Source organism: Periophthalmus magnuspinnatus, chromosome 13 (genome assembly GCF_009829125.3).
Source record: "Periophthalmus magnuspinnatus isolate fPerMag1 chromosome 13, fPerMag1.2.pri, whole genome shotgun sequence".
NCBI lineage: Eukaryota > Metazoa > Chordata > Actinopteri > Gobiiformes > Gobiidae > Periophthalmus > Periophthalmus magnuspinnatus.
The window spans coordinates 7028798-7269825 of record NC_047138.1 but is presented as its reverse complement, the minus strand read 5'-3'; the positions used below and the strand labels follow the sequence as shown (position 1 = coordinate 7269825).

General features: G+C 39.6%; 2 protein-coding genes across 2 annotated transcripts; one reads left to right on the top strand and one right to left on the bottom strand.

Moving 5' to 3' along the window:
- Positions 1-77083: 77083 nt before the first annotated feature.
- On the bottom strand, positions 77084-109891 carry dph1 (diphthamide biosynthesis 1). The gene is made up of 12 exons (XM_055225877.1): positions 109823-109891; positions 109119-109264; positions 104596-104659; positions 94623-94744; positions 91532-91686; positions 89835-89956; positions 88063-88131; positions 87199-87355; positions 86499-86599; positions 81407-81485; positions 79135-79269; positions 77084-78766 (listed from the first exon to the last, which is right to left on the bottom strand). The coding sequence occupies exons 1-12, from the start codon at positions 109876-109878 to the stop codon at positions 78689-78691; spliced, it is 1284 nt and encodes a 427-aa protein (XP_055081852.1). The 5' UTR covers positions 109879-109891; the 3' UTR covers positions 77084-78688.
- An 885-nt stretch (positions 109892-110776) lies between these two features.
- Positions 110777-240001, top strand: rtn4rl1b (reticulon 4 receptor-like 1b). Its single transcript, XM_033977617.2, has 3 exons — positions 110777-111407; positions 236354-236805; positions 237636-240001. Exons 1-3 carry the CDS (start codon positions 111395-111397, stop codon positions 238500-238502), a joined length of 1332 nt encoding a protein of 443 aa, XP_033833508.1. The 5' UTR covers positions 110777-111394; the 3' UTR covers positions 238503-240001.
- The last annotated feature ends 1027 nt before the right edge of the window (positions 240002-241028 follow it).

The window sequence follows — 241028 nt, the reverse complement described above, 5'->3', positions numbered from 1 at the left end:
CAAAAAAACAAATGTCTTTCTTCTTATAGTGAAAGTAGTAACGCAAAAATATTGTGAAAGGAAGTATTCAGGAGGGTGAAAATCAGAAAGACGCTGTCAAAACTAAACCTAACATTGGACACCACAGTCATTAGTTAAGCCTTTATCACAAAGTGCCATTGTGTTGAAAGCTCGCACCAGAACACAGTGAGATGTTGACAGAGGACACAGCACCTCATGGCCCGCACAGACAGACAAGCAAAGCCACAGTTTGGGTTTGGATTAGGTCTTGTTGTACCATTGATTATGATGTTATGATGTAATAAAGATTAGAGTGATGAGGGACGGAGATTATCATCGTCTGGTTGGGGTTTAAGGATCAGAAAGTTGAGAGAAGGCCGACAGACAGTGGTGGCAGAGGATGATGGAAAAACACACATTTACAGTGGAAAGTAATGGCTGATTTGTTTAAAGTACATTATTGAGGATGTAGTGATTTTGTGGATTACAAGGCCTCGCTTCAAATGCCGTGCAAGCCAACTAAAGTAATACAGGAGAGTTTATGCGGCATCACTGCATTTTTCAGTAATGATCTTTTTGCTTTGGTGAATTGAATGTATTTAATGCATGTCAAAATTGTTTTATAGTTTATCTGTGTGTACATTTTTTAAATAATAATAATTTCATCTAATGACAGTGTCTTGATAAGATCGTGTTGATAAGGCTTTGTTGATAAGCCAATGTGAAATGTTTTTTTTTTTGTTTTGTTTTGTTTGTTCATATATTCAAAATCAACTTGGCAATAAAATCCATTGAATACCACGTAGAGTCAAGCTGTGATTTCTATATAAAACATGCTTTACATTGTACTAATCTCTGACAGAACTTCAGTCTATAAATACAAGTATATGTGGAGATATGTGACAGGTGATGAAGTACTTAAAATTATATTGCAGTATTATGATTACTACTATTTTTAACTTCCATTTCATTAGCTGCTAAAACACACTAACCACTATAGAATCATAGTACAATAGCATTCAGAATGTTTCTTTTTTTTAATGGGTTAAACTAAACTAAACAAAGTAGTACATCCATGTAACTGCGGTACAGCGTTGGGCCTATGAACGCTAAAACATGAGACACTTTTATTGTGCATGATATGAGTTTCACATTAAAATAAAACGCTGAAACAAAACACCAGGAGGGAAGTGATTTGACTGCCATGTTAACCACGATTACAAATCTCACGTTGACTTTCTGATAATTCCTCTATATGCAGAGAGTGGCTCATTTAACAGGGAGAATTTCAAATGAATCCCATACATCATATACAGTCCACATGCAACAGTGAGCGAATCCATTACTCTGTCAGCAGCAACCAATACGGCCTGACCAAATTCACGTATCGCCCCTGAACGCACCTTATTCACCTCACCAGAAATGATCCTGATGTCCAGATGTTTCAAAGACGAATCAGGAAACACATTTTGCCTCAGACATATTAACATTTCCTTTTACAGGTGTTCAAGCTCATCAGAATTCATTATGGACTGAATTAATTTCATCATAAACATCATCTGAGATCGTGAGGTCGATGATACTATACCAGTTTGGAAATGTTTGGACACTTGTAAAAAAAAGTAAATTAATACGCATACGAGCTGTTGTTTTTATTTGTGGTATTTAGAATGGTGAAAAGTCCTCAAAATGGCGCCCAGGGAGTTGAACCCCATGAAGAGGCTGGTATAATTCTTTATTTCAAATTAACTATAACTATTCAGAACATAATAATACATAATAATAAATTACAAAACAATGACGAACTAATGACTAAAGCAGGATATTTTCGTCAAAAGTTTCATCTGACATCAAACGTGTCCCCATAGACTTGGTTACCATGGAGATGCATTGTGCCATCATAAAAAAAGGTTCAATGCCTCCACTTTTAGATGAGTCATTCCCTGATGTTACCTGAGGAAGGTGCTGTGAGGACAACAAAGCGAGCTGACGACAAAGACATCACTTTAGTCCAGGGGTTCTCAAACTATGGCATAGGTGCCCGTTTTTGAATCAAAGCAAGGGAGGCGGCGTCTGGTCAAGGTGCAGTCGGCCCCAGATTGTGCCGATTACTTGTGTCTTTGATAAATTATACGTGGAACAATTATAATTTAATTTCTTTACCACATTGTTGCATAATTTAGGCTAGAGATTTAATCAAGTAAACAAGCTGAACTCTCAAAACACTACAATCTACGAAATCAGTCTGGAAAAATACATGTTGGAATAATTAAATTTCATGGTTTGCAAGAAAGAAGATCTTTTCTCAAGGGACACTGATGACTTTACAGTTGCATTCCTATCGAAATCATAACATAAACAACCAAAATAGCAGGCAGTCTGTTTATTTGATGGTATTTGGCACATGTTTTCTCTCCTTCAGTGGCACTGGTCGGTGTCCAGGGCGGCGCTGGCCCTCGTGCCCTCTGCCATAACAGATCGAATGGCAAAGCTCTACAGTCTCGGGTGTCCAGCATTAACGAATATCGGGTCAGGTTGTGTTTGCGTTTGCTAAAATACGTCGACTGCACTGAGCGGCCTAGTCACAAAACGTTACTTTTACCATATTCTCTGAGGCTAAACAAGGTAAATACATAAATTCACACATATAAGAAGAGGTACTTTTTGCATTAGTTTTATGTTATGTTTTTAGTTGTAGTATTTTTGAATCCATGTTTTGAAGTCACTCATATTCATTCCAGTAAATGCAGTAAGTAATTATCTCCAGAGTACTATTTTCATTGTTATGTCATGACGAAAACAAAGCCACCGTTCACGTTCATTCAGTCTCAGAGAGAAAAGGTCACAGCTTGGGCTTTTATAGAAGCAGTCTGTCGTACATTATTCACTCATTTCCAGAGCAGTGTGTTGAGTTTGAGGTGTTTAATTTCCTGTTTCGACTTTTTACTTTATAAAACTTGTGTTTGAAGATGCAGGAAGGTGCCGTTATCTGTCAGACACACCTCCACTGGTCAACAGGAATAGTATGGATAGTTAAGATTCTTCTCTGTAATCTACACTGATGTATTATGTTCTAGGAGAGGGCACGAAATAATAAAGAAGTGTCTCAAATAATACAAAAATAAACATAAAAATAAGGTAGTGTAGGAGTGTAACACTAGTGACATGCTGTCTCACTCATTTAGGGGAAGTGGGTGAAGTGTCTTGCTCAAGAACTCAATGGAAATATTGTTTTAGCTTTGTGGCCTGTAGTAGAACCACGCCTTCACTTTATAATCAGTATTTTTTCATGTTACTCAAAGATAAACATAAACATTTAGTATTTAATTATTATGTACTTGCACCTCATAAAAAAAAATTGCCATAGAGTTTGATTACTGATTATTTAATAAAGGTGCACTATGTAACTTTTCTTGTGCACCTGCATTTCTTCATAGAGATTTGATTGCTTTACCTATACATGGTTCCACAGTATTGCATTAAACTTATATATTTCCATGAAAACAAGTATGTGATTACACCAGGTCAGCTCTGTGGACAAGCAAATGAATGCAACTGAAAAGATAAGTTTAAAGCCATACTGTGGAATATTTCAGACAAAGCAGCAACAGACGAAAAAAAAACATGCATGAGAAAAGTGACAAAAAGTGAAAAATTACACCTTTAATTCCATTTTTAATTGAAATGTGTTTTATGTACTGAAAAGCATTGGATTAACTTCAAAGTCTGAGAATAATTACACATACAGATCTACATTAAAGCGGCGAACAATAGGATGGACTTGCCTTTAACTTCACCTCTCTGTGTCATGTTCCTCTCCTCCTCTCCTCCTCTCCCCTTGGCCGATCCCACCCCTGCTACATTTCATTGCTCGGACTCCCACTGAATGGAAAACAGCTGGACCAGAGCCTGCCCAGAGCACATTATGCCCAAGTTTTCAATGAATTCCCATCTCCCCTCCTCTGTCCAGTCCGCTCCCCTGCTCCCTGTCCTCTTTAAGGTGGGGCTGTGCAGCTGAAACAAAAGAAAAACAGCCTGTATGAGAACATGCTCCTCACCCACATATGGTACTCTCCTTTCTTTCTGTGAATTTCTTTCCCAACCCTACTCCCCGGTGATCGGCCGCTGTTATGGCTGCTTCTGCTCCTGACAGCTCTGAAAAACGCGCAGATATAACGCAGCTGAGTTATACACACAGGTATTCGTACAGTTAAGTAATGTGTCAGGCCTATTTCGCCGCGATACTCAAGTGTAGTCAGACGGCGGGGTCATCGGAGGTCAGTTAAAGACAAAAACATTTAAAAAGTGGGGCGTTTGAGAGCCGAGCCATTTAGAGGAGAGCTGCGTTCTCATAAAAGGCTCTGGAGCAGGAGAAGTGACAGCTCACACTGATAAGACACATAGATATGAGCTTTTACTGCAAATCCTCGCATTAAAAAGCATTTATACTTGTTGGTATGAGGATTACAATTGTTTTACACTGATTCACATTGTTATAAGAGCACTGTGTAACTTTTCTGATGGAGGGTCCGCCACCTGCCACTAGTGATGTGATGTTTTTAACGTGAAGAGCTGGATCCGGATCTCATTTTTAAATTAAAAATCTTAATCTTTTTCTATCTAATTTGTATGAATTTTTACACTGATTAACACTGAACCGACACAAGAATCATCCCAGAAGCAGAGCAGGCGACACAAGTGAGAGATTTGTGAACAGAAAACATATTTGGCATCATATTAACAAAATTATTATTACTGTAGTGCAATGTTTTATTTAGATTATGCATAATTTGAAAGAGTAAACACACTCCTACTCTCAGTATGAACCACTTTAAACACATTTAAGCCTTGGTTGTTTCTCTCTGTGATTAGTTTGTTGTTAAAATGAGTTCTCGCATTGGCTCCTGTTATATAAATAAAAAGTAAAAAAGCCAGTCTTTTGTGTGGCATTGAACTTATCTCCATGGAGACAAGAAGATGATGTCAGCAGGTCAAGTTACAGGACAGAGACAAGACAGTCACAGTAAGAATGGAATTTTAATATCATAACAAATAAATAGTACCATATAGATAAGTTTAATGCCATACTTTGGAATATACCTGGCAAAGAAAAAACATCTTCATGGAGCCAGGTGACAGACTCTGCCAAAAAAGTTACATAGTGTACCTTTAAAAGAAACTACAGCTAAATAACTAGCCTCAACCAAGGCAATGACCCGAGTGTAAAGATTGTCATCACTGGAGCGTACGGCCTCACTAATAAAATAAGTCATCTGTAATCAAATAAATCATAGTAATGAACAAAATGTCTTTTTAAGAGGTGGATTGTACTGTATAAATTTGCTGCAGAGGAAGTGTTGTTCTTGCTGGTGTGATAAACTGGATCACACATATATGTGTGTGTATGCGTATGTGTGTTTGTGTGTGTAGGGGTGTGGGGGTGTGTGTGTGTGTGTGTGTGTGTGTGTGTGTGTGTGTGCCAGTGCAATTTCCTGCAGCAGATTGACTAACATGTGGGCACCTGCCCTGACAAGTCCACCCATCCTGTTTCTCTGTGCTTGTATAATGCACCATTTTGACATATCAGTAAATTGTTAGCTTTCTGTGTTCATCTGATGAGAGCGGCTAACACACTCTAAAGTACAAAAAGTACAATAGAGAATGACAGGGTCGATTATTTAATCTTGATGATTAGGAGGTCAGAGTACAGCCTCATGATGGAGAGTTCATCTGCCAAATGGAGGGTTGGTGGATTGACCCTGTCTCCAAGCGGATATTATCATATTCTGAACACACCCACAATGCCTCGTGTTGTGAGCAGAAGGAGATCCAATGTAAAAGCCTATATTAAATCACTCAGTGACTGTTTGGCAACACTGGGCTGCTACCTATATTGGCCCGACACTAAAATATAATGAATAGTGTTAATAAAGGCAACACGATTAGGTAGTTCATGAATTAGTCATTCACTGATGCTGGAAGCAACAGACAATAAAATAAGAAGGGACTTTACATCATAAATTTGAGCTCAGAGGAGTAGTGCAGAGGCCAGACAAGCCTGGACAGAGCCGCTTGGCCACACATACACACACATACAGGCCAACACTACAGGTAATAATGAGATCTTTATCTATGAGGGGAAAACTGGAAGGCGGACTTTATAGCAAGCGCCTGCAGGGAGAAGTCTGACAAACTAATGAGCTGGCATCCAAACAATTACAGTTCAGAAGGTGATCTGCTAAAAGAGTATGATAACTGTGGGCTCAAACTCTGAGTGTACAAGCATGACTTCATCTCAGGAGCAGTGCTGTGTTTGCTGAGAAAGACTAAATGTGTGAAGGTGCCAAAAGTATTGATGCTACTGTTCCTGGTGACTCCTCTAGGACATGTGCCATATTGACAAAAGGAAGTGAACTATGAAGTACAGGGTGTCTGTTACCTTCAGAGTGTGGATTTACCTACTTAAAAGCAAGTCATTAGTAAGTTTGACAGGGTCATACATTTCAAAGTACTTTATCACTTTCATTTCGAGTGCCTGTGTGGTTGTAAAAACTCTCACAATGAGTAATGGTCGTTATTTATCAGACAGTGGAGTATAGAGTTGTGTTGTGTGAAAGTTGTGACAGTTTCAGGAATAGGGCAACTCACTAAACGGTTCAAGTGATATGCAAAACTTAACACAAAAACAAAACTGATCTTCAAATGTCAAATGTTATGTCACTATTCAAATTATTTCCACTTTAATCCTCGATACAGCAAATCCAAGTGTTGAAAAATCTCCTACACTGATTAGTTTTTTGTTTTTTTTTCAGCTTAGAACCAAATCAAAAACCTGATTTGTGTATTTCTTATCACAAATAAAAACAACACAATCACCAAAGGAAAAATATAGAGAAAGGCATCCATAACTTCTTTTGAACAGATGAGTTTTACAGATTAAACTTAAATCAAAAGTAACACTAGATCTGCCATGAGGAATGTAGGCACACTTGGGAGATATCCACACTTTTTCTTCTTTAAGTGCACATTTCTTGGCTCCTCTGCACATGTGGCCCTCAAGGGTTGTGTGTTTGGGGATTTGAGAAGACAACATGTGTGTGTCATCCATCTGTAGATTAGGAGCCCATTAGTCCCAGTGGCAGGCCGGCTGTTTACAGTAAGAGTAAACAGACTGAGAGAAGGATGAGCTGACGTCTTCCAACTTCAGCTCGGCTCTCCTGATAAAACGTCTGGACAGTGCCACATGTGTATATAGTAAGTGTATATGTGTGTGTACGGCCTTCGGTCTGGTATCTGTTGAGAACGCTGTTTGGATTGTTCTCATGATTCTCTGGCTCCACTGGCATCACTGGGGCTTCCTGTGCCAGCTGCAGCTCGTCCAGGCTCTGCGTCTGCTCTCCAGGGGTTGTCTTTCATTCCCACGATCGCATTAAAAGTCATAAGCGCAGTGTCACTAAAAGCTGTAAATATTGGTAATAGCTTCAACATTAATGCAGCTGTAATCTATGGCTGCGGCAAATCATTAAATCATTTTTGTAATAATAATAATAATATTAGCATGGGTAAGTGTAGTTTTAGAAATGATTTAAACGGGCTGTACACAGTTTTTAATGCTTTTATCTCTGTATAGTGTAAAAGCGAGCAAAAAGAGACTGCTATCTGGGGTGTGGGTCTAATTCTAAAGTATTTTGAGAACCAGAAAGTAATAATGATGCACTGTTATCTGTGGAAAGATTAGGTTACTGGGAAGGCGTATACAAAGTGAGGAGTAAGTACGTCGGTTTTCATAGCGTATTGAGTCATATAGGTCAACTTATATATCAACCAAGGCACAATCGCAACCAGTGACATAGCAGACATCCACATGAAGATTGTTGGTGCTTCACAATCTGCTATTCTGGGGTTAAGTTGTGTCCTTGGGCGAGGCAGCACTGTCTTTTTGATGGTCAGGTTAAGGCCTATTGGTGACTTTTATAACCCCGCCTCTCACCCTGGCATTGAAATCACAATATAAATACCAACAAAATGATTTGATTATATTTACACATGATAAAGTTTAATGATTTTGTATGCTGGAAGTAGATTACATAAGGTATTGGCCTGCCAGTTCAATCGAGCCAGCTGTTTTGTATTGACACCACTGGGAGCGCATCTTCAACCACATTCTGCCCCAGTTTATTGGCAACGTCCCGAATGTCTGTGCTCAGAGTCACGTCGCGAGGAGAAAGGCAGCCAGGGGAGAGGGCTCGGAAGGAGGGGGAGGCGGCTGCAGGGGGCACAGGGAGCAGGACACAGGAAGTAGAGAAAGATGAAGAGCCAGAGGAGAGACAATGTGATGCACAGAGGGAAGCGGCGGGGGAGAGGGAAGGCTGAGGAGGAATGCTGGAGCTTCAGGAGAATGCAGTTTAGGGTGTGTGCATCTGGCATGAGGGTCCAGGGAAAGATAGCGTGGGTGAAGACCGGCCGGACATGTGTGTTTGTGTTTGACTGAAGAGGGATGTGAGACTGGGACCACTCACTGGCCCAAGCACCACTGGAACTCTGCCACGAAGAGATGGACACTCACAAACAGCAGCTTGTTCAATCTAAACTATACTCTATTAGGATTAGTTATTGTTTTAAGTACAGTTTGATCATGTTTGAATTGCCATCTGAGCAAACGTAGTGTTCAGAACCAGCACATTCTCTTTTCTCATTTTAGTTTCATTTGCCTCTGTCCATTTCCTCCTATGTTTTCAATCTATTGGTATATTATAGTATTATTGTTTCAAACTGTTAACTTTTATCTACCTTCTAAGGCTTGATTGGATTCTCTTGAAACTGAAAGGACATCTGAGACTGTTGAGCTGATTCATTGTAAACCGCAACATTTATCTAAAACAGCTGACTTCCTGTTAAAAATGCAGAATTGATCAGTCCTCTACACAGTTGTGTTTCACCCCAGTGAGTTGGATTGGCCTTATTTGCTTATGTTACGTGAATTTTGCTACACAACTTGTTTGAACATACATGAGCTGGAGTCTATATTGTTTTAATAAAGTTTGTATAGGGAAGTAGGCGGAGATATGGGGTAGGTGACAACAGGAATTTTTAGAGCCTTAAATCCAGGACAATACAGGATTACTCAAACATCCATGAATCAGTTAAAGTACAATTTTGAGTAAGATAAATGTGAGGGAACAGCATTATACGATTGCTAAAAGTTGATTTTGCATAATACATGTTGGAAAGTGCATGGAGAAAGTGGGTAAATCACAACCTGACCCAGAGTCTATTTTCAAAACAAGTTAATGTAGGGAAGTGGATGGAGATAGGGGATAGGTGAAAACAGGAATTTTTTGAGCAGTCCAGTGAGTAAGACGATGACTATGGTAGCAGCTGACTGATTTTGCATCCCCTTTAATAAATAACTAATTGCTAATTGCATATATCGATGCCCTGGGGTGTGCTGCAAGTGGCCGTTTCTTTGTAAATCTATACCAGAATAGACCTGTGTGACACCCATTATCTGAGGTCTGTTGTTACCAGGACACTTGAGGAAAAATGACAAGCGTCAAGGTCGCAGCCACATATGAAAACAGGATGCACCGAGCTCACCTCCACAACCTGTGTTTGTGTCCAACTGTAGACAAGCATGCCCTTAGAGCCAGCCAGCAGGATGGGCCTCTGATAGGCACAAGGACTGACGCACGCTGTGTGTCCATGCTCCAAAACCACTTGCATAATTCAGAGACTGAATAGGTCACCCTGAATTGGTGTGACAGATGCTAACGTGTCTGTCGATAAAAGGCTGACTTCCTATTCAGCAATGTCGCCAAAAGAACCACTTCCTGTCTGCCAAGTGTAGTGTCGCTAGCGATCACCAAGACGCCATATTGGAACGCACTTGATATTCTTAGTATTTGGCTCTTCCTTATGAGACTCCAGAGGCCAAATGCACTCCACAAGCGCACACACCTATAGGGAGAGGCAGGAGTAGCTCTGGGAGGGATGGGAGGGAGGGAGGGAGGGAGGGAGGGGAGGAGGTTGAGGGGGGTCCATTGTTACAACCTGGAAGCCACAAGTGTTGGGAAGGGAGTGGAAATGTCGGGCAGAGGCTAAATTTAGAGCACTACGGTACAAATATTCCAAATATTCTTACGTGCTTCAGGTCTGCTCACGTATACACTTTGTGACTTCATTCACTTAAGAGGATTACATCATTCAGTAGTAACTAGGTGAGAAAACATTTACTACTTTTCAATAAAAATACAGACTGACTCAACCACTGTGCATGTCTTTCATCAAGATTCCAAACAAGTTCAGAAAGAAGGCCAAATAAAAAGGTAACTTCACTTACTCCTGCAACCATGCTACATTGGAGAATATTTAACATTATAGTATAGAAAGACAGTTACATGTTGGTAATATTTAATAATAACTACACTTTAATTAGCCTTAGTAAAGCATGAACAAGGACTTTTCACTATGCATGTTTCTATAGACATTTTTCTTTTCTCTGGATCCGAAATAGTAATACTGACATTTATACTGACCTTTATATGCATCTCTCTGAGCAGCGGATAAAGGGTTAAATCTTCTTAGTGTAGTCATGTTTTGGGTCACTTCCTGCCGAGTGTACAGCCCTGACCTGCTGCTGGAGACGGGGTCACACACGCAAACAAACAAACACACGCACACGACACACACACACGACACACACACATAAACGCACTGGTTCACTGTGACCTCTCAGACATCGTCACTGAGCTCCACAGACTCCAGACGATGTACGTGGCTGGTTATGACAGGAAGGGCATCTGACATAAAAATCACAAATTACGATACTGAGTGATGCATTCACATTTTGGTCCTGGATTGGCCTTGGTTTAACCCTGATGTAGACTTGGTTCTGCTCAAGTCCTGGGGTCTCTCATATAAAACATTAATTTACAAAAATGCTACTTACATTACTTTTCATGTTAAATTTGCGAACTTAATGTAACTTAATGTAGAAATGTGTGTCCAAAATAACTTGGTGTTTTGTCCATATGTAAACTTTGGGTAAGTTTTATTAATGAGACCCCTGCTTTACTCAAAGTCTGTTCCAGGTTTAGTTCAGTTGTGAGGAGGGGTGTGTATAAATATGACGGTACCCTAAGTCATTAAGTCAACAATGCACTTGATCGTCTTTGTGAAAGTTGTGAAACTGAGTTACTGGACAACAAGAACACAGTGTTTTCCAAAAAGTCAGTGAACAGGTGTAGTTAGGGCTGTGCAATTCATCACATTTTAATAAAGACCCTAGAGTCATTTCTTATCCATGTCCGTGATCAGTTTGGGTCTTTTTAAAAACGAGGCCCACAGCCAATCGTCTGTCAGAAGTGTTTTTTGGGTTAAAAGGTAATGATTAAAAGTTTGTATTGTTTATGTTCAGGAAAGTAATATTGAAAGACATTTTTTACAAACAAACAAAAATCAAAAATTGATATTGCTCAATATGAAGAAGAAGCTTGTCATAATAACCAGCACTAGTCCAAACACTGTCAAATACAATTGCTACCTTCAGTCTAAGTTTGTATATATAAAGAGATTTTACGTTCTAAAATTTTCGAAACTTGTTTTTGTCACGAGCTATGACACATCTGGATTACTCATGGGCGAGCTGATGATGAAACTGACCTTTAAGGAGTTTGACTGTATGGGAAATAGTGCATTGTATTTCCGCTCCGTCTCACTGTACTGGCACAGAGGTCAGAGGTCATGACTGATTGGGAAACATCTGCAGGACAATCAAGAGAATAACAGGTCTGTGATTGTTCTGTGTCCACTAAAATAGTCTGCGTTCACACTCTACAATTTATGTATGTAATTTCAGATGAAGGGCAAGGGCCTGTGTAGCTCTCTGGGAGATTCGTTGATTCATTTTTTTCACCTTTGCCTTAGTTCATGTGGGCTGACAAAGAGGATGTTGAAGTTTGTGCCAGTTTTCGTTTCTTGTGAATTGGCCCAGTGACTGCAGAGATACATCCACCAGGATAAAACAGTTTACAATGTGTGATTTTATGTGAACACAATCTATTATATAGATTTGAACCGCTACTTACTGGCAGTTTTCCTTTGGGTGACACAAAAAGGTAAGGAAAAGGTCAGATCTCAAGCGTTATCAAAAAATAAATAAATAATAATAATAATAATAATTAAATAAAAATAAATACTAAACTAATAATAATAATAATAATAATAATAATAATAATAATAATAATAATAATAACAACAACAACAACAATAATAATAATAATAATAATAATAATAATAATAATAATAATAATAATAATAATAATAATAATAATAATAATAATAATAATAATAATAATAATAATAATGAGCAAAATAATAATGAGAAAAATACATAAATAGACCAATACAACTGAGAACTACATGCAAACATAATTTTATCATAGTTGGTAATACGTGACTTTTAGCTCTTCGATGGGAGGTGGATCTTTGTGATTTGTTCATTTAAAACAGCTGTTCAAAAGTTTGGATATTATTTACTTATATAAAAAGTCAAATGACAACTACTTCGTTCAGTTAAATAGGAAAGATTTAATTATATCTTTCAAACTTTTGGTGGGAGTGATTAATCATTTGTATGTGCAGAATCTGAGTTTGAGTTTGTGCAGAGTGAAGTGATGTGAAAAAAAAAATCTGTCAAAAAATACAAAGAAAAAGATCTGTCTCTTCTCAAAAAATGCTCATGAACGTCACATCACTAGTTAATGCCTAAATATCTGGGGCAGACACATGGCTCTGTGCTGCTCTGGATTAACTTCTCATTATTAATAAAGCTAAAATAACAACATAACAACAACAATAAATTACAATAAAACCAAAAATAACACGAGTACGGCTTTCGGTTCATGTGTGAATGTGCATGTGAGTGTGTATTGTGAAGGGGCGTGACAGAGGCGTGTAATCAGAACCAAATGGAGCAGAGTGTGAGTGCGTGGTTCGTCTCCTCCATCTCTAATCACACAGCCCCCCGGAGCCCCCTGGAGCCCCCCAGAGTCCAGTGTGAGACTGTGGGCTTAGAGCTCTGAGCTACCCCATAAATCAGCCCTGCCCACTCAGTCACCTACAGGATACATGCACTCTCCGCTAACAGACCCACGGACCTGCCAAATGTTTAATGACTAATTGTGTTTTATTGATATTCCCACATGTTTTGGTTGTACTCACAATTAATTTGCATGTTTAGGGAAAGCTGTAATATTTTTGAGTAATACAAGGAAACCACACAAAATTATGGTTGGTCTAAAGCTTGGATAAATGACAACAAGTATTTAAAATTACCAAATTATATAAAGAATGTTATATATTTAAAATCTGAGTTAATCTGGTAACTCCAAAAATAAATGCTAGAAAGGTTAGAAAAGTGGAATTAAATGTAGTGAATTAAAAAAAGAAAAAAAGAAAAAAAAAAAAGGGTTTGTTAAGATGCTTGAAAAACAAACATTTATACATTAACTATATTTTTAAACTCCTTGGGCTACGTCAAAGTCTGGCAATCATTTCTGCAGTGCACATGCTAATCTCACCATTATAAGATTAATTCCCAGCTTTGACAACTCACTGAATGTCTCACCCTGCTCTCCACCCCCATTTCACACTCACATCTATTCTTTGCAAAGTCAAAAATGCTTAGGATAATGTCTTCTATAATTAACTATGATTTAAGTCTGATCGGAGTAATAATAAACGTAACACAATCCTATTTCAGATTTACCATGAATTATACATTCCGTTCCTATCTCATATTCTTTCTTCTCGCTGTTTCAATACTTATTCCCCACAGGAGGTGCAGGCCTCTCCTTGTCCTCCTTCGCTCCTGTCTCCTCTCCCTCTTTCACATCTGGCCAGGCAGCTGTGGCTGGCCTGAGTTCAGCGGAGAAGAAGGTGTATAAAGAGGTGGGGGCCATCAGCGCTGCGTTTGGGGCAGGCTATCAATTGCAAAGCCCAGGGCACCGTAAAAGAAAAATCACATTAGAGAAAAAAATAGTAGAATCTCTTTTCGATTTCTTCTCAGTCTATCTATCACAAAGTCTCCCAGCGCCGTATTAAAGTCTGTTAAAGCTAGCAACAGCGGTGGGACAGGGGAGTAATGGAGGGGGCGTTTTGGGGTGAACCAGAGGAGGAGGAGGACCAGGGGAGCATGGCGAGGGCAAAAATTTCAATATCTGATTTCCACATCTTAAATACATTCATTTATCTGACCCTCGGGGCTCCTTGCGAGTGGGGAGAGAAGAAGCAGAGAGGATGAAGAGGGCGAGGGCACATATGACATTTTCATTGTGGAATCTGACTTGTATTGTTTCTGTGGTCAGCGCACTGCCCAGAGATTTCACATGCCATCGTGGCCACACAAGCTCCGCACTGCTAAACGCTTGCAGATGCCATTACACACATGCACTTGGTTCTCGACAGGCTCCGATGACTTTCCTGTTATATGCCAGCGCCAGATGAGTTACAATTCAACTGCCTCATTTTGCAGCGCATTCCTCAAGGTTATACCAGCTAAACATTTGCTCGTGGGTGCCAGTTTCTCTTTAGCGCTCAATTAAAGTTCATGACCTCCTTTGCAGAGTTCACGTTGGGACGAGCGGCTTCGGAGGGGAGCGTCAACCCTTTAGTGCGAGCTCACGTGATCCGCAGCATATGGTAAGTCGCACTCAGAGTGGAAAAGGGGGGAAAAAACTTAATTTTCAGCTCTTTCCAGTTCATTTTATGGCCCGTTTGAGAAGAGCCAAACAAACAGAGGAGGATATGGATACATGGTTGGAGAGTTAGAGAGGCTCAGGAGACAAGCATATTCGCAGATAGGAAGTTAAGCAATGGGAGGGAATATATGTGTGGTGATGTGTTTTGTATGTGCGCATGGGGTACTCGGGAAGGTGAAGCTGCTCTGCGCAGGAAGCCCCTGATTAGCGCTAACGAGAAGTGCAGATCATATTAATGCAACCACACACCTCCCACCTCTACGCCCTCCCTGGCCCGGGTACGATCCCTGCCTTCTCTGCCCCGGCCATATGCGCTTTCTACAGCCTTCGCCAGACACCGTAAAGACACGAGCTGCAGTGCTGAGACAGACCAGAGACCTGAGGGGGGCGGGAAGGGGCTCGGCGTACTCAACTCCGCCGACAGAGGAAAAGTAACCATAATGAGCGCAGAGAGGTGGATAAGAACAAACATTTACACACCTAAACAAACAAGGTAAAACAAAACAGACACAAGGGAAGTACTCTCAATTTTCCCAAAGCCTCCCACCTCCTTTTATTGCTCATTAAGTATCACCATGGAAACAAGGGTATTGTTGCTAAGCAGGATTAAATCTAGGACTGAGAGTTTTATCCACTGATCTGAAGTCGTGATTTGATCCTTGTGTCCTTGGGCAAGACACTTAAAGGTGTAATTTTTTCTGGTGTGGGATATGTTCCAGCGTGTGTCCATGGGGCTGTTACTGCTTCAATTTGAATGTTCCACAGTATGGCATTAAACATACCTATCTTGGATTTTTTTCACTTACAGCAGGGGTGCGCAAACTTTTTTCACCGAGGGCCATATCTTGAAAAATATTAACACAGAGGGCCACAGATGGGTGTATTTAACATAGTTTTGTCTTTATACTTTAAATAAGGCTTGAAATATTAACATTTGGTTTGTTTGACAAAGCAATGTGATGTTATTTAGGTTATATTGGTAGGATTACTCAAATTTGCCGTAAAAAGTACTGATTATGATCAATTGGGCCAGTTCACCTGAAGGTTTGAGGGCCAATGAAAATTGGTGTGAGGGCCGCATTTGGCCCCCAGGCCGTAGTTTGGACATCCCTAACTTACAGGTATTTTAATGCTTAACAAAATACCTTGAAAATTAAGCATTCTAAAAGGTGAACGGGGTGTCCTTTCCACAGATCTGACATGAAACTTGACTCGTTGACTTCATGTAAGTAAAGTTTAATCCAAGCAAAGCTAAAACATGTTCATGAAGACAGGCAGGTGACAGACTCCACCAGAAAAGAGTCCGCAGTGCCTCCAGTCTGAGCACACTGATGTACAACTGTGCGTGTACATGGGAGGGTAGTTCTTTAATGTGACTGTAAATTATGAATACAACTCTGGCTTGTCTTAGTACAGCTCCTGCCCAGTTTAAGTTTGAAGACAGGGAAGCAGCTCATATGCAGTTCACTAATCTTGGTGTCCAGTTCAAATCTAGCTTAGGTAATTTGTCTATAGAAATAAAATGCGTGTCTTTAAGCATCGTTTCCAATAATCGGGAAAATTACCAGGGTAAGTCCTAGTTTAATTTTGGATTTAGTCTGGTTTAGCTTTTGATTTACTTTTCAAATACAAACCTAAACTTCAAAAAACTGGCAATATGAGAACCTTTGTCATAAACAGGGGTAAGAGGGACATGGCAGCTGATACCGTGGACTAGTTCCTGCTGTGACGTCCTCTTTGGTAATGTTCTTACAGATGGACAAACTGGGTGAGGCTACAATATTGAGACACGGATACCCTCTCCTGTATCCTCCTGACTCCCACCCACACTTCACATGTGTTTCAAATTCAGAGCGGAGATGTGCAAACCAACCACTCAGGGTGACTGGCAGTCCACTCTATCTCTCCCTCTTTCACTCTCTCGCTCTATTTTCTTTACGCTTTGCCTCTCTGTCTATCTTTATCTTGGATTAGATTTGATAAGGCCTCACAAGATCGCAGTTTCCTAGCGAAATTAGGACAAAAAAAAGACAAAATCTTAGTGGTTTGTCCAGAATATCAGAAAAGCACTTGATAATCCTACGTCAAATCTTATCTTCACAGCTTACAACTGTGAAGTACATCTGTCTTGTTTTATGCAGTATTTAAGTTTGGTAGTGCTTCCTAATTTGGAAACCCTTCTGAACAAACCGATTCATTATTAGTCTTCATTTTTACGCGTTCATCTGAGAATTAAGCATTACATATCACTTGGAGAATGCCCGGTCTAGTCAGATCCCAAAGAAACGCAGGGATGGGCCTGGTTAGTATTTGGATGGTAGACCACGGGAATGCCAAGTACCACAGTGGGGTGGCAGTGACTCAGAAAGTGAAAAGTTGTGTCCTTGGGCAAGATGCTTCACACACCTTGCCTCCAGTGTCAATAGCATGTAAATAAGTGTGTGTTAGTGGATAGAAATGAGCTAAAATCTGCTATATTTACAGATTTCATTAAGATGCACTGCCCGCACAAATACACAACAAATAATATGAACAAAACACATATTTAAGGTACTAATCCCCGCAACTTGAATCACTCGTCTCCTGTATATCCTTAGAAAGAACCTCTCTACTACAGTACATGTCCAGCTCTTATGTGTATACATGTAAACCAGAGGGGGGCCATCCGAGTTTTAATTTCAATGAATAGAGGTCAGAGCGAGCGGATAGGCAGCAGACACACAAACAAACGCACATAAAAGACCTATTTAGATAAAACGCAAGGAAACACATGGCATTATGGAGTTTGCTGCAAGAAAATGTCGAAGAATGGACCCACGACGGAGATGACTCCCCAGGGCAGGATGGGTGTGTACGTGTGGGCGGGGGAGGACAGTATATTGCACCGGGGGCCGTCTCTGTCTAGTTTACCCAGCTGGAGCACCCCCCAAGCCCCCAGACGGAGCATTGATGTCACCCGATGTACCCTCCCCAAGCTCCCCTATTTCCTGTCCGCTCTGGTGTGATGTCACTGGCCGTCCCGGGATGTCACGTCCACCCCCCCCCCTTCTCAACTTCATCCTCACTTTGGCTGCTGTTCCTCCTCTTGCACTGCCCCCTGTCTCAACTCTGTTTCAATCGCTCGGGGTCCCATTGTGATTTGGGAACAGTCAATGGAGCACGTACCAAAACAAAAGACCACCCAACACACACACACAAACTTGCGCATGTCACTGTGGTTATGCAATGTTGGTCCAGATGAGATAAATGTATCAGATGAGCAATTGGGGCGACTTAAAGATTTAAAAAGGTGTAACTGAAACCAACATCATCAGAGTAGATCCGGTGACCTCAGCCTCCCAGCTAAGAATACAAATCATCTGCATATGGGGTGAGAACAACAGGTGTACAGGAACTATGCGGAAATATCGGTTGAAAAAAATAGTCTTTAAAACTCCCTTGTAAACCAGGCATGTTCATAAGTTGCATTCTGTATCAATAGTGGGAGGAACTAAGTGACAGATTTATAGCCGTAAGTAACTATAAAGAGATTTTGAGCACGCTTAATGGCCAAATAATGTAATGTAATGAGACTGTATTACACATAAAGGAGGATATCGTCTGTCATATGGGTAAGCATTTCTGATTTAAAGGTGTTTCGTGCGCGTTTATTGCCTCCTTGGAGAAAGTATTTGATTAGAGGTGAATTGTTTTCACTGGGAAAAAAATAGTAAAGGCAGACAGACAGACAATACACTGCAGACTGGCAAAACTATGGGTAAATATTAAAATAAAATAAATAAAAATGACAAATGATAAATTAGATCCATTTACAGTTAAATGTGGAAATGCTCAAGCGTAATACCTCAGTTGTCCAGGTATGATCCATAGTATGAGCAAGTTTTTCTCCAGTTGACAGATTTGAATTTGTCTTTTATTACTATTTACAATATTTCCCATCCTAAAATCCACATCACACCTTCATTCAGGGGCAGTGATTTGCTTTATGATCCTTGTCGAACTTGTGTAACGCACGCCTGCTCATTTTTACCCACTGCAAAAAAGTGTCAATCCAAAGCTCACAAGACTGGCTGCAGGGAGTGTAGTCATGCCAAACTATACCACACTGCACATAAAGAACAAACATAAATTATATAACAGTAAAAAGCTGCACCAGAAGAACACCGCACCAAAGTTTGTTTTAAGTACTGAGATGTCCACCGCAGCGCTAAAACGTCTATGTGCCGGGGCTGCTGTTTATGTGTTTGTGTGCACATTTCCTTACGTTCAAAGAAAGTGAAAGGATGTGTGTGTTTTTACAAGGGCCAGCGCGTCCCGCTCGTGTGTGTCTGTGTGTGCCCTGATATCCAATCCCTCTCGGACTCCATGTTGTTTGTACTGCGCGTGGGCTACAGTGTGAGAAGAGGAGCACTCTGTGTACATGAGTGTGTTTGTTTGAGGACACTGGCCAGTAGGGGACAGAGAGGGTTCAGGCCAGGAGAGAGGGGGCGCCTCCAGGGAAGAGGAGAGGGGGGTTTCACTGTCTGTAAGTGCACATGTCGGGATGGATGTTTATCGAATGTGATATCAGTAGACTTCTCACTTCAGTTACAACTGCTTAAACACAAGTCCCTGAGGCTCATGTGCTTTAGGCCTTTTTCTGTTGGCCTCAAACTTGGATTCATTGAAATTTAGAACAAAAAACAAAGTTCTGTTACTAGTGCTCTTTTATTATATTTGTTTACTTAATTACTCTGTGGTAGTATTAGTACTTTTTATATACTAACACTGGGAGGTAAAAATAGAACCTCAATAATCATGCATGTACTGTACCTAATAAAATTGCCACTCAGACTTACCCATACCTACATATATCTATATCACTCATTACATAGCTGTATGTCATATATCCTAATATGATCCAGCTCGGCCCTACCTGATTGCCTGCTTGTTTTCTCTGGCGGCCCGCGGCTTCCGTTCCCAGGCCGGGAGGGAGGTGGGCTTTGGGCCTGAGCGGAGCATACTTTCCACCTCTGAGTGTGGGCCAGAGCAGCCGCAGTTCCTCATGTCCGACTCCCGACAGGAAGCACTCGGAGCCCCACAGCTGCCCACCACCAGTGACACTCGGCTGGCTCTGCTCTCATCCAGGACGCGGTGAGTGAGGGGAGCACAAGTGGAAACAGAGAGAGAGTGTGAAAATTTATGCTAAGATTCACAGCTATCCAAATCTTTATTTTGGCACCAGGGCGACATTAGGCCGAAGCTTTCACACCTCAGAAGTCGATGATAGATTATCTGAACACTGGCATTTGATTTCTTTCATCTGAGATCTCTGCTTACAGAGAAGGAGAAATAAGCCAGCCACAAAGCCTGTTTTTGTGGAGGACACGATTAACAACAATGTAGACTTTTGACATAATGGTAAATATTTTGTCACCGCAATAACAAATATTTATATTGTCACTTTGTGGTTATAAGGACTTTTGCTCAAAATATTTATTTCGTAGGATGGAACATTTTTGCCAAACTAAAACATGTTACAGGGGACATTAATCACTATGTTGTCTTCCACAAGAGCAGTTGTTATGTGTGCGTGCTATAGACACACACGCACACGCACACGCCATATTAACTTCTATTTTATTGTTGACAAATTCACACCTGAAGAAGTTTCTGTAGTAAAACTCCTCACAGCTCTTCTCGAGTGAACAAGGCTGTGTAATTAGTACAAATGGCTTTCATTATGTGCTAACACTGTAATTACATGAGCCACAGAGCTGCCCACTGTTAACACACTCACCAGGCTCTGAGGCCTCCTCCCTGATATTCACTCACTGTTTATGGACCAGGCTTTGAGCTCGTTTTTATCCTCCATTACAATTCATCATGCTAAGTTAAAATAACACGTGAACACAGAAGAGCTGCAGTAACAACAGCTCATGTCAAACCTTGAGGAGAGTGTGACTGTCACAAGGTCATGACGCTGTCTTCTTCTCATTTATAGTGGTTTCCTGGAAGTGGTTGTCATGCTCTTGCGGATCTATTTCAAATGATTTATTTGATTTTGAGTAAAATTAAATATCTAAGTAGGTCTACAAGTGAAATGACTTTGATTTCACTTAATTTTGCCAACTAAGTAACTGGGCCACTGATTTTCATTGTTGTACTTAACCCTGACACAATATGAGGCTAAATATAAAAGCAGGTGATTGAAGGCTTTGTCTGCTCTCCTCTTCTGAGCTCTAATGCTATAGTGGGTGTTAGTGGCCTGGTCCTGATTGAATTACATTATAAACTCATGTGCTGGGGATCCGGACAGAGGACAGTCTTTTCTGTGTACCCTCCGCTCAGAGCAGGAAGCTGCCAGGCTTTTTCAGATTAGGCCTTTTCCTCTTTTTCAGTATGCACTCTGCATGACCCCTGTCCCATAACCTTCCCCTCAGAAGGTATGGCATAGACACCATGAACTGAAGAGTGTGCCAGCTGGCCAGCATGCACAAACACAACACTAAATCATCTCTCTCTAAATGACGTTGAGTTCAATTCAAAAACAATATGGCCTTTCTTGGCACAGAGGAGGAATGCTGAAGCGTTCAGCAGACACAACACAGTCACAAATTCATATGTCAATACTTTGTCCATATACAGCTCTGCTCTAGTACCCCGCACCTTTCCCTCCTTCAGACAAATTGAAGCAGTAATTTTTTGCTTCTCAGTGACTTTTACGAGGCGTAATGTGAAGCACCTGTAGCCACACAGAGGCCAGACTACAGACTGTGTAGTACCACCATGAGCACAGACAGGTACATGCAGCTCACGAGGGTAAAGTGTGTTTTTGGACGCTACTGCTACGTGAAGTTCTACTGTGATCCAAACTACATCCAAGTTTTTATGTTAACGTCTTTGATGTGCAGCCATCCTGCATTGTTGTTTGCCTTTTCAAAACATCTATGAGGAAAATGTTTTACCACCTGAGCCAGAGGTGGATGATCACTAACTCATTCTAATAGTGTGACTCTGAAATGCCCGGTGTAAGTGCATCATGTGATTTCTAACTGGAACAGGTTAAACTTGACACTCTTCTGAGCACTTGCTGATAAATAGCGGTTGAGGCCGCTCTCTTCTTTGAGTGTGATAATGTCTTTTATTGGGGCCACATGTGGCATCCACAGGATGAAAACAAGAGGTGATTAGTGCGAGGGCTGTACCCTGCTCCTCTGCTCTCTCAGGTCAGCTGCTTTCTATTACCTCCAGCAGTGGGCCAAATGAGCACTCTGCCACGCTTTAGAGTGGATACAAACTGATGCTGTTGATGACCTTTTGAACTGGAGCACTCAAGGGCTTGTGAGTCTTAACACACTTAACAAGCCAAAGTTATGACACGGTCACAGTCTTGTGGTCTCCTGACCCAATATTTGAAATAATCTCCTGCTATAAAATAATGGCCCGTTAGCATTTCTCTAAGTCAGCCATGCAGAGGAATTATGTCTGTGGTTTCTTTACCACGTGCCTTTAATTGTGCACAAGCTATAATCCACAGCACAAATATCGTATTAATTGTGTTGTAAAATTACCTCGACCAAGGCATTACATTTGCCGTGTTGATTGAAATGTTAAAAAAGTCATTCTTGATAAACACAAAAATGTGTCTGGTTCTTTCCCCATGACCTCTTGTGTCATTTAACAAAATGGTGGTGGCCATATCTCGCGATGGAAAATAAGTGGTAATGATTCCTGGGTTCAGTTGTTTTAGAACCACATCTTAAATCTTATTCTTGGTCATGACATATATAATTGTATTAAAATGCAAGGAGCTTGTACATTTTCATTAGACTAACTATGCCTGGCAGGGAGAAAATCTTTAAAAATGATTTTTCTGTGAGAGAAAATAATCATGGTCTTTGGACAAATAGAATCATCACAAGAGTCACGGTACATTTAAGTGAATGTGGACTGATTACAGGAAAACAAAACTTTAAATTTAGAAACCATGTTTACTCAGCATTTTTTTTTTTTTTTTTGCACTTTTAGCAAAACAACTGTAATAGTTAGTGCTTTTGTTTGAGCAGAAACTATTGTAAATTATACCTCACTAAAATGCTTTCTCTCTAGAATATGAAGTTATTATGAAGACGTATGACTGGATCCCTTTCCCTCACACCTGGTGTGGGGCTGTGCGGTTTGGTTTCTGTGGGCTTCTGTAGTCATAGTCCTGGGTTTTTAATGGTGTTAATCAAAGTCTTATTTTGATCCAGGTCCAGGCTCTGCACAGGGAACGTGTTCAGTCAGCGAGCCCACAGCTGGAAGGCAAAGAAGCGCATTGAAATGGAAATGAAGGAGGCATCGTCCTCTCATTCCTCACACAATGGTAATTCCCTAATTCATTTATTTATGTGAATGTAGCCCAAAGGGATAAGGTGCCATGTCTACAGGAAGTTTGAATTCATTGTTTTTGTAAAAAGTTTTCTGTTTTATATTATTTATATATCATTAAGAGGAATGACATTAAGAATTGTAGTGTTTTAAGATGAATGTGGCTAAAGTATTTGGCAAAATATTTAGAAAGGTGTGGGGTGGACATTACAAAAATACTTTCTTTTTTCACCTTTTTTGTCAAATTGCTTTAAAGTTCAAGAAATATCAGTAATGAGCCAATAACAATAGGACTGTTACAAAGGATTCTTCAATTCTTCAATAAGGCAATATTAACTTTACTTTACTTCCATTTTTCCATTTAGGGTTCGTTTCATGAGATCCTTTAGCCCGAATTAGAAAATCCACATGTCTGGGCACTAAGCGGCACTATCTTTTCTGTGGAGAGTCCAACATCCTTATTGAATTATAAGTTGGTTGTCCCAGCATTCCCTTTCACTCCCCTTCACCGCTGAGTGCCTTTTGATCAGCCCCACTGGCGGCCTGACAGTTATGCCCACCCATGTAGAGTTCTGGGTGTACATCCATGTGTGGGTGTGCCAGCCAGCGGGCCGGGACGGGGCTCAAAATATCTTGGCTGAGTGAGAGAGTTTCCTTGTGCTTTGGAGTGATTGTATTGATGAGAGAGAGCCTGGTCTGAGCTCAGGCACACAAACTGAATGACTGACTGACTGAGGCAATCCAGTCCCCTTATGGACAGGTATATGAGTCTGACTGTAGGTGCTGGGCTATATCACATTATAACGATATGGGGATTATATGAAATTTGGAATAACATTATCTAATTGTGTGTGTACTGCAGCTTTCCTCTCAGATGTGAGGGGAGGCAGACAGAGATTGCGGATAATTGCTATCTTTAAAGCCTAGAGGGACTTAAACACTGTGGAGGTTCTGCAGAGACAAAAAAATCTAATAATGAGAGAGATTAGACTTGAGGAATGGAAGCAAACTTCATAATAGCCCCACAGTTAGCACAAATATTATAAATTCTACCATTAAGCAGCCTTGGGTATATCAGTCATAGAGTTAAAATACATACTGAGATAACACTTTTATAGTTGAAACGCTCTGTTTGTCATTTAATTAGTGGTCAACCAACTGTGCATAGTGCCGTTGCTGGTATTTGTAATAATAATGTGTTTTTTGTAACTGTGCTTTGGGCTGTTTTGGTCTTTTTGCTGCATTTACTTTTATCAGTCGTTATCAAAGTGCCCCATTTGAGTCCAACTGAAGCATTTAGAGATTTACCGCAAACGACTGGCATTAATCAAATCATTAACAGGCTTAGACAAGATGATGCACTCTGCTCTTGCGCTGGTTTACTGGAGCCCTGTCAGTATAAAGACCAGATACGACCAACCAGAACAGGAGGGGACAGCTCATGCCAAGATAAGACTGATAAAAGGAGCATATGAATGGTAGCTAAAATGGAAAATTAGACACTGTGAGAAGTTTTATGGCTTTTTCTTTTGCCCCAGAGCAAGGCGAACACAACAGATTTTGGCGTTTTTAACAGAAAAAGTAAGATTTGGATGATTTATCGAGAAAGGAAGAGGGAGAAAAAGCGTTTGGGGCAGGGAGGCGGGGGTGGTGGTAGGGGGGCTTGAACATGATGCAAACCATTTGGAGAGGGGAGCGGAGGTTGCCAGCACAGCCTGCTCTGTTTAAAGTGCAGAGGAAGTGACCGTGTATACAGCATGCCAGCAACCTCCCGTTCATCCACTGTCTTTGTCTATCTGCCTCGACACACACACACACACACACAAGAGAATGAGATTTACAGTACTGCACAAATGTTTAACCAGGAATGTGATTTACCGATATAATTATTTTACATTTTCAGTAAATTACTGATAAATTATTAACACAGATCATGTAGAATGATTTGGTGCAACTACAGTAATTAACTTTAAACTTAACTTTATTTTCTGATTTATGTTATTAAGCTGTTTCCTCATCACAAACACACCTGGAGTTGTGTTTTGTTTCATTCACACGTGTTTAACACACAAACCCTGCATATTTAGGCTGAGTGTTGTCACTCTGTTCCACCTTGTGATGTCATGTGGTGATACAGGAAGTGCTCCACTGTGTTTTTAAACTCCATACACCTTCACTAGAATCGTTTGGATGATTTCAGCCCTGGAATTTTCAATCTCTGCTGTACAAAAGGTAAATAAAAGTAGCTGTTAACTTGAAAACTACCGCTTGATGACATCACAAAGTGGAACAGAGCATTTTGAGCTTTGGAGATGGAGACAGATTAATAATAAAAGGTTACGCAAACATGTGTATCAAACAAAACACAACTCCAGGTGTGTTTTTGAGCTAAATAACATGGCGTAAAGCTCACAAGAGTCAATTTTGTGTAATATAGGACCTTTAATAATGAACAAATGTCTTATTAAAATGTTTGAGGCCAAGTAACTATGTAATTAAAGGCTTAGGAGTTATGGTTTAGGTATTCATTAAGTAGTTACTAAGCCCGAATTATTCTTAACAAACTATTATAAAGTGTTACAGAGGATTTGCAAGTACTTTATTCATTTTCAACCTCAAAAATGTTTAATTCACGTGACAAAAATGATAAGTTGAATCTTACACATTGCATATGGGAGTTTGGGTGCTCATTTTGAAAAAGCCTTACACCCGTAATAAGATTTTTTTGAGTTTAGCCAATGAGAGTCCAGATCCAAGCTTATTTTCTTCGCCCATTAAACAGAAGTCAACCTTAGGACACAAGTGGGTTTGTTATTCTTTAGATTGAATTTCTTTACAACAGCATCAACAAGAGCCAATCACTGTTATTATCATTATTGTCTTTTTTATTGCAATCTGAAGGTTCTCTGGGTAGAAAAGTCCAAGAAGTAGTGAGTGAAAAGTGAAAGAGGGGAAAAAAGAGGTCAAGATTTTCCCTCAACACAGACTCATGACTTAATCTGATTGTGCTCTACAGAGACCTGCCCAGGAATGAAGATTTGTTGGGACAGACACATCAGGATCTGAAGAGGAGAGTGGTGAAAAGGTGAAGGAAGTAGTGTGATCCAGAATCTCCTGAGGTTAATACTTTGACACAATGACAATATATGACAAATGTCTATGCGGCTTAGGTGATGTCATGGCCTTGAATGGGATGTCAAAATGCGCACAATTGGAATACATTTGCGGTCCAACTCTCTCGTCATAAACAAAGAAAAATTGAATTAAAATGTATGGTTTAAATATTGCAGAGCAGTTTCAAAAGTTGGTGTACCCGCTATAGCCACAAACTGCAACAGGCTGCTTGAACAGGAAGTACAAACAAAAATACAACAATATAAAACAAAAAACATAAAGGGTGAGTACGTCTATGGGGCACATAAGGCCGATTCTCTTCAAGGATCCATGACAACGTGAAATAAAAGTTCTTTATTGCAGCTATAGGGTTATTTTAATTCATCGCCTACATGATGAATAATGCTTTTTCCTCTTAGGTAATCTGATGTTACGTTAGTCTGGACCTAAATTAAACTTTGCCAGTTGAATGCGTCACTCTTGAGAACTGATGAAAGTCATTTGAAACTTACTTCAGAAGCCATAATGTTTAACACAGAATCATATCATTTCCGTTTGGCATTTTCTTACACCATATTTCTACAAAATCTCCAACATTGAGGTCATCTTCAGCAACAGCGATGTTACCTAGATACCATTATGTTGACAGCTGAGTGAGAGTCAGTGACCCAGCAACACACATGGTTTTATATTGACATATGGAAATGTAACATCAAATGGTTGTGTGATTAATGTGAAAAATGGCTTTCTGCTACCATCGCTTTCATGTAGAGTGGAAGTGATGGCATGAGTACAGCCTTGGACAAAATGAATCAAGTAAAATGAAAAGAAACTTTCCTTTTGGACATCTGTTCATTGCAAACAGCATTACATTTAAGTCGTAATAAACATAAATTATCCTTAAAGAGAAAGTGGCTGCTTCCCTTGTCCACATTTGCCTATAGTTATAGTAATGGTTTCCAATCAAAATGAGGCTAGAGCTAATAGCCTCTGGACTCATGTTTTTAGTTTTCGTAAAGCCAACGCAGGCCACCTATTTTGTGGTGTGTTTGAGCAGTCTAGACCTCACATAAGTGCAGCTCGATGGGTGGTGATGTCATGCTATAAAAACACTGCACACATAATTGGTTTATGGTCACCTCCAAATGGACTCCCAACACATTTGACAGAAAGGCTAACATGAGTGGAAAGGTTATTAGGGAGTTCAGTGGCTGGAAAAGGAAACATGAATTACAGTTATAAAAGTATTACAGTAGAACCAGTAAAAGTAAATAGAAAGATCATTGAGGAGGGTACTTACAAAGAGCCTGTGAGACTCCCCATTTTCCCTAACAGCTCACATCCACCTAAATAGGAACCAAGGCTGAAGTGTTTAAGAAGTGCTGGTAATGTTAATTCATCATTCACAACTGTATACAATAGATTACGACTGACTTGCATTCATTCTGTGTGTATATCATCTTTGACCATGATAAAAAGCAAATAACTGAAATTGCCTGATTTGCAAATTGTTTTAAATGAAGAAAATATATTTTCATTACCATTCTAAATATTTCTGTAAACATACAATAGAAACCAATCTTGTGATGGATTGAAAATAAATGACTGAACCATAATAACAATCAGATTGCACCAAATGTATTAAATAAAGTGTCTAATCAAAAGTGCTCTCTTGGTGTGACTTTGTAAACGCTCACATATGTAGTGTGAAGAGTGTTGCTGGTGGCTCTGCTTCAGGATTGTGTCGAGACTGTCTATAATAAATGTGCCCGGGAAAGAGGGCCCAGAGAGATATATCACAAACAGGAGGGAGGCAGAGAGCTGGAGAGGAAGAGGATGAGCGAGGGGGTGAGGAGGAGCAGAAGAGTGCTGGGAACAGAGGGAAGATGCAGAGAGAGAGAGGGAGAAGGATCGATTGGTGAGGAGAGAGGAGGGCTGCTTTCTCCTGGGTCCTGCTATGTTTCCCATTATGTAAGCCCTGGTCACCGGCAGCATGCCAGCAGGCAAAATAAAAGAGTCTCTCTGGCTTGGCACGGCTCGTATTTTCCTATCCTCGGTGTGGGGTCAGGGAGGGGTCAGGCAGCTGGATGGGGCGCTGGGGGGATTGTGGGGTCTGGGCTGGCCTCCAAAACCCAAAAGGCCCAGGGTTCAAGTACCAGCTGAAAGCAATCAGGAAAATCTGGGAGTGCCACAGCTGCTCCAGCACAGCGCTGTTCTGCAGATCTGTACTCTGCGTCTTATGGGTCGCGGAGTCCCATTTTGTGTTCTTTAAATCCTACTCAAACTCCTCAAACACAGAACCTAAACATGGAGCCATGACCTGTGTGCCGGTCTGAGTGTGAGGGTGAAGGACTTACAACCTGGACTGGTATTTATATGTTTGGTGTGCACAAAAATTCAAGAGGCATCAACACAAGTCAAAACTGATAAAACAACTGCAGGTCTACGTCTGCCCGACCACAGTCAATGGTACACTGCTGTGTCAGGCTGGATCTGACTTAGACCACAGAGCCAAATTTCTTGGTAAAAATGCATGTCTGGTGTTGCTGTATTTTGCATGAAATTCCATTACTTCAATCAGCACTGAATATTTTTGTGCTGTCAGTCTGCCATGACATGCCAGCTTTAGTCATAATTTCAGATAGTGCCATGGAGGAAAACAGGCAAAGACCCGAGCTCTATTGAATGCAGATGGTCGGTGTTTTCCTGCTCTGGTTTCAGGTCTAATCCTTCTCTCAGAGGGCATGATAATGCCAACAAATACAATACCACTCACACTGATTACTTCCATCCTCTGGAAACTTTCTCACTGACTTTGGGGTTTTTATTCTAAATGTATTCACAGGACTTGAGAGGTCACAAAACTATTGTGTCAGGTTGAAAAACAATCAGATATGTTCTTATAACAGCCAACAGTGAATTTAAGTTGCACTGTGAGAAAGGGAATAAAAGGAATGTGATCAAGTGATTCGATGGATAACTTTTATTCAATCAGTGGAAATGGTGCACAATGTTCACATTATTATTGCTGGAGATGAACAAAGATATAGAAAAGAACAAAATATACAGTTTCTCTAGGAATCACAATTTATGTTTTTTTTTTTTTTTTTCACAAATGTTTAAAATGCTTAATGAGTTTGAAGATTTGTGGTTGCTCTTACACAGCATTACAACTAGCCTTTAGTCTCACAGTGTACCAGAGACAGAACAGAGCATTCAGCAGCCCCATTAAACTATGCAGAATGTTTACTGCGCTCCATGGATCTTTCTTATGTCTTGCTTAATCGACACCGCAAATTACCAGTTGTTCTGCAATGTGTCCAAGAGCTGGCACTAGTACCACCAGACCCACAAAACAGACCTGTGCCCATTGTTAATGAGGATAATAGGATGTGCTCTTGACTGGATCTATTTGAGCTGACCATCCAGACACCTGGGTGGACGAGGAGGGAGGGGAGGGGGCAGACACATTGAGCAATATGACTAAGATTATGGAGAGGGGCAAAAACAGAGGAAGTGATGTAGACAGTGAGCCAGCCAGCAGACACTAAAGCACGCACTGACACTGCCCATGGATCACACTCCACGTATGCTCAGATCTGGTCCAGAAGAGAGCTAGCCGATAAGAGCAGGGAGCTGGAAGACACCCACTCATCCTTGTTTTTGTGCCTACAGTGACAGAGCCGGGAGCGGGGCTGGCTGTCGTCAGGCTGGCCCAGAGCAGGAAGTGTGCTGGGGATAAGGCGGCCATGTGGCAGGATGTTATGGATTTCTAATTAGAGCAATTCATCTGTCAGCAAGGGCACGCTTTCACTCTAGGTCTGCTCTCACCGCCGGGACCCCTATAGTCACACTCTCAACTTTATCCCTACCATACACAGGCATTCTTCACAGGGCAAACACGAACACGCCTCAAATATCCCAGGAGGCTTCACATCATACTGCCGTAACAACAGAATACACCAGAACAAATCACTCAATCAGCGCGGCTCACGTCCAGCCAACAGTCCGACACAGCCCCCAGAGACTGCCCATTCTTCAGCCGCATACAACCATGTCTAAGATAAGGACTCGCCAGTGCAGCTGGAATTAACCGAGCTGACATGGCTAGCCCTGCGGCAGAGCTGTAGCCTGCATAGCTAACGCTCCCTTAGGATACTATGCTAACTAAATGAACTGTTCACCTGAAGTTGGAGTGAAAAATGTATATGTTTTAATTCTCTGTTTGAAAAAGACAGAAGTTGAGACAAACATTACCTGCTTGGAGCTTGAAGCATTACTTGTTGTATTGGTATAGGTACTCGGTATTGATGAGTTCTCCAAAGTACTTGTATTCGTTTTGGAAAAAGTGGTATCGTGCAAGCTTAGTTGATATCTGTTTTACCAACATCTGCACATTCATCTCCAGTATTCCTTCAGTTTCTTCAGATGCAAAATATTTAAGCACTGTTGGTGTAACATAATTTTGCTGCTACATTTCCTGATCACTAATTTAGTTTTGGTTGCCTTTATTATGGTCTTAAGGGTGGTCCTGTCGTGCTTTTTGTTATAAATATCAACAGTTCTCAAAATGGGGCCACTCACTAAACATGCCTATACCAAGTCTAACCTGGGATTAATACTGGTCCAAACTCAGACTTAACCAAGTTCAAACTACAACTGAATCCCAATGTGAATCAGTATCCATATGAAGGGCCTCAGTATTTAAACATATAGGCCAATGATCCTGGTCTTGATGTCTTCTTCTTTTTTTCATCACTGGCAAGCTTTTGGCATTGGTTCAAAACTCTCTCCAGTGTAGAATCAATATCTCCATTGCTTTTCTTTAACTTGCAAGGAAGCTTACTAAACCCCTCAACTCCTTAAACCCCTTAAACCCTTGTGGTTATTTGGAATCTTCTTCTCTTTAGATTTCTTGAAGTTCCTGAGTTCTTCTGGGAGTTTGAAGTTGTCCTTCCTCTTACATCTGCCCATCACTGTTTTTGGTTTATAGTTTTTAGGCATACCCAGGTTTTAGCAGGTTTTGTCTCCTCTTGGTATGATTTGACTTTCCTCGGACATTGTTTTGAGACTGTGGTGGTTGAGTCTCTGTTTGAATGCTAAATGCTAAATGAACTCTTGAGCTTGACCTGAGTCTTCTTGGCAGTTTTGAACTCCTCTACAAGGTTGGTGTGGGTAGATTTATGTAGCTTCTTGCAAGAAGACTTACCCTAACTTTTTTGGAAAGCTTTGAGTCCCCCTTGACTACATCTGAAGTCTTCTCAGTTTTTTTAGTTTGAGGTTCTGCAATATTAGTGAGCACCTCTTTTTTATAGATTCTCTGGTTGCCACTGAAGTGTTTTTAGTATTATTTTTACTTGACTTCTCTCTCCAGTTTTGGAGGTGTTTGAATTAGCCTTCGTCATTTGGATTTATAGTAATGTAAGTAAATGTTCTTTGGCTCCAGTCTCCTGGTTTTCTGTGGTTTTCTTGTTGACTATAGTTGAAGGCTCTTTAGTCTCTCTTTCTCTAAGTGTTGTCCTTAAGGTCTTAAATTTCAGGTTATAGAATGTTCTAGGGAGAACCTCTACTTCAGCTATGTTTTTTGGTCTCTCCACTTTCATTTGAAGGTGTTTTGGAGTTTGCACCCTTATTTTGTCTTTGCTTTTTCCCTCTCCTTTTTGTTTGTTTGTCCCCATTGATTTTTGATACAAGTGGAGAAACATCTTGAGCACTGGATCTGATGTTGTCCACTCCCTCTAGCAAATTATCAATTGCAGTTTCTCCTGACAGTCCTAGATCTTTGTAGATTCCACAGTTACCTCCAACTCCTGAACTTCAGCTGACAGTTCCTCATTCTTGCTTGTCTCCCTCTCAGCACATACAAGCTCCTCTGCAACCACTTTTTCAGCATCTCCAGTCTCTGCAGTCTTTTTAGAGGTTGCATTGATATTTTGCTTTTTCCGATTTTTATGTTTTTTACCCTCTGTTTTGGCCAGAACTGTCCTTGATAACATTTGGCGCCAGTGGTATTTTAGTTGGTGCAGGGACATCGTCTTGAGATGTACTATTGATGTTTTCTAGTTCCTTAACTTCTACTGACAGTTCTATGTCTTTAGAAAGTTCCTCAAAGAACACCATATCTGGAACTTCAGTCAACATCAGTATAGATAGACTTATCAGGAACACTTTCCAGTATTGTTGCACCAGGTTCAGGTAGATCATTTTGAGGTTAAGTAAACAAAAATGCAGTTCAAAAAATAATGCAGCAGGCAAAACAGCAGCAGGTTAGACACCCTGAACAGTATATAAACTAACTAGAATCATTAGGAAGATTTGTATAAGAGGCAAACTGACCAATGCCAACCTTCACAGCAGAACAAACCACAGCGACAGCAGCAGGCACCCTGCAGACAAAGGGGGCTTTGAAATTAACCAGTACCATCTTTGTTTTACTGGGTAGAAAGGGGGCTTTTTCCTGCCTTACTATAAACCAGACAAGAGCAAAAAAGTACCAGCAGCAGACGGGGCAACCACAGCAGCAAAGGGGCTGCCATATTGGTAACAGGTGGATTAATCAGGCTCCCTAACTAGGGGGCGGGCCAAAGAGCGCAGGCAAGAGGTGTACTTTATGGGCAACAGGGGAAAACAGACAACCCCATTACAAATGGAAATCCACTGCTTGCTACTGGGAAATGCCACTATGAATATGCAGTGCTTCACAGTTCTGCTGTTTTGAACAGTGAGTCAGTGAACCTGTTTTTACTATTGAACTGGTTTTGGTCAATTGTGAAGAGTGTAATGAACAAAATGTAAAAAAAAAATAAAAATAATTGTAGTTATAGTTATAACATTAACATTATAGTTTATTACTAAATAGCCCTTAAACACATCTCTAAAAAATTTCCTTTTATCCTTGTGTGCATTTGCGAATTGTAATCTGTCATTTTCATGTTTCTTTTAGAGTAATGGCTTCTTCCTGGCAGAGTGGCCTTTCAGCCCATGGCGGTACAGTACTAATTTCACTGTGGATAATGACACACTCTTACCAGCTTCAGCCAGCATCTGCACAACGTCTTTTGTTTTTGTTCGTGGGCTGATATGCACATTTTGGACCAAAGCACATTCATCTCTGGGACACAGAACCCGTCTCCTTCCTGAGCGGGATGATGGCTGGACATTCCCATGGCATTTATACTTGCGTATAATTGTTTGAGCAGATCAGCGTGGCACCTTCAGGCATCTGGAAATTGCACCCAAAGAAGAGCCAGACTTGTGCAAGTCCACAGTTCTCTTCCTGATATCTTGGCTGATTTCTTTTGACTTTCCCATGATGTTACACAAAGAAGCAGTGTGTTTCAGGTGTGCCTTCAAATATATCCACAAAGTGTGTCTCTAATTAGCTCAAATGTTGTCAATAAACCTCAGAAGCTTCCAAAGACATGACATCATTATCTGGGTTTTCCCAAATTGTTTAGAGGCCTAGTAATCTTACTGCATGTAAACTTTGAAAAAAGTAATGGAAAATTGTCCAAAAAAATCTTACTGTGGTATTTAGGAAGAAGAAATAATTTTGGTAATCCTAACTGACCTAAAAAAAGGAAAAGTTTAGTCTCATTTCATGTCAGACAGTGAAAAAAAGCATTTGAGTCTTTTTATATGATGTATCCAAACTTCTGGGTTCACCTGTATGTGTTCTTGAAATATGTCTTTGTTGTCTCTTTATTGGATGTACATACATCAAAACATAACACTATTACAACTTATACATTTCTTAATATTATTTTGTCTGCTTTTGTATTAAAGGGACAGTGATCCCAGAGGAGCCCGCGTGCTATTGTGTTACAAGAGATCTACTGCTCCTGCTCCTTCAGTCAGGAGCTCGTAATCATACAAATAAACAAGAAGAGGTGTGCGGTACGCCTGACATCTGCACATGGGTCTGTGTCCAATGGATTTCTTGAACCAATAAAACACGGCATGCTCACACCTGTGCATACTGTTGATTTGAACATAATTTCATCATCACCCACATCTACTGTACACTGGAGACATTATGGTATTCAGTTTTTGACTCCTAGTAATGGTTTCTAAATTATCACACATTAAAAGAACCATATGTGTGTTTAAATTCCATAAACATGACCGAGCTGCATCCCCAGAGACGACCCATGTTCAAATCAAATTGATTTTACTGATAACAATTGTAATGCTGATTTATTTATATATATATATATATATATATATATATATATATATATATATATATATATATATATATATATATATATATATATATATATATATATATATATATATATATATATATATATATATATATATATATATATATATATATATATATATATATATATATATATATATATATATATATATATATATATATATATATATATATATATATATATATATTATAAAAACATTGGACGTGATGGCCAAGTTGTTGTGTTATGTTTAGGTGTTTTGGTTATTCAATCAGAAAGCAGAAAGAATGAGACTCACACGAGTCTCTCATTTGGGTTGCCAGTTTCAGTGATGAAATCTAGTTGGTTTAAAAAATATGTTTCTATAATCTGATTCCTCACTATAAAAAAAACAAAAAACAAACACATGCCGTCAATGATGAATCAGTGCTAGTGCAGCCTCTGCAGCTCAGTGAGTAAATTTTGGAGGTTCTGAGCTTTCACACGAGGCCTGGCCTGTCCGTACACTGAGAATGAGAAAAACTTACGTGTCCTCCATTTAAGTCACTGTCAATTCAGATTCAGTCGTAACTGACTTTTATTTTTTTTTAAGTATGAGCACAGTCTTTATATAGTTCTTTTAAATATATGTTCCTGTATAAATGATACACACTGTGCAGAACACTCTACCCATTTTGCCGAGTCTGTTTAAAGTCATCTTAAAGATTCACTCTGGAGACCCAGTTAAGGAACAATCAAACTCTATAGATCAACCAATGAAAAATGATGAATTATGTATAATTTAATTTTGGTGATTGATAATGTAATACCACTTCACTGTACAACCGGCTATAGTAATAGTTTGTAATAAGGCAACATTTGTTTTATTATTATTTAGTTTATATATATTTTTATTGAATACTGATCAATAGACAAAAATTAGGACACACAAGTTTGATGGAGGTTGATAGGATAATGGGAAGCACCATAAAGTAGAATAGCAGAAGGAAAGTGGGTGTGAGAGAGAGTGCTCTGTGAGGAGATGAGCAGGGCCAGAGGAGGAGGAGGGGGGCCTAGGGGCTCCATAAGGCCAGGAACAGAGCGCTGCAGCCGGGGGGATGTTTAGATAGGTGCAGGCTGCCACTAGGAAGTCCACGCTCCAGTGTAAACAGGGCCACCACACTGCCTCACTCCCAACTGTGGGAGAAATGTGCCCTGAGACGTGGGCCGTAGTGCTGGTCAGGGCAGTAGAGGAGAGAGAGAAGGGGGGTCAGCAGAGAGGAGAAAGAGATGGGGCAGTGGAGGAGACAGAGAGGGGTCAAGAGGGAGGGTCATGACAATAGAGGGAAGAGAGGGGCAGGGCAGTAGAGAGAGGGAGAGTGGGTTGAGCGGAGGAGGGAGAGAGAACGAGAGAGAGTCAGAGTGTGAGAGAGAGTCAGGACAGTAGAGGAAGAAACAGAGGGAGAGAGTCAGAGCCATAGAGAGGAGAGAGAGGGTCGGGAGGAGGAAAAAGAGAGAACGAGAGGGTGAAAGAGGAGAGTGAGAGAAGAGGAGAGAGAATCGGAGCAGTAAAAGAGGAGAGAGAAGGGTTTAGGAGAGGAGAGGGTCAAGGAAATAGAAGAGAGAGAGAGAGAAAGAGCGCAAGAGAAAGCTGAGGAGTAGAGGAGAGAGAGAGGAGAGAGAGATAAGGGGGGTCGGAGAGGGAGGAGAGGGGATAACGTCTGGACAGCGTGGAGAGAGAGGTGGGAGGGGGGGCGTACATGGTCACTTTAAGATCCCTGGGCTTTTTATATACACAGCTGAGTCTGGAGCCATTTCCTCTGACTTCCTTCATCCACACCCCTCGGGATGATTGAGTCTTGTCTAGTTGCATATTTGTTTGTGCATTTACTTGCCCCACATGTATGACCTAGTGTATGACAATATAGAACACACATTTATATAGAAATTCTTCTTCTTTTTTTAGGTTCAATACAACAGCTATTTGGTGAATAGCTGCACAATCTCCCACAATGCCCAGGGCTGCCAATTTTTTTAATGCCCTCACAGCTCTTCACCCTCTTGTCATGCTTCCCTGTTAAATAAAGCATATGGGCCAGAAAATCCTGAAAGAAATCTAGTGAAATGAAACCCCTCAGCTTTTAAAACAGGTGCAAATTGTTAAACATTTGTACAGAAATGCATATGGATACTGCATGTCCTGTTCATAAATCCATTGTATTACGATAAACAACTCTAAAATAAGGTCTATTTCCTTCTTTTTAAAGCCCAGTGTAAATTAAACCTAGGCATTTACACAGAGGCGGCTGTAGTTTCACATTTACCACCAAAGAAACATTTTAGCAGCCGTTTCCTCATTCAACACTCTTGGTGCTCTTATGTCCTGTGTAGTGGAAGAACTTAAAATGTCTATAACACGTAATTACCCACAGTCTGTCTGACACTGTGGTTGGTGAAATATGTGCTGGGTTTTTGGGGAAATTCCTTTTAACTTCAACACAGAGAAAAAGGAATGGAGGTGAAGAGAATCATTACTTCCTCACTTTATTGAGCATATGTTTTTACATCCAGTTAAACATCCATTCCTTTGGGTTTTTATTTTGTGGCTCATCATCATCAGCAATTTGCATTTTACTTTGTCTCAATATGCTGAATGCCTTCCCCTTTACATTGCCACAGCACATATCTGACCTCAGTACATTTGCATGTTTTAATAGGTTAGCTGAAATGTTTCAATGCTTATTCCTGTTGATTCCTAATAAATTCAAACTCCCCAAAACCTTCTGTGACTCCATAGGTTTGTTATCTCTTTCTTTTTTATTAAAAACTAGTTTGAGCATTATTTTATTAAGTTGAGTTTTTTTACACCCTGGTAAAATGTCTCAATATGAATTTAAGAGTAGATGGAGTGATAACTTAACATAAACTACAGTCTGCTCTAAGTGTACTGAGCGTGCATGTACCTGCTCCAGACACCTCTAAGGGGAGCAGAGAAAGGCCAGTGTCCCATGTTTAGTCTGTGACTGTGGTCTTTTACAGAGTGAGCAGATCCATGGCAGTTTGGGGGACAGATTCACTGCACTCAGACCTGATCCAGCACAATATTTACTCTCTCTGTCAGGAGCAAGCACACAAGTGTCACGTCAGGAGCACGCACACAAGTGTCACGTCAGGAGCACGCACACAAGTGTCACGTCAGGAGCAAGCACACAAGTGTCACGTCAGGAGCAAGCACACAAGTGTCACGTCAGGAGCACGCACACAAGTGTCACATCAGGAGCACACACACAAGTGTCACATCAGGAGCACGCACACAAGTGTCACGTCAGGAGCAAGCACACAAGTGTCACGTCAGGAGCACGCACACAAGTGTCACGTCAGGAGCAAGCACACAAGTGTCACGTCAGGAGCACGCACACAAGTGTCACATCAGGAGCACACACACAAGTGTCACATCAGGAGCACACACACAAGTGTCACGTCAGGAGCAAGCACACAAGTGTCACGTCAGGAGCAAGCACACAAGTGTCACGTCAGGAGCAAGCACACAAGTGTCACATCAGGAGCGCACACATAAGTGTCACGTCAGGAGCACGCACACAAGTGTCACGTCAGGAGCACGCACACAAGTGTCACGTCAGGAGCACACACACAAGTGTCACATCAGGAGCACACACACAAGTGTCACATCAGGAGCACACACACAAGTGTCACATCAGGAGCACACACACAAGTGTCACATCAGGAGCACACACACAAGTGTCACATCAGGAGCACACACACAGGTGTTACGTCAGGAGCAGACACACAAGTGTCACGTCAGAGGCACACTCAAGTGTCACATCAGGAGCACACACACAAGTGTCACGTCAGGAACACACACACAGGTGTTACGTCAGGAGCACACACACAAGTGTCACGTCAGGAGCACACACACAAGTGTCACGTCAGGAGCACACACACAAGTGTCACGTCAGGAACACACACACAGGTGTTACGTCAGGAGCACACACACAAGTGTCACATCAGGAGCATACACACAAGTGTCACGTCAGGAGCACACACAAGTGTCATGTCAGGAGCACACACATCAGGAGCACACACACAAGTGTCACGTCAGGAGCACACACAGGTGTCAGGTACACTACAGCTCTCTGCTGCACACACAGATGGAGAGCAGTATTTAAACACATATTGTTTATACATTCTGTTCATTTGCACATGACCCTTCAAAAATCAATAAAGGAAGCTGATTAATCCAAAATGACCATTTTCTGTTGCCAACTTGCTCATGCTTCTTAGAAAGTACTTATGATTGTACATTTCATCTTTTGAACAGTTCCTGGGTAAAACTGAGAATCCTTATTCTTTGGAAGTAGTCCTAAAAACCAAGGAGTGTGAGGGCGGTGACTGTGGGCAGAGACACTTCACTAATTCTGGTAAACTCACCATCAGTCCTGCAACGGTTACTGGAAAAACATCCGGAGAGAGCTCTCCTCCCTCTTATTGTCGTATCAACTATTCAAACACACAACTAGAATTTATCCAGAAAAGATTTAAACAGACAAACTAATGATGAGGTGCATTAAATATAGTGTTGAATAGATTTAATTTGAAGCTCAGAACCATGAACGTCAATGTACCAGCAAAGAGAGAGAGATTTGCCTTTACACTGGTGGCTAAGGTGACTGAAGTTTAATATAATTCAAAACTCAGCACATGGTGAGTGCACATAATGCACTCATTATAACACAAGTTAGAATGAGTACATTATGTAACTTATTTTATTAGAGTGTAATGGAATATGTCAATTGTATGTCTAATGTACCAGTCAATACATGTATGCACCATATGCTTTTCCTCAACATCACCCCACATCACATCACAGCAGCTATTGGTTGTCTATAACCACATGTCATGTGACATCTATGGCTAATGTTGATATAGTATCTCATTCATCTAGGAGTGGTCCTTAGCAGTGGTGGAATGTAACAAAGTAGAAGTAGTAAAGTACTGTACTTAAGTATACACTTTAGGTATCTGAACTTTACTTATAAAATACAAAACAATTATTTCTGTTGAACAAAATTCAGCACAAATCTTTATCAAAATCACTACATTTGAAGCTTTATTAAATCTTCAGTAAAAGCAAATTGTAAAATATGTCAAAAAAGTTGTAGGAGTGAAGACGTTTCACTTCTCATCCAAGCCACTTCTTCAGTTCTGTAATGTTTTGAGATTTATTAAATCTCAAAATCTGTGCAAAATACTTTAAGTAAATTTTTAATCAGTTACTTTAATACTAGTAGATTTTTTCATGTGACAATTACTTTTACTGGACTATTTCTTTGCTCTTATATCTGTACTTTTACTTAAGTAACAAATCTGAGTACTTCCTCTGGTTCTTAGTAACAAAGCTTTGAAAGTTAGTCACCTAGATAAAGATTTGAGATCTTGTCAGTTCTTACAACCTTGTGAACAAGACAACCTTTACAGCCTTTGTCTGCATCTGCAGCTAATGTGTGTTTGTGTCAGTGTTACCACTACTGTCACCCATTTCTCCTTCTTAGCACTGTGGTAACCGTTGTGGTGAAAAGTATTTTAAGTGAGGTTATGTGTGAGAACAATGAAATCTATCGCATCTCTCGAGTGACTTGAGTTTATCTTGTTTATTTTCTATTGCTGTCCAGGCACCAGACTGTAGCAGCGTGTGGACAAACAGAGCAGCCTGCTTTTATGGCCTCATCAAAGCCCTCTCTTCAGACATTTATCCATCCTAACCTAAGACTTGTAAACTTTGATGAAGCTTTGCAGTACATTGAGGGCAGCTGTAATAACTAATTAGGGAACAATTTAGCTGCCTCAAACTAGTGTTTCTGTGGTTACGTCCTGGTGTTTTCCATCCAAAATTACATAATGCTTTGATATTTGTTTGAGAGACCAAATGTGACACAGATAAACATTGACTCATTAGAATTTTGAGATTTTTTTTAAATTTTTTTTATATATATTAAAATGGCTGTACTCATTTCCTTCCATGCATTTGATCAGAATTTGTCTCGCTCCATTACAGATATTGTAAACCAACTCGTGAGATCACAATGAAACTGCTGTGTCCTGCCTGCATCTAATTATAAAGTGTTTCACCATGCCTTTGCTTCACTGTAGCATAGAGGTATGAAAATAGGATGTAAACAGCTCCCATGCACTTTTGGTGACAGTTTCTCAGGCTTTATTCGAGCCTTGCGTCACTCCTTCTTGTCTAGAGTCTGTTGTGGTTGCACTGCTCCGGTTCACAAAGAGTACACCAAACACTTTCAATAATGCTCACTAGCACACGCGGAAATCTACTATGACATAAGCTGTGTTCAGAATCTACACACAAATGAAGCTCTGCAATTAGAATATCCAGATTTTGTTGAGTGAAAAATTGAGGGCAGGTCTACAGTGAATGTTCTTAGCAGATGCTGAGATCGGAATGCTGTGTTATTTATGCATTTGCTTCAGAATGATGAATAATGACCACCCTTGTCATAGCAATTAATGGTTTAAAACTAAATATTTTTGCTTTTTATTGCTCAAAAGTTCCCCAAAATACCACCTATAAACAAGAAACTGAAACCACTAAAGTTTCAGATGAAGACATGTGTGTAAGTATTGATGGGGAATGCCCTTTATATGTGGAACCTTTTCTCATGCACATTTACTTGAGTAACTTAAATAAAGTAACGTAAATAAAATTATACATCTTGCATAGTTTCAAACACATTACATTTATGGGTAGTATATATTACAGTGTACAATAAGTGACACCTCAGTGCACGTGGTGGTAGGAACAGGATATAGCAAGAAATGAAAGACTTGCCACGCCCCAAAAATGTGCTCTAGATCTCATACGCTTTTAGCAAGCCTCTAGTGCTCTTGTCTAAGCAGTTAACAATTTAAAACAAAATATTATACCTTTTATATGATCAGAAGTCAGGAAGGAAAAACAGGAAAGCTAAAACCCGTTGTCACGCAAGAAGACTGTGTAACTGTTGGTGTGAAGTGTCCTTTTCGATTGTGACCCTCTGGAAAACTTGACCTGTTAAATAGTCACTTTTTATAAAGTGTTTTTCCACTTTCAAGACACGCAAAGCACTTTACATCATGAAGTTACTCACCCAGTCGCACAAACACATTCATAACATCTTTGTACACAGACACTGGGGGCGAGGAAGGGGTTAAATGTGTCGCCCAAGGACACAACATTCAACATTCATCTGTGGGAGCTGGAATTGCACCTCCAACCTGTGGGTCAGTGGATTGGACCGTTCTACCAATGATGTTTGCGTCGAGAGCGGGATTCGAACCGCCAACCTTGGGATCTGTGGACAAACACTCAACACCAACTGTCAATCCAATAGTTTTGGAGTGGCGCATACAATCTGATGCGCACTTACTTTTGAAAAAATTTACAAAAAACGTGTTTATAGAATCTAACTAATTGCGACATGAATTTTCCGTGACCTCCAATTACCATCACTTTACACTGTTTGTCTAAGTGCTCAAGTTTAACTATTAAAACAAGTGTTGCTACTGAAACGTACTGCGCACCTGGGCCGTGTCAAGCACCAGCTATTCTGACAGTAACAGGGCCATCCACTCGTGTAAACTGTCCCTGTGATGAGACGGAGGCACCTGAGTGTGTGTGCAGCCTCACTTAAGATGAAACAAGACTAAACGCAATAAAGGCACACCTCGTCCTCAGTGTAAACAGCTCTGTGCTCCGGGCGCCCGTTCAGAGGAGCCACTTGTCCTGGATGAGCTATTCGTCACACGAGGGGGTATGAGGGGGCGGGGGACTCTGGGCTCTGGGCCTCTTGTCTCTGTCCAAGGAGCAGTATAGAGCACAGTGACACTACCCAGCGACAAATGGTTTACAATCAGTCACACGCAGGGCTGAGACACTGCGCCACGGACAGGGAACATTCAGGGAGGGTGATCCAGAGTCACTCACAAGGATTTGGAACGAATTTGAATTAATTTGTTTTTACTTTGGTTATAACATTTTGATCTATTGTGTAAATTGAGGGCAAAAAGGTCCAGTACGCAGATATTTTTCACAAGTACATTTACATACATTTACATTACAAAAAAATACTTCCTAGGATTCGTTTTCAAATACTATACTATTACAGTGCGTTCACACTTTTGACAGGTTTGGTTGTGATTGGAGCCCATTTTCAGTTCTGATGTAGAATTGGTTTTCTGCTGTACACGTCCCGGTTTAGTCCTGGTTTAGTCCTGGTATAATCTAGGTTTAGCTCCTGGTTTTGTCCTAAATTAGTCCTGATTAAGTCCTGGTTTAGTCCCGGTTTAGTCCCAGTTTAGTCCCGGTTTAGTCCTGGTTTAGTCTTGGTATAATTTAGGTTTATTTCCAGGTTTTGTCCTGGATTAGTCCTGATTTAGTCCTGGTTTAGTCCTGGTTTAGTCCTGGTTTAGTCCTGGTTTAGTCCCGGTTCAGTCCTGGTATAATCCAGGTTTACTTCCAGGTTTAGTCCCAGTTTGGTCCCTGTTTTGATGTTATTTGTATGAACGCACCCCTACTGCATCTGCTCATTGACAGTGTAACATTACTCTGACTTGAGTAAAAGTTTTGGTAACTCATTCTATTAGTGTCAATATTTTATTTTATTTTTTATTATTATCCTGAATTAATTGAACAATTGTGTTTCTTGCACCGCACATTTTTGTGATTTTCTGAGTCCTTTGAAAAGATTGTGTACATTTTTTTTTAATGTTTTGTCCTTTAAATACACCAAATTATAATCAGATGTTACAATCTGGAGTATCCTCCATCCACAACCTTCGTTCTTGTTTGTCACCTCTTCTCTCATATATTTTCCATTTTCAAATTATACTTTCTCTTGGACACAGCAGTGATCATTATTAGTACATAACATATAATAGAACAAAAACAACATTAAGGTTGCGGACTAAACTGCCACATGTCTTTTTGCTGTCATTGGGTATCAATATGTGTATGAGGTCATCTGAATCATTTTGTGTATGTGTGCTCACTGGCTTCTATCTTTCCCTATCTCTTCATTTGATATTCTTACTGAAAAGTTCTTGAATATAAAAACAACTTATGCAATAACTGTGGACATGCAGTACATCAGACAGGCACTAAACAACTGTGGAATTTAAACATCACAAAGTCCGGCGTTCTAGTCATTTCCCATCTTCTGAAAGGGAAAAGGATTCGTTTATTTACACATACAGAAATACAGCTTTGGTACACATTTGAATTCCTCCTATCGTTTGACAACCTCGTCTTTTATAAACCTGTATTTCCTCCCCTGAATGTATAACTACCAATAGCCTTGTGTTTTAACAATGCCAATTCTGTGCTGGAGACATCTGCAGGCCTGAATAACTGGCTCGGGTTTCACTGTCGGAAGGCTGTAAAACGCTGACGTTCCTGACAGCTTTGGACAGAATTAAAATCCAGTCGTGAATCAGAGGGTACGATACGATGTAAGTGGGCATAAAATAATACTTACACAAATATGGAAAGTAGGAACTAATGGGAACAAGACAAATGAAAGATGCCTGAGACTGTAATGTACAATGGAAATACCCTTTTATTGCTTTGTTCTGATGTGAGAGCCAAAAGTAATTACTGCACTTATTATGGGTAACATGTTCTCTGCACAAAAATATTTATACCAATATATTGCAACTTTTTGCTATTTTTGATTGACAGGACTCCAGAAACCTAAGTTTTATCAGTAAACTTTAACGTACATAGTTTTCCAAAACTTGTTAGTGTTCATTTTGGTATTTTTAGTGCTTTTGAACACAATCTACCAATCTGATGTAAAAGTCATTGCAAAACTATGTTCAGCACTTTAAAAACAACACTGTTAATAGTTTATCTTTAGTAATTTGTAAGTCTTAGCTTTATTTAAAGGTTAAAGGTGTAACGTTTCTAGTCGCATGGCATTAAACTTATCTATCTTGCATTTATTCAGTTACACTTTTTATTATTGCTAAAAACAGGCTCGCCTCTCCACAGCTCTGACCTGTAACTTGAAGCCGTCACCTGCTTGTCTCTATACTATATTGCTATACTGTGGAATATTATATGCACAGTAATAATATCTCCATAGCGAAATGTGGATGGCAGATCTACTATCAGAAATTTACATAGCAGACCTTTAAAATGAAGAGTATAATAGTGAAACATTTGATACATGTGCAAATGGAAATCTTGGACGAGGTTGGGGGAACTAAGAGAATACAGTATGTTTTGCAATCCTTAGCCTTTTGTGTCTGGCTGATTGAGAGGGTTGCATTTCATGTGCGTTTATGTGTGTAAACGTTTGATTAAGGGGGGAGCTTTTGCAGGTGGCTGGCTCCGTTGTTCTGCCAAGAAAGAATACCCCGGGGTGGGACAGGGAGAGGTGAACCAGCGGAGAGGCAGAGGAAGAAGGGAGCGGAGATTTAAGATGGCGCTTATCATAATCGATTAAAAAATGTTTTTGCCTTAGCGCCCTGCATCTTTCTCCCTGGCTGGGGCTCGGGTGGGGCTTCCAGAGAAAAGGGCCAAGCCAGATGACTTCATTGCCATATGGTATCTAACCTCTCAGTCACACTCATTTACAACAATACAGAGCACACTCCTTCTCCAAACACTCCCTCTGTTATGCAGTACTTTTGATAAAGAAATGCCCAATGTGACCGTGTGGAGGAGGAATCTGACCACAGGGACCCACCCTGATCTATGGACATGACCATCGATGATGCAGCCACATGACTTTAATCATGGGCTTTTGTCATACACTGTGTGAAACCAAGCACGTTACATTTAACTTCATTTTACTGTTTGTAGCAAAAGATATAACACCAGATATTTTCATTTAAACGTGCAATATGCAAATTTCTGGCCACTATATCTCCATAAAGATGTCATTGCTTTATTTAGGATGTCCCACAGTATCTCCAAGAGTGGAGACAAGCAGGGGAAGCCACAGGTCAAGAAAGTGGAAAGATCTGTGACAATTCAAGATTTCAAGGTATTTTTAAGCTATTAAAACAACTGTTATTGAATAAATGAATCTTTTCAATGCGCCCTTTAATGCCAGTTACAGTGTTTTATATACTTTTATTTATAAAAAGAGGTTTGTCCATGTGAACATCATTCCTCCCATCATGATTCACTCAGTTCTACTGTGTCATATGACTATCTATTTACACAGACTAACAAAACCACATGATTGTGAAGAAGAAAGTATACCTGAATAACACACGGATGCATTTCTTATTCAAATCCATGCAATAACTTTGAATTGAGCCAAACCATAAGCAGTTATGGCATCACATACCACCGTAATCACTGGGTAGTTTTTTAAAGTGAATACTGCCTGTGTACAAGGCTCTGTGAGCAGACTGGTGGGGAGAGGGGGTTTTACTACAGTGTGAGCCAGGGTGCTGCTGCTGGTGACTGCAGAAAATATGGAAAACATTACGGAAGTGACAGAGGCGAAGATGAAGACACAAACAAACACATAAATCGATGGAGGACAGACAGACAATGCTCAGACAGACAGGCACCCTCTGGCAAAGCTCACACATCTGTGACTCTGTCTCCCACCAGGAAGAAAAAAAAGAAACTCTTCTAGAAAGTGTTATATTAAGCGAAAAACTAAGTTAGTCCACTCAAAAAACAATATATATTGTTAAGAAGGAAAAGTAAGTACTAATTTATAATGACAACATCTTAATAAAGTCTAAACAAAGACTTCATAATGAACAAATGTTTCATTAAGAATGATGTGGGTGTAATAACTGAATGAAGAGTTAGAGGATTCATTAAGTAGCTACTAAGCCTGAATCTCTATTTGTTCATTAATAATTAAGCATTTGTTCATGGTTTAAAAAAGTGTAGTCGATATAGTGTTACTGAAAAGTATTTGTGTTTTCTGAAAACACATCTCATCTGTTGCTAGTTCTCAGATCTTTTCTAAAATGCTTCTCTCTGGCCCAATAACTAAATGCTTTTCCCATTTTATTTCTAACACATCCTGTGTTACATAAAATAATATATATATATAATATATAATATACAATATACAATATACAATATATAATATATATATATTTACAGTCCACAAATCGTAAGGGTCACTCTCAGTTATGTTTGGTACCAGCACAAATTTCTGTCTGTTTAGGACTATTTACATTTTATGAGCTTATATTTTTTGTTTTGTTTTACATAAGCTCCACTTTGGAAGAGGCTTACATTCCTGATTCTCCCCATCACCTCTTCTCCGGTATACAGGGCCCCATGTTGGTTCATCTTCTGGTCTTTGTAATGTTTATGGTGTTTTGGTTTCTTTAATACAGTCTAGAGCATACGAGTGCATGCCGTGGGTGTGGGTCTCTGGGTGAGTTATGGACAGTGTATTTAGGGGACCCCAGAAAGAAGAGAGAGTGTACTGGTGGGACGTGGATGAAAGAGGAGGGAGGGGAGGGTGCACGGGGAGGACAGTGCCGAGTTCACCATGCCAAGAGCTGATGCCTTTGTTTTTCTATGACTGCTGTTCCGGGCAATGACAGACAGAGAAAACAAACACACATACTGATACACACACATACTTTCATCTGCACTCTCAAAGCAGAAATTAATTATTCAATCTAATCAGCCAGTTATCTTTGAGCCAGCCAAAGAAGTCCCAGAGCGAGGGTAGTATTCATGTCATTCCCAAGCCTGGATAAATCAACGGTGTTGAAAGGACTGCATTAGTGTTAAAAACGTTAAATATGAGAAGAAGACATGACAAAAAAATGTGTAACCTGATCACAGTTTTGGATATATATATATATATATATATATATATATATATATATATATATATATATATATATATATATATATATATATATATATATATATATATATATATATATATATATATATATATATAATTTGATGTAATATGTTTCCTTCCTGACTGCTTTTGGAAATTACATCTTTTGTTAAATAAATGTAAACATGTGGAAAACAATCCCACAAAGTCATTTCCTGATGTGTGTAATTTTATCTCACAAAATCTTGCCCCATTTCTATTAAATATACTTATTACTAACAAGTGAGGCAATAATAATTTATAAATAAAAATAAATTAACGTGTTCAATCTAGTGTTCATTCTGTTTAAAAATAGAAAAACAAGCAATACTTACTGATCATTAAAAAAAAAAAAAAGCTTGAATAAATTAGTCACAGTGTACTCAGAGTCAAATACACATCATTATGCAGTTCTGAAATGTCAGTTCTGCTTGAAACATTTGTATAATATTATTAAAATTTGGACTCTCATGCAACATACTGACACAAACAAAGTACTTGATGTAGCGCTGGATTTTCCTAAAAGTGACCTTTTGCCTCAACGTCTATCGAGAATGTTAATAAAAGGTTACTTCACCGTGAAACTCCTAGGTCGTCGTAGTGAGTTACAAAGTCAAAACATTGTCAAATTATTCCTATCACAGTTAGGAATATTTCACTTTAGGTCGCATGCGAGCGGGCGTGTCTCTGACTGGACTCATCTTCACATAAACTCAGTACGACAGGTGTCAGGAGCTGTGGATGCCGGGGGTGGGTCCATTAGCGGTGACAGAGAACAAAGATGGCGTCTGCTCAAATACTTTTATTGTGTCACTTTGGGGTGTGTTTCCAGCGCGTACAGTGGTCACATACCTGTCTTTATAAGGTAGTTCGTAGCAGCAGTTCCATGAGACAGAGTCAGGAGTGCTAGGACAGGGCTGTAAGGTATAATGTATGGGACACAGTAAAGGGGAGGGGAGTGAGGACAGACAGGGACTCGATACATCAGGCCCAGACATCCATAGACTGTAGCTGCTGCCGTGCATACAGTACATTACAGAGATGAGTGGAAAGTGAGCGTAGTCTTACAGTCTAGATGCCTATTGATGGTACATGCAAGCGTACACCTATGAAATGAAGTATTCCCTATCTATTGTTAGATTTATCACAATGTATTTATTTATTTTGCAAAATCCATGCCTCAAACTTCGTCCCTAATAAGTGATCTGCACTCTTGCTCCCCTCGTGCGTACGGACAAGACACTGTGCGTGGGGAGAGGCAGTTTAACAAGGAAACTTATTTATTTATTTTTGCTGCTGTTACTGATTACAGAAAGGTCACTAATGCTAATGCTACTTGAATTTGCTGGGTTTCAAATGACACCACTCCACTACTGTGACTGAAACTGTATTTACAATATGCAGATTTTAGTTTTAATATATAGTTCAACACATGTTTTTACAACTATCCTGGTCTCAAATAAGCTCAGCTCCACTGCAATATTATATACTATTTATTTTCTGTGTTCATTTCAATTGAATTCTATACCATCCAAGACATTTTGAGCTTTAAATATGCACAAAGCGTTAAGTAAACAGTATAACAGGCAAATCAAATTCTAACTTAAAGAGGAAAAGGAAGACCCTTGGCCCCTACAAACCAGAACCGTGCATTGTAGCGTCTGACCTGAGCCTTTCTTATGAATGAAAGGAAAAAGCCCACGTACGAATCCTGATAATAGAATCCGACCAGAATAGAGCAGGACAACACATCAGTGCAGCTAAAAAGGGGTCGTACACTTGGAAAAGCGGAAGAACAGAAATGCATAGTGTAAAGGTGTTCGTTTCTGGAACCATGAATCTGAAATGTAAAGTCAGAAGGATTTATTGAGTCCCACACAGGCAAAAGCGAACAGCGTAGTTACGGGGCCCTTCAGAAAGGACAGAGGGAGAGCCCTGAGGAGTGTGTGTTTACAGTTTTTATAGTGTGTGTTATGTGTGTATGTATGTGAAGGAGGATCTCACAGTCCTGTCCTTGAATCCGAGCAACAATGTGCGAAATTTACTGGTAATCACTGGTATTAAGTTCAGCATTAGTACATGGAGTGTATTAGTAAAGTGCACTGCTAAACGTGGATCCTTTATAATTGGCAATAAAATAAATTAGTTATATTTGTCCCTAATAACTATCTGACAGATTTCCTGGAGATATACTGCAGATCACATGTAAAATAGTTTAAGACTGATGTCAACTGCTTCAACATATGAAATCTATTAACGCGAGCAACAGCAGACGCAGGGTGAGTGGGACCTAGCAAGCATTAGGGAAAGTGCGCTAGAGAAAGTCATGCAGGCTGAAAAAAACTCACAATCCGTCCAAATTCTTCGAGAGGTAAAAAAGTCAGCCAAGACGCAGAATCTGAAAAAAAAAAAAAAAAAAAAAAAAAAAAAAAAACATGGCGTGCACATACACACACATTGCTGATCTCCACATCCTGCTTGGGTTCAGGGCCAGCTATGAAACCAGTGCCCAAAAAGTGCTGCCAGCCCCAGGGAGGGAGAGATCCACGCACACTCATAAAAAAACAGAAAGGGTTGGCAGCGCTAGTATCCTGCCAATTGAACTACCATGTGTAAAATAGTATGACTTTAGGGCATCAGCAGCTGGAAATGTGGCTCATACCAATCCAGTTAACCTTTTCACCTACGATTGTTTACCTAAAAAACCCACACTTTTCCTTGGGTAACTGATGCCTCTCTGCGTTTGTACTTTATGGGCTCACAGTGGAAGAGATTCATGTCAAAAGCCTATGTAATTATATATATGCCATGTGTGAGGAAGCCCATCACTTAAAGACATAGATCTTGGATAACCACAAGGCAATCACTAATTCATGCCCTGGTTAGCACATATGCAAGCAGCAGTGGTTCTGTATTTTGGAAAGAGGAACTGGCCCAATCGTGGTGCCAGTATGTCTGTGGCACTGTGGCAGCCCTGGTATTGGGCCACCCTCACCCGTGCTCTTCACCCAGATCCAAGCCACAAGCCAGTACCCACAAGAGGCCTGCTGAATACCCACCACACACATGCCGAGTTCAGAGGTAGAGTTCTGGAAAAAGAGAATGAGTGAGGTTTCTCTGTTTCTCTGCCCCCCTTCATCTTGCGGGTCTGAAAGGGCACGCAGAGTTCAGTTGGGACAAAGCGTTCGTGGGCGGGGAGAGGCGGAGAGGAATCAGTGCACGATATGACACTGTGAATCTGCGAAACAGAGATGCCATCACATGACTGTATGATTGTGACGTTAATTAAGTGTTTAGCACAAAACTCGAGGTGTCGCATGCTTTTGCTTTCATTTACAGCTCCTGCACAGTACTTTATATGATTCATTCTGTCCAATTCTTTTTATAGAATCTGTGCGTTGTTTGCACCAATATGTAGCAACAGATTAAGGCGTATTTTATTGTCCACACAGGGAAATTTGTTGTCTGCATTTGGCCCATATGTAAACATGGGCAATTAGACACACAGCTATCAGCAACATGGCACAACCATATGAAATACTTTGAAGGGAATTTCAGTGCTGAAATGATCACAACAAATCAAGTGCAGGTTATGGGCAGTCGTGTGTGATAAACAATGAAAGAAACAAATACTTCAAATCTGCATTTGAGATGAAAACAATGGAGGAACTCTTTTACAGTGTTGCTTAATCCATGCAATTGGACAGCAAAAGTTCCATTCACAGATAAACAGAGGAAAGGCCATCTTTGTACAAGATTTAAGTCATCATTGGCTAAATATTAGACTTCTGATTTGCTGAGCCGGATGAAGGAAAATTGGAGGTCTGTTGCCTGCTCTGACAACATGTTACTTTAAACAGCATATTAAATATAACACAGATAAACATAATACTAACAAGGGATCTTGTCATCTACATTATAGGTGTTATCCTTTGCAGTGATGCAGATTATTTATGTTAGATAAAGCTGTAGCGCGTGTGCATGTTTGTGTATTCTGCAGAATCAAACTTACAGTGACAAAGCATCCTCTCAGTGCAGGGTACAAACTGTTCACTATCCAAAGAGTTCTTGCCTCAGTCAGACCCTGTGCTCACCACTGGCCCATGTGCATGCTGTGTGTGTATATGAAGTGTTGAAGGTGAAGGTTCCCGTTCGTGTTGCCCGGGTTGTGCAATGGCCCAGCGGACTTCGAAAGTGATGAGAAGCCGGTGTTTGAGCCCAAAGCAGGCCCTTATATGGAATGCTGGAACTGTTTTCTCTCCTCTGCGCTGTCTTGCTTCTCTCCAAAAGTGCTACAAGGTCGGAAGAGAAAGAGCACATCCTTCCAAGTCAACATATTTACATATTTTGCACGGCGATGTGGGGATACTCGGTCCAAGTGTTGGCAGGCGAGCCAGTGGTCAAGCGGGACAGCTGAGAGTGGACATCTGGGCCTGGACCTTGGCTACAGCCCAAACTCATACCCTTATCACCCCATCTTAATAACATCAAACATTATACTGACATTTTAGTGCCGCTTAGTGGACATAAAAAAATCTTATCTCTTCTATCTTTTTATGTGACATTTGACGTAATCTATGGCTCTCATCCATTGCAGCTCAATGGATACACGGGGCATATTTTACAGGTCTGTTTAGATTTTATCACATGATCAACTCCATGGGTCACGTAATGCCTGGTCACATCTTATACATCTTTTGGCAACAGCCCAAAAAAGCACCCTAGGGACCTCCTTGTCTCCTCCATCACCCCCTCAGCCCTCCCCAACACACCTTCATCTTCCTCTAGTTCTCTCGCCCTCTTCACTTCTCTCTTACCCCCATAGCTCTTGCAAGGAACACAGCTCCATGTTTCTCTTGGCAGAACTCTGAAGGCTGTCCCTGCGTGCCTCAAAAGCCCGCGTTCTCTCCCCCCTCATCTCGAAATATTTCTCACATTTTCTGCCTGCACTATGTGAACTGATTCTTCGGGCCTCCTCAACATCATCGCGAGCAGAGGACAAGGGTGGGACAGATGAGTGGTCTTGCTTACATTATATCCTCCCAGTCTCTTCCTCTGTCTCTGTCCCACTATAACTCAGAGTGGTGTGGTCCAAATCCCACTTTCCCCCGTGGTTAATCAGGCTTAAGCTCCATGTAAATGGGCCAATGACGCACAGGTGTGGACTGCATCACACTATACCCTCAGTGTCCACTTTATTAGGAACACAGACTTCCCTTTTCACAGATTTTTTTTTTTTTTGTAACTTTTCAGGTATAATCCCACAGAGTTCCATATACTACCAATACGTATAGATCATATGTCCTTGATGTGAATATGATCCACCTATTATGCCCAATAAATAAAGCATGCACAAAAGACCTAAAACAGATGTGTGAGCCACTTCAATGGTCTTTTCTCAAGGAGCAGTGGCTCTACTCCAAGTTTTCTTTGGGCGAACATGTATTTTAAAAGGATTAAAACACTCTCTACATAATACCACAAGTGAGAACACTGAGAAGCATTGACTTTGATCACTATAACAATTACAATACACTGACAAAACAAAAGCGTTTAGGGAGATAAATTGGTAGATTTAACTATTTTTGTTAGCTGATTATCTCATTTTTGATTGCATATTTTTATTCTCCTGCTGCTCCTAAACTTGGCGTTGCAACACGGGAACTTCCCCAATGTGTGACAATTAAAGGAATGCTTATCTTATCTTATCTCGAGCAACAATTTTATGATTAAGTAGTAAACACTTTTTGACCATCTGCAGAATAGCTCCACAGGCATAGGCTCATGAACCATATAACACTCAATGAGGAAGTCTACTGTTACAAAATGTGAATGAAATGCAGAGCGAGGCGGGGTGAACGCGTGGTCGACCAAACATATGAACACATCCACTCTGGCCTGAACTGGGCCTGACTCAAACAGCTGCAACTGTATCCACATCTACAGAGGATGGCCCTATAACCTTTATCCCACACAACGGGCCACTTGGCAGCGCATCACTATTTGTATTTATTATTTCATTTATTTCTTCTAAACTTTAATTTAAACTTTATTTCCTCTTTAGGTCCGGGGTTCTGGGCACTTGTACTTAAATGAGCATTCTCACAAAACAGGCGCAGCTAGGGAGGGGGAAGAGAGAGAGAGAGAGAGAAAGGAGTGCAGGCTGTCTCTTGGGTGCCCTTTTTGCCATCCCATTTCCTATGCATCTGGTCTGTGTTTGTGCTGCGAGGGGAGCGGGGGAGCATGAGCAGGACGGGCCGTCTGGGGCCGATTAATAACCAGTGATTTATATGAACTTTTATAGAATAATACAATAAAAATGTGTGCGTACGTGTGTGTTGGAGAGAGTGCATATGTGTGTGTGCGAAAGGCATCCAGCTTGTGTGTGTCGCGGTGTATAGTGCTCAGTGCTTTTGTAATTCGGAGGAATCAAAAACAAATTATCGGGGAAAAAACACAGACTGTGCGCTGGATAAATTGGGCACAGATGGAAGCAGGAAATAAAGCATGAGGAGAAGACACTTGGTGGAACACAGAGGAGGACAGTTGAGACGAGGTAGCAGAGACAGGGACAGAGGGGTAAAAGTTTGAAGGAGCAAGGTGAAGAAAGAGGAGACATGAGGTTCAGGATGAGCGGGAGAGATGGTTCAGAGGAGTTCCCATGCCCTGATGCAGAGGAAGTGGGCTTAAGAGACTACTCTGTGTGTGCGTGCGTGTGTGTAAGGGGGGCAATGAGCTGAGCAGACTCTTCTTTGGCACAGTGTGGAGCTTCCTTGCCAAATTCGGATCTGCCCCTCAAGGATATGTCCTCATACATTCACTACACATGACCTGACTGCTACATAAGCAATGGGGAACTTGACATAAACGTTCTGCAAAGTGATGATTTACTTGTGGAGGTTTGTGGCATTAATCTGAGGTGTTGATAGTTCAGAAAGCGTAAATACGTGCAGGGGATCAGAACATAGTTACCTAACCTGACCCTAGAAACCAAAAGGCCAAGTTAAGGTAGAAGTGAAAATGTAACCTTTATTGAAAGCTATATACAAAAATAAAGACATACTCAGAAGACTGCAGCACAGAGACGGTTGTTGAACTGGTTACGATTGTTTATTGACTTTAACAATCAGCGGATTCAAGGCCTAAAGAATTGAACAGATGAAGCTGGATACAAAAGTGACATAATTCAACATCGACGACTTTATTTGAACCATTTGTGTCCATATACAGTTTTAAATAAAGAAGTTTTGGGTCAATAAAGCCAACTGGGATAAAAGTACAAGACACTAGTGGCTTTAAATCAGCTCAGATCCGAGACTAAGAATTGATTCCCAGTAGATGAGGCCTGAATCTTCGCTTGCTCCTCCTCAGGTCTGCTAAATCTCACACTACAAGAACTGAAATATCATTTGTCGGCCATCAATCAAGCGTGAAGACAGGCAATACTCGATTATCAGCTCTAAAAAGCATTATACGTATATAAAAATATGGGTTTTAGCGAGTGTCGAAACAGGCCAGGTGAACGCCTTAAAAAGTCACTCGTAAAACTGAGAGCACAGAGGGAAATGATTAGATTATTATTTATGGTACAATTACAAAAAAGGTCATCTATAAGGGATATCCTCATTAGCAGTACTGTCTATGAATAAAAATAGAATCAACTTTTACCCCATAACCCCGTCTAGAAAAGGGGAAATTATGATAATGCCGTCTTTATTAGTCTGTGGATATTTTTCCTAGGTCATTATTAAAATAGAGATAGTTTAAATTACATCAAATAATTCAATAATAATCTTATCAAATGCTGCATAATAAGTAAAGTAAACTTAAACTACATTTGACTTCGCGATGACGCCTCGAGTGGGTCGTTTTTGTCACAAACGCTCCAGAATTGGCTAATCCTAAACAGTGAGCGTGTGGGAGTCGGAGGCACTTCCCTGTATGAATGACTTCCTGTGCAGAGGCCTGGACTGTGGCATCTGTCAGCACACCCCCTCCCATCTGCCCCTGGACGCTCCTCCTCTACTGTCCTGCCGCTCGTACTGTAGTACCCTAATGCCCACTGACTTCTTCACACTAATGAATCATACTTACTCTTCTGGTAAATCTTATAATGCAATCCTCCCTCCACATGAATGCATTTGTAATCACAACAAACGTCATATTGATTTTGACTCATAACCTTATATACGGGTACTATGGAGCGTTTGGTGCTTCGATGCCAGCTTTGGACACTAAATACAGTTGTGTCCTAGGGCAACACACTTATAGGCAACACAAGTATCTATGGGAGTGTGAATCGTGGTGTTTGGAGAGGCCATTGCCGCAAAATGGCAGCCACACTCTAGGGCAGCTGTGACTAAAGAAGTAGCTATGTATTATACCAAGTGTGGAGAATGATTGAAGGCAGTTGCCCCACTGTTCAAAAAGCTTGTCTAGCTCACTGAAAACTTCTACAAACGTAAGTCTTTACCCTTCAGTTTTACACAATATTGTTGCTAATATTACAACAACAGCTAGTCGAACAAATATCTAATAGAATCTCTACCTTCCTGGACTATGACCTGGCACATCTACCCACGCACCACTTCCTGCCCACAGCCCCCTGGGTCCACTTGCTTTGCCCGTGGGTAAAGACTAAATCCAGGAAAGAGGGGTTGGTGGTTGTTGGCACATAAGAGGAAAGCTGAGAGGAGCTTCTCTGGAAAGCCCATCAGTGTCTGAATCACTCTCAGCTGTGCGTTACCGAGAAGCAAAGCTGGATCTGTACTTACAGCCTTTGCTTATTCGTCTTCCTGTCCAGTTTTGATATCTTCATATTGTCCTGCCAACAACTAAATTTGGCTCAAGGGAAATCATTTATTCAGCCTTGAGTCCGAAAACATATTGATTATACATATGGACTGCATAAAGTTGGACGCTCTGCAGCTGGTTATAAACATGTTTTGTGGTGGTGCAAAGGTTCACAGTTTGGCATTGTTTTTTACACCCGATGTCTTACCGGATGCATTATTCTCTGCAGGGCCACAGAAAGTTCACCGGCTTGTGCCCTCTATGAACAAACTGTTATGGTTTATGTTGCAAAGTTAATATCAATGTTTTTGGTGTTCCACATGATTTCCTATATTGCACAATAGGTGAGACTGGTTCTTAAAACGATTTAGCATTGGCATTACGACTTACTCCCTTCCTGCGGCAAATTCCCTCATTTATTTGGGCTTGACAGTGACTGTGGTTACAAACACACTCAAAATCTGACTAATATTAGAGTTTTGGAGTTATAAGATTATTTAATTGAAATGTAAAAAAGCAAAATCATTAGATTTCTCTCTGATCATGGTCCCTTTCATTACTCACATCAGAATTTGCAGTTTACATGTCATTTAAATCATCTTAAAGGTCTAGAAATCTGAACATAATCAGATTCTGGTGAGCTTGTGAGGCCACTGACACAAACCCTAAACAACTGACACAGACACTACAGTTTTACATGGGTGCTTTCAAATCTGTCCTGGTTTTGGTCTTGGTTTAAGACCAGTTTAGTCCTGAAAGCTACTTTTCTATTCCTGGTTCAATTCTGGTCCAGGTTTACTTTACAGCCTAGTCTCTGTTTAGTCCCAATGTGTGTGATGTGTGTGCAAGTGTATACCCTATTAAAGGCAAGTACTGTACTTCCCATGTGAATACACCTGGCCAACAGACACATACCATCAGACAGGTTGCGTACGTGCCGACCATCACTATATCTGTGTGAACTGGAGCTGTGATGACTCTTGGCCCCAGTCAGACTGCGAAAGTGAGCATATGTGTGACCGCACTGAGGCAAGCATGCCCGCCGCAACGGCACAAAACGAGACAGAATAGGAGAACAAGCAGAGAGGCAAGCGTCAGAGGTGCAGCACAGTGCTGTGTGTAAAGCTGAGGGTATGAAAAGACACCCATGTTTGGAAATACACACTAGACCGCACACCCACAAGTTTCACTTCTGCCTAGTGTGGCAGCACTGAAACACCAGTGCTCCGGGTCAGGGTTCAGGCACAGGTCACTGGCACACATACACATAAACACTCACACACACTAATACACACTCACACTCACACACACACCCCCACACACACACACTCTCACACAGTGAATGTCTCATGATATTTTTACTCAGACTTCACTAAAATAGTTCTCAGTCAAACAACTGTGTAAAAGTACAAAAGCACGTTCAAAAGTGAACATGCTGCTAAGGTCAAAGCTCTGCATTACAACAATCGAAACACTGAAACATCCATTATCCAGATACATTCACATAGATGCAAGACTTTAATAGCCTTAACAAAGCATGAACAAAGACTTCATTCATAATAAACAACTTATTAAGAATTAATCATTCTCTATAAACTAGCTATTGGTTCATTATTAGTGTCTATGTTAAAGTTTTATCAAAGCTTGAAGCAAAGTTTTAGATTTTCTCATTTCACTTTTATGAAAAAAGTTACCACATCAAGCCCACATTCTTAATATGCAGTACATCAGATAGTACCGTATATTTACTAAATTCAGTGAAAAACTATGATCTTAAAAAATAGTATATCAAGGACCAGATTAGACCCATGCACACGCTTTATGTAAACCATGTGTGCACATAAACATTCATACTGCTGCCCTGTGCAACTCTGTGAATCCCACAGTGCAATTCCCCATTAATCAAAGTCTGACGGCGGTGAATAAAATAGGGTGAGAAGGCCTGGAGGGCACCTAGACACTAGACAGGCACACTGAAAATGTTCTGTATTGCCCCATAGACACTAGTACCAACATATGCAGGTGCCAGTGCGTGCTTGCCGCTCATTATTCAGCACTGAGCAAATCTGCCAGAATCAAAGCCTGATTAGAAACGTGCTGACGAGGGTGCTGCGACTTGCCTACCTCGCTTTAAGGGAAATGAGTACATGAGAAACATTTGTGACAACTCTAAGAATACTGATAGAAGGAACTTGACCCTGGGAACAGAGCTGCACTGTGCTTCACTATCACTGCCATACAATGAGGTTACTTCTTAGTACCTCATTGAATAGTAAATTCTGAGTCCAGATTGAGATTTTCTTGAGTATATTTCTTGAGTACATGAGAAAGTGATTCCCTAATTGATTACATTGTACTTTCACAAGAAATACCTAAGAAGTAAATCCACAAATGTGATCCTGATCATTTATTTGAAGGTGGGTGGCTACTTCTTTTCAATGCCATGACTTTTTTTTTGTTGGTAACATTCCTTAAATAGTATGTTAAGACATTTAAGTTGTGTATAAATGACTGTGTGCTTCTTCATGAGCATGTGACAGTATGTGCTGGAGCGTCGGCAGGGGCCAGAGCAGCGCTGCTAAGAGGGGAGAGGTTACGGTTGTTCAAGGGGTGGCCAAGTCTTTCTCATGGCCTCCGAGCCCTCACTGGATCCTCCTCTGATTGGCCCAAAAATAAGACACTGTCACTGAGATCCGACGCAGAGCACGCATCAGGCCGGGAATGAAACAGGACAAAGCGACTGAGTCAAAGAAAAGCAGACGTGCAGTGAGTATTTTTAAGGAGTCATGCAAAGATAGAGTTTGAAATGACAGTAAAGCGTTAGGTGGTGTCATTCAGTGTCATGGTTAATGCTACAGGACAGGTTATGTTGCAAGAAGCATGGGTTTGTTAAAGGAGGAGTCTGCCCTCTACCGGTTTATGTGCGAACTGCAGAAGGTGAATGAGCAGTTTGGACAGTGACAGAGTCAAATATAAAGTAGGTCAGGATGTTAGACGAATTTTCTACATTATTTTATGGAACTATGCATAAAAAATTAAATAAATACATATATTTTCACTGCTCATGTCAGTAGTACACACTTCTAAACCCCAAAGACACAAAGATTTCAAACATTTCTGATTGTGCAAGCCCAACTTTCCAAACTGACGTGACATTACACTTAAAGGACTTTAATTTACGTATTTTATTTTACTATACAACTCATCATAACCCACCCTTGGCACACTCTACAAAGCCTCCATTACGTCCATTACACAGACAGTGATTATACACAGTCATTAACCTGTAAGTAGCAGTAAACTTGAGTGTCTTGGATTAAAACAATAGTTTACACAGTAGTCTATGTGGAGCAGTGGATAAATCATGCCCTGTATCAACAGTGTTGGAGTGTTTCTGTAGATTATACACAGACAGGAGAGGCAGAGCAGACAGGAGCAGACAGAGCAGGCCTCACACTTAAACCACGAGGGTGTTTAGGCCATTGTCAGCTGGTATAATCCCTTTGTTAGGTCTGCACTGTCCATAAAGGTACACACTCATAAAGTTTACGTAGCACAAGTAGTTTAAAATGAAAAGGTGCGTTAATGCTTTACTGCTGACAGGGACAGTCTGGATGATGGTAAAGACAAGCTCAAACTTAATGGACTCGAACAAGAAAGTAGTTGAGATTTACCTTAGCATGATATTTTTGAACCAGAGCGCATCAGACTAAACACTTATGTTTGCTCTACTTTTTTAGTTTGCAGTTCTTCCGTTCATAACACTGAATGCCAAGAGGAAACCACAGCAGTAACATTCAGTCCTTACCTGACCCACACAATGTTTTCAAATATCTGCTGTGTATAAATAGCTGGTAGCTACAAAATGTATACAAACTTTCCATTCATTTCACTTGAAGAAAGAGACTGTCCTTGCACCACTTTGCCGCCACTGACGAGAGGCAGTAACCGTGGCAACAGCTGCTGAGGTGTTGCTGCTTTTCTCTGCCCACTAACACCAATGTACTGCTCTCTCTACCGCCCTCTCTCTCCTGTAGTGAGTCATGACCAGCTTCCTGTGAAGAACCCACTGATCCCCCATGGCGACCTTTGTTTTTTATAAAACCACCTGTCGAATAGCTATGTTAAAGGTGCGCTGTGTAACTTTTCTGTCCCCTGCTGGTCTCCAATCCTCCTTAAATTAATGTATCTGGGTTTTATTCAATTACAGGTGTTTCTTTTGCTTGAAAAATAACTTAAAACATGTATTCTGACTGTGAGTTTGAGATCTCTCCACAGATCTGACCTGTAACTTGGCCTGGTGGAATCATGAAACATTCCAGGTAAAGCGTTAATGTCTCAAAGAAGAAAAGCAGGTGGTTGAGGAGATATAGTGCACCATTCAAAACACATTTACATTGTTTTTCGTTTCATTCTAGATAAATTAGCAAGTTATTATGATGATTACATACAGTATAGCCCTATAAAAACTAAGGATAATCTATTGTTTGCATCTTCTTGCATGAGTATCACCGCTCTTTTTCCTTTTATCCAGTTATTGACTTTAGATCCCAAGCCATAAAAGTCACAGCTTTGACCTAATCGTCTGTAGCGATAAAAACTTTCAATTGTCAAACTCTATCAAATCACACTACCAAATATCCCTAGTTCAAACATCTTTGAAGGGAACATTTTACAAGACCCGGTCCAGTACCATGCGCCAAATGTGAGCAGTACTAATGGTATGATAAGAACAAATTGATAATAGTTTGCTGAATTGTTTCATTGATCTATGTTTTAGCATTCTCACACTGCACGTATTCTTGTGGCTCTAAATACTTCCTCTCTCTGGGGCTCTTCCCTCATGTCTCCAGATGTGTCTATATGCACAGGTGGACAGCTTTAGAAATGAGCCAGGGTTGTGATCCAAAGGTTTCCAGCAGATTTTCAATATCACGATAAGGTCCTCTCTTTAAAAAGGATAGCCACTCGGGTGAGCCAAGAGTCAATTCGTGGCCAATAGCAGCTGGCTTGGCCTAGACCTACCTTCATCTGTGTGATCTGGCCCCAGACACTGACAGCAGATCATAATCACATCCATTCAAGATTCAATCAGTATCCTGGAACAGAGAAGAGTGAATGAGAAGTATGCACCTTGGCTAACGCACATGTGAATGAGTCTGGAAAAGCCTATTTTATAATGGAGACATTGAGAATATATAGACGTGCTCATATAATTAATCGTATGGCGGTGTATACAGGCCACATGACCTTCAATAAGCAGCAATATGTCATAACCTATAACCAAAGATAAGCTAACGCCACTGTGCACCGCAGCGCTTGCTCTTACTCAGTGACACTATAGCTAGATAACAGCTTTGGCAGCGATGTGCTCACATTAACATAAAAGTACAAGTGATTAGATGAAAAAGCTTTAATGAGACAGGTGTAGCAATGGAAATTCGCAAAACAGTGTTATCTCAATGCGGGTAACACTTTATAATAACTACACTTTAATTAGCTTTACTAAAACATGAGCAAAAACATCATTCATAGCGAAAAAATGGTTGATTAAGAAAGATCAGGCTTGAATTAATACCTTAACCTTATCTTTTTCATTATGAAGTCTTTGCTCATGCTTTATTAGCGCTAATTAAGATGTAGCTATTATAAAGTGGTGCCCCAAAACGTATATGTTTATTAAAGAACTGAAAAAGCATTGTATTTTAAGCCAGTGTGGTTTTATTCTGACCTGACCTCTTCAGACCTTTGGAGACATGACTGTTTGTAAAATGTTCCATCAAGGTAAACATGGACTGGGTTTTAAAATGGGTGCATTAATGTTGATCAAATTAGGAAACGCTCGTCTTTAGTTTAGACATAGTTGCAGTTGATTTGATCTGCTATCAAAGCGTCCCAACTTCCTGTGGAAAAGTGCACCAGGGTGAGATAGAAGGTAGCAGTAGATGCTGCATGCTGATTAAAGATAATGGTGTTTGGCTCTCACTTGCAGGTTCATTTATCTTAGAGGAAAAAGTGTTGTGACATTTATGGTGCAAAGAAGACCTTCCAAGGGTTTGAGGGCATGGCAGGAGGAGAGGAGCAGACAGAGGCCAGGAGGAAATGTGCCTGGGTCCTCAGGAGGCTGTGGAGCCACTGGTAGATTAGGACCACTAAGTTACGCAAATGTATGAGTTTTATGTTAAGAGATTGTTCTTGGGCAATTTTACTTTTCACATTTTGCAAAAAGAAGTATTTAAAGTTAGTTATTTAGAATGTATCCAATCCTTTCTGTCATAGCCTGATATATTGAACTAAAAAGTACTAATAGTAGCAGTCCTAATTATGTAACAGTTACACTAAACAGAAGTCTAGATCTGGCCTAAATAAAGTTAAATGATGACTTTCACACGTGGTCATGAGCTCGCACTGTGCTAATACTTCAGCTGGAGTAATATTTTATGTAGTAACAATAGAATTTGATAAAAGCGTCAGTTAAATATGAAGAGACACGAGATCCTCACAGTCACATACGGAGCACTGCCTGATGATATACGATGGGTACAGTGTCACGTCTCAATATAGCTTCTTCCCTTCATACTAAATGTGAGCTGTCAGCAGTGAGTTACACATGTGGTACTGCGCTGCATGGGCCGTAATGATGCAGAAAACATCCAACAACCACTGATTTACTTTTGCTTTTAATCCTCACTTGGCCTGTGCCGTGTGTGAGAGCTCACACATGGGAGCAGGGCCTACAGGCCAGAGCCACTTCCACCTCGGACTTGTGCACTGCAGAACACAGCTAACCACACAGCTACTTCTGCTATAGCTCAAGTGCAACCAAAGGTCATTTCTCATGCGGCAAGTTCCCTTTGGTCACAGCCACTGAGAAAAAGTCTGCACAATTAGTTCATTTTGACTCACTATACTCACTTCGCAATACACTTTAAAATGATAAGATAACACTTTAGCATGAAATGTTTATGCATATAGAGCTCCAGGGTCATATAGGGTGCGTTCATTCACCACATCAAAGTCGGTCAAAGTAAGATAAACTAAGACTAAAATCAAAACTAAACCTGGACTAGATCAGGACTAAACAAAGACAAGGACAGGACCAACCCAAGTCACACCAGAGTTAATATGTGTTCAATTTAGGACAAAACAAGGTAAAACAATAAGTGTAACTACCCTCACGGAGTGCAGGATCAAAGAAAGACAACATCTGACTATGCAGATGTAACTGGAAATACAGAGCAGTAAGTTCATTCATATTCCATAATGTCAAGTCACACACTTTTAATTGAAGTGGTGTGATGTGCCCCACTGTCAGGTCATCTGTCACTACTACTTCTCTCTGATAAGAAAAATGATGCTGTTTATGTCACTGTGGGCCCATTGTCTGCAGTGTAATAATAAAAAACAACACACAAATAACAAATGTCCCACATATCAAACATGGGCTGAGGGCATTGAAAACTAAAGCATCTTTGTACTACCGGTGAAGTGAAACTGGTCACTCCAACTTGACCCTACACCAGACCACAGAGCAAAGGTTGTGACCCGGGTCAGCTGAGGCAAGACTATCAGGGCAGAAGTGGAGATGCTCTGACAATAGCAGCTTGTGTGGCTTCCCCTTCGGTCACAGCTTCCTTGTCTGCAGAGGAACAGTGCCCTGTTACAGTGTTTTATGAGCTGGGCTCTACCAAATTCACCACACTCCCACAAGCATCGCAATGAAGTACGTGGACTTTGACCATGCTGAGGCAGCAGCCAGACCACAGGAAGCACGCACCACTTACAAATGTTCACACAGACACACACCCTTGTGTATGCAATTTTATTTTATGTTGTTAAATACATGAACATTTGTATCATCAATCTATGAAAACACACAACATTACACACCTAAGCTAAATGATCATCACAATCAGCACAATATAATGAAGGTGCAGTTTTTGTGACATAGTCGATATAGAAAGGTCTTGTGAGAACAGTCGAGTTAAAGATGGTAAAGGTTTTCTTGGTCTATTCATGTCTGTAAATATTTCATGCCTCATCGACTGAAGAGCGAATGGTGTGGTAAACTGCACTTACTCTTTTATAATATGTGTGCTTGTTATCCTCGCTGAAAACAAGATACTCTATTAAGAAAATATTTTTGTAATGATGCTTATCACCCAGTATCAACCATCTGTTCTCCGGGTTTTGCCAAACTCTCTTCATAAACGTGTCTACAAATCTAAAAAGTCTGAAAGAAACCGGATTCCAGTGGCCTTTTCTGAATCGCACGCATTCAAAACTGATAATAAAAAGATGTGCGTCCTGTTGAAGAATGGCACATAAACACCCTGACAAATAATAAATCTTTCTTAAAATGATCAGTTGAAATGACCACAACTGCCCTAAACGTCGCAGCCTAGTATTACAAGGCCAAGTGAGAGGAAGAAGGCATTCCACGGGCTGTGAGCTTGTTGGCATATCTAGTGTGAGGTTGACCATGAAGAGATTATAGGCGCCCAAACTGTGTGGTGACCAGTGATGCAGCCAACAGCAGCGGTTAAGACAGTAAATGTAAATCATTTCATATCTCTGTCATATCTGCTCTTCCCAGGCCAGTTCAGAGCCACAATCCTAACCAGCACGCTCACTGCAGGAATGATGCTTTATCCAATGGGTCGGAGTGCGTGTGACCTTGAATATGTGATTAAAATTTTACAGGCATATTTAGCCATTTTACAACGTTAACCATATCCACATTGTAGAAACCATTTCTTTTCAGTGCCACCATCACTTAACAATTACTTATCCATATCTGCACATGTTCGCCATCATTTCACAGCAGTAGATTTTGATCAAACCCTTTCTTTTGAGCTGTTTTTTTGGCAGAATTGCACTAACAAAAAAAAAGTGGCACAGCAAATAATATTAAAATAACACTATATAACTAAAAAACAATGATTTAGTGTATTATTTTTACAGAGTTGGAATCAAAATCTTAACCAACGTCTTTACTGTATCACAATCTTTCCAGTGGGTATATGCTACTTAGTACAGTAGGAATTACATGATGTGTCTAAATAATAAATAAAGCTTAGGTCAGAGCGCTCAGAGCAGAGAAATGCTGTGTATTAAATATCAGGCGTGTAGCAGCAGTAACATAAACAGGTTTGTTGTCTGAAAGAAAAGCAGAGCTGTGTTCAGGGCAGTGCTGATGTCAAACCTACACTGACATCTGCTGGTGGTCTGGAACTTTGGAAAAGAGGTCACGACTCACATGTTTATATCTTAGTCATAGGAGCTGTTTAGAACGTATATGTTTTAGAAAATATGTATAAAAAGTCATTTTGATGCATGAAATATTTTAAAACTAATCGTCATAATGGGTGTTTTAATGCAATAGACCAAGAAAGATGACCAAAACAAGTTAAAAAATAAAAACTAAACATACCAAATTCAGTCTCAGGATGTCTATGGGACTGTAGTAGTTGTACACTCTGAAGGTTTCAACTTAAATCCATATTTTCTGCTACACTTTACACCGCTTTAAGTTGTAACGCCAAGATGTTGCAATAAAATGCCACTTTGCAATTAATTAAAGCCTTAAAGCATTACAAGTTTCTGTAATATAAAATCCCACTATAGTCATTAGCAGCTCAGTTAAAAAAGAGTAAAAAAAAAAAAGCTAAAGAGCTAAGTCTACAATAATAGTGGATATTGCTGACTTTACAGTTCCCGAATGTATCTCCATTTACAAGCACCATAAGCTTTACAAGTCTCCCAAAGCTGTGTACTGTAATAATCTTTCATTCTCCCCACAGTTGTGCTATTTCTACATAGCCACAGCTGCCCCGGGGTAGACCGATGGAACCGAGCTCGGGCCAATCTGCGCCATTGGCCTCTTGAACGACGACTGCTCACACGCCACATTTCTTATTGCACAAGGACGCAACAACGACAACAACATGACCAAAGCTGGAATCAACTGGATGAACATTTTAACCACTGATCCATAAAAAAAGAGCTGTTTATGCCATATCATCATATTTTATTACCAGGATTGACATTTACACAAGGGACTCTGTCTTACACCAACTTCTGTATTTCTTTAGATTTAATTGTGACCAGCATAAAGAGCCTAATCACTGTCACCAGATGATTTGAGGTCTTATGGGAAAGTTAGATGAATGAACACCTTGCTCAAATACTGCCACTACAATGTAAACAAATATAACTTTAAAAATAGCCACACTGCGTCACAACCAAAGTATTTTTACCCCCTGGTTTATTTTAAGACATATGTGCAGATATACCCAAATATATTTTAGGACAGTCTCGATGGCCACTTATGTAAAACACTGTAGGAGGTATGATGAAGCAGATCGTCGCTAATTCTTACAACAACAACATCTTTCTACATTTTTCCGTCAAGGTTAGTCAGGGCAGATAGATAATACAAAGATGTGTGAGCTTGTGTGTGTGTGTGTGTGTGTGGGAGAGGGCGGGAGAGAAGGAGGAGGAGGAGGAGGAGGAGGAGGAGGAGAGGGGGGTGAGGGGGGTGAGTCATCTGGATGAGTCATGTGCGGCGTGTGTGGACAGAAAAGGACGAAGAAGAAGAGAAAGAGGCTACAGCACAATATGGAAGACGTGCAGGGGACTAATATGATAAGGAAGGCTTTATGTCACTCACACCTCAGCCATAACATTACGACCACGTTTGAAGGGGATATCAACGATTCAAAATGGACTTAACTAAATGTGTTATCTTTAAACTTAAGCTGATAGAAAAAAAAGGCACCGCATTATAATAACTACACTGTAATTAGCATGAATAAAGCACAAACAGACACATCATAGCGGCTCTTGGCTGGTCTGGGAACGCCTTGGGGTCACACCGGAGGAGCTGGAGGACTTGTCTGGGGTGAGGGAAGTCTGGGAGTACCTGCTTAGACTGATGCCCCCGAGACCCCGCCCCGGATAAGCGGAATAAAATGGATGGATGGATATTAGGTTTAGTAACTTCATGAAGTGGAGTTAGGGAGTTAGGGTTTGTATTTATTAATTATTTACCAGCAGTTGATGCAATTTATGAGTGATCTTCTAATTACTTTTACTCAGACCTGGGATTAGAACATTTTAGGTGTATTTTTAAAGACTTAGTAGTAAGGAAAAATTGGACCCAACAGTCAAACCACTAGGAAATGCGGTTACTATCACATTTCATAAAAAAAAAAAAAAAAATCACTTGAGAACCAGTAACACAAAAATTGGTACAGTATGACTCATGTGTCCCAAAGGGGCAGTAAACAAGTCAAAAGAACAATGCATTTATAAGGTTCCTGTCACATTCAGAGGCACTTCCACCAACCCAACTATGCCACTCAGGCTTAATTAACCATCTCTCTCCCATAGAAGTTTTACAAATTCAACAAAAAAAACAACAAAATCTCAATCTATACTTCGTCACGACCAAAAAGTTTACCTCTACAAAGTGCTTTAAGCTGAGTCAGACGGCAAATTAACCCATTATTCTCGCTTTAGAGTGAGTCAGTGAAAGAAGTCTGAAAATAATGTTTTCCTTCCACAAAATAAATCCTCTTTCTCCATTACTGGTACTTATTCACATACCTTGGCTACCCCTGGGCAGACAGTTCAAACAGCAGTGTCAAACTCATGAAGGGGTGGGCTGGGTGTCTTGCCCAAGGACACAGCAGAAGAGATGGCAGAGATCGTGATAAGAGCATTCTGGGTACGGGTCAACTTAATCTATAGTTTGCATCTACATTTAGGTTAGTACATTTGATGCTTTTCAAAATACAGCCATTTACGGTGATGATACTCAAGTCCAGACTCAAAGCAGTTCTGTTTATGCATAAGACTATAGTTTATCTGCACTTTCCTCTTTTAAAGCTCATTTAATTATGAATATTTATGTTTTTATTCTATTCTAACACTTCTTCCCTATTTTTCTGTACTTGGAAGAACATCCGTTGTTATTATATAAGTATTATATTGCACGAACACTGCTATGCGGATTTCCTGGAATAAAGCAATCCATACTCTGCAGCATATGGCACCTGCATTAGAAAACTAATTACTTCCATTTACAACTGTAAGACCTCTTTTATGTGACTAAATAATGTGCTCTTTCTCAGTAGATACTCGAGTTAGGGCAGACTTACAAACTGATATAAAAGCTGTATGAATGGACATTGTATACTTTCGCAATTCCCCCCTTCCCATACGCAGCATATTGCCATTTACATATACAATGGGAAAAAAACAAGACTTGGCTTTTGCTGTGGTTCGGTCCCTATTTCCCATGCAGCATATTGTAACTTCTGCGTTGACTTCCGGTCCTCATTTCTAACAAGCTCTAGAATTTAAACGACTCTGAATCCGGGTCAGTGTTGTGCCTTAGTGCTAGAAAAACTACAGCTGTGTGAAAAGGCAGGCGCAAGGGGGTCGCTAGTGTAAAGTGGGAATAGGGATAGGAAAAAGGAGAAAGAACAGGCTAAAGGGGTGAAGCAGAATACAGATGAAGCAGAGGGAAAAGACAAAGACAGCATCAATGGGAGGGAACGCTGTGGAGCCTGGGTGTGCTCCTACTGTACATGCTAAAATACTCTGAAAATGTGTAAATAGGTCAGGGAAACTTATGATATGGCTACATGTATAAGCATTTATATTTTTGTATTTACCACTACCTCCTTAATACTACCTCTTGTACTTAATAATTCCAACTCATTACTACTACTACAGCTTCCATTCCTCCTACATATATTTGTATTTGCATATTCATCATAGTTTATACTTTCTGGTCATACTTTACAACCATACCATTAGCTTTGTACAGGTGTAATAGCAAAATGTAACTAAATATGTTTTATAATGAGATGTCGATTATGCAAAAATGGAATAATAGTCAAAGAAAAACTCAATCCTGCCAACTGGACAAAAGTTTTAGAGTGAAAACCCTGGTGGACGCTGCCTTACAGAGAGGAACTAACTACAGTAGCACATCTATTCGTACCCAGTTTCTGTTAGTTTAGTTCAATAGACTCATCTAACAAAGTGTAAATTGTGCCTGAGTCATATTTTGCATAATGATTCAGGCCCCTAATGGGTGCTCTCACACCTATTATCATCCTGGCTATCACTATTGTTTTCCTTGTTTTGATTTAGGTGAGAGGGTGGCATTATAGATAGGTGTAAAAATAAATGATGTTTAATCCAACCCCTGATGTTCAAAAGATGGATTGTCTTTCCTAACAAAAATGGCCTTTTTAACTCCTCTCTCAAACCATTTCTTTTCTTTGGTTACACCTGCTGTGCAAAGAATAGTTAAACCTTTTGTCCTCGGTTCTAATTCTCTGTTGTCCTGTTTTTTTTTAGCTCTCTTAGATCTACTGAAGACCCATTTTGTATATCCACAAGCAGAGAGGGCTTTCGGCACGTGTTGTTCTTCTTTCTTTTCACCCTCTGTGCTTGTAGGAACCACTTGAGCTCTGTGTTGTAGTATCTGAATAACTCACGTGATTTGAAAAGCAGGTAATGGTCGGTGTGTGTGGAGGCTTGTACCTGGAGTCACTGGTCCTCCCAGATACTTTAATGCACAATCAAAGAAGGACAATTTGTTCTCCTTGGCCTTGATGTTCAGATCCACAGCATCAATGTGTGCAGTAAAGACTTCCAGATCTTGAACTGATCTTGAATTAATTTGATTTTAGCCCAGTTGCAATGTAGAGGTCGATGCATTTTATTAAAATTGTTCCATATATAAGTTAGCAATTATAATAGAGACTGGTGAGTCCAAGGCAGCTGTGGATTTGCCCGTAGAAGCTTCCTCTGAACTGAAAATATGTGGTAATTAAATACATTTCCAGTAGTTTGCAGATTTGGTTGGGTGACAATTTTGTTCTCTCTTTTATCTTAAAATCCTGCTGTAGTCTTCTACTGCTACAGATGTGGGGATAATTGAAAATAGAGGTCACATCAAAGGTCATTGTCTGAGGGTACTCCCAGTTTGTGGATTATTGGGAGACCATAGATGCAAGGAGTCACCAGGATAGAATCTGTAATACAGCTGTCTATCAATGACTTCTTCCTCCTCCAGCTTCTGTAAGGACTCTATGATTTTCTACTTGTACCCACTAGTAAGGTCTCATTTTAGCAATTCATAAGTTGTGGCACCTTAGCCTCGCAATCAGCTGAGTTCAGGATCACAGTGCATCTCCTTTTACAGATGGCAAAATGTTGATGCTTTCTCTAAATGTTACAGAGAAGTTCAGTCCTTTGGAAAATACCTCTGCCTGCCTTTCTCTGCCTGAGTAAGCTAACGGTCAAAAAGGTTTTTTTCACCCAGCATTAGTTGTTCACAGGTTGCCTGGGTTCATCCCCATTACCCTGGTCTCGCCAATCCCTGGAGTTAGATTGTTTTTGGAGTTACATGAACTTCATTTGCAGGACAAAACAGACTGTACATTACAACTATGACACAAAATATACACATAACAAAGTATACGACAAAACAAACTACAGATTTACACCGCATACAGTTCATACATACAAAGCACTATTACACTTTAAGACAGAAACTGGTTCACTGAAAGGACAAAACCCCCAGCGATACACAAAGCAATGTGGTCTTCTACATTCAGTGTAGTGAAGAGCAGTGAGCGTTACATTGGAGAAACAAAATAGCCACTGCAAGAGAGAGAGAGAGAGCCAAGAGAATGTACCAACACCAGCGTGAGAGCAGCTCAGGACCCCAGTCTGCTGTACATCTCCATCTCAAAGACACTAACCACTGCTTTGAAGATAGTGAGGTGCAGATCTTAGGCAAAGAAAAGAAATGGTTAATCTTAGATGTCAACAGAATCAGTTAATAACCCAGATATTACAGAGGAGGGCACCAGAACCAGGGCACAGGATTTAGACATCATTTACCTCCTATTCATAACTCCATTCTCAGTTATAATGTGAAAAATATGCCAGAAAAATAAAAATATGACTCAGGCACAGTTCACAATTAGATTGTTAGTTTGTTAGCTGAATCTAAACTAAACCTACTGTATCCAAATAGTGTGTTATTTTCAGTGTAGTTAGCTCCTCCCTTCAGATATAAGGCAGTGTCCATCAGCAATCTGACCAGAACTGAAGAAACCACTTGGTTTCTTTTGTCCAGTTGACAGAATATTATTTTTTATTTTGCTATGGATCATACCTGGACGACTGAGGGATTACACAGAGGCCACGGAATAAATATCAAAGCTGCCATGCGAAGCGAAGTTAGGACAACCTAATTACGATATATTGCCTTGAAGATGTATTTCTCTATAAGCAGAAGTGCATGTGGCTCGCTGCGGATAAGAGCCGGTATCAGAGATGAAGAGAAACAGGGCCTGGGGGAGGAGAGTGCAGAAGGAGGCATGCTGGAGAATACAAGGTGCACTGGGAGCTGTAGTCCCAGTGACGTACAACTGTTTTCATACTTTATTCATGAAATCCAACACACTGATGGCTGGACTGTGAGTAAGAATATTGACCAGTGTAGGCTTTGATTCCATATAACTTATTTATGTTGAGCTCATTAGTTTGAATATTCCATCACATCTTTAGGTCTGGCTTGATGCCTTAGTTTTATGACATATATGTACATTATTACGCATAATGAGGTATACAGTATCAGCCGTGGGTTGGTAAAATGAATAAGATGTGTTGATGCATAGTTGCAGTGATTCAGCGGCTCTATACAGCTGGGCAATGGAACAGAAAGAACAGCAGTGCATTAATAATAAAACAATTACATAATGAGTAATATACCTAAATACAGAGGTCACAAGTCTAGTTTAAAGGTGCACAGTATAACCTTTCTGATGGAGGGTCATTTTGTCTGTCATTGTGAGATCTTGCATTTATTTAAGTACAAATGTTTAGGTCTCAAAAAATGCCTTGGAATAACCTGCATTCTTGCGCTTCTCCACAGATTTGACCTGTAACTCGGTCTGGTCGCATCACTTACTTGACCCCAGGTAAAAAATAATGAATTCAGACAAGCAGGTGGTGGATCCTCTACAAGAAAAGTTAAACAGCGTACTTTTAAGTTAAGCTGTGTGTTATATTGTATATAATAAACCTACATGTTTTCAAAGTCTATACAGTCTATTACAGTCATACCAGCTATTGTGTTTAGTCTCATTTAAACTGTCCTTCCAGATACATCAGTGATCAAGTTATAAAAGATTAAAGCTCAAGGTGTCTGAAAAGCCAAGAGAAGTGCATTTAAGGACCTTAATGTACCGACAAATCTGACCTATACAATATACTCCTATTCACTTTTCTCATTTAAATATTTCTTTCAAACCCTTTGATCACAATTTATTATTTTTATTTTAATTACGACTCAGTATTTAGTGAGGAGATGGTACTGGAAGCTGACAAATTGACCCTTTTGTCCCTTCCACCCCTCTATGCTGTAGGTGGTCTGGTTAAATGTGTAATAACAACGTAGCCAGTAAAGAGCTATCGTCTGTCCCCATGCTCCATACACACTTCCCCAAACAAGCCCCCTGCGAGGCTCACTGCTCCCCTCCATCCCCTCCATCCCCTCCTCCCCTCAAGAAACCCTCCTGTTGACTACGTTTTCTCGATGACGTAAGAGTCCACGTACATTGGCCATGTAGGTGATGCTTCTGAATGAATGAGTGTCCCCTCCCAACTCCATTACTAGTACTACGGGATGTCTATAAGAGCAGATCTCCGGGACAACCCGATGAATTACAGCAAATAGCGGGTTGGAGGTAGGCTACATTATGATACTGGGAGAGAAAACAAAGAAAAGAGCTTCAAATGTGTGTTTTTACTTAGGGTTAATGGGAACATCAAACGTACTTTTTGTAGTTTCATATTGTACAAAGCTAGTTTCATCTGGATTCATAAAATAAGGTAAGCACGCTTCTTTTCTAATGTTTCTTTATGTCTTTATTTGCGACATCAATAACAAATATTTAATCCTCGTGGCGTGAATAAGAAAAATCCTTCAATTTCTATGTGGAATTTTGTGTTTTTGGTTATTTATTTTGTCTAAGTAGAGTGGTTTTGTGCGTGACTGTCTGTGCGTAATGTGCGTTAGGAGAAGCTGAAGTTACTGCAGTGTGAGTCACTTTGGCGCACATGGGCAGTGACAGCTGCGAAAAAAGCGATGATGTCTGGTGGGATAGACTACGCTGACTGCATGTTAACCGTCCCATATCAGCGCGCAGGGACAGATGACAAAGGCACGACCACCTCACCACTTTACATCATGAACGCCACATTTAGAAGGAGGGATCGTTTCAACAAAAGAAGGCGCTTAATCACTCCTCATTCTTCCAAACCTGAATAGGTGACGTGAGCTTTCCTCCTTCCCTTTGGCAGTCTCAAAGATTCTACATAGTTTCTCTGCTCCTTTTATGTTAAAATGACTTCGTGACGCGTTCTTGAGATGAAGTCAATTTTGCGTCATTCCTGCGCACATGCAGACGACTCCCAATCAGCCACCAGAAAGCTTTTAAAGGCACAGTACCGGCCGCCTGTGTGTGCTGAGCAGCTGCATTGCCATGTGTCTGTACGGCTGTGGGGGGAAAGGATAGGTGAGGGGGTGGGTAGGCCCAGGGACCCGCGAAAACTCCCCGAGGTAACTCCTCCGGGCCACGAGAGTGGAATGACAATGAGCAAAGACCCCAGTTCTATGTGTCTGGATGTCCAGAAGACTTCTCACAGCAGAAAACAGGCAAGGATGGACAGCATGCCTTTATGGTTCACTTGGATGCCATTTGGCGCTATCCGTGGTGCTGAAAGCGTGAGAATGACCTACAGAGCAAATCTAATCGTTCCACATCCACCATTACATCAGAAAAAAAGTTTTAAGCTTAGACTTACGTTATGTTTCACATATTTGGGCGAAAATAACTATTACTAATGTATAACCATATCATAGTGTGACTTATAACCTTGAGTGTGGCCTATTACTGCTCAAGTGGTCAGTAACATGGTCAGAACCATGGACAGCGACACAAAACAGGAACATCTATTTAGATAAACATATATAGAATAACACTGAATAATTGTTTTTTTTATAAATTGCAGGCACTAACCACCGGATATTGCTTTTAACAGGGTTGCTGCATGACCAGAGGTGACACAATGCACACTATTGTTAGACTCTTCTCAGGTACAAAGAGCCCAGTTTATAAACACCCAGGCCAGTGCTTAAGTGGACTCGGATATCCTGGAAGCTGACGTCAGCGCTGTAGAGCTTGCATAAGCCACCATTACGGCCCCCTTTGCCACTGTCTGTCCATTTCCTGTGTCTGACTCATGGATAATCGGCATGGAAATCAATACTGCAAACAAAACAAGTATGCTATAACCACACAGCATCAACGCCACAAATAGGCTGGGACGGACTGGGTCAGATGACATACGTCAGACGTACAGTAGGTGCCAGGTAACTGTAAAGAGCACTTAAGTACCCAGCATCCTCTGCTCTTCACATACTAGGGGTACAAAATATTTGATTGATGACATTTCTGATCTGCACTTCCTTGTATCCTTTTTGCTTACAAACAGCTTTTAACCACCCGACTCTTTCTGATCTCTGCCTTCTATCAGTCAGTACATCAATACCTTGGCTCTAGACTGCTTACTGCTAAAACTCTTCTAAAGTACAGTAACAGTCTACAGTCATGGCTACTGATGTCTGGCAAATATCTCCCCTGTTTGAATAAAAAAGACAATGTCTATATTTGTACTTTAAGCTTAGATGAGTGGGAATATACTGCTATAGTGTAGGGGATGCTGAAGTTTCCTTCCGGAGCCCATCGCGTTTGCATCATCAAACCAGCAACACCGTCAGTGCCCACTGGAGCCAATCGTATTTCTCAGCTTGTCTCCATGGTGACCGTGGCATTAGATTGTTACTGTAGCAACAGCACCACTGGTAACAGTCTACAGCCATGGTCGCTAGGGGGCAAAGCCGGCAACGCAGAAGTAGGGGCAGAAGCTTGTGAAACGTGAGGATTTAAATGTGCAGCTAAGGACTCTGGGAACTGTAGTGCAGTGGAGGCAGAAGGTCTATAGCCACGAGAGAAAGTGGTAGGAAAAAAATACTCCAGTCTGGTTAACTAAGTAATCATGCCCCTGGGTATATAGTTACTCCAAACTATTGGTTGTACTAGTAAAGTTACAAGAAGTTTTGCTTTTATTATCTGGTTACATTTCATATGCAGTATTATGCAGTATACAGGAATGCAGTATAGTAGCTCTTTATAACAGCAATAATGAAACACACAATGTTTCATTACTGCATTACAATATCTATGTAGGAGCAAACTCCTGTTTTAAAATGAGCAAAATACAATAGATAAAGGTTTGTAGTATTACTCAGAAATGGGATTTTAACCCAGCAAAGGACTGTAGGTAGTGTAGACTGTACAAAGTGTAGTGGAAAAAATGTAAAAGCACAGATAGTGCATAATATTTAACACATTTGTCCTAGAGGGACAAAAGTTACATCAAAGACCTGTGTGTATATGTATGCATGTATGTAAAACATATAGAAGTAAATATTCAGCAGCTTTAAGAACCATAAGGAGTGTAGCACAGAAAATAAACTCTTCCAAGGACAAGTAGTTCAAAGCAGTGTGCATGTACTTTTTAATCAGAATAAGTGGTTTCTTCAAAGGCTTAACTCTGATGTTTACAAGAACACATCTTTTGAGCGAACTAAGAGTTAAAACACATTTTCATGACCATAGGGTATACATTTTAAAGTCTAGATGATTCACAGCTGTTTTTAATGTTGTTTTTAATGATCTGTAATATGATTTCAAAGTTGAATAAAAAACAAGATCCTTTTTAAGCTGTCACAGGTATTATTACATGCTTCTTATACCACTGACACTGTGTATTTAGAGCGGTTTAGCTCTGCTGTGTTCACTCCACAGGCCACAGTAGCATTACTCAGTCAAATCAGAGGTGACTTTGACAGGACCAGTGGCCTGATAACAGCCGGATCTCCCACTCATTATTAGTCATCTTCAAGACTCCGCCGAATAATCATAGGCGCTCAGAAAACCTTCACAACACTGGCTAACTGTCCAGTCATTTACAGCAGAAAGCTATATGAGAAATTGTACAAATACACATCTGAAAAGCGAGAGTAGATAACTTGAGGTATGTTAACTTGCCATCTGATTTAGTATTTTAAAATGCAAAGTGTACAGCAAATTCTCTCTATAGTCAACTGAGTTAATACTGAACTGATGTGATTTTGTTTGTATGTAGACCACACAGTATCAAAAAAATATTGAGGTCTCATTCTGTCACATCATTTTGAACCACTAGATGGAGTCCTAAACATTTGTATCCCAAAACAGTCCCTTACAAACAAAATATTCCATCTAAACATGAGAAATAGCATTAGTGGGTCGATGGGTTGACAAGTCAAAAGTCAAACATTGCAGTTTTTTTACATTCCTGGTTACCACAGTTTAATACATAATGAAAACAATTATTCCATGTGCCAGATGTTCCATATTTGTGCTCATTACAAAAGTGAGTTGAGAAGGACATGAAGGGAATCATCTGTGCACAGTTCTAACAAATGTATACTGAAAATCCTAAATGATTCCATCAGGAGCCCACTTAATGCCCAAATATAAGGCCAAGAGTACTGAGCAGGTTATAAAAATGGTATGTTGAAAGAAGAAATTTACTAGTCCATCTAGTGTAATAGTGTAGTAGAAAATACTATTTAGATGCTTATGTCAGTCATTTTCTTGTTTTCTTGTCTAGACTGCATACTAAGGGTAATTTTACATTTAATACCCAACAACGTTATAGCTAATAGATTTTCATTTCCAGGTACATATGAAGGTTAGACCTGCACTCTAATGCCGGGCTTATAATCTTCCTCATCTTGCTTAATTTGGAATAAAAGCAATTCATTTTTAATACCAGACAAATATTTGGAGTCCTGGTTAGGCATAAGAAAGGAGGATTTGAGAAGCCCCTCTCATTTACCCTTGATATGGTGCAGCAGATGAATCAAACATCAGTTGGGTGAGCAGGCGAGAGCTGAACAGACCAATAATTTATTCCTGACCAGTGTGAATCACCACTTGCTGTACTGTAGCAGGTTCAGAGCTCTTAAATCAGCGGCCACTAGAGGGACACGTGAGACACACCAAGAGAGTACAGACATCTGCTGAAACAAATTGCTGGACTCAGTTCATGTTGCTAAGCAGATCCAATCAAGCAGAAATTTGAATGAAATGTAGTTGTCAACGGTGGCCATATATAAAGACATGTTATTATCACATGATGAAATTGAATATTAATCTCAGCATGAATCTCAGCATAGTGATACATATGCACATTTTTACTGTGGTAATTCTGTCCATATTTTTCATATACAGTAATGGACTTCATATGAGTCATACATACATATCTGCCTGTAGTGAATTGGCAACAGGCTAAAGAACTGAACTTAATTAACAGGCAAATGTGATAAGGGACAATTCCACATGTCCCCTGGATCACATGTGGTCCCCATTAGCTGTCAGTCAGCTGCACCGTTTTTCCTACAAAGACCAATGAGCATCAGAATGTTTATATATTTATTTACTTATTGACAGACCCTGGCATCAATAAATGATGAGGATGGAGAGCAGTCGTGACTAGCGCTGCATGCATCAAGAAAACTCATAGCTCTTAGTCTTATAAACAAGTCCCTCACTTCAGCATTGCAGCATTAATTTAAATGGATGGAATGCATGGATTAAAACGTGGATCAAAAAGGCAAAAACTGTGGTAACTGATTTAGCTGATTTAGATTTTATTTATTAAATATGTTATGTAACCTTTTTTAAATAAACAATATATTTTTATACAGTGTGACATTGATTTACTCTGGAAACAAAGTATATTACACAGATGTTTGAGAGGATGTAATTAAGTGAAATGAATTCAAACCAGTGTGAACATTATATGCGTTATTTCATCAAGTCTCTCAAGGTCTCAGTCAGTTAGAGATACATGATGTCTGTGCATCTGAAAGAGCAACACGTTTCTGAGCGCGAGAACAGAAAGACCCTCTTTTCAGAACACTGCAGTGAACAGGCTGCTGTATGGGAAGTGAATTCACATGAACATTTAAAAACATCACTAAGTTGGCCTTTTGTTTGTCATCTGTAATACCAAGGATCAAAGTATTTTAGAAATATTCAAGTCATGCTATAGTCCAGTTTTAGACCTGGCTTTAAATCTTTACTTTAAACCTTATATAGCTGTTTTAGAGCTAGTTTACATCAGGTGGCACTAGATCTAAACTCATATTTTCTAAGTTGGAATTTTGTGTGAATAATTTGGGAATCACTAACATCAATGTGAAAAGAGCAGTGTTGGGGACATTGGAAGCGTTTATTCATAGTGCCGCAAACAGATTACCAACTAAGGCTTCAATGTTTGACACAGAAATGTCCACTCTGCACTGACCGCCCCCCAGCAGCCAGCAGTAGCAGAGGTAGTATCATGAAACTGTCCAAGGCAGACTTGAAGTGGAATGTCATTCTCCTTGGCAGCCACAGGGGGCACACTGGGTCCGATCACACTGCTTGTTTGAGACTGGCTCCGAGCCTTGTTTCTGCAGAAAGGAGGGGAGCATTAGCACTTGGAACAGAGACAAACCTGCCTCAGACAGATTAGTGAAAATATAGGGCAATATGGCCACAACAGTGAGCAGCAATTAACAGAATATCCAGCCAAGATTGTTGCTAATTTGATTGTATTAACACCTTTCGTTTTCTTATGCAAGGTCAAGGTCAAAGTAAATATTTCAATAATCATGACTGCATACGCTGTGGTATCTATGCCACTGGGTGTCAGTGTGATAACAACAATGAGAGCTGAAGTAAGAGGCATTAAACTAGAGCAGCAGGCCCAAGTTTCTCCTAACAGCCTCACTTTAGCCTGCATGCACTGTCATTCATCCCATTATCTGCTGCTGCTCACCGGTGCTTGTTTACGCGTGGGCAGCGCTGGCCTGTTGTCAGGGTGGTTGGGCGTCCATGGCCCAGAGCTCTGATTGGAGTAAAAGTCCATGGGGTAAACTTCCTTCCAGCTCACCTCCTGCAAAGCTACAGCTGCCTGACAGACAGACACACAAACACACATGAAACATCGGAAGAGGCTCAGTGTGCAGATGCTTGGGGTAGTATCATGATACGGTGTGCTGTTCATTCTTTAAATGAGACGATTCCTGGTAAACCTCAGGCAAAAATATATTCCATATTGAGACTGCTCTAAGCAGGGGTAAGGTAGTTTAACATGCTATCCCTATGCAGCAGCACTGCATGACGCAGCAGCTGCTATGAAGAGCATCAGTCCTGCTATGACAGTGCTGTGCCGTTAGTGCAGGCTGCTCCATATGGAGAGACAAGTCAGTGAATATTGATTGTAAGAGACGGGAAGTGTGTTTAACTGATCCAACAGATGAGCTGACAGACAAACCGTACCAAACAAAAACAACAGACTTTGTTTTGTTCATTAACAACATTTGTTTTTTTGTTTTTTTTTTTAATATTACCGGTATCTTAAAAACTATAATAGTAGAACTTGGAGAGCCAAAGTACCACAAGCACGCATTACTGACTATACAGAGCCTGACTATACAGAGCCTGCTAATGAGTAAAAAAACAAACAAAAAAAACTCCATGAATTACTTTGCTATCAGTGCAAACCCAGAGACATGAACGCTACAATTCTACCACATACTGTAGTAGTGTTGTCTGTTCAAGTGTTGTTATGCTTCCATAGACAGGCCATTACATTGACATAATCAGGCCATTACATATCACTTCATTTAACACACACAAGTTTATATATAAACTCCAGTGGAGGTAAGTAACATCTGGAGGCTTGTTTTAGGAGAAAATACGAATGTTCTTTACAAAAGATATCACTTACTCAGTAAGTGAGTAAATTTGAGTTTGTAAGCCCGGGTAACTATAGCTAAATCTGAGTAGCTGAAAAGCTGTATTTATACCTACACCTTATTTATTCCACAGCAAAAATTATCTTTGATCCAACTGTTCATTTCAAAGGGTGCACATTAGCGGCTGACCCAGTGATTCCTCTGCTCGCTCCTCTCTCACATCTCTCTCTCTGTGGATGCTAGCTCCTCTTGCTAATCCCTGCTCTGACAGGAGAGCCAAGTGTGTCTTATTGACTATAAATATAACATGAGACGCCTGAAAATAAATTCTGCCCCTCACTCCCACCCTCCACTCCTTCAGCTTTTTCCCTCCCTCTCCTTTTTCCTCGCACTTAGTCTTTTTACTAAATGCCACCTTAAAAAGCACCCATACCAAGATGCAAAGAGGCATGAGTTGAAGTGAGAATTACCACACTCATACATATAAGCTCACATATTGCACATTATTTAAATGTATAACTGGTACATAGCGGTTGGGTAACTCCAACATAAGGCTAAAGAAAACAAATTTTAGCTTGCCTATCAAGGCACATTTTGCTTATATTGACAATAAGAGATCTAAGTATGGGCATTTGTTGAGCACCTTCTTTAGTAAAAAGAAAATTAATTCCCCACATAACTACATCACAAAAGGTGAAGTGAGGTAAAGACCTTTGGGAAAATGTTGTGAATGAATTAGTAGTTCATGTCAGCCGTGACCAAACAGTGTGACATCGTCAGCCATCATCACAGAGCGCGCATGTTATATCGCTGCACCAGCAGCACACAAACAAACACTTTGTTTTCACATGGATCATTATAAGTCATCCACCAATAAATCTCTCCCCTTTAGGGCAACAGAGACTAGTATTGAAACAATCATTTCAACCTCCCCTTTGATCATGTCATTTTCAACACAAAACAATAACAGTGTCTTTAATAATACTGTAATGTCCAGGACTATTCTTTTGTGATTTTTTTCAGTAGTGATATGTGTTTAAATGAGGGTGCAGTTTCATTGCTATTTTTTTTTGTTTCCATTAGCCTCTGGGTATAATACTTTTACAACTATAATGAAGACTGTGGCAGCAGGGAGAAAGATAGAAACTTACGGTCAGTAGATGGCGCTACACAGCTTATGTTCTGAGGACATAATATATGTTTGTTGTGGTAAGAAAAAAAGCCAGTAAATTATTATTATTGATATATATAATTTCAGCTTAAGTATGATAAGAAGATCCCAATAACAATGTCTATGTAACAATGTTTTTATGTAAAAACTTAATGGGGTGTAAAGTATAAATGCTTTACCTCATACGGGGACAGCAGTGGTTTTTTGAAGGCAGTTCCCCAGTCAATAGAAAGTCTTGGACAAGCAATCTGGACCCACCTAAATAGAAAGATGACAAAATATGATTTTTATCATCATCATCATCATCATCATCATCATCATCATCATAATATTACTTATATGTTTGTTTGTTTTTTTGAGTGAGTAAAGATTTTATATAGGCACAAAAAACATTTTTTTTTTTTGCTAATGAAATAAAATGGGGAAAAAAAAATGAAGCCCCTCATTACGCAAATCTAATTTAATTCCAAATCTATTTTGTACCTGATCCTGCAGTGTCAGCTGGGCTGGGTAAGGTAAAAAGCCATGCTAAAAATAATTATTAGATTTGTGTAAATGGGTGTGTTGTAAGGTTAAAGAAGGTAAACAAGGAAGTAAACAAAGGTAAAAAGCTAGACAAAAAAAATAAATAAATAAATAACACATGGAGGGAAAAGACAGTGAGTGGCGAGGTGTGTGTGAATAACGCAGCACCAGGGCGGTCTCCACGGAGGTAGCCTACATAGCTAGCAGACGCAGGAGGGCGGGGGAGAGAGGGAGAGGGGCTTGAAGAAAAGAGCCCTATAGTGAGAGGACAGATATACAGATAGAGGGGGAGCAATGAGGAGAAAACCAAGACAGGGAGGAGAGAGAGAGATGGGGCAAGAGTGACAGAGAGAATACTGTTTACTCTGGAAAATGCATGAGAGCAGACTGAAGAGAAGCTGGATGTAAACTGCTAGAGGGAAAACTAAATGAAAAATTGGAAAATGGAGTCACAAGAGTAACCGGCATGGTGTCCAGGCGATCAGGGTTAGATCAGCTATCATCTGTGTTCAGACAACACGTACATCCTGGTCTGTGCCTAATCCTGCTGCTCGAGCCCCATCAGGGATATCGACAAACATGGAGTCAGCTTATGCGCATGTGAAGGGCTCACAGATAACCCCAGGCCTATGTAAATATCAATGAGGAGATATGAATGTTCAAACACATGTGACATACTACCCACTTGAACCTCTGTCCATTAACATTTACATAATAATGAATCTAGCTGCATTTGATAGCACAGATTGTATAGTTTAGGTTATAATAACTTCGTGGTTAAATCTTGCTCTCAGGTGCTGCTTGGGGACTTGATAAACGTGTAGGTAAATGTCCTCAGATTAAATTGGCCACTTCACTGGTATAATCGAGCCTGCCTTATGGTACATGGTGTGGATCAGGACCATGGGGGTGGCTGAGGGGATTATTGGATGGGTAAAAGATGAGCAGTGATTAAGGCAGACTACCCCCTCTCTCTCCTCAGGGCTACAGCAGAGAGTGGTGAGGGAAGGAGGAGGCACTAGGCGTAACAGGGAGAGCAGGGAGGAGGCCTCCTGAGAAGCACTGAGCTGATTGGCACACAGCGCCAGAAGGGACTCTTCTATTATTAGCACACACACTGACTGAATTGGAGATTGATAAAATGTTTCAGTTCTCTGTAAAGTGAGGCCAAAGTACTTCACTACAGAAAAATGTGCTTTCTATAGACTGTATGACGCTCAGTGTTTGAGAACATAATGTAATATCAAGTACAATACTCTTCACTTCACTTGTTCCAAAGCAATACAAAAGTTATACAGAGTTAAGTTAAATTATATTGATGGGGGAATATCAGAGAGGGATTGATTCGATGAATTAAATTGCCATTGAAGTATAGGTCAAATGAAGAGGACAAAAGTGTATAGGTAAGCACAAGGTATAAAATATTAACAATTACACCTTATGCTGTATAATTTAGTAAGGTTATTGTCATCTGAATGTAGGATAAACAGACATTTCCATCTGTTCACAGTGGTCTTCATACTAACATGGTTCTGAGGCCAATGCTGTCCTCATTTAGGCATTTGGTCTTGTCTAAAGTAAGTATTTACAGTAATAATTTCCTTAATTACATTTAATAAAAATAAATGAGTAGATTGTCAAGGCCTACTTAAAGCTATAACAGTGATATACAAAGCCTGACATTTAGCTCAGCTATGCACTGTAAACTCCAGCTCTGGCCTCCAGCCTCACCTGCTGTGGACCATTACACCCTGATGCTCACAGACACACCTCTATCTGCATCTTCTTCAGTTACACTGTCATTCTTAATTCAATAAAACAAGTACAATTAACCTTTAAAAATACTCAAGAATGGAGTAATGTTTGAAACATCTAAACAATTTCCTGCTACAATGGCAACAACAGTTTAGGTGAAAACATTTTAGGCATAATAGTTAAGGGTAGAATTTATGGTCTACTTGAAATAAGTGCGTATGGTGTGCAGATATCACTACAATGGTTTAAAGCCTGCTTAGGGACAGCATAATTACACACTTAAAAGAATATGCTAATAGTGTCTCTCTTTATGAGTGAGAGAGAGTGTGTCTAATGACAGGAAAAGCCTGCGGTGGGCTCAGTGCACTGTCGGCTGGAGCTCAACACTAATGCAACCTTCCTCGCCCCTGTCTCTCAATGAGTCTGGTCTTCGTAGAACTCTCTGCACCATAACAGACTGTGCACAGCTTGAATCATTTACAACCATGGACCATTTATAACTCATACACAGGGTTTCACAGCATCAACAAACTTTTCTGCAACCCAGCGGTCAGTCTCAAATGACTTCAAAACTGTATTGCAAGCTTATTAGATTTATTTTGCTCTCTGGTTTTCTTTTGTCAGGCCAAAGCTGACACACCATCAGACAGAAGTAATGCAGACAGAATCTAGTGGTGATATGAGAGAATACAACAGCGTCAGGTCAGCCAGTCTAACTACAGATGGTAGCTTTAATGTATTAATCCAAAATAAATATCAAACTCATTATAACACAGACAGATGTGATGGATCTTAATATTTGGAGCTACTGTGTCATTATTGGAGACTACTCAATCATTATCACCATGAATGTCTTTTGGGTATTTTTGTGATAACATTTTGGCAACTTAATCATTTTGTAGTTCATGTTGAAAAAGGAAATATGTATGTACTACAACTGATATATTCACTGTTGATTATACAGTTATGATTATAACAATAACTGTAGTTCAGAAAGGAGAAATTACCTGCTTTTCATTTTACAATTGAATACCATTTAAAAATGTGTATACTTAAATTAGTGAAATATGTGCGATTATTGGTATCATGTGTTGTGAATCAAAACATGACGTAACCACACATGTACATTTTCAAAGCTAAAATGGATCTTTGTGTCTGATGACTCCAGTAACAGCATACATCACGACACTAAAGGACCCAAAATAACCATTATCGTGACTGTCGAGGTGCCAACACCACCTCCTCATCTACCTCTGTAAACTCTTTCTGTCTCTGTCTGTGTGCATGTGATACACTGCACACTGGTACTCCGCGTGAAAGGCTAATCGGAGTACACTGCGGACTGAGAGCAGAGCAGGGGTGAGAGTCTGGCTGTGTGCTACTGTGATTGGAATAGTTGCACACCAGGCTAACACTAAGCCATGGTCCATCCTCTGACTCTTGCTCCTGGTTTGAGCTCAGATTAAGTGGTCAGCTCTCACCAGGGTGCTTCAACACTCAAGATTTCCACAGAGGAAGAATAGATTTATGTCATCTTTGATCATTGGAGAGAGAGAGCGGTAATTGAGTAAACTAAACTTGTCCTCCCATTCTCACAACCAAAAGAGAGCAGGGGCCACTATCTTCGTATATATGTTGTTACGTAATGAAAAACGCACAAAAACACTTTTTGAATAAAATATAATCTAAAACATGTGGGCTAAGATATATTTTTAACACTATTTTTTGAGAACCTCCATCTGCATCTCACTACTACGACTCCAACCTCAATCATACATATTAATATTCCACTGGTGTTCTTAGTAGAATAATTTAGTCACTCATCTACATGTATATAAGGCAGGTAAGGTGTATAGACAAAAAAACAATGTACTATAGGCTACAAAGGCAATTATACATGGAAAAATATTACTTGGAAACCACATATAAGTGTCAAGATAAGCAAATATTGAAATACGATCCAGTGCTATGGGTCAGATTCAGGTTCATAATGATACAACGGGAGCATGAAATTCCCAAAGACGTGGAAAGCATAAAATAGACACTTTACAGAGTTTCATCTAAAATACTTGTGTCTGGTTTTAGAAGACTGTTACAAATCGCTCTGATGACCCAATTATGAGTGCTCTGACGCATACAAAATACATCTGAAATCTGCTTGATTTGATTGAACTTCACCAGCAGCCTCCCTGATAATAGCTTGACAGGATTCAGGATTGCAAAGATAAATTAGCAATTGTTTATGAAAATGACAATAGGCAAATCAGTGAAAAGTTTTAAAATGAGACGAAGATGTGAAACTCACTGCCAAGAATACTTAAATACATTTAGTAGGAAACGGTATGGCAGAAGGTCACGATTTGCATTAAATGGTAGCTATAGGGAGGGAGAGACTGGGCTATGGCATTACTAATGTGATTAATTCAAGTCAAAAATGTGTGCTGCTTTTACCAAGTGGAACAAGTGGTATTTTTGGCAGATTGGTGTGACTCATCGTCTCTGAAATCCTTTCAGTTATACATGCATTCAAAGAAGAGAACATTCAGTACGCAGTGGTTACATAATGTGGGGTGCCGACAAGCCACTATTGTTTACACATATCCAGAACTTTTTAAAACCTATAGTGAAATAAAACTGTCCATCTGTCTGACAATCCCATATGGTAAACGTTCAGGGATGGATAAACTGTACTCGCCATCAACATCTGAGGAGGCAGTATGAAGTAGTCTTTATAAATCAACTTTAGAACATCTGACAAAGGCTACGCAATTAATCAAATTTGAATTGAGATCAAGATCCATGTTACATCAACGATATGATTGGCTGTTAGATCACGAGAAAATTGGGCTATTTTTGGGTTAAATGCGCTGAATAAAAATAAAGGCATTCAAATAAAAGGAAAATAGCAAAAAAAAAAAAAGTTGTGATTTATCTTTTGACCAGCCCTACATGTGACTGGTGTAGCCTCAGAGTTCTCATCACAGTACTTACGCGTCTACATCCGTCATCAAATCCAACTTGCTGGGAAAAATCTCAGACAGGAGGACTCTGGTAAAAGATCTGCCCAATGATTCCAGTCTGGATTCTAGGTGCTGAGAAAAAAGAGAGGAAAAAATACTGACTCAAATTTATCTTGTTTTTAAGAAAGTCATTTTTTCTGCCTTACATTATTCTGATAACCAAGAGTATTTTCACTTAACATGAGGAGGCGGCTTCACCTTTTAAGACTGAAGGCTTTGGTTAACAGCTTTCAGAAAAAGTGTTCCGTCAGGTTTTTAATGTATATTACATCATCCATCCTTATCTGTTTATAATATTTTTTGTATACTTGAGAGGGACAAATAGAACAAACAGGTTATTATGTGGTAACACTCTGAGAGCTCAGACAAATCAGATTTCACATAATGCAATGTTAAATTTCCTAAAATGACTATATCTTTATTATACTTCTTATTGATTGCCAGTGGTTTACTTAAAATGTTTATTTAACCTTTATCTATAAGTGGGAATAAAGGTGATGGTAATAGCTGCATCTAAAATAGCAGATAACAAGCACCTTGTTTGATAGTCTTATTGGAAGCACATGTCACCAAACCACTTGTCTGAGCCCAGCCCTCTGGAAAGTGTTACAAACCATTGCACAAAAGCCTTAGGGCATGTCCACTGTCAAAATGAGGACACACACACTCACCTCCAGGACTTTAGGGCTGCCCTGTCGCCCCAGTGAGCCCAGGATCAGGCCCCATCTCTGGGCTGAGCGAGCTTTGTCAATAGCCTGGAGCCTTAACTCTCGCATGGCATTATGGTCATAGTATTCCCTAGAGAACACCTTACTGTAGGGATCGTACCTATGTGCAAAGAAGAGACAGAGGTTTAAAATGGTGTCAAATGTGAAATGCCACACCTTTGTTGTTCATCAAAAGTTGGGAAAAATTAATAAAATCTAATCAGGAAAACCCATCAAGTGTGACGCGAGTGCATCTCGGGGAAAGGCATAATCTCCTTTTCAGCTCCACAATGGCTTCACTTGAGATTAAAATCTTGTTTATAGGAGATACCTGTGATTTGTTCAGGACTGCATCTTTTGCACAATGCTATCTCACAGAATACAAATAGGCATGTGGAAAAAGCTATGACACTAGAAAAAACAACAGACGGTACAGAAATGCATGACTATCATTTAGTCTAGTGTATTATTCTACCTATTTTAACAAATTTTAAATAATCCCAGGCAAAGTCCGTTTTTATTTATTTATCAATATCTATATAAAACTATTTTATCAGAGTTTTTATTTTACTATTTTAGACTTATTTCTGGTTTCATGTTGCACCATACGATTAAAGCAACTTCCTTGTTTGAATTTTGTTGACTGACAATGGCAATAAAATGTCTGATTCAGTTCTGGGCTGGTAAAATGAAAGGGTCATTAGACACTTCCTTTATTTGAGTCCAAGTCTGGATATGGGACATCTTTTTTATGGTTTTGCTTATTTTTTTAACAGCATTGATACACTTGCAAATTATAGAAAATTAAATATTCAAAATAAACAATACCTGTAAGCCGGAATGTCTGGATTTGCAATCATAATTGACTCCAGGTGAAACCTTCCATCTCCAAGATAACTGGAAAAACATGCACAAAAAATCCAGGTCACAGAACAAAAGTGACATTCTGACAGGACGTGCGCAGTATGCAACATCTGATAAACCAATTTAGTCAATCTCAGGGCCGCCCAAGCTTTACATCAAGCGGCTGAATGAGAGAGAAGAGCCCAAGGCTGCATGGGAGGATACATGACCCTAATGATTGAAGTCTGCTGTTTACAGACAATGCAAGGCTTTCTAATTAACCCTAGCCCAGGTGGAGCAGAGTTCACACACACTAGTACACACTGGGCTCTGTAGGTGTGCACGAATACATGGTCAGGTAGAGCAGCCTCTCAGCAGCCTTTCTCCTGAGGTCACTCTGAGAAGATCCCTGCTGTTAGGCTAAGGTCTATGCCCGGTAACCCTCCTCATTACTGCAGTCTCACAAGTGCCATAGAGAGAGGCTGTGCAATTAAACTCACTAATTGGCCAGCATTTTAGAACACCGAGGAACATGCTGCAGGTGGTGGTGGAATATATATATATATATATATATATATATATATATATATATATATATATATATATATATATATAAGTTGGGGACACGTCTGGCATATATATTTGGACCTATGACGGTGTGCATAAATTCTAATGACAGAATGACAGGGTGGGATAACCTTGAGCATGAATACTGCTTAGCAACATCCACGGCCTTCAGAAACTTATGCCTCCAACAATAAGCCTGCTGTACTGTCAAGCTCTAAAATGCACTGGCATTCTCCACAATGAATGATAATACATTGAGTTGCAAAGCCAAAACAGCACCCGTTGAGTAATCCAATCTCAACATCATTAAGCTCTTTACAAGGGGGGGGGGGGGGGGGGGGGTTACCTACTGCTTTGCTCATTATTAATATGATGATGTTTGCCTGTGGTTTCAACAAAATTAGTTCACATTTTTGAACAGCGCATTGCAAGGTATTTACAGGTGGGGGTAAATAAAAATAATTAGTGTATAATAACAAGTTTCTCTTTCTGAATTGTTAATGTTATTAGGTAAAAAGAAATGCGCTAATGAGCCTTACATTACAGATTTGTAATGCATAATAATTTACAGTTGTACAATAATTTGTACATTTTTTATATGATTCTATAAATGTGCTAGTACGATACTGATAAGGGCCATGGTGCTAGAGAAAGCACTATTGGGAAAGACCACAAACTAAGATGCATAAGATGTACTCCACAGATATGTTGCAGCAGGGTGCCTTCCAGTGCTTTTTCTGTTTTTCTGTATTACTAATCCCTTTTTTTCACTTTAGAGTCACATTTTACCCCACTATAAGAGAGAAACAACTGTCAAAATGGCTGAAAATAAGACAAATAAATGCATACTTAACACTGTAATAATTAAGCTATACTTCTATACATTATTTTGTCTTATAAGTTGCCAACACCTCTACCTTTTTACATTTCGTAGTATTGCTTGGTATAATGATGTTTTAGTCATCCCACGTTTGGATCACCTCTTGGCTGTTTCCATGTGGGTGTATTGGTGGCCTTTTTGGAGGCATGATTAGATGTCAGACTAAGCCAGGTCTGGAATGATGTCATCCTGTACCAGGCTCATGCCACATGTGTGACAATTGCTGGGCTAATTATGAAACCAGATGGGAAGTGACGGGATGAGTCAAGATCTCTCGATAAATAACAGAAAAACAAGGAAGAGTTCTAACATGATGGCGTTGACGTGGCGGTCCAAGTGAGGGGACGTGCAGCCTAGAATCTCTCCTGGTGACAAAGGTCGACACTGGGGAACCAGCACATCATAGTCAGGCCTGAGAGCCGCACTCACAGCCTGCAGCACAGAGAAGCAGGAAAACAGTAAGAAATGTCTTCTAGCTCACATCAACCTTGAGCCTCCTCACGAGTTTGCACGATGGAAATATACAAAACCCACAATAGAAAATACTGTTTTCTTTCCTAAACAAAAACGATACAGAATTTAAATTATAGATTTGTACAGCTAACTGGGTTCGCTGTACAAAGTCTCAGACAGCTAAAACAACTTATTTTGAAGAAAACGTTGTGATCGTGTATTTTTTTTACAATCTAAATTCATTATGTTTGGCCTCATGTTTACATTTCTTAAAAGACTGACATGGTATGGGTTATTTATTAGACTTAATTAAAATACTTTAAACAACTAAAAAACCCAATGTCAACCCGGTCTACACTCTTGATATTAGTAAAAGACTAGTGAGCAAACAATTAGCTATGGTTGGAGGTAGGATGAAATCAACTGTATTGAACTAATTTTAAATGCTTGAGTGGGTAATAATAGTGATCAATCAGTCCCTTCCACCCACAGTTTGACCTCAAGAAGCTTACACAATAAAAAAACATGAGAAACATGGAGGCTTGGATCAACTACAAGGCCAGGCTGCTATATGCAGCAATATATACACTTCAACACTGCTGCATAAGATATGACCCACACGGTTCAGCAGAGTTTAAAAATAACATGACTGTCAGTGTGGGAACAGAGTGGTGTTGGTTCAACATGAGAAATGCAGCAAACATACAGCAAACTGAGAGTGAGAACCTATATAGAGCTGCATCTGCTGCTTATGCAGTGAACAAAAGCAGGAAACACACTGTGGCTGGACTCATATGTTTTACTTCAATGCACATTTTAGATCTAAAAGCATCAATAACTCTCAGGCTCATATTTGAGGTGAATGCCGAGTTCTCATAAAACATTTATAGTAAAGCTTAGAGATAGGCTGATACAATGGGCCCCAGTAATTGGACTTTTAACATATCGGCTATCGCCCTTAAATCTCCAGCTGGTGCAGATATTTTGTGAGACACAACCAGCTGCCTAAATATGCATAAAGAATATATACATAAAGTTTAATTTGATGTTAGTCCAATGAGGGTACTGCAAAAATTACCAAAATCAACCCAAAAATAAAGGCACAAAAATATCAGCCATTGATTATCTGGACTCTAAACAACCTGCATTGGCCATGAAAATATTTTGGTCAATCTCTAGCATTGTTTCAAGACATTGTCTTTTTAAAATATAAAATTATTTGGAGAATTGCCATGCACAGTAGTAACCATGCACAAATGAGATAAAATGAAATCAAGAGCAAGTGCTATTGTGATCCTTTAAAATGTATACAAACAACAGCAAGGACAGTAGCACTTCAGGCCTGGAAAAGCATTACAGCTTTCACATTTTCTCTAAAGCAAATTGAATGTTTCTTAAGCCTCAAACTCACATCATAAACAACATTGTGGACCAAAATAATTATTTGTGTGTTTGCATAGACCAAATACTGTTTGCCTCTCCACACAAATATAAAGTGCTTAGATTCCGACTCACAGAGTACGGGCTCCCAAAAGTGTCTTGTTGCTCCATTACCTGCAGAGCTGCCACAAACTGGATGGTGCTGACGAGTGCCAGAGACTGTCCTGGGGGGAAGTTGAATTTGACCGTGTCCAGCAAGTGTGCATTGTCCATCTGGATGTCCACAAACACATAGAGCATCTTAATTCCTGCTGTGGAGTCTATAGGGACTGCAGACAGAAAGAGACGAAAGCAAAGACAAATGAATTATTCACTGTGTTATGTCAGGTACGCCTGCAGTGTATTCACCTTTGATGACATCAACACGCAGCACATGTTTGCAGATACGGCTTTAAAGGTACATATTCTACATGTATTTTTCTCAGCAGTAGGCCTCATCGCATTATTACTCAAACTCATTCTGCACAAGCCCCTGCACATGTGGGAAGTGGTGCAGAGACCTCAATTATTTAGGGAAGGAGAAGGACACATGCGATTACTATTAATGCTATTAATTTCACAGACCATTTCCTACACACCAGGCCCTGGGAGAGGTAGCTAGCTGGAGATGTGTTGAGTTAGATTTGTAGAGAAAGTAGGCAAGAGTCCATTTAGAGCAGCCAAGGCACGGATAAGGAAGATATATTGTCATTTAGGATCATTATTGTAATTATCTGTATTTTTTTGGTTGTTTAGTTGGACAGCGAGAAAATGCAGGCTTTTTGTTATGATTAGGCAAATGGGCCATTACCGTGTGAATATTTTATAAGCAGATGCAGATTGCTTAATGGTCTGGATTAAAACAATGGGTATAGAAAAGACAGGAGCAAAGCCTGATAAAAAAGTAAGACATTAGGCGAGCCACCTCTTGGAGTGAACCTATACTAAAAAGAAGAAAAAAATACATGCAATATTATAACTGTATTAAAGTGCTAAATTGTACGGATTTATTAACAGTTCTATTTTCAGTCTGTCCTGCATTTCAGGCTTGCATATTTTAAGATAAAGATAAAGGGGAAGTCACAAATACAATGTAATAAAATGTGTTCTTCTAAATGTACAATACAATTTCCCACTGAAAATGGCAGACAAAAACTGAAGAAGGGAAGAGAAGGTGAACTGGAAAAGAGAGCAATTCAATAGGTGGATGACTGAACAATATACTGTGTGAATTTCAAAGCATGGGAGGAAAAGAAAGGAGTGGAAAAAGTAATAGGATACCATGAGTTGTGGAGATAGAGCTTTGTGAATGGTCAATTATCGGGCACCATAAGTGCAGGGTAGATCCATGCATCACTGAAATGCAATGGAAGTAAGAGGAGGGGGCTTCAGGAGGTGGGCTTTACCAAAGGAACTTTATAAAACTAGAAATGAACAGAGAAGTTGATCTTGGCTTACACTTAGATGAGCTGGTTGTTTATTGACCCTTAAAAAGGCAAGAAGAGTGGCATTGATCTGCTTTAGTGGTCAAAGAGCACTTAAAAGGTACAATCAGAGGTGCAGCCAAAGAGATGAGCAAAACTGAGGCATGATTTTGAGTCATTTGTACATTTAACCTGTAATGACACCCAGCAAATGGGCTCAAAATGGACAATCTATAACTAAAGGTTAGACAGAATGACCGTGAAGAGATACATTATGGGATGTGAAATTTTGAAATACTTGACTTACAAGTATTTTTGATAGAAAAATGTAGTAAATATGAGCAGTAATTTCATAAACGTGCTGCACTATACACTTATTATGATGATCAAGAGTGGCACTGAGTATGTCAAAAGGATTCTAATATATTAACTATAAATTTCCATTAAAATGCATATTTTTTATCAGGGAATGTTCATACGTATATTTTTTTTATTTAATCACCATTTTGTTTTATCCTATTATTAGATAACGTGCACTCAAACGCTTTTTGATAAGACAACACTATGACACTGTGTCTCACTGGTCATTTGATTTTGTAGAGTTTAAGTTAATCATCCAATTTTACAGGTCAAATTTCTGTCTAATATTTGTTTGTTAACTGGACTCAGGTGCGTGATTCTACCATTTACACTGAGACAGAGCAAATGTTACTCTGCCCCACTCAATGTTCGCCAGAAGGTGCACTACGATGACAAAAGATGAGAGGGCAGCAATATTCAAGCGCAGATATGTGCCAGAGGAAATGAAAAGAGAATAAAAGAGCAGCAGAGGCAGTCCCAGTGAGTGAGTCAGTGTCTTTAATCTGCCACAGGTGTCCGATAGTCCACAACAGCCAGACAGGGAGGGAGCACACAGGCATGCTGATTTATGTGGAAATGAATCAGCTAGGGTTGTCAAAAAATATATGTTTTATATATCTATATCTAAAATTAAAGTAAATATCTAGTGACCGATTAATACAAAAAATATACTGAAACTAGATACCCTAGATACCCACGGTAGTATTAAAAAAACTACTATTATTTACTACTTTGTCGAAAATTAAATCCTAATGTTGAATTCTCTTTGGGGTATCGAACACTAACACCAGCCTTTGCCTTTGTATCAAAAGTTTGAAATTTTATATTCTTGACAGCTCTATAATCCCATCAAACACAAAAAGAACTACCACATAAACATCTGACTAAGAAAGAATGTGGACTTTTTCAATAATGCATATTTAACTGAACTAGTGTCTTGTAGTCATAGAAAGTAACTACCTTGTGATTAGATGCCTTCACTGGTTTGATATAAAGCAACCACAACTTCACCCCAGGCCAAAGAATTAACAACCACACCAGCGGGGAAAGTTAGATGAAGCACAGGAAGCATTGAGATTCAGTTGGTTATTTCTGGTATTTTGAAACGGGGAGGCTATTGTGGCGGGGAGGTATCAAAAGTATTGATTTAGCATTTCCTCCATGTTCAGACGGTGGGAGCGAGGTGAAGGCCCTAAAGAACAGCTTGAGGTTTTCAAAGGACGACTCTAATGCATGTTCTCTATTGATCCACTGAAGAAATGTGAAGTCCAGGCTCCAAAGGTCTGCTGCACTTTCCCATTGTGGAGGTAGACGGCTTGAGCTAACTAGTTATATTTTTCCGTTGATCGATAGATGCGACCATTTGTCTCCACTGACTTCAACCGTGCTACCTGCTCACTGTTGAGAATGGCGTGTAAAAACGTGCTAAAAGTGACACTCACTCAGGCAGCTGTGGCCATAGTGCACCATGAAGTCGGCTCCCAAAGCTCGAGCGGTGAAGTCGTCTACACAGCAGGCCCCGTATGTCACGTCCCCCATCACAATAGTGTCTGCCTCCGTGAACCTATACACATGCACAAAGACACTCATCAGTCACAAGCCATTGAAGTGGAAGACCGTTGCTGCCTCCTGTTGCTGGTTACCATAGAGATCAATGCAGGTGATATCACAGTATGTACAATGTGATTATGAGGCAGTTGAATAGGATCAATCATGACGCCAAATTGCTCCAGAAATATTAGTGTATAGTTTTGTGTGTATGTGTTCAGCTGGCAGTCAAGTATATGAGCATGACTACACCAGTGTACGTATTTAAAATGGTTTAAATAGTTATATATACTCACATACACAAAGTTTTGCAATATCCTAAGCAATTAGTTCACAAAATACTGTTTTGTTTGAGGAGCGAGTTATCTGGTCAGTCATTTAAAAACATACGGTACATACACTATACACACTCTCTTATAAGACATTCAGATTCATTTGAATATATAGTCAACAGGAATGTGCACAAATGAATGATACAATAGAAAATACATGCATAAAACAATGGATTAATGCTGAACAACATACATACATACATCTGTATTTACATCACTTCAGTGTTTGCCTCAACACTGAATAAGTGAAAAAAGGGTCAAGGAAACTACTGTTTTGTTTATTAGTGCCACTTAGTTTCTAGTCTTGCGTCATCCCAACTATTTTAAGCTGCCGCTCCGTGCAATGCAATCGGTCCAGACAGCAGTGTATAGTATCTGTGTATAGTCAGTCAATGGCTGAGTCACTGTATAACACAATTAGACATGGCCATACTTGAGCTCCTTATGACCAGTCAATGCCCGTAAAGCACATGCTGTCTGCGTTCAGCTGCAGATGAGCCTTAGTAAATCATCAGTGATTCTGGCTCTAGAAAAAGGACAAATGATGAGAAGAGTAAGAGTTAGAGCCAAGTCTGCACAGCAACAGAAGCCGATTAGAGCTAGGGCCCAGGTCCCGTCCATGTACGAGCTGGATATAAAAAAACACCAGGAAGAATAAAATGGGGATCACGTCTGTGGCTTTAACTGTTCACAGCTAGGTTACATCAACTCAAACACACTATTTCCAGGAAGCAAAGCAATATGGAAGGGAAGCCAATTCTTAAATTAAATTCGGAATCATATTCTACATACAGCTGGATCACAACTCGCCCAATATACTGTATTTTCTGGCCTATAAGTCGCTCTGGACTCTAAGTCGCATTTTTTGGGGAGACTTATTTTATAAAATTCTGGACCAAGAACAGACATTTTATCTTTAAAGGCAAGTTATAATAATAACAACAATAAAATAGAGAACAACAGGCGCAATAGCAGTAAAGAACACTAACGTAACACATTTATATTTATTCATCTACATGAAGCATAGACAGAACTGAATATGTGTCTAGGATGTTAAGGTAAGAAATTAACAGTTAATCAGATAACCAAAGCACAAAAAACAAGTTAACAAGTTTACTCTGGATCTCACTCCAAATCACAAAATCCACTGAATTCTTCATCCTCGGTGTCGCTTCTGAAAAACTCCGCCAACTCCAGATGTAGACAAAGCGTGGCTGTCATCAGACTCAGCAGAGTACAATTTTCTTTTAGGGGGCAATTTTGTTTAGTCTTTCTCATATGTCTTTTAAATTACCGTAATGTTTAAATTTTCTGGTACACAAGTCTAGAGCGCCCTCGTGCTGTTATCAGTGTGAAAATTAAAGATGTGAAATTATATATTTAAATATTTTCATATATTTTAATAATTTCACATATAAGTCACATCTGAGTATAAGTCCCCCGGCCAAACTATGAAAAAAGTGCGACTTATAGTCTGGAAAATACGGTATTGGTCTATAACTTATATTACTTTACATATACACATGTTTTTGTATTTCATTTATACAACTTTTAGCTATTTATGCAATTTTTGTTTACAGTTTTATTTTTTATTTATTCTTTGTCATTATTAAGAACTATTTTTATATTGTGTCCAAGTAATTTCCCATGTGGATCAATAAAGTTTGTAACACTGTGTAAGCTTGGGTTCTTTGTGGGAAAAGTATAGCATGTGGTCGGCTGTAAATGGACTCACACAGCCTTGTATTGGAGACTTGTTTTCTGACAGATTTGGGCTGGACAAAGGGGGCAGCATCTGATTATTAAATAATATACTAGAATGTTGTGAAAACAAACTATGAACCATCAGGTTAATATCTCCTGACGGTTAATATCAGCAACCATGTCTTACTTTCCCCTAACTAAAATCAGATTTCGATCAACTTACCCTTCTTTAGCCTTTATCCAGGCTCTCTCATCATGTTTTGTATGGGACAAGAGAGGGGGTATGTTAATTTGCCTGTCCCTCTCCTTCAATTGCGGCTCTCGAGTGAAGAGCAGCACAGGCCAGCTGAGCCCAAGATAACACGCACACTGATAAAACAGAACAGCTCATAAACTAACATTAGCCTGAAATATCCTGTGGGTTGAATCAATTATCTCCCTGGTAAAGACTGATATTGGGTTTGTCCTAAACCCTCCAACATAATGTGAACATGTAGGATGGTTTAGGGCAGGTTTAAGATAAGGGTTTTAAGTCCTCTGGCGCTTGCGTGGTAAACCCAATGACATTCTCTACGTATGGAATACAACAAGAAAAATAATTTTGGTTGGCCAGGCAACTCTGGCTCGCCACAGCAAATGACAATGATTTACAAATAGGTGTTTAAAAGTCTGATTTGTTACCTGGAGCTGTCCTCTCTATTTATACAGGCTGAATAAATTCATTATTCCATTCCATAATTGTTGCAAATAAAATCCACAATATAAAAACTCAACAAACAATAGAACTTTTGACAATACTAAAATTTCATGTTTCAAGTTTCGATATTCATATTTTGACAATCATGCGTCAGTCTACAAACCTATGAAATTTACATTTAGTGAAATGTTTTCATTTTCAGAATGTTGCTGAAATCAAATCACTTTACCATATTATAGTTTTAACTAAGCAGTAAGTAAATACATTATGACATTACATTATTTTACATTACATTATTACATTACATTATGACATGCATCAGCAGACTTACCAATCCCCCAAGACAATTTACACTGTAGAAACCTCAGGATGACACATTATTACTGTGTGTAATCAGGTTTCTATGCAACAAAGAGTAGAACCATTAGTAAGCCATCTCCTGGGCAGCAGCATGCATTTCTAGTTATTTCCCTGTATTATTTCATGCTAATAAATGTGAAGAATGTGATTAGGAGGCCTGTGTGACACATGAGATGCTACCAGGACATGGATAATTACCATGCAATGTATAGTCTGTATCCCACTGGGAAAAGAACCATCCAAGGGCATGATGTTCCAGTGTGTCCAATTCACAGTCTATGTAGAGTACCTGTGGTGTGTGCTCCACTATTTCTGCATCTGTCCTGTGTCCCATGTGTATTTCATTACCCCTCCACTATTATTGGTTTGACTCATATCGGCCTACCACAGTTATTGCAACTGAAACGCCATTAAGATCTAATTAAGATGTCAAACAAGTCTGTGAACTCCATAACTGCATTTGGTAATTAGGTCTTTAGCGCACAATTCAATATGGGTGAGAAATTGCCAAGCGATTTACAACTTTGATACAAAACTAATGGGCTTGGTGGTGGCAGCCAATACAGAACTGAGTGTGACCAGTTAATTTACAGGATTCATTGAGAGTTATGACTTCCAGCTGCTGCACACTCATAGCATCATTATTACATCTGATCAGAACACAATGTAAACATATAAACATATGAAACATCAATTCACCTACTGTTCCAAAAAATACATCCAATCCTGAAGTTGATTATCATGGCAGGAAGACAACATGGCCCATTTATTTATGATATTATTTCTATCTATTATATATATATTTCAAAGGCAGTTTTTATTGTTGTTTTAATTACCTGAACGTCTTGTGTGGAAACATCAAAATATCTCAAGAATAAAACTATTGCAATATGAAAACTAGTTTGTCATATTATGCAGCTCTAGTCTATATCAAGTTCAGAGGTGTTGAAAGCAGATGAACAGTGACATTTTAAAGAAACAATATTGATTTCAGGCACAACTAAATATAACCTCAATCTACAACAATATTTTTTCACATGTGTTGACCTCTTTTATTTACTTTCTAAACCTTTCAAAAACAATCTTTGAAATGGAAAACAGACTGTAGAGAAACACACAGCTCTTGGTCACACTCCTGCTTGTGATGTTGTCAGTGATGAGACTTCCTCATTAATAAAAGCCTTATAAAATGCACAAAGGTGGGCTCAAAGACGGCTGTGGGGAGACAACATTTGGCTTTAAAGAATTAAAAAATTATACAGCCCAAAAATCTCTCCTCCCTGACTGTGTTCTTTGTAAATTCTTCTAAGGCCAGAGAAAGACATACTGGCACCCACTAAACTCCAGTCAGCTGCAGTCAACAGGTGTGCTAATCCAATTTGCAAATTTGCATGCCTCCTTATTTGACACAATGATGTTTTAATTTACTCAGCGGTGACTTTGCAAGCAGAGTTTTGAAGGAAAAGAAACCAGGAAAGGGCTAACAATTTTGAAGGTGTATTTTTAGGTTGTGATTCTCAGAGACGTATTTCAAATGCATTTTTTCTCCTCAGAAAAGTTCATCACTCTTGATAATCCTGCAGTGTATGTGGCAAATCTGTGTCATTAACTCAACTGTGTTATGCCACACAATACCTTCACACACGTATGAACTGCTTCAAAGTTTTATAAATAGGGGTGCTCATCCTGCTTTTTCAGTTCCGATATGGATTTTGATACTATGGCTTTAAGCATCTGCCGATACCCGATATGAACCGATACCAGTGCAGGAATTAAAAACTACATTTATTTTATTTAAACTAAAATCAAATAAGACAAAATTGATCAAAATGTGTTGTTTATCCCTCAAGTAACCACATAACAACTTAGTATAAGTACAAATAAAACATTTATAGGCCAACTACAACCAGTAAGTAGTTTTATTACATCAGTTTATATGTCCAGCCAGAATATCAGATGGATTGATATTTGGAAGTCAATATCCGATCCCACAATTTTTTCAGTATCAGTGCCAATATCCAATACCAGTATCAGATTGGTGCATTCCTATTTATAAACAGTAGTAATTTGCAAACACCCAACGTGTTCATACCTGAAGATAACTACAATTTACACTGCCTGCCCAAAAAAAAAGGTGTCATCTGGATTTAACTAAGCAAAAAGGTACAAGCCTCCTCCAGTTGGTCAGGTCTAGGTTCAGCAACAGTCTGTGCTCAAAGAATGAGGTCAGCTGACACCTGAATATACTGAATGACCAGGTTATTCCATCAATGTTTTTTTTCTTCTCTGATGGCACGGGCATATTCTAAGATGACAATGCCAGGATTCATCGGGCTCAAATTGTGAAAGAGCGGTTCAGGAGCATGAGGCATCATTTTCACACATGGATTGTCCACCACAGAGTCCAGACCTTAACCCCATTGAGAATCTTTGAGATGTGCTGGAGAAGACTTTGTGCAGCGGTCAGACTCGACCATCATCAATGCAACAGGTGAAAAATCAATGCAACACTGGATGGAAATAAATCTTGTGACATTGCAAAAGCGAAATCGAAACAATGACACAGTGAATGCGTGATCAAAGCTAAAGGCGAAACAACGAAATATTAGAGTGTTTGACCTTTTTTTTTTTTTTTGGTGGCGACTTGTTTTTTGGCCAGGCAGTGGATAATGTATTTGGTATTGTGTGCATGCTGAATAAAGTTCTTTTTCTGAGAAAGATAAAAGGTTATAATTTACAGTTAACTCTTCATCTGATCATTTAATTACCTTGTTGTGGTTATTAGGTACGATATAGAGTTAAACTGCACCAAATTCACCTAAAATACTTAATATGTAAAATGGAAGTATGAGAGGAGACATAACCTAATGTCTTGTATGTGTATGACGCTCTATAATAATGTGACTAGACCTGCTCCTGGAAGAGGACAGCACTGATGTGCCCCCAGTGCCCCCGTCTTTTAGCTGCCTGGCTGCTCCTCTTTGTGTCTGTGTAGATGGTCTGCACTGGCTGTGTGACTTTTGCATCCCTGATCTAATAATAGCAGATGTAGCAGAGCAGTCTCTTGGGAAACACACTGACAAGCAGGTCAGCAAGGTGGGTGCAGGTGTGCAGCACTTCTCCGTGCCGCTGCCACTGAGGCTCTACAGACAGACAGCTCAAATGAACCTATGTGACAGCACAGGCCTGTCAGTCAACCTCACCCCTGCATATTTAAAGAAAAGGTTCAAGGAGTCAATAGCTCTTAGAAAAATACACTCCAGGTAATAAAAGTAAGTCTGGTCTATTTGATAATAAAAGTTCTAATGTTCCTCTTAAAATATGAATGTGTATGTTTGTGCTTTAATGAATAAATGAAAAACACTGGCACAACTGTTTTACCTGTTTGTGGCCATACCAGCTTGTCAAAGTCTGACCTGGTCAGATCTCAGGAGCTAAGCAGGGCTGGGCCTCAATGTGTAGTGAATGAATAATGTAAAGCACTTTGGGTATGTTATAAATGCAATGATTAATTAATAATTCAAAATAATTAACAAGTAAAAGAAGTCATAGCATTGATATTAGAATATATTAGGTGTAAAATTTAATGCAAGCACAAAAAGAGACACTGGTGATTAAATGATTGCGTAATGTTGCCATGTATCTGTCTCTCAAGTCTCATAAGGTCAGCCTGATGGAGCATACAACATTTCCTGTATTTGACATAAGTCAAAACACACACGAGCTAATATGTATAACAGCCTATCCAGTTAGTATGTAAAAACAGTTAGGAAGGTTTAGCTATGATTTACTGTTGGAAATCTGGGAGCCTGCAATCTGCAGTGGAGCTAATCTTTTTTGGAGATCTTCAAAAATAATAAAGGAAAGTAAATCTGGTTTGATATGTTGGTTATCAGATCCGAGAGTGCTAAAGACCGGAAACAAGATAAGAGACCAAAGTGCGGGTGGAGATAGAGAGTATTAGTGCTGCTACAGAGGGGGAAATCACATGTTAACGCTCCTGCAGTGGATCAGCTCCCACAATGACTTGAGATTATTCAATGTTTTTGGCCTGTTTTCGGTGGGGGTTTTTTGGTTGTTTTTTTTACCCAACATAAAATCACATTTAAGGGAAAATATAGTTAAAAACAAAACAGGGATTTTTTGTCATGCCCAGCCTTGTTCATGACACAGACACTACATTTACCTCGTTTCTTGAGGGACTCAATTGTCCTTTCATGACGAGTGAGTCCATTTCCAAGGTGCTATCTGTCAAGATATTATTTTACACCATGTCAGCACCTATCAGGACTCCCATTGTGTCTGGACATGATGTGCCTCTCCATGACATGGGATCTAGGTGACCAGAGGGTGAAGCAGAGCCACGGTCTTAGTATGAGACACACAAATGATGAGGGGAGGGTTTCAGCTAGGACCCGCTGTGGGTGGTAGGGCTCGAGTCAAGTAAAGAAATTCTTGGATATGCCCTGTCGACCGATCAGTCAACTAAAAGAGGATGTGGCAAAACTACTATGATCTGACTATGTATCTCATCCAAACTGCATTCACACGACAACAACTGCATGGGAGCTCATGCAAAATCAACTATTTAAACTAGGATGGAGGAAATGTACTGTATTTATATGTAAAAGGTAGTACCTCTCAAATCATAGCCAACTCACACAATACTTTCTTCGCCGTGCCGTTGTCCCACATACATTCTTAAACTATAAATAAATGTATACACATTACTAATACTAATTTGGTCTGCAAAGACATCATCAACCAATTAATCATTTATAAGCCTACAGCCCTAGTGGGTGGTGTTTATCTTTATAAGGAACATGAGAACTGGTACATGTGTACTGACAAACAGGTCCTGATGGTAGGGAGAGTATGGCAATAAGCCCATAACAACCAAGACCAAGTATTTCAGTATCATCAGTGCCACATGTTTGCATCATAGGGGTGGGCGATATGCCATATTATTTATTTATTTTATTTTTTTTAAAGTTCATGCTTTACTGTGATAGGCTGAATGACCCGTTACTTACTCAACAGCATACCATTTAACACAGAAAACAGTTTTTGTAGGCAAAATGTTAAAACAATAAAAAGCCTCAAAATGATCACTGGCGATTATTTACAGCTGGATGTTGATTTGACTCAAATGTGATCAATTGCACAGCCCTAATCCATACGGTGCATTGGCACTATTTGACAGAGTGGAGATACAGCTCATTTGTGCTGTGGGTGCAGTGAGGACTGGTGGTGTGAGGGCAGGAGGAGTGGAAGCTCCACCAGGCTCTTGTCTAATCGCACAGCTGACATTTACCCATGAGGCTGTGTGCTGCTGCCTCTACACAAATGATTCAACTTGATGCGCACAATATAAAGAATATGTGCTGATGGACGGGAGACTGTGCGTATGTGCGCATGTTTTAATTTACAAAGCCTCTGAATCTGACAGGATGGCTGCACCACCAGGACTGTAGGCTGTCAGATAAAACCAGCCCGACAAGATGAGAGGAGACAACAGGTACAGTGGTGATGGCCTCCATCACATGCTGCGCTGAATCACAAACTCCTCCATGATCCTCCAAGAACTGCCTCCACAACAGCTTTCTCACTCACTCATCAGCTCTATATGGTTCCTCTTCTGTTAGTTATGTAGGCAGAGCTCACACATTTGTAAAAGTTTGGAAATCTTCAAAGCAGTCGAATATTTGAACTAAACTATCAATGTGGACTAAATCTTTTACAAAACCAACATATATAGTATAATCATATATAATAATTATATATTTAAAACACTGAACTTTGATGCACCTTGACAAAACTGAACATAGATGTAGATGAAGATTTATGACAGTGAGTTCATATTGCAACCTCAAAGTAGGAATGAGAAAGCGGGTAAACCATCAAAGCTGATCTAACATATGGTAAAGATGACAGCATATGCATCACTGGCTGCCTGCCCAAGCCCAAACCCACTGCTGTCCTTACATCCTCAAAAGCTTTTCTATACAGCTGCTATCTAAAAGCCCCTGATAAAAATAAAATATACATTATTCTAAGTCATTTTAAAAGAGATTAGAGACAATTTTTGCATTTGCATTTTTGAGCCTTTATATCAATACCAAAATACAGCGATTTTGTGTACTATTTGCAAATACCCGATATCAACAGTGCAGAGACTTTCCTTAATACCTCATTAGTTTTTTATCTTTAAATATTGTATGGCTGTGTCATTTTCTGGTGTCAAGCACAAGCACAAGCAGTAGCTGTCTGATTATCTCAATTTCCTAAGTGAAATCAAATATAAAGCTATTCACAAGCGTTTATTGCCACTCTTGGCACTCTATTCTTCAATGTGTCCATCACAAAACTAGGTTTGAATCGACCAAACACCATCCTGCAGTTAAATGAGGGGAGCCATTTGGGTTAAAACATTTAGGAGTGGCTTGAAGAAAATAATATGTGTGATTTATCACCATATACACTTAAAACTACTACTCTTTAAAATCTGTTGTTTAGTCTAGTAGCTTGACAAAGTGCAAGTAATTAACAACCTAATAGTATCTCTTCTCCTCTTTTTTCCAGTTTTGAACCAGAGAGGATCATCAAAAATCCTTTATCATTAATTTTTTTTACAAAACCAACATGTTTTTAATATTAAGTAGAAGTGGAGTAACTTTCACAACCATTTGTAGCACTATTCTGTTTCATAGTGTTGAATCAAATGTTGTGCATTGGAGATGGATCGATGTGTCTCATATAATACGGTGTTCTTACCTCTCAATAATGTCCGCAATGACACAGGCAAACATTTGGAGTCCTTCTGGAAGCTGCAGAGCCACTGGGAAATAGAAAATGCAAAATGTAAAGGTTATATGGCTGTGTCGGAGTGACAGCGACAACTTATTTAATAAATCTTCAACACTGGTGCTATACATAGCCTTTGCCTCTAGTTCAGAGTACTGCACTGACAGTTAATAGTGACATTTCAGGGCATTTCTCTTCAGACTGTTGGTTTATTTTAGAAGGACTGTTGGAGATGCAGTCCAAACCAATAATCAGGGCTCCAACTCCACAGCTCCTAGTCAGTGCTCAGCCATTAAACTATACAGTACATTTCCTCTGTCCCGTGTCTGAGGTTGGCACTACGTCTGTGGGTGATTATGAGTCATGTGTCACCTCACTGCTACTGAACACACGTCATGAAGCCCCATGACAATGCCAAATTATGATGAAAACTGAGTATTTAATAAGGATACTTACTATAGTCAATACAATGTGACACTGAAATGAAGATGAAGTATGGATGTGAGGTTGTAGGTAGATATCACATGTCTAATAATGTAACTCAAAGATGGGTAATAAGAGACTCTAATACACCAATATGTATTTCATTTGATGCTCTGCTCAGTACGGATGGGACGAGACACAGTTTTCACAAGACAATTTTCAAGAGATGGATCCACGAGAATGAGACACGATGAGACTTCGACATGATTTATATTATAATACCGGTACATAAATTGCCCAATTTATATCACGAGCTATTTATTTATTTAATTATATTTTTGTTGTCATTATGTTTTTTTTGGCCCAAGTGTAAAAAAAATAATAATAATATCTTACTTGATAACAGTCTTAAAACAATAAAGTATGTAAAAATGCATGTTTTTGAAGATACATATAACAGTGAAAAGGGCTCTAACATGGTAGACACTGTGATTTGGGTAATGTGATTAGAAAACTGATTTTGTCTTCTTTCTATAATGAAACTTTCTCTTTTCTTCTAATAAGACACATATTGTACAAGGCTAAATAGCTGACTGTTATGACGTGGCTCTTAATAGCTGTTGTTCCCAGGAGTGGACAGTTTGACATGTCTGGCAGATCTACCAGACTGACCACGCCTACCTGCCGCCTGGTGGTCTCTGGAGAAGTGAGTCCTAAGTGCGAGCCAAAGTAAACACCCCCTCATCTCTGCTGGTGGTCCGTGCGCCCAGCTTAATGCCTCTCGCATCCATCTTTTGTGTTTGTGCTCCTCTGTTTAGGCTTGCCACGGTAAATACAATATCGACTTATCGTTCAATACATGTTAGCTGGAAGAATTATTTTTGCAGGTCAATATTTACCGTGGGTACTTTTCCTGGGAAATATTTGGTTATTTTTCTGCACAATGATAACATCTGAGTACTAGAACAGTGAATTATGAACTTCTATGACTCTTTACGGATACAAACTAACTGCTTAAGTGTTGCATTCTGTCAATGCAGCTCACATTTTTAACAATATTGTACATTTAGAATATGGTTTTCCCTTTTACATTGGTCAGATATTGCGGACATTAGGTTTTCCTGTGTTGTCTTTTCTTTCTCAGATCTCATTAGCTGTGTTGTTGTTTCCTTCTCGCACTCCTTTTTGTGCTTCCCCCATATCTACGGTAGTGTCACTGTGTCCTTGTGTTTGGTAAGAACTAAGAAAATACAACAACAGTGCTATAATAAAACTACACACCAAGCTCAGACAACTCCCCGAACACACCAAAGACAGAATCCAACCAGAGAACAAGTGAACAAGTGCAATGTCATCTATGAGATTCCAGGCAAAACATGTAATAAAACATACATTGGGGAGACGGGGAGAACATTTAACACAAGAGAAAAGGAACACAAAAAGGAGCGCGCGAAGGAAACAACAACCCGGCTAACAAGATCTGCATGGTCCATGAACAAAGACGAGGGGGTGTTCACCTTGATTTACACATGGCACTCACTTCTCCAGAGACCACCACTCGACGGTAGGCAATCTGATAGCTCGGCCAGATCTGTCAAACTGACCACGTCTGGGAACAACAGCTGTTATGAACCACGTCACCGCAATCAGCTGACAGCTCTGACGAAGGCAGAAAGTCCTACCACTGAAACAGATCAGGTAAATAAGCTATTTAGCTTTTTGCAATATTTGTCTTATTAGATTAGAACTGAAACACAAATTTTGATTTGGGTAAGTAAATGCATAACTCAAATGTGGTGTTTAGACTAGAACACCACATTGTTTACAGTTTGTTTGTTAGCTAGGTCTAATGAGCTAGGTGTTAGTTTCAGAGTAGTTAGCTCCTCCCTTCAGATAGATTTAAGGCAGTGTCCACCAGTAATCTGACCAGAACTGAAGAAGCGGCTTGGCTGAACAGCAAAACGTCTTCATTCCAACAACTTTTAGTCCAGTTGACAGATAACTGGACGACTGAGGGATTATACCGATATGGTTAAGCAAAAAAATCTGAGAATAATGACAGCTTGACATTGTATTATTGTCTTATTAGACCAACCAGGGCTGAATTGAAAAAGTATTTTAGCATGTGATATGTGTTTTCTGAAGTGAATTTAAAGTTTACAAACCTCTCAAAGCCTTTTTTCCCCACTTACAACAAAGCAACACGGAGCTGATTCTCCAACCAATTAAACCATCAGAAACGAATTACCTTTGTGAGAGCTGAGCAGAAGTCCAATGGCAACACTGACTAAGATCCTCAAAGCTCAGATGGGACTCACATCTGAGCTCTAATTACAGAAGGACAAACATCATTGCAGGTTTATAGTTCTGGCATTTGTAAAAACTAATTTTTTATAAGCTTTGAGTTAAGAAACTGGCTCAAAATATCCAAAACCAATTAGTGAATTTTGTGTTGTTTTAGGACAAGAGTCAATCACTTTCAATCTTTAATGTCAGGATGGAAAGCTCCGGGCATGTTTGTCTTTTTGATGCTTCCTCCCATCTGCACATGGGCCCTGATGAGCTCAGGCCTCTCACTAGAGTCAGGTCTTTCTTCTCTAATGGCTCACTTTGATTGGTTTTCCTAGATTTGTTCCAAATGGGAATCAATTTTCATGTAAAGTCTGAATATTTATGTCATTGTGAAAATATAGGGATTTTGGCAAAACATCACAATTTCGTTTTTCTTCTTTTCTATTTTAAGGAACCCAGAGTATAATTAGATAGACAAAGGCTTTCCAAGGTTCAAATGTTTAGAGCACATTCAGCGTGTTTAGGAGCCATTTTCAGACCTCACTTTTGCCGTAGTACTAGCTTGATTATTACAGAGAGGATATATGTCAAGCATTTAGCTCAAGGCCACAAGTGCATTTTATTTGAACATGTAATGTGGACTTGTGTTTGTTCCATGTAGCTAACTATGACTTATTACATGCGTATGAGGTAGCTATTGTATTTGCACTCCAAATGTACAGTGCAATAATATGCATTTTTTTCCTGTAACTGAAAGAGACCTCCAGAAAATCAAGAAAGATAGGCCTTGTGTAGTTTGCTGGCTGTCTAGCTTCACATAGCCACGTGTCGTGAGAACAGCACACTTATAAAAACATTGTGACTTTGGGCCTGCAGGACATTTAACAATCAACAGTGGGACAAACAAAGGCTATAGGCGGCAGAGAGACGATGCCCAGAGATAGAGTGATAGATGGAGTGATAGATGGAGTCGGGAGGAGGAGCAGCAGTGTGTCTTACAGATGAAAGGTTAAGGGATCACAGGCACGCCCCATACAGACAGTGAGAGACAGGTCATTACAGAGAAAAGGCCAAGTTTATTAACACAGAAAGGTTTCAGAACACACCTCTGCCACAGCTGACAAAGGCAAAGAGCTCTCTCCATCGATAGACTACTAAACAAAAGGTGAATCACAAACTGCAGGCCAACTGAAAATGTAACCTATGTGTTGTCGTGAGTCTAGAGACAAATAACTTTCAATCACTGAAAAGTAGTATAGTGCGTGAATGAATGGAGGGCACACTCTAACAGTCTCTCTAAACTCTAAACCAATACTCGCAATCTCTACACCATATGCCAAAAAGTGTAACACAATTCTCCAAAACCAACATCATGATTTCAATTGTATCACGATTCATGGACAAACACTGAGTAGCTTTATTCAGTCTTTAAGTCGTAACTACTAACTACAACTATGTGTGTCTTCTGAGAGTTCACACTTCACTGTTAAATCCACTTGTCATGAGAGAGGCTGACCAATAAAATGCGAGGATGCTGGATCTCACATATTGTTACAGGATGTTAGATCACATCTGCTTTATTCCCATCATGTCACCCAGCCCTAATCTACACTTTTATTAGGCCTACTGTTCAAAAAAGTAAATTCACAAAGGCAATTTATACTGTGTAATAAAATGACCTAATAATTTGTTGAATGTTATGAACGGTGATGTTACTTTTCAATGCCAGAACTATTTTTAATTCAAAAAGCAAAGCAAAAGCATATGCTAAATCTTACCTCTTTTAGCCTTTGCTTGTCTCACTCTCCACACAGTCTTGTGGATTTCAAAATTGTAATTTGCAGGGAGGGCCTTGATGGCCTCCTGAAGTTCAGGGTCTTCGAGGATTTCATCAGGGATTTGATTGGCTACTCTTCGTGGTCCTCTCACTGAAGAAACAAGCAAGTAACACGAATTATTAAGTATTAAAGATGTATTGTTATATTATATGTAATTCATTTGCATGTTAATAACAGGTTATATTATTTAGGTGATGGCAGATGCGTAGACCATGTAGGTAGAGAAGCAGATAAGGGAAGTGCATTTCAATTCAACGCATAGACCTGAAAATCTAATGTAAATCTCACGTCACTAGCACTAAAGCAGCCTTTATTAAAGTGGAATACAGTAGATCCAACTTTAATGGGCTAAAAATGACTGCGGCTCAGTTGAACAAGGGTCCCTCACAGACACAAAAAGTATATCATAATTCTCGGTACTTTGATCACAGCTCCCACAAGTAGTGAAAGTGTTGTTTCCTTGCCTCGTATGTCTACTATGAACCAGTCTGGTTCATATTTGGGGTAATTTACAGCGCTCTGAGAGATTAACGGAGACAAACCTTATGAGACTTATGCGTATTCACATTATTGTAAAGCCCAACGCGCCCTCCTCTGCTAACATCATTATAATCATTGAAAGTATGTTTTAATGGCCGTGATACTTGCCTGTTGCCTTTTTGACAGGAACAACCTGCGTGTCGGACGTGGGAGCTGCCATCTTTCTTAATCCAAACACAGCGCACGTGAGGAAGGGAAAGGCGAGAGCAATCGACACGTGATAGCGCCAGGAGAGAGAGTAGAGCGCCGAGATGATCGATGCCACTGGTTAATTGAACAGAGGGAGACCAGTAGATCCACGAAAAAGACCCTCGAAACCAGGCTAAATTAAATGTATGATAATTATTCCTAATATATTAAAACGTCAAAGTGATAAATTAACGAATAACTCCGGAAAAGCGTGCGATAGGCATTTACAAAATAATTAAATAGGAAAATAAATACAAAGTAACCTAAAATAAACAAATAACAAATAAAATAAGCCTAAACTGACTTATCAAAATTGTGGTAAATTTCAATTTTTGTTTCACTGTGAGAGCACTTGGACTAGTTGGATTTTATGCAGGTTGCAAAAAGTTGTTCTCCTCTGCTGGGATCAAGGGAAAATAAGATGACCATGAAACACTGGTAGAGGTATGTCTAATCTTTCAAGAAAATGCACATTCCATCATTCACTCCATAACCTACTTTACAATTCAAACATTTGCGTGCCAATAAGCTACACTATTTCCTATCTTATGAATATCCATAAAATAGGATCTGTTTTGCCAAAAAAGTATAATTTGCAGGTACATTTGCATCTGGTGGTCATATGTTAGCTCTGTCCTGATTTCAGAGTTCACTGGCGTCTAGGCGTGTTTTTGTTGGTGCTGTGCGCTATCGTGTTTCCTGCGGTGTGGGCCAGTGTCTGTAGCTGCACGGCGCAGGGAGGCAGCCAGTGAGAGGCTTTGAGAAGGATGCTGCCCGCTGGAGCCACGCAGCCACTACAACACACTGTCCTGCCTCGCGCGCGTCAAGCAGCCACGATCTGATCCACTGGCGTAAAGCCGAGAGGTCTTCTTAGACAATATTAGAAATGTAACAACTGAGAGTGGAAAGACGAGCGAGGAAAGGGGGATTCTAAAGAAGACATCAAAGTCTGCATTATTAAGGAGGATTTGAGGAGACTGCGTCTATAATCCAACATCAGAGGAGGAATCCAAATAACTTATGTTAATTAGAGATTTTAACGAATATGATACAATTCCTGTGGATCTGGAGAAGCAGCGGAGGAGACTGATGCTGGCCACTTGATTTAAACATTTGTGGAGATACCCTGTTAATCATCCGACACCCCAAAACTGACTCGGAGCTTTTTGCGTCCTCTGAAAAGGAGTTGGCTGTGCTGGTCCAGGGCGCGCTTTACGCGCTGGAGATAAACGTTCATGTTTTATGCGATGTTTTAGGAGCCTTGCAATTATTTAACAAAGTTTGTTTTGAAGGTATTTCCATGTATTTTCTTTGCTGGTTCAGTCGTGTGCAGACTGCAGTGTGAGATCAGTGCAGTGAAGAGTAAGTGACTGTGAAAAGGCGAGATCCATATCTCCAAAACTACAACCTCCCCAACTTCAAGTCTGGAATATAGGAGTAGATGAATCTCAGAGGACAGCAGAGGACAAGCACATAAAGCCTGCAAAATGTTCAGTCGGGGTAAGTAGGCTACTTTTAACTTCTAACTCTTCCATGACACCTGCTTTTTTATCGCGTCAATCTCCCTCGACGCAAACCCTATTGGCTGCACCCTCTGGCTGGCTTTGGTTTACACCACCCAGTTTTGCTGCTGTCGATCTTTGATGGTCTGGCCGAAGATAATATGAAATAAAACCCATCTAATATGCTGCACGTTGCGTGACTGTGTGTTCAAGGCTCCAGCGATGTGCAATTGGGCGCACATGTTTCAATTTTGCAACTATAGGTTCCAGGGGAGAGGGGCATTCATCAGGACTATGTAGGCAACATGGACATGACATTATGATATTAATACAGCTGATGCCGCAGTGCAGTTTATGAGTTGTACCTGGGTCACAGGGCTATCTCTGCTCTCGCGCTCCGGCATTATTATTTTCTGCGTGTCACTACATCTCGGTGTGATGGATCAAACCGCGGTTCACAAGGTTATTCTCCGTTGGCTACATACTATATTAACAGCTCAGACCCTTTGCCCCTCGTATCAAACTCAGACCTTTAATATTACAACTTTCCAGATAGAACGATGGCAACTGACGAGATTCAGACACATCAGACATGCCCATCAATTATTTGTATACGCGGTAATTGGATGCAGCTACATTGACTGTCAAGGTAATGGGTGATTGAGAGCAATGGAGATGGTGAAACTTGTAATTAGGGTACATTATTGTAAGGCAAACATGGAAGTTGCTTGGTATGCCTTATCTTGCAGGGGATCCACAATCCCATGGGCCCCATTGGAGCCAAAATAAGATTAATGTTTCTTTGACTAGAACTTGAAGACTTCAATGTTACTGTCTGATGGAAGTGGTCATAAAAAACATAAACAAGCTCCATTTAAATTTATTGCTAAACCCACATGCAGTAAATGTCTTGCTCCAGATAGCCTGGGGGGCAGAGGGAAAACAGCATGTTTTTTCTGGTTGCCATCAGATTGCTTATTTCTGTTTGAACAGTTGAGCTGAATCGCCCCATGTTGACTTGTCTTAATATAGCTGGAGTCACTTTTAAGAGAAAAGGCCTGTTGTAGAAGATGCAAGGGCTTATAAATATGAAAACGGAATGCTGAAGAAAAGCTGATATGGAGATAAACATTTTGGGGAGTTTCAGTTATTGCATTTTAATGAATACATTCAAGTGGTCGACATACTTCATAATATGCCAAAATGTAAAGCTGCACAATTAGAAAACAAGCAGTCTTAGTCGAATCTAATTGCTGGCAAGTACTGGATTGCATTTTGCACCTGAAATAACACATTGTAGGGAGCCTGGCTGATACATTGATGATAGATTTACTATCTTCCATTCACAATCTTAACACTGTTGTGGAAGCCCTTCTTGCATTTGGTTTACAGCATGTTTTTTTTTTTGTCTGTTTTGGTCTTAAATTATTGGCTTGCCATTTTGGATTTAAAGATATGCACTGATGGATAATTAATTAAGAATGTTCTATAGTATACTGCAGGCATATTAAAATGTATTGTCCATTGGCACATGTAACATTTTTGACCAATCTTCAGAGTATTTGTGCTATGTACCATGCAGGCTTCTTGTCACTGTAGTTGTATTTTAAAACATAGTGTCCGTCTTGTAGCATTCCTCTTTTCCTCTTAACCAGTCAGCCATAGAGTGGGCACAAGGGAAGATCTGTCAGAACAGCTCTGAAATGGAAAGGACAAGTTGTCTACTGAATGTATACTACGCTGAGACGTGCCATAATTGCTTCTATGCTATTTGCAATTATCGAAAAATGAACAACCTTTTTAGTATTCATTGGTATTCAGAGCTGTAAACAAGCATACAAAATCTATACAACACAAGCCATCAACAAAGTACAGCAATGCTTGCACTCCTGAAATTGAAAATTATGAATAAAACATAGTATGTACTAATGAGGCGTTCTGCAATAGAGGAATGTTTTCAAGCAAAACTTTTAACAGTGCCATTTTAAAGGCTGGCACAATATACTGTTAAATTATTATTATAATTAAGAAGCAGATGTAGAGCAGCAAGAAAACAATTAAAGTAAAAGTACAGTGTGCAAGTAAGTTTATAAGTCATCAGTAAATGTAACACTGTATTTGTGATTAAAGCTGATTAGTAGCTGTTGCAGATTTCAGTATGGCTCAATTATAATTACAGCAATAATAACCGTACACACCCATTTACTTTTGAAATGTCATAAAGATACAAATGTTATTTTAATTTTATATGTTTATTGAGAACAGTAAATCTGTTGAAAAACATAAGACAGGAACCTTCTCACTGAGAGTAAAATGTAGGACAATCTTTCATCCTTGGGGAAAATCACATAAAGAGACAGATCAATCAGAAATGTCAATACATATTTACATCCTATGCAACATTGTTACAAGCTAACAATACCGTACGGACACATACTGTACAGTGCACTGGTCGTGAGCCAGAGAAATCCTGAGCTGCATTGAAAAGCAGATGTGTAATGATCTTTAGTACAGTTTGATGGATGATCTGTTTAAAGTCTTTTGATGTTTTCATTTGGCAGTATAGTGTGGACAAGTATGATGGCCCCCTGCAAGCTGAACGTATTCACATCCGGTGTCATGCTCTGAAAAGCTGCCATGCATCGGCTATAATTGAACACTCTCATAATTTGTGCCTAGCAGCAAAAACATGTAAAGCCTGTGATAAGCACTCCGAAATATGAGACCAAATCACTTAACCTGGGAATGAACTAGAGACTCATTTATCACGCTTCAGTGGCATTTAACCTACTCAAATACATAACATATTTGGGGTTTGAGGAAAAGCTGGAAGCAAAAATGTACGTGTAAATTTGAAATTGACCTTGATAATCCCATTTTTCTTCAGTTCAAGGGGAAATTGTTCTGTGAATATTTGGTGGCTGCTGGACTTTGGGGAAAATCATAATAACTGTTATTTGACTTATAATTGAAAGTACAATTATTTAAAGTGATTACTTCTGTACTCTGTGAAAATATAGACGTTATATAATTTATTAGTAATGACTCTTTGCTCCAGTTTTGCAGGGTAGAATCATTCTGAACAGAAACGTATTCATTCTATTTTCGATAAAAAACATTTCAGTAATTGAAAAGACCAATAATTGAAATTGCAATCATAGTAATATATGTGATTAATTGCGCAGCCCAAATGATTACCACTCTGGTCTCACGCCACAGCAAGAACTTTCCTTGAGTGGACTTTGCCTGTTTTCTTTTGTGGGAAATTGCTGGATTTTTTCACCACTTCAGCACAAATTGTATTGTCTTAATGAGGATTAGTGGAGTTAAATAGAGTTTTATTGTATATTTCTATTATGCAGCACTTTGAAATGTGCTATTTAAATAAAGTGGATTGGAAAATACAATTGTTATTAATTCACAATTATTCATTTTTAGTGCCCTTTTAACACCATTGCAATACAACGTAAAGACCTTTTTCTCTTTGTACTAGCGTGCTTGGAAGATATTTGATGTACTGACATTCAAAGTCAATGTTCGGGCAGGAGCAACGTCTACACACTGCCAGGTCAGGAGTTGTTCCAGTCTGTAAACATTTATGAAGCCAGGATTAGGTTTGGTTTTGGTGGGGTTTGTGAGCTATTGAAAAACTCTGGAGCTTCTGCCGTACTTGATCTTCTGCATCTAGGTTAGACGTCAAAGGGAACATCGCACAGAACATTCAAAGGCTCAATGCAACGCTCCACTCAGATTCATGGTAGTGACACACAATAACCATAAAAAAGCAACACTTTTTAATGTATAGTGTAAATGAAATGATAATGAGCTACAGAAACACTGCTCAACCACTCTAGAGCTCAAACCTCATCATATTACCAAAAATTATACAAATAAATCTCACTATTCCAAAGAAAAGTCACAGCAAATAAATATTGAGCCCCAAAACTATACAGTTCTATTTATCATGTATTGAACAATAGTAATTATCATGACAGACTTCAAAATCATAAAGAATGAAACCTCATAACATGTTTGTCTTTCATTCAGATTTGAGCAGTATTTACGATCTTTTTAGTATTTTTCCAGTATTTTGTGGTTCATATCAGTAGCCGGCTGCAGTAACAGATAGGGAAAATCCCAGTGTAATCCCTATGCAAGGGAAGTGAGATGACAAAACCTGCAGCAGCAGAAACTCCCTGCCCATCTCTAAGACCCTGAGAAACTTCTCTTTGAAGCAGAATAGATTTCGCTCTTAAATGATCATGTGCTTAATCCTTTGCCAGTGTCAGACGTTGCTATCTCTCCCTGTCACCGCTGCATTGTTACACTTTGCAGGAGAGGTAGTGCGGATGGACCAGATCTGGAGAAGAGGAACTTTGAAGACAAGTGCAAGAAACATAAACCTCAAATCCTTAAATCTGACTAAGCTCGCTGTAAATAGCGGGGATCTAAAATGGCTGACAACCTTTTGAAGATTTGCTAAAAATAGAAAGAAATGGGAGATGCACTATACACTATAACTATGTACTTAACTGGAAATAGGAAAAATATCAACAAGATCTGACAGAAATATGCAAAACAACTGCAAAACACATAGTGCACTGGGATTTTGTTGTGATCTGAGCCAAGGGGAATTACTACTAGTAATACAAGTATACTTTTATTATAGTACTGCCATTACAATGATGCTCATGCTTTTCAAACTTACTAATGAATACATAAGTGCAAGATCACTTATATTCACCTTAAACTGGAATTAGCTGTGGGCGCCGCCATCATTATTCGGGTTGTATTATTTTGCATGCTGATCTTGACAGCAAATAAGTTCAATACACACTACAAAGCCGTTTTAAAGCCTCACAGAGAATCGGTGCAGCGTTGACTTGTAGGTCACATGAACATAGAACATTTTAAACAAATCTGGTTTAGTAGCATTTAAAAAAAGTGGGCAGGGCAGAATAAGGTCAATAATGAAACTCTTACTAGTTTTACTGCAATCCACTTCCTTTATTTACAAATGGCAAATACCTGTGTAGCATAAAAAGAAGGCAATATGATTTCTTTTGCTAATAGAGAAGATGGGGATCGCTAACCAAGTAAACAAGGCTTTGAAGATAAATTGACTAAAGGACATTGCCAATAATAGGATTGGTGAGTCATATTTATTATTACATCGGCTCTGTTGTCGCATCCCAACCGTCTTGTTTAGCCAAAGGAGCCTGTTTAAATCCAAAAGCCATTTATTTAGTGGCCAATACTCATGAGTGATTCCAGGAAGCCTCTAGCGCCGAAGAATCATATGACACCAAACACAAGAGGATAAATAATTAACCGGAGCAGCAGAGTAAAGACACAACTGCCCAGTGCGTGTCACGTTTTACCAATCAGTTCTTGTTCTTCATCCACGAGTCATTTCCACACTGCCCTGTCCACCATTTCACTATGAATGAGGCCACGAGGAGGGAAGGCACTCTCTTGTTAATGTAGTCTGAGGGACATGTGAATGATTCAAATCCACAGGACGTTCCAACATGTGCGGAGGGGGTCAGGGGTGAAAATTACACAATCTGCAACGGAGGAGAATAAAATGAAATAAATGGCATCGCTTTGGCCTTTAGAATTCTTTGGATATGTGCATAAATGCCACCTCCAAGCTTTGTGCTGAAAATGAGATGCGGGGACGATCATTAGCCGATGATAATGAGGTGAAAGAGACAAACAACCTAAGCCCTGTTGGTTTTTCTAATATTAATAATTAATTTGTGATTAAGTGGCTAATTGGAATGTAAAGGTCAATGTCAATGAGAATGCCATTGATCTTAGGTGCGATGGGAGGGGATAAGGGGAGGAAGTGCTGGACCGCCGCCCCCCGTTTTTCTGAGTCGTCCTCCCCAGGCGACAGGGGCTTTTGTGCGGAGGACAGCAATTCGACTTTGGCCGCACCTGTGCATGTGCCCTTTCGGCATTGAGACTTCACAGGTCCTTAAGATGGAGTGGCATATCCGCACACAGAGCAGAGGTGAGGAGAAAGGAGAAAAAGCAGCTTATGTCACACACACTGCTAGTCCTAATAAACTAGACTCTGACATTTTACTTAAACTGAGTATGCCCCAAGGCCACACAATGAATAAAAATACAGATTTATCAATATGTGCAACAAACACTATCACAAAAATATGGCTGCAATAAAGGATACAAACGGGTGACAGATTCCGTAGCAAAATATTACACTCTGTATTTCCTATCTTCCCTTATGACTTCCCTTTTGAGGTTGCCATAAATCATTTGCTGTTTGTTTTTGTTTTTTTCCAAGCAATAGGTTATGTTTTGATTTGGCAGAGTTTAACCTAGATGCCCAAGCAATACTTAAAACTCTTTTCCCCTCTGTATTTTTATGTTTTCATTGCACAGGACAACCAAATCATAGTTCCTTACTGCTCTGCACAACAGTGTCATTGTAAACTAAGCTACAGTTCATTTTTGTCGTGAACACAAGTCAATTACATCTTCAGATTACACTGGTTTAAAGTTATCCGCCTCAAATCCAACTTTCTGCTCCTCATGCTACTGGAATGAAAACCGTGCAGGTCGCCCAGGATGAGGGAGAGAACAACAAGAATAGGATGTGATTGTGAAGGCTGCTGTGTGGTGTCAGTCCTCTCAGGTCTTGCCTCCGAGCGGCCTGCTTTAATGAGGGCCTCCTGTCAGGGCCACATCTGAGCTCACACACTGTAATATCTCTGTGTGCTGTGTCCTGGCAAGTCTTATCAGAGCCTGCTGTCTGTCACCGCACTAACACCGCCGGTATACCAGAGTGTAAGCTAATTACACCTGTATGCAGAGGACAGCCTAATGACACGACCAGGTATTATGACTCAAGTATCAGTATAATAAATGTCAGAAGTATATACATGTCAAACATTTCACACTAGAGACAAGATAGCGCACTTTTTTTACAGTCATAAATCTCAAAGAATGGATTTACGTGTTTGAGCTTCCTGTTGATTGCTGATATCGCGCGGACGTTTGCTCATTCAAATGATATAATGTTTTGTTTTGAACTGCTAATTGCATCACTCAGAAATGCAGGAAGCTGAAAAACATACATTCTTATAGATTTATAGAAGAAATTGCTGCTACGATGACAATTTACAAACATAAGCAAAAAATCCAAAAGCTATTGACTACAGCAAGGCATTCTGGCGCTCCTGCTGCCGATGTAATAAAACTACGAACGGGACAAGATCTCATGCCACAAGATCTCGAAAGATACATTTTCACAAGATTGTGCACACATCTGGAAAATAATATTGTGATACATCTTTTCTTTGAATTGCATTTGGCAAGGAATGAAAAAAGGGTTAGATGCTGGTGAGAAAAACCACAGGCTCAACAATGACAACGAAAAGATCAAATTGTGTGGCCAAAATTGTTAACGAAACCACATTATTTATTTATGATTAATGCTGTCAAAATCTGGTCGCAGCTCGTTTTTGTGTACCCAATCTCATATCTCATTTCATGGGAATTGTGCGTCGTCCCATTACAACTATATCCGCTGCTGCTTGCGTTCAGAACTTGTAATTTTTGTGTTTAAATTTTCATGTATAATGTATAGCCATATCAGTGTGTGTGTAATAATTATACACACTGTTATCACTGCTGCAGTAATTCCCCCCTTGTACCAAAACTGCATTCAAAACATGCCACTTTTCCCTTCTACAATCAAATAAGACTCAAGCAAATTGGTCTTTATTTAGCCGCTGCTTGTTTGAATAATTCAGGTGTAGTTTTGATACTGAAGTTGCCGCCAAGTGCAGACAATATTCCAGCTTTCTTTAAAAGCATCAATTAGCACTTCATTGTCATAAATATTTTAAGAGTGGAACAGGCAGATAGGGGCTGGCACCAGATGCCGGTGCATAAAATCGCTCGAGGAAAGACTCTGAAACACTAAAATGAGTTAAGAGAGAAGTGGATGGGGCTAATTTAAAAGGCAGGACTGGGGACAGATGGAATTGTAATTACTGATTATAGGCCAAGGTCTTTTTACAATCTAATATCTTGTCTCTGAATCTCATTGACCTAACACGTCTAAAAAAAATCTACAGCTTAATTGCCCTTAAACTCTTTGTACTTTGTCTTTCAAATACAACAGTTACTCAGAAAATCCACTGATTAACTGACACATGTCAACAGGTGTTTTTGATGATTGGGTTTACTGCATGCATTTAAACACACCAAAAACACACCAAATACATGCCAAAAAGACAAAAAGAACATCCAGTTATTGTGCTTTATGGCAAGCCAAGACAAGGCAAGTTTATTTGTACAGCACAATTCATACACAAAGTAATTCAAAGCGCTTTACAGAATAACAAAGAAATTAAAATCACACAAATCAAAACATAAATAAGCACAAATAGTCATCATAAAATTAACATTAAAACAGAAGAGTGCAGAATAAAAACCTTTCAGTCGTATGCACAGCTAAACAGAACTGTTTTTAGCCTGGATTTAAACATTGTCAAAGTCGAGGCCTGTCTCACATCTTCAGGAAGACTGTTCCAGGTTTTAGCTGCAGAAAACTGAAACACTGATTCTCCATGTTTAGTCCTGACTCTTTGCACCAGCAGGAGGCCGGTCCCTGAAGTCCTCAGAGTGTGAGATGGTTCATATGGCACTAACATGTCAGAGATGTACTTGTTCACAAACAGAACTGCTTTAAAGTCTATTCTCTGAGCCATAGGAGCCAGTGCAGAGACCTGAGCAAAGGACTTATGTGCTCGTACTTCCTGGTTCTAGTCAGGACCCGAGCAGCAGTGTTCTGGATGTACTGCAGCTGTCTTAACACTTGTTTGGAGAGGCCAGTGAGCAGGACGTTACAGTAGTCTAACCTACTGGAGACAAATGCATGGATAAGTCCCTCTAAGTCTGGTTTTGACTTTATACCTTTGATTTTTGCAATGTTTTTAGGTGGTAAAAAGCAGCAGATGTTATTGATTTGTGGCTGTTAAAGTTCAAGTTTGAGTCCATTATTACCCTTAGATTTCTAGGGGTAGATTTCTGATTATTGGCCATGTAAGTGTACCCAGTCTTAGTAAACAGTTTGATTATTATGAATTTTGGTTTACGCTTTATCAAAGCCACTGTACCTAATTTATTACACAGTACAGGCCCTTTAAGACTAATTAAGGTGACCAAAGTGAAGTTATTATAGTGGTAGCAAAACCCGTGCCTCCAATTTACGTGCCCTGTATTTTCCCACATCACAATTGACAAAGGTCGACTGTTGCTTCCTGACTTCATCAAATTGAAAGTGGTGCAGAACGGTCCTTTTCAACCCCTTTGCTTGTGTCTCTGGATGAGGCTGGGGTCCTTGACATTTGTGTGTTTTCTCTCTCTCTCTCTCCCTTCACTAACAAGGATTGCACTTCAGCCTTGGCGCTCACTCAGAGAAACTGCTCGTGCCATGACGACTTTGCATCAGAAAATACCGGGCACTGAACTCCACAATAGAGGTGCAAGGTGCTGTTTTGTGTGGTAGAGATAAGCATGTTAATGAATCTAGTACTTGGTCAAAAATACAGAGAGAGAGTTCTGGAGTAAAATGACACGCTCTGCTGGATTAGCGGGACAGGGGGCATGATGCAAGAATATGGCAGAGTGTGCTTTTTGTTTTGGTCCTCTTGTTTTTTTATGTCTGAATAAAGTAGTTGACTGGGTCTGTAGCAACAAATCTTCAATGATCTAATGGCGTACTGTGTAATAACAAGATGAAACATTTTAACGCACAAATAAACTCGGAGATACACATGAAAAATGCTGAATACTTATTACTAATACCCACCTATAAATGGAGCCAGTACTATTTGCAGGTACAGTTACTTCTAAACACTTTTAATCAGAAACAGAACATGGGCAGTTCCACAATTTATCAGAGGTATGTTGTTCAAAATGATACTGAAAAAAAGGCCACGCTATTCAAAATAAAATAGAAAGAATAGAATCAGTGTAAGTTTGTCTAAAGTAAGTTGTGCATTCAAGTCAACGTGGAAGATTTATCAAAAAATACTGCAATTGTTGTTTAGGGAATGCACAAAATTATACAGTATATTGTCTATAATAAAAAACTAATCAAAAATGCTGCAAAAAGATGATTCAAAACAACAAACAAACCTGCAATGTAATTTTTCAGAGGGATATTTCAGCACTTTTCTGGTTATTATCTTAATCTTATTGAGATTTTTGTCACCCCATGTCTAAAAAGTATATTTATAGACCAAATACATGCTTCATACATCCATCATGGCTCCACATTCCCAACACTTTCTTACTCACACCTTTCTGTTAATAGTATTATTCCTGTTATACCTTCCCCTCTGTGCCTCTTTCTTTCCGTTGTTTCCTATACCTCCGCTGGCTATGGGGGGCCTCACGTTGGCCCCATTGGCAGTGGTGTGAATTAGGACTAGCACACATTTATATAGGGGATGAAAGACTGGAGAGTTTGAACACACTTGGGGGTTGAGATGTGTAAATGAGCTCCAGACAACCAGTGCCATTTCTTCCTCCTGTGTTGTTTTGCTCTTTTTAAATAATTGACAAGCTTGTAAAGACAGGGACAAATCTGCTGAGTTAATGTCCTGGCTAGAGGAGTTTTTAGCTGCAAACGCTATCAATCCCTCCCGCTTAGAATTGATACGGCTGTGCAAGCTCATAAATCTTGTGTTACCCCAGCTCAGCAATATAACAAGTCAGTTTTTCCCACCAGCGCTCTGTACTGTTTATTGTTTGGGCTGGGATAAACTGTATGACATTTGCCCTGTAGAATACCACTGCCCTGTAGAATACTGTTATGTCAAAGTGCTGCAGTGGTTAAAGGGCCCATTTACGCTTTTTTTCTGATCTATGTTATAAAGTCATTTCCTCATCAAAAACATACCTGGAGTTGTGTTTTTTCTTTCATTCACACATTTTTAACACATAAACCCTACATATTTAGGCTGGGTTTGGGCTGTTCCACTTTGCGATGTCATCTAGTAATACAGGAAGTGCTCCACTGTGTTTTGAAACTCCATACACCTTCACTAGAATCATTTGGATGATCTCTACTGAACTCAAGGTAAAGGGTTGCTGTTAACTTGAAAACTACCACTACATGACATCACAAAGGGAAACAGAGTATTTTGAGCTGGAGATGTAGACAGAGTAATACTAAAAGGTTACTTACACATATGTGAATAAACAACACACAACTCCAGGTATGTTTTTGATGAGATAACAGCATTTTCACATAGATAAAAGCTCACAAGAGTCATTTTTGTGTAGATTAGGACCTTTAAGACTTGCCTCAAAACAAGAAGGCTTTGGGTTCAATTCCTATGTGTAGAGTTTACATGTTCTCTCACACGGGCATTCTGGTTTCCCTTACCTCCAAAAATGTGTTGACATGTGTTATAATTGAGCCATAGCAGCGCTATGTAAAGTTCTACCTGCACAGGAAATATCAAGCCATCTGATCAATGCAATTGTTTTTTCAAACTTGGATAATGACAATTGAATCTTGAAATTATTCCAAAGTGAAGCCATTTATGTGCTAACCTTACAAGTTTAAGTTTGGTCCTTATAAGTTAAATGTTTAGTCCCCATATACTTTGAATAGAGTGAAGTTGATAAATGATAGCAGTTAATTTTACAGAACACTTAATACAATGGACGTACCTAATTAGGGGAGTCATGTGAGATGTTTTTTGGCTGCAGCTCCTCTTAAAGGGCCTGTACTTGATTTGAATCATGAGCCATGTTTAATTTTAACCCCCTTCCCACTTAGTGCTTTCTGCCACTCTGATATTTCAGCACAACACAGAAATAACTGTCCGGGATAGTCTCCTGCAGTTGTTTCTACATGGTTCTCATCCCTCTCTGCCCACTTTATGTGCCTAATTGGCTAAAAATAGGTCCCTGTCACAAACTATTCTATTAGTTATTACCCAACAAAATGCTTTGCATAAGTTATGTCTTCCAGTACCAATTTATTTTCTAATTATTTGCATTTACAATACCCTTGCATAATATTAAGGGAGTTTTCTTAACCAGAAGAAATTTAAATCAAGTACAAGCCCTTAAATTTAAATTACACCACACAACATCCCATTAGCGCTGCAAAGCTCTGCCCAGCTCGGTGATATAACAATTTTTCCTTCCAGCGTATTGCACTGTTTATTGTTTCTTGACATCTGCTACACTCACCCTGTAGATTACGTTCAATTTCCCACAATACAACACTTTAAGTCAGGTCTTGGCGCGGAGCTTGGGGACACATTAGACGTGATTGCTGAGGGTGAACAATCGAGCTGTCGCCTGGCATCATGGGGATTGTAGTTTTGTGCGGCGCTGTCAGGGTGGCACACGGCAGTGATCTTATATATAGCTGGGGTCTGTGCCACTGTTCTGTGTCTGGCTCTGGCACTGTTATTCTGTTGTTGTGCGTTTGACTGCCTCTTGTGGGGATTGAGCTGTGCGAGATTGAGGCCTTGACTGGAAGCTAAAAGGCATGTGGTAGTGACTATATATTAGCTCCACTGTCTACTTTCTTGTGTGTTTTCTGCTTCCGTAACTGCAGGCAAGGCTAGATGCATTTGGCTCTTCAAGGACCACGCAAAGCAGATGAGTGGAAATTTCTCTTTGGAATAACAACAGGCCTGCACTATTGCTTTACCTTTTGGAGTGCGCTGTTACGACATCTGTCCCTATGTTAGTCTAAAATAATGGCTAAGAACAAGAAGTGGAAAAGCTCTCAGGGTAGTTTTATTTTTTCTGGTGATTTCATCTCCACCACATAGCCACCTGGATTTGAGTCTGAGCTACATGCAAAGAAACCCAGCTTCATTATAATGCACAACGGCAGACTCGCAGGATCAAGGTGATTGGAATATAAAACAAGCTGTTCACACTTTTACAAACACTATTTCTGCTTTTCATGAGTTGAAGAGGCTCCCCAGTCAGCCACACCCTTTCCAGACGGCTGCTTATACAATATAGTTTTATAGCTATGGTTGAAAATATGGGTAAGTCACGCCCTGTGTCACGCCCTGTGTCACGCCCTGTGTCACGCCCTGTGTCACGCCCTGTGTCGCGCCCTCTGTCGTGTCATATCTTCTGTCTGTGTTGGCAGGCAGGACTGGCTCCATCAGCTCCGTTGCTGCTGCTTCTTGTTAGCGATGCCCCACTTTACCATTGTACAGTTTGGCTCCGTGATACGCTTTGGGGACAAACTCCACGCCAAGTATCCTCTCTGTTCCTGGCTATCCTTGCGCTACAGGCAGACCTCTTGGCCATTGCTCTAGCCTTGTATGGACACGGTGGTGGAAGCTTGTCTTTGGTATGACTCAAACCCAAAACCAGTCTCGTGAGCACCTTATTGACTCCATTGATGCCACTACCATGATGAAAGAATTAGATGTGACCGTAGCTGTTCTGGGTGTAAATTCCAGCCAACTTTATGTTCAGCATGATACATGGGGTTGTCACGGTGCAGCTAAACCAAAGGGTCCAACTTCTTCTACTCCCTTGCACAACTGGTCCCTCATTACTAATAGTAAACTAAAGGGAAAGTGATCGCATCGTCTTGCAAGTCCTAATCAGAGGCAGCCATCGGAGCTGTCAGATACATTTAACATTCTTGACCAGAACGAGGTCATGTCTATCAAGTCGCGAGGAGATACCATGCTCGCAGGACATCACAGCAGCACCCACTGCATTATGACAACAAAATCAGAGTAATTCCCAAGTCCATAAGAACACTACGTAGAAAAGAGGTCAAAAAGTCCCCACGACAACATGTGATTAATCTTCAGTCAGTTCGATCAGCGCGTCCTTCACTGGATATGACCTGCCCCCGGCTCCTCATCAGTTGTCTATGGTATGTCATGTAGCCATCCCTGAAATCGAGTGCCACCCTGGAGCTCAGGTATAACACATAAACACTATGCTCACAGACTCTCCAATCGTGCGGACATATCCACTGTGATAGTGCACATCGGCTCCAGTGACATTAAACTACAACAGTCCGAGGTGTTTGGAAAGTGACTTCAAATCGCTAAAGTCGGGAAATCAATGTGTAATGTCTGGTTCAATTCCATCTCCCAGTTTCGGTGACATGAAGTTTAGTCAGATCCGCCAACTTCACGTCTGGCTGAAGGGTTATTGCAGTGCTCTACAAAGTCTTTTTGTGGATAGTTTTTGTGAATTCTGGAAGAGGAATAATCTGTTTATGATGGAAGTCATTTATATAGAGCTGGGAATAAAACTGTTGAGTTACAATATCAAACTAACGCCAGAGTCTGCAACTAATAGGCCTACTGCGTGACTCCTTAGGCATAGGACAAAGATCTTCTCACCTACTGGTTTATATTCCACAAAAAAAACAAAGTAATGTGCAGATTTCTCATTGAATATCTTGTAGACATGAAAGAAATAATCAGAGGTTGCGTAACTTGGTTGATATCAATATTACTAACAAACTTAATTCCCAGGCATCAAATCAATCCCGGTCAATCTCAAATGATCTTAGAATCCCTACATAGCATCACAGCTAAATCAAATTGCATTAAAGTCTGGGCAGAACAAACCAATCCATATTTTGTGAAACCTGGCTATCAAACAAAATAAGCGATAAGGAAATCAATGTTGGAAATTACCAAGATTTTAGCTGGGACAGGCAATCTGCAGGAGGTGGTGTTGCCATTTATGTTAAAGAGCACCTGTCTGTGGACCTTCTATTCTCCTGCTCAAAGCCTAAATGTTTTTAATATCTGTCTGTGTCTGTTAGCTTTGTAAATGCGAAAATGTCTATTACTGGTATTTATCGTGCACCTTTAGCACCCAAAAATGCTCTTAATAATCTATTCATGATGCTTTCTAAACTGGAAAATTATGAGGTCCTAATAATAAAATATTAACTGACCGGGGAAAGAGTCCAAAGCTTTGACAGACCTATGCAACGGCCTGAAACTCACTCATTTCTGTTATGATTAAACCTGACCCTAGAAATTGAAATAAGGCACACTGATATAATATAATAATATAAACCAACCTCATAATCATAAAGAAATTGATCGTTTCCCACTGGATAGACACATTGTGCACAAAGGTAAGAAGGTCATATAAATATTTCAGTGAATAAACCTTCATCTCTGACCTGTATTACAGTGATATCAGGTTAACCTCAACATTCCCTAACGAAACTAATTTCCATCATCAGTTCCCTGCTGGATTTGACCCATCATCCTATGTATGGATAAGAATATCACAATTGTAGCCTTTGCTGTCACTTGCTACAGTAATAATAGCTCTAGACATCTGTGAATATTAAGGGTAGGTGATATTGACTAAATGTCTATGTCTCAATATGTTGGGGAACGATAGATTATCTCAGAAATGCGATGTGCCTCTAAATGTCTTGTTATTGGCCAAAACATGAATGTACTTGTAAAATGAACCCAAAGTATATTGTTATCACTATATACCCTTGTATTAAAAATTGCAATGTAACTTTGTTTTATTTTTAAATCTGATAGTTTGCAGCCTTTTAGAAGATTATATTCAATGTTCTAATTTTGCATATCTCACATTGACACATAGGGTTAATTCCTAACTCTTGTGTTCTCCCTGCTCTCCACGTATTATACTGGATGCAACCCCAGAATCTGTGTACAGTACAGACCCAACACTGAGACGGAATGACATGCGCATAGCCCCACGCAGCATCTGTCTGTTGCATACATCTCCTGCCTCCTCTCTTGTGAAGCCTGTGATGATGGCACTATTCCTGTGGTCATAATGGGGTGGTCTGGTGCAGGTGTACTCCCACATATACTGTATTCTGTGTCTGCACTGCTGAGTATGAGCCCTCTTCAACTGTCGCCTCCTACCAGCAGGTGGACCACTCAAGTCTATGTACTCATCAACACCCCCACAGCCCTGAAGAAGGAAATATTATGATGATATATGTAAATTTACCACACTGTTTTCTATTTAACATGGTATCATTTATTATATAACTGTGCAACAGGATTTATAGGTTTTCTCTCATCTATATGTAATTGGGGATTGAAATTTCCCAAATATGACAAAACTGTTGTGTAGTTGGGCTTCTCTTGTGTGTTGGTCTTGCAATATACCATAGTTCAAACTACCACGCCTCACAGGGTCTCACTGGTGCTGACTCCATCCTTTGACTTTAGTAATAGCGTTCTTTATGATTTATTTTGACATTTCCTTTGGCAAATCAGTTGTCTTCTAGTTCTTAGCTATTTCTAAATATTTGTTTTTATGAAATGCCCTAGAATCGCTAGGGGCACACAAACTGTTTGATTTTGAGTGAATTATCCGAAGCAGAGGAACAAAACAACATCAAAATAATAGACATAGTATTCACACATAGAAAATAAAAAGTGAAAATCTGTTAATAGGTCTTGGTGTTTGGACTGTGGAGCTTGGCCATGTAAGTGTCACCCTGGACAAATGCACGTCTGCACAAAGCGTATGTCACAGGGGATCCTTATTATGTGATGTGGAAGGCGTGGCTGAGTAAGTCTGTCTCTACAGATTTATCTAAGACAAAGTCAAGTTGAAGTTGACGTGGCAGAAAAATGAGAGGCACAGCAGATGTCAGAGTAAATAGATAGGTCTGTGGAAAAGCAAACCAAAGTAATGCTCTCTTAAGTGCAGCAAGCACCATGGTTATAGAAAATGTCAAGAAAGAGTCAAGTAAGAGTAATACAGCCAGACTGCGGAGGTTGCAAAAAGACTGTAAGAAATAACATTGTGAATCATCCAAAACAAAACACAGTTGAGAAGCTTTGATTTATGGCTTAACTAGTATCTCAAAGCGTTTTGTCTTTTACCAACAACTGTGTAGAATAAGGGGCCACATTTTACAGCAGTAAATTAGATTACTCTGAATTAATCGGAAATATAATTACATGGTTTAAATGATATAACCTCATATCATTAAGCCTACAAGCCTTAATGACATGAGGCTGTTTGTTGCCATGACATGAGTATTCTGATTAATAAATACAACCCGTTTATGAAGGTTATCGTATATAGACATGTGCAACATTGGCATTCAGACTCCTAGTTTCTACCCATTCATCTTCATATAATTAACCAGACAGTGCAGTGTGTGTGGGGGTGTGTGTGGGTGTGTGGGTGGGGGTGTGTGTGTGTGTGGGGGGGGGGTGTGTAGGGGTGTGGGGGTGGGGGTGTGTGTGTGTGTAGGGGTGTGGGGGTGTGTGTGTGTGTGTGTGTGTGTGTGTGTGCAACCCTGAGCCCCATGTTTGGATTTATGTGGCAGTGTTCCCTGAAGAAAGTGTCTGAACATAAAGGTCGTGACCCTTAGCACGACCTTTGACAAGCTTGACCTCTGCAGCAGGCAACACTCAGAGGTGTCTCTATCCAACATGTGAAGAGAAACAACAGTGTTACAGGGAGGTAGATATGAATTACTAGAGACATAGGAGGTATATGAGATGTTTAGTGTTGGACAGTGTTGGAAGGAGCTGTCGTGGAGGGAGTATTTCCTTTTAATTAAATGTACTTTTTATAACATTTCATTGTAAACCATAATATTGATCTAAAATGGTGTAATAATAGAATCGTGCCCATTGACTTCCTGTTAAAACGTGCAGAACTGACTGGCCCTGCCTAGAGACATTTCCCTGCAGCAAGCAGTGGATTTTCATTTACTTGTTGATTTTGCTTTTTGAATAATGACAAGAAAATATGTAAATAGTAAGTGGGAAAGGATAGGGGGTAGGTGAAAACCTGAGACTCAAGCATCAAATGAAGGACAATACAGGATTACTCAAACATGAATGAATCAATGGAAATACAACTTACAGTTATCTCATGATGAGGGAACAGTGAATGAAAGTTGTTTTTTTTTCTCCATCCATTTTCTTCTGATTTATCTAAGGCCAGGGCACGGAGGTCACAAAACTGTATTTTATAAAATATGTCTCCTTTAACAATATAATTTCTGAAATAGAAGGAAAAAAATCAGTCTATGTATAATGTGGTTTCTCTACTACTGTTGAAGTGCAAGCCAGACTTGCAGTAAAACAAGTCTGGTGGTGAAACACAAATGACTGGTACCTCCCCACAGCACTTCCTCTCTCAGGCCGCTCTGACCGGGACAAATGTATGCACAGTCTCCAAATGAATAATTGATGTAAAGTGGGGTTGTTAGCAAGAGAGGCAAAATCACAGAGGCTGGCAAAGCCTCGCCAGTGTTGTTGTTTACTATGTACTAAATAGTACAGGAAGAAACCTGCAGAGCAGTGCAACTGCTTCTGGTCGTACTTCACTACTAATACTACAAATCATCCTGAGGGTGGATACTGGCCTGTAAAAGTGATATGTACCTTTATTATATTATTAGCTTATAATATTATAATTTGCTGCATCATTCATCTGTAAAAACCTAACCACTTGTGCAAAGTGCAGTGAATGTGTTTGAAGGCTAGAGTGTATAGGAGAGAGGGCATAAATAACAAGTAGACAGGCGATTGTTAAGGCTGAGGGAATTCTTCATATAGAGTGGTATACAGCATGACCCTATAGCAGGCATGAGGACACGTGTGAGATGGATTGTACAACGGTGGATTGCTATTCGTCCATGTCATTTCCTTGTGTTGCTGGCTGCAGAATTTCTCCTTCTCTATTCATATTGAATTATTAAAAGGTGTTGTGATTCCCAGTATGATTGTGAATCTGGGGCTGCAGCTCTTTCTCAACTGCGCAGTCACATTTTGCTTGTTTTTTCTCTCCCTTGTCTTCTTTCTGATGGTGTTTTCACTCAAAACGTGATTCTGCGCCACTCACGACTCCAAATGTAACCTTGAAGAGGCCAAAGGGGAATTTTAAATGATGAATTCAGAAACAGAGAGAGAGAGAGAGAAAACTTGAGTCTATCCTCATCTATGGAGCAAGAATGATTTGAAATCAGTATTCAGGTCAGGGTGCAGCAGAGGCGAAAAGGAAGAATATTTGTCTTCTCTATCATGCATCAGTAACAAGGCCCAAATTGGCTGAAGAGGCTGGGCAGTTGTTCATGCGGCAGGAGGTCATCTGCCTAAAGAAGGTGATCTTAAAAGTGTGAAACTGTGTCTTCTAAGCCCTGACAACTTCAGACCCTGCACAGAGAAATATAGGTTGGAATGATTTTTGGTGTCTTTTTGGTAAGGCTGTAATGATCTGCTATGTTGTTCATATCGATTCATTCTCTGTTTAATGCAGCTGTCTGCTCCTCTCCAAACTGTTACTCTGTAAGGCTCTGAGTGAGTGGCAGCTGGATTTAAACAATCACTATGAAGAAGTAGATTATTCACCTTTTAAAGACAACACAAAAATCCAAAGTGTACATAACTTGTCATATCATTAAAATGGTGATTTTTCTGTCTTGATATAGTGCCAGTTAAACTCAAGTTTGATTCTTTACTCCAACTTGTAGTTTTTTTTATACTGTTTGAAAATCTTTATCTGTCTGAGAACATTTTATTTCACCGACTACAGGCATCATGTACTTTGGTCAGTAATAAGTATAAAATAACTAAATAATTCACCCACTTTTAACACTCAAGGTAGATATTTGTGGCATAACAAAGTGGCCATGGATCAAAAATGTTTTTAAATATTTATCTCCGCACATAGTAAAACCAGATTGTCCCTTGTTCACATTGCCCAGGCTGTGGTACCATTGGCACTGCACACTGACTGCCCTGACTTGAGGTTATGAAAACAGTCTGGCAGATGAAATATTCATGTGGCGTTACCATATATTTGGCTATACTCTCTCTATCTATCTCTATTTTCTCTCTCTCTCTATCTATCTCTCTCTGTCTTAATGGATGATGCACAGATGACACCCACCAGTCACTGAAGCACATGTCTCCGGGCCTACTTAATATGTTGCTGGCTGCTGTCTGCAATGGATCAAACCATTCCAAGAGATCTTTATCGAAGTCCTCGAGATTTTTTATGTGATACTGGCTGAATGTACACTGTAATAGGGCTGTGCTGAAAACACGAGCTGAATCCACACAGGGAACAATAGAAAAAGCAAAGGGCAGAGGAGATAGGAGTTAGGGAGGAGATGAGCGATACGGATGGGCAGAGCTGCTCCGTCAAGAAGTGAGAGAGGCCCGGAGGTGAGTGCTCCGAGCCCTCACTAGCCACACTCTGTGAACATGTCTAGCCGAAGTTGAGCTAATTGTGCTGAAGATATGTTTGTAAGGCACTGCGAGTCACACAAAGGTCAAAGACAGATGTTGAAAGAAACTTGCCAAAATGTAAAAAGTGTTTAATTCATGTTTCTCATACTGTAGTTGTGCACTGGCTGTTTCTATGGACGTATTTGAGCAAACGAACCCACTCCAAGGCTGATTAAGTGCATGTCCGGTTTTGATTTGTGCAATATGATTTTAAGGATGGACAATATCACTGCTCATTTATTGTTAGCGCAAAAATCCATTATCCACCAACTAATGAGTTCAAATGGAAATAGAAGAGCAATGAATGAAACATAACCATCAAAAAAACAACACATTACACTATACTCCACATGAATGCATTTTCCAATCATTTTCCAATCACCGTTTCAGTCCAAATTGGATATAGGTTTTATGATATTGATTTTGACATTGGAAAATAATGGTAAGTGTTCACTTGATGTCTTTATCAACTGAAATTGAACGATTGGACAATGGGTTTAAACTAATCATTGCTTTATCAAAACTGAAAAGTCCAGTTTGCTGATTAGATGGCATCGTCCACAATACAAGGTCAAGGTCAAGGTCAAGATTTATTTATAAAGCAAATACACTCATCACTGCCCAACATGCTGTACAAATCTAAAATGACTAAAAAGCATGATAACATTGATCAAATGCAAGAAACAGAACAGTGTTATAAAACAAATTAGGAAACCAACAGTGCTCAGCTTGTGTCAAACGCCAGTGCAAAAAGGTCAGTTTTCAGTAGAGACTTAAAACTTTCAATGTTTGAGGCAGATTGAATGCTCAAAGGGAGGCTATGCCATAGTTTGGGTCCAGCAAGCGCACATGCCCTGTCCCCCCTGGTCTTAAGTCTCAAACAGGGACAGTTTAAAAGCAGCTGGTCATATTTTTACCTCAGGGCTCGGACCGGAGCATACACAGATGACAGTTTAGACAAATAGACAGGTGCCAGACCATTTAATGCTTTAAAGACTTGTTGAAGTGAACTTTAAAAGGCAGTGTCAGATGGCAGAGGCATAAGTCTATAATAGAAAGAGTTAAAATAGTCCAATCGTGCAGTGAGGAGCATTCGGATGACACTCTCCAACTGGTCTGATGGCAGGTGTGGCTTCACTTTAGCGATGAGTCTAAGCTGAAAAAAAAAGCTAATTTTTACCACTGTGCTGATTGGCTTATCTAATTTAAAAGAGCTGTTGATCGTGACTTTAAGGTTACATAAGGACATCTACATGAGTAAGAGTGGTTTGTAAACAACATAACAACTTCAGTTTTACTTTCATTTAAAGTTAGAAAGTTTGAACCAGTCTTTCTCTTCTTGAAGGCAACCCCAGACCGTCTTGTATGAATTGCTTTCAGGCTCAAGAAGAATAGAAATTTGGACATCATCTGCAAAACAATGAAAAAGAATCTTGTGTTTTCTTAAAATGGGGCCTAGGGGCAGCACATAGAAAGAAAACAAAAGTGGACCTAACATTGAGCCCTGTGGGATTACAGAGGCAAGGGGGGTTTTAACAGATGAGAACGGGTCAATACTCTCAGAGAAATGTCTTCCTGAGAGATAAGATTTAAGCCAGTTTAAAGCTGTACATTTGATCCCAACACAAGATTCCAGATGTGCCAGTAAAATCTCATGGTCAACCGTGCCAGCAGCTAAAAGAAACAGACAGATGGTTCACCGTGCGCACTCCTGACACCATCTTGCCTAAGATGTAAAGTATAATTTGTTACTGCACGTACGATGCCATATATCCATTAACAGGGTTGGGAAATCTGTGATGTTGCAATAATCTGCCAAAAAGGAAAAAGTAAAGTTCATATTCAGTGTGGGTTACATAAAGCATATAGTTTAAACAGTATGTGGGCGTGTCATTGAATGAAAATGGCTTAGCTCATATTCTCAGGTTCAGCAAACTATTATTCATTTTCTATTTCCAGTCTTATTACCGGCCTATTTTTCTCACTCCTCTACCATTAATTCTTACTCCTGCCATTTGAGCTTATCCAGCCTTCTAAATCATTCCTAACAATATCACTAGAATCCTACTTGCCATAAGATTGGAGCTATTATGCCGTTTTACTGTGACTGAATGAATGTGAAGGAGATTATGAATAGTGTAATGAGCCAGTAGGAGGATATGGTGAGACTTTCTTTGCCAAAGCACCTTAGAGTGGAGTCGTTTAGATCAATGTATGATGACCGTACAGTAGTGGGCCAAATGGAGGAGTGGAAAATGGACCCGGGCTACAGGTTGTCGGTGACTGCAAAAACATGAAAACACAATAATAAAGCAGAGAATTAACGCACTGCTGGTTGTAGGTTGTAATGGAGTAACAGTAGCTGAGGCTTGGGACACAAAATGATCAAATATAGTTCCTTTAGTTGTCATTATCTACTTCACTATTGCTCCATGGATGGCTCATAGTTTGGTCAGTCAAAAACTCATTATTGATGTTTTATACTAAGGTTAGCCTTATAAAGGGAGGAATCTGTTTTCCTGGGTGATGTTTACAATAATTGCAGTATTATCATTTGTGTAACTGTATCACAAATCCTAACTTCCAGAAGTGTTTTTGTTCAAGTATATATTTTGTTTCATATATTAAGCTCATATGAAAATCTCTCTCTCTCTCTCTCTCTCTCTCTCTCTCTCTCTCTCTCTCTCTCTCTCTCTCTCTCTCTCTCTCTCTCTCTCTCTCTCTCTCTCTCTCTCTCTCTCTCTCTCTCTCTCCCTCTCTCATCACAGTGGATAGAGACAAACTAGAAATGGATCATTTGTAGAGTAGGATCACATAAAATTGTACTGTCTGGTCCCTGGGGCCTGCTTCAGGCAGGATGTGTCCACCGTGTGGCACTCTCTGATCAGACCGACTTTAGAGACCACTTTATTTTAAGAGGGGTGGTACTGTGTGCTTCTGAATCCATAGCAGTAAGTTTGTTTGCGTTTCTTGAGTTTGTCTGCCATTCAAGTCCTCCCCGTGAATCAGTCCTTTCAACTCGGCTCCCCTGTCTACACTTACACTGCCTACCTCTGGCTCTTGTTTGTCTCCCACGCCGCCACCCACTGCGCCGTACAGAGTGCAGAAAACACTCCTTCTGACAGCTGTGATAACTGACTAAATGTCACATTTCTGAGATCTGCAATTTATTGCACTCTTAGATTTGGGCTTTCCAGTGTGTAATTCTGCTTGTGAAAAATTACCAAACCATTATTAATACTTTGATGAATACAATGCATAATGCATAGCAGAGATTAGCACTCCCTTAAGTCTATAATATATTATATTACAATTATTTATCAAATTATTACTTCCAGTGTTTACAGTCATTCATAAAACCATTGGTGGATGTCTGCAATCCGTCAGAAAACAGAAGAGAGCAGCTCTATTTTTTGAAGTGGTTGTGTGAAGGCGGGTGTTTATCACATTTGGGGACTAAAATCTGTAGACACACTCACATCATGGGGCTTTTCCTTTGGGGGAAAAAGTCAATCCAATGACATAAATCCTTTATTTTAAGATCTGCAAAGTTAAAGTCATGTTATGTTAAAACAGGTTTAGTTAGGTTTAGTTAGGGTTAAGGCAGTAGTAGCTATGAGGTTAGGATTGGTCTCCAAGAAATGAGTAAGTTGATGTCCCCAAAAAGCATGGAAACCCAAGGTGTGTGTCAGTGTGTGTGCCCAGAGCCACAAACTGTGTCTTGTACATAAACTTAAATGAGGTTTTGCTGCTTTGACATTTGCTTGGGCTGTTTCTTGTTTTTTCAGCATTAGCTTTCATGCAAATATAAGCTTCCCTACAGAATAATGAAATAACACAATCAGAAAGCACTCCACCGTGAGTGTCGTAAACCTAGGCTTAATATGGGGATAATAGCTGTTTAAAATTCACATTCATTGATCTCTCACAAGAGGCAGGTTTAACTGCAAAGGCCAACATTAGAATAAAACATTTGACGGGGGCTCAATTACTCCCAAACAAACACACCCTGACTGCTAGACATGCCTGCTTTGAATATTATGAAACATTCAAAATAATATACCTGTTTGACATTTTTACCAAGGAGGAAACGAGCCACATACATGTACCACATTATTATTGAACTGATAGAAAAGTAATAAATGCCATTTTATTCTGAAATGAAACTGATCATGCTCAAGCTTGTCTGTTTGGTGTCTGAACTGGTGGTTAGCAGTGGTGCGGCAAATAGAAAAAAAACAGCTGTTATCATGGAAATCTGCCATGTTTTAGAGCTGCATTAGCCAAAATAATGTAAAAAAACCAACAAAAAGTAAAAAAAAAAGAGCCGTGGAACAATCCGATAAGCTGTTGGATCACTGCTGGCAATAATAATAATGCAATGGATTTATATAGCGCCTTTCAACTCACCCAAAGTGCTTTACAGTGCATTATTCATTCACTACTACTACATTATGACTGTAGCCACAGAAGCGAGGCTGCCAATCTGCGGCATCACTCCAACCACATCCAACACACTCACACACACGCCACATTTATACTTTTGTAACTTAAAATATCCATTGGTTTAAAATGAGGTCATACTGATATATCTTTGAGCGGTAACGACACATCCCGAGCTCTATTGTCAGCAAGAACGAACAGGTTAAGCTTTGGTATTCACAAATAAATACAATAAAATGGTAAAAGTCTCTTTAATGGAGCAACAGTGATCCAGTTTTCTACTTCACAAAGAGACAAACTTCCACATTTTCACTCCGAGACACGGGGTAAAGGAAGTGCCAGGAAAAATGGTAAGTTTATGACATCACCTTATCAGTGAGCAAAAACACGTCTATTTTTAAAGCTGTCAGAGCGTGCTATTTTTAAGTCGTTCCTCTTGACTAAACACATACAAAGCGGGGTGTTGCCAAACAAGATGACGAGAGCGTTTGTGCAGACAGGGAAACCAAGCAGAACTCAGTGCAGCACCCACATATCAAAACATTTAAGCCAGGCCTGTATTTTCAGAGCACGGAAATGTTCAGTGTCCAAGGAGGGAGAAACTTTTTATGTTCTTGTTTGACAAATTATGGAGACTCCAGGTTTGTTGTGTGTGTGGTTTAAACATTTTCTGACATAATATGGACTAGGAGTGGGTGATATTGACAAAAATGAGCCTGTTAATGTTGTTTAAGGTTTGAGTCTATAGCACAATACACAAATGGACCACAAAAATGAACCACAAAAATACAAAAATATCACTTCTACTACTCTTTTTTTATATCTCCTAAAAAAAACCCTGTTATATTACCAATTTTATGATATACCTCGCACCTTTCACATGGACAATCCCTAGTTTAGAATGTATGTGGGTAACTTAAATGAAGTACTTGAGTAAAACTATCCGAGGACCGTCCTGTAAAACAGCATGTATGTGGCGCTGAAGGGGCTGGTTCAGAGCAGATCTGTACTGCAGACTTGGTCTCATCACTTTTCTGTCTGTTTTGTGAGATTTGTGAAACTAAAGTGCTCATTCACCACCAACAAATGACAGTGGCGGGCCAATGGAAGCTGTCTGCTCATGAAGAAACTGGTGCGTTACCATGACAACTGCCCTCAAGTGTCACTCGGTCGCGAAATATTGTGTCTTCATAGTTAAGAGTCGAACAAGAAACTGCCCATTTAGACAGCAAATTTGGTGTCTTTTGCAACGTCTGTTTTGTGATTGCGGAAGTTTGATGGGCGAGTCCTTGTCAACAGTATCCCCTGGTAAGGTTTAGCTCCTCTGGTGGATTTCACGTAATGATATTCACTCACGTAACTGTCAATATGGCACTTCGACATGTGTTTTTGGAGAGACAGGACTGATGCAGGGTTATGGAGAACAAACAGAGCTGGGTAACTTTTTTCTTTTTGTTACCATTTTTTTCTACTATTAATGGAAATGTTGAGTGAATTTAGAAGGGCCAGAATAATATTTTAGTTATAGTTCATTTAGCTTTAGAAACATTGTTACAAAGACCAAACTGTAAGACTTTGAAATGGTGCTTACTTTTAGCAAATTAAATCTTCATATATTCATCTATTGTGAATTCAGGACATGTCTAGAGATGTCCAATGATTCAACTATTACCACCCAAAACATCATTAAACATTTGAAAATATATATACTATTTGATGTATTACATGTTCATTATGTGCTGTGAGGTAAAACGCTTTGATTTAACCTATTTATTTTGTCAATTCTGTCTTAAGAAATCCATTTCGTGCAAGCTATTTGTTTATTAGTTATCTAAATTGATCTGAAAGGGCTCAAGGATAGAAAAGAGCATGTTGAATGAATCTTGCTGTTTACAAAAATAAGCATGGACTTTAGTACTCAGGAAATGGACTGTTAGTAGTTTGCTGTATAGTTTTGTGAGTAGTTTGCTTTATAGTTTTCCCCTATACACCAATACCCCAAACACTCAGGTCGGTCCATATGGCAGTTTGTAATAGTTTCACCGTCTCAGGACTAACCCTCCCTCATGGCTACGCAAACAGATTGGAAAACTTAATGACACATAAAGCAGTTTTACTTCACGTTAACACTGTAAATGGCAGGCTAAGAGTAGCAGTGATGTGATTGCTATCTTGGGTCTAGGATTATAAATAGTAACGGCTTTTAGCAGTAGATGTGGTTCGCAAATTCAACCGAACAATCACCCATACAATTACAGGGCCATAGGTATTTCTACGAAGAGCTTTCAGAGTTGGAATATTCACTTAAAATGCCCCATTATTAGTCACCATTATGTAAAGGGGATAATTGGGAGAAGGTCTGGTGATGCATGGCAGGTGTACAAACAGAGCCATAATCTATTGAATGTGTTTATCTCATGTCATGTTCTCACAGCCGCATCGCTTCATCTGCCTCTGCTTTGTTTGAACAGTATTAGCAAGGACACTGCAGAAAATCCATCTCCCGATTTAGAGGTCACCGTATTCAATACAGAAAAGTAGTTGTGTAACAGAGAAACTCATATTTAAGGTCTCGGGCCGATGATATTGGCAGAAAGGTGTTTTGTTATATTTGAATGAAATCAAATATATTTTTTGTATTAGGATATTCAAAAACTGTGTTGCAATTTCTGGTCTTACAGTAAAACCATTGTTCCGGCGCTAGTGATGTGGGTGGTAAAAGTAGATAGCAGCTGTTATATAAGTAATAGTTGCAGTATCAGAGTAATTTTTTAATATTAGATGTATGAGCAGAGCAGTAGGCGTGTGAGATTTTTCTATAGTAGCAGTAACATATAGTAATAGTAGTAATCCAAGTTGTAATACTGAGACATAATGGTATATACGTATAAGTGGGTGTTAAGTGTGGTCACAGTACTCAGAACAAGAATGAGTCTGTAATACTCTAATAAGTCATAACAGAGTAACAAGTGGTAGGTGAGTATATTGATACAGCAGAATCACTGTCACGGTTTGTATGGCCACGTTATCTCTCCATCCTGTCAACCTGCTATCTGACACCAGTGTTTACATTCACATGAAAAATCTGATCATTATCTGATTTCTGGAGTTATCTGGTTGTTAATATGTCATGTTATAAGTGATGTGAGTAATCTGATTTCTGTCTGATTGCTTACACTTGCGCAGGTTTTGACAAGAAAAGAAAAAAAAGGAAAGTAATGTGGCAAAATGAAAGAGAAAATGTAAAATATTGAACTCACACATGTCACCTGGTCTTTTTGATGATCTGAATATTTTGTTGCATGTAAACACACACCAAAAATCAAATCTAATTAACGTGACTATTCCACTTATCTAGAGTCGTATTGGCTTTTCATACCCAGGGATCCTCTGCTCCACTCCACTGTAGCGCACAAACAAGCCAGTTAACCAGTCCCCGGTTGTCCCCCACTCTCCAGCAGAGGCCGCAGATCGGGGCCGATGTACAGTTATGACTAGACCATTCGCTTTCAGAAATATTGCTGTTGCACATGAAAGAAGTGTGGGCGATAAGAGAGCCACAACAGGCAGTGTGAAAAGGCCATGCCAGCGGGGGTGATACATTACGCCTCTGTATCCTCAGCCCTCCCTGCGTGTGACTGTGTACCTCACATTATCTGCAACTGCCCCAGTCATCAGGCCAAAGGATCAGCGCACTCTCAAAGCATCATGGGACTTGGACTTGACTTCACTAGATTAAATAGCGTTGTGCTATGAGTGAGACAGTTAATATGCTGGAATATGCTTTAACATTGCTACAGATGCTTCAAATTAGGGCTATGCGATTTCAGGAAAAAAAAAAAAAAAAAAAAGTGTAGTGTTGTGATGGAGTTTTGCAATTGTGATAAGATGTGTGATGTTATGTTTACAAAGTAGGATTCTGTTCAGAGTCCACTGCAGGAGCATTAACAGTTGAGAAAAGAGAAAATGTTTTAACTTTTACAAGAATCTCACGAAATTCAGCACATATTTGTAGTGGATTCTTCTTTTAAAAGGCAGGATATAATGTCGTCTGTGTGCATTTGTAGCCCACCTCTTCCCCCTGGCATTTAATACTAGCTACACATGATATATTGATGTTTTATTGGTCTTTTCATGTGTTATCGTGTTATTTGTATGTCTGTTTTTTGTTGACTTTTATGTAAAGCACTTTTGGTCAGTTGAAGTAGTTTTAAATGTAATAAATAAACTTGAATACTTTCATTTACTTAAGCATGCCCAGAAACTCTAATAACATGTCTAATAACAATGGTATTCCATCTATTCATGGCATTTGAGCATATTTTTTCCCCTGCAGAACAAAAGTAAACTTGGGAAATTGTCACCATTTTACAGGTGTTCATTTTGCAGTTGAATTCTTGTAGTATTTGTAGTTCACTTTGTTGTTTTGCATTCAATACTATGCTCTTTCTTTGTTAGATACTGAATAAATGTCTTGTGTTGTTAAGACATATAGATACATGTACATTGTTTTCTAGCACAGTCTCTATTACATTTCCTTATAAACAGTACTTTTCTTTTCTGTAGATCAGTCACAACACTGCTTACAGGCTAACCAGTTGGATTCATGTGCCTTAGATCAGTAATAATGCAGTAGTTTTTCCACATTTCTTCTATTTTCTTAGTAGCGCGTTGGCCAGCTCCATGGGGCCCGGCCTGTCAGCAGCTCAGAAAGGCAATCATGAGTGACTTGAATAAGAGATGACAGCACTGCAGCGACAACAAAATCAACTGAGAACAAGAACAGACATCACAGTGCATTATATCAGCGCAAACCGAGTCTGAGGAACACAAAATGTACAGTACAGGACTTAGTGTGGTCTGGACCTACTGCTGAAGTGGTGAAGAAACACTTTCAAGTCTGAATTGCAGGATGTCAGTTCCTGTAACAAAATATATTAAGCGGGTTTTGCTAGAATAAAAATGACACATAAGGCCATGCTATTTACAAATAGTCTAGAGTTCAATAGAGTTCAAACTGAAAATCATGATACATACAGTAAACATACAGGAAACATATTTTACAGCCAAAGAGCAAAGTCTACAAATACAATATGGTAGTACTGGCCATGGTTACTGTGTAAACACCTAATATCATAAGTCATATAGACATGTCTGATCTGAGCCCCACTGGGACTCGAACCCCTTACCTCTATTTGGAGGCACTGTGGGAAAGAGAATAACACTCCTGCCTCTAAGCAAATAGTACTGCATTAGAATCCTCAGAACAACTCAGAACATCTATGGCAGTCCTGAACAAGCCTAGCTCCAGATCTCAAGATGGGTTTTGACAATCTACCTCACATGTGTCAAACTCAAGGTCCGTGTGCCAAATGTGGCCCGCCACGCCGTTTTATGTGGACCTTTATTATGGACAGAGTTCTGTCGTTGTGTCCTTAGGCAAGACACTTCACCCACATTGCCTAGTATGAAAGTGGTGTGTGCGTGAATGATAGGTGGTGGTCAGAGGGGCCGATGGCGCAGATTGGCAGCCTCGCTTCCGTCAGTCTTCCCAGGGCAGCTGTGGCTACAGTAGTAGCTTACCATCACCAAGTGTGGAAATGAATGAATAATGACTATAGTGTAGCACTTTGAGAGGCTTTGACAAGCCTGTAAAGCGTAAGCCATTATTATTATTATTATTATTATTAAATTACAAAAGTGTGACTGACTTAAAACATCAGTTTATCAGGAGATACACAGTTACACAGCCATTTTTTCATATCTATGCAAATCCATATGCAATATTTGTAACTTGAATAAGTAATAGTAATAGTAAATTAACAAGATTAAAAAGTTGTTGCATTTGTTTTACATTACATTTGTTTATATTTAGTTACATGTATACTGTCTTAAAGTTACATCTGGCCCTTTGAGAGGTACCATTTTGTTGATATGGCCCTCTGTGAAAATGAGATTGACTCTCCTGATCTACCTCTTTGGTGTTGGTTGATAGATGAAAAGCAGAGGATGCATACGTGTGAAGTTTGCATGTTCTTCCAGTGTCTGCACCTCTCCTCTGGTCCCGTTTTTCCTACCACATAAACAAGCACAAGTCGCTCCTCATATGACCTGGACTATCCTGCAAAATCTCTGACAGACTGGTGAGACAAAGGACCAACAGACGGCCATTGCTCAAAGCACTTAACAGCAACACCGCATATAATTTTCATTATTTTGTTTTCGGTGGAAGCATTGCGAAATATGACCCAAAGCACAGCTGCACTGGCCATTTTGTGCAGGGAAATGAGTAGTTTCTCATAATGCTATAGAGAGTCACGAATACTGTGGGGAAGTAGTGTTGGTAATAGACAGATGTGTTGGCTGTGAAGTCTACCCAAGTCGACAGATGGACATAGCAGCGGAGCGAGGTGGTGAATGTCATTAATAACACTTAAACAAATATTTGTGGCGCACTTGTCCACCTGATGAATGACTATTGCTTTATAATTGTAGCTATTGTTGTTGTCGCTGGTGGTTTAGCCCGTGGCGAGCTGTTGTGCACATAGGAGTCCGTACACCAGTGCATCACCATCGCGCACAGGGAATCCGTTTACAGCATCATTTCCTGCGCTCTTATCATGACAGATATGGTGCTGTGGATTTGCCTTGAGCGCTGCTGTACACTGATTAAATCTAAGATAGACACTGCTTTACTCCACCTTCATTTCTTTTATTTTGCAGAGCTACAGCCAACAGTTTATCATACCCCAATCCAGCTGCACGCTCCTCCTAGACGGAAAATCTAATTCTTGACGTCTGCCCCATCACACGTCCCTTGAGCTGCTCGTTGTTGGATTTTATTTGAAAAAAGCAAAGTAATGTCAAAAGTTTGAATCTTATAACAGTGTGTCCCAATCATTAGCTTACTCAGAGCTGTAATTCAATTGATTCACACAAGTTAAAGTAATCTGTTGTCTTGCGTTTGTGCTTGAGTGCTCAGGAAATTTCAGCTTTCACCTACTTCTTATCTCCCCTCACAGCCCTGTGCGTAATGTTCACATTCCAGGTTATACATTTAGGGTCCAAAAATGCCTCGTAGCCATTTTTCAACAATAAAACAAGTGAATAAATATAAGCCACTTGCAACGGTGAGAAGTAGAGAAGTAGCAGCAGGTTCTCGGTTCTTTAGTTTTGAGTTACGTAGGAAGTCAGTGGTTCTATTACTAAGCTGGTTAAGATAAATATTGCATTAATTGTTACGTTATTGTTTAAAAGTACCTTGAATTTTCTCTAGTGGGAGTGGGATCACCTCATAGATCTGATTTGTAACTTTGCTTGTTGTCGTCACCTGCTTGTCAACATGTGGATGGAGATGTAGACACGTTTAATGCCATACTGCGGAATATCAAAGCGCTCTGACAGGATTGACATTATTGTTATAGGCTGCATTACTATTCAATGAAAGCCGGTATGCACTGAGTAAACCTCGACTATAATATAGGAAAAGCAATGCAGAATAGTGCTGTGTGTGAATCACTGTGTCCAGGGGGAATTCTGCAATGTTAAAACCAATTGTTCACATTGTTGAACCCACACAGGTTGGTTAAAATAAGAGTGCTCTGTGTAGACTGCCTTTAGGGGCTGGAGCTGTGTGCCAGTGCAGCAAAATGGCTCCTTTCTTTATATTGCAGTTAACAAGAGACACAGATACGAGGTGGGGACCATTTTGTATGTTGTTTGAAAATTATGGAGATTCATTTTGGGTGAAGCAGAATCAAATCACTTTAGACTATGGATGATGTTTTTTTTTGTTTTTTTGGTGCATATGCTTTAAAGGAAAGGACGAATGTAAGGCAAAGCGAGGCAAGTTTATTTGTATAGCGCAATTCGTACACAAAGTAATTCAAAGTGCTTTAAGGAATAAGAAAGACGTTAAAATCACACAAATCAAAGCGCAAATAATCACAAATAATCATCATAAAATTAGCATTAAAACAGAAAAGTGCAGAATAAAAAGCTGTCAGTCATATGCACAGCTAACAGAACAGTTTTGAGCCTGGATTTAAACATTGTCAAAGTAAAAAGCATGTAAATGGGGCAAAGAATGGGGAGAGACATTCAGACATTCACACCACAATATTACAGTGTTGAGTTACTGTGTTCCAGATTGTGGTTAACTCTCTTTTAACTCTCCTACTTTATTTCACCTGGCCTATTTTTAGGTTCAAATTAGTTCTGTGTTGTCAGACTGAATTATATCTTTTACCTACCTTGCAAAAAGTTTCATAGTTGCAATAAATTAAAAAAAAAACATATTCTGTAACTATATCTCCATACTCACTGGAACTATAAAGTCTTTGCGGCTGGAGGTCCACTTCCTAATCTGATTAAGCGTCCCCTTTTTTCCCTTAAGTCCCTGTTACTAAATTTCATGGGATATGAGCACTGGCATCTTGAGGTAATTGAAAACACCCTGTTGTTTGACAAGCTATATAATCATTCAGAGTCATTAAGCAGCCCGTGAAAAGTGCATGTTTTTCCAATTAGGCGCCGGGTATTAAACTCACCTGTAGAAACCATATTCACATGCAGAGCTGAGAAAGTCAAACTGCATAAACATAGTCTGAAGTCTGACCCTTACGACCTGATCTCCCTTCAAACCTGCTTCTCCCACCGAGCCCCAATTATAAACCGCACATAGCCCTTGAATGCAGCTCGCGTTTAACTATTATATGAGCTTAATTGAAAAGGAGGTTGTGCAGCTTGCTTAAAGTGGTTGCTATACATAATGTGTTGACATAAAGTAAATACAGAGAAGTCATAACGCTTGAGCACGATAAAGGTTATGTTTGCCCGCTTTTTGTTGCTCAAAAAGTCATCCTCTGATTTTGATGAAATGTTCTGAAAGGTCACTCATGGACAGCACGATACAGCAATGACTAGCATTTGGTGTCATTTGACCTTTGCGAGATGGGGCCAACGAGGTAAATCCAGTTTTGAGTGTAATTTCATTATTTTTAGTGGATTGTTAATAATTATCACTTAAATAATTTGCTGATAAGTCTACTTAAAACTGTGCTGGACAGATAAGAATATATGATGAGGGACACATTTAGCAGAAAAAATATTGAAGTTCTTAAATCCAGTGTAATGTACTGAAAGGTTGGCTGTTACGGAGTCCTGGTTTGGCTTTGCCTCCACTCACTCAGATCCACCCACCGGTTGAGCCGCACCTGGAGCGGTCCAGCAGTCAACTTGGAAATGAAAGCCCGGAGCAACGACCAGTGGGTCCCCCGCTGCAGCATCTTTGAGTTATTTGTATTTTATTTTTCTATTACTCAGTTATTTAATTTGTACACTTTTTTGAGCATTATTTTTGTAACAATAAAATCTGCTTTATCATTTTTTGACCACATTTACATGCTCCCATCTTGTTCTACGCCCGGTTTTAACATAATTTCTTTGCGTGCCACCACCTCTGGACCAAGTGGCACGTAACAAGTTCAAAAAATGATAAAGCAGATTTTATTGTTACAAAAATAATGCTCAAAAAGGTGTGCAAATTAAATAACTGAGTAATAAAAAAATAAAATACAAATAAATCGAAGATGCTGCAACGGAGGACCCACTGGTTGCTGATGTGCTGTTCTCTGGGCTTTTATTCCCAAGTTGATTGCTGGACCGCTCCAGGTGCGGCTCAACCAGTGGGTGGATCGGGGTGGGTGGGAGGAAGGCCAAAACAGGACTGGTCCGTAACATTGACACAAGTCACTCCTAAGCGGAAATAAAGGACAGTAGTTAGAATGGTCACCCTACTTAAAACATTTCAAGTGAATATTCAAATTATAACAGTGACAGGAAGTGACCCTTTAAAGTAGCACAAAGAGGAATAACAGAGCATTTGACAGTGGCTAAGGGTAATTAACCATCAAACCTATTTTTTTAATTTCACCGTGACTTTTCCGTTGTATTCTCTTACAGTGGTATGTCTTTTTACAATAGCTGATAGCAGTTTTAAAGTAAAAATATGCATCTGTGATCCCTGCCAGCAGTCTAAGCAGGTAAACCAGGAACAACAAAAAATCACTAAAAACAAAAAAACATGCTTTATATCCCACTTCATAGTACCTGTATGCTTTTATTGTGTACTAAAGCTCACAATAAAACAAGGAAAGAATCAGGGACAAACAGCTTAACACCAAAAGGCTAAGCTCAGGGGAGTTACACCTTGAGATTTTGGTGTTTTGCTGTTTTGTGCTTGACTTGATTTCCCTCGATGGTACCTGCTCGTGATGGCTGCGGGAACTGCCATTTACTGTTAGCAACACACACAAAAATTTATTTCTAATAGTATTCTGAGGATAGTACTTTCATTCAACTTTTTATTATTCAAGTGATGACCTCAGTCTTCTGCACCTTATGGCACAAGAACACACTGGTCCCACAGAAATGCCGCGTAAAGTCACAATATTTACATGTTTTAGTTTGATAAGACATATTTTCCTGTGGTAAAAGTGCATACAGTATATTCTTCCATACTGTTTGGAAATTAATATTATTATTACATACTAGCTGACAGGTTCCTCACACAACAAGCAAGAAATTGTCATAAAACCGCTTGAATTTCTGCACCTGAACAACAAATGTAATTGGCTGCTGAAAAATGTTGTTTTTGAGGTTAACTAATTTTTCCTTCTCAATGCCACTGCAGTACAGTCAAAATACATTGGCTGTCCTTGGTCAGTACTTACTTATAAATTCACTTCTTCAGCACGATCTTTCTTTTCTTCTTAGAATCTAAAATATAGTGTGAAAAAGAAATGTGTCCAGATTCTTTTGACATAAACCAATCTTCTGTAAAGTAATTTATTGTATAGCCTTGAGCGAGACCAGTGAAGAGATGTATAAATGTTAATTGTAGATAAATAAAAAGAATATTTGGAATGCAGAAGGTCATTTTAGATTATGCGGGTAGCTATTTTGAATACATTTTTAATATTTTTGCGTGTTCAAATAAACCAAAATAATAGGTCAGCTCATCCTAATGGTTTGGTTGAGTCGAGTGGAGGAAAGTCAGGCAGCCATGATCCCCATTGAAGTTTTGACAGCGCATAAAGGAGTGACTGAAAACAAAGGCTGGTGTTGTGGTGAATGACGCAGTCTGTTCTGGAGCCTGACAGTAATTCATCTCCTTTTGGGTTACAAAGGGCTGCTGGCTCCTGCATTAACCTCCGTCAGAGCCGACACAGAGCTAATCTGTGCTGCTCCTAACACCCGCACTGCTGCACTGACAAATACAGGGCACACAGTCTGTTACATGGGCAGAGACAGACGAGAGAGCCCTGCCTTCGGACCTCCACTCCTTTACAAAAGCGCCCTTGGCCTTTTAACAGAGAATACAATGATGCATTTTGGGAAATCAGGCAGAGTGGTTTGGCCAAAGTGCACTGAATACAATTTTGGACTGCAGCAAAGTAGGGGTGTGTAACTAAAGCATTGTGGGTAATTGTTTTGGATTACGGGGTGATTGGTGAGCAATTTTGCTTCAAAGGTTGTAGTTGGGCAGATTATCGAAATATCATTGAATTTTGGGAATGTTGTTTTGAAGACAAGCCAAATTTGACTAGAGTGTCTTTTATATTCTAAAGTGCTGCAAAAAGTGGTTATTAAAAATGAAAAAGCAAACAAACATTTGTTCCAAAACAAGGGTAAAGCGATATTTCCACATCATCATTTAACCTGTTGTTTTAGGTTTAAACCTCAAATAATACAAATTAATTTGTCAGTACTGTCTACCAATAGTTGTGGGTTCAATTCTTGGGCTAGTTTATAAGTCCTGCATCCAAATGTGCAATTAGATGCGGTAAAAAGAAAACATGACAAAAATATTGTCAGAATTTAATTCAATTTTTTAATTCAATTTTATTAATGACTATTCATTACACATATTTTTAGCATTATTATTCCTAGAATAATAATAGTTAAGGGCCTGTGATGTCACCCCTAACCATTCAACGAGTAACACTATTTTCAAAGCCTGTCATGACATTATTTTGTAATTAGCTTATTAAGAAATCAACATATGTTAAATCTATGTAAATATTACATCTTCAATAGATTCTCATGGGGAACACTTACATAATGTATCAATGGAGCGCTTAAAGATTAACTGCATGCCGTTAGCAGTGCCTTTTCCTCTGGTCCATTGTCAAACCTTCTGGGACGTTGGAGGGGCTAAAAGTGCTTGTGGACTCACATTGGTAAAAATCCATTTTCTTTGAAAGGAGAGAGCACTATGGCCTCTGCATGTCAATAAGACAATGAGGATTGAGTGGTGGATGGTGTGGGCAGGCTTGATGGAGCTCAGCGTGTCTTTGGATTACAGAGGAAGGTATACAGGGGGAACCGGGTGGGGTCCCAGCCACAGAGAAACTTCTTTCATCTCATGTGTTCAAAGACAATGAGCCGCACCTACTGCACCCTGTTGTCACTCGCTTGCATACAGATGTACATACAGGGGTCCTTATACAACCCTGATTCTGGAAACCTGTGGATAGAAACTAGGGACAGCAGAAAAACATACATTATTACAAGAGAATACTGTATAATTTCATCTGGAAACATTTCTGATTACATGTATCTAAAAAGGTAAGCAGTTACAACTTACAACAACACTTGACCATTAAATAAATAATTTTTTCCAGTCGTATTTGTCGTATGTACTTCTGGAATTTGCGGAGTGACTTGTGCGAGCATATTAGGAACATTTATGTCATCTCCTGGATTACTGTTAATTATAGACTGTATTAATAACCTAATGGCTGCTTCCATTCCTCTTCCTCATCTGTGTGCAAATAGAGAACAGGATACAAGAAGTACTTTGTGCAAACTCTCCATTCACTTATGAGCAGCAGTGGAAGGCAGTGTGGTGAAGGCCATGCAGGATGTGGGCGTTCGGCACAAACAAAAAGCCTCTTGAAGATGGTGTGATTGACAGTAATAACTATTGTATCAATGCTCTGCTGTTGTTTGACTGGTGTAATTTGCTCAAAACATTTGCATGTGTCAGGAGAATTCATTCAAGGACCATAATTATTCTTTCGCATTTCAAAATCGACATGGATGAGAAGGGTTGGGCATGACCGAAGATTGTGTTTTTTGATTCAAGTCACTGTTTTGCGCAATTGTCAAAATGCACCACAGTTCAAAAATAGCTGCCTGTTATAATGTTGTTTCCTCATCACAAACATACCAGGAGTTCTGTTTTATTTCATTAACGCACCAATCCTGCATATTTAGGCTACTCTCTTCTACTTCTCTCACACAGAAAACGCTCTGTTCCACCTTGTGATGCCCCATGGTAATACAAGAAGTTTTCCACTGTGTTTTTAAACTCCACACACCTTCACAAAAATCATTTGGATAATTTCAGCCCTGAAATTGCCATAAAAGGTAGCTGTTAGCATGAAAACTACTGCTTCATGACATCACAAAGTGGAACAGAGCATTTTGAGCTTTGAAGACGTAGACAGATTAATAAAGGGTTATTCAAAGATGTGTGAACGAAACAAAACACAACTCTGGGCATGTTTTTGAAGAAGTAACAAGCTCACAAGAGTCAGTTTTGTGTAATATGGGCCCTTTAAATAACACATACAAATATGGCATATACATAAAGCAACATGAAGTGCTGACAAAAAAACATATGTTTAATACTAACAATTACTGCACTGTTCAAGACCTTTTACTATTTCCTTATGTACTGGTAACACATATGCAGCATATGGTAGGTGCTCTAGCGGCTACATACAAACACAAACGCACACAAGCCCATAATTATCACTTATTCTTGTCACAATGTGTCGCAATCATGCCTGCCACTGAATATATCTCGCTTAGTCTGTCTAATTAGTAGCTCAATTACAATAGCATGTGTTCATAAATATGCAGCTATACATTAGTTCACGTTAATGTGTAGTAAACGTATCACTTTTTAGTATTCTTACTGTATAGTATATGTGTTAAGGTTGTAATAGCTGTTGCCTTTACTTTCTTTTTTCCGCACGATTACTATATATACTTCCCTAAATGAATGTCTTAGATGGACTATCAATCTAGAGTGGTGTGACTGATAACTGGAGCCACGCAGTCAAATCAGTTAACTCCTTTAATATGATGCATTTGTCAAAATTAGATATCTTTGGTTCGCCCCATTTATTGCCAAAGTACACAAACACTGTTGTAGACAATTATCCCCAACCACAATGCATTTTTTTGCTAAATAGCTCTGTCTGCGTTGCATAAACACTACTCTCCTCTTGGCCCAGAGCTCTGTTTTGTGTTAGTCTTATATTGGGTTCAGGCCAAGCTTACCTCTTGACAGTTGGCTAAGCGACTGGTTTGTGTGACTGGGGAGGTACAAGGTGACAGCAGAGGTATAGCAGGGTGAACAATGGCCAGTGAAGCGCACGGGGGCCATCTGCGAGTCGATACTGCGCTCCTTAGAGGTCAGACTTGAAGAGGGACACACACCACATGACTGCTTTTATGCCTTTGCCCCAAATGATCTGCATGCCCTCTCTCTCTCTCTCTCTCTATAAAGAAAAACAAGGCTATTTGTTCCACGGATACTTTATCTTATCAGCATCCACGTGCCCAAACCAAATTTACCCTCACTAAGGAGATTCAGGTTTCTCTAAAAGGCACCACAAAGTCATTAGGAGGTTCTTAGTACACAGTTTCATTTATAGGAATCATGATGAGGAGGTATCCGTGGGCGATTAATCATGTCAGACAAAGTATTTGGTCCTCAAAATGTTGCGTATAACGGGAAACTGAAACACATCAATATAGGTTTCAGTGAAGACCTTGTTTAGACCTGGTTTAGTCCTTCTTAAGAGCGAAGAGGTTGAACTTTGTATATGCAGTTCAGTTGCTTAGCTCTTGTTTCAACCTAAAAAAAATCCTGATTAAGTTACTACTTGACATTTTGTTCTGCAACCTTTTCTGCACCCGGTTTAGTCCTAAAAGGTTCACATTCTTCAGTTTGATGAAGGGCAGGAGGCTGTATAACTCCCTGAGAGATGCATAGTTTTTGAAAGAACTCTCAAAACAAGAAATTTGGATATATCTAAGTACATATTTTGTTATGAAGTGCCCCCCCTAACTTGCTGTGTTGGCTTAAAGTCCTTTCAACTGACAACAATCACATCTTTGGGGTTGAATAATGGCACCACTTTCTCAAGCTTTTATGACGATGATTTTATCATTTCAGTTGACAGAGAAGATGTTGAACCTCATGCCATTTTTCATGTAGATAGACCTAGTATTTAGAGACATATTAATCATAAACCAAGTCAACAAATCTGCAATCTGACAGTTAAACAGCAAATTCCATAGTATAATTCTGACTTTTCCTCCAGCTCAGGTATAAACTAGTGCATGTAGTCCATGTTTTCATTTAGGCTTCATTTTACTAGTGGTGCATTGCAAGTCTTCATAAAATAAACATATATAGTTGTCAAAACCAAAAACAATATAATCTGCAATATGCATAAAACAATGATATCTTTATAGCGGTTGACATTGATGAATTATACATATACTCCTTATAGCTGATGTTGATAAATGACTGCAATAGCCATGAACCATTCATTCTCCTATTTGTGTGGCACCATAATCAATACTGATGGAGTTTTGTGCAGCTCTATCTGCACTGTATAATCACACTGTATCTAAATGTAATTGCCGAGGGTAATAAACAGTGATGTGATTGGCTCTAGATGCACTGTGAATGCTGAGGCGCAACTTGATACTGGTGAGGGAGTAAATAACATAGACAATATCTGAGATGCAGGGAGTGTGGTAGAAATGCCAGGAGGTGACCAGGATGGGGCAGCTGCCGTAGACAAGGGGCACCATCAAAGCCCAGATCTATGACGGCTTGTGCCACAAACAGAGGAGCAGGAGCTTTCATCTGTTCTGGGCCAGGCCAGAGCTGCCACATGTGTCCTGCCCCAGCCCACTCTATTTACTGTGTTACTCATTCAAGCAAGCACAGGATGATAAGACAAACTTAGAAAGAAGAAACTTAGGTACAGCAGAAATGTAAATGTAAAGTTAATGATTCAGAAACATAGTCTATATTCATATATTGTTAATCTGCATTGTGGCTTTCTTTCTTGAATAGCCAGAAAAATGTCAAATCTGATTCGCAAAAACATTATTAATCCTCCCACTCTTATAAAGCAGTGTACGCTGGAATGTAAGAACAGCTTGCACTATGTAATTTTGTGGTGTAGGTTCACTCACCTGTCACTCACCTGCTTATCTCCATGGAAATGTTATTGCTATGACTTGAATGTCCCACAGTATGACATTAAACATATGTATATATCTCCATGAAGACGAGCAGGTGACATCACAAGACCAAGTTACAGGTCAGATCTGTGAAGAAGCAACCCAGCTCACTGTAAGAAGCCATGTTTTTATGTATTTTTGATCAATACAACCACCTCTAATTTAATGAATATAAGATCTCTCCAAACTGAATTGATCAACTGTTATATTCTTAATCTTGTAAACATGAATACATTTTGCACACTTCCCCACTCGTACAGCTTAATCTAATGTGTTTGTAAGGTAAATGAAGTTGGAATTGACCCCAAATGGACTCATCAGAGTAGCCATGGCAACAGATGAGAGAGTTTATCTCACATGACCTCCCCCTGCTCATTAAAGTGGTCCACACCTGTGTACCTGCTGCACACATCTGTCCACCATGCTGGGGCTCCTCCCTCCCCCTGGCCTACTGTTTACTCACAAGCATTGGCATTTTCATATATATCTGGGGCATCTAATCTTAGTCGTATATTGATTCAAAATGCCACTGTGCCTGTCACGATAACACATTCTGAAGTGCATAATATCGCTAGAGAAATATCATGATATGCATATTCACACTGCTTTTTCCCACTGATATAATAACCCTTTAAAGTCACGTATTAACTCTGTGCAGCTCAAATTTGATCACTTTACAAAATAATTATAAAAAGTTCCCCATTCCTGCAAAGAGTAACTATTGACCCCGAAAGATATTGTTCCATTTATCACGTATTGAACAGTAAGTCGATACAGATATGATCGTGTCAGGCCTAAATGCCACTGTTGTTTAGCATTTAATGTAGTTTTTCATCCGGCTCTGACCTTTACATTGGTGACAAATTCTTTTCCCTTGGGTTGCTAAAGAAAACGGTCTAAATCCTTCTGTGCGGTGATTGGTATAGTCAGATGTACAGCGTTGTATTGTTGATGTACCACCCTGTCCATTTATCCAAACTTGGAAAGTTGGCAAAAAGTTCTGTGAGGATTTAAAGATTAAAAATAAGATTAGTTTTACGCCTATATTGCATGCATACATTTACCACCAAACATAATGGTTTTGTTTGTAAAAGCGTAATTGAAAATCCCTTTTTGCAGTGTCATTCATGCTGCGTGCTTTGTACAGGACTCTAATTTAGCATACACTGCCTCTGCCTTCAAAAGTTCCATTCAATCAGCCATTATTGTTTGGCAGTTCTATGGAGTCCTTCCCAGCCACTCATCTTTGTCTCTGTGAACTCGGCTCCTCTGTTCCTGGAAGAAAGCGACCGGAAGCTGCGCAGTGTAAATTAAATCCATGTCCAATATGCTTTTCAAAGAATGGCACAGCAGTCGCCCAATAAGCTCTTCATATTACTCCTGTTTTGTGGGCATCAAAGTGAGTGCTGTGTGCAGAAGCTATTGCACAAGTCCTACAAATACCATAATGCAATGCTATGGTTTTCACAGTGTTGTAAAAGCACTCATAAAACATTCTATATATATTGTATCTTTGTGAAGGTCATTTTAACTTCTCGTGCCCTTGTTTTTCATGGGTGATTGCAGTTTGCACGCTGAAATTGGTTCCCAGTCAACAGAGTGGTTCTCCCAGCTGTCCAGGAGATTTCCGCTCCGTGCACCGACAAAGCTGGTCTATCCTACGTCTTTGCTGCGGTGTCTGAGGCTCTTGTCCTGCAACGTGTGTGAGGCATGTGTGTGGCTACCGCCTGTTACTACAGGAAGCAAAAGCCCAGATAAATTGGTTGAATCATGTGAGAAGAATAAACCTTGTCCTACTGTTTTTCATGAGAGGGAGGCCAAAGACGACTGGCAACAGGGGTAAGATTGTCCACTTTTTGAAACAGAATCCTAGACTATTGGAAAATATTTTTATTTACAGTAGGGAAAAGCGAGAGTTGTAAAACATACTGTGGGGAAATTATTCAAAGTCTTTGAAGATAGAATTTATGTTCATGGTTCATTACAGCCAAATTACCCACATTTATGAAATACTGGACCAAAATATTCTAGTTTTTTAGAGGAAGAAAATGTGGTAGAAGCTGCTGTGGTGCAAAGTACTAAAAGTGTAAGGGATCTCTGAAGATATTTTAACTTTAACTATACTAACTTTTCTTTTTTTTTTTTTTTTTTTTTTACCACCGTCTCTACTGAGATACTATTTCTTTGCCTGGAATGTTCCACAATATGTCATTAAGCATATTTCTCTCAATAACAGGTATTTTTCTACTGCTAAAAAATAATAATTTGAAAACCATGCATGTCTTAATTTTGTAGTGGTGTTTTATAGCGTAATGGTCCTCATATGTTTGCATGTGAAGAACACAGCAGGTACATTCCCCACAGGGTGCACATTATAGAGCTGTTTTGCAGTGTTGAAGAGAAAAAGGTTACAGAGACATAAGAGCCAGAACATTCCACTACAATACACTGCCCCTCAGAGAAGACTGATGGCATCCACATAAAAGCTGTTTGTGCTGATCTCCCAGTCAATGTGCAGCAGCTGACACATTCAGGCCACACTGCGTTTAGCCTTCCATGCCCTTACATTACTGTCAAACACATATTTCTTCTTGACATAGAGACTTAACCAGGAATATTTCCACCCAGCACCAAAAATGGGACGTGGTTTTGAAAAATCCTCTGTGGAGCTGTCCGTGGTGCTACTTCCCATTGACTTCACTGTGTTCGCTTGCCTACTTGAGACGGCCGCTTAATCAGTGAGTAGAGGTGCAAATTGAAAAACTGGCAGCAAACTCAGACGTTTTTGTCTCTCTATTCACTTCTGTTAGCAAAATGTCCTGGCTTGACAGCGGAGTGCGTATAATCTGCATAGTGGCATAAAACATAATGACATTTAGTCAATAAGCCGACATTGTTACTCTTGCCTAAGTACACATTTTGCCATGGCTTTGTCAAGGCGAGGAAACGTTATCACTCACTAAAGCAGCCGTATGAATAAACATGAGAGTTAGCCGAATCACACTCACTTTTTCAGCTACTGGGAGCACTTGAGTAATAGCGTAGCATTGTGGCACATGGTAAAAACTTTGTATATGCCGCTAACATTTGAAGATGGTGGGTGCAAATGTGCTGTGGTAATATTCTATCAACCCTCGTGTGTTCATAGTAAGACAGGATATTTTGTTCTTTGCAGACGACATTGTTTTTTTGAATAATTGCAGCCTTTGTGATTCCGTGTTATACTGTATAACTCTATGAGCATAAAAGAAACACATGTGGGCAACAGTCTGTAAAGATACAATTGCATCCAGCCTCATATTGAGTTTTCTCCAAACAGCTTGAGTTTCATGTTTGACTAGACAGTGGAAAGATTATTTTAAGAAGAGTCAAGAGCAGACTCTGAGTTGGACAAAGTTTTCAGCCTGAATTATAACTCCTGTAACAACACATTTCTGTCCTTTAGGCAGGATTTTGTGCTGACACAGTGTGTGAAATTTGGACAATCAGTGAAGGCCAAAAACAACAGGAGGCTTGTTGCTAAAATGGAGTGTAGTGTTCTGCAGGCAAAATAGAGGAACAACCACAAGAAACAAAAGGGCTAAAAATATATCTGCTGCCCCTGAGGAAAGAGAAAGAGATGAAAAAATAGCAGATGGGCAGGGTAGTTCTTGTAAAGATATTAGGGAAGCAGGCATGCAGTAAGTAAATGTCAGCGAGTGTATGGGTGTACGAAATGAGCAGTGGTCAGGGGGGACAGACCGCAGAATGGCCACTAGGTCTGGAGATGCAGTCTTCTATCACTTTTACACACTCTTTCATTTGTTGTTTGGCAGCCCTAAAGGTCCGACTGTTACTGTGCAGCCAAGTAACTTACAGCTCCTGTTATTTTGTGGACGTAAGAGATGTTATGAAATTCATTGTGCAACAGAACGGAGCATGAGCTAAAACTTGGTTAATCAGGTCATATCAGTTATACAATTGAAAGTTTTTGAGAAAGTTCTTTCAAAATAAGTGCCGTAAGTGTTTTTTTTTTTGCCTGAATAGATAGTCTAAAATGAAGTCTGAAATAAATAAATGAATGATTATGTCAAATAAACAGGCAAGTCACTTCACATTACACACAGCATAGGAAAATAAAGTAACTTAAAGCTGACTGGAGAGACAGTTTTTCCAGGTGAGTCCTTGGGTGCGTAAATGGGTGTTTTGGCCGATTTGTCACCTTGTTGTAAATGCCTGAAATCATAAACACATTTGAACTGGCAGGAGGATGAGTTTGCTTGGATGAATGACGGTCATTATAGAGGAAAGTGCAGCCTGGTTCTCTCTGGGGCGTCGCAGGTGTGGACAGAGAAGGGCATAAGCATGGATCAAAGCCTGAGGGGGGCCGACTCTGGGTGTATGGGTGTGGGGCGGGCAGAGGGGTGGGTGCAGCTGACATTTATAGTGCCCCTTGGCTGAGGCAATAGGGGAGAAAGACGTACAAGTTGGTGATGGAGCGACCCTGCCCTGGCACTATAGGCCCTGCCCCCCCTGCTCCTGCCCCTCTGCCATCCGCCGGAGGCACGATGGATGAGCAGGGCCCTGTCACCAGACACTGAGCTAGATTACATACACACCACTTTATCTTGTGTGTAGCACTATACTCCAGACTAGAGCCGGATGTCTTTAATTGGTTGCAATGCCTCCAAAGCTATTTTCTCCTAGCGGCTAGCACACATGTATTGTTTTGCGAAGGTGGGAGTGGGAAGAAATAGGGTGTATGTCTATAGGCAGTGAAATAAAAGGAGGAGAATCTCAGAAAACAGCTGCAGGCATTGCTGGAGGGTTTAATTCCCTTTATCCATGTGCAAGGTGCCTATGCATGTGTGGTTGGTGCATTATTTCACTAACACTTTCATGACCTATATTCAATTAAGTTCTCTCACCAGTGTGCTGTTATAATGTGTTTTCCCAAGTACAGACAGGGTATATTTCAGACCCAATGCTTTCAAGTGTTTGTTATTTCGTGACATGTTTTCATTTTCCCAGAATATGTGCTTCTGTAGAGACTGTTTTCCACACAACGTGCTCAAAATTTTAATGCAACTTTGTATGCCTGTGGAATGTGCTTGCTTAGTTGATGGTTTTAAGCCCTTTACGCTCTTAGTTGATTTTAAAGGGCTTGTACCGATTTTTCCCATATATATATATACTGCGAAAAATCTTGGCCGACGAAGGGTGCTCCTCTGTGTAACTGCAAAGGGCGTGTTGAAATGGGACAGGCCTAGGCCACGGAGCGTACGTCGACCGCTGTCGGTGCACTTACGTTGCGTCGCTTACGTTATGTCGCTTACGTTATGTCGCTTAGCAATCATGACGGCTGATGCGGTGCATGATGGGATATCGAAGGGCATGAACTCTGCTTGAATGTACGATTTGTTGTTGTTAAGTGTTCAGCCATTGAATTGAAAGTGTGTTTACTTTGTACAGTGTGAATTTAATTATAGTGTTTTAAATGTTTTATTGTCCTAGGATAAAGAAGTGCAAAGTTAGCATGCTAGCTGATGTTAACTTTACTGTGGTGGCAAAACTTCGCTCTGGTCTCTGAAAGTTGTGAAAAGCTCTTACAAACTCATCGTGGTGAGTAATTAGAATGTTTGGAATGCATAAGGTAAGTGCAGACATCTTTAAAACAATAAAAATCAAACACAGTGCCTTTAATGTCGGCTTATATTATTGGATTGGTGTGGCGGCACTTATTAATAAAGGTATGCCTAAAAAGAACCAACAGAAATAAAACAAAAATGTCTATTGGAAAAGATTTGTGAATCTGGGTCAGCGCTAGATGTTAGTTTTCTACTTACTAGTTCAGCTATTAAAAAGAAGTGTTTTGAGTGAAAGTATCAAAGGTTGATTATGGTCGCAAATGATTTATAAGATTATACCTCCTCAGAAATAAGAACGTATTGAAAGGAAAGACTGGAGCTGAGTTGTGCACCGAGATTTTAATAATTCCTGCCTCGGAGTAGCAGGTGCAAGTCAGACACAGGTGCTCATTTTTATTAGCGCCAAATGTTGTCTCCTAGCAACCCAGCTGTGGGAATAGCTGCATGCCCCGCCCTCTGCCCCTGGGGTTGCTCCAATTGAGATTCTGATTAAGGCTTGAGGCCAGTCTGAGAGGGGATTTCAAATCATCAGCCGGCCTCTTCAGAGTGGTGGGAATCTGGCAGCCCGGGAGCATCCAGAGTCCAGAAAAACGGACCAAAACCGTGATGACTCAGCGCCGCATCCTCGCAGCCCTGCGCAGCCCTGTACGACCCTGCACAGCCCTATGGAGGACTGGGGGAGTCAGGACAGGATTACCAACATATGGAACAATATTCAAATCCAGCTGAGGATTGGACTGTGAGCAGATGCATCCTCAGGCATGTGATTGTGTTGGAATTTAGAAAGAAGATCTCAAAAACGTAATCTGTTATTGCCGTAAAATGAACAAAATACTTCTTAAATATGATGTAACATTTCAGTAGAGGATCTGCTTCCTTCTTTTTCTTCATGGCTAGGTTATTGCTCTGCCAGGCATACTCCACAGTAAAGCATTAAATATGTTACAGTGTACTGGATACTTTGCTTTCATGTAACCCTCCACAGACCGGTCAATTACTTAGTTTAGCTGTACATCTTCCACTAAAAAAGTTCCATAGTACACCTTTAGGTATATTGAATGGAAAACCCTTTTTATAGTAACAACTGGGGCTATTAATACCACTATTACTGCAGTTTGTCCTATTTCTTACACACTTTGCTTAGCAGGCCAAAAATTCCAAAAGTGTTCAAGATAAATTTGAGTAAAAGTCACTTGTAAATTTGTCCTCGGAAAAAAAGTGATGGCCCTTTTTCCCCATTTTTTCTCCCTACCTCATTAGTACCAAGACGTGCGCTGATCAAAAGGACTTGGCGATGACGCAGAGCCAGACTTAGATGCTGATCCAAAATAGGTTAAAGAGGCAGCAATAACCGTGGAGAAAAGGGAAGTGAAAGATGTAATATGGAGTGAAGGAGATCAGAGCAAACATTAGCGAGCCAATCCAGGCTGATGAAGGCCAGATAGTGAGGGAGGAAGAGAGGGAGAGGGAGGGAGGGAGGAAGAGAGACGGAGGAGGAGGGATGAGAGGAAGTAGGTAATGTGCTGACCCACTTTGCCACCACACTGAGACTGTAGGCAGAGCTGCAATAAATATGGCACACGGCAGGCCAGAGGGGGCTAACAGCTGCTTGGTGGTACAAGTGTCCAGCCCTGCAGCCCCATCTCATAAGATCATAACTTTAACTACTCACATTTGCATACAGCCTACAGTGCTGGGTGGGCTATATGTGTCTGCATTTGTGCATAATCCAAACAAGTCCCGAGGCATGCAAGTATAGTGCATGGATTAAGCGGACGCCAGCAGCTTTGTAGTAAGTATAGGAGTGTACAGTGTACAGAAATATGGCATTAGAGATGGTCTAATTTTTCTTTATGTCTAGATCACCTTTTAAATTGTATGATTTTGTTAACTAAAGATGTCTGCTGCTTCAGTTTGATTGGTTAAATCCACCTGTCACTCACTGGGATCGCAATGGAGGCTGGCCAGTAAGAAGAGTGGGTGTGTATTTATGTTTGAGCATAAAGCTGCACTTAACAAAGGAACATTGAAGGACAAAATCACCAAAATAGCCTAATGTAACAGGGATCCGATTGAAATTCCAAATATAGTATCATTTCACCCAGTCGTAAAACTAAAAGACGACCACTACTACTGTCGCTGCTGCTACTTCTACTACGTTTACTACTATGATTAGAGTTCTTCTGCTGTTTTTTAGATCACATTGTATAAAAATAGCTGTAGATTAATATGTAAAGCCTGTTGAATATGCATTTCAAATTCCCATCGAGTGTTTCAGTGGCCCATCCCCTGAAGCAGTCTATAAAAATCTCGACGTGATAAAGTCCCACTGAAGGTTTGAATTCGTAATTACACCCATGATTATGATATGATTAGGCTATGTAAAACAGCATTAGTAAAACCTATAATGAATTCAGCCATTAACTATGAGATACATGGGCAGTACATGTCCAGTTGTAATTTATTCATCAAATGATTTGGTTCTGCGTTACGTCTGGCACAAAGCTACTCCGCCCTGCCCGTAAGCGTTTATCTCTGTGGGCGTAGCAATGTTTTGTATCATTTATTCAAAACCATGTCAGTGTATTCTTACATATACCACACTTACGCTCCATTTAACCTCTGACAAAACTCACAAATATCAAACTGCGGTCCTTTTCTAACCAAATGCACAATCGCACATCTACGCACAAAACAAAATATTAACATAAGCGTATCTTGCAGGAACGTCGGACGCCAGTATTGAAAATTCAGATGAAAATGAGCAAAAACCTTTAACAATAAACCGTGTATCTCTGTATCTGAACAGCAGCAGCAGAGGCAGGCGCAGCAGTGATACTCTGACTTTGCGGAGACATCCTTCAGTACATAGGGAGCGTCAGTGTTTGCCTATGCTCCTGTACTGAATTTGTCATCAAACAGAGCCACGAGCCGCGGTGTACTTTGGAGACATGTTCAAAGACCTAACTAGAAAGCCCGTGCGTGTGTGTGTGTGCGTGTGTGTATATAGTGTGTAGGGGTGTGTGTGTCTGTGTGTGGTACTGATGGTCTGAAGATGCTTGTCCTTGGAAGGGCTTTAGTCCAGTGCTGGCGATCAATCAACGGGCCATGCCATGTGAAAGGGTCATGTAGACACCGCCTCGCTCTCTTCATCACGGTGGAAGGGTGGCCTTTTCTGAAAACAAACTGCAGAGAAAAAATAAACAAGTCATTCAATACGTATTTTCGACATGGTTCTTGTCCAGAGTGGACTTCAGAATTGTGAAATAGTATCGTAAGTGTTGTCATGATATTGAAATGTCTTTTTTCCAGTACCGATAGCCTACTTGTTCATATTTTTTAAGTCTAGTTCAATAGTCTTTAATATCTGAAATTTAAATATATATATATGGCATGAAATTTGTCAAATGTACAACTGATACTTCTGTATACACATTTGACAGTACAACGCATTCTGTCAAGATAAATTCCAAATAGCAACTTAAAAATAAAAGAAAAAAGAACTGAAAAGCAGATTCCTCAATCCCAGGCTTGTTTTTTGTGGCGTTTTACACAACACAGCATCAAACACAAAGCTCACTGATGAGCGAATGGACTCATTGAGTAACTGTAAAGTGCTGTTAAATTGATTATGTGCTAATTAGCTTGAACCTTTATTCTTCATTAGTGCTCTTTGAAGATGTTATATATATATATATATATATATATATATATATCTTTTTTTTTGCTGGTTGTGCCATCATTTGTTACTCTTGCCATTCTCACTTGATACATATCTCCAGATCTGAAATTACAAGTTTATATAAAGACACTATTGTTGTGCTCTGTATCACTGGCTTCAAAACATCAAAATGATCTTTATCTGCGCGGTTTCCCATATGTAAATGAACTGCAGAAGATAAATACAGTCTTTTTATAGTGCCTCATTTATTTTGTGCGGCTGCGAGGGAAGATTAAAAAACAGACTGCATGTCTTACTGCCCTTAGAAGTTGGTTAGGACAACATAAATCACCCCATGTGCTTCCAGCTCAAAAACCAAAGGCAGAAAAGTCCAAGTTCAAACGTAATCTGGAGATGTCATTTCCTTTCCATTTTGATTAGTGATTGAAAGAGATGTCTGGGAGGCACAGGTGTACGCATTGTGACACCGTGACATGTGGGGGCTGTTAAGCTGGTAATAAATGGATGTATGTATGTCACTTGTGGTTTAACAAAGGGTTAAAAACAGCAGAGCCGTATCAGTCTGGCTCAAATTGTCAAGAGATGTGGATTTAGAGAGTGATGAATGACACCGGACCACCTGGACTGCAGCATGAAGCAGCTTTACTTCTAATACACTGTGACGTTTTTAGCAGTGGGTAAACGGTACACAACATATACAGTAAGGTGAAGCTAAAATCTATTCATTTGCACGTGTTTTTAACCTTATATGACAACTCGCACTTTTTGAGAGTATTAAACTGTGTTGCATAAAAAAGACAGTATTTACAGTAATGTGTGTGTAGAGGCACAGTGAGACAGCCTTGCCAAACAAAATGATACAGAATGGGAGATGCTGCTCTTGGATGGATAAGCCTTTACAAACATGTCCAATGCCTGAGGGCTGCTGGATCAAGTTTGTTTTTTCCTATTTTTTACTGAAAGCAGTGAACGCTTCACTCACTGTGGATTCAGGTGGAGTGTGGGAGGAGTGTTTGGGAGAAGGTCACTCCGATGATGAAACTCAAGCTCTTCTTATTTGAATATGTTTGTGAATATTAAATTACTTGGCTGTTGCTTGTAGTTGAGCGGTTCGTCTATACAGAAAAATATGAAAAGAAAAAATCATGAAACATGTTTTGTCTCATTTGAAAATAGATTATAAACGTGTGCGGATGATGAATATATATGTGTGGAGTTAAAGCTTCTTGGTAGTATGTTACATGAGCTTATCACGTGTTAAATGTTGCTCTGTCAAGTACGTTTAAAACACAAACTAAATAGGTATAAAATGAAAAAGAAAGCTGGGTGGACGTTGCCCTGACTTTCAAATTGGTTGCAGGTTTGATCCCCCTGTGAACAAAGGTTATTTTCTTTTGTATGTGTCTAAATTGATGTAAGATATTTAGGTGAGGAAGCTGTTAAAATTCTATTATAGAGAGTAAAATGAGTTCCTGTCTTATGACCTGAACACTGACTCCTAAACTTGGGGTTATAACAGTATAAAGCTGAGTAGAGCCTAATAGTAAATGTCTGTAGTTGCACCACAAAAATCCCAGGTGAAAACATGCACTCAGCCTTTGTGCAAGAATCTGCTTGCAAGATGAGTTTGTGTGTAAATACATTTTTAGAGGAAGTAGAAAAGTGAAGTTTTGCTGTGTCAAGGCAGCAGAAGCAGTAGTGAATAGTATGACACAGTTTTGACCTTGGCTTGTGCGCTCGTGTTTGCATGTCATTGCACAATCCGATAACATGTTGAAATATGAGAGAGATAGGGCTGTAGTCTTCTAAATGCGTTCTAAAGACATATGCATGACTTAGTCAAGTAAAAGGGGACGCCTCATTGTGCAAAGCAAAACAGGGATCTCACCAAAGCGCACTGACAACATTACAAGATGGTAAATCTACTAAAAAAGCAGATTAAAGCCACAATTCACTCCCAAATCTCAAACTTCCTCACTTCAAGCCTTCACAAATGTCATCAAAACCAGGCGTATTCGTATGCATACTTTTGTCTCCAGTTTCCTTTTGCACGGCATATAAAACATGATATTTATTACTCATTCTCAAAACCAAGTGCCACATCTGTCACCACCAAAATGATAACATCCTCCTCTTTTCTTGCACTTAACATCTCCCCAGAATCCTTGATGGAAACGCCTCTTCTTTATGACTCGATTCATGGCTAGTGACACCTCTGGCCCCTGCATCCACACGCACAATAACACATGCTCCATGAGAAATGAGATGGTGAAGTTATGTGGCCATTGAGACGAGAGATGAAAAAGTAATCCAAAGTGGAAACCCCAGTGTATCTAAATGTAAATATTTCTATACCATGTCCGTGCAGTCATACATATATGCATTACACAAGGTCATGTTGAGGCAGAGTGCTGTGTGGCAGAGGGAGGGATTCTGGCAACAGTATATGAGAGATTTTACTAATTCCCTTTTCCCTTTCTATGTATTTCCCTGTGTGTAAGTACTTCAGAGGGAGAACTCAAGATGGAATACATGGGGAATCATTCACAAATCACAATACTCTTTTTCCTCAGTGATCTAAAGCCTTTCCTTTGCAAATCGAGTGTTCGTTTGCATAAATCCAACCAGTTTCTTGCCCAGATCCAGGTGTGTTTTTACATGTTTTTATTTATATGTTTATTTAACTGAGAATCCAAATATATATTTAAGAAAACCCAATCCAAGGTGCATGGATATGTGTCAGTCCAGAGGCAGTGGATCTCTCCTTCACTCCAGTTGCTCTCATGGTTTCTCGTTTTCCCACTGGCTTTTCTGTTTTGTTTTTGTTTGTTTTTTCTCAGGTCAAGAATGAGGGTCTAAGGACAAGTGATGCTCTGGGACAGTTATTCCTTTGCTTTTTTACTACTTGACCAATGGCTGTTTCATCGTTTGATTCTTCAAACTCTCTGCTGGTTAAATCAACTATTCTGCAAATTCTGCTGTTGTAAATGAATTGAATTGAGGTAGCGGCCAATAAATGCATAGAATATAAACAGAGGTAACCATCCATATTTGAGCATGATCAAAATACACAAAGCACTTGAATGGATAGAAAGAATACAGAATAAATCATAAAAAGAAACATGTTTGTTGTTGCTCCTTTGTTTGGCTTTTATATGCAGATTTTACTTACTTGCAATTTGATCATCATTAAATATATATGTAGTTTGTACTCAGGATCCCAATGCTTTCTGAAATGTGTTTATTACCGTCAATGCAAAGGGACTCTAGGGGAGAAATAATAGACTATATGTATCTATTTCCTTTGCAGTAACCTAAATCTTACATAAAGCTGACAGTATAAATGTTTTCTTCTTTATACCTTTCGTTCCAGCAATTTAATTCTTGTGTTTTTGATATTGACTCTATTATGGAGTCATCAGTTTACAGTGGAGAAATTCACTCAAACAAAAAATCAATTTCAGCCATCTTAGCTTCATATGAAAAATACGCTCTTTCAGTGAGGCTGGCAGTTGTTTGTATGTGCAGGCTTATTTTACTTTTTCACGGCTTCTGGTCTGAAAATGGAAAATAGATTGTGGTTTTATATGATGGAAAATGGCTCAAGGTTTTTATATGGCATTTATCATACATTTAATTATTCTGACTTCTTGGTTTTCTGTTGCTGCTTTCTGTATTGGTCACTGTGCTATCCCCGCCTGATATATGACAGGAAGTTACATAGGTTAGACACATTCATGCTGTGTTACTAGAATACAGTCTCACTAGGTGTAAACAACACTCAACACGTGTGCAAAAATGTTACATGTTTAGTGAATTCCAGTTGTAATGCATTATTTATATTGTGGCTACAGCTGTGCCCAGGATTTGCTTTCATAAGGATAAATCAAATTAAATAATAACTGTTGCCATTACAATTCAATCTAGACTAAGGTGCTTCTTTATATGGCTGTTTATGTCATGTTAACTTAAGCTTTACCTTTAATTTCATAAAGCTGGTCACTTCTATAAAGAATGGTGATCTGTTACACAATGGGAATGAAAGAAAATGAAATCTTTCACTGCTGTGAATGTAGCTTCATAGAGCTAAAACCTGGAACAGTCTCCCTGAAGATCTGAAACAGGCTGCTACTTTGACAATGTTTAAACCCTGCCTCAAAATGGTTCGTTTTTACTGTGCCTATGACCGAAAGGGTTTTATTCTTTGAGTTTGCTTCTCTTTTAATGTTCATTTTACGATGATTATTTATGTTTTGATTTCTTGTATTGTGATTTTAATGTCTTTATTATTCTGTAGAGTACTGCTTACTTTGTGTTAAATTGTGCTATACAAATACACTTGCCTTGCCTTCACTTGCCTGTGTACTTATAACTAATGGTGAATAATTACTTAATTGTGATGTTTTTTCTCATGATAATGTACCTAAACTAACATTTCAAATCCCCTTCTGTGGTGTGTCTGTTATTAAGTATCGATTACCTGAAAAACACAGACTTTTATTCTATCAAATACTATCAAAATGTTTGTGTCTTTGCAGTTCTTCTTTAAACACCACTATCAGAAGTCTCACCACATGCTCTGCTCTCCTGTAGCATTAACCATGAGAGCTGCCCTCGGGTCCACAGCTCCATCAGCATTCCCAGCAGTAACAGTGGGAAATAAAGCCAAAGATGTCCCTGTGGCCTGTGCACAATCCTCCAGCACTCATCAAGGGCTCCACACACTAATTATAGGCTGCTCCTCAGACTGCTCACCGCAGCGCTTTTCGTCTTGCTGCTATTTTTCAGCCCTAAATGCCCGTCCCTGGCTCAGTGCTCACGGGGAGCTGGTAGGGTGGATGACTTTGTCTTTATCACCTTGCATCAAACACGGCTTTTCCTTCTGCTGCTTGGGCTGAAAATGCCAAAAGTCTGAGCCCGTATTTGCACTCATGATGTGGGACTGCCTCTCCAGAGCAGGGTGCAGACTGTACTCTGCTCACAAAGCGTAACAATAGAAGCAAATATGAATACTACTTGCTGGTAAAAAAAATATTTTGACGGTGAACGCTAAAAAGAAAGTGAAATTCTTTACACCCTGATGTACCCCAAATGTGTTTTCTTCTAATAAGACAAAAACTGCAAATTGTCTATATTTTGGCAGTTGGGTTTCTACCTTTGTCAGAGGAGTCTTATTAGCTGTTGTTTCCAGGTGTGGTCAGTATGGCAGATGTAGTAGATCCATCAGACTGACCACGCCTGCTGCTGCTGACAAAAAGCTTCCTCCCTCACTCTTGTTGTTGGTCAAGAAAGGTTGATGCAAACACCAAAGCAGTTAAGCATTTACTTTGGCACATCAGGCATTGAGGCCTTTTCTCTTGAGTAAATAGAGAAATACACTACTGACATATTTAAATGTACTGATTATACTGTTTAAATGAATTAAGCATTCAGCTGGGCTCTTTGGAATCATATCATTAGTGAATATCATTTTCTTTATAACCCTCGGTCACCTTTGTTTCTCTTGGCTCTCACTAGCGTAGCTCCATATGCAGAGGCTCCAGCCAAAAGATGATGCCAGAGAGACTGAATTAATGAAGCATTAAAGAGTAGCCGGTCCAACATGGTGGACACTACACACACACACTCTGCCATGTGTGCAGTCATGCGCCATATCCATACAGTTCAACAAATGCCTTTATTTCATACCTCAGTACGAGCGCCACATGGCTTATCTGGCAACCCAGGCTTTTCATTCCATTTGAATTCCTCCATTTGCCTTTTGTTTTGTAGAGTGTTCACAAATTCATTTATGCACAATGGGACGTGTATCACTGGAAGAGGATGACTTACATTGTCATTCAACTGCACACGGAGCACATGCTTAACAAGCTCATTATGTTTATTTGGTTTTCTATTTTTTCCCATAATGCCATTCTTTCTTCAATTGGTGATGAAATATGATAGCACTGTATCATAGTTTTGAGCTGACACCATGTCACCAGTAATAATGGCATTACAGTCAGATTAGGGACCAGAGCGGTTTGTTGTCATTGAAAAGCCTTGTGTTGACTTGTTTGAGCTGCTCATGTGTGAGGCTTGGCTCCAATCCTTTGTAAACAATGTTGTAATTCCTGTTTTACCTAGGTTTAGTTTGTGATTTCCTCCACTTTTTCATTGTTTTGTTGTGTTTTTCTTCACGTTCGTGCTCTGATTCTGTTTCAGATTGACCAACTTAACTATTAGCACTAAGTCAAATTCAAAAGAAGTAATTGATTTCCTGTCTTATTGTTAGATTTTAAAAACACTGTTGTTCACGAAGTTGCAACAAATCTATAATAATTAGTAATTGCTTTGTCCCAGATAATTGGGCGAAATCAGCAACACTGAACCAACGAGATTGTTCTTCAAAACTTCATAATGACTATAAATTATATATATTAAAAATACTTATGAGAAAGATGTCAGCTCTACATACAGCCACAGAGAAAACAGACAAATAAATCCATTGCTGTGCTGCATGGCGGTATGGTGGTTTAAGGCCCGTCACTCTTGTTTTACTGGGTGTTGATTCTATTTGGCCCAAATCATGACTGTTTTAAAGCAGTCCAGAGGGTAAAGAGTGAGATTGTTCTGTCAGACTGTGCCCACCGCAGTCCAAACCTGGATTGAGAGCAGCTGACAGTCTTCATTAATCTGCTCATCCTCCTCGCTGTCACACCCCACCGGCACTTCGGACATGTTATCCCTTCAACACATGTGAGAAGGACGAGGAAGCCGAAGTCCTGACTCGGCTCTTTCTGCTGTGTTCAGGGGCAAGAGGTAAACGGATCAAGATAAACAGACGATTTTGATGCTCACAGCAAAATATTAAGAAAAGCACTGCTAATAGGGCTCATATTACACTATTTTCTGATCTATGTTATACAGTAGACACAACATACCTGCAGTTGTGTTTTGTTTCATTCACACGTTTAACACACAAACCCTGCAGAAAGCACTATGTTCCTTGTGATGTCATGTGGTAATACAGGAAGTGCTCCACTGTGTTTTTAAACCCCGTGCACCTTCACTAGAAACCCTGAAATTGCCAATCTCTACAGAACAAAAGGTAAAAAGGAGCTGTTAACTTGAAAACTACCCCTGTATGACATCACAAAGTGGAACAGAGCATTGTAATCTTTGGAGATGTGGATGGCCTAATAATAAAGGGTTGCTCAAACATGTGTGAGTGAAACAAAACACAACTCCAGTATGTTTTTGAGGAGGAAACAGCTTTACAACATGGCTTAAAGTTCACATGAGTCAATTTTGCATAATATAGGACCTTTAAACATTAAACATGTCTCTGCCTGTCCAATATAAGTGACAAGAAATGTTAACACAAGGAGTAGGAAGTGGTCATTATAAAACTGCAAAATTTAAGCTATTGAGGAAATGTATCTTCTGCATTTGACCTATCCAGGGACCCATCTCCAGATCTCAGTTTAGGGTTCGTCAAGACTACTTTAACTGGAGGATTTCAGCACGGCCAGATTATTTAAGTAAAAGCATTCAAGCAGAGGTATATAGCTCACGTGTATCTTAGCATAGCATAGCCTTAGAATATACTACTGTACTATAAAGCGCACTCCCTTTACGCACTACTTCCATCCTTTGTGCCCTCTACATCTCCCAAAGTGGTGTGCTCAGCCGGAAACCATCGCCAATAGTCTGGTGTCACCCTGTTAGGCACGAAACACTCATATTACTGAACCTTCTGCCTTTGGGCCGTTTTATTAACCAACCTTAGCGAGTACATTGTCAGCACGACTGTTACTCTGATCCTCCCAGGTTTTAGATCAAATACTCCCTTGTTAGCTCTTATGAACAAGACACCAGGACATTTCTGCTCCTCCATTGCGCTCACCTAAACCCTACAATTGCAGCATTTCTTATCTTGAAATTCAGCAGTCTCTCATTTTAATTACTATTACTCGGAGCTGCCGATCTCATGTGCGCTCTCACCTGTTCTAATATGGTGGTGCTTCTGCTCAGATTTCCCCACAGAGGAGACAGCCGCGGCACTGAGGAGGATACCGATGATGCCGTTCTATAATTGAAATTAACAATCCCGTACACTTGGACCCTCCCAATCACAACCTAATTGCTTCACTCATTAAAAAAACATGTGTTGCGTCTTTGTGATCTGTGCCAGGTTCCATATTAAACTGGATTATTGGCTTTTGTTGGGACATCATTTCAATACTGTAGGGCCATTTGGCATGTCGTATACTTGGTGCAAAGCTATAGGCTTTTAATATAGGCGTCATTAGAGAGGTCTCACCGCTCTGAGTGTCACTCGCCTTTCCAATTGGTTTCTGTGGTAGAGAGTAAATTTAATTACACTTTTGAAAAATGGATTTAGATGGATAATCCACCGCAGGCAGTAATTGTTGCGTTTTTGGAACAATGTCAAGCCTTAGTACCAATTGAAATGGACTAGCCAAAATGGTCCATGCATTTCTTCCAGAATCCATCTAAGCTTCTACAACCCCCAAAAAAAAACAACAATGAAAGACATTTTGACTTGAGGGAATAGGGAGTGCATATATCAAGGGTTGAACAGGGTGACGAGACAATAAGAATGGCATCTGTTCTCTGTGTATGGGTAGGTAAGTAATAAAACAGAAACAATTAAGAAGAAAAAATAATAGTTGAAGTGAGTGAAGTTCCAATTTTTCCTTTCATTTCCTTCTCCTTTTTTTAACCCATACTTAAAAATGAACTTAAATTTATCATAACCTAGTGGAATTGAAGGATGGGTCAAACGCTAAAGACATATTTCCTCTTTGCAACCATAAACGTGTTAGCTTTGATTTGGCCAAAAGAACACCATGTCCTGTTTATAAGTTGAACAACCATCACAGAGAAGCACTCCATATTGCATTACTTTATACTAAAACATTGTCTCAAATACAAAGGGCTCAGACAGTTGATCTTCATTGATGTTTACCTTAAGTGGTTTTCTCAATCACGTTCATGTTTCTGGATCCAAGTTTAATATTTAATGCAGGCTGTCACGGTACAGTACTGCAGCCTGTAGATCTGCTCCTATTTTGCTTTTATAAAAATAGGAAGATGGAGACAGAGTGTGGCCTACATTCTTCCAGTCAAGCTATTGGTTTGTGTAATTTGTACATCTTCTTCTGCGTGTTTTGAACCTTGTAATTAATCATTGTTGAAGTCTTTTTTAATGCCTTATGTTCACTATGCGGCAGAATGCTTATGGAAGCTGTGACACATGTTTAAAACAGCTACAAAAATTGAGACAAGGAGAGAGAGATTCAAAAAAAAAATGAAAATTATGCACGATTTACATATTTTCTTTAATACAACTGACTGTGAGACGTCTGGAAAAACCTATAGTCATTTTTTTAGGGCGACATTAGCTCAGTTGGTGTTTGTCCAATGATCCGAAGATTAGTGGTTCAAATCTTGACGTAAGATCCACTGACCCACAGGTTGGCGGTGCAATTTCAGCTCCCACATGTGAATTCTGTTATTGTGTCCTTGAGCAAGACGCTTAACTCACTTCATCCCAATGTCTGTGTACACTGGTGTATGAATGTGTGTGAATGGTGTGTAGTACCTTGATGAAAGCGTTTTGAGTGTCTTGAAAGTGGAAAAGCACTGTATAAAACATTAACCATTTGCCATCTACCAAAAAACTATATGTAAAGTTCATGGAAGTATGTCATGTTTTATTATTATTATTATTATTATTATTATTATTATTATTATTATTGTTATTATTATTATTATTATTATTATTATTATTATTATTATTATTATTATTATTATTATTATTATTATTATTATTATTATTATTATTACTATTGTAAAGCCACACTGCATAACTTTGTAGAGGCGGTGTGTCATCTGCATGATCGCATGGAAATAAAGTTTATACTTCAGAACATTTTCCATGGAGATAGATGAGTTTTATGCAATGTGGAATATTACAGCTAAAGAGACGACATTTCCATAGAGACAAGCAGGAAGCGCCTCTGTCCGGGCCAAATATGAGTCAGTTTTCTGTTGATGAAAGCCTGCGCACAGTGAGGAGTCATGTTTTTCAGTGCAATATAAAACATCCAAAATGAAGAAGAAAAAAAAACATGCTTTTATTTTAGTAGTTTTTGGACTAAAAACTACGGGTTAGCACTTTGAGCAAACCCGTGAACCACATGTTTTACTTTACTTACATTGTCCACACTTTCCCCAATAACTGACAACCTTTTTCTTCACCTTTTTCGACCTTGCGTGGTGATTCATTGTAGACCCCAGCCCGGTTTGTTCAGTTCTTTTTCTCTACATCTGCGCTTCCCTGCATCCAGGCATTGGGATTCAGCTCACAGCAGCCCCTCTAATTAGAGTGGGCCAGTCACCAAGAACCACAAGTGCCCCTTCCTTCTATGCATGCCCTTGCTATGCTTCCTGCGCCTCCAGTCTTCTCGGGCATCTCCATTACCAAACACTAAGAACTCATTTGCCAAAAGCCACCGGCATCTTGTAGACTCTTTTGCAACAATCCAAACTTTAATACTGTAATGGAATGTAACAAAGTCAAAGTTGTAAAGTACTGTATGTAAGTACAAATTTTAGGTATCTGTACTCTAGATTTTAACGTGGATACTTTTTACTTTTACTTCACTACATTTGAGAGCAGGTATATGTACTTTCTACTCCACTACATGTTTAACTGGACTGAAAAGTAAAAAGTACTTTTCATATGAGGGGTTATTTTTACAATCCTGACTACTCCTGAACAAAAATACATGCACAAAATTCATAAGAAAAATTAAGAAATGGATTTGTATTGCAATATTTTTGACCAAAACATGCATTATTATTATTATTATTATTATTATTATTATTATTATTATTATTATTATTATTATTATTATTATTATTATTATTATTATTATTATTATTATTATTATTATTATTATTATATTTTTTTTTATCAATATCCCTACATTTATCACTTCAACAAACTAACACTTGACGTGACACATGAAATACTTTTACTTTTTACTCTAAAAGTACATTTTTAAACAGGTACTTAACTACTTTTACTTAGGTTGATTTTTCCATTTGATACTTTTATTTAAGTAAGTTTTTACCTGTGTATGTGTACTTTTACTTAAGTAACAAAGTTGAGTACATGGTCCCACGTTTATCGCAGGGGTTATGTTCTAATAATAACCCACAATAGGAGAAATCCAGAAAGCAGTCAGCTTAATTTTGTACAATTATTCTATATGTTTTGCAGCTGTAAAACCCCTCACCACACACTTTATACACTTTTCTCACACAGGCATTAACATTTTCTCACATTTCTCTCTCGTGTAAACACTCTCAAAGTTCAAACCTTCGTAGGCGTCTTTGTCGGTGCAGAACGTTTCATCGACATTGTGGGTTTTGTCGGAGGAGAAAACTTGCAAACATACAGCACGGCACGGAGGAGACTGATGGACAATGGTCTACAATCCCTTAGCCAATCAGGACACAGAACACAATTCACTTTCATATGCTGTAAAAAAAAGCAGGTAAAATTGCGCTACAAAAATCTGCGAAACAGAGAGGCCACGAAAGGTGAACCGCGTTATCGTGAGGGACAACTTTACTTCATCCACCGCTGCTATGGTTAAATGATTCCCTCACCTGTCACGTGAATAACTCATTTGTTGGAAATGGTTGGTACCACTTGCATTTCCTTTACTGAGCTGCAGTTGCCTCCTCTTTATTTATTTAAAGTTCTATTAGGATCTTCATATGGTGGTTGTCAACATCGAATCAATCAGAATAAATTATGCAGAACCTATTGACACCTCTGCAAATTGTAAGAGCAGCAATCAAAGTGCCAGACAGAAAATATATTTGTTTTAGTGTTCGCTGCCTGGAGGATTTGTGGAAGAATCTACTCCCACATCGCATTGTTTCATATATGTCTGTGTGGATCAATATCTCTGTGTTTAGCATAGGTGGACTAACAAACAGAAACTACACAGATCTCTTCCTCGAGGGATAAGAGGAAATCGTGTGCTGTGTGGAGTTTAAGCCTGTTTTGCAAGCGGATAATATTTAAACTTATGTCGCACCTTGAATAACTAAACACAACTTAAAACATGCAAATTCTAAGCCCAGTAAACCAACCCAGTAAACACATTTGGGCCAGCAAACTACTTTATTCCATTCCCAAATTACCCATCTGCCCCTGCTCTGGAGCCACCTGCCCCAAACTCATTCATAATGAAACAAGCACTGTCCACAGGCTGAACATGAGGGAGCATGCATTCATTCATGTTCCAGTGGCCTTCTCAGCTGGCCCAGTTCTGGACCAAAGAGCGCCACCTGCTGCCACATCTGGAAAAATAATTATTTCAGTGTCATAATTTTATATATTTTGTAGTTCCTCGTTAATGCAAACCTTAGGGGAACTAAACAGACTAAAGCGATACTTGACTGTATTTTGAAGTAACGTGGCTTCATTCAGGTATAAACAGCTTTTTGAAATTGCACTGCGTACTATTACTAGTATAGGGTCCCCCACCTGCTTGTCTATTACCATGTCTGGAATAATTCACTGTATGGCATTAAACTTTCATGTAAATAGATAAGATTTCAGGAAAAGGAATAACATCAACAGTTTAAAGTCATTTTCACACACAAAATGACACACAGCTCTTCCTCAGACATTATCCTGACAGCCCGCTTGTGCACCAACCTTGTCTTCTCTGGACAATATTTTGAGGTTTAACCACAGTGTGCACCAAGTTAAAGGGCGTGTCAATACAAGATGCATATACAAAGAGACAAAAGCAACCAAGACTCCTGATCGACAAGTGGACAGATCATGACACCGGAGCTGATGAAATCTACTGAACAGTGTGTAATGCTGTTCACGCGATACGGCAAAAATGTAAAATAGTGCTGGGTCAGTGAGTTTTCCGCACAGGCTGTTGCTCCTCATGAATCTCCGAAAGCTACGTTCTTTTTTACCTTGTTTTTATGCATGTGCAGCATGTGACGAGCCCGGATTCTCTCTGACTGACTATTGATATTGGTTTGTTTTGGTCTGTGCAGAGAATAGAGCATCAAAAGCCTTACATCAATAACGGCCTCATCCATCCTATACTTGTTCTTGTACCTGTGGGAGTCTTTGTTGCGGCGTAGTGCTATGGCGTTCCTGCCTCCGCCCCATGCAGCTCATTTACCCAGGTTTGTGAATCCGTATACGCCCACAGCTACAATGGCAACAATGTGATTGAAATTGTCAGGACGTGATCAGGACTGTCTTGTCCAGTGGCGTTGTGTGAAAATGACTTAAGTCTAATCTGTATGTATCCGCATTATAATTGTATAAATGCCCCGCCTCCGTGCGCAGCAGCCTCCAGACTAATTATAATTGCTCCATTAGCATAGGCTTTGCACTGGTGGACTTTTTCACATTCATTTTCCAACACATTTGATCACCATCTATAACAACCTTTACTGTCACCCAGAAAACTACTTCTGCTCCATTTACTCTACTCTATATTGTACTTTAATAAAGCAATACCACTCTCTAAATGTTTTTTTTTATTTTTTTATCATCAGCACCATTATAAATGTTGAAGCTCATAACTAAATTGCTCAAAAATGTGTTGTTGTAATTTCTGGATATGTTTAAACAACTGACCCGAAAAAGCATTTAACCACATTTGTACTGCATAATTGGGACTTCTCTTGTAGTTCTTTCTCAATGTCACAATGTGGGCTGATATACAGAAACACAATAAAAACTACTTTGTCAGATAATGTTCGTTAGTCTGCCCTTGTAATGTTTATCATCTGCCTCAATATGTTGCAGGAAACAACCACAAACAGAACTCTAGTACAAGTATTTGGAAGTATTTTTGAGTAAGCATGCAACCGCAGCCACTATACAGCACTATGCAACTTTTCAGATGGAGGAAAATAAATGTATCTATGTCCAAGGAGATAAGCAGGTGGCGCAATCAGACCAAGTTGCAAGTTGCAGGTAATCTGTGTATTATTAGCAAAATTTGAATTAACTGTAAATACATGCAAGATAGATCCGTTTAATGTCATAATGTGGGAAATTATAGGCAAAGAAATAGCATTTACATGAAGACAAGCAGGTGGCAAACACTCACCAGAAAAGTTACATAATGTACAGAGACATAAAATTATACAAGCATGACTGGTATTGCTGTATTTTCCGACTGCTGCTTGAAAAATGTACAATAGTCTCATAATATCAGTGTCCTATAGGAATGTCATTTGTTTCTGGAGAATGTAAACAATATTAGATGCACTGAATTAGCTTTGTTTGAGAATATCACCATTTTGTGCATTTTATAGGCTTTTCTAACCCAAATAGAAGTGGGATTCATTGGAATGCTGGGAATGCTCTGAGGCTAAATTGAGGCACCACAGCAAACCAGACAAACAGTTATCAATAAATGGATTTCTAACAGCAGATGGGTCTCTGTTCCAGCGCTGGAATTAGCATGGGGAGTGTGTTGACATTGAGCTCTCTGCACAGCCTTCAGTATACATGTTATTTTTACATAAAACGCCGGCAGCGGCCCAAAATGCCGTCACTTAGGCTCATAGTGTCTGGACGTGAACTTCGACCCCTGTCAGCACCGGCCGCTTGTGTTTACAGGGGGAGTACTCAGCGGGAGCTACAGAGCAAAATGACGGTTGTTTGGGGTTCACTACTCTATCGTACAAGGCGTTTTAGAGATAATTCTTTCTTTCATGTATCTGGCTGCTAGGATTGGCTGGGAATGTGTAATACTATTTTGCTATGATCCTAAATCTGTGCTGGCAGCAATGTGTTACGTCAACATCGCTACTCCTCTTTCCCCTTTCTTGTATTTTCTTGCAATATCCATTATGTTTATTTTGGCTTGTTATTGTATATTTGGTATTTCATCTCAAAGGAGCTGCATACTAAGTGGCACATCAATATTTTCTCTAAGGCAGAAGTTTAAATTCCTTACAAACGTGTACCAAAGGAAAAGTGTGTACTCGTTGAATGGATATCGCTATTGAGAATGAAGCTCTGCGAATAGTAACAAAGCAGGAGAAGTTTGTTAACCTTCAGTACTGCACCTTGAGATATGGACACTCGACACATTGTGGCAGTACATATAGGTCTGACCATGTTTCCATTGTAGGGAGTATTATAACCTCTGTTGCCATAGATATTCACAAAGGAATATGAACAAGGACCAAGCTATAGAGGTCCTCGGTGCAGTAGTACAGTATGAATGAATGTGAAAACTGTCTGTCCGCTTCTAATACAAACATTACAAACTGTTTAGCATTTATATATTACTGTGAAGTGGCTAAATTACAAGTGCTTGGAATAATGTGGAAAACAAGCTCATAATGGCTGCCCCTTGGAACACGAAATTCAATTCCAATCAGACAAATTATTGACTTTAGTAAACAAACACATGAAGTGAATTAACTGCCCGATGACCCAAGTCAAGTACATCCGCCACACAATAATGATTGGATTAACAATGGATCCCGATGTGTCTTCCTGTCTGTGCTATTGCTACGCAGGTTAATTGAAGCTGCTCTGAAATGCAAAGGCGTAAGAGCACTCCACGATGGCAGTGGTTTTTATTTTTTAAAATTTACATATTAATACATTTATCTTTATTTATGTACAGGCAGACACACGCTACGGCCTTGTATTGAGCAGAATTCAGTGAAAAGTTGTACTATAATTTCTAAATTTCTATCCTAAAACATGCATAATAGATATAACCAGTGTCCACCAGCAAACTGACCAGAACTGAAGAATAAGCAGCGAAACATCTTCACTTCTACAACAATTTGTCCAGTTGACAGATTTAAACTTTGTCTTTTGTTCTCCTTAACCTTAAACTTATTTGTTACATCTAATTTTCTCAGGCATTCCTTTTAAGTTGAGATTTCTGGGGGAAAATCATTTAAAAATAAACCATTCTAACTTTAAATGTTCTTTTTTCTTCTCTGTAAGCTTTCCTCAATAACAAAATACAAACTTGCTTCCCATATGTGCATCTTTTCAAAGAGACAGTTCTCAGAATCTGTGGCCTCTTTTTCCTTTATAGGATGTGCAGTAGTCGTCGGAGTCTCCGTTCTGCAGTCTCCCGGCCTGCGAATAGCTCCAGTGTGTGTCCAGTGTGCTGCACTGGAAACTGTGAATGACAATTGATGCTCATTACTTCTCCTGACAGTAATATTGCAGGGTTACACCTACTCCATTTTTCTGACAGAATGGCATTTGTTCATTTGCACAGTGACCGGCTTTGAAAGAAAAACAAGACAGACAGTCCTAATGTGTTTCTGACACTTGACTGACAGGCGGCCTCTGTGTGGGTATACTCCAACAGATACATAAAAGAACTCCAGTTAAAGAGCAGGAGTCAGCCCCAAGTTTACCCAGAATCCTCAGAGTGTTTAGAGACGGGACCTTTACATTCACCTCTCTCTGAAAGCAGGACTGACGGGTGAATGCTTATTCTGTACAAACGGTTTATAATTGGGCACACATGTTTTTCATTTGAACACTACCTCAAAAGTAAGTGCCCATTCAGATTCACATTGTTGCTTTAAGCTTGTTCATTCAACTCTTATACTGTAGACAAAATTAGAGTGGCTGAATGGATAGACCAAGGGTGACTGAAAATGACCCCGGGAAATAAATGCGTCCATCAGAACAATTTGGGCCCTTTGTACTTCCTGGTAATTTGGCCCACATTATCCTCAGAAATAATAATAATAATAATAATAATAATAATAATAATAATAATAATAATAATAATAATAATAATAATAATAGTAGTAGTAGTAGTAGTAGTAGTAGTAGTAGTATTTATAATGCACTCTTCATTCCATAGAATCTCAAAGTGCTACAATAAAACAAGAAATTTAAACAAATACTAATTGCTACTTGCTAAAAAATAATCAACAATAAACTTTTCTAAATAAAAAGGTCTTTAAAAAAAGAAAAGTCCAGGCTCTGTGCGGCTCTCAGCTGGACAGGGAGGTCATTCCAGAGTCGTGGTGCAGCTGAACAGAAGGCTTGGTCCCTCATTGTACGGAGCTTAGTGGTGGGACCTGAAGGAGCCACCTGAAGATCTGAGGGTGCGGTTTGAAGATTGCAAAGTGATCAGGTCTTGCAGATACAGCGGTGCCTGACCAGTGATGCATTTATGGGTCAGCAGAAGGATTTTGTATTCAATCTGGGATGAAACAGGGAGACAGTGCAGTGATTTTAGAATAGGACTGATATGTTCAAATTTTCTGACTTTTTTATGCAAGTTTCAAATGCTTTACAATAAGTTGAATGACTAATATTTTGGTGTGTAGTATTAAGGTTGCTATCAGACTGAAAGTTTGAAGCCCCCTCATACAGACTATGACATATCGCTTTTCTTCTCTGGGGTCAATGCAGAAAATTAACACAGAGATTTTACACCAGCTGTTCACTTATGCAGAATAAATATTATAAAGTGCCACAAGCCATCAACTGGCAGAAAAGCTTTATTTTGTATGACTTTATATAACAACAATGGATAGGACATTTTAATAGAAACGACTCTGCAGTTAAACCAAGAAAAACAAAATTAGCATTTCAGATGTTGCATAAAAATATTGTTTGTATTTGAAAATGTGGAGTGAAGCCAGAGAGAGAAACAAACTTGATTAGCAGTGTCAGTATTGTAATCGTCCGATGTCTAAAAGCAAGGCCACCACAGAATAATGGGAACGCACGCAACATTACACCGCACTGTGAGTGGGAGAGGGAGGGATGATGTGGGTCAGTCTTTAGCAGATTTGACTGAGTAGTGGACCAACCATCCATGCAGACGCAGAGCTCGCTTTAATGAATTTCAATCTGCCACCCTTTGCCTCCAACCACCTTTAAAGTGTGTCTGAAGGAAACACAAAATCACAAGTCTGCCAGATCTGCCACTATTTTGATGAATTTGCTCATCAAGAAGTCGTCACGCCATATGGCACATCACTATTTTGCATCTGACCTTCTGCTGTTAAATAATACAAACTGCTTCATGGCTTCAAGGTGTGCTAATAATGGCCTTCATGTGCACTGCTGAGCTGAGGAAACTCTTCGGATAAGGATGTCATCAAAACCTTGCACAGCTCTTTGATAGCTGATCTAAAATATGTTTTGATCTCTTAATGTGGGAGTTTGATGGACGTAAATTGATGTGCAAATTTAGTCAGCAGATTTGACAGAAATGCAAATCACAATTCAATAAATATCACTAAGCACACAGGACAATATCATTCTCTCAATAGTACGATTTCAAATGTAACTTTTATAACCACGTTTCACTTACAAAATTGTGAGGACAGATCTGGTCTCATCAGGTAGATCATTTTAACTAATGTCAAAAGTCCTTCAATAATGGAATGTGCGGCAGTGTTATAATATGAAATTTAAAAAAAAAAAAAAATGTTCTGACTGGAAAATGAAGCATCCTTCACTGTAATACGCACTCACTTTGCTTGTCTTAACCTTTAAAAGGGTAAAGACTTCGATAACCTTTAAAGACTTTAATACTTTTTAAAATTTAAACTATAATTAATAAATTATAAACTTCCTCTGTGCAAGTCTTCAAATATCCGTTTTAGTTAAAGGCTGTTCAGCAGTCTAGACATACCATTTTCACATTTAAAGGTGCACTGTGTAACTTTTCCGGTGGATGATCAGCCACCTGTTTTCTGTATTGCAATGGAGATATTATTACTTTACCTGGAATGTTACACAGTTGCATAGAGTAGCAGGAGACTCCACCAAGCTAATTTGCAGGTCAGATCTGTGGAGAGGTGACCCCGCTCAAGGTGGTTGTAAGAATATACATTTTTAAAGGCTTGAATAAATGCAAGTAAGATAAGTTTAATTTAACACCATACTGTGCAGGGAAGCCCAAGCACAGAAACAACATCCTCTGGACTCACATACCAGAAAAGTTACCAAGTGCACCTTTTTAACCAATCCTTTTTATGAATTTGTCATGCGAACTGTTTGTATTTATTCTGTCTTAACTTGAAGATGCCACTACACAGAGCGCATCTACACATAGTTATGGTTAAAACAACCCAACCAGTGTGTGACCAGAGCAGAGAGCGTTGGAGCCTGTGGTTGGATGCAGGCCACTCGGTCGGGGATGGGCTGTGCTTGGATGGCTGCAGAAGAGCTGTTTACCAGTGTGGGTCTGAGAAGAGGGATTAGTCCTCCTCCACTTAAGCACTGGCCGCTAGTTCTGGCTCTGCTGCTGGAGTCTGCTCTTCACTCAGATAAGGCAGATGGAAATGGTTTTCAAAGCTGCTCACAACATGGTCAATAATGCCATCTTCACAGCATGAATTACATAAAACATGACCTCACTAATAAGGTAATGTTGTGTATTGTGAGATAGTTATTAACTTTTGGGGACAGGACTGTCTTTTCCCATGCGTATTACCTGTCACTATATCTTTTCCTTGGAGAGATTACGAGGTCAAGTTATATTTTATTGTCCCAGTACAAAAAATGTGTCCTCTGCTTTTGAACCAACCTTCAATGCCACTGGGGCAACCTGTCAGGAGCAGCGGGACCCATCTCCAGATCTTGAGTTTGGCTTGGTCAGGACTAATACAGCTGAAGAACTGTACCTATTGTGCATGCTTTGATAAGCTAGTCATCACAATTTGGACAGATTTTCCTCAGTTGGTGAAATATTTAGCTCTGTAGTTCTATCTATGTTCATGTTATAGCTCATATAGCCATTTATTCCTCCCAAATCCCATTATTGCTTTCTATTAGTCATTTTGTTTACAGTTCAATTCGCTGCGGTGCCTAAATACACATGGATTATTGACATAGCAAAACAGAAAGCCATCAGCGTGAATTAAATAATGCTTGCTTGTGGGTGGCATCTGAGAAAAAAAAAGGGAGGCTCATAAATACACAGGAGAAGAAAATGGTGGTCTCTGGGAACCGAGAAACCGAGAAAGTGGGAGTTTGTTCTCACAGAGACGCGAAAGGTGATGCAACGGGATTGGATCTTTCAACCTGCTAATCGCTTATAGCTATCCAGCGGGGACAACTACTCCTCTCTCCTCTCTCTCATCTCTCTACTCCCTATTTGTCCACTCTCTCTCCTTCCATTCTTCTCTCTCTTACTTTCTCTTTTCCCCTGTGTCTCTCCCTAACCTCTCTCTCTCCCATCCCTGCCCTATTTCCTCTCTCCTCATTGTGCTCTCCCTTTCTTGGCCTTTTCCTCTCTCTCTTTAATTTCTTGTTTCACCCCTACTTCCTCCCTCTTCCCACTCCTCTCTCTTTCTCGCTCCCTTCTTATATCTCCTTCTCCCTCCTCTCTGTCTCATGTCTTACTGTTTTCTTTTCCCTCTGTCTTTCCTCTCTTTTCCTCCCGCTCCACTCTCTTGTCTCTCTTTCCTCCTCTCTCTCCTGTCAGGATAATTCAGGAGTAGGGTTGAAGGATTGAAATGTAAAAAAGGCAGAGGATCAGAGACAGCCTGAAAATGAGGAGCGCAAAGGGCAGGAGATGTGAGAGATGAGTTGAACAGGTAGAGCGATGGTGCTATCAGTGTGCTCTGTAGTGTGCTGCTCTGGAGGATTCCTGCTTGTGTCCCACAAAGTACCAAAGCACCCATTATTATTTAAAAAGGAGCCATTTTATTGTATCATTGGGTGAGCTCTGTTAGCCAGTTAGGCATCGATTGAGTTCCCCCTGGAGTTTGGGAAACAGAGAATGGCATCTGTCAATAAAGTAAACAGGAGCGATCATGTTTTGGTCGCTGACACTGTGAGATCTATTTAGGTGTGTATTGAGTGTACAATCAGTATAGAAAGTATTTTATAGCATTTTCTGAAAGCCATGGACTTACAAAAACACTAAGTTAAAGCCATTTTTAAAGCTTCCTGAGTGGATACAACAGATCCCAGGAAAAACATCAGACATCTCAGAAAAGTACAGTACAGGAACAGCATAGATACTGCACAGAAACCTCAAGCTCAAGAGTTTGGAGGATGAGATTTTTTTGTGTGTATATACAGGATGAGATTTTGTGTGCATATATATATATATATATATATATATATATATATATATATATATATATATATATATATATATATATATATATATATAGTAGGTACAATCCTCCAGCTAAGGTAGTCCTGATTAGTTATGCAATGTTGTATTTTGCACTGTGTTGCCATGGCAACACCATGCTATTCCAATGAGAGTGATCTCAAAATTTACCATTAATGAAAGAATAATAGTTTTATGGAGCAAGGTGACATTTGGCAAAATGACTCTTCATGTCTCAATGAAAAAAGTCAGTGGGACCCATGTTGTATTTTGCATGGAGATGCCAACCCTTCCAATGTGTTTTGACTTTGTCTGTTTAGTGTCAAGTACACCCCCAAAGCTACAATAATATCCAGACTGGGGGTGCATTAGTGCCATCCTGAGGGAGTGGCAGAGTATGAGGTATAGCCTGTGAGGGTTGTTCAATGCCGCTTGCAGATTTCATTTCTTTTTCTGTTTTTCAGGATGCTCTAAAAAACATCAAGTTTTATTAACAACTTTATTTAACTGTGTTACAACACTCATACAAGTGAGACAAACTCAATGTACTGGTGATGTCTACTTGTGCTTCTCTGTTACACCTTGTATTTGCAGCACTAAAGTTAGTGCATTATTCATTGACCTAATTACAAGCATGACTCATTAATGAAGTCCCAGAGTATTTGTGGTTATATTCAAAGAAGCATATGAATCACACACAACCCGCTGTGACTGCATATACATCTATAATATGATGTTTGCTTAATCTATTGTGGTGGGGAATCTCTTTGAGCCTAGCAGCTATTGTAAGTAGGGTTTATATATGCTAGATGTTATGTAACCACTTACATGTCCAGGGCTGCCCATGACAAATTCCTCCTTTGGGACTGTCAAGTATATCTGATCTTATTTTACAGTAATTGGGCCCAAGGAGAGATTTTTTTTTTTTTTCCAAGTGTTTATTAAATTTGCTGAAAATTGTTTTATCTTGACCTTATATTGCAAGCAAAAAACAAGAAGAGTATGCAGCCTCCTCTTGTGAGCAGTGAAGGTTGTAGTTTTGCAGTATTTGTCTCCTGCTCAGATTAGCTCCTCTCATCACTTATCTCTGTCAGTCGACTCCTGGCTCTGATGCAAGCTCTCTCACAGTATATGGATTGGCCTCTCCTTGCACAACTGCATTGTCACAAAAGAAACATAACATAATGACAAAAAGAAGCAAATGGCTCCGTCTGATAAATGACGAGAGATGAGATGGATGTCAACCAGCACATCTGCACCAGGCGAGCACCAGAAATCACACAAAATTGCTGCCTGTAAGGTAAAGAGATCCATCAAACAACTGGGAGATGTTCTATGGGAATTGTTCAAGGTAATATAAAACCTTTTCTGCACATTGCTCTAAACTTTTAGTTGAGGCAGTTACTCATAATGTAGCGAGTTCTTTGTACTGCATTTGAGAGTACCATTATATAGAGCAGGGTGCACAAAGACGGAAGAACATAATGACACATATAGGAAAGGGATGAGATTGTTTGATGAGACTTAATCAACCTAACCGCCCTATATTCCTTTAAAAACTTGTATGTCCACTGTGTATAAAATGTATCATCATTTCGTCATTGACCTTTTACAGTCATGAAGTCCTTTACATACATTACAAATCTTTTATGGTGACATTTCAACCACTCAAATGCCAGTTTTAGTACGTAAAGACTTTGAAGAGTTGTTAAAATGAAAAGTGGATCATTTTTATCCCTTTGATTTCAAATGTTTATCACAGCTCAAGGGTCAATAGTAAATGTCTTTGTTAACTTCAGTACTTACATATCAAATACTTTATACTTTAACTCCATTAGAGGGCGTTCATACTTGTCTAGGTTTAGTTCTGATGTAGACGGGGTTAGTCTAATCCTGGTTTAGTCTGTTTCGGGTTTAGTTCTGGGTTGAATACGAGTTTCTATCCAGTTTTGTACAGCAGTAAGTTATTCTGTACATCTCATCATCTCTGCGTTATCATAAAGTAACACTACTAAAGTCGCTCTCATCAAAGCGTAAACCTGACTCCACAGATCAGACACTTTTCTTTTTTTTCTCCAGGAGTGTGTACATGTCACCGGCACGTATCACGCACATCTACTCACAGCGCGTGGATCGATGGTGTGCGTTGGACTTCATGACCCCTTTTAGCAGTGTCCGTCAGGCTGCGCTCCGGTCCAAACACCCCCTGCGCTGATTGAATGTCAGCATTAGGTTGTGTGGGTTTCACTTGACTCCTGACCAGCATTTCATGGATGTATTTGCTGTTTGTGATTTCCTACCTGTGTTCAACTCGCAGTCCTTCACGCAGTCTATAGAACCGGAGCATGACTCTGCATTTTTCAAACCGCGACACAGCACCTTTCTGTTTATTGCCACATTCACCTTGAGTTAGCAGAGAAAGAAAAAGCATAGGATGATTTTGTTCACAGGCTCTTTGTTACATGATTTATTATTGATGTCAGCAAATAAAAGTGTCACCGCTTTGTCAAGTGGGCCCAGAGTTCTGTTGGTTTTATTACATTTAACACGCACCCGGCCCACCGCTCGTGACAGAAACGCTGCCTGTTGTGGCCCCTAGCATATTGATTTGTAATTGTATTTACCAAAAACTACTTACATGTTTCGTTTTTGTTCTGTTTGTTTTTTCAAGGACACGGACAAGACAATTGCTGTGTACCCTTGATAAAGTCACCAGATCTATTGACTAAAAAAAAAAAAAAAAACAACAACAACTTCGATTTGAAAAGAAGTGTGGCATCAAAAATGTATGGTTGACTTTTATTCCATTGCTTGTTTTAATGTTTGCATGTTTATTTATTTCTTTTTACGCTGGCTTCTTGGTTTTAATGACAAAGGAATACCGTATGACACCTTATCATTGCCTTTAAAAGACGCTTTGTCCCTTGCACGTTCATTGAGCCCATCTAGTTTCCATTATACACCATGATAACCTCACACTCACTATATAGCTGAATGTTACACTTGTAGATGGAGACTACAGGCTTTGGATTGTCTCTGTGCGCTATCAGGTGTCACTCAGACGATGATGCTGAAGCTCCTCGGGGGGCTGTTGAATAGGTGGGTCTTTCAGGTTTAATTCAGTTTGGATGAACAATGTTATTGGTCTGTCTCAGTGTCTGTGTCAGCACAACTAGGCAAGGGCTCTGCTGTGGATCAGAGGGGTTTGGGAGTGATAAGGCCACTCCAGACAACGGCCACTGTCTGGATCTTAAATGTCAGAGGATTCAGAAATTAGTTAGGGTAGTATACGCTCACAGTTTTTTGGAGTAGCTGTTTTTTGTTTTAGTATAGATTATTGTTATGTTAGGTAACTAAGGTATAGGCTGGGAATAGTTTATTCTATTTATGTATTTGTTTACATGCAAAGTTTTACAAAGCTCATTCGCTTATAGTACTAAATACAGATTCAGCCAAATCTAACTTACTAAAACTAGTATTTTGCACAAACCTATGATGCATGACCAATGAATCGACATATTTACACAGACGTATTTAGATTAAACCTGATCATCATTTTGTTCAGTTACAGTCTTCAGTTGTTGCCCCAAACACGTTCAGCTTTAAACCCAGACAACTGCAGGTGTGGAGTCTGCAGACGGAAACTAGCTATAGCTCAGTTTGGTGTCAAGCATCTTTTGTTTTATGGCCCCTGTAAAAATAAATAAATAAAAAAATAACTCTGAAAATAGTGTGCAAAAGTGACTGTGCCCTGTTTGTAGAAAACAGCTGTAGCAGACAGATGAATAGTCTCGAGAAGTTATTCGCCAAGGGCACTAAAATATGTATCCACAGAGGAATACTGGCTATATTGTGCATTGGACTAGTGTTTGTTTATGTTATGTATTTGTGTTGTCTCCTGGCGGACCTTGTGAGAACACGCTGAGGTGCCCTTGCTGCAGTGTTGGACATTATCAGTGCGGGGGACAACTGTTGGTGTCTGACTTTTTAAAGAGCCAATCTGGAACAGGGTGAACTGCAGAGAGTCCAAATCTGACAGAACACGTTTAAATGCAGAGCTCTTTCTGTTTATTCGGGTTTATCTTTGGGGTTCGGTTGTGGATGAGTGCGGAGGTCATGGTCACAAACACAGATTATATGCAGTGGTTTAAGACAAGCACGTTTATATTTGCCTTTAAGAGGGTGACTGCTTTACAAATATTACACTAAACGCACTTAACCTTTCTAACGGAGGGGTTTAAGGTAACTGTGTCAACAGCTAAGTCGTGTGTGTTTTTGATAAAGACTCTGAAGAATCATTACTGTAATAACTGTCCATTCAAATGAGACCCCGGTACATTAGGTGTCTGAGATCTTTACCCACTAACGCAAAGGTTGGTGGTTCGATCCCTGATACTGCTGTTCCTTACAACTGCTGCCATTTATTATTAATATTAAGACTGTTTGTGGTTAATACAATTTTGCAGAAAAAGAGCAACACAAGTTTTACCAAAATACCAATATTAAACCATGTTCCCTTTTTACGTGATTTTCTGGTTGAGTTTCTCTTTATTTTGACATGTTTATATTTTGATTTACCTTCACAAGGACAACTGCTTCACAGTTCAAATGTTGCGTGAAATGCAATTAACTTTATTAGCAGACGTTTCCCTGAGGAGGAGTGATAAAGCCAATAGTTTTACCAGCCACAAGCAGGATACACAGGAAAGAACATAGAAACACATATTGTAAAGAGTGGAACCACACAGGTATCCTTTTGAAGGAAGTCTGCGGCAGTGGAGCTGAAGGACGTGTTCTATTTGCCACGATCAAAGAAAGAGCAGAAACACAAAGGACTGCTTACGGTATACGGCTTTATATAATGGAAGCCCTGAGTGCATTCTACTTTAATAACCTAACTTTTAAAAACGTGAAAACAAAACTAGCTTATTTTAAATGCTTTGCCGTGGTTTAAAGTTATTCCTCTCTTACCTTATGCATTCTGAATATCCTCATGATTCACTGCAATGACTTTATAAGCACATTTCACAACTTTTAAAGGTCAACGATGCACTTCCTGATTCTCAGACAATAAAAACAGTTTATAATTAGATGCAGATGAGACATTGCAGCCACTTTAATGAAAAAGTTTGAGGTTTTGTATCCATATTGTTGCCTCTTCCCTCCCCAGAGACATATGTTTTTGTTCTTGTATGCAAAGGATGAATCGGTTTCAAACAGTGTTAAGCAGAACCGATGAGCAAATGCCCTTGAGTAGGCTACTTGTATCTGCATGGATCTCTTGTTTGGTATTGATCTTTATTTAGCAACAAATAGCCCCGTGGCTCAGAGAGGTATGGCAACAGCTGTGAAAAACGGCACATTCGTCACTGTTGGTTGATTTATTGCAACAACTCATTTTGTCCTGTGTCTGCAAAGCTCTTTGGGGGTGAGCGCAGATGAGAAGTTGCGAGCTTTGGCTTTTACAGTGATGAATGAATGCAGTGAAATAGCCTTACATTAAGAGGCAATCAAGTGTAAAATACATGTGTAGACATAAGAAACTCAACGAGATAGTGTACTCCTTATTACGGAAATATTTCATGTATGTATTGGCCAAATTATGTGTCTGTGTCCATTGTAAAGATGTATTGGATTAACATGAAAAGGATCCATCCTCAGATCAAAATTAAAAAAAAGAAAACAATAGGGTGGTCAGGGTTGAACCATTGGGTAAATTATGACTCGGGTGACAGTTCACACCTAGAGAATGGACTTAACTAATAACAGATACCAGTTATTAAACTTGAATCTGAAGTAATGATAAATAAAAAATTCTATGAAATGTAACCAATGAAAGTCAGATATTCCTTCTCAATCAGGCTTCAACAGAATTATAAAAATAAATAAATAAATAAACTCATGAAACAGGCAAATTTTTTATTTATTATTACTTTTGTCAGATTCAAGTTATTTCTGTGACTATTGTGAGTTTTTCTTTCATTAACCAACAGTTTTGTCCACGTGTGTATGTTTAAAGTGATTCAGTTAGAAAAAGGGTTCAATTTGATTATCCAGCTGATTATGCAAATGGTATCAATTTATTTCAGTATTATTTTATCATGATATTTTCAGAATAAACATATCGCACTTCAAAATGTGTTATTGTGACAGTTCTACTAGTGCCACTGAAAATGGGCTGTAGGCTGAGCATGCACCCGCAGAGCCAGGCCCTGATGAATGTTTTAACAGCAGCTCTTGAAGAAGTGTGGTTGCTGGTCATCAGCATCGGGCTGAATTGGACCAGACAGTCGCCAGGGAAACTCACATCTCAGGAGGCAGAGTAACACAACCAGAGGGACCGCTCACAGCACAGAGCCTCATTTTTATTGTTTTAAAAGTAAAATCGAGTCCATAATCAATCATGACTCTTGCTGGAAGAACTGCAGACATATTTTTGAGATGTATAATGAAAACTGCTCCCTTCTTAGCAACTTTTTATAGTCTTAAGATATGATTATAGCAACCAACAGTGTTTTTAGCTGACATTAATCTTTAATACAGACGGAGGACAACAAAAATGAATATTGTTAAAATACATGTTTGTAATGTTGAGTTCTTCTGTCTAGTCGCTAATAGAAATTATCAGGTTCAAAGAAAAAAAAACACCAGTAGCCCAGGTAAGCAACTATTGATCTGAAGATAAAGCTGGCATTTCTTTCACACTCTTTTGCTCTTTTGCCCATGAGATAAGCTGTTTTGTTTACTTTGCAAGCGTCATGGTAACATTCATGCCTCCTGGGCCAGCACTGACCCCTCTGTGTACCGTCTGTTCCCAACTCAAGCGGAAAAACAGAGGCCTTTAATGTTAAATTGGTGAAGTGACAGGAATTGATATGGTAGTAGGTATTCATTCATTTTCTGGTTTAAGTTATTAACTGCATCAAGCCACAGTGCCATGACCTTGTGATCTACAAACTGTCACCATCTGGGAACCCTGTAACCTTGAGAATGACCATGTTCTTAAATGTATTTTCTTCTGGTTAAATTGCCTTGCTGTGCACTCTTCTCCAAATGGTTAAAATAGTGTACTGCTCAGCACATCTGTTAAAAGTCCTGTTTTGTAATTTGTTCGATGGGACTAAGTAGAGCCATCCTTCTACTCGTACGGAAACAAAAACATATTGACGGGTTCATTTGTGTGTTCTTGCTTCCTACACGGTCTCATTCTGCATTGTGTTGTCATGTTTTTGCTCTTGGATTATCGCTCTTGCAGCCTCGCCCTCCCCGTTCCTCAGTGTTGCCACCTTTAGACCTGCCTGCATTTCACTCTAAGTATTAAATATTTAAACTACATCTCTGCTTCTCTTTATTTGCCTCTGAAAACACTTCCAGCTGCATTTTCTCTTCTCTAGCCAATGGTGTTTCCCAATGCCCATAGAGACCGGGAGGGCGTGGGTTAAGAATAAGAAGTGTGTTGGTTGCATCAACACCACTTATAATTCATGGCCTGCATCATAACCAGATGGAGTAAAGTTGCCCTTCATTCACCCTTATACTTCTATATGTTGTGCGAGCCTTAGCAACAGAGCATAGGCCATTTAGTACAGGCGGTTCTAGATATGCATCTGTAATGGTGTGCAAAGATAAAGATGCGCTTGTGGGTTAGAGCCTGTTTTAGTCAATCATTAACGTTAATGGAATATCTAACAGTTCAGGATGGGCATGCATTCAGATTTCCCAGCTGTGTATCTATATCAGTGAAGCGCTCACACTTTGGTCCAGGTTTGGGATCAAGAGTATGTTATGAAATGTGATTCTTGTGTTAGTGTGTCTGTTCATATTTCCAGTTTTTGGTCAGTTCTTTGGCATGCGTTTAAAATGTTACCTTTGAATAGAATCCTATTATGAAAACAGAAATCATAAATGTTTGCAATCTCAATGCTTCTCAGAAAAATCATAATCATAAAGGTATTTTTTTCCAAATTGTTTAGGCCTAGTTTGGGACCAGTTTTAGTCCTAAGGTGGATTTGGACCGTTTTTTTTCTAGTCCTGATTTAGTTCTGGTTTTGTGCGAATTTAGTCCCAGTTTTGATTTGGAGATTGTGTAGGAAAACGCAAAACCCTAAGAAAACCTTGCCTAATTTTTTTCATATATGCACAAAATTGTATCATAAATTTGCATTCATACATCAAATTATTATTACATATTACACATATTGTATTTTAACCAAACATCCCACACAGCAGGCTAAAAGAAAGTACTTTATTTTTTTTTACAGAAACTAACATCCTGTGATGCCTCATGACAATTGGCTGAAAGAGTTTTCTATGATTATAGTCACCCTGCTGAATCACCTCCTGCCTTTTTGTCTCTTGGCCCCCTGCCGTACAGCCCAAACCTAAGTGCTACTGAGCCACTGAAGCATGTAATCTCCAATGAACGCTGGCAGCACCCAAACTTGCTCTTCTTGGCTGAAGTGCAGCTGTTCTACTCCATATTAGAAGGAGCAAGTTGACGATTACATGAGGAAGGACCTCTCTGGGCTGGTTAGTTTCCACCACATGCCCTGAATGTCCCCTACACTTGCATCCAATCGCTCTGTTGCAGATCAAGTTAGTGGACCCCAAGGAGGAATAAGTTAAACGCAGCCACCTATATCCGCTCATTCATTTTGATATAGGATCAGTCCTCATTGTGAACTATGGGTCACCTCTATCTATACCATTATTCACTCCTATTACATTCCCATTTGATTTGATGAGGGCTTTTTAAGTATAGGGGGCACTCTCCAGATACCAATTTAAAAGAAGCACAGCAAAATAATCAATTCACCAACCAGAGAAGGCAAACTGAATTAGATGGGAGGTAAGCCCGCTGGTGCTGGTAGGGATCAGGGATGAGAGCCGTGTTCACACCTGCCATATCAAAGGCTTGTAGGGCAGAGCGCTGCTGAAAGGTGCTGAGGGATAAGGCCTGATTAAGGCTAACCTGGACCAGCCCTGGAACATGGACTGTGCTAACTTCCAGCTTTCTGATGTAATTTACAAGCTCTTAGTGTCCATATGACTGGCACATTAAAAGTTGTACGGCCTGTTCAGTCATGTTTACTTTCTATTTTTTGATTAATCTTGGGCTGCATTCACACATGTCCTGGTTTTATCCTCGTTTTAGATCTGATGACTTGGTTTGATCCTGTTCTAGCCCCCCGTCGCTTCATAAAGTGTGAAGCAGCGACCAAAATCAGCGTGTTGTCTTCACCTAATTGTAAAACATTATATCTATTGTGCACTCTGTTTTACTTCCCATCTGAAAAAGCTGTGCTGATGACCCAAAAAAGTATGCATGTGAATAGTAGCAGTGTGCCTAGAGGTTTGTGAGACCTCGAAACTAGCGTGGATGCTTACTGGATACCTACTAAAACCTACTTTCTCCTTCCACACTGACAATCAGATACCTCAGCTTTAAGTGTGTGTGTTTGTGCCTCAGCCAGACATCTCCCTCTGGCATCTGCATCCCCATTTATTGACGCCACCCTGTCAGTTCACGCTTGTATTTACGTGAGGCATTCGTGTTTTGTTTCTATATTAAGCATCATTAGGAGGTGTGTGTGCAGTTTACTGCTGTTGAGGATGACAGATGCGATCACACGGCCAAAACGAATTCAAACCCGCAAATATTCTATGTATGTATTAATGTCAAGCTCGCGGGAAAACTTCAAAGTTCGTAATCGTGCTCTCGCCTCGCCCTCCTCCTCCTCCCCTCCGCTGCCCGTCGTGTTATGTAAATCATGTGTGATCGTCCACTACCAGCCATAAATCTTCATTAGCAGAGGTAGACGTGATTCTTAATGCTTGTTTTCTAATGTGGAGCGATAAGTCTGAAGTCAAGGTGCAAACAATGATCTGCACCTCACATACCCGTAAAGACTGTTATTGATAGCTTTTACCCTGGTATAAATACACATTCAACCCCACTCTTCTATTCATTCTTCTTACAGACATGCCACGCTCATTAGCTGCTGTTCTGGAAGAGGGAAAATAGACAGCAAAAAAATCCCCTGCTTTCTCATTTCTCATTATGTAGCTCACTGGGCTTGTAAAAAACAGGATGTATTTGCTTATAGCCCCAAACAATAACAACCCCAGGTCCAGCTATTGATTTTCTGGAAGCGTGCAGTTTTGACATTAAAATAAAAAACATGTACATTTTAATTTAGTGAGAAGGAATGAAGCCAGTGAGTGAATATGAAATCCATCACTGCATATTTTAAAAGTCACAGCGCTCTCAGTAAAATGTGTCTCGCTGGATGTTTAAAAATAGGCACACTGAATCATCCCATTGACACTGTTGTCCCACCAAACTGGATAGAGCTTGCATCGACTGGGAGACATTTTGAAATGCCAACCAATCTCCCCTCTCCATCTTCCCCAGCGTTTTCTCAATGCATATACCACGGCTGGTCCATTATCCGGTGATAGAGCACGGGAATGAGTAGCCTATCACAGAAATTATTTCAAGGCATCCATAATTCAAGAAGTGACAATCTATTATGTCAGCACATTCCCCCGTGGTACAGTATGTGAGCAGGGCACTATTCTTCTAACTTTCACTCTGTCTCATTCCAAAACGTTTGTGAAAGTGAGGACACTGCAGAAATGGCATGGGCTGAATGATGTTTATCACAAGGCCGCGTTTCGGTTTGATAATCCATAAAGTCATCTGACAGTGGAAGTGTATGGGAAAGATAGTCCACTGCTCTGATTTATCACACTGTCCTTCATTATGATTGCACATATGTCTAGTAATATGTGCAATGTTTGTTACTGCACTTCTGGCTACTGCCTTGGACATGTGCCTGCGCCGCTCAGGGCCATTTGAGGCTTATTACGTCCCCTCAAGCTTTATGTTTGTGCTCAGAAGGCCAGCATGTGCAAAGAGAGTGAAGAATTGCATAGTGGAGTGGCTTAAAATGGAAACACGAAAATGTTTTATTTTGCTTTTTATTAAACGGCAAATACAGACAAGGTGGTCGTATCACTTTGAGAATTCCTGATCTCATCTGATCTCTGAAGCTAAGCGGGGTTGGGCCTGGTTAGCACTTGGATGGGAGACCAGGGGGAATAGGAATGGGAACGGTTCTCTTAGTGCGAGTCACTTCACCCACGTTGCCTATTACGATTGTGAGTGAGTGATGGATGGTGATCGGAGGGGACGACGGCAACGACGATTGGCTGTCTTGCTTCTATAAGTCTACCCCAGGGTAAGCAGTATTTATGTCCTACTACTCAATTAACTCTACAGCGTCGGATGCTATCGCTGCCATTACCGTAACTCCACAACCAACTGTGCTTCATGTAAATTCAAATGGCATCTCAAAGCAGAGGTGTGGGGCTCTTTAAATATGTTACTTATTTTATCAAAGATGACAAATTCAAAAGCTGCAGAACTTCAGATATTCTTTAGTAAACATTACAAAAAATATGACCTGGCTTAGTTCAATGTCTTAGCTGCAGAAACGCCTGACCTTTTTTTTTTTTTTTTTATAGGAAGGGCTGTAAAAACCTAACTCTACGAACAATCTGTATAATCTCTTGTATAAATGTTGATTATTGTTCAAATATGTAATTTAGGGTTTTTCTGAGCTGTTCAGATTTTTTTTTTATTTTTTTTATTATTATTTGCTTGCATAAAAGTTACTCAAAAGTACATTCGTTTTTATATTTTTCTTCTACTTAAACTGGTATCACACATTTATTTGATGCGTCAATGGAAAAATAAAGATGGAATTGTAAAATAGAGGTAGTTGTGTGAAAAAGGGCAAAATTACCTGCTGATACTTCCTTTAACATGATTTTTATAGATAAAAAAAAAGGAAAAAAAAGGCTAGACGAGCTATAATGGTCTATAATGTGCTCAGTCCTTAAAGGGTTAAATGAAAAAAAATGCTAGATCACGCTGTAGGTTGTAAATGGACTGTATTTCTTCGGCCTCCATTATGCACTCTCACCAGTGACATCATGTTACAAAATTAGGAGGAGGCTTGGATTTCAGCCGGGCTCCTGAGTGCTTTTACTGTACAGCGCAGTGTTACGCAGCTACGCCTCATTAAGAAGTCCTGTTCTTGCCTGCTCCATTAGGCCGTGGTCTGTGAAGGCTGCATGTCGGCACACACTTTAATGATACTGAAGGCACTATGGCATGAGCAAAGGTAATGTGTGCTGAAGATGGAAAGGAAAGAAGAATGTATACGTCATTACGTTTACCATTATAAATAGAAATCACGTTGAAGCATATTTCACATTAATGTCTAGAATAATAGGCAGGTTTGGAGACAGAAGTGCGAAGGAAACAACAGGGGGCAGTGCAGGAGGATATGAGCTGTTGATGTCATCCGCTGAGAGTGATGGGGACGGAAACGATAGCAGCAACATGAGCAACAACAGGAGACAGGAATGGCATTAGTAGTTGATGGATTGTTCAGCTAGTGCAAAGTCTGTTCACTCTTTGTGCCAGTTTCCTTCCCAGATAAACAGAGAAGGCTGCGTTAGAAAGTTGAGCTGTTAAACTGTTCAAAATCAGTGCAATATCAGTATCCAAGCAGATGTGCGGTGGAAATGCTGGATACTGAGATCAGTTGCACTCTACCTTACAGTTTTACCGTGGTAATAGGATGGAAATGGCATGGGAACTGATTACTGGCATGTTCTTATGAAATAAAGGCGAATGATAGATGTGCCCTGTTTAAATTAGCATAAATACACTTTTAGTTAACATGCTATTTCCATCCTATTAAAATGCGATTACCGTGCTGTAAAGTGCGACTCTAACAGGAGTAGCGTCGTAGCAGCGTTTACTTGAGTGCAAATATTGATGACTTGTCCCCACCCTGTCAGGCGTTTATGTTACTGGGAAAACGGGATGTTCCACACCAAAGACATGCCGCCTCTGGTCTCTGTACAAGGTTATATGAACACTTAGACACACAGGACTCTGCTATGACAGCCCCATGAATTTTTGATGTGTTTATCCATTTTAACTCCTCGCCTGGTGTATTATTTAAGGACTGCAGCTTACATTAACCCCAACAGACAGGGCAGTCATGGGGCGGGAAGGGGCAACTCCCATCTCTCCCGGCTCTCTTTCCTCCCGTTTTTTTCTCTCCCTCTTTCTCCCTCTCTTTATCTCCCTCATTCTCTCCTTCCTTGTCTTTCCCATCTTCTTTCTATCACTCTTTTTCTCCCCCTTTATCTCTCTCCTCGCTCTTTTAGTCTCTTTCTTTCCCTGTCTTCTTTTCTGTCTCTATCTCTCTCTTTCCCTCCCTAATTCTCACCTTCTTTCTCCTTCTCTCCCTCTCTCCCCCTTTCCCTCCCTCCATCTCTTCCTCTTTCTCTTCATTCTCTCCTTTCTTATCACTTCTTCTTTTTTCTCTTGTTCCCTCTCTTTCTTCTTCTGTCTTTTTCTGTCTCCCCCTTTTCTCTCCTTCTCTTTGTCTCCCTCTGCTTTCTTCTTTCCCTCCTATCCCCCTGCCTTTCACTCCCCCATCTCTTCATCTTTCTCACCTTTCTCTCCTTCTTCTTTCTTTCTTTCTTTCTTTCAACTTTCTCCTCTTCCTCACTCTCCTTTTTGCCTCCTTTCTTTTAACTGACAAGTGGCACATAATAAATCCATTGTTAAAAGTCAAAAGTGAAAGTTTCTCCCTTGTTCCCTCTTTATCTTTCTTCTTCTCTTTTACTCTTTCCATTTCCCATATTTCTCTACTTCCTTCTCTTTCTCTCCCTCTACTTCCTTGTTTCTCCCTGCTCCCTCATCCCCTCCCAATCTCTCTACTTCTCTTTTTACTCTCTCTGTCTCCCCTTTTTCTCTCCTTCCTTTTTCTTTCTCTCCCTCTACTTTTTTGTTTCTCTCTGCTCTTTCTCTCCCTCATCCCCCCTTCCTCTTTCTCTCTCTCTCTTTTCTCTTCCTCCTTCCCCCGTCCCTTCCCTCTTTGTCCTCGTCTTTTTACTCTCTGTCTCCCTCTTTTTCTCCTTCCTTCCCTTTCACTCCCACTACTTCCTTGTTTCCACTTGCTCCCTCCATCTTTTCCTCCTTATCTCTGTCATCCCTTCCCTCTCTGCCCTTCTCTTTTTACTCTCTCTTTTTTCCCCTCATCCCTTCCCTCTCTGTCCTCCCCTTTTTACTCTCTCTGTCTCCCCTTTTTCTCTTCTTCCTTCTCTTTCTCTCCCACTAATTCCTTGTTTCCACTTGCTCCCTGCATCTCTTCCTCCTTATCTCTGTCATCCCTTCCCTCTCTGTCCTTCTCTTTTTACTCTCTGTCTCCCCTCTTTCTCTCCTTCCTTCTCTTTCACTCCCACTACTTCCTTGTTTCCCTCTGCTCCCTCCATCTCTTCCTCTTTCTCCTTCTCTCTCATCCCTTCCCTCTCTGTCCTTCTCTTTTTACTCTCTCTGTCTCCAATCTTTCTCTCCTTCCTTCTCTTTCACCCTTCCTACTGCCTTGTTTCCCCCTTCTCCCTCCATCTCTTCCTCCTTCTCTCTATCCTTTCTCTTCCTCCTTCCCCCGTCCCTTCCCTCTCTGCCCTCGTCTTTTTACTCTCTCTGTCTCCCTCTTTCTCTCCTTCCTTCTCTTTCACTCCCACTACTTCCTTGTTTCCCTCTGCTCCCTCCATCTCTTCCTCTTTCTCCTTCTCTCTCTCATCCCTTCCCTCTCTGTCCTTCTCTTTTTACTCTCTCTGTCTCCAAACTTTCTCTTTCTCCCTTCTCTTTCACCATTCCTACTGCCTTGTTTCCCCCTTCTCCCTCCACCTCTTTCTCCTTCTCTCTATCATCCCTTCCCTCTCTGTCCTTCTCTTTTTACTCTCTCTGTCTCCAATCTTTCTCTCCTCCCTTCTCTTTCACCCTTCCTACTGCCTTGTTTCCCCCTTCTCCCTTCATCTCTTCCTCCTTCTCTCTATCCTTTCTCTTCCTCCTTCCCTCATCCCTTCCCTCTCTGTCCTTCTCCTTTCACTCCCTCTGTCTCCCTCCCTCCCTCTCCCCGTGTCTCTTTCTATTCTTTCTCTCTCTGTATCTATCATCTCTTGTTGCCGTGCTTGTGAGTGTTTACCAGTGCTGTCTCTATCTGTCTTGTCTGCTTGTTCCAGTACACTGTCCTTCTGCTTGCCGCCCCACCTTGGATCTTGAGTGTGTGCATATATATCTAACTTGTCACATCGTCCCGTTGCATTTTGGCTCTTTGGACCCATCCATCAGGAGCGGCTCGTTGTCACTCCATCTGCCTCTCTTTGGGTCTTGTTGTATATATCTCCCCTCTCGCCAAGAGACCTCCTTGTGGGTGCTTCTTTTTGAGTTTGACGAGGCTTTGGCCATGGAGCACTGACACGGGCTTTAGAGAGTCTGTCTGGATCAAGGCTGTGATGGGAAATGGAGAGGGGCGGCCGCGGTGCCACTGTGTCCCCACGGGCTGCTCATGCCCCCGGCGCATAGGGCTGCTCTGACTGAAAGGGGCCTGACTGGACTTGTGGCTTTGGGTTAGATACAAAGCACCGATTTTGAGCCATTAAAAAATCACCAGTTCATATTATTTTTATGTGAGACAGCTGGAGTTTTAGTTCATTTTAATACCTCTTTTTTTACATATGGAGATACTGTTTACTAGTACTGTTTGCTAGTACTTTGCAGTTATTATTGTGTCTCGTAAGGGTAGTTCGGGTTCGATTCATGGTCAGATCTTAGAGATACTTGTGCCATTCCTCGATAGCATTTCTTTAGTCGAGTGCAGCCTCTATTTTGGCAAAACTATAGAGCTAGGCTAAAAAATCTGTGTGTATTTTCTTTTCTGCTATGCCCAAATATGGAATAACTGTCCACACTGTTTATACTGCTTCTTTCAAGATCCAAACATGCAGCAGATATACCATCCTTATGCCCATTCTGGCCGGCTTCAAACTCACTAATCGTAAATACTGTACGTACACACACCCACTGGGTCACTGAGTCCCGCATACACATGTCAGCATTATGGTTCTGCCTTCCGAGCGTGTAAACAGGAGCCAGGCTATAATGGGCCGTGCCATTTCTGTGGCCGTGAGTCAGGCTGCCGGCTGCCTGCCACACGGCTCTGCTTACGGCTCTGTCCTCCCCGCGTGGCTCTGGGAACACTGCCCCATCGCAGACTGGCCTATTGATTCTTATGTCACAGGCGATTCTATAGCGGTCCCCACGCACTGGCAGCAGTTTTACTCACTGTGCACAGCCAGCCGATGACATTTAAACTACGACTCGCCCGCTTGGACTAAACTTGACAAGATTACTAATGATTTCACCAATGCTATTTCACTCTTGGCTTATTAAGTCGCCTGAAATGCTGTGTAGTACTGCCAGTTCTCTTGTCATAGACCCAAGCTAAACAATGCTTGCCATGCCTTTTAAACCCCTGATGAATTGCAGCACATTGTGGCCTGTGCTTTCTGGCCTTAAAAGCGAGGTTGCGGGTGAGGGTAAATCCAGACTGGACAACCATGTAAGACATTTGATTTACTGAACTAGTTACATCCTTTTACAGTGGACATAAAGGTCAGTGCGGTAATGCATGCCTGGAGCCCCGGAGAACCAGTGGAGCCCAAAGTTTTACGGCTGGTCCTTGGAGAGGATGAGCTACAGCGGCTATTAGCTTCCAACATGGCCGCCTCCCTCTCAGCAGATTGGCCAAGCACAGCTCCTCATTTAGATCCCATTTACAGAGGAATCAGTCATTATTGTTACCGTATTACGCACTCTGATACACGCCACCGCTCAAAAGCTGCTTCAAATTGGCTTAACATATGTTTCAATGGGCATAAATGGTGAATGACAAAGTACAGTGGGGTGAGAATAGGTTATGTAGACCTGCTTGTGATGATAAACTGCGCAATCACTGGCCATGTTGACCCAGTTATAAATAATACAATCTGCTTTGTTTGCTATTTTTATCATGCATTTCACAGCCAAGAAACACATTAACAAGCAATAAACTAGATACTTGTGACAGGTGATTATAGTGAAAATATGCAGTTTTCCTTTGTAACAACTCACCATTACGTACAATGATATGACTCAATTGAACCTTATGAAGTCAAAGTGCACGTTATTGTGGCCATAGGGAGTTTAGTCCTCTGCATTTAGTCCTCTCAATGCTACAGGGGCAACTTGGCTTGGTTTAGCATTAAATACAGCATAATATAAACGTTTGGACAGGAAGAGAATTTCACTGATTTCCTGATTTGTGCTTCATACCTAAATGTTCTAAATAAACCCAATATTTGACCAGATTGGTAATTTATTATTTTTTTGTTTGATTTCATAAGATATCCTCTGTGTCATGTCATGTGTGGGTTTCCGTTGGGACACTGTGCTCATTTCACACTTCCTAATGCCTGTTAGGAGGCTGCATTTTCGGCTATTTTTTTTAGCACCAGGTACGAAAAAACACCCAGGCTGTGACATTTTCACTCATATCGTCAAGCCGACAGGGACAGTGAAAGAGGTAAACAGGTGCATTTTAATGTCACCACTAAATAGGTGATGAATAGTTATCGTCCGCTTCATCTACTGGGAATTCTGCCCATAGGTTAAGGTTAGTATATGGGGAAAAATCTCACCTGGAACAAAATAGGAACTTGGAAGAAGACAAGAATAGGAGAGGTTAAATTGGACAGGGTGGGTTGGTGCCATTACCCATGAGAAGACAGGTGCGGACGCCGATTAAGACTGAGTTTCACTGACAGCCATCTGGAAACAAGGCGCACATCACCCACCGGGGACGGGACATTTACACTGCAGAGGCACTCACACACAGGGCTACAGAGGAGGGATGGTTATGAGGGCCTGCCTGGATTAAACAAACAGACCAGACACGGCAGCAGATTTGGAGGCCAATGAAGCGATGCATGAACAGAATAAGCACTAGTCCATTATATAGACTATAAATTCAAAGGGAACAAGACACCTCGAGTAACGCTTATAGATGTTGTTGTTTTCTTTCATTTTTGGAGATTTTGACTTAAGGTGCACTGTGTATTTTTCCTATAGAGGGTCAGTTATCTATTTAGCTTTGTGGAGATACAAGGGATGTTACATGGAATGTTACACGGGATGTTACAAGGGATGTTACATGGGATAATACAAGGGATGTTACATGGGATAATACATGGGATGTTACATGGGATGTTACATGGGATGTTACACGGGTTGTTACATGGGATGATACAAGGGATGTTACACGGGATGTTACACTGTATGGCGTTAAATTTACCTAGAATCTCCATTGAGACATATATGACATGACCTGGCCAATTTACAGTTCAGACCTGTGGAGAAGTGAGCCGTCAAACAGAATGAGATATATATGTCTAGCAATAAAAAAGAACCTGTGTTGAAATATATGAAAGATATATAACTTTTTCAGGTAGTGGAAAAGTTGCAAGGCATGTCAAATTGGCTGCGTCCTTCACCATCCTCCTCTCTCATATTTTCTCACTTTCAATTTTCTATTTTATGCATTTTCCTAGCAACTCTATCAACAGCATCTGTCTACATATTACTCCGCCGTACCTGTCCAAACCAGCTGGTGTTTTGATTTTAACTCCCAAAAGTCTAACAGCGAACACGTATGTGACGATGTAATCATACTTAATCCTGTGTATCCAAATGTCGCCTACCGCCCATTCCATAGCTCAGCTTCTTCCACACCTACATCATAATGAACAGTGTAACAGCGTACCACGGGAATTCTTTGATCTAAAATGTGTTTATATTTCTTGTTTTGGTTATGAGACTGAAAACTGAACTGATCTCCTCGCTTTGCTTGCCAGATTCTGTATCGCTAAACCAACTTGTGTTTGTGTGTGGCCTTAAAAAATGGCTGCTAGCATCCCCGTTTAAGGTGCAATTATGTTTTTTCTTTTTTTTTTGTCTTTAAGCTATTGGGAGCGGATGCCGTGCTACTGCTAAAGTGAATATTGTTTGTGGACACATTATCTCCCCTATAGGTTTCTTCTGCATTATAGTCTCTAGCCAAAATGATCATCCCTTCTCCTCTGAGCTCTGGTGTAATGAGCAAACAGAACAGAGGAGAGTGGTATAGTGTAAATGGAACTGGCTTCGTTTAACATTTCCTCTTTCTAGGGTACAGCTAAGCCTTATTGCATTCACCCCGCTACTTTTCCCTTATCAAAATATAAAGTCCTCATAACCTTCAGCATAAGAGCAATGTTGAAGTTAATCACTGTGCGCTGATACATATATATAGACAATAAAGATGCAAAAACAGAGCATAAATAATGACTTGTATCTTGACAAGCAGCACATGTAATCCACCGCTGTCCCTCCACCTTTTGTGTGTATTCTCATCCTAATGCGTCTTCAATCAGAATATAGATTACATACGGGAATCTTATTAACCTACTTAATACAGTCCGCCTTTGGAGACAACTCCAGTGTAATCCGTGGTGTTATTTGTGATTTAAGGAAGTAGGTCAAGGGACATCAAAGTGCATTGTGGGGGATTTGTGTGCATAAAAGTGATGTGATTTCCATAATTTCTGGAGCTATGGAGACAAAATTACATCTGAATTTTAAAATTGTGGAGTTTCAGTCACTTGCGCTTAATTTACTTACTTAAATTAGGTCATGTTAATAGGTTTGTATACTTTACTGTTATGTTCAAACCCTGTCGTAATGCATTTTCCCTTATCTTAAACACACATACTGTTATGAAATTCAGACAGTGTTTGAAAGTAACGAAAATACACATTCAGAACTATTTCCCAACACTGTATATAAAGCACTGATCCTCTACAAATATAAGTAAGACACAACTGAGGCTCTGTGCTCTGCCCCCTGTAGGCTCAAACCTGTACCATTTTATAATAACTACACCTAGCTTTAATAAAATATGAACAAAGACTTCATTTTTACCTCATTTTTACTCTGACTTTAGCATCAAATACATGCATCATCCTATATTATAAGCTACTACTACCATTGTCGTATCTGCTTTTGTTACTTTACACAAAAACAAATGCGCACACAAGTAAAAAAGATACATTTTATTTTGTTTTTTACAATACTGCTACTACTTTTATCCCAGCTGCTACACATACTACTAGTGGCACTCCTTGTATCTGTGCCCGTATCTTTTTCTCTATAAAATTATATACTCAGAAAGTCAGAAAGTATTTACCCTAAATGTCTGCAGTAATTGTATTTGTACTTTCAACCTTCATGTCTGACGCGAAAGGTTCTTATATGTAGCTATAGCACTAAGCCACCACTGAGCTAAAACTGTCAATTACAAACCACAGGAGACACTGCGCCATCTGTCAAAAAGCATCTCCAACTACGCTGAAATATCTCAATCAAGTCATCATTCTTCCTTCAACTCACACTCTTCGGGATTCATATAGAGACGGAACTAACGGTCACGAAAATGGCAGAATCTTAACTAACTCTGGGAGATTCCTTTAAAAGCTCCGCTGCTCAGGCTTCAATTAGTGGAAGTGAATCTATCTGGTGCTCAAGTCCCAGTGGGCATGTCAATCTCCCAGTCAGGACCTGTCTGTGCCCTGCTTTTAGCCTGACAAGCACGAGCCATGCATCCACACACAAGACGTAAAAAAAATATAAATGCAGGGGAAAGGAGCCCGCAACTGACATGTTAACTTGTACATTATGTACAGATGTGACGAGATGAGCAGTGTGTTCAAGCCTTGATATCAGTTGTGTCAATCGAACGGGGAGACAGAACACATTTTTGTTCGGAAAAGTGCTGGTTAAAGTCTCAGCCTGCCCACTTAGCACAGTATGTGTATAGATGTTTTTGTAAACAAACTTCAACATGTGGCATTTCCTGACATTTTCAGTCTGCAGACTCTGGGAAGATATTATTTGATGTAATCTGTCTAAAAGATACTCATCCAGTGACTCTTAAAGGTCCTATTTTACACAAACTTGACTCTTGTGAGCTTTACGCCAGGTTATAAAGCTGTTACCTCATCAAAAACAGACCTGGAGTTGTGTTTTGTTTCATTCACACATGTTTCAGCAAACCTGTATTTTCTGTCTACGTCTCCAAAGCTCAAAATGCTCTGTTCCACCTTGTGATGTCATGAAGCGGTACTTTTCCAGTTAACCTTTTGTTCAGATTGGCCATTCCAGAGCTGAAATATACCGATTCTAGTGAAGGTGTATGGAGTTTAAAAACCCAGTGGAGCACTTCCTGTATTACCACTTGACAGTTTAAGAGAAGAACTCAGTCTAATTAGCAGGGTTTGTGTGTTAAACGTGCGAATGACACAGAACACAACTCCAGGTCTGTTTGTGATGAGGAAACAACATTATAACAGATCAGAAAACAGCATAATATGAACCCTTTAAAGCTGCGGTATGTAACTTTTCTGGTGTATGGTCTGAAATCTATTTGTCTCCTTCAGTTCCATGCTATAAAATACTTAGAAAAACTCGCATTCTTTCTGTCAGCAGGGTCACCACTCTATTGTACAGACCTGTAACTTGGCCTGGCTTGCTTGTTTCAATGAAGATCAGCAAAGTTTTATGTCATACTACGGAACTTTAGAGGAAACATTACAAAGTACGTCATTATTTTATCTTAATTGAGTTGAATGTTGAGCAAAAAAGTTTGATTTTATGACATTTTTATGGCTCAATGAGTTTAATATGTGTACTAGATACTGGTTATGCATTTTTCTCTCTATTGAACTGCTGGACTCACCATAAACTGTAGATAGATCAAAGATTTCAAGTTTTATATGAACAAATCCACCGCAGAAGTAGAAAGCAGAATTCCACATTATATCATTTTGACATATATACATATAGCCCATTAGATTACAGCTATCTTGTGCTCGAGTGCTAATGTAACTGGTTCCCCGGGGATATCAAAGTAAAATACGTTTGCGTTTACAGGGAGAATTTCATTGGACCACATTTGAGCAGAAAAAACTGGAAGCTACCACTAAATAATATTGTCCCATTAATCAAAGTGACAGCTCCTAGTCCCATCACACATCGGGGAATTGTGTTATTTGACATAAGTAGGTGCAACACACTTGGACTGAACTGCTCCAAAGCTATAACTGACCTCTTGTTCTTATCATCTATTTTAAGGAAAGACAGTTGAATCCAAAAGCTGCAAATGTTCCTGGGTAATTTCATAGCAGCCATATTTTTTTCCAGACAATGCACACAACACCTAAAATATTAAAGAACCAGATTCCTGTGTCAGTATGGATTTGTAAGGGGCTGCAGAGAAAGCTCGTGTTTAGTATTGCAGCAGAAGCCCTCCGCTGTTTTCTGGAGAAATAGGGAATTGCCAGAAAATCAATCAAGGGAAAGCATGACTAGAAATAAATATTTACATTGAATGACAAAAGCACACATAAACACCAGTGTAATGCCCCCCCAGCAGAAGGGCCATATTATATATTCCTAAATTACCTTTCCAATCTTGCAGACAGACAAATTATTATGCATAGGCTCAAATGTGTCATCCTTTTGGTCTGCGCAATGCATATTTGTCACCTCAGCTGGTGCCGAGGAGCCGTTATAGAGAATACGGGGACAAATTGCTATTTTAAATGGGCATAGGGTTTCTTGAGGTAAATCTGTACATTTCTTCACATAAGGTTAGTGGACACATAGTGTAGGGTAATACAGTCGGGAACTCTTTATCCTCCAGGGATTTAAGACTTTGGAATAAGGGAGACAAGTTGGAAATATGAAAGAAATTGTACTTGTAGCTTAAGGTATGTGAAGATGGCATAGAATCTGGAAAGTACATTCTCTGGCAATTTATATTTACATAAAAATGAACAGTCTTTCACTTTTGGCGAGCCTTTTCCTATACCGTACTTGTTTTCTCGTCACGCACTCACCTATCTATTATACATAGGTTGAGGGTTATACGCAGGGTTATCTCTGTGTGTTTTGGGGTCCACCTAATGCCACATAAGACTGCACACTTGTTTTTCTTGTGTTTATAGCACAGCACATCGCAGCAAAGCAAAAAAGCAAATATTGACCGGTCTGAGTGACAAACCACCTGCTCTCGACGTAATATAAAAAAGATATGCGCTAGACGGGTTCTAATAAAACGGTCTGATTACTGTACCGTACACATACACACGCTTCATTCACTCACACAATCACTGAAGAGGCTCCAGAGGTCCTTAGAAAACACTTGTGGCCAGGCTAATCAGCTGTCCACGGCCTGCCAATCTGCGAGGAAACAGTTGGACAAAGTATCTATACACAAATTAAACATACTTATACTTTCAATGACGGATTTTGCATAATAACACGAATGCTTTAAGATGTACACAGGTTGCAGACAGATTGATGGGTAAAATACAGAGGACAGATTTTCCTATGAGACTTAACCTTAACCTTGCATCAAATAAATGTTTTCTTCTTAACATTTTCATCAGTGAGTTCCCACAATACACTGCAATATCCCTTTCACACACAAAACACTATAGCAGCAAAAACCCTTATCTAGTATTTGCTGACACAGAGACAAACCATTACCTCTCCCATTCATTTACTACGAGGCATTTTTAGATTACACTAAATTTACCCAACGGCAATATACTGTGTTTTTGTAACTCCAGAGCCAGTGCCAGGACATCATCGTTAGTCACAAATGATCCCCTTTAATCTTTAAATAACACACCTACAATTACTGCTGATAGACTGCTGGTCCTTGTATAGATGAGTTGTCATATTTTGCCCTGCAGAGCTGTGTCCGGAGTACGTGCACTATAGGCGGTGCTGTCAGGTCGGTCCTGTTGTTCAAGGTGACGTGAATGCCCGTGTTAGTACAGTGCCACTTTCACTTACACTGACCTTGGTTCATGTATAATTGGAGTAGCTTGGCCTGTCCGTCCACTATTACTGCTGCCAACGAGCTTCTTTTGCTCAGTGTCCAGCTGTGGTGCAAGAAGTACTCAGTTTTGTTACTTAAGTAAAAGTACACATGGTATGGTGTGCTTTTATTTGAACAGGGACAGTGCACAACAATACACTGACCTTAAAAAAACAAGAAAGATGTACAGTATGGTGCCAGCTTATAGCAAAAGTACCGATTTCCTCCTGTAGTCCTGGGACAGGCTGATGTTTAAGTAAAAGTAACAGTTTGGTGTAGATGGATGAAAGACCTACACACATATTGTACATACAAATAGTACAACGCATCTCGCCCCTCAAATACGCTATTTTTAAAAACATTCAGCTCACACACAGACATACACAACACACAATCACTCAGTTTCAGATATACAAATACTCTTTCTTTCATGCACATTCACTAATGCTTTGATATTAGCCATTTCTTTGTCACATCTGCAAACTTTTGAAAACTTTTGCATGTTATAATCTCATTTGGTTTTAACTATTCCACTGACTCGTAGTAACAATAGAGAAAATTGATTTAGCAAAAGTCAAAAGTAAAGTAAAGTAAGATACCAGACCAAAAAATACTCAAGTAAAAGTATCACATATAAAACTACTCTATAGTGGCAGATGCTTTCGTCGCGTCGATTTTCCCAGTCACTTATTCGATACGTCAAAGAAAAAATACGGATGGATATGTAAAGTAGAGGTAGTTGTGTGAAAAAATTGAGTACATTCTGATACTTCCCTTAACGTGATTTTTATGGCTAAAACAATAATAAAAGTCTAGGCGAGCTGTACTGGTCTATAATGTACTCAGTCCGTAAAGGGTTAAGTAAAAATATTAAAATACCTGTTTAAAAATGGACTTTTGCACAGATTTTGAGATCTACTAAACCTTCAAACTGACTGATTTTGATGAAGATTTATGCTGAATTTTGATCAACAAAAACAACTCAATATTTTTTTCCTAGTTGCTTTTATTTGTTTTGTTTTGAGGGGGTTTTTGTGTTTGCTCAGACTATGAATGTGTTAAAAATAAACCCCTCAGGCTTTTCAGCAGGCTTCATACAATAATAAAAAATATACTTTTCAGTCTAGTTAAAAAATGTAGTGGAGTAGAAAGTACAGACACCGCAAATCTAGTACATCCAGTTTAAAATGTACTTAAGTAAAGTACTGATACCTACATTTTTTACTTAAGTACAATGCTTTTCTACTTTTATTTTGTCCCATTCCATGACTGGTATTCAGAGTTTACCAGATTTCCTACAAACATTTCTCTATTGAGTTATGGTTCAGTAATGAAAAAAGATACACAATGTTTTGGCTCCGTATTGTCCAATTGAATTTGTTTATTTATACGTAGCAAATATATCGCACTTGAAATATGTCATGACAGGCCTGGCGTTTACTCCTACATTGGCCTTCTCTAGCAATCAAGTTCACACACTTTATATAGCAATAAACATTCAGCGGTTTTAAACTACTGCTACTGTTCCCCATTTACAAATACAATGCAAAATGTGTTAGTGGGAGATGAATGGGAATGGAGGAGGGAGATTGTTATTCTGCCTAAACTCACATCATTTAAACGATCTCACCGGTGTATCAGGGTTGAGTGGAGAGGACAAGTACAGTGAATTTATATGGAGTATGGAATATGGAGTATCCTGGAGTTATTAGGAAGCTTGTAGGAAGAAGTGTGCTGTATGAATCAAGAAAACTGTGTTGCGTCACGTAAATGCAGTGACGTTACATAGATATTTTTATTTATGTTTATTATTATGTGGTGCCAAAGAAAATATGCACAATCTAATCTCATTTTACACTAGCAGTAAATTGATTAGCAGCAATAGTCGCTGTAGTTTTAGTCCTAGAGGTAGTGTAGTAGTAGTAGTAGTAGTAGTAGTAGTAGTAGTAGTAGTAGTAGTAGTAGTAGTAGTAGTAGTAGTAGTAGTAGTAGCAGTAGTAGTTGTAGTAGTCGCTTTAGAAAGTGGGAGGTTTTCTCGAGCCCTTGAAGAAGAAAGACTTTGTGGTTTATGTGAGTTGGGAAAAGTGGAAAGTGCAGTAGTAGTAGTGGGTTTTGGTCCTAGAAGTAGTGCAGTAGTAGTAGTAGTAGTAGTAGTAGTAGTAGCAGTAGTAGCAGTAGTAGTAGTCGCTTTAGAAACTGGGAGGATTTCTAGAGCTCTTGAAGAAGAAAGACTTTGTGGTTTATGTGAATTGGGAAAAGTGGAAAGTGCAGCAGTAGAGTAGTGGGTTTTAGTCCTTGAAGTAGTGTAGTAGTAGTAGTAGTAGTAGTAGTAGTAGTAGTAGTAGCAGCAGTAGTAGTTGTAGTAGTCGCTTTAGAAACTGGGAGGTTTTCTCGAGCCCTTGAAGAAGAAAGACTTTGTGGTTTATGTGAGGCGGGAAAAGTGGAAAGTAAAGCTAATTTTTTTGATGTATTGTCATTTTATGACAAATTTATTTGATGAAATGTTCACCCAAGTCCGTAGTAGTAGTCAATGGCCTATAGTTAATAACTTTTTTGTTCATTTGGAGTAACAGAAATTGTAAAAAATATTGAGAATTCTTCCACTGCTGTGTTCAAAGTAATGTTCTCTCTTGGAAGAAATAGCACACAGTAAATCAAACTGAGCTATGTCATCCAAATCCAGAACGATAAGGCAAAAACTCTGGTCCTAACTGTCAGTACAGGCGATAACTAAGACATTTTTCTCTTAATAAGATGTGTCTCTATGGATAATCCGCACAGTCAAAATCCTATCTGGAAGTCATGTCAACATATGCTGCTTTCACCTGCAAATCCAGCCCCAAATCCTCATTCAGAACCCTTATCTACACATACATCTGCCTTTGCTTTTGGGGCGCTGGGATTACAAGATTAATCTATAATTATCTACTCCTTAAATCACTCGCAATCTAATTATGGGACAAAATACACCTCGGGCTGCTCCCACTGAACGCTGCGAGTTAGATTTAAGCTAATCAATTTGGAGAAGCACGTTCACAATAAGAATCATATATTTACCAGTAATTGCGCAGATGATCAGGACATTTAGAATAGTGAAAGAGGATTTACAGGCATTATATTATTTGTTTTATTTTATTGTTAAGATTGGTGCATTATGTAACTTTTCTGATGGAGGGTCTGGTGGAGATGTTTTTTGCTTTGACAGTTAATCACTAAAGTTGCAAGTTGCCTTAGTTTACCTTTTGAACCTAACACCAAGTCCTTGAATAACACAGTAAACTCCAAAAACAAATATTAGGTGAATGGCCATAACTGCAGTTGTTCTAGTGCCTATAAAAGCAGGCAATGTCCTACAAATCGCATTTCCATTATCCCAATGTTAAGCTGTTTTAAGGCCGTAAAAGCTTAGCTAAAATACCCCTATGGGACAATAAATATACAGTTTATAGCATCTACAGTGGTGTTTGGCCACTTTAGGATACGTATCGACAAAACTTTTATTGCAACTTTTGTCTTGACAGATTCTCACTGGGCAATTTCCTTGGCTTGGCTCTGTATGATTTTTCAAAGGGGTCTCTCTGTGGCTGACAATTTCCTGAAAAGGCCATCAAAAGTGATTCATCCCCTGTCTCTCAATGGCCTATCACACCAGAGTTTTATCAATATTTCCATCAGCAAACATTGACCAAACAGTTGGCATTTAAAAAAAGATATAAAAAATGTAAAAAATGAATAAAAAGTGCGCATGTCACTCTTGAGCTGTTTGCCGTTTCCTTAAGCACACGTCATGTTAAGTGAATCCCAGCACCATTGTGCTAAACCAGCTTTGACCAAAACAGCTTTGTGCAATATTCCTATTTGTTCTCTTGGTGTGAATTGTTTGTTGTTCTGAGAAGTGGAGATTGAGCGAGCCAGAATAGTGTTATCAAGAAGTAATCTTGGTTCAATATAGTGGGGATCTAGCCCGCAAAAAATAGCTGGATGGTAAATCGCTGCCCAAAGAAGCAGAGAAACACAACACTGTCAGCCATAAGGGTGTATCTTTGTAGAATGACAAAGGCAGGTAAGTTAAAGGTGCGCTATGTCGCTTTTCTGGTGGGGGCCTGCTGCCATGGAGACGTTTTAGCTTTGCATAGGACATATAAGCATTATAATTATCAATGCATTCAGTTACAGACATTTTTATTTGTAGAAAAAACCTCGAAAAACATGCATCCTTTCAGTCAAATCAAGTCAAATTTATTTATATTTATTTATTTAAATTTATTTATACAGCACATAAAAAAATTGTATATATATATATATATATATATATATATATATATATATATATATATATATATATATATATATATATATATGGGGGGGGGGTGGGGGGGGTGTGTATGTGTATATATGTGTTGTACAAAGACAATAAAAAGTGCAATCTTATAAAACAAAACATGCAAAAATATAACAGATCAATACAGGAGTCAGTGAGATCACCTCTCCACAGATCAGACCTGTAACTTAGCCTGATGACATCATGGTGTACAGCACTTTTCCATCTTCAAGGCACTCAAAGCACTTTATATCAAGGAACCACTCAGCCATTCACTCACACATTTACGCACCAGTGTACACAGACATTGGGGGCAAGGTGGGTTAAGTGTCTTGCCCAAGGACACAATGATGTTTATGTTGAAAGTGAGATTCAAACCGCCAACCTTCTAATCAGTGAATCAGTGGACAAACGCTGAGCTACTGCTGCCTGCCATATGCCCGCCTCCTCGATAAAGGCACATAGTGCACGTGTACGACTAAGTAACAATATCCACTTTATTAAATCAAAATCAGGAGGTCAACATACACATTGCTCATTTTTTACGAGGTTGTAATATTGTCTAAAGTTATTTATTATCTCACGCCGTTTACAGGGTGACTTTGAATCAGTGAGAGCAATTTACAGTTTCGGTGACCAATTTGAGAATAATATCCTCTCTAAACTGCGGCCCAGTGTCTGCGAGAACGGGCGCTTGATATTCCCAAACAATCCATTACATTTGTGTCAGTCTTCATTCTTTTTCCCAGTTGGAGTTTGCGCACCAAGGTCAGTGTGTTCACATAATCTGCTGCAGTGCTGTAGGCTAATGTAGAGGTCCAGTGATCAGGGTCGAGTCACTCCAGCCAAACTATCAAATGGACTGAAAGACAGTTATACCCCTGACATAATGACTGTATTATTAGGCTCAAGGTAACAGAGCATTGGTTTGCTGTAGTATTTTAGAGTGAATTTGAGTTCCTAAATGTCACTGTTGTGTATTGCACATAGCAGTTTCTACAGGTGATATTTTAATCTTGTATTTTTAGTTTCAAGCTGACACACAACTTAATAAATATGTTTTTAGCACAAACAAAAGAATACAAGGACACACTGCTCTAATACAAAACATATCCACTATTGGGAGCCTATGTTCAGTATGTTATGTTATTTTTCGCATTCCTTTAAGAAGTTTCAGTGGAACCAAATGAACTTTCATGAATAAGTAATGTGTACAGTCATGTCTTAACTTTCGTGGTAGTAAACTGTGTAAATCTTGTGAATCTGAGCTGTGAAATGTAAACACATGTAATGTAAACACAACTTGGGTGAATCATCTATAGATGATTATAGTATTGTATTAATTAGCACAATGGCACTTATTGTAAGCCATCAATTCCACTTTTCCTTTTAATGTACTGAGAATATGGAAGATTCTGACACAAGAGCTTTGCAGTGTCAGTAATTTCACTAATATGGTGGAAAAGCTTAAAAAAAGGCTTTCAGAAATCTCTAAAGATGATCGCAACTACTGTAACGTTAAGTGCCATTTTGATGAGATTCAATTATCTTTATTGTCTCCGCTGTTCATTTTATACTTTTTATTATATTATATTTTTATACTTTGCCCTATAGCCAAATTACAGACAAGAGAGGGAGGTGTAGTTGGTTGGGGTGACTGCAGTGTGTATGAAAACGTCTTTATGACAGGGGCTGTGTGGTCTGTGTGAACAATAGTAAATACAAACATGCCTCTTGACGTCACTGCCCCTCAGCTCCTGGAAGTTGGAGCTTTTGGTGAACATAAAACATGATGCAAACCAAAGCTATGATGGCTAGGCTATTCGCTGTTCATGTATGCCACATTGATCACATTGAATCATAACTGATGATGACACTGAAGTACTTCCTGGTTGGACAGGGCGATATGGTGATATAAATCGAACTGTGATCTGACCCATGTGATGATTTGCTGTTTTGGTGATATTCTCAGATTGTGATTAGGAGTTTCCCTGTTTAATGCAGCCCTATGATAAAACACTGACACTTTTCCTCAACCATTCTCCCTGTGGTCAATACTCCAAAAGGCCCTGCGTGAATGACAGATGAAATTATGTAATGAGAATGAAGTATGAACTCTCTGAACAAGCAAATGACTTTATGTACCAATTAGGGTTGTCAAAAGTACCAAAAATCAGATCCTAATTGATACTAAATCAATATCTTGAGCAGTTTTAATATGATTTTGAGCTTTATCAGACCAAATATAAGCTAAGATGAAGAAACTCCTACTATTTTGTATAAGAAAATGACATTCTATCATGAAAAAAGGAGCATTTCTTCATCTTTATTGTGGTATAATAATCAGTATCAAGTATTGTGAATATAGTGAACTTCCTATAGTATCAAAATTGAGTCGAAATGAGTTGAAATGTTAGTATTGTGATAACAGCAGTACCTCTTATATGTAATATAGAGCTACTAAGTCTATACACGTCAAAATTGTGGCCTAGCGCTAAGAAAATTGTGGTAATTTTGTTAATTTTTTGGCACGTTGCTCACCTCTATTTCCTGGTTCGGGTGCCCTCACTGTTTCTGATGACTTCCTGGTTGGAGGAGAGAGGCTGGAGCTGTCAGCCTGAGCATTTGGAGCAGTGTAGTCAGTCAGGAGGAACAGGTCTCGGGATATGCGTTTGCTGCCAGTCACAGCACCTCTCCACCGTCCCAACAGCGAAAGGGGGGGCGCTTCCTCCACTACAGGAGCTCATTAAAGAGAAATCATTTGGAGTTTGTTCAAAGCTAACCACGTGAGAGACAAGAGGGACGAGTTTGTTTATATTGGGAAAAATAAAATCCTTTACTTCAATAGTATGTGTTGTTGTTCAACTTTGTAGGTATTTGATAAGACTGGGAAAGGTTTAGTTCACCCACAAAAAGATCATTTGGTAAGTCTATAGCTAAATTATTTTTACCCATAGATTTACCCCTAAACCTATAGAGTTCTAGTTTTTAATTTGGACTAAATGTTGCTCGTATTTTTCTCCTCATTTGTCTTGAACGTGGTTTAGAAATACGTTGTTAGTATTCCATTTTCATACCTCTAGTTTAGACACGATAAATCTCTTTTATGGACCTGTTTTTGATCTGGTGCTAGCCAAAAAGCCAGGTATTTTCTTTGGTGGTACTTAGCATGAACACTTTGATAACTACTGACATAGAATATCTCGAGGTATAGGGTCAATCTTGACAGAATCTCTTTACTTTTGCAGAGCATTGCGTTATGCTCACTTTTGTTTTCGTTTCAATTTCATACATAAACCCACAATTCCATACGCGCTTTCTCCTTTTCTTTTCATTGTTGATATTTGTCAATCAGTACCTCTTTCTTTTGTTCATCGCCTTCCTCTTAAAAGTCTTTTACACACTCCTGCAGATCAAATGACTCTCTTTCTCTTGCAGCTGTAACACTAGCCTTTCATGCGCACAATACTAAAAGTCTCTCTGATCCTCTGCGTTTTGCCTCCATTGACAATCACTGTAATTATACCAGCTCTCAAATAAGTGAGAGCTGGGAATCATTTAATGAACTAAGCTAAAATTAAACACAACGCATGTAAACAGCCATAGACGGGCAAACATGCAATTACTGCTAATTACAGAGCAGGATTCCACCATAGCAAAGTCAATCAAACTGAGGCGCTGAGGAGAAAGTGCACATCCCATTTAACTCAACCACACACCATATTTCCACTACAGCCCTGCCAGGGATTTTCGGGTGCTGTGATCCGCTTTGCTGTTTTGATTTCATTTCAAGTCCCTGAGTCGCCATGAAATATTTATTGATTATATGACAAATCTGACCGTGGAGGCTGGCGTGTTTATTTGACAAAATGACACAAAATGGTGTTCCCATGAAGCTGATGTTAAAACTGGCATGGTTTTAATGAAATATGCAGGCTGTCTGTCAGTGTCATGGTTTGAAATTTCACTCCACTTACACCAGAGTTGGACACTATTGACTAAAATGAGTCTCTTTTCTCTCCTGATAGCAATAATCAGAATTTTGCACTCCATAAAAATTCTGAAAGGGGTTTATAAATGTCTGGACTGTAGAAAAAGTCAATGGAAGTACAAAAATATCGCCTTATATCCTTTTTGGAAGAACATACTGCAGTTTCTGTTGTTTTAAGTATTTTTTCTTTAGCTTTTTGTCGTACTATCAAGTCGTCATACTACAGACTATTCTCACATTATAATTCTGCTTATATTCTAATTCAGTGTCACTGTTTGTTACTGTTACTTGACTTTAAGCTGAAGAAATAACTGCTGACATATTGTTTTTGTCGCAATCACTGAGCCGAACAAATGGATTGATATTTGGTAAAAGTGTAATATGTCACTCAATAACAGAGTCTCTAGGTCGTTGTCCCTCCCCCGCTGCTCTCACTGGAAAATAACCCAAATATAATGAACCAATACACTCAGGGTTGGAATAAGTACTCATTACCCATAAAACCTGTACCAAACCATGCATAATATTGCAGCAGATGGGCCATTTTTTAAATGGTTATGACTTCATTACTTCAATGTCAAGTGGTTTGATCCTTCCGTAAAAAGCCAAAAATGTCAGTTTTGGTGCAGCTAGTTTTAAATGAAGCGTAATTATGCTACTTTAGCGTAGAAGGTTTTCAAATCAAGATAATGTGATCTCTGTCATTCATATCTGGAAATTTGCCAAATACTTAATTTTAAAATATGACAGTGTGTTATGTCAGTGGCATTTTATACAGCGTAAAATAAACCACAAACAGCAGCTAGACTTGAAATATGCCATTTAGACAGTTAAACATTTGAAGGTTATCAAGTATAAAACATAATTTCAAACTAGTTGGACTGTATTGTGAACTGTTGACAACTGACAGTAGACATCATGCCAATAATACCATATGCAAATGTTGACAATGTTGTTAATAATCTAAATAAATGTATAGCTTTATGTACCATCCCTAAATATGATTCCTGTGTCCATAACTGCATTTTGTCATATAGTGTGGAGAGACCCAGCCTGAGCATAGTATGTGTGAATGCAGACAGACAGACTCAAAGGAGGGACAGATGGAATATAGTCATGAAAAGAGACACCTCTGAGTCACCGTGGCGACAAGCAGTACCGGACAGTGTAGCGCAGACATCTCTATTTAAACTTGTACAACCGCAGCAGACTCCAGCACTTTGGGATTAATGGCACCAAGTAAAAGAGCAAACTTGTCAAGGAGAAGTTGGCCTTAAATATTTTAGCAGTAGAAGCAGAGTGATTGATTTGGTGTTTTTAAACTCTGGCTTCACATCTGCTCCTAAGGATTCCTGCGGGTTGACCTATGCTCTCTCATCATATCAATCACATTTCGTCCTGTGGAGTTTGCATATCCTCTCTGAAGCCACTCTTTAAAGCACTATTTAAAATGCAGCACAGGAAAGAGTACACAGCTTTGTTCATAATAATGTCTTTGGTTCAGGACCCTGGAGAGCTCCGCTGCTCAGTCACAGTCACTTCTTCCAAAAGCCCGCGGAAGCAGCTCTAAAGGTGTTAATTGCTGAGAAAGAATTGTTCTTTAGGGACCATTATAGTAAGATATCTATGCATTTATCGTATGTGTGAAGTCTGGCTTTAAATAACAGTCCAGTAACAGAAGAAAAAAAGAGTTTCTTGCTAATAAGCCATGATTATACATAAAAATAGACACTTTGCGATCCGTGATTACTTATCGTGTACAGTGTTTACTGTATTGAAGGTAATCAGCATTTATACTGCATAGGGAGTAGGAGTGGGTGATATTTACAAACATTCGTTGATATATATATTTTAGTAATTCTGCAGAAATTAGGTGAAACATGTCTTTAAATGTGTCTTTAAATGTGTCTTTAAATGTGTTATTTCAGGTTTAAATCTGACAAAAGTGAACAGACCCACAAATGTACAGAAATGTCACTTTATACCTGTGATGTCTGTGTAATTTCTTAGTCATCCACGTCTGATCCATGGTAAAAGCCAAAGTTAAATCTGTCAACTGGAAAAAAAAAAGATGTAGGAGTGAAGACGTTTCGCTGCTCATTCAAGCCGCAGTTCTGGTCAGATTGCTGATGGACACTGCCTTATATCTATCTGAAGGGAGGAGCTAACGACAGTGAAAATGTAAACAGCTATTGTTTTTAGTTTCAGCCTTAATGGGCCTACTGGCGTGTTCTGTTGTTCTCTTTGTTTTCTTTGTTTGTATTGGGTCTGATTATGGAGTTATAGATGGGAAACAGGTGATGTCTAAAGGAAGGATTGTCTTTCTTAACAAAAAATCTTCTTTAACTCCCTTCTTAAACCATTTCTTTTCTCTGGTTAAGATCTATACCTCACTATCTTGAGTGGTTAGTGGCTTTGAGATGGAGATTTACTGCAGACTGGAGTGCTCTAGGGTCCAGAGGAGCTCTCGCGATGGTGTTGGTACATTCTGTAACATCTAATCAGATCCCCACAGTGGACTACATTGCAGAAGGAGAAACTGCCTTTAGAAATGATAATCTTAAAGAGATGGAAGCTGGTGTCTGTGTTTTTGCTATGTGTTTTATAAGATTAAAATAAGATTTTTGTCATTTTTTTGCTCTTTTTCAACTATTTTTGCATTATTTTTACTATAAACAATATACCTGATATTTAATTACATATTTTAAAAACAATCTTCTAATCGACAGATAGAATAGAGTCCAAACATTTGACATCCACATCTGTAACAACGAGCAGACAATTTATTTGAAGTTGGGGAACTCAACTTTTGCTGAAAGGACTGGGTCTCAATGGGAGTGAAGGACCTCTTGCTGTCTGTTCCATATCAGGTTTCCGGAGACAGGTGCGCTTCTACAAACCCCCACAATGCACTGCTTTGCTTTTAAAGGTTTAGTGTGTGCTGTCTCATCTCACTCCACTTCAGCTATTTTAGAAAATAAACTGCTTTCATTTTTTGATTTGGCATTTCTAACTGGAGCGATCTACTGTGCAAATTCCCACAGAACTTGAATGCACATCAAACCCAGAGATTGTCCCAGACTTTAGAGGAAATGATTTTTCTTCTAAAATGAAATGAACTCCCTGAAGTTTTCTCACGCTCCTTTTTTCTGCCACAAATATCAAGATAAATACAGGCGTTTATATAATTCGGATGCGTTTTATTTATTTATTTATTTTTCTGTTTGCGTAATAGTACTGCTGCACTGGTGTTGTTAGCCCTTTCTATCACATTTCAGATGAAGCCCAAAGTGGCAGCTGGGATGGCTGATTTCTGACAGTTGGCTCAAGAAAAAAAACATGACACTGCTTATAAATGTACTTTTAAACACAACCAAAACTAAAACATTGAGAAAACTCTGCTAAAGTGAAAATATTAACTATTAATGTGCAATGTGCTACATTTTGAAGATGGGCCTTGCTCATAACATTGGCATATGGACAGTTAAAAGCACTCAAATATAGAGCTAGGGATTTAGTCTATGAAACAATAGAGATTTAAAATGCTAACTTTTCTAGTTAGTGGCTATTTGCCCTGATAAACGGGTTTACCAGTATAGTGACTCAGCTGTTAAGGATGAGGATGCTTTGTGGCTCTTTTGTTTACTTTTTATTTGCTTATTATTTTGGTTAATGCACCTCTATGTTTGACCTGCTTACAACAGTTCCCAAAACAATCTTTAAACATCACTTTTTTTACAGTATTATTAAATGTGGCGCTAGAATACCTTCTTAAAGATAAAAAAAAAAAAGGTAAGGAATCCAGATAGTAACCTAAAATGATTAAAAACAGAGTACAAAGATTCTAATAATCACAGTTTTGCATTCTATCCTCCAATACATTCCACCATAAGGATACCTTTGAGAAACGCAGTCGGTTTGATACAGTAGTGCTTCAAAAGTGGGCAGAAATATGTGTTGAAGCGATATGCTCAGTAAGAATGGTAATATGAGAATGAACTACAGCTGCTGTGAAGGGAATACAGTACCTGCTCAGTTCATCACCGGGTCTTTGTATATGAAGTAGGGACTTGGGGATGTGGGGATTCAGGTGTTCGCACTTTATTATCTAAGATGTGCCGCTGCAGAAGAAAGAGGAGTGTTCTCTGGCACCAGCTCATGTGCTGTGATCAGACTTTGGCACACATAACTGATCCACTTGCAAAGGCCTGGATGGTTATAAATAAGTCTATGTTATGTGAAGTTAAAAATGTGCACTATCTGTAACTTCTCTGGTCGTGGGTTAGCCATCTGCTTGTCGCCATATATGCTACTGTTCCACTGTATACTATTAACTTTATCTAACTCTCAAATGATAGATTCTGTGGATCGGTGGCCCTCAAAAATAAATTGTGTCAGGCAAAGAAACATAACATATCCTTGAAACAAGCATTTGGTGTATCTTCCACCAGAAAAGTTACATTTTGTCACAAAATACAGTATAAAACCATCTTCTGAAATGAATTTATGACATGACTCTTCTTAATTTGTATCTTAACTCACTTATCTTTGCCTCAGCTAATTTACTTAATGTTGCTTTCCCAGTATTTTAGCTTGAAAATAAACAATAGAATGGCCAGGTTAATAAAGTGACATAAGCTGTGAAAAGTTGAAAGAGCTCCTGGAATCAGCTGGCAAACATCGCATCACAGAAGCAGACAAAAGGAGATGTCTGGATGGCTGGCTGATGAAACATGACTCCTGCAGCCACTCCCCTCCTGCTTCAAAACAACAAGAGAAGTCAAGGACGCAGGGATGGACCGGCTTAGGACTCTGTTTACACAAGAAATCAGAGAGAAGAGGAGAGGGAGAGACCAGTGTGTCGGGATACTACAGCAGAGAATAAGGCCTTTTTACTTAATCACATAATTTAGGCTCCTCCCTCTCCTGTATTGGTTAAATGCTGGTTAAGCAGTGATTTAGTCCTAGATGAGTAATAGCACAGGCTTCAGTATTTTTCTGGTGGAGGATCTGCTACCTGCCTGTTATTGCTTTGCCTGGAATTTTCCAACTTTATCTATCTTGCATTTATTCAGTTACAGGTAATTGTATAGCTAAAAATATACCTTGAATAAACATACATTCATATAGTGAACTAATTTTCACCTGCTTTTCACTTGCTTTTCACCTGCTTTTCACCTGCTTTTCACCATGTAGACAGATAGGTTTAAAGCGATTTCAGGCAAAGTAATATCTCCTGGAGACCCCAGACACATTATAGTGCAGTGAGTGCACCTTTAAAACTGTTAATTGTCAGAAAAGTGTCAGTAGTAGTGATAGCAGTAGAGCTTAGATGTAGTAGTCTTATCTGTAGGCTGGGTAAAGCCAAGTAGACTTTCTGAGCCTATGAGAAACTGTCAGTGAGACCTTGTCACCATTTGGTGCAAATCTGACAGAACCAGGAGGCAGATTTAGAGGCCATCAGGAGGACGCTGCTCTGGGCCCATGGGACCAGTGGACTGTACACAAACCAGATCTGTGAGGAGGAGGAGGCTGTGCTCTGTGCCAAATGTGACTCAAGAGACAGGAACCCAGAAAAGAATCCAAAATAGAAATGGCTGAGTTAAAAGGATTTTATTAAAATAGTGGGTGACTCACTTTCAGCAAAGGAAATCCAATGAACCAATTCTACTTCAGTATCTGACTCAGTGGCATCAAGTGCTATTATGAGGAGAAGCACCTCTTTAAAGCAGAAATCCTATCATTCCATACAAAGTAAATGCATTTAAATAAACCATGTGAAAAAGTGTAAAAAAGTACAACTGCAAAGTTCAAATACTATCACAAGCACTATACTGTTGTTTCTGCTTGTTGTTCAGCTTCCTGTTTATAGACAACATTTTGACGACTTTTGATCATTGAAAAGATAGATTTCTGTTTTTGTTTTTTTTTTCTTTGTTATCACTCTGGCATCCATGGATAATCACAACTCTTACCACTAGTGTTTTATAATTGCTTTCATCGTCTGCAGAATGTAGTTTCCTTGTCATGTATTTTTTTCCATCCAACTTAAGCTCATTAGACACTGCCACCATCTCATCACCTTTATAACTCTACATTATAAATAAGTTATAAGTTATAAGTGAATAAGTTGTGATGATGGCTCGTGTGTGTGCGCTCGTGGGCTCCTTCACAGCACACTACCCCGGCCTCGTAAAGCGGTCCACCTTGCATATCTCCGCTCTGGGGCTATTATCTTCACAGCTCTGTGCTTTCAGCCGCTCAGACGGGGCTTGACGTGTCACCTCCATCCCTCCCCCAAACCACTATCACCTCCTCCCCTCGTTCCTCCCCCCGGTTCTGTTCATGCCGAAGCTGCGGAGGTTAACCCGGGCCCCAGTCAGCCATGAGAGCAGCTAATGGATTAAGACCAAACTCAAACAAGTCACAGTTTGCCAGAGTGATCCTTTCTGTGCAGCTCATTATTGTCAAATCAGTGAGGTGAGGCAGATTAGAAACAAAGAGAAAAAACAGACAGCTTTATAAAAAACAATCCAATCCAATTTGAAGGTACCCGATTAATCTATTCAGTTTTATTTATACCACATTGAAAACACAACTTAAGCTGCTCAAATGCTTCACACAAAAGTCAACAAAACAGATATACAGAAAATATGACACAGGCAAAGAAAAAATAAAACAATAAAACACCAAGATAACCTAGAAAAATTAAATGTCAGGGAGAAGAGGTGTTTTTTTAGTCTAGTCTTAAACTGCATTAAAGATGATAGATCTAACCAGTCAAAACAGGATGTAAGAGTGTTGTAAGTTGTTCTAAAGCTGTGCATATGCTAGAAAATACACTTCCTGGCCAAAAAAAAGTCACCAACAAAAAAAGGTCACACACTCGCTTTTGCAATGTCACAAGATTTATTTCCATCCAGTGTTGCATTAATTTTTCACCAAAATCTTGCATTGATGCTGGTCGAGTCTGACGCTGCACAAAGCTTCTCCAGCACATCCCAAAGATTCTCAATGGGGTTAAGGTCTGGACTCTGTGGTGGACAATCCATGTGTGAAAATGATGTCTCATGGTCCTGAACCACTCTTTCCCAATTTGAGCCCGATGAATCCTGGCATTGTCATCTTGAAATATGCCCGTGCCATCAGGGAAGAAAAAATCCATTGATGGAATGACCTGATCATTCAGTATATTGTGTCAGCTGACCTCATTCTGTGAGCACAGACTGTTGCTGAACCTAGACCGGACCAAATGCAGGAGGCTCGTACCTATTTGCTTAGTTAAATCCAGCTGATGACGTTTTTGTTGGCCAGGCAGTGTAAATACATATAAAAAAGGGTTTGTGAAAGCTGGGAACTAGTTAGATAAATTTAAATACTTACCCCTTTTGTGGATTGGTAATGCAGCTATAAATTGTTAAGTACCAAAATGCAAAGTTTGACAAACAAACATCTACTTGTCATTATGGAGATTAAAGCAGACCTAATCTGCAAAACATTTTAACCATGCTAGTTGTTTTCCCCAAACATTTGCAGACTTGACGTTGTATTTGGAGTGATTTGCACATGTTTGAGGAATCTTTAATCACTCATTTTCAAGACGCCATATTGCCGATCAATGAAGAAGAGAGCAGACTTGTTTCTTTTATCGTTTAGTCATTTTAGAAATATTAGAATATTACGATTGAAAATGTGCAAAGTGTAACATAATGATCCATGGGTGCCACAGATTATAGCAATATTGCACACAAGCACAGTAGGTTTTCTTTAAGTTAAACACCATACTGTGGAATATTACAGCAATAATATTTCATAGGTACAAGCAGGTGTTGTACCCTCCTTCAGAAAAGTTACATGGTGCAACTGTAACTAAAATACTCCTATGTTGCAGGACAGCCACAAGACAAACAGTAGAAGATTTTACTCCTTTCACTTCGTCTTCCTACCCAGGTAGAGGTAATTCGTAGATAGCATTATTCATATGTAAATGAAGAAGCCACCGGAGTTAGTGTGTTTCAAACGGTGAAGCATGTCATTTGCATGTACAATTTCACACAGCTCTAGGAACAGGAAGATCTTCTGGTAATGCCTGAGCAGCTACAACAAATAAAGTGATTCTTGGCTGGCATTTCATTATCAGTTTTAATTACAAGGACTCTGGTTAAGAATTGAATAGGTGAAATAGTGCCAGTTCAAAGGAAGAAAAATAAACGGTTGGTGGAAACGTTTTTTCTTTGTGATTCAATGAGTGATTCTTGCGTTCTCTAATTTGATTCTGTTAACATGGCAAATTTCAAGATTTTGAGTCGACAAATTGCAAAAGTGGCTTGTTCCGTGGCACTCTTGTTCATGGGCATCCTGTACAAAACACATTTTCATCGGAATTCACAATTTTCTCCCCTCACCCCAAGTCTTTTCCTTAGTTGATCAAAACATCTTTACACCTGAACATTTTGCAGTAAAGCAGTCAGGGAGATTATTGTGTGAGAGATCGGCACACTCCTTTCCTGAAGACAGATGTGTTGAACAAGATAGAACGGCCAAGATGATCGAACATAAAAGAGATAGAGCTCCATCATTAGAAAACCTCTCAGGGCTGTGAAATGGCACCATACAAAGTTATGAAGCAAATCAGCCAACACTTGATGTTCTCCTCTCCGAGTGAGGATGGGCCCAGCTCTCTGCTCAGCCTGCATTCCCTGTGGAAACCAGCGTCTGCAATCCTTTATAGGGAATTTTCAGCACTATAAAAAGACACTTTTGCCGCACTGACAAATGTGAGACTATGACAGAAGTGCATAGGTAGAATGGGATGTGCATTGGCTTTATGCAGTGGGGCTGGTTTATCTAGGCTCATTTTGTCTAACCTTCACTGAGTGCTGCTAATATTAGATCATTACAATCTATACATATTATACCATGAAATCATTACATTTTGTAGCACAATAATTCAGTCAGAACTACGGCTGGCATCTAGATACAAATCAATAAAACTAGTATTATACTCACTTGAACAAGCATTGATACTGAAATTCCTGTATAGTTTACAACGATCTTGATCCGTATCAGATCTAGCAGGAGATCAAATGATTATACTGAATAAATGGCTCTTATTTTGTGGTGAAAATATGTAACAAAGGAGTGTTTCTCATCATCACTGTGGTTTCCAAATATGTACGGAGTATCAAGTCTTTTTTTGGTATTGAAATTGATTTAGACATTTTTGCATCATGACAACACTAGAGTCAGAAGTGTGCATTTCCTTTGGAGTTAATATTAATCTACATTAGCAACAGGAACTAATATAGCACCAGGCTGCGGTTACATGTCTGGCAAAAGATCATTTTTTCTGTTTTTTACTTTACCAAGAAGAAACTGTAGCCTTTTCAGGGGACTTTTAGAAGAATTTCCTTAAACGTTATTGTTACAAGACTCACATCACATTATATGCTAAACAATCAAGTCTGGCAAACAAACTCTATATTATTTTCCAGGTTTGTTGACTGCAAACTGTGAAGTTGATGTCTTGGTGTGGTTGTTACTCTTTCAGTGAATGCTTAAATCCCATAAGCTGCTATTGTATCTCAAACAGCCAGACGTGGGTTTTTTCTTTAATCGCAACTAGACAGTAGCTCTGTGGTATGCAGGGAGGCCTCCTGCTTTGTAGTTTAAGAGAAACAACAGAATCAATTAAACTTAGAGGGGGACAGCGTATGGAGAGGCGCGAGTGAAGAATGGAAGAGGGACAGGTAGCAAAGAGGCGCAGACACAAACCAAAGACAATCTTGGACACATTTATAGAAGTGGTAGCCTGCTGCTTCACTGGCTCTGCTCAAATATATTAAAGACAATTCAATGGGCTATTTTTGCTTCTGGTGTGGACTAAATAAGTGGGTTCAGCGAGACAAAGACAGCACTGACTTAAGTCGTATTATCAGCGAGGCTATGGGCAATTTCAGAAAAGAATGAAGACAGGAACATGAGGCTGCATTCTTTCTATAAATAACCAACTAGATTCTCAATAGCAAAATATACATTCATTAGAGCTTCAGTGGACTAAAGACATTTCTGGCAGGTTAAAGACATGCTCTGTGAAATGATTCATTGTGTGGCGCTGGGGAAAGCTCTTGAATTAGGATCTCGTGCAGAATCAACTATGTACACAGAGAAGTATCTTCATAAGTGAAAGGGCAAATTATACTGTCCAGACACTCCCAAAACTCTAGATAACTCACTCCATGCATTCTCTTTTCTGCTGTTGTGCTTATAAAACCTTGTATCCTAATAAACAAACTAGTATGCCTGACTAAAGCTGATTTTGTCAACTGGACAGAATACATTTTTTGTTTTGTTTTTTCAGAGTGGACACATTTGGCCACTCATCCAAGTAGCTCTGAAAGGGTTCACTGCCTTCACTGAAAAGTCACTGCCTTACAAGGGAGGAGCCAACGGAAACAAACACCCTGTGAAAGCTTACAGCAGTACAGTACAGCATCTGGACTACTTGACAAATAAAAAAGTAAAAAAATGTGAAAACCTAGGTACCATCAACTGATTAATAGACAATAGACTAAACAGCTAAAGAACTGTAAGCCTAATATTCACTCATTCTCTCACAAATATTGTCTTTTCTCACGCTGAAAAGGTTGCAGTCAACATTATTTGTGTGTTGAGGGGAGAGGGGTCTGCTCTGATTAATATTTCTGCCAAGGCCGAGCTCCATTAATAAATTGACATTAGACTTGGATCAATGTACATGCTCTGAGGGTGTGCAAAGGTACGCCTAATGAAAGAACACGCATTAGAGTCATAAGATCAAGGCTGTTCATACTCCTTTCTTCTGCTTATTTGTATTCTGTTGCCTTATGGTTTTTCCTTCATGAGAAAAAAAACACACTGGTACGGTTGGGTTGTGCCAGGACACTTGCCTGGAATATATTTATGCACTGGTATTTACATGATACAAGAGGGCTGACCTTAAATGTCTCTGGTCTGGATAAGTGTATGTTGTTTGTCGTCATAGGTTACTTAAGAAATTAGTGATATGGCAAAAAAAAAAAAGAGTCAATTATTTCCTCATAGTGATTTAAGTTTTATCTTTTTTCTAAAACGAATTGACACTAACATATCGCTTTCATGGAAATAAAATGTAAGTGCAGTTTAACACCAAATAGTCTAATTTCCTTCTGGAAAGTCCAAACTCTGTTCTAAATCACATGTTTTTACTGACTCTCCATTAAAATGACCCAAGCATCCCACTGACCATTAGACATGACTGTATCTTGATCGATGAATTGGCCAGCTCTAATTAAGAGACCCACCAATCCTTTGGGATTCATCACACTACAATTTTACCTTTAATATGTTTCATTTAAGGTCCTCTTTCTAGTGTATTCCATTCCTCTTCTGCTTTTCTCATATGACAGACTAGGGTGCCTTTTATTTTTGTCAGCGTAAAAATATTATCTTTGTACATAAAAGATGGCTACCTTCAAACCACGTCTTCAAGATCAATGTTTGCCTATTGAGGTCAGATTATAGTCCATGTGTGAGACCGCAGGGGAATATTCCAGCAGCATGGGAACAGGTTCAAATAAAGGACGCCTGATGGGGCTTGTAGTGTGTATAGATTCATGTGCAGATGTGTGGTTGCTGGAGGTTCTTTCGCTCTAATCGGCCCGGTGTACTTAGTTCAAGCAGCTTGTGAATGATTAATGGTCAACCAGCAGCACACGTGCTTGCAGTGACTGGGCAGGTGAGGCGTTTACACTGTGTATATGTGGTACATGCAGTGTTCTCCCCAGAGGCCCTTTGAGAGTGGTCTTCTCCTCTGCATGTCCTCCTTGTCTCCTGGTCAGTCCATCCTCTGAGCTGATGAGCCACGGCGCACCGCTGTTCCCACGCACGCCTTTTTCTGCCCGATTTCACATTTCTCCGTGCCTCTTTGAAGCCATTAACTTAGCCCTGTTGAAAACCTGTATGTGTATAAGCACCAAAGACTCACCTGTTATGAATAATTGATCTGTCGAATCTGGGGCAGATGAGGTTGTATGCAAGAGGCGGCAGCTGTGTGCACAGAGGAGCGGCGCCTTGTTTGTTTTAAGTGGAATCATGTAAGGACGACCAGGAAATGCTCCACTGAAAAACAGCACCATTCTCTGCAGGTATATGGAGCTATACTGACCTGATGGCTCCTAACACAAGGAGCCATGCATCTTTAAACTATAGTTAAACATTCATCATAAAAGCTTTTAGCAACATGTACCATAAGGCAGGGCATGTAGTCTGTCTGTGTCTGTGCTTGTCCATGGCCAATAATATCTCATAATTATTGATTATAGTGACGCCATCCTTATTTCTTTATTATTGTTTGGTAAATGGAAATGATCAATAGTCACATTTTTCTATAGCGCTTTTCCACCTTCAAGGCACTTTCATTCATACACCAGTGTACACCGATACTGCGGGGTGGGTGTCTGCGTACCCTCGCCTCCCGCTGTTGTCGATGTGCCCAAGGATACAATGACAGAAACACACCTGTGGGTCAGTGTGGCTCAGTGGATCTGACAGCGCTACCAATGATGTTTATGTCAAGAGCAGGATTCAAACCGCCAACCTTCAGATCAGTGGACAAACACGTTACCAACTGAACCACTCTCGCTCCAGGTAGTAGACTGTGTATCTGCTGTTTACCATAGTATTATAAAATGGAATACTGTAGAAGATAATAGAGTTTTGATGCTAACTAGACTATAGCCCAAACCTGACGCAAACTGTACATATATAACTTATGCAATGACACTAGACATCAAAGTGGGATATGTTTAGGAATAAATGCTTTATGTCACATGTGTCAAACTTAAGGCCCGTGGACCAAATATGGCCCTCCACATCATTTTATGCGGCCCTCGACAGGGTAAATTAAAAGGTATGGTGGCCTTAAAATGTCACAGAGCCATATTTTTACATCTAGGGAAATTCATATGCAATATTTGTAACTTGAATAAGTAAAAAATACAGAAACAGTTAAGTAACAAGGTAAAAATCTGGTCCTTTGAGAGCAGTGAAAATGTGTTGAACACCCCTGCTCTATGTGATCTGATCCAATTGTAAGTTGTTATCGTTCTTTGCTATCGGCTGCAACAGTATTTGAAATTTCGGGACACTCGAGTTAGTACACTTGAGATTTAATTAATATTTTAACAATCACTTGAAAATAATAACTCCTTAATAAAGCACACTTGGAATGGATGAATCATGACAAATGGCGGCCTAAAAAAAGATAAGAGTTAGAGCTGGCAGGTGTTTGTACCACAAGAGTTGAAATAAGATGCAGATTGACATAAATTGTAGGTTACCTGAACACATTATTACACTGATCAGAAAAGGCATGACACATAATTGCTCTGAAATACCAGGCTTACCTCATCTATGACAGCTTTGAGCGCGTGTGTTGATTTTTTAACTCAATATAAAAATGCTGTTTGTTTGGCTCGTTTCAGAGAAGGATATTGAATAGGCCCGGAGCTGCACTGATTCAACCCCTCAGTCAGATTGTTCATGCGGCTGCCTCACACTGATGCAAGTCCCGTAAAACCGACCCAGCCTAACAGCAGCGTGTGGAGAAACTATTAGACATGTTTTGACAATTTCTCTTGATTGAATCTTTTTGTCCCTCTCTGGTTTGAACGGATTGAACGCCGACTTTTCTTTCTCCGTGTCTGCATTCTGTCACCGCGCCAGCCCCGCTCACTGTCACTCCGCACAGACACATAATGACAGGCAGGGTTGCTCTCTGTCATTGAAATACATGTATATGACTTAACAAGAGGCTGCAACTGGACAGGCCAGACAGACTGACAGGCGGCCGGTCCACTGCCCAGACCAATGGACCTTACCCCCGCTCACCCCACCTGCTCTGGACTGAGGTGTCAGGAGAGCGGGGGCATAGGCAGCTTTTGTTTTGGCGTAGTTGTTTATTCAGTTATTCGGGAGTATAGCACGACCAAAGAGGTTCTCAAACTCAATATCAAAGCGAGGGAGAAAATGTTTTGAAGGATTTTTACTTTCATCAATTTTTTTTCAAATCAAAAAGGCGTTGGATAGCAATCTGAAATGTATTTTGAGTATTTGAACACAAATTTCTGGCAAATGCATCAATAAAAATGAACCAGAGAAGAGTTTTTGTGAAAAGACGTCAAGTTTTTCATATGATGCAAACTAGCGCTGCACAAAATATCATAATTTGATCGAAATTGCAATTAGACTTGGCAAAATTATCAAATCACAAATGCTGTAAATGTTTAGAATGATGTGTTTTAATACAAAATCTGTATCTGTATCTGTTTAGACCTTCACAAACATATTCTGAAATTCATGAGATTCTTGCATTAGTTTATCGGTTCCTATTGCAGCCTTCTCTCAAACGTTATTGCTTCTCGAGTTGTTTACAATGTGCACTCTGAACAGAACCCTACTTTCCAACTATTTGCAATCTGTACTCTTGTTGAATGTTGAAGCTTTACCCAAATGGTGATTTCACTATTTGACTTTTCCCATACAGAGTCCACTGACTGATCTGCTCTTTTAATCTTTAGATGTCCGTCTCCATCTTTCCAAGCTTGAGTCTAGCGCAGAGCTTGTACAGGCTCCTTTGTGGCTGCTTTATTTGTATTGAGAAACTGGCACGGGCTGTAAAACAAGATCATCATTAGCCGCATGCTTTACCTATGGAAACGTCAAGGATATAATGACTGCTCTCTATCTCTTTAATGGGGCTATGGTGTGAACTATGAGGCCTCGCACAGAATGATTCATAAGAGTTTGGCAGAAGCATTAGTTTGGTTAACTCAGTATAGAGCGATGTCGCCATAGGGAGCGTAATATATTTGAATCATCTGGCTTTGTGCAGTGGTGATGGATGGTGCAGTGGTGGCTGGGGCCTGGTAGTGTTGCTCCCCACAGTGATTTTGCCATTGCGTCTTGGAACATTAGTTGTATTTGCGCGTAGGAGCCATATGGCCGCAGAACACTACGAATGGCCTGTGAACAAGCAGATGAGAGTGAATCAAGTGTAATAACTAGGCTTTCACGGCAGCTAATGAAAGCTGCAATACCCGAACTACCCCTCTGTCAACCCTGGTACTTATCCCATCAACAATACAGCAATGGGTTTAGAACGCAGACATTTGTAACATGAAACCGAGGTGTTTTGGTCATTCATTATGTACATGGTTATGAACAGACGAAATTTGCACCTCAAGCTGTGTGTAATGAACATTTATATACATTTCATTCTATTGGCACAGTTCCTATTGTTTGTTTGTTTCGAACATGCACAGAAAGCTATTACAAAACCCAACAGTGAAGATAATAACAAAATGGGATACAGCTGATCCTTTCACAGGTGGCGTAAAGAAAACCAACCAATAGTGATGCCTTAGTTATAGATTAATTCATACATGTTTGAAAAGGAGTGGGTGGAAGTATAAAGTTGAAACTATAGAGGCTTATAGATTTCAAAGAGGTAATAATGTTGAATTAATGAATAATGAATAATAGTGAATCATCAGTAAAGGTGAATGCTGTGAGTTGTTTTTGTGGAGGGGCTTGTATTCATGAAGATGTTATTGCATTAAAATGTTATTTATTTTGCACTTTTTTCATATGATTAATAATATGAACCTTGTGGCATCATCTTGTCTCTGTAGAGTTGTTTTTGTTTAATGCCATACTTTGCAATATTCTAAGCAACGCAACACTGTCATGGAGTCATAGAGTTATTGTCATAGCAGGTGGTAAATACTCCGCAAGAAACGTTACACAGTGTACTTTTAAGCCAAGTTTAATACTCATTGTATATAATCATTGTACTTGCTCATCACACAGTAGTTGTATGTTATGTATTTTGACGTGATCTGTCAGAAGTGTTGTTCATGCACACGCTCCTCACAGTTTATTCTCAGGCCTCCATATGGAACAGTGCGGTGAAGGTATTTTTAGATCTCGAGAAAGAAACACTGCTGCTACTCACAGCTTTTCTCAACTTCCCTCTCGCCTGGTTCTTTTTGAGCTTTTAGTCAAACTGTACAGGTTACATCAGATGGCTCTGGTTGCTGGATCTTCCTCAAGTTTATTTATGGATTCTTTCCACCTCAAAGCCACAAATATAAATATAAATAGAATACTGTGCAGCTCCATAGCCCACACAAAGAAATGAAAACAAGAAAAACTGTGTAATTCTATGAAAAGTTTACAAAAAAGTTCAGAAATCTACATAGTATTATTTAAAAAGTGGAGAAAATAACCAAATACCATCTAAATTAAGATTTTTTTCTTTTTTTAAAGTTCCTATCTCATAGATCTAATAATGTATTCAGAAATTGGAGCTATAGCCTCTGGGATCTCAGCATCGCTTGCTACTATTCCACAGCCCTTATGTGGTAATATCTCCGTGGCAACGCCAGAAAATGAGACAAAATCCATAATATCCTGCACCAAGTTGTTAGAAAAGAGTGTATCAGCAGAATCAGGGCTGGATGGGCTGAGACACCAGCAACTACTGGTGACTTTGCAGTTTGGGCAAAATGTTAAAAAAGAGATGGAACATTTTTGCAGCAGTGAGAAAAGTAATCCACAGAAGCTGAACCATATGATATTGATTTGAGTATTTGTGAGTGAGTTGACAGTAAGAGGGAGAGTTGAATCACTGTGTATTGTTAGGGAGAGTCAGAGATCAATACAATAAAAAGGATAAATGCATTGGTGATTTCAAACATGTATTTCCTCTTTTTAAAACTGCAAATAAGTGCACTTTTTATTCATGACGGCTACCTTGCCTGAACTATGACTTTTGTGTTCAATGAAAAGACAAGAAGAGCCTGAAAATATGCAAAATCAACCAATTAAACAGGAGAAAATATATTGTGGATTTGATAATTGACAAGGATTCACTGCAATATAAAAATTATCCTAGACCATAGATTGGTTCATAGTGTCTAGTCAACCACATTTTTTTAGTAGTTGACCAATTAATTTATATGCACAACAGCAGAAAGGAAAAAACAAAGGAGTTAGCCAGACTTTTTGGAGTGACTGAGATGCTGCTTTTATCTTCTCTGTAAATATAGTACACAGTGCCCCCCACCACACATGTGTAGATTAGAGTCAGGTTGCATAGCAGTACTTAATAAGATTTGGATGTTGAAGCTGGACTTGCGGCATTACTATGAAAAGCTTTACTGTACATAAACAGTTAAAAGGCTATTAAGGCTGCAGACATGTCATATGCAAACACATTTGGAGTGTTTAATGTCATGTTTATGCAAAAACACCAACATAACTGTACTCACTGAGACACTGAGAAGCAGGGAGTGTGTAACATTGGACAGTCAGGCAGCAGCATAGATGAACTCCCATTAGCACACATGTGTTATTCATGAGGGCAAATCCAGGGTGAACTTTGTTTCATTCATATTCTGTACAGACTTTTCTCATTGTCTGGGGACCCTAAGTCATTCTTTTTATTCAGTTATTTATCTATTATCTTTTTAAAATCCCCCAGAAAGGAGAACTCAGTGAATGACTTACAAGTAAAACGTGGTATTTTCTTAAGCTACAATGGTAATTTTAATCAGTAAGCAGCGAGGGAAGTGTTGGGGTGAAAACCTTGATGAGAGAGTTAATTCACAGCCCAGCCCTGAATCAGCTGAAATAACATATTATCTATTTTAGAGCCAGACTGGCATATATGGCTCTGCTCAAGTCCGCAGCTTTTTGTAAGATACAATTTGAGCTGAATGGCCTTTTTGTGCGAGCGTACAATGAATGTATGACACATTCATTTCTTATGTTTTCATTTCACTTTCCCTTGCGTTGTGTCGCTGGTGGCTGTACTGTGGCTCTATTCAAAACAATGCAAACAAAAGTGATTCAGCTCTTAATGCTTGTCTGACTGGCATCTTGTGCTTGCCTCAGACTCCATAAGTATGCCTTACATGTGTTGTGAATACATGCACATTCTACTGATTACAACTGACAGCAGTGGAGATGGAATCAGCACAGAGGTCCAATTTCACAGTTGTTTGACAGAGCACACATGCCCCTTGCACAGATAAGAAGTAGGCGGGGCTGTGTCTCCCCTGACACATTGTTGGCATGCATATGGAAATATATGAGTCATCTCAGCATGCGCCTCAGCATCCTCTGCTCCCGTAGCTAAAATATTTATCTAAGCAGGCATTGTTTCTTTGCAACACAGTCAAACACAATTTCGTTCAACTCAAATAAAGTGATTGCCCTAAATCATCTTTGCTAACGAAATAAATGGTAGAGGTAGTTGAAAATGCAAATACTTCAAAAAGCTAGCTTGTAATCATTTGTTTTGACTGTTTTGTACTCTAAGCCTTTTTCACATAAAAATTGAAATTCTTGAAAAAAAATCTATTGCTTTGTATTACTCATCTGCAAGGAGGAGCATCCGTATGTGTCCAACATCATTAGCCAGTCTCTCTATTCTCAACGTTCCCATTCTCCACTTTTCCTTTGTAGCCTTGTATTCATTTTTATGATTGTCTTTGCTACAGGCTTATGTTCTACTAAAGACATGCCTGAGTAAAGGTGGTAATGAAAATACTTTAAGACTTTAAAAAGTGTAATTATTTCAGAGCTGGCGCAAGATACAATCCATGAATAATAAAATATCCTGGTGGTAAGGCATTAGAAGGCAGTATTGGATTAAAATCAGATAAAACATAAAAGCAAAATATTCAATTTGGTCCCTGTCTTGGAGGTCACTCGATGTGAAGTGACACCAAATGAAACAGCCGTGACACTGGCCTTGGCTGTGGGCACTGCGTAAATGCAAATGATTTTAAATAGAAACTCGAAAATGTATTTTGTCAGGTCTTGTGATTTTTGTTTAATAAATTCCAAAACATCTTTATTTCCCAGAGGCACTGCAAATGGTTGAACCCATTTGTTCAGTCAGGAGGTTGCCATTTCTGATATGTCTAGGTAACAAAAGCCAACCGAGATAAAGATTGAAATAAATTGCCTAGCTCTGTGCTCCACGCTTTTAGCTATTACAGTGTGGCAGACCTGAAGTAGACGGTAATGCGCTAAAAACACCATATCCTCACGCAGCTGTTAAAAATAAAGCCCTAATTCAAAGCATGCACTGCTGTATTTTCATGTCACTTTGTAGTTAGACCTTTCCCCGCTCCTGTCTTTCTGGGTTGTGCTTAAGCGTGAACAATCACATCATTTACTGGACACATTCCTCTGCAGCAGGATGCATTTCTATTGTTGCCCAGTCAGAGCCTTAACAAATAGGATTAGATTTGTGCCCGGGTAGGCGCTCTCCAGTTCACGCTCCACGCTGCACCTAGACACCGAGAATTACAGCTAAAGGTCAGTCAAGTCAGACACTGAACGCCACAGCTTAAATCCCTCTCGCCCCCAAAATGCCCGCTAGTCAGTAATTCGTAACCCCTAAACTCCAGCAGAAAAGCAGCAGGATTACAGTGGGTGTAGAAAGCAACAAAGGCATATTGGAGGTGGTGAATCAGGCCTCCATTAAGTCGTGAATAATACATTTAAGTGCCTAAAAGGTTAGACTATTTTTCTACTAAAACAGAGTTAACATTTTACTGAAAAAAAAAGAAAATTCTGGGTGAGCTTTATCATTTTACTTCCTGTTTGGACATGGGCAGCAGACATGACATATGTACAGGTGATTCTGTAACTTTTACCTAGCAACAGTAATGTCGACAAGGATTATAACTTATTTTGCTATATGAAGCTGTAAACTTTGAGAAAAATGCCTGTCTTAAATACATTTTCCATACATTTTATATCAGGCATGCCCAAACTGTGGCCCGGGGACCAAATGCAGTCCTCAGACCAATTTTTTTTGGCCCTCAAGCTTCCAGGTGAATTGGCCCATATTACCTTAAACAGTACTTTTTACTGTACATTTCTGAAAATCTATTTTAACAAGTCCATCTCAAATATTTAATATGTCCCACTGAGGATGTAAGCAAGAATAAAGGTCTAGTGGTTCAGTTTAACTTGTAATAATATCGCAGGTTTGAAGTATTCACTGTATTGGCGACCAGTCTATTGCCCTCAATCGGCCCTCAGGTTTGTCTGTGTTTTTATATGTGGCCCTAAATGAGAAAAGTTTGGACACCACTGTTTTAGATAAAAATTTTCCATGTAAATGACAGAGATTCCATTTCAAACTCCGCGCTACCTCTTGCACTTTTATACATTTCTCATCAACTTTTTCTCCCCCCAAAATGACACTTCAGTGATGTAGAACTATGATAAATATTTACTCTAGGTACTACCCCACCAAACAAATTTAGAAACATGAAAAACCTCATATTCATATCCATTTAATGAGTCGAAACGGGCTAGAGGTTGTTCTGCGTTTGAGATGGATATAGTTCTGATGAATTTTGCATAAGTCCCTATAAGTTTCCATTTCTAGTGTGCATAGAACCATATCGCCAATCTCCAGCTCACCAAAGTTTAAATACACATTCCACGGCCCATTTAATGACACGCAAAAAGACGATCGCCGCTTCTGCTCAACTGCAAAGTGGTGCCAGCTGAATCAGGGATTGGACTGTTAATAGCAAATCTCCCCAAGGTGCCCGAATATTGGGAATGATAATTTTGTAGAAAAAGCTGCATATGCCTGGCATGACTAAAATATTGCACAAAGGATTTCATCAGCCTCATAGAAACATCTTGTGACTTCTTGAAGCAGGTGTTATTGTTTGCTCAATTCAATAAACATGTGGAGCTGACGGTTTTGTGTGGATTCTGACTGCAAATAATGACACTGAAATATGCGCCGAATGAAGCAAGCAGAAATTAAACTTGTAAGAGAAAAAAGTCACTGAAAGTTACACTGAGAGACAGAGCAGGTTGTTTGTAATAAAAACAAAACAACCTAGAAAGGATTATTTTCCATCGGTGCCTTGTGTACACGCATCCATAGCCTTTCCGTTTCCTATTTTGATTCAAGTCTGCGTGGTTCAAGGTGCTAGTGGTAGAACAAAATGCATTTAGATCAAAAGTATACAAAACTCACCAACTGCGCTGTCTGTTTTTCTGTTTCTCTGTTTGACATTTTTACAAACTGCGGGTGAAAAGTGGAGTGTAAGTAAGACTCACCTGTCCTTTGTGTTTGCAGGCTGTGGGTTGGAGTTCCTGCTGGTCTTGTGTGGGCTCGACTTCTCCTGGTCTTGCCCCCTAAACTGCATCTGCTACACCACCCCCAGCACCGTCTCCTGCCAGGCGCACAATTTCTCAACGGTCCCTGACGGCATCCCACCGGATAGTGAGCGCATCTTTCTGCAAAACAATAAAATCCACCTTTTACGTCCGCATGATTTCAACCCCAACACAGTAACTCTTTGGATTTACTCGAACAACATCACACGTATCGAGCCGAAGACTTTCCACGGCTTCACCCAGCTGGAGGAGTTGGACTTGGGGGACAATAGACATCTGCGCTCCCTGGACAAGGACACCTTCCACGGGCTGATTCGGCTCAACGCGCTGCACTTGTACCACTGTGGGCTCAGCTCTCTCCCCAGTAACATTTTCCGAGGCCTGAGAAACCTGCAGTATCTGTATTTGCAGGTATGTTTTTTTTTTTTTTACTTTTAATGCAACACGCAGCAGTTTAGAAAAATGATTTGATGCAACACACAACTGCATCACTCTGACTTTTTTAGTTCTGTACTTGTGATTTGATGAGCAACTAGCTATTATTTAAGAATCTTTATGACCATGACCAGGAAAAAAAGAACAAAAATGTATGTAATCTTAATTACTTTTAGAGCTTTTAGACGTTTACAGCTAAATGTTACTGGTATATTATATTTTAGTGCAGTAATTTAGAAACTCTCCTGTCTCTAAAATGTGCTTTATAAACAAGTTTAGATCGGATTGGATTATGTCACTTGATGACAAATTCAAAATTGGGATGTGTCTCTTTACCATAGCTGCACATTAAAGTATGAATATATCTAGTAGCACAGGAGGTCGTCATATTACTGTAATTATGGCCCCTCCATGGAATCCTACTTCATTATACCAATCCAAGGCACTAAAAGGGACAAATGGATTTCAAATGGCATAAAATTTTCATAAAGTCACTGTACATGAGTTTTGAAAAATGTGAGAAACAGAACTTCACTTATTCCTCACTTACCTTATGCATTCTGAGCATCCTAATGATTCAGTGTGATGAGTTTATATGCACTTTTCACAACAGAAACAGAAGAGAGTCACAGAAGAGTCAGGTACAGGGCCTTTAATTTTCTAAAATGAAAACTCACCATATTGATTCCCAAGTCTAACAAGATACAACCGAGCCTTGATCACATTATTCATGAGTCACACAGCACATACTAGGTCTTAATGCTTTCTAACCTTACCGCTCTGTGTACTTTTGTCTCCCACCTTAGGATAACCACTTAAAGTTTCTCCCTGATGATATGTTCTCGGACCTCCACAACCTGAGCCATCTGTTCCTCCACGGGAATCATCTGTGGAGTCTAAACCAGAACACCTTCAGGGGGCTGCGGGCTCTGGACCGTCTGCTCCTGCACCAAAACCAGATTGAGTGGGTTGACCGCTTGGCCTTTCACGACTTAAAACGCCTCACCACCCTCTACCTGTTCAACAACTCTCTGATACAGCTGTCCGGACAATGCTTGGACATGCTTCCTGGCCTGGAATACCTCCGGCTCAACGACAACCCCTGGTCGTGTGACTGCAAGGCCGTGTCGCTATGGGAATGGCTAAAGCGCTTTCGGGGGTCCACGTCCACTGTAGGTTGCCAGGCACCATCAAACATGATTGGGAAAGATTTAAAAGAACTCCGTAAAGAGGATTTTCCCAACTGTTCTCCATCTGAGTCCAGAGCCCAGACCAATAATATGTCTGGAACGGTCAACCCATTCATGAATCGCGGAGTTGTGGGCAGCCCCGGGAATAACGGCCATTCACCTCGACCAGGCCGTACACGAAACTGCACGAAACCTCGGATTCGGGTGAGCAAGGGGAAGGAAGATAATGAAGTGCATCATTCCAAGGAGGTCATGGCCGACAAGGATGATTCTTCGGATATGACAGAAGGAGGAAAACACGATCACACTCTTCCAGATGGAACTGTAACACGGAGGAAGCAAAAATGCACCCTTCGGACCACTGTACGGCCTCCTAGCGGGGTCCTGCAAGCCAACAATAGGGCGACCTTAACCCAGTCAATATTATATGTCTACGCCCTTTCAGTTGCTTTGGTAACAACAAGCACTGACTTTGTTCGCTGACCTTCAAAGGATTTGGGAACTCAGCTATCACACACAGAGTCAGACCCTGCGCTCCGGCTTCGGCATACAGGCTTGTGTAACTTCTGTGTGTGTGTGGTTATGTCTGTAAATGTCCTGTAGGGGGCAATGAACAAAAATAAGATTCACAGCACAATGTAAGGGACTAGGGAAGGTCAAGAACAAGCTTGCACTGCCACTAAGCCAGAATGATTCAACATCCATCTTTGTCATAGTCCGAAGAATGGGAAAAAAGTGGTATAAGTTAAAGTGAATTGGAGAGAAGGATGGGTGAGTAAGTTCAACAACAGACAGTGACGGATTGAAAGTTAAATGCTAGTTGCCTTTGTGTTTGTTTTTCTAGGTTTGTCCATGTTTGTTTGAGACTATCAACTCAGAGCCAAGTCATATCAGGAAAATGTGGCAGCAATGTCAATGCAACACAAATTTTCATACGCAAGAATTCTGACGTACGAATGTGTCCGGTACAAAGGAGGAATAATGTTCTCGTTTATTTTTTTTGGTTTGCGTCAACTATAATTGCCATATAATTCAGCTTTCTGCATTATTGTGTTCATTTCCATTTCGTATTATGTGCATCTTGATAATAAGCTGCTAATTGTTTCGCCATGACAGCACTGACATTTTCATTTGCTCTGAAAAACAAAAACGTCTCTGGGAATACAAGCTGTGAACATCAAAGAATCTGTCTATATCTTGTGTCAGATGTTGTTTGATTTTTAAGACAATAAATGGACCTAAAAGTGGATGCTGAACGCCACTGCAGGGTGCAACTGGAGCCTTAGTGGTCCCGAGGGTGCAAATTGGGTGCTTTTCGCAGTGTGGTTGTGCTGGACAGACCCCACTGAAATCGGGCATCCATTCCTCTGAGAAGAACCCAAAAGAACAATGTGTTAAAAAGAGTTGTGAGATCAATAAAACATTACAGATATGACTGGAGCGTGGGGACTCCTGCTGGGACTACTGAGAATAAACCTCTTTATAAAAATGATGCGATTTTCCATGGATATTTGTCATCCAGGACCAAGACAATCGCGTCGGATGTATTGAGGGAGACGCAGTACAATGCAGACAGGGACACTACAGGATGTGCTTCTGCAGATTTTGTGCCTCCCATAAACTTAAGAAATGAGAACTTCAGACATTACAGACGAGAGGACTGTGCAGTGGATATAAATCATTTACTGTATACCTATGAGAAAAACAATATTGATGATAACAGGGTTTAACTGCTCCTACTGTCCCCAGGAGTCTATGATTTTGGATTATCTGGTGATTCGTTAATTTGCATATTTTTCATAATATATTTTTAGAGCCATTCTTTGTTAATGCACAAGCCCCATACCTCACATAATTTCCTTGTTTGTTCAGTTGTATGCCTTCAGATTCTTTTGTTGTCACCAATGAGTTGTTTCTGTAGTTATCATCGAAGACCAACATGACTAAAATGTTTATAAAGATATTAAAATCTATATCTTCTTATGTCTACTGTTCCTGTTTGAGTCTTTATTAGTGCTTTATCACAACAAGAGGGACCTGTGTTCGACCCCCGGGCTGGGTGGGGTCTCTCTGGAGTTTGCATGTTCTCTCGGTGCCAGGTTCTGCTCAGGACATCCCAGTACTCCCCATCAGCCCAAAACATGCACATAGACTCAGCATGATTTTACTATCGCTGGGGCTAATGCCAGAATTATTCTGTTTTTGTTTCAATAAAAATCTATTTGTATCTTACATAATTTAATTATGCCCCTTTTTCTTTCAGGGTGAATCTTCATCTTACTCTCGCACCATTGTCCTAGAGCAGTTTGTCAAAACAAACAAAAAACAAAACATATTTTTAATGAGGTCAGTAAAAGGAAGAGGGCAGTCAATCAAAATTTTAGGCAATTTTACGACTGTAGCAAATTGTAACTGAATGTTAATGGAAACTGTACTAATTTCCAATTGATTCATCAGTATAATTTAACTATAAGATTATGGCCCTGAAGGAACTCCATACTTTATAAAGGGTGAAGGTTATGCAATGAATCACTGTTTTGTTCTTGAAAACCTGTACCATCATATTTATTTAAATGTATTTAAATGAGGTATTGTCAATATATAGCTCTTCCCAGCCCATATTCTGTTTTCTTATAAAACCCATTACTCATTTAACCACCTGAGATGAACCTTTGTGGCCACCAATGGTATAAGGTAAAATGATATACTGTTGTTCAATAAATCTTTGAATAACACTCCAGAGATATTAATGAAAGTGTCATACAGAGTCTGCAGATATTGCTGGCTATTATGATTATTAATGGTCCTTGAAAACAAATTCAATTTCCTTCCTCTAAATCCCTCTCCCTGGGATAGAAATTGATCCACAAGTAAATGTTCAATTTAATATTTTTTCAGATTCTCTTAAATGATGAATGAGGGCAGACGGCTTGGTTAATGCCAGAATTGGTTGCAGTAATTATATTGAAAACTCCAACTGGTGTATGACACTTGCACTCCCCGGGTAGT

What these genes read in the sequence shown, in the direction of transcription:
- rtn4rl1b (XM_033977617.2), top strand. An exon ending in TGCAGTATCTGTATTTGCAG is followed by an intron (nt 236,806 to 237,635) that starts GTATGTTTTTTT and finishes CTCCCACCTTAG; the next exon opens with GATAACCACTTAAAGTTTCT.
- dph1 (XM_055225877.1), bottom strand. Translation starts at nt 109,878, where the DNA reads ATGGCAGCTCCCACGTCCGACACGCAGGTTGTTCCTGTCAAAAAGGCA. An exon ending in CCAGACATTCCGGCTTACAG is followed by an intron (nt 87,356 to 88,062) that starts GTATTGTTTATT and finishes CTTTGCACATAG; the next exon opens with GTACGATCCCTACAGTAAGG. An exon ending in GCAGCCCTAAAGTCCTGGAG is followed by an intron (nt 86,600 to 87,198) that starts GTGAGTGTGTGT and finishes CTTTTTTCTCAG; the next exon opens with CACCTAGAATCCAGACTGGA.